The 288,358-nt window shown below is 45.6% G+C and overlaps 2 long non-coding RNA genes across 3 annotated transcripts; one reads left to right on the top strand and one right to left on the bottom strand.

The window, feature by feature from the left end:
- Positions 1-182,737: 182,737 nt before the first annotated feature.
- Positions 182,738-193,284, top strand: LOC147121872 (uncharacterized). The gene is made up of 3 exons (XR_015077642.1): positions 182,738-182,846; positions 192,296-192,379; positions 193,130-193,284. It is a non-coding gene; the product is annotated as an uncharacterized LOC147121872 (long non-coding RNA).
- Positions 193,285-194,793: 1,509 nt separating this feature from the next.
- LOC147121871 (uncharacterized) lies at positions 194,794-285,942 on the bottom strand. 2 transcript variants are annotated; one of them, XR_015077639.1, is made up of 5 exons: positions 285,837-285,942; positions 265,967-266,108; positions 206,162-206,258; positions 203,640-203,751; positions 194,794-195,064 (listed from the first exon to the last, which is right to left on the bottom strand). It is a non-coding gene; the product is annotated as an uncharacterized LOC147121871 (long non-coding RNA). The 2 variants fall into 2 exon arrangements; XR_015077638.1 differs by lacking the exon at positions 206,162-206,258.
- Between the last annotated feature and the right edge of the window lie 2,416 nt (positions 285,943-288,358).

Here is a 288,358-nt window from a genome sequence, read left to right as displayed (position 1 = left end):
TGCCCTGAGGTTGTAATTGTGGCTGCAGCAGGTGGCAGATTTCAGTGAGGACGTGCTTATTGAATGGCGGATGTCTCAAATATTGTTCCTCGCTGAGGTTCAGGTAGGAGAATTGCTCCTGAACTCCCTGGGTGGATATAGCCTCCTGCTTAGAGCCCTTCTCCCCCCCTCCTCCTCCCTATTCCAGCAGTTTGTCCTGCTCTGCATGGCCTCTGCTCATTCTCCCATTCATGCTGTATTCCAAGGAGAATGCCTATGAGTTCAACCTTGTCTGGGAGCAATTGGTTTGTGCAGAAGCCATGAAGTCCTTCAGCACCTGCCACACACCACTCGTGTAGACTTTTGCAACTTGAAAGAACTATGGAAAACAACAAACACTTGTAGAATCATAGCAATAGCTAGAATAAATCAACCAGCAACTAACCTGTAAGTAGTTGATTAGTGTTGTTTGGGGGGTCCTTCCTGCTATTTAACGGGTGTTCAGCTGTGTGAGGTTAAGAGAGGGCATTGGCTGGAGCGTGAGATCCAAAATGGGACTGCTGGCATCAAATCAACATTGCACGCTGATTGACACCATGATCTGCCTGCTCTGCATACTTCAGGCGGACGTTAGCTGTGCGCGCGCACTAAAGCCCTTGCCAAGATGGCGTCCAGCATGATTCGTGGCAGATGAGCGCACGTGTGCATCGGATGTAATTTTGGTCCCCGAACGGCACCTGTAGTGCCCAAACAACAGTGCCACCGAGCCCAATTTCACGCCCTTTATATTTTGCTAATTTGTTCAACACAATGTTGCTGAAGATTGGCCCGTTGACCTTTAATCCTTATATGTCATTCTATTAGGACCTTAGGTTTGGGACACTTGTGCCCTGTCACTGCCCTTTCCAGTTCAAATGTTACCAGTTGAAATCCTTTTTGCTTAGAATATTCAAGTGGTGATGATTCTGAGCTTCCTTGGCTTTTGTGCTGCTGCATGAGATAGTTGTGGTGCCTGTGCAGCTGTACTTCCGAATGTTGCTGGATCGTATCTGGAAAGATGATTGGCAGGATTTTACTTACCGAGATGAGTTGGGGGCAGGACTGCTGCCTTCCGGGTTCTAGTCCCACCCCCAGCGAAGTCTGATGCAGAGATGCTATTTTCTCCTGATTGGCCTTGTTAAGCCCGCCCTGTGCGCTTGCTGGTCAATTAAGGGAAAGCCGGTGTCAGATGACGTCAGTTGATGACGTTTCATCTGTCAGTTTTCTTAAAGGGACATGAAACATTTATTTTTGACAGATGATTTGACAGTGTTTGACAGCATTGAGGTGTTGGCAAACACTGACAATCACTGTCCAAAGGTGAGCCCTTGCACCCAGGCTCTCCAATGACTTTCTCCTGAGGATAAAACAGATGGCAGCTGCAGGTGAGGGTACAGAAGCAATCTTTCACTTCTCCCGATGAGGTGAGGCTACACAAACACTTCAAACCTTGTCACCTACAGAAAAATCTGAACACATTAAAAATGACTCTTCCCACATTTCCTTACCTCTGATACTCACCAGTGTTCCATTGCATCCTTCACACCACTCCTGCAGCTGTCATCTATACAAAATCATTACAACAGACCCACAGCATGCCTCACTTACCCTGGCGGGGTTCCCCGACGTCGGGAAGCCCGCAGCAGAAGTCTCAAAATGGGGAAAAAGCCTCTTAACTGCCTGTTAACTACCTGTTAACAGGCAGTTAAGTGGCTATAATCCTCTTCCCGTCGCTAGGAGTCAGGTCCCTGCGCAAATCGGGGACCTGACTCCCGGGAAGATTGGTTGGAGGCGGGTTGGGAGTGGGTTCGGGACCTGCTCCCATTCTTTTTGATTTTCTCAGCAGTCCTGCCTCCAGTCCCGCCTCCTCAGGGCTGGTAAAATCCAGCCCGATGGGTGGCTATTAATGGGTATAAATGATGTATCATTTTAACGTCAGTGATGATGTTAGTGCGGACACACGGATAATGTTGGGCTTAATCGGTTTAAACATAGGTAATTTTTTTTGCTGAATTATTGTATGCTAAATTTTGAATTGAGTATGCTGCTGAAGAAATTGCACACTTGGGTAAATTATTTATTAGCTTCTGCAGAAGCCAACTCTCCAACAAAAAATCTTCCAAGTTGAACTACTGGAAGACACATTTAAGCATTGAGTGAATGCATTTAATGATTACTTTTCTTCATACTATTTAATATGCAGATATTACAGTGTCCTTGTAGAAATTGCCCTTGCAGCCCAAACTGTAGAAATAAAATTGTTAAAATACATGAAGGACATGTACAGAAACGATAAAACAAAGCAGTCAAGTTCACTGTTCATTAATGCTTGATTGGTTGTATTAAGTGTAATTGTGTCCTGCATCTTACATACAAAAATCAGCAGAAATTTCCTAAGAAAAGTTCTCACAAACAGTAATTATAGCTACAAAGAAATGTCAACTGAATCTTCAACACCTATGTTTCATGTTGTGGAATTTTCATTAAAATTCCAATGTTTATTTTTTCAGTTGACCAGACCCTCAACCATGTCAATCCCATTTCATGCACTTCTGATCTCACCCCTTCCAGAACCAGGATAGGTTTCCCCTTCTCACCTTTCACACCACCAGCCTCCACATTCAATGGATCATTTCCCACCCCCTCCAGCAGGATGCCACCATCAAATACATCTTCCCCTTCCCTTTCAGCATTCCAAAGGAACCGTTCCCTCCACGCCACCCTGGTCCACTCTTCAATAACACAACACCCCATCTGCAGCCCACAGCACCTTCCCCCGCAAGCGCAGGAGATGCAACACCTGCCTTTTACCTCCTCCCTTCCCACCATCCAGGGCCCTAAACACTTCTTCCAGCTGAAACAGCAATTGTACTTTCAATTTAGTACACTATATTTGCTACTCGCGATGCGGTCTCCTCTACATTGGGGAGACCAAACGCAGATTGGGTGATCGCATTGCGGAACACCTTTCAGTCGGCAAGCATGATCCTGAGCTTCTGGTTGCTTGTCATTTTAATTCTCTGCCCATTCCCACTCTGACACCTCTGTCCTCGGCCTCCTACACTGTTCTAATGATTTTCAATGAAAACTCGAGGAACAGCACCTAAACTTTTGATTTGGCACTTTACAGCCTGTGCAATATTCAACAATTTCAGATCATAGCCACTGCTCCCATTTTTTCGGACAGCAGTTGCTTGTAATGATATTACTTTTGTCATTTTCAGCTCCTCCAGACCCATCTTTTGTTTCTTTTATTGTCCCATTACAATCCCCTTTTGCCTTGCACCATCATCTCTTTTGTCATTTAATCACATCTGCCTTCTGCCCTATCACAGACCTTCCCTTTTGTTCTTTTCTCCCCTCCTCCCTTTCCCTGTCTCTGTACTTGTTTAAAACCTGTTACATCTGTAACTCCTTCCAGTTCTGATGAAAAGTCATCGACTTGAAATGTTAACTCTGTTTCTCTATCCACAGACGCTGTCTGACCTCAGTATTTCCAGCTATTTTCTGTTTTTATTTCAGATTTCCAGCATCCGCATTACTTTGCTTTTAAATTTTACTAGTGGGATAGGAGGGAATAAGTATATCAGATCAGCCATTTCAAACTCTGCAGCCATTTGTGTCCACTGCTGTTTATCTGTATAGTTAGGGGTAATTTTAACCTAACCCGCTCAGTGGTTGAATGATGTGATCAGATGGACTGCCCATTTCACACGCCTCCCAATTTTACATTCCATTGACTTGAGGGGGTGGGGATGTAAAATGAGCGGTCGATCTGATTGCACCATTTAACCATTGCGCGTGTTAGTGTAATGATCAGTAACATGTCATTCTAGAATGGTACACTAGGTGGAGCTGTATGTTTAGCAGTGGGCTACCCACAAGGCAGTAGTCAAGATGGATGCCTGTACACTAGTCCACATGGCTGAATAAATGACTAGCTCAAGCTAGCTGTTCATAATGAAAACGTCTATTTATTTATGAACATAACATGGTACCAGGATTGGTGATACCTGCTGAATATTGTGAAACGCGACATGGAGAATTTGAAGCCACCGGAGGGTTTGAAACTCACGGGGAATGTCGACGGCAATTGGTGGACTTTCAAACAACAATTCAAACTCTATATTGCTGCCATCGGGTTCGGTACGATGCCAGACGCAAGGAAAATAGCGTTACTGCTCACGGTTGCAGGCCCGCAGGCGATAGAGGTATTTAATACATTTGTATTTGATCAAGAGGAGGACAGAGAGAAGATAGACGATGTGCTAAAGAAGTTTGATACACATTGTTCTCCCAAAAAGAACAAGACCTATGAGAGGCACATGTTCCGTTCACGGACACAGCAGCAAAATGAAACTTTTGATAGCTTTGTGACCGATCTGAAACTGAAAGCACAGACATGTAATTTCTCTGAACTGAAATCATCCATGATTCATGACCAGATTGTGTTTGGTATTCATGATAAAGTCAGGGAACGTTTGTTGAGAGAAACCGAACTAACATTGGAGGATGCTGTGAAGATATGCCATGCCAGTGAGCTAGCTCAACAGCATGCAAAGACTTTCAGTGAAATTAATAATAATGTGACTGTAATGAGTGACTGTGCTGCTGTCGGTGTGTCCTACAAGGGGAAGAAACATGGGCAGAACAGAAATGCAAAGCAATCGGAGGATGGAATTTTTAATTGTAAATGCTGTGGTTACCAGCACCAGTCAAGTCAATGCCCAGCGTTTGGAAAAATGTGCACAAAATGTAATGGAAAGAATCACTTTGTTTTTACTTTTGAAAAGCATTGTTTGGCAAAGAAAGGGCAACAAGTCAATGTGATTGAGGACACTGATTTAAGTGAGACATTTTTTGTAGGAATGGTGTCATGTGACAATATAGAAAAGGATACAGAAAATGTGCAGCCCTCAGGAATGGACAATGCTGAACATAAAGTTAATGCAGTAAAAGAGGACAAATGGATGATGCCACTGCAGGTAAATGGAGCATTAGTTACATTGAAACTAGACACTGGGGCAAAAGCAAAATTAATCAGTATGAGTGACATTAAAAATATGAAAGAAAAGCCCAAAATACAGAAAAAGTCAGTACTACTGAAGAACTATAATGGACAGAAAATAGATAGCTTAGGTGTATGCAGACTTAAAGTGACAGTCAAAGACAAAGTGCATCATCTCATGTTTTCTGTTGTGGCTGAAGGACTTGATTCACTACTACGTGACAAAGCTTGTGAGGACTTAGAACTGGTCAAGAGAGTCTACCGTATAAACTGTGCCATAGCAGACCAGATGACTCGGTGGATTCTGTAATGAGTAATTTCCAGGATGTGTTCAAAGGATTTGGAGTTCTACCATTCACTTACAAGATCCAGCTAAAGGAGGATGCTCAGCCAGTGGTACATGCTCCACGGAGAGTTCCAGCACCCCTGCGTGACCAGCTCAAGAAAGAACTGGACAGAATGACCACACTAGGAGTCATCAGGAAAGTCGAAGAGCCAACAGACTGGGTTAACTCCATGGTATGTGTAAAGAAAAAGAACAATTATCTAAGAGTGTGCATGGATCCAAAGGACTTAAATGCAAACATAAAACGTGAACCCTACCAGATTCCCAACCGAGAAGAAATCACCAGTGAAATGTCAGGTGTCAGATACTTCACAAAGCTCGATGCCTCACAAGGATTTTGGCAACTAAAACTGGATGAAGAGAGCGCCAAATACTGTACCTTCAACACACCATTTGGCAGGTATTGTTTCCTCAAAATGCCTTTCGCGATAATATCTGCATCTGAAATCTTTCATAGAGCAATGGAACACATAATTGAAGGTCTGGAAGGAGTTTGGGCCTATGTTGATGACATCATCATCTGGGGCTCCACACTGAAAGAACACAATGAGAGACTGACTAAAGTGCTACAGAGCATACGCCGGAATGCACTGAAGCTCAACAAAGCCAAGTGTCAGTTTGACATCCAGGAAGTCACTTTCCTAGGAGATAATCTATCTGGTAAAGGAATAGGGCCAGATATGGAAAAAGTAAACGCCATACTCAAAATGCCCCGACCCACTGACAAAAATGGGGATGATAAACTTCATTGGAAAGCTCATTCTTAACTTGTCAGCCAAGACAGCCTGTCTGCGAGACCTGCTACATAAAACAAATGAGTTCACATGGACAGAAAGACATGAACAAGAGTGGATGAACCTCAAAACAGTGCTGACAACCACACCTGTACTCACCTTCTTTGACCCAACAAAGAGAATCAAAGTGTCAACGGATGCATCAAAAGATGGCCTAGGCGCGGTCTTGCTACAAGCAGAGGGTGAAGATTGGAAGCCTGTTGCCTATGCCTCCAGGTCTATGACTGATTCTGAGTGTCGATACGCCCAGATGAAAAAGGAATGTCTATGCTTGGTAGTTGGACAAGAAAAGTTCCATGGCTACATATATGGACTTCCCACCTTCACAGTTGAGAGAGACTACTGCCCACTGGTTGCCCTCATAAAAAAAAAAAATCTGAATGAGATGTCTCCAAGGATTCAACGACTCATGATGAAGCTGCAAAGAAATGACTTTGAACTGATCTACACACCAGGCAAACACACAGTGTTAGCAGATGCACTATCCCGAGCACCCAAAATGAGTCATGTGAGCTCTACTGAAGAAGACGTGGATGTTCATGTGAGTATGGTCACTGCTGCGCTGCCCGTGTCAGACACAAAATCAAAGCAAATAGCAGAAGAAACAGTAAAAGATAGTGTTACAAAGAGTAATAAAGAACATTCATCATGGTTGGCCAAAAGGTTCCTGTCCAAAATACTTTCACATCAGGTCAGAGTTGAGTGTCACAAGTGGACTATTACTAAAACAAACAGAATAGTCATTCCACAAGCTCTACGTCAAGACATGCTCAAAAGGATTCATGAGGGACACCTCGGAATTGAAAAATGCAAAAGGAGAGCAAGAGACACTTTATCGCCCTGGCATAAATAAGGACATTGAGAACATGATAGGCATATGTGAGACATGTCAGAAACACCAAAACAAACAAGCAAAGGAACCAATGATAGTAGCTGACTTACCAACAGCACCATGGCAAAAGGTTGGTATGGACCTCTTTCATTTGAATGGTAAAGACTATCTAATAGTGATTGACTACTATTCTAACTATCCTGAGATGGCGCTGCTCTCAAGCACATCAGCAAGCAGTGTCACAATGCATGTTAAATCCATCTTCGCCAGACATGGAATTCCCAGGATTGCCGTTAGCGACAATGGTCCGTGCTTCAACTGTAAGGAGTGGCAACAGTTTGCAGCACATTATGAATTTCAGCACATCACATCCAGTCCTCTGTATGTTCAGTCAAATGGTAAGGCAGAGAAAGGTGTTCAAGTTCTCAAACAGCTACTGAAGAAAGCAACAGAAAGCAAGTCTGATCCTTATCTCGCCCTGCTGAGCTGCCGAGCCTCCCCTTTAGACTGTGGTTCTTCACCTGCTGAACTCCTAATGGGTCGCAAGTTGCGCACCACGCTACCCTGCTGTGCAAAAGAAAAGCAGAGTAAGGAACTGAGACAGAGACTTCAACTGTTAAAGCTAAAACAGAAATCACACTATGACAAGTCATCCAAAACTCTGAAACCATTGGCAAGGGATGATGTTGTCAGGATTGAGGATCCAGATGCATGGAACAGGAAAGCTACAGTTCTTGAGGAAGTAGGACCAAGGTCATACACTGTTAGAACTGAGGAAGGACAGATTCTCAGGAGGAACCGCAGTTCCCTCCTGAAAACACAAGAAACTATCCAAGAGCAAATCGATGACAATGCCGCAACTGAATCTTGTCACTCACCACCAGAACAATCTACAGGCTCTCATGAAAACACGTCAGACTTACCTGTGCTGAGAAGATCCACACGTGAAGTAAAAAAGCCTGATAGACTTAATCTTTGAGCACAAAGAAAACTATAATAAAAGAATGAAACGCTTAGAGTTCATAAAGTAAAGCTTTGAACATGTGTTGACTGTTGTGAAGATGTTTATGTCGTTTTGATTGATTGATAATGATTTTGTTTAACCTCTAAGGAAGGGGATGTAATGATCAGTAACATATCATTCTGGAATGGTACACTAGGTAGAGCTGTATGTTTAGTAGTGGGCTACCCACAAGGCAGTAGTCAAGATGGATGCCTGTACACCAGTCCACATGGCTGAATAAATGACTAGCTCAAGCTAGCTGTTCATAATGAAAACGTCCTATTTATTTATGAACATAAGTTAGGTTAAAGTTTCCCCCTAATTAATATTTCACAAGATTTGTAAACCTTGAAAGCGTATAGCCTTTTAAAGCCCTGTATAAAAAATCTCTTGATGCAAATATATTTGGGCTCCTCAGCTTACAGCCTGACTTTCTCAAGGAAGATATTAATTCAATTTTTATTCAAATTTTGATCGTGGTTATGCAATATTAGGGTAGCAAAAATGCTGTTACATTCAATGGCCCAGAAATTCCGTTTGCAGCCCTCCCGCAGGCGGAGGGCTGCGATCCTGAAAAATCTGCGCCTGGACCGGAGGGCTCCCGGGAGGCGCAGAATTCCGTTGATGTGCCTCCTCAAACTGCTGGTGTGCAGGGCACGCGTATCCCAGGGGCGCAGCTAGTTCGCAGCATCCCTGGGATCATGGGGAGCCAATCAGAGCAGGGAATCTCCATTCATAGATTTGACAGTCAAATCTATGAATAGAGATCAGCCCCAAAACATAAGTAAAACTTCAAATAATTTTTTTTTTAAATCACATTTTTAAAATGACTATAAATTACATAAATTTACTATTTTAAACAAAAATTTAAATTTTTGAAAAAAATAAAGTTTTTAACGGGGCTAAAAATAAACTTGCCTTTCTTTAAAGTATTTTAAAATGATAAATCAGTGGGCAAAATGTTTTGCTTTTACTTTCTTCACCTCTTACCTTGTTAAAAGCAGACCTTGCGCCTGCTTTTCCAGGCGCAGTTGTTTCAGACTTACCTGGACTGAAGCAACTGCTGAAAAAAACGGAAGTTTCAGCCGTACGCGCTGCCTCTCCGGCGCAGGCGTTTGACCTGTGAAACCTTTCTTCAAAGAACGGAAGTTCTGGTTTCCAGCGCATGCGCAGTGCATGCGTAAAACCGGCACTTTCGTTGGTCCGACGGGTGAGTACACAGCGTGTACACACCCGTAGGGAACGGAATTTATGGGCCATTATGTCTTTCCTGTTAGAATCAGAAATATCATACAGCATGTCACTATTATATTGCTGTACACCTTATCCTATTGTGTGATACTAGCTCTTGTCATATTCAGAAGATTTTGATGACAGTGTGAACTGTGGCAAACTCCACAGCCACAGTAGATGTTACATTATAATAATCTCTTAAATTTAAAAATGCCCTTATCTGATTTTTGTGTCCTTATCCACTATTTATACAACTAAAAGTTCAAGACTAGCGATGTCAGTTGCGTCACTCCTTTCAAGTGTGTCATACCTGAAAGTATGGCCTCATATATGTCAAATCTCAAAAGTGTCTCAACTTGGTGTCTGTAAGGCAAAAAACTCATGATTGGTTCAAAAAACTGGTATTTTAACAGATAAATAATCAAGTTGTGGCAGAGCCACCAAGGGACTGTTATATCGATGTACATAATTATCTGTAACAGAATGAATCTGTACCTGTATTCATTTTACTACATGTAAATAGCGCCGTGTCTAGAGGGTTAAGACCAAACGCGGTGATGTCACCACGTGGGTCACGTGACGTTCCTAATGGCGGGAAACATGATGACGTCAGAGGGAGGGGCTCTCTCAGTCCTCGTGGCGCCAGCATTGAGCATAGACCTGTTTGTTAGTTCTCCTGCGTTTGATTGTTACTTCTGCAAAACAGTATTAAACTTCGTTTGGTTAACAGACTGACTCAATCTCAGTCTTTTGATTAGGAATCTGACAATTCCTACAAAGTATTCAATTGACTAAATGGGAACAAATCAAACAACAAAAAGTACCAACAAGGAACAAGGAGCAAAATAGAACAATCAAATAGCTCAATTATTTTTTCAAAATTACCATTCATAAACCAGCAAATCATAGAATAGTACAGCACAGAAGGAGGTCATTCGTCCCATGAGTACAGCTCCAACAACACTCGAGAAGCTCGACACCATCCAGGACAAAGCAGCCTGCTTGATTGGCACCCCATCCACCACCTTAAACATTCACTCCCTCCACCACCAGCACCCCGTGGCTGCAGTGTGTATCATCCACAAGATGCACTGCAGCAACTCGCCAAGGCTTCTTCGACAGCTCCTCCCAAACCTGTGACCTCTATCGCCTAGAAGGACAAGGGCAGCAGGCGCATGGGAAGACCACCACCTCCAAGTTCCACTCCAAGTCACACACCATCCTGACATGGAAATATATTATCGTTCCTTCAAAAATCCTGGAACTCCCTAACAGCACACTAGGACTCCTTCCATTACACCACACATGGATTGCAGCGGTTCAGGAAGGTGGCTCACCACCACCTTCTCGAGGGCAATTAGGGATGGGCAATAAATGCTGGCCTTACCAGAGAGGCTCATATCCCAGGAACGAATGTATAAAAAAAGTCTGTGCCGGCTCTTTTGGAGAGCAATCCAGTTAGTCCCACTCCCCTGCTCTTTCCCCATATCCCTGCAACTTTTTCTCCTTCAAGTATTTATTGAATTTGCTTTTGAAGGGTACTATTGATTTATGCCATATATCAGGCAGTGCATTCCAAATCCTAACCACTCGTTACGTATAATTTTTTTTTGTCATGTCACCTCTGGTTCTATTGCCAATCACCTTAAATCTGTGCCCTCTGGTAGTCAACCCTTCAGCCATTGGAAACAGTTTTTCTTTAGTTACTCTAAACCTGTCATGATTTTAAACATCTCTTTCCTCTTAGCCTTCTCTGCTCTAAGGAGAACAACACCATTTTCTCCAGTCTGTCCGCGTAACTATAATCCCTCATCCCTGGAACCATTCTTGTAAATCTCTGCTGTACTTTCTCCAAAGCCTTCACGTCCTTCCTAAAGTGTGGTGCACAGAATTGGACACAATACGCCAGCTGGGGCTGAGCTAGTAAAAATAAAGATCTGCTAGCCCATGTGAGTACCGAACACACGATCTTGCCAACATTAGCACCACACTCTAACCAACTGAGCTAAGTGGGTGTAAAATACCACTGTTGTCAAATTAAATTGCTCAAAGTCTCTGGTGTTGCTTTTCTTTCTTCACTCAGCTGAGGGTGTGCCGCAAGAATGAATACTTACAACAAACACGTATAGAATTGCACCATTCTGGAAAAAGAACAATAGGCTTAGCTATAAAATTGGTTGTTTAATGTACAAAATGCCTGCAAGAAATTTCCCTGAAATCAGCTTGTCTTTCTCTATGGAACCTCAGATTGAATTAAAATTTTCAACTGGATTTTCCAGGTGCTGCAGGAATTTTTTTGTCTATGAGAGAGATCCATCATGGAAGTTGTAGTTTTCATCATGCTGCTGTCAAATTACAAAGCACAGAGTGTACTGTGAAAAATGAGGTAAACATTTACAAGTAACAAATGTGAGGCACTAGTGATGGTTGGGAAAAAAATACGATTTAGTTCCTTGCATTATTTAAAACAGTTTATGCATTAAATAAAAGTTCTGAGCTGCAACTTTACTTTGCGTCATTGTTTTTGTGTGTTGTGAGGCACTGATGTTTACAGAGGAGGCATAAGGGGATGTTTATGAAGTGCTTTGGAGACATCATCTATAAACACAATGTCAGATTCCACACGTTTGCTGACGACACCTAGCTCTACCTCATCACCACCACCTCTCTTGACCTCTCAACTGTCTCTGATTTGTAACACTGCTTGTCCGACATCCAGTACTGGATGAGCAGACATTTCCTCCAACTAAATATTGGGAAGACCGAAACCAGAGTTGGAGGATTGTGGGGCTGAAGGAGCTTGGAGATAGGGAGGATCAAGACTATAAAGGCCATGGAGGGATTGGAACACATGGACGAGAATTTTAAGTTGAGGCATTGGTGGACAGGGAATTAATGTAGGTCAGCGAGCATAGGCGTGTTAGGTGAGTTGGTTAGAATTTGGGAAGCAGAGTTTTGGATGAGCTCAAGTTTACAGAGGGCGGAAGGTGGGAGGCCAGCCCGGAAAGCATTAGAACAATAGAGTCTGGCAGTAACAAAAGCATGGATGAAGGTTTCAGCAGGGGTGGAGACAGGTGATATTACGGAGGTGGAAATAGGTGGTCTTTGTGATGGGGACGAAATGTGGTTGGAAGCTCAGCTTGAGGTTACATAGGATGCTGAGGTTCCGAACAGTCTGGTTCAGCCTGAGACAGTTGTCAAGGAGGGGGATGGAATCGGTGGCGAGGGAACAGAGTTTGTGGTGGGAGCTGAAGACCATGGCTACGGTCTTCCCAATGTTTAATTGGAGGAAATTAAGATACATAGATACATAGATACATAGAAGATAGGAGCAGGAGTAGGCCATTCGGCCCTTCGTGCCTGCTCCGCCATTCGATGAGATCATGGCTGATCCTTTAATTCAGTATCCCGTCCCCGCCTTCTCTCCGTAACCCTTAACCCCTTTTGCCCGTAGAAATATATCTAATTCCCTCTTAAATATATTTAATGAGCTGGCGTACACTGCCCTCTGTGGCAATGAGTTCCACAGGTTCACCACTCTCTGAGTGAAGAAATTCCCCCTCATCTCTGTCCTAAATGGTTTAGCCCTTATCCTTAAATTATGTCCTCTAGTTCTGTTCTCACCCGCCAAGGGAAACATTCCTTCTGCATCCAGTCTGTCTAGACCTGTCAGAATTTTATACACTTCTATGAGGTCCCCTCTCAATCTTCTAAACTCCAGTGTGTACATCCCTAAACTACATAGTCTCTCCTCATAGGTCATTCCCGCCATTCCTGGTATCAGCCTGGTGAATCGCCGCTGCACCCCCTCCATGGCAAGAACATCCTTCCTCAGATGAGGCGACCAAAACTGTACACAGTACTCGAGGTGTGGTCTCACCAGTGCCCTGTACAGCTGTAGCAAGGTATCCCTGTTCCTGTATTCTAACCCTTTTGCTATGAAGGCCAGCATACCGTTTGCCTTCTTGACCGCCTGTTGCACCTGCATGCTCGCCTTCAGTGACTGGTGTACAAGAACACCCAGGTCTCTCTGTACTTCCCCCTCTCCCAATCTATTGCCATTTAAATAATAATTTGCCCTCCCGTTCCTGCACCCAAGGTGGATAACTTCGCACTTGTCCACATTATAGTGCATCTGCCATTTATCCGCCCAATCGCCCAGTCTGTCCAAATCGCTCTGGAGCTTCCTGGTCTCTTCCTCTGAGCCCACCCCCCCTCCTAGTTTAGTGTCGTCTGCAAATTTGGAAATGCTGCATCCGACTCCCTGATCCAGGTCATTAATGTAAATTGTGAACAGCTGGGGGCCCAGGACAGATCCCTGTGGTACCCCACTTGTTACTGCCTGCCATTCAGAAAATGAGCCGTTTATTCCAACTCTCTGTTTTCTATCTGACAGCCAGTTCCCTATCCACGCCAAAACTTTCCCCTTTATCCCATGAGCCTCAATTTTCCATGCTAATCTTTTATGTGGGACCTTATCGAAGGCCTTTTGGAAGTCCAGGTACACCACATCTACTGGCTCTCCCCCATCTATTCTACCAGTTACTCCCTCAAAAAATTCCAATAGATTAGTCAAGCACGATTTACCCTTTGTAAATCCATGTTGACTCTGTCCTATCCTGTCCCCATTTGCTAAGTGCTCCGCTATTTCATCCTTAATGATGGACTCCAGCATTTTGCCCACAACTGATGTAAGGCTTACAGGTCTGTAATTACCTGCTTTTTCCCTACCCCCCTTTTTGAATAGTGGGGTAACGTTAGCTACCCTCCAATCCATCGGCACTGTTCCCGAGTCTAATGAATTCTGAAAAATCATCCTTAGTGCATCCGCTATCTCTAGGGCCACCTCCTTCAGTACCCTAGGATGCATGTTATCAGGCCCTGGGGATTTGTCCACCTTCAATCCCTTTAGCTTCCTTAACACCATATCCTTAGAGATATTGATTTGCGTCAGTTCCTCCTTTGCCAATGTCCCTATTTTTCCCGATATCCCAGGGAGGTTTTTTGTGTCTTCCTTCGTAAAGACTGACCCAAAGTATGCATTTAGTTGATCTGCCATTTCCTTATTTCCCATTATATATTCCCCCGTATCTGACTGCAATGGACCAACTTTGGTTTTCACCAGTCTTTTCCTTTTGATATATTTATAAAAGCTTTTGGAGTTAGTTTTTATATTTTCCGCCAGCTTGTTTTCGTAAGCTATTTTGCCCCTCTTGATCATGCCCTTTGCCCTCCTTTGCTCTATCTTAAACTGTTCCCAATCTTCCGCTCTGGCGCTTTTTTTGGCTATTTTATACGCCCTATCTTTGGATTTTATGCTGTCTCTAATTTCCCCTGTTATCCACGGTTGAGTCACCTTTTTAGATTTCCTTTTATGCCAGATTGGTATAAACAATTTTTGCAATTTTGTCATTCTATCTTTAAATGTTTGCCATTGTTTATCTACCTCCAGTCCTCCCAGGAACGTTGTCCAATCAGACCTACTCAGTTCCCGTCTCATGGCATCATAATTCCCCTTGTTTAAATTCAGGACCTTAGTCTCTGAGTCAATTTCTTCGCTCTCCATTTCGAGTGAGAAATCGATCATGTTATGATCGCTCTGACCCAAGGGTCCCCGTACAACAAGATTACTGATTAGTCCCTTCTCATTGCACAGTACCCAGTCCAATATAGCCTGTTCCCGAGTTGGTTCCTCGACATATTGATCCAGATAACCATCCCTTAAACACTCAAGGAATTCCTCCTCCTCATTATTTTTACTGATTAGGCTAGTCCAATCTATATGTAAGATATTGTAGAGTGGATGTCGAACAACCGGGTTTGGCAACACAGAGGCAGTGGAGGGGGGGTTGAGAGAGGTAGTGGTGAGGTAGTGTTGGGTGTTGTCAGTCAGCGTTCATGTGGAACCTGACGTCATGTCTTTGGATGGACAGCATGTATATGAGAAATAGGAAGAGGACATGGATAGATCCTTGAGTGGCTCCAGGCATACTAGTACAGAAGCAAGAAGAGAAGCTATTGCAGGAGATTCTCTTGCTACAACTGGATAGGTAATAGTGGAACCAGGTGAGGGCAGTCCCACTCAGCTAGACAACAGAGGAGAGGTGTTGGAGGAGGATGGTGTGGTCAAATATGTCAAAGGCTGCAGAGAGGTCAAAAAAGATGAGATGGGATAATGCACCATGATCACAGTCAAATATGATGTCATTTGTGACTTTCATTGGGGCCATTTCAGTGCTGTGGCAGGGCAGAAACCTGATTGGAGAGATTCAAACATGGAGTTTTAGGAAAGATGGAAAGATTGAATACATTCAAGGACTTTGGAGAGGAAAAGGAGGTTGGAGATGGGGCGGTAGTTTTAAGGGCAGAGTGGTCATAGATGTTTTTTGAGGAGGGGGGGTGATGAATGCAGTTTTGAAACTGAGGGGTCAGTATCTGAGGAGAGGGAGATGGTAGTCTGCGGTTTAGTGGGAATAGGGCCAAGGGAGCAGGGGGTGGGTTTCATTGATGAGATGAGCTTGGAGAGAGCGGAGGCAAGCTATAATATGGTTTATGGTTAGGGCAAAGGGGAACCTGGGGGCAAACTCAGATTGGTGGGCAAGGGAGGGCTGCGGCAAAGGCAGCTGAATGGATGGTCTCAGTCTTAGTGACAAAGAAGTCCATAAGCTCCTCGCACTTGTTCTTGGAGGTGAGGGTGGAAGAGGCAGGGGAGAGGGCTTCAAGGACCGGATGACCTACATCCTAGGGTTTTGACAGAGGTGACCATTGAGATAGTGGACGCATTGATTGTCATCTTCCAAAATTCTATAGATTCTAGAACGGTTCCTGCAGTTTGGAGGATAGCAAATGTAACCCCGCTATTTAAGAAAGGAGGGAGAGAGAAAATGGGGAACTACAGACCTGTTAGCCTCATCAGTAGTTGGGAAAATGTTGGATTCTATTATAATGGATGCAATAACTGGGCACTTAGAAACTAATAGTAAGATTGGGCAGAGTGAACATGGATTTATGAAAGGGAAGTCCTGTTTGACAAACCTATTGGAGTTCTTTGAGGATGTAACTAGTGGAGTAGACAAAGGGGAACCAGTAGATGAGGGGTATTTGGATTTTCAGAAGGCCTTTGATAAGGTCCCACACAAGAGGTTGGTGAACAAATTTAGGGCACAAGGAATTGGGGGTAATATACAAGCATGGATTGAGAATTGGTTAACAGACAGAAAACTAAGAGTAGGGATAAACAGGTCTTTTTCAGGATGGCAGGCTGTGACTAGTGGGGTTCCGCAAGGATCGGTTCTTGGGCCCAGCTATTCACAATCTATATCAATGATTTGGATGAGGGGACTAAATGTAACATTTCTAAATTTGCTGATGATACAAAGCTAGGTAGCAGTGTCAGTTGTGAAGAGGATGTGAAGAGGCTTCAAGGGGATCTCGACAGGCTCAGTGAGTGGGCGAGAACATGGCAGATGGAATATAATGTGGATAAATGTGAAGTTATCCACTTTGGTGGAAAAAACAGAAAGGCAGAGTATTTCCTAAAAGGTGAAAGATTGGGGAATGCAGATGCTCAAAGGGGCCTGGGTGTCCTTGCACATGAGTCACTGGAAGTGAATGGGCAGGTGCAGCAAGCCATTAGGAAGGCAAATGGTATGCTGGCCTTCATTACATAGAAACATAGAAGATAGGAGCAGGAGTAGGCCATTCAGCCCCTTGAGCCTGTTTCACCATTTAATGAGATCATGGCTGATCATCCAAATTCAGTGCCTTGTTCCTGCTTTCTCCCCATATCACTTGATCACTTTAGCCTTAAGAAATATATCTAACTCCTTCTTGAATATATTTAATAAGTTGGCCTCAGCTGCCTTCTGTCGTAGAGAATTCCACAGGTTCACCACTCTCTGGGTGAAGAAATTCCTCCTCATCTCAGTCCTAAATGGCTTACCACTTATCCTTAGACTGTGACTCCTGGTTCTGGACTGCCCCGCCATCGGGAACATCCTTCCTGCACCTAGTCTGTCTAGCCCTGTTACAATTTTATAAGTTTCAATGAGATCCCCTCTCACTTTTCTAAACTCCAGAGAGTATAAGCCCAATCGACCCAATCTCTTCTCATACATCATTCCTGCCATCCCAGGTATCAGTCTGGTGAATCTTCGCTGCACTCCCTCCATGGCAAGAACATCCTGCCTCGGATAAGGCGACCAAAACTGCACACAATACTCAAGGTGTGGTCTCACCAAGGCCCTGTACAACTGCAGCAAGACATCCTTGTTCCTGTACTCGAATCCTCTCGCTACGAAGGCCAACATACCATTTGCCTTCTTAACCGCCTGCTGCACCTGCATGCTTACCTTCGGCGACTGGTGCACAAGGACACCCAGGTCTCGTTGCACTTCCCCTTCTCCCAATTTATTGCCATTCAGATAATAATCTGCCTTCCTGTTTTTGCCACCATAGTGGATAACCTCACATTTATCCACATTATACTGCATCTGCCATACATCTGCCCAATCACCCAACCTGTCCAAATCATCCTGGAGTTTCTCTGCATCCTCCTCACAGCACACACGCCCACCCAGCTTTGTGTCATCTGCAAACTTGGCAATATTACATCTAATTCCCTCGTCTAGATCATTGATATATATTGTGAATAACTGGGGTCCTAGCACCGATCCCTGCGGTACCCCTCTAGTCACTGCCTGCCACTCGGAAAAAGACCTGTTTATTCCAACTCTTTGCTTCCTGTCTGCCAGCCAGTTCTCTATCCAAGCCAGTACCTTGCCCCCAATCCCATGTGCTTTAACTTTACACAGTAATCTCTTATGTGGGACCAAATACACCACATCCACTGGTTCTCCCTTGTCTATTCTACCAGTTACATCCTCAAAAAATTCTAGTAGATTAGTCAAGCACGATTTACCTTTTGTAAATCCATGTTGACTTTGTCCGATCCTGGCACTGTTTTCCAAGTGTTCTGCTATTACATCTTTTATAATGGACTCTAGCATTTTCCGCACTACCGATGTCAGGCTTACTGGTCTATAATTCCCCGTTTTCTCTCTACCACCTTTTTTGAATAGTGGGGTAGCATTAGCTACCCTCCAATCCATGGGAACTGTTCCAGAATCTATAGAATTTTGGAAGATGACCAGCAATGCATCTACTATTGCTAGGGCCACTTCCTTAAGTACCCTAGGATGTAGATTATCAGGCCCTGGGGATTGATCGGCCTTCAATCCCATCAATTTCCTTAACACCATTTCCCTACCATTAGTGATTTCATTCAGTTCCTCCCTCTCATTAGACCCTATGTTCCCCGACATCTCTGGGAGGTTATTTGTGTCCTCCTTTGTGAAGACAGAACTAAAGTATGTATTTAATTGGTCTGCCATTTCTTTGTTCCCCATTATAAATTCCCCTGATTCTGACTGCAAAGGACCTACACTTGACTTCACCAATCTTTTTCTCTTCACGTATCTATAGAAGCTTTTACAGTCAGTTTTTATGTTCCCTGCAAGCTTACTCTCATACTCTATTTTCCCCCTCTTAATTAATCCCTTTGTCCTCATTTGCTGAATCATGAACTGCTCCCAATCCTCAGGTTTGCTGCTTTTTCTGGCCACTTTAAATGTCCTCTCCTTGGATCTTATGCTATCCCTAATTTCCCTTGTTATCCACGGTTGAGTCACCTTTTTTGTTTTATTTTTTTATGCCAAACAGGGATGAACTAATTCTGTACTTCATCCATGCGATCTTTAAATGTTTGCCATTGCATATCCACCGTCAACCCTTTAAATAACATTCCCCAATCCATCCTACCCAACTCGCACCTCGTACCATCATACTTTCCTTTATTTAAATTCAGGACCCTAGTCTCTGAGTCAAGTACTTCACTCTCCATCTTAATGAAGAATTCTATCATATTATGATCGCTCCGCCCCAAGGGGCCTCGCACAACAAGATTGCTAATTAATCATTTCTCATTACATAATACCCAGTCTAAGATGGCCTGATCTCTAGTTGGTTCCTCGGCATATTGGTCCATGAGACCAACCCGTATACACTCCAGGAATTCCTCCTCCACAGTATTGTTACTAATTTGGTTAGCCCAATCTATATGTAGATTAAAGTCATCCATGATAATTGCTGTGCCCTTATTGCACGCATCTCTAATTTCCCATTTAATGCCATCCCCAACCTTGGCATTACTGTTTGGGGGTCTGTATACAACTCCCACTAACGTTTTCTACCCCTTGGTATTTCTCAGCTCTACCCATACAGATTTCACATCAGCAGAGCTAATATCCTTTGGCCTAGAAATTCAGTAAGGCGCTGCCAGCTTTGCGGCCAGTTACCGCCCAAAGAGGGCTTCTGCGCCAATAGAGGAGGTTGCGCTGATATTGAGCTCGGCGGTAATGGCGGCGGTAGCCGGTAGCGCTGCGCCGGCACCGATGACGTCATCGGTGTGCGCAGTGCCCCGTTTCCGCCCCGATGACGGCCCGACGCCCATATTCAGTTGCCGCCGCCTCCTCCGTGGCGGCCGCTACTAACATCCGGAGACCAGGGCCTTACTGCAGCCTTAGTGGGGCGCATAAAGGTGGAGGTGCGGCCGGCCGCGTTTTCAGCGGCCGCATGCCCGCACCTCCTTCCCCGGCCTCCTCCACCACCCCCCCCCCCGCTGCATTGCCGGCTGCTTTCCGCGAGCCCGGCACTTCTCCGTGGTGCCGGGCTCATTTGCCGGCACAATCCAGTGGCGATCTCCCCGTTGCAGGCACCTCCACCTTAAGAGAAGGAGGAGGCCTGCAGTACCGCAGCCTGCCGCACCGCATCGGGTGTCGCAGCGGCACCTAGAGCGCTGAAATTCAGTTTCAGCGCCCCAAGCGGGGGCGGGCACACCCTGGAATAGCGCCCGGTTCCGACTTGGGGTGCAAAAACTGAATATCTGACGGTCGCAACTGGCTCCGCGCCCAGCGCTAAGTTTTGGGCGCTAGCCAGCTGGCGGGACCATAGTGAATTTCTAGGCCTTTGTGTTTAGTAATTTAATTGTGTTAAACTCCTCTTTAACCAGCAATGCTACCCTACCTCCTTTTCCTTTTTGCCTGTCTTTCCTGAATATTGAATACCCCTGGATGTTGAGTTCCCAGCCTTGGTTACCCTGGAGCCATGTTTCCGTAATCCTAATCATATCATCTCCATTTACATCTATTTGCGCAACTAATTCATCCACCTTATTACGAATGCTCCTCGCATTAAGACACAAAGCCTTCAGGCTTATTTTTTTAACACTCTTGGACCTTTTAGAACTATTATTTACTGTGGCCATGTTTGATTTAAACCCTTGACTTCTCTGCCTGCCACTTTTGCTTTTCTCATTCCTGTCTTTTGCTTCTATCCTTGTTTCCCATTCCTCTGTCTCCCTGCACAGGTTCCCAACCCCCTGCTATTTTAGTTTAAACCCTCCCCAACAGCACTAGCAAACACTCCCCCTAGGACATCGGTCCCGGCCCTGCCCAGGTGCAAACCGTCTAGTTTGTACTGGTCCCACCTCCCCCAGAACCAGTTCCAATGTCCCAGGAATTTGAATCCCTCCCCCTTGCACCATTCCTCTAGCCACGTATTCATCTGAAATATCCTTCTATTTCTACTCTGACTAGCACGTGGCACTGGTAGCAATCCTGAGATTACTACCTTTGAGTTCCTATTTTTAAATTTACCTCCTAACTCCTTATATTCAGCTTTTAGGACCTCATCCCGGTTTTTACCTATATCGTTGGTACCTATATGCACCACGACAACTGGCTGCTCACCCTCCCCCTCCAGAATGCTCTGCAGCCGCTCCGAGACATCCTTGACCCTTGCACCAGAGAGGCAACATACCATCCTGGAGTCTCGTTTGCGCCCGCAGAAACGCCTATCTATTCCCCTTACAATAGAATCCCCTATCACTATAGCTCTCCCGTTCTTTTTCCTCCTGTCCTGTGCAGCAGAACCACCCACGGTGCCAGGAAGTCGGCTGCTGCTTTCTTCCCCCGATAAGCCATCCCCCCCAACAATATCTGTTTGAGAGGAGGATGGCCACAGGGGACCCCTGCACTATCTGCCTATGCCTACTACGCTGCCTGGCGGTCACCCATTCCCTTCCTGCCTGTACAGCCTTTACCTGTGGTGTGATCAACTCCCTAAACGTGCTATCCACGACGTCCTCAGCCTCGCAAATGCTCCAACTCCAGCTCCAACGCCGCAATGCGGTCTGCCAGTAGCTGCAGCTGGATTCACTTCCCACACACATGTTTGTCAGAGACACAGGAAGTGTCCCTGATTTCCCACATAGTGCAGGAGGAGCATACCATGGCACCGAGCTGTCCTGCCATGACTTATCCTTCAATTAATTTAAATTAACTTAAATGAAATCAATACCACCAATTACACTATAATTAAATGATATACTCAAGGGCCCTTGGTTACTAGCACTAGAAACTATAACCACAAAAAAATTAAGACCTTCTAAACTTTATAAACTATGAACCTTAACTGTCAAACTATAGAGTAGTATAAATACTCACCTAGCCATACTCACCCAATCAGCTGCTTCCTCCTGCCCGTGTCACGTTTTGAATCGTGACGTGGCTCTGGAACGCCGCCGCCGGTCTTTGAGATTGGTAAGCCTCTGTAACAAAGCTCGTGAAAGTGAGTTTAAATACTCACTGAGTCTCCGCTCTCACCGCTCCCAACAATGACCTGTGAAAGAAAGCCCGCGAAAGTGAGTTTAAATACTCACTGAGTCTCCGCTCTCACTGCTCCCGACACCAGTCTCTATAAAAAAGCCCGCGAAAGTGAGTTTAAATACTCACTGAGTCTCCGCTCTCGCTGCTCCCGACACCAGCCTCTGTAAAAAAGCCCGCGAAAGTGAGTTTAAATACTCACTGGGTCTCCGCTCTCACTGCTCCCGACACCAGTCTCTATAAAAAAGCCCGCGAAAGTGAGTTTAAATACTCACTGGGTCTCCGCTCTCACTGCTTCCGACACCAGCCTTTGTAAAAAAGCCCGCGAAAGTGAGTTTAAATACTCACTGGGTCTCCGCTCTCACTGCTCCCGACACCAGCCTCTGTAAAAAAGCCCGCGAAAGTGAGTTTAAATACTCACTGGGTCTCCGCTCTCACTGCTCCCGACACCAGCCTCTGTAAAAAAGCCCGCGAAAGTGAGTTTAAGTCTCCGCTCTCACTGCTCCCGACACCAGTCTCTGTAAAAAAGCCCGCGAAAGTGAGTTTAAAAACTCACTGGGTCTCCGCTCTCACTGCTCCCGACACCAGCCTCTGTAAAAAAGCCCGCGAAAGTGAGTTTAAATACTCACTGGGTCTCTGCTCTCGCTGCTCCAGACACCAGCCTCTGTAAAAAAGCCAGCGAAAGTGAGCTTAAATACTCACTGGGTCTCCGCTCTCACTGCTCCCGACACCAGTCTCTGTAAAAAAGCCCGCGAAAGTGAGTTTAATACTCGCTGGGTCTCCGCTCTCACTGCTCCCGACACCAGCCTCTATAAAAAAGCCCGCGAAAGTGAGTTTAATACTCACTGGGTCTCCGCTCTCACTGCTCCCGACACCAGCCTCTGTAAAAAAGCCCGTGAAAGTGAGTTTAAATACTCACTGGGTCTCCGCTCTCACTGCTCCCGACACCAGCCTCTGTAAAAAAGCCCGCGAAAGTGAGTTTAAATACTCACTGGGTCTCCGCTCTCACTGCTCCCGACACCAGCCTCTGTAAAAAAAAAAAAAAAAAAAGCCCGCGAAAGTGAGTTTAATACTCACTGGGTCTCCACTCTCACTGCTCCCGACACCAGCCTCTGTAAAAAAGCCCGTGAAAGTGAGTTTATATACTCACTGGGTCCCCGCTCTCACTGCTCCCGACACCAGCCTCTGTAAAAAAAAAAAAAAAGCCCGCGAAAGTGTGTTTAATACTCACTGGGTCTCCGCTCTCACCGCTCCCGACACCAGCCTCTGTAAAAAAAAAAGCCAGCGAAAGTGAGTTTAATACTCACTGGGTCTCCGCTCTCACTGCTTCCGACACCAGCCTTTGTAAAAAAAAAAAGCCCGCGAATGAGAGGGGATCTCATTGAAGCATACAAAATTATTACAGGGCTTGATAGTGTGGATGCTGGGAGAATGTTTCCCTTGGCTGGGGAGTCTAGAACCAGGGACAACAGCCTCAGGATAAAGGGTAGGCCATTCAGGACTGAGATGAGAAGAAATTTCTTCACACAGAGGGTGGTGAATCTTTGGAATTCTCTACCCCAGAGGGCTGTGGAAGCTCAGTCATTGGGTATATTCAAAACAGAAGTCGATAGATTTCTGACTAGTAAGGGCATCAAGGGATATGGCGATAAGGCCGGTGAATGGAATTGAGGCAGAAGATCAGCCATGATCTCATTGAATGGTGGAGCAGGCTTGAAGAGTCGAATGGCCTACTCCAGCTCCTATTTCTTATGTTCTTATGGTTGTTAGTAGAGAAAATAAACCAGGGATTATTTTTGCATTCTAGGCTGATCCTGGAGTAATGAGCAGTTTTGCCAAATGAGAGCAGGGCCCAATAATGCTTGATATGGTCCAGCCAGATCTGGCGATGAATGGCTAAACCAGTTGTGCTTCATACATGTTAAAGTCTGTGCCCCTTGGATTTAATTGTACTCCAGTTGCCAGACTACCTGTGAGCAACAACACGCAAAATCTATTAGTAAAATATAATGGCCTAGAAATTCAGTATAGCCACTTTTGGGGCGGTAAAGTCGGGCGGCCGCTAAAGTTTGCACCCGGCGCAAAGTCGAGCCTCCTTCGCCGATATTTAGTCGCATCGCCCTAAGAGGTTGCTGCTGCGCTAAAACAGGCGATGCACGACTATCATTAGGCGCTAAGCCGGTGGCCCGCGGCGCTAACACCGGAAGTTGGGCGCAGGGCCGGTGCGGCGAGCTGCTGATTGACGGCAGACACTCTGGCTCCAGTGAGCTCTTAAAGGGGAAGGGTGGATTTGTTTTTTTGCACGGCCGCTGTATTTGTGTTTTTGAGGAGCGCTTCTCTCCATCAGTTTGTTATGTCTCCTCCTCTTCTCCTCCTCCTCCTCCTATCTACCTTTGTCGCTCACAAAGAAGGAGCAGGAGTGCCCTTTAATTTGCGCTCCCCGCGGCCCGCATCGGCTGAGCACCGTTCGACTCAACAGTCGCTAGGGCCGCCTGGCGCACAATGGGCCGGCGCGACTGAAGATCCGGTTGGGGGCGCACAAAGGGCGTTGCACGACGTTGCACGAGGAAATGACGTCATGATCTGCGCGCGCAGCTGAGCGCGCGCAAAGACTTTGCGCCGGCGCTAAATGTCTACTGAAGTTGGGGCGAGGCGCAGATCGCGCTGCGCCCGGGCACTAAGCGCCTAGCGCTCGACATCATCTCCTCCTAAGGCGCTAACAGCTGGCGCAACCAACTGAATTTCTAGGCCAAGATGTTTACTGGAATTATTTACAAGCTGTAACTCAATCTAATCATCAATTATCTAAAGATCTATGTATTCCACATTTCAAAGTAGTATATCATTAAATAACCTGCATTGTCACGACAGTCACTGTAAGCACATGCAATAGCTTGATTTCAGAATAGCTATCTTTCAGTAGCAGATGAATTCTCCGTTGTAACTGTGCTTTGGTTAAGGGTGATTTATAATAACATCTGTTTGAAGGAGATAGGGAGTAGCTTACGACTGAACAGAATTGTTTTTACTTTGTTTTCTAATATGTATTTATGGGAGAGCTCTTTATCTTTGTAGCTCACAGTATCTGCTGTCTTTAGTGGCATTGCTTCCAGGGTGCTTCTTTTGAAGGTTGGTGTTAAATACCTTTCCAGCTTATCACCTAAATTTTCCAACTGCAATTATTTTAAAACTACCATTATCCCAGTTAAAATAAATTAGGTTATGAGTAGTGTTAAAATAATGACTGTTGGAAAATCTAAATGATGATGTCCATTATCACAATTGGGGAACTCCCTGCATATTCTCGCTTCATTTGTAGCCAGGTCAAACATTTACGTGCCTTAGTCCTTGTGGTAAACCACTGTTTGTATTCCTGTTTGTCCTGTTTGTATTCCACTGTGTACATGCCTGGACATGCCTCGGCTGACTCCTCCCACAGGTCCTAGTATAAAGGTGACTGCTCCCCAGCCCTTGGTATCCTGGACCGGTCGACCACTCGAGGCAGACCTCCATTCTGTTGTTAATAAAAGCCTTTAGTTACTCTTCTAACTCTCAGTCTTTTATGAGTAATTGATAGCGCATCAGTCCTCAACTATTTTAATGGGCAGTCTGTAGTGCTGACATCATATTCTAATGACCGGAAAGGGTGCGAAAATCAGAAAGATGTAAAGGCCTTAGAAAGGGTACAGAGGCGGTTTACCAGGATGCTACCAGGGATGAGGTACTTCAGTTATGAAGAGAGGTTGGATAGGTTAGGACTGTTCTCCTTGGAACAGAGAAGGTTAAGAGGTAATCTAATAGAGGTTTCAAGATGATGAGAGGTTTTGATAAAGTAGACAGAAAAAAAAACTGTTCTCTCTGGTGAGTGGGTCAATAAACAGAGGTCAAAGATTTAAAATTATTGGCGAAAGTTCTAGAGGGGAGATGAGGAGAATTTTTTTCACTCAGAGAGTTATTGGGATCTGGAATGCTTTACCTAAAAAGATGGTGAAAGCTTATTGCATAAATAATTTTAAAAGGGAGTTGGACAGGTACTTGTGGATGAGGAACTTGCAGGGTTATGGACAAAGCGCGGGGATGTGGGACTAAGCACGACTGCTCTTTCAAAGAGCCAGCACAGGCACAATGGGCTGAATGGCCTCCTTCTGTGCTGTAAGTTTCTATGATCTGTTCCCAGGTCCTGCAGGGAGCGTACACAGTGTTGACCATCTGGCCAAGAACGGTGTCTTGCTGTTGTCTGGGGAAAGTGCGCTGAAGTACCAAATTGGGCAACTCTCCTTGCACCCACCTCATGCAGTTGCATATCCACTTGTTTAACCATTCCTGCAGCAGATGAGCGGGTGCTGTGCCACTCATTGGCTTGCCTCTAGAATTAATTTTGTAGTTGCGTTTCTTTTCACTTCATTTATGCCTGCCACTTTCTCCCTCTGCCAGCCTTAGCTACAGCTTGCAAATATTTGAATATCCTTTGTGAAGCTTGATAAAGCTGAAATAAATATTGGTCCCCATATGCAGCCATGAGTTAAAGAATTACTACTATCGCAACTGACATCTTTTCAATGAACGGCCTAATAGATACAGCTGAATTTGTTTCAACGATGACGTAAAGAGCTGTATATATGCATTATGTAAATTTTAGACCCACCTCAGGAAACACGGTTTGCAGCTCCTCTGCACAGGATGAGTACATGTCAGTTACATAATGGCCCAGATTTTGCAGTCAGCGGCGAAAGGGATGGCGCTCGCAGTTGACCTCATAGAAAGCTGCCCACAAAGATTTAGCGGGCCCTGATTTCCCCTATTCCTACGTCATTTTCAATCTGGTGCCATCTATAGGGGATCTGTGGTGTCCAGGAACAGGGAAGTCATCAAGCAAGCAGGCTGTGCAGTCAATCGGATTGAAGAATTCTCACAGACAGCAAACCAGAGAGTAAAAAGCACTGATTATCATTCACTTTTTAATAATTTTACAGAAAGCAAAATAAAGATTGAGACATATACATGGGATTAAGGGTAGAAGCTGAAATATCAAACTTTAAAAAATAAAATAAAAAATATTTTTTATTATTTTAAAAATCTATGGAATTTTTATCATGGAATGGAGGGAATGACACTCCACACTTATAAAATTAGTTGTTCAGGGCCAGATAAGTTGCTCGGCAGTAATTATGACTTAATATGCCATTACACCTCATTCAACAAGACTTAACATTAACAGTTCTGACGAAGGGTCATCGACCAGAAACGTTAACTCTGTTTCTCTCTCCACAGATGCTGCCTGACCTGCTGAGTATTTCCAGCATTTTCTGTTTTTATTTCAGATTTTCAGTATCCGCAGTATTTTGCTTTTATATTAACATTTTCAATGGTTTTTACAGCGAGAATAGTGCGTAAAAAGTTGAAGTTCATGTTAAGTCACTGATTCTGTGCTGATTGCATCTGCGAAGACTGCAACAGCGCACCCTTTTGGGGAACAGTGTATCACTGACAGCAACTTCCGGATTTTCGCCTTTAGCTGTGCATGTGCAGACGCCAGAAGCTGCTGTCAATTTTACACAGTACTGATGGTGACGCTGACAGTTTTGCCGTCATTACAACTGCAAATTCCGGGCCATTAATAATGCTTGCACTTATATAGTGCCTTATCATTTCATTATCTCAAAGCAATTCAGTTCACATGATTAATTACTTTGAAGGGCAGTGGCTCTTCTCACGTAGGTATATCCAGCAGTCATTCTACACTGGCATTTGTCTACATACTACAATGAGCTGAATGACCAGTTAATTTGTTTGTTGGTGGTATTGTTTGAGAGAGTTGTCTGAGAGCTGGACAAAACAATTATCCTGCTGCAACATGGCCATTTTCCTTTAAGCCCGTCCTTCAAAATACAGAAACAAAAATATACAAGGTGGTTATTATAGTGACACAAAAAGAAAATACTGCAGATGCTGGAAATCTGAAATAAAAACAGAAAATGCTGGAGATACTCAGCAGGTCAGGCAGCATCTGTAGAGAGAGAAACAGAGTTAACATTTCAGGTCGATGACCTTTCGTCAGAACTGGAAAAAAGTAGGAAATGGAACAGATTTTTAAGCAAGTGTAGGGGCTGGGAAAGGGGGGAGGGGATGAAAGAACAAAAGGGAAGGTCAGCGACAGGATAGAAGGCAGGAGAGGTTAAGAGACATTAAGTGATATTCAAGGCAAAAGGAGATGGTAATGGGACAGGTTAAGAAACAGGATGGCTCTAGATGAAGTGTAAATTGCGCTGGCAGGCAGAATGAAAGACAGCTGCCATGTGGGAGAGAAGAAGACACCAACAAAAGGTGTGGATAAAAAATATATATATGATAGGGGCCGAGGTTATGACCTGAAATTGTTGAACTCTATGTTGAGTCCAGAAGGCTGTAAAGTGCCTAATTGAAAGATGAGGTGCTGTTCCTCGAGCTTACGCTGAGCTTCAGTGGAACAGTGCAAGAGGCTGAGGACGGTGAGGTCTGAGTGGGAGTGGAGCAGAGAATTAAAGTGACAGGCAACTGAAAGCTTCGGGGTCCCCCTTACGGACTGAACGGAGGTGTTCCGCAAAGCGGTCACCCAATCAGCGTTTGGTCTCCCCAAATGTTATTATAGTGACTTCCGTTTCTTTTTCTGTTGACTGATGTCTTCAGTAAGCTCTTGTCTGAATTTCAGTACATTTTTATTATCTACTTAATGGAGTGTTTCTGCAACAGATGGCAAATTTAGGTCTTTGTGGAATGACAGACAGACAAACTTAAGCTTATGTGTTGTGCTTTATGATGCCTAATGTATCTTTGATCTTATGTAGGACTAGTTTTCTTGGTTATATACCTTGGGTGACTGCTTGGGCATTAGCTTTGGATACATTCTTCCTAATGGTGACATCATTCAGTGATTCACATGAAAACATTTGATATATTGAAATAGCTAAATAGAGTCCTTCCTGTGTAGTACAGTTCTCCATAAATCCATTTTCACTTTTTCTCTTTTTCTTTCATTATGGAAGTCATTGCTCCCCTGGGGGACACTGACCCAAAATTATCCAGTTTAATATGATTAAAAATATCTAAAATCAGGGTACATAACTTTAAAAGGGCTAAATTCTATCAAATGAGCGAACAACTAAACCAAAGAATTGAGGGAGCTGTTAAACAACAATTCAGTGTAAGACAAGTGGATCACCTTTAAAGATATAATGCTAAGCATGCAGGATAAATACATATTGAAAAGAAACAAACTCAGGCTAAAACAAAGTGGGTAAAAATGATTAAGTAAACACATTGAAAGTGGCATGAAGAGGAAATATGACCTCCACAAATCCTGCAGGGAGAATGGGGATGAATACGAGAAATGCAGAAACATGATGGAAGAGTGATTAAAAGGGCAAAGAGGGACATATACAACAGCATAATAACTGAAGCTAAATATGATAGTACAACTATTTTATAAATACCACAACAGTAAAATGACAGAGAAAAGGTGAAAACCATAAAAGGTGGAAACAGGCTTGAAACTGAGGATGAGCACAAAATAGTAAATATTCTGAATGATTACCTGGTCCAAGTATTCACAAGGGAAGACCTGAGCATCATGGCCTCTCCAAATAAAGACATCCCAGGAAAATCAATGGCTTTAATATATTGGCTCAGAAATTGCTGGAAAAATAATGGGGACTTCACGGCACCCGATATTATTAGTATGTAAAAAAAATCCAGCAACTTCTGGCGAGGAAGAGATATGAGTTCCAATTCTCCATAAATAGCCAGACGATTTGCGCTGCTCTGCTGTTCCCCTCGCCAAAACCGAATAAAATTTCCATCATGTCATTAACCTCCCTGACGTAAGAAAACTACTAGGCACTCGGTCGAAGCGTTAAACAAAGCTTTAATCAACTGTTTTACAACATGGAGGTCTAGTTGTGTCCTTCACTAGTTCCTGTTAAGAATGTCCTGCGCAAGCTGGGCCCGTGCCCGCATATTTATACTCTCCCTGGACAGCGCCACCCGCAGGCCGTTCAGTTGATTCATGTCATTCCCCATTGTGTGTCATGAAACTGCTGGATTTGTGCTGTTAATACAAAGTAATCTCACCGCAGCATTTAGGGCTAGAAATTCACGTTGTAAGGACCCTTTTAAAGACGTGATTTATGATCCTGACATGCCACTCAATCGTAGAGCAAGTTATTATCTTAATGGCAAGAAACTGGAAAGTACTGAAGTACAAAGGGATCTGGGGGTCCTGGTGCACGAAACTCAAAAGGTTAGTATGCAGGTGCAGCAAGTGATTAAGAGGGCCAATGGAATGTTGGCTTTCATTGCTAGGGGGATAGAATATAAAAATAGGGAGGTATTGCTTCAGTTGTACAAGGTATTGGTGAGACTGCACCTGGAATACTGCATACAGTTTTGGTGTCCATACTTAAGAAAAGACATACTTGCTCTCGAGTCAGTACAAAGAAGGTTCACTCGGTTAATCCCGGGGATGAGGGGATGGACATATGAGGAGAGGTTGAGTAGATTGGGACTCTACTCATTGGAGTGCAGAAGAATGAGAGGCGATCTTATTGAAACATATAAGATTGTGAAGGGGTTGGATCGGGTGGATGCGGGGAGGGTGTTCCCGATGATGGGTGAAACTAGAACTAGGGGGCATAGTCTTAGAATAAGGGGCTGCACTTTCAAAACTGAGATGAGGAGGAACTACTTCACTCAGAGGGTGGTAGGTCCATGGAATATGCTGCCCCAAAAAGCTGTAGAAGCTACATCATTACATAAATTTAAAACAGAAATAGACAGTTTCCTAGAAGTAAAGGGAATTAAGGGTTACGGGGAGCGGGCAGGAATTTGGACATGAGTCTAGGTTCGGATCGGACATGGCCCTGTGGGTAGCGGAGCGGGCCCAGGGGCCGTGTAGCCTGATCCTGCTCCTATTTCGTGTGTCTAATTCTGTTAGATTCAGGAGATGGTTCTGTGATAGTAGATTGGCGGTTAGGATCAGATCAGCCATGATCTTATTGAATGGCGGAGCAGGCTCGAGGGGCCGATTGGCCTACTCCTGCTCCTATTTTTTATGTTCTTATGTTCTTGGAGGCCCAGAAAGGGACCAATGAAACTGTAGAGTATCATTCCTGCAGGTAGTAAATTGTTCCCAGAGGTTTCTTAAGTATTACATTTTTATATCTTTTCTTTATTTTCCTTATTGTCTCTTTATTTCTCTCTCTCAATTCATTCTCTTTCTTTCCCTCTCTCTATTTCTCTTTCTGTATCTAAATTGACTCTAATTCATCCTATTTCCTTTTCTGCCATTCAGAGTATCAGACCTGACATTTATCAGGTCCCAGATATCCTGTTGACATCACTGCGCCGTTATCAATTCACATTTCCAGCAATTTGCGGCACAAAAATATGACCTGAAGGATGAGGGAAAAAATCCAGTTCACTCGCACTCGCTCTTGCTCCAGCAGTTTTTGAGCTAATGAGATGGATCTACTAGAAAGGCTAAAAGTGTTCAAAACAAATAAATCTCCACAGAGAGATGATATTTATCTGAGTGCAAAGAGAGATTAGGGGAAAGCACTGTCATCATTATGAAGGAGTCAGTGGACAATGGGGAGGTACCAGTAGATTGGAAACAGGTTAACATGTTGTCCATATCAAAAAGACCCATGAGTCTTGCTTCCATTCTGTGTAAAATAATAGAATAGATTATCAGGAGTAAACTTGAGGATTATTTGCACAATAATAACCTAGGAAACAGCAGTCAGCATGGATTTAGAAGGGAATGATCCTGCCTGACCAACCTCCTTGTCTTCTTTGTGGAAGTGACAACCCAAGTAGATTGTGGAAAGCCCTATAATGTGGCTTACCTTGAATTCCAAAAGGCTGTTAATAAAGTCCCACATGAAAGGCTATTCGTTAGACTCAAAGCTATGGGTATTCATGGTAAATGAATCGAGAAGAAACTGACAAAAGGGTAGAAAACAATTGAGTACATGATAGATGAGTTATGTTGGAGGAAAGGGAAAGTATTGAGTGGGGTACCTCAGTGCTCAGTGTGGGAACCACTACTGTTTCCGATTTACATAAATTACCTGAATTTGGAAACTCAATGAAAAGAGGTCAAATTTTCAGATGATACCAAACAAGGAGACAGTGGTATCAGAAGAGGAAGCTCAAATTACAAAATGAGTTGGACAAACTAAGTGTGTGGGCAGAACATTGGCAAATTAACTTTAATGCAGACAAGTATGAAGTATTGTATATAGGACTGAAAAATAGGTGACATCCGTATTCTATGAAAGGTGTTAAAATAGCTAAAGAAAGAACTTGCATTTATATAGTGCCTTTCATGATGTCAGAATGTCCCAAAGCGCTTCACAGCCAATGAAGCATTTTGAAGTGTAGTCACGGTTGTAATGTAAGGAAACACATCAGCCGACTTTCACACAGCAAAGTCCCACAAACTGCAATGAGATAAATGACTAGATAATCTCTTTTTGGTAGAATTAATTTAGGGATAACTATTGGCCAGGACTCTGGGGAAACTCCCAGCTCTTTTGAACAGTTCCATGGGATCTTTTATTCACCTGTGATGAGAGATGGGATCTCAGTTTAGTGTCTCCTCTAAAAGGCGGCACCTTTTGACAGTGCAGCACTCTCAGTACTGCACTGAAGTGTCAACCTAGATTACATGCTCGGGTCAACAACAGAAAATGTTGGAAAAACTCAGCAGGCCAGGCAACATCCATGGAGAGAGAAATAGAGTCAATGTTTCAGGTCGAAACCCTTCGTCAGGACTGAAAAAGCACAGGAAATGAAACAAATTAAAAGGCCAGTTTGGGGGCTGGGAAATGGGGATGAGAGAACAAAAGAGAAGTGAAGAGACATTAAGAGGTATTCAAAACGAGACGAGATGGTGATAGGACTGGTGGAGACAAAAGACAGCTCTAGATTAGTGCTTTTTCAGTCCTGACGAAGGGTTTCGACCTGAAACGTTGACTCTATTTCTCTCTCCACAGATGTTACCTGGCCTGCTGAGTTTTTCCAGCATTTTCTGTTGTTGTTTCGGATTTCCAGCATCCGCAGTATTTTGCTATCGTTACATGCTCGGGTATCTGGATTGGGGCTTGAACAAACAACCTTCTGACTCTGAGGCGAGTGCTACCACTTGCCCAGCACTTAAGGATGACGCTGAAAAACAGCTAGGAATCTTAATAGAATCAACCCTAGACATGTCCAGCCAAAGCCAACAGAATGTTATACTACATAGCCAAAGCAGTAGAATACAAGTCAAAGGAGGTAATGATCAACTTTGTTTATTATGCTGGTCAGATTGCACTCACTTCTGGTCACCAAGAAATAAAGGAACCATTCAAGCACTGGAGGCAGTACAGAGAAGAGCCATGAGACTGGTCTCTGGTGTCAGGAGGTTGAGTTAAGAAGAAAGACTGGAGAAACTTGGGCTTTTCTGTCTACAAAGGAGGCATCTGAGAGTAGTCTAATAGAGATGTATAAGATTGTTGAGGTGATTGGAAAAGTAAACATGGTATATTACTTTTAAATTAAGTTAGAATCATAGAATGGTTACAGCACAGAAGAAGAGCATTCGGCCCATCGAGCCCGTACCGGCTCTCTGCGAGAGTACTTCAGCTAGTCCCACTCCCCCTGCCCTTTCCCCGTAGCCCTGCAATTTTTTTCCTTCAGGTACTTATACAACTCCCTTTTGAAAGTCATGATGGAGTCTGCCTCGAATACCCTTTCAGACATTGCATTCCAGATTCTAATCACACGCTGAGTAAAAATGTTTTTCCTCATGTCGCCTTTGGTTCTTCTGCCAATCACCTTAAATCTGTGGCCTCTGGTTCTTGACCCTTCTGCCAATGGGAACAGCTTCTCTCTATCTACTCTGTCCAAACTTCACATGATTTTGAACACCTCTATCAAATCTCCTCTCAATCTTCCCTGCTCTAAGGAGAACAACCCCAATTTCTCCAGTCTATCCAGTAACTGAAGTCCCTTATCCGTGGAACCATTCTTGTAAATCTTTTCTGCACTCTCTCCAAGGCCTTCACATCCTTCTTAAAGTGCGGTGCCCAGAATTGGACACAGTATTCCAGTTGAAGCCGAAAGATTCATCATAATTTTAATGTAACTGGAATGGCTTGGTGCTGTATTATCTAGAAAGGGGAGTTGACAGCAGCTGGTGTGAACACAAATAATTGAATGAAATTGCTGGTCATATTATTCCAGAAAGACATTTATGATTTTTTTAATCTATCAATGTACTAAGATGAAAAATTTGCCAGATGTGTTCCAAACATTGGTTAGTAAAATTAATGCTTTTTTCTCTTAAAGGCGCTGGCTGCTGCAGGTATGGCAGCCCCAAAAACTAAGCCTGCAGCCAGGTTCAATGGGGGCTCCCTCCATGCTCTTGTGGAGGTAGTTAGAGGACGTCAGGAGGTCCTCTTCCCTGGAAACGGAAGGAGGAGGCCTCCTCAGCAAACCAAGGCAGCTTGGCTGCAAATTGCTGAGGAGGTGAGTTCAAGGTCTGTGTGCAGACGCACATGGGTTCAGTGTGGAAAAAGGTTTAATGATCTGCTGAGATTACCTAAAGTGTGGCCTCTGAGTTCTGGGAAATGGAAGTTCAAGAGTGAGGGCTCAGGGCAAATACCATGTAGAATGTTGGTGGTGACACTGAGCGTTTTAGTAGACAGATCATGCCTGGGGATGTCGGACTTATATTCATCTCCATGTGCCAGCCACCTGTGGTTGATGCGTAAGCTTACGCGAATTTGGCATGGATGAGTGCATCCCTTACTTAATGGCTAGCAATGTGTTCACCTGCTGCTGGATTGGCCACATTTGGCCCCGCAAAGTGTCGCTCCCCGTCCTCCTCCGCATCCTCTTCCTCCAAGGAGGCTGTGTGTTGAGCCACTTGTTCATGCTGCATGCGGCAGCACTAAGCCGTGCTGCTGTGCGATGTTGTGCAGGGCACAGCAGACCACGATGATTCTGGAGACCCTGGCTGGTGCATACTGCAAGGCTCCTCCAGATCTGGCTAGGCATCGGAAGCGCATTTTGAGCAAACTGATGGCTTGCTCGATGATGCTTCTGGTGCATACGTGACTCACATTGTACCGCTCCTCAGCATCATTTGATGGCCTCCTCATCGGTGTCATAAGCCACTTTTTCAGGGGATAGCCCTTGTCATCAAGAAGCCATCCGGAAAGTTGGTTTGGCAGATGGAAGAGCTGAGGCACAGTAGACCGGCTCAGGATGAAGTAGTCATGGCAACTGCCAGGGTACTTTGCGCAAACATGCATGATGATCTTCCTGTGGTTACACACCAGCTGGACGTTCAGGGAGTAGAATCCCTTGCGGTTGAAAAATACAGCTGGGTTGTGATCCGGGGCCCGAATGGTCACGTGTGCAGTCAATGATGCTCTGCATCATTTGCATATTGGCAAAGCCAACCACATGCGCCGTCACACTTGGGCCATCTGTGGAGAAGTGGATATAATTGTTGGCCTTTGCAAAGAGGGCATCGGAGACCTGCGTGATGCAGGTGTGTGCGGCCGACTGGGAGATGTCGCTTATGTCTGAAGCTAATCCATGGAAGGAGCCTGAAGCAAAGAAGTTGAGTGCGGTCCTGACTTTGACAGCCACTGGTAAGGAGTGTCCACACGCTCCTCGGGGCTCCAGGTGTTGGTGCAGCATTGCGCAGATGTCAGCAACTACATCTCTCTCAAGTCTCAGCCTCCATTGGCACTGCTGCTCAGTCATGCTGAGGAAACTGATCCTCTGCCTGTAAACCCTGTGTTGGAGGTATCTCCTGTGGCAAGGTGCAGCCCTGCGCTGAGGACCTCTGCCCTGTGCATCATCAGGTGGGTGAGGAGGAGGTTGGCGCTTCTGATGCTGGTGCTGCTGTTGTGGCTGGTTGTGGTGCTGCTGCGGCTGCTCTTCCTCTGAATCTGACGATCAGGATGAGAGGATATAAATGTTTCCCATCCCGGAGCTATAGATTTCACTTGAGGCAAGAAGCTTGCAAGCGCACACTGGAAGTGACCTGAAATTATTCCTATCGGGTCACACTGCAGATGGCTGTCAACTTGAACAGTCAAGGTCAGTAGATTTGCAAAATCTTATCCTAAACCTCCAACAAGGTTGTTGCATTTGAATGTCAGCCATATTACAGGAGCGCTTTTAAAGTGCTGCACCAATTATTACAAATCATGTCCTCCAGTAACTTGTCTCCTTGCAGCTGGCCTGTTTCTGACAAGACGGGAATCAGGAGCCAGAAGCACGAAAATGGGAAACTACAATCAAAATAGGATTAGCAAGGCAGTTAATTACCTGTCCCAGTCAGGTCAGTTTGGGAGCGGCTGAACAAGCACTCACGAAAATCGGGTGGGGGCGGGATGGAGGTGGGTTTGGTTGTCTGAAGCCATTCTTTCTGATTTTCGCTGCCGACCAGCCTCCACAGGACTATTAAAATTGAGCCGTATACCTCTATTCATGAAGCCCAGGATCCCGTAAGCTTTTTTAACGGCTTTCTCAACCTGCCCTGCCACCTTCAATGATTGTGCACATATACCCCTAGGTGTCTCTGTTTATGTACCCCCTTTAGGATTGTACCCTTTAGTTTATATTTCCTCTCTTCATTCTTTCTACCAAAATGTATCACTACACACTTTTCTGCGTTAAATTTCATCTGCCACGTGTCCGCCCATTCCACCAGCCTCTCTATGTCCTCTTGAAGTCTATCACAATCATCCTCACTCTTCACTATACTTCCAAGTTTTGTGTCATCTGCAAATTTTGAAATTGTGCCCTGTACACCCACATCCAAGTCATTAATACATATCAAGAAAAACAGTGGTCCTAGAACCGACCCCTGGGGTTCACCACTGTAAACCTTCCTCCAGTCTGAGAAACAACTGTTCACCACTACTCTCTGTTTCCTGTCACTTAGCCAATTTTGTATCCATGCTGCCACTGTCCCTTTTATTCCATGGGCTTCAACTTTGCTGGCAAGCCTATTATATGGCACTTTGTCGAACACCTTTTGGAAATCCAAGTACACCACGTCAACCACATTGCCCTCATCAACCCTCTCTGTTACCTCATCAAAAAACTCAATCAAGTTAGTTAAACACAATTTGCCTTTAACAAATCCATGCTGGCTTTCCTTAATTAATCCACACTTGTCCAAGTGACTATTAATTTTGTCCCTGATTATTGTTTCTAAAAGCTTCCCTACTACTGAGGTTAAACTGACTGGTCTGTAGTTGCTGGGGTTATCTTTACACCCTTTTTTGAACAAGGGTGTAACGTTTGCAATTCTCCAGTCCTCTGGCACCACCCCTGTTTCTAAGGAGGACTGGAAGATTATGGCCAGTACCTCCGCGATTTCTTCCTTCACTTCTCTCAGCATCCTAGGATGCATCCCATCCAGTCCTGGTGACTTATCTACTTTAAGTACAGCCAGCCTTTCCAGTACCTCCTCTTTATCAATTTTTATCCCATCAAGTATCTCCTCTACCTCCTCCTTCACTATGTCTGTGGCAGCATCTTCTTCCTTGATGAAGACAGATGCAAATTACTCATTTAGTACGTCAGCCATACCCTCTGCCTCCATGTATAGGTCTCCTTTCTGGTCCCTAATCGACCCTACCCCTCCTCTTACTACCCCTCCTCTTACTACCCGTTTACTATTTATATGCCTATAGAAGACTTTTGGATTACTTTTATGTTAGCTGCCATTCTATTCTCATACCCTCACTTTGCCCCTCTTATTTTTTTCACCTCTCCTCTGACCTTTCTATATTTAGCCTGATTCTCAGATGTATTCTTGACCTGACTTCTGTCATATGCCCCCTTTTTCTGCTTCATCTTACTCTCTATCTCTTTTGTCATCCAGGGAGCTCTGACTTTAGTTGCCCTACCTTTCCCCCTATTGGGAATGTACCTCAACTGTGCCCAAACTATTTGCTCTTTAAAGGCAGCCCATTGTTCCATTACAGTTTTGCCTGCCAATCTTTGATTCCAGTTTACCTGTGCCAGATCCATTCTCATCCCACTGAAATTGGCCTTCCTCCAATTAAGTATTTTTACTCTAGATTGCTCCCTGTCCTTTTCCATAGCGAATCTAAACCGTATGATACTATGATCACTGTTCCCTAAATGTTCACCAATGACACTTGCTCCACTTGACCTATCTCATTCCCCAGAACTAGTTCCAGCAATGCCTCCTTCCTCGTTGGGCCGGAAACATACTGGTCAAGAAAGTTCTCCTGAACACACTTCAGAAATTCTTCCCTTTACACTATTACTATCGCGACTCTATAATTCTTGCGTCTCTCTGTAATTTCTCTGCAAATTTGCTCCTCCGTATTTTTCCCACTAGTTGGTGGCCTATAGAATACAACTAGTAGTGTAATGGCACCTCTATTATTTCTTAACTCTAGCCATATAGATTTTGTCCTTGACCCCGCCAGGACATCCTCTCTCCCCAGCACTGTAACATTCTCCTTAACCAATACGGCCACACCACCTCCTATCTTTCCTGGACACCTTATATCCAGGAATATTTAATACCCAATCCTGCCCTTTTTTGAACCTGGTCTCTGTTATTGCCACGACATCATATTCCCATGTGGTTATTTGCGCCTACAGCTCATCAACCTTATTTACTATGTTTCGTGCATTCACATACATACATACACTGTAAACCTATCTTAGACCATCCTGTTCTCTCTTAGTCTGACCCCACCTAATACCATACTATTTCTTACTTTAGTGCTATTCGTCTCTCCCAATCCTTTGTGGCCTTTGTTCTCCTTTCTAATGCTACATCCTGGTGCCCATCCCCCTGCCAACTTAGTTTAAACCCTCCCCAACAACACTAGGAAACCTCCCTGCGAGGATATTGGTACCGGCTCGGTTGAGGTGCAACCTGTCTGGCCTGTACAGGTCCCACCTCCCCTAAAACCGGCCCCAATGCCCCAGGAATCTGAAGCCCTCCCTCCTGCACCATCTCTCCAGCCACGCATTCATGATGTCAGGGCATTTCATTTGTGATTTTGATTAGAGCCAATTCAGTGCTGTGGGAGTAGAACAAAGGGACTATTATAAGGTAATTTTAGGACATACCTCCCTTTACTCTCCCTTGAATGTGTTGTTACCTCCCAAATCCGTGCCCATCTTTCCCGCAACTCCATGTTTCAATCTTTCTAATCAGGTTATTGCCCTGCCACAACACGGATCTGACTCTAATCAAAATCACAAAATGAAATCCTCTCACATTAGAATACTGATCAGTCTGCATTCTGGAAGATAGGGATATACATGTGCAAGATTACAGTATCCTGTGCACATAATGAGGGGGTTCAAAGCTCTGACCCCTGGGTCAAGCTAGAGTATGACTGGATAGTGCGCAATTAGGTAAACTCATCACAGGAGACTGATGTCCACTTCCAGAACTGCCCATTGACATTGAATCCAAGAGAGAATATCGAGTGTGGACCCAAAATTTATAGCAAGCATCTCTGGAAGAAATTCCTATCTTTGCTAATTATATGAATGAAAAATGGTATTTCACCACTTTATATTCAGCTCATATTTTTGACAAAAGTTAGCAAAGATAGGAATTTCTATCTCCAGGGGCCAACATTAAGTACCCCTAGCTCAGCTATCATATGGATATCATGTAGAGTGAAGCTCCCTTTGATTTTCCCCAAATTGTGTCTCAACTCTAATCATAAAAAGAGAACCCACTATTGTACCAACGTAACATTTTCTATTTTCCTAGCACTCAGGTTTATAGCCTTTCTGGGTGACATTTCCAATTCTGTGTTGTGGCCCAACAACCACTGGGAACTGAGTTGAGACTCACTAAACTCATTACTTGTAATACCTTACAGCTAGCAAAAGACATTTTCATCCCATCTGTCTGAACTAGACCAGAACCCTGGTAAAAAGGCAGTGTACTAATATAATCTATTGTGCTGCACAGTGCTCTAGTTTAATTTTTAAGTGAAGATTTAATTTTGGTTGCATACTAACTGAAGCCTTGCCTAGTGACAGAATATTACGAATTGTTCCAAAAGCCTGTCACACATAATGAATGTTAGAAGACTAATCTCATAATTAAAATCTCTTTCACTCAAAATGAAACAATTATCTTTTATTCTTTATAGCTCCAGGTTTTTTTAGAACCAGTACTGCAAATGTATTTCATGAATATAAAAATAAACAGTTCCATTTTAATAATGTAGCATCTGATTTAATTTTTTAAGTATTTAAATAGTATAGCTGTAATAAGAAAAATAGAAATATAAAAGGAATTTATAGAAACATAGAAGAAAATTCAATTTTCAACTTTCATTTACAGTTTGAAGTTACTATGGATATTACACCTTTATTCCTGGGCTGTGCCCTGTCTCATGGTAGAATAGTAATTTGTTCAAATGAACTGGTAGCTGACTTTGTTTGTGTTACATAGAAACATAGAAGACAGGAGCAGGAGTAGGCCATTTGACCCCTCGAGCCAGTTCCACCATTTAATGAGATCATGGCTGATCATCCAAATTCAGTAACAGAAAACGCTGGAAGAACTCAGCAGGCCAGGCAGCATCCGTGGAGAGAGAAACAGAGTTAACGTTTCAGGTCTGGGACCCTTCATCAGAACTGGAAAAAGCTGGATATGTAACAGATATTAAGCAGGTGTAGAGACAGGAGGGGGAGGAAGGAATTAAAGGAACATACTGTGCTTTTGTAAGAGGCAGGAAAGATAAAATGTTGCAAATGGGAATGGCTAAAATCATACAGCATGAAAAATGGGGGCAGGGGTTATAGTTTGAAATTGTTGAACTCAATATTGAGGCCAGAAGGCTTTAAAGTACCTAATTGAAAGATGACCTGCTGTTCCTCGAGCTTACGTTGCGCTACATTGGAACAATGTAATAGGCCGAGGACAGAGAGATCAGAGTGGGAGTGAAGCGGTGAATTAAAGTGATAGGCGACCGGAAGCTCAGGGTGACCCTTACGGACTGAACGGAGGTGTTCCGCAAAGCGGTCGGCCAATCTGCGTTTGGTCTCCCCAATGTAGAGGAGACCACATCGTGAGCAGCGAATACAGTATACTAAATTGCAAGAAGTACAAGTAAATCGCTGTTTCACCTGGAAGGGGTGTTTAGGGCCCTGGACAGTGGGAAGGGAGGAGGTAAAAGGGCATGTGTTGCATCTCCTGAGCTTGCACAGGAAGGTGCCAGGCGAAGGGGAAGGGCTATTGGGGGTGATTGAGGAGTGGACCAGGGTGTCACGCAGGGAGCGGTCCCTTCAGAATGCTGAAAGAGGAGGTGAGGGGAAGATGTGTTTGGTGGTGGAATCACGTTTGAGGTGGTGGAAATGGCGGCGGATGATCCGTTGAATGTGGAGGCTGGTGGGGTGAAAGGTGAGGACAAGGGGAACCCTATCATGGTTCTGGGCAAGGGGTGAGAGCAGAAGTACAGGAAATGGAACGGACACGGTCAAGGGCTGTGTCAACCACTGTAGAGGGGAATCCTCGGTTGAGGAAAAAGGAAGATGTCGAAAGCACTGGTATGGAAGGTGGCATCGTCAGAACAGACGTGGCAGAGACGGAGAAACTGGGAGAATGGAATAGAGTCCTTACAGGAAGCGGGGTGGGAGGAAGTGTAGTCCAGGTAGCTGTGGGAGTCAGTGGGCTTGTAGTGGATGTTTGTCGAAAGCCGATCGCCAGAAATGGAGATGGAGAAGTCAAGGAAGGGAAGAGAAAAATCGGAGATGGACTATGTGAAGGTGAGGGAAGGGTGGAAATTGGAAGTAAAGTGAATGAACTTATCAAGTTCAGGGCGAGAGCAGGAGACAGCACCGATAGTCATCGATGTACTGGAAAAAGAGGTGAGGGAGGGGACCTGAGTAGGACTGGAACAAAGAATGTTCCACATATCCCATGAAAAGGCAGGCATAGCTGGGGCCCATGTGGGTTCCCATAGCAACACCTTTAATTTGGAAGAAGTAAGTGGAGTCAGAGAAGAAGTTGTTCAATGTGAGAACAAGTTCAGCCAGGCGGAGGAGGGTGGTGGTGGATGGGGACTGGTTGGGCCTCTGTTCAAGGAAGAAGCGGAGCGCCCTCAGGTCATCCTGGTGGGGGATGGAGGTGTAGAGGGATTGGACGTCCATAGTGAAAAGGAGACAGTTGGGACCAGGAAATTGGAAACTGTTAAAGTGGCGTGGGTGTCGGAAGAGTCGCAAATGTAGGTGGGAAGAAAGTGGACAAGGAGAAAAAATAGAGTCGAGATAGGAAGAGATAAGTTCTGTGGGGCAAGAACAGGCTGAAACGATGGGTCTACCAGGGCAGTCCTTTTTGTGGATCTTCGGAAGGAGGTAGAAGCAGGCTGTGCAGGGTTGGGGGACTATGAGGTTGGCGGCCATGGAGGGAAGATCTCCAGAGGAGATGAGGTCAGTGACAGTCTTGGAAACAATGGCTTGATGTTTGCTAGTGGGAATGGGAATGGCAAAATCATACAGCATGAAAAATGGGGGCAGGGGTTATAATTTGAAATTGTTGAACACAATGGGCTAAAAATTTGGTGGCGCCATGTTTGGGGCGCCAAGCTCGCCTGGGCGCCGGAAGTCCCGCCCTGGAAGGAGCCGGGAGCGCCAGCCCGATATTCAGTTTGAGCACCCCAAATGGAAGCGGGGCGCCTCCCTCTTGGGGCACTGAAACTGAATATCGCAGCGCAACATGCCGCAGCGTCACATGCTGAGACACGGCATGCTGTGGTACTGCAGGCCTTCCTCCCCTTCTTAAAGGGGAGGGGCCTGCACCAGCGTGATCACCGATCGCGAGTGCCGGCAAAAGAGCCCCGCACCGAGGAGAAATGCCGGGTTCTCGGGACACAGCTGGCACTGCCCGGGGGGGGGGGGGCGATCAGGAGGCCGGGGAGGGCGGCGCGAGGAGGTGCTGGCAGGCGGCCACCGTAAAAATTGGCCGCCCCGCACCTCCCCTTTTGCGCCACTACCGCCAGAGGTAGGCCCCCCTGAACCGGTCGCGAATTGTGACCGGCGCTACGGGGTGGGGCACAACCCAATATCGTGTTTGGGGCGGTAGCGGGGCGCTGTTCACACCGATGACGTCATCGGTGGCGGCGCAGCACTACAGGCTAATGCCGCCATTAGCGCCCCACTAAATTTCGCGGGAGGCGTGGCCAGGGGCGCTAAAGCCACTGAGTGCCCTCTTTAGGCGCTAACTGGTGGCGCAGCCCACCGAATTTCTAGGCCAATGTTTTCTCCCAAGGTGTTAAAGGTGTTGCTATGGGAACCCGCATGGGCCCTAGCTATGCCTGCCTTTTCATGGGATATGTGGAACATTCTTTGTTCCAGTCCTACTCAAGTCCCCTCCCTCACCTCTTTTTCCGGTACATCGATGACTGTATCGGTGCCGTCTCCTGCTCTCGCCCTGAACTTGATAAGTTCATTCATTTTACTTCCAATTTTCACCCTACCCTCACCTTCACATGGTCCATCTCTGACTCTTCTCTGCCCTTCCTTGACTTCTCCATCTCCATTTCTGGCGATCGGCTTTCAACAAACATCCACTACAAGCCCACTGACTCTCACAGCTACCGGGACTACACTTCCTCCCACCGCCGCGTCTGTTCTGATGATGCCACCTTCCATACCAGTGTTTCTGACATGTCTTCCTTTTTCCTCAACTGATGATTCCCCTTTACTGTAGTTGACACGGCCCTTGACCGGCCCTTGACCGTGTCCGTTCCATTTCCCGCACGTCTGCTCTCACCCCTTCCCCTCCCTCCCAGAACCATGATAGGATTCCCCTTGTCCTCACCTTTCACCCCACCAGCCTCCACATTCAACGGATCATCCTCCACCATTTCCGCCACCTCCAACGTGATCCCACCACCAAACGCATCTTCCCCTCACCTCCCCTTTCAGCATTCCGAAGGGACCGCTCCCTCCGTGACACCCTGGTCCACTCCTCAATCACCCCTAACAGCCCTGGCATCTTCCCGTGCAAGCTCAGGAGATGCAACACATGCCCTTTTACCTCCTCCCTTCCCACTGTCCAGGGCCCCAAACACCTCTTCCAGGTGAAACAGCGATTTACTTGTACTTCTTGCAATTTAGTATACTGTATTCGCTGCTCACGATGTGGTCTCCTCTACATTGGGGAGACCAAATGCAGATTGGGCGACCGCTTTGCGGAACACCTCTGTTCAATCCGTAAGGGTGACCCTGAGCTTCCGGTCGCCTGTCACTTTAATTCTCCGCTTCACTCCCACTCTGATCTCTCTGTCCTCAGCCTATTACATTGTTCCAGTGTATCTCAACGTAAGCTCGAGGAACAGCTCCTCATCTTTCGATTAGGCACTTGAAAGCCTTCTGGCCTCAACATTGAGTTCAACAATTTCAAACTATAACCCCTGCCCCCATTTTTCATGCTGTATGATTTTGTCATTCCCATTTGCAACATTTTGGCCTAGAAATTCATTAAGGCGCTGCCAGCTTTGCGCCCAGTTAACGCCTAAAGAGTGATTTTGCGCCAAAAATGAGTTTGCGCAGATATTCAGCGCAGCGGTATTGGCGGCGGTAGACGTTAGCGCTGCGCCGGCACCGATGACGTCATCGGTGTGCGCAGTGCCCCGGTACCGCCCCGAAACCGGCCCGATCCCCATATTTAGTTGCGACCGCCTCCTCCGAAGCGGCCGCAAACAGCGACCAGAAAACGGGGCCGTGCTGAATCCTTAGTGGGGCGCTTTAAAGGGGAAGGTGCGGCCGGCCGCTTTTTCGGCAGCCGCCTGCCCGCACCTCCTTCCCCGGCCTCCTCCACCCCCCCCCCCCGCGGCATTGCCGGCTGGTTTGCGGGAGCCCGGCACTTTTCCGTTGTGCCGGGCTCTTTTGCCGGCACTCGCGATCGGGGCTCCGGCTGTTGCAGGCACCTCCCCCTTAAGAGAAGGAGGAGGCCTGCAGTACTGCAGCCTGCCGCTCCACAGCGGCTGGCGCAGCGGCGCCAAGAGCGCTGATATTCAGTGTCAGCGCCCCAAGCGGAGGCGGGCACACCCTGGTATAGCGCCTGTTTCCGAATTGGGGCGCTAACAATGAATATCTGACGATCGCTATAGGCTTCCCGCCCAGCGCTAACTTCTGGGCGCTAGCCAGCTGGCGGGGCCATAGTGAATTTCTAGGCCTTTATCTTTCCTGCCTCTTACAAAAGCACAGTATGTTCCTTCAATTCCTTCCCACCCCCTCCTGTTTTCATTAGAGCAAAGGAGGTTGAGGGGTGATTTGATAGAGGTGTACAAGATTATGATGAATTATGACAGGCTAGACGGGGAATGGCTGGTCCCACTAGTTGATAGTACAAGGTCTAGGGGACACAGAATTAAGGTTTTGGGCAAGAGATACAGGGGGGATGTGAGGAAAACTTTTTTACGCAGTGATTGGTGAGGACCTTGAACTCGCTGCCAACGGAAGTGATGAAAGCGGAGGCACACAAAGTTTTCAAGGGGAGACTGGATAGGCACTTGAGGGAAATAAACTTGCAGGGCTACGGTGATATAGCGGGGGAATAGGACTGACTGGATTGCTCTTCAGAGAGCCGGCACGTACTCGATGGGCCAAATGACCTCCTTCTGTGCTGTTATGACTCCATGAATTTATGACAGCTAAAAACCGCATTCACATACCAGAGACTTCGTAATACAAAATAAACCCACACTAACATACTAGAGACTGAGAGCTACAGCATTTTACCCACTCTTCCATGCCATAAATAGACAGGTACAGAATAAAACCCACATTCATATACCAGAAACTGAGAGATACAGAAAAAACCCGCGCTCACATTAATGTTCTGTGATTCTATAAAAGGACGATGGCCGGAATGAATTATTCGACTAAATTAATGCTATTTCAGAGCGTTGTGAAATGTATACGAGATTAGCATGCAAAATTAAGGCACGTGAGATTGGGGGCAAGGTATTGACTTGGATAGAGAACTTGTTGGCAGATAGAAAGCAAAGAGTTGGACTAAACGGGTCATTTTCCGAGTGGCAGGCAGTGACTAGTGGGGTACCGCAAGGATCAGTCCTAGGACCCCAGCTGTTCACAATATATATGAATGATCTGGACGAGGGAATTGGATGTAATATCTCCAAATTTGCAGACGACACAAAGCTGGGTGGGAAGGTATGCTGTGAGGAGGATGTCGTGAAACTCCAGTATGATTTGGACAGGCTGGGTGATTGGGCAGAAACATGGCAAATGCACTATAATGTGGATAAATGTGAGGTTATCCACTTTGGTGGCAAAAACAAGAAGGCAGATTATTATTTGAATGGCAATAGATTGGGAGAAGGGGAAGTGCAAAGAGACCTGGGTGTTCTTGTGCACCAGTCGCTGAAGGTAAGCATGCAGGTGCAGCAGGCGGTTAAGAAGGCAAATGGTATGTTGGCCTTCGTAGCAAGAGGGTTCGAGTACAGGAACAAGGTTGTACAGGGCCTTGGTGAGACCGCACCTTGAGTATTGTGTGCAGTTTTGGTCACCTTATCTGAGGAAGGATGTTCTTGCCATGGAAGGAGTGCAGCGAAGATTCACCAGGCTGATACCTGGGATGGCAGGAATGACATATGAGGAGAGATTGTGTCGATTGGGCTTATACTCACTGGAGTTTAGAAGATTGAGAGGGGATCTCATCGAAACCTATAAAATTCTGTCAGGCCTGGACAGACTAGATGCAGGAAGGATGTTCCCAATGGCCAGGGAGTCCAGAACCAGGGGTCATAGTCTAAGGATAAGGGGTAAGCCATTTAGGACTGAGATGAGGAGGAATTTCTTCACCAAGAGAGTGGTGAACCTATGGAATTCTCTGCCACAGAGGGCGGTGGAGGCCAGTTCATTAAATATATTCAAGAATGAGTTGGATATATTTCTTAAGGCTAAAGGGATCAAGGGATATGGGGAGAAGGCAGGGACAAGGTACTGAATTTGGATGATCAGCCATGATCTCATTGAATGGCGGAGCAGGCTCGAGGGGCCGAATGGCCTACTCCTGCTCCTATCTTCTATGTTTCTATGTTTCTGTCTCTGCACCTGCTTAATATCTATTACATATCCAGCTTTGTTCAGTTCTGATGAAGGGTCATCGACCTGAAACGTTAACTCTGTTTCTCGCTCCACGGATGCTGCCTGGCCTGCTGAGTTACCAGTGTTTTCTGTTGTTATTTCAGATTTCCAGCATCCGCAGTATTTTGCTATTATATCCAAATTCAGCACCCTGTCCCTGCTTTCTCCCCATATCTCTTGATCCATTTAGCCTTAAGAAATATTGAATTGAAAGAGTGGTAGGAGAGAATTCATGACACAATGTTATACAGTCTTGTTTTGTGTGTGAAGTCATTGGCATTGTACATTGCATGGCCTTTGTGTGTTTACCTTTGTCTATTTTTTCTCCATTATGTAACTATTCTTAAGCACATGAGAGAGAAACGAACAGAAGGGTATGCTGATAGGGTTAGATGAAGAGAGATGGGAGGAGCCTCGTTTGGAGCATAAATGCCAGCATAGACCATTTGAGCCGATTGGCCTGTTTATGTGCTGTAGACTTGATGTAACTCATTGGTGTTTGTATAGAATATGTGTATGTGTGCATTTCTAGGTATATAGTAGTGACTCTTCCACAGTGTTACTCCTGGTGAGTTGGAGGAGCTACGGTTTTGTAACAAAAAAGATGCTTTGCCATGTAACATGCAGTATTTTGCCAGGGCTGCTGATTTACGATGACTGAAAACGTCGAATGCTGTTTTCATTATATGGTATTCCAGGCTTTTTAATTGGTCTTTTGAGGGTTGCCTGTCAATCGATGAAAACCATAAATGAGAGGCCATAATAATTATTATACATTCCTTTACCTATGTATTTAATGTTTATTCCTTATCTTTTAAAGACCAGGAGACACAGGAAAGGACGATGGAAAGCAAGATTTAGCACGGAGAGAATCTGGGGTTTGGTATCATAGGATAGGGGAGTATGAAATTGGCCTATTTGGTGATTCTTGCCAAGTACACAAGTAAAGGAACATATAATTATAATCAAAGCCAGTGATTTATAGTTATCATTAAAAATAATTAGAATCATGGGACTTTTTTTCTAAAATACCCTTTAAAATAACCATACAGTCAGCAAGTATTGAAGTGCATTTCACACACAACCAGTTTCATGCCTGGGCTGATGATCTGAGAATGCAGCAGAACGGGGGTGCCTGATGGCTTAGACTGGATGAAACCACATTTGCTGGGCCCTTAATGCTACTAGATCCCAGCTTCTTATCAATATTACTGGATCCTGGGACCACCTTCTCCCACAGCGCTGCCAAACTGCCAAGATTCTCCTACTGCTGCTAGAACCTGGGAGCCTACTAATGCTCCCAGACTCTCTCTCTCTCAAATATAGCAGGTGAAGTCTTGGAGTATTGCACTGCTGTTCAGAGGAGTCGCTGGCTATGAGAGCATTGGAGAAGACGCACCAGGATCTTGCAGCACTGTGGTAAACACATCTCGGGAGGTGGGCAGATTGGAAAGTCTATCGAGGTATGGAGCACTGAGGGAAGGGGTGGATCCCAGGAACTAGTTTCAAAGGGAAGGGTGTGGTAGCATTGTGGAATGGGTTACTGGGGTCTGGCAACACTGAGAGGGATATCTCTGGGTCTGACAACATTGGTATGGTGTTCTGAGATCTGGAAATACCAGGAAGGTATCTTTATCTCTGGGAGCAATGGGAAGCTTCAGTGCTTCATACACTTTAATACTATATTTTTTGACTGTATACAGAAACACAGTCAGCAAATATACTATCAATGCATATAGTAAAAACTGACTTACAGGATTTTTAAAAATTTCATGTAAGTATATGTGATAAGTTCTGATGCTGAAGTGTGACACAAGGTGTAAAGGAATCATCATGCTAGATGTACTATTCGTGTAATAAATAACAGATCTCTAGTGCCAATACTCATGATGAGTTAGAGAATACTGTAGTACTGGGAAGGAGGAAGATCTTGATGTTGGGCAGCCATGCGGAAGGGACATATTCAGCTTTTTGAAATATCTATCTATCTCTCTCTATCTATCTCTCTCTCTCGCAGCCATTAGGGATTGCTCCCTGTCATCTGGTTCATTAAGGCTTCCTATCTGCACAGCATGTTCAGCTGACAATTGTAGTGTATGTGCCTTTAAGAGCCCCCTGTGTACTGTAATGCCGGTAATGGCCACTTGGGCTATATAAGCCTGTATATTGTGTTGTATCAGTTAGTTCACCTCCAGACTTTGTTCAGTAAACACCTGTGAAACTAACTCCTGCCTTCAGTGTCTCTATTAACACACGGATACAACAGTGGCGACGAATTGTAAACGGACTTACCTGCAATTCGGCAGCACCTCAAGGACATCGATTCCTCAGACGTCCAAAGTCGAAGAAAAGCAAGAGAAAAAACCCCCCAAAAAACTGTGGTTTCACCAGCTAGCCGAGCTGGTGGCAGGTACTGCAATAATCCTTCCTGGGCGGCGGGCTGGGGCTCCATCGGCTGGCTCTGCAGCGAGGCCAAGCAGCGAAGGCGGAGGCAAGCAGAAACAGACGGGGGGGAGCACTCGGGAGACGGCCGGCGCTGCAAAGCAGGTCGGCGTTCGGACCTAGCAGAGGGGGGGAAAAGTCCCAGAGAGTCCGGCGGGAACGAGTCTCCACCTGTAAATTAAAAAAAAAAAAAAATGCAGCAAACAGCATTGTCAGCAGCAGCAGCGGTGGGAAAGCGCGGGGAGCGCCATATTTTTTCTGCAGGTAAGCGCGGGGAGCGCCATTTTTTTCCAGGATGCCTAAGGCTGGCAATATTGATGCTTTTGATAACGATATAGAGGATTGGACCACATATGTGGAAAGAGTGAAGGTATATTGCACAGCAAATGGGATAGAAAATGATAAAAAGGCGTCAGTACTTCTAAATCTAATGGGCGCAAAGACATACAGGCTGTTACGAAACTTAATCACTCCAGCCAAACCAAAGGACAAGAATTTTTAGGAAATTGTTGATACCCTACAGGAGCACTTAAACCCAACACCGCTGCTGATAGCGGAACGATTCAAATTCTTCAAGAGGAATCAGCACAAGAATGAAAGTAACGCTGATTACCTCACCGAATTAAGAAAGCTATCAAAGCACTGCCAATTCGGGGCAGGACTGGCAGATTCTCTTCGAGACAAATTCGTCTGCGGTCTCCTAAGTGAAGGAACACAGAAAAGGCTGCTTTCTGAGAAAGATTTGACACTGGACAAGGCTTTCAATATGGCTGTATCATACGAAGCAGCCGCAAGAGGAGCTGCAGAGATACAACAAAAGACACAGGACTTCGGCACCCATGAAATGACACGGGGTTTCGAGAGATGTTATCGCTGCGGCAGATCCACCCATGACCAGAGGGACTGCTGGTTCAAGGACAAAGCATGCAGGCAATGCGGAAAGATTGGACACATTGCACGGGTATGCCGATCTGGACAAAAAAAAATCAATAAAGAAAAGTACAGAAAGGTACAAATGATGACGGACAGTAGCTCCGAAGACCAGAAGAGCGATAGCGACTCCGGAAACAAGAGACTAAGCTGTCTCAAATTACATAATGTAATCGCCAAAGAAGATTACCAGACCATTTGGGTTACCCTCACGATAGCAGGGTCCCCAGTTAAAATGGAGCTAGATACAGGATCAGCTCTGACCGTCATAAATCGACGGGATTACGAGCGGCTATTTCCGCATATACCTTTAAAAGACACATCCATTATCTTGAAAACATATACGGGGCAGAAAGTATACCCCAAAGGAAAAATAAGGGTGCCTGTTGTATACAACGGCAAGGAAATACAGAAGTTGTATTTATATGTTCTACAAGATGGTGGTCCACTGCTGTTGGGACGTGAATGGATCAGGATGGGACGTGAATGGATCAGGAAGATACGTTTAGACTGGCACTCCATTCAGGCACTGACGGTGACCAGTAAGAAAAAAAATGATGATGGCATCATACCTGAACGATTAAAAGACATCTCGGCCAAGGCCAAGGAAGTGTTTCAAGAGAAACTAGGAACCTTGAAAGGCATCACCGCCTCAATAAAAGTGGAAGATGCGGCAATTCACAAGTTTTTTAAGGCAAGGCCGGTGCCATACGCAATTCGTCCAGCAGTCGAGGCAGAGCTGGAGAATTTGGAAAAGGCAGGCGTATTATCCAAGATAGATTGGAGCGAGTGGGCAACACCCATCGTCCTGGTCATGAAGAAAACGTTGAATAATGATAAATCTGAAGAACAGAGAAAAATTTGCATCTGTGGAGACTTCAAGGTGACTGTAAACGCGGTCCTTCACACGATACAGTATCCTCTTCCGAGGATAGAAGATATTTTCGCCTCACTATCCGGAGGGAAACGTTTCACCAAAATTGACTTGGCACAGGCATATCTACAGATGGAGATTGAAGAGGCCTCTAAAAAGTATCTCACGATAAATACACACAAAGGCCTGTACCAGTACAATCGACTGGTTTTCAGAGTAGCATCAGCTCCAGCTACCTGGCAAAGAGCTATGGAGGAAGTCCTCCAAGGGATTCCAGGGACTCAATGCTACCTAGACACCATCCTTGTAACAGGAGAAAACGAAAACGAGCACCTTGCCAATTTGGAGCAGGTGCTCACTAGGCTGAGAGAACGGGGCCTACGAGCAAATCGCCCCAAGTGCGAATTTTTCCAGTAACAAATAGCATATTGTGACCACATAATTAATAATGAAGGGTTGCATAAGTCACCTGAAAAAATTGAAGCGGTCATAAAAGCCCCAGCACCTGAAAATGTTTCACAATTAAGGTCATTCCTGGGATTGATAAATTACTATCATAAATTTTTACCGAACTTATCAACTCTTCTGCACCCTCTTAATGAACTGCTACAAACAGGAGTAATTTGGAAATGGAGCGAAGACTGTAAACGTGCCTTCCATAAATGCAAAGACTTAATCACGTCCAAGGAAGTTTTGGCTCATTACAACCCATCACTGCCAATCAGACTGGCGTGCGATGCATCCCCTTACGGCGTAGGTGCGGTATTATCGCATAGATTCCCTGATGGCTCGGAACGGCCGATAGCTTTTGCGTCACGCTCATTGAACTCAGATGAGCGTAACTATGCCCAAATCGACAGGGAAGCACTCAGCCTGGTATGGGGAGTGAAGAAATTCAACCATTACCTACACGGACAAAAATTTACCTTGTTGACTGACCATCAACCCCTCATCTCCATATTCAACCCTAAAAAGGGTGTTCCCATTATGACAGCGCAAAGGTACAGAGGTGGTCCCTTTTTCTAGGGGAACACCAATATGACATAGAATACAAAGGATCAAAACAGCATGGGAATGCTGACGGTTTATCGCGCCTACCGTTGCCAACGGTAGAAGAGGCACCTACAGTAGACCCAGTGGAGATGCTCCACTCTACCATAGTGGAAAGTCTACCAGTAACAAATTCTACCATTGAAAAGGAAACGAGAAATGACCCGACTCTCTCACGGGTCTACGATTTAACAGTGAAGGGATGGCCAGCACATGGCGAACCACTGTTGCCAGCATTCTCGCAAAGAAGAGAACAGCTGTCAGTGTGCCGAGGAACCTTGATGTGTGGATCCAGAGTGGTGATTCCACCCAAACTTCAGGATAAAGTGCTAAAGGAGCTTCACGAGGGGCATCCGGGTGGAGTGAAAATGAAGAACCTAGCCAGGGCGTTTGTATGGTGGCCAGGTATCGATGGAGACATCGAAGAAATGACCAAGAGCTGCCTAGGATGCCAGAAGGTCCAAAACGCTCCACCACAAGCCCCTTTACATCCATGGGAGTGGCCCTCATCTCCATGGCAAAGGGTACACATCGACTTTGCTGGTCCATTTATGGACTCACTGTTCTTAATCGCGGTTGATGCACACTCCAAGTGGCCGGAGGTAATAAAGATGTCCTCCACCACCACGGAAAAAACCATCACAGTATTAAGGACCATATTTGCCAGGAATGGGCTGCCTGAACAGATCTGTTCTGATAATGGACCGCAATTTGTGTCCGAAGAATTCAGGAAGTTCTTAAAAAACAATGGTGTTAAGCACTACACGTCTGCCCCATACCATCCTGCCACCAATGGATTGGCTGAAAGGTTTGTCCAGACCTTCAAGAAGGCCATAAAGGCCATGGGTAATGAAGACATAAATCTACAACATAAGGTAGATAACTTCTTGTTTGCATACAGGAATGCAACACATATGGTTACAAACCAAACTCCTGCCATGATGTTCTTCAATAGAAGACTAAGATGCCGGCTGGATTTGATCAAGCCAAACATCAGAAGGGACGTGGAGATCCGGCAATTTCAAGGCATGAATGAAAGGCCAACTAGAACCTTCCAGATAGGTCAACAAGTTTTGGCCCGGGACTACCGTACCGAGAAATGGCAGCCTGGAACTATTTGCACACGACTAGGACCGCTGATGTACACCGTGGACATTGGAGAAAGCATAATAAGGCGCCATGCTGACCAGATCATAGAGTCATCCGAAAAGGGACAACCTACACCACAACTCTATACGCCTAATGATGAAGTAGAGATACCCATAGTATCTACCTCCGATCCGGTGATACTGGAACCAGATGAACCCGACACTGGCATTCAAGCCGAATCAGCCTTGCCAAAAGAACCTACTACACCACCAGAAACTACTACACCGCCGAGGCGTTATCCGGACCGAGTCAGGAAGCCTCCAGAGAGACTGACTTATAATTGATTAACTGCAGCAATGTGTAGATTATTGTTCTTGTAACATGTAATTAATGATTACTTACATAATAACATAAGAAATAGGAGCAGGAGTAGGCCAATTGGCCCCTCGAGCCTGCTCTGCCATTCAATAAGATCACGGCTGATCTGATCCTAACTGCCAATCCACAATGACAGGACTATCTCCTGAATCCAACAGAATTAGACACACGAAACAGGAGCAGGATCAGGCTACACGGCCCCTGGGCCCGCTCCGCTACCCACAGGGCCATGACCGATCCGAACCTAGACTCATGTCCAAATTCCTGCCCGCTCCCCGTAACCCTTAATTCCCTTTTCTTCTAGGAAACTGTCTATTTCTGTTTTAAATTTATGTAATGATGTAGCTTCGACAGCTTTTTGGGGCAGCATATTCCATGGACCTACCACCCTCTGAGTGAAGTAGTTCCTCCTCATCTCAGTTTTGAAAGAGCAGCCCCTTATTCTAAGACTATGCCCCCTAGTTCTAGTTTCACCCATCATCTGGAACACCCTCCCTGCATCCACCCGATCCAACCCCTTCACAATCTTATATGTTTCAATAAGATCGCCTCTCATTCTTCTGAACTCCAATGAGTAGAGTCCCAATCTACTCAACCTCTCCTCATATGTCCATCCCCTCATCCCCGGGATTAACCGAGTGAACCTTCTTTGTACTGACTCGAGAGCAAGTATGTCTTTTCTTAAGTATGGACACCAAAACTGTACGCAGTATTCCAGTTGCGGTCTCACCAATACCTTGTACAACTGAAGCAATACCTCCCTATTTTTATATTCTATGCCCCTAGCAATGAAAGCCAACATTCCATTGGCCTTCTTAATCACTTGCTGCATCTGCATACTAACCTTTTGAGTTTCATGCACCAGGACCCCCAGATCCCTTTGTACTTCAGAACTTTCCAGTTTCTTGCCATTAAGATAATAACTTGCTGTACGATTTTTCCTGCCAAAGTGCATAACCTCACACTTTCCAGTATTGTATTCCATCTGCCAAATCTCTGCCCACTTGCTTAGCCTGTCTATGTCCCCTTGCAGGTTTTTTATGCCCTCCTCACTCGCTACTTTCCCTCCCATCTTAGTATCATCTGCAAACTTTGATATGTTACACTCGGTCCCCTCCTCCAAATCGTTAATATAGATTGTAAAGAGTTGGGGACCCAGCACTGACCCCTGCGGAACACCACTGGTTACTGATTGCCAGTCTGAGAATGAACCATTTATCCCAACTCTCTGCCTTCTGTTAGATAGCCAATCCTCTATCCATGCCAGAACATTACCCCCAATCCCGTGATTTTTTACCTTACACAATAAACTTTTGTGTGGCACCTTGTCAAATGCCTTTTGGAAGTCTAAATACACTACGTCCACTGGTTCACCTTTATCCACCCTATATGTTACTTCCTCAAAGAACTCCAGCAAATATGATGTACTGGTTGGCTAAAAGGGGAGGAATTGTAGTGTATGTGCCTTTAAGAGCCCCCTGTGTACTGTAATGCCGTTAATGGCCACTCGGGCTATATAAGCCTGTATATTGTGTTGTATCAGTTAGTTCACCTCCAGACTTTGTTCAGTAAACACCTGTGAAACTAACTCTTGCCTTCAGTGTCTCTATTAACACACGGATACAACAACTTCTCCAACCCTATTCCAGTCCATTTGGTTGCGTGCCAGTTCAGTATAACACCCTCTCTAGACCCTTGGATATCCTTCATATTGTTAAAAAGCACCAGATTATCAGACATTGGTTTGGCCCAGAGGAGCTCTTTTGCCTATGACTGACGACAGACTTTAGGATAATTTTTGTGTAATTGCAAGCTCTTGTGGATGAATGCAACTCATTGATCCCACTTCATCTTTCCAATGACCCTTTTAGCCTGTAATGTACCACATCAAAATGAAGGCCACTATTTATGGTGATTCAATCAACCAGAATTCTGGAATTTCCTATCATTGTTGCAGCTCTCAGTCCCTGCTTAGTGGCAGGCACCCTTTAGTTTGTTAATGATTTCAGTCAGAGAAAAGAAAATTATCAGGCACGTCATCTGCCATTGAGTCAACCCTATTGACAGTCGATCAGTTCTGTCCCAAATTTCATAGTCATGGCCATTTCATCTTCTTGTGGCTGACTGCCTGGACATGATGAATCAAAATGCAGAGGCAATCAAGCTCATACATGCCAACATAGAAAGCTGACTGACGACCTCAAAATAGCTTACATAACAAAACTAAATGTGAGAATGATAAGATAGACCAAGTGCAATGAGACATGGGCTTGTCATAAGTTATGCTGTAGACATACGTAACATTCTAACATTTTTATTGCAGTTAAAGAAGCCTAAAGTGCATCTTGAGACAATGGTGGATTTACTGTTGGCTGATTTGGTAAACTTGAGGTCATCCAAAACTCTGCTGCCCGTGTCCTAACTTACACCAAGTCCCGTTCACCCATCAATCCTGTACTCACTGACCTACATTGGCTCCCGGTTAAGTAACGCCCCGATTAAAAAATTCTCATCCTCATTTTTAAATCCCTCCATGGCCTCATCCCTTCCTATCTCTGTAATCTCCTCCAGCCCCACAACCACCACCCACCCCCCCCCGCCCCCGCCCAAGATATTTGCGCTCCTCGAATTCCGGCCTCTTGCACATCCCCGATTTTAATCGCTCCACCATTGGTGGCTATGCATTCAGCTGTCTAGGCCCTAAGCTCTGGAATTCCCTCCCTAAACCTCTCTGCCTCTCTACCTCTCTTCCTTTGAGACACTCCTTAACACTTACCTCTTTGACCAAACTTTTGGTCATCTGCCTTAATATCTCCTTATGTGGCTCGGTGTCAAATTTTGTTTTCTGACACTCCTATGAAGCGCCTTGGGATATTTTACTACTTTAAAGGTGTTATGTAATTATAAGCAGTTGTTGTTGTTGATTTAGGATTTTGAACCCTCAACCATCTGACTCAGAGTCAAGAGTGCTACCAGTGAGCCACAGCTGACATAGGAACAGAGGAACAGGAGTAGGCCATTCAGCCCCTCGAGCCTGTTCCACCATTCAATTAGACTATGGTCGATTTGTATCTTAACTCCATCTATCTGCCTTGGTTCCATAACCCTTAATACCCTTGCCTAACAAAAATTTATCAATCTCAGTTTTGAAATTTTCAATTGACCTAACCTCAACAACTTTTTGGGGAGAGAGTTCTAGATTTCCACTACCCTTTGTGTGAAGAACTGCTTCCTGACATCACCCCTAAATGGCCTTGTTCTAATTTTAAGGTTATGCCTCCTTGTTCTGGACTCCACCACCAGAAGAAATAGTTTCTCTCTATCTACCCCATCAAATTCTTTAACCATCATAAACACCTCAATTAGATCACCCATTAATCTTCTATACTCAAGCGAATTCTATGCAATGTGTCCTCATAATTTAACCCTTTTAGCCCAGGTATCATTCTGGTGAATCTGTGCTGCACTCCCTCCAAAGCAGTTATCCTTCCTGAGGTGCGGTGCCCAGAACTCAATGCAGTGCTCCAGATGGAGTCTAACCTGAGCTCTGTACAGCTGTAACATATCTTCCACGCCTTTTGTATTTCAGCCCCCTTGAGAAAAAGGCCAACATTCCATTAGTCACTAGCTTTTAGTGATTTTTGTACTTGGACTCTTAAATCTCTCTCCTCCTCCACAGTTCCTAGCTTCTCGCCATTTAGAAAATACTCTAATCTATCTTTCTTGGGTCTAAAGTGGATGAGCTCACACATTCGCACATTGAATTCCACCTGCCACCATTTTGCGCACTCACTTAATCCATCAATGTCCCATTTGTTTGCATCCATCTTCAAAATTGTTTATCTTAAAAAGTTAGTGGTTGGTATTTATGTCCACCACTCTAACTTGGTGATCATTTGTTATTGCTAGGCCCTGACTAAGTAATTGAGGATAATCCTATATCCCAAGTAAGTGCTGCCTGCTGAAAAGAGCCTGTATGGGAGGAGCATGTCTGTCACACACAGTTGCTACTGTAGCAGACTACAGTATATTTGTGGGGTTCGTGCAAATACTACTGTGTTTGAAATGCATAAGAATTTGAGCTGTCAATATAAAATCTGCTGATTAACTCCTCTTTACACTGACAATTTAATGTTGGTTTCACCTCTAACTAATATTGACCTGTGCTGCACTTCCCACATTTATAACTAGCATCAAAAATTTCTCTCATGGGGTAAAGCAAATGTACCAACCATCATTGTTTTATGCTGACGAGCAGCTATTTAGGGGGCCCAATAAGCATGTTAGTGTTTTTCAGGCAAACAATCAATTCAGACAGGGCAACTCTCCTTTTTATCCGACTGCTGCTCTTCTGTGTCTTGTTATCCACCTAGGCTCTCCTGCTCCTATCTGAGTCTCAGTGCTCATAGACTGTATTGGTATCCATTCACCTCAATGCCTCTAATGGCATTGATCCCTGTCACTGTATACTGTAGACTGGAACTCTCATGAGAACAAAAGTTTCTGACCAGAATATACAGCAGTTGGAATCACTGACATCAGTGGGGCTGAGGCGAAAGAGCCAGTCCATCAGAACTGGAGAAGGCCATTCAGCCCCTCAAGCCTCTTCCGCCATTCAATTAGATTATGGCTGATCATATCTTAACTCCATTTACCCATCCCATTAGCAGCCGGACTTGGGTAGGAACAGGGAATCTGGAATGGATGGCAATAATGGAGGAATAAATTGTGATAAGGGGGAAAGAGCTGGCATTGAAAGGGCAATGGATGACATTGGTGAGGATGTGGAGAGGGAAGGGGCAGATGTTGGAGCAATGCTTTTGGGTGTGGCAAGAAGGAGGTTACCAGCATTAACTGAGGGTGGAGGAGAAAGGAGAATGCCGGCATTAATGGTGGTTGTAAGGGGAGGGGGGGAGGGTACCAGTATAAACTGGATTGGAGGAGACAGATTGGCAAGTTGAATCTAATTGAGTTGTTTAAGATGATTAAAGGAGTTGATAGGGTAGAGAGAAACTATTTCCTATGGTAGGGGAGTCCAGAACAAGGGGCCATAACCTTAAAATTAGAGCCAGGCAATTCAGGGGTGATGTCAAGCAGTGCTTCTTCACACAAAGGGTAGTGAAAATCTGGAACTCTCTCCCCAAAAAGCTGTTGATGCTTTTGGTCAATTAAAAATTTCAAAACTGAGATTGATAGATTTTTGTTAGGCAAGGGTATTAAGGGTTATGGAACCAAGGTGGGTAAATGGAGTTAAGATACAGATCAGCCATGATCTAATTGAGGGATGAGGCCCTGCAACAAGAATTTAGGGAGCTAGGTAGCAGATTAAAAAGCAGGACCTCAAAGGTTGTAATCTCTGGATTGCTCCCGGTGCTATGTGCTACTGAGTATAGGAATAGGAGGATAGAGGAGATGAATGTGTGCCTAAAGAGTTGGTGCAGGAGGGAGGGCTTTAGTTTCCTGGATCACTGGGTCTGCTTCTGGGCAAGGTGGGGCCTGTACAAGTCGGACGGGTTGCACCTGAACTGGAACGGGACCAACATCCTTGTGGGGAGGTTTGCTAATACTGTTGGGAGGGGTTTAAACTAACTTGACAGGGGGATGGGATAAGGAGTGGAGCTATAGTACGGGGTGATGCACAGCCAAATATAGAGGAAAAAACAAGTCAGCCTGGAAGGCAGAGCAAATATTTAATGGCACAAGGGAGTATGGCAAGGCTGGATGGCATTTATTTTAATGCATGGAGTCTTGCGAGTAAGGCAGATGAATTGAAGGTGTTGATGAACACATGGGAGTCTGATATTGTTGCTATCACAGAGACGTGGTTGAGGGAGGGGCAGGACTGGCAGCTCAATATTTCGGGGTATTGAATCTTCAGGCGAGACAGAGGGGGTGTAAAAGAGGAGGGGGTGTCGCAATATTAATCAAGGAGTCAATTACTGCTGTAAGGAGGGATGATATCTTAGCAGGTTCCTCTAATGAGGCCATATGAGTAGAACTTAAAAACAAAAAGGGGGCAAGCACTTTGCTGAGAGTGTACTATAGGCCCCCAAACAGTCAGGGGGAGATAGAGGAACAGATATGTAGGCAAATCTCAGAGAAGTGTAGAAATAAGAGGGTAATAATAGTAGGGGATTTCAACTTCCCCAATATTAACTGGAATAGTCAGAGTGTGAAAGGCTTAGAGGGTGTGGAATTCTTAAAGTGCATCCAGGAGAGCTTTTTGAGCCAGCATGTAGAAAGTCCTACAAGAGAGGGGGCGGTACTGGTCCTAATTCTGGGGAATGTACCCGGGCAAGTGGTAGAAGTGTCAGTCGGAGAGCATTTTGGTGACAGTGACCATAATTCGGTGAGATTTAAGGTAGTCATGGAAAAGGACAAAGATGGACTGGAAATAAAGGTTCTAAATTGGGGGAAGGCCGATTTTAATATGATAAGGCAGGATCTGGCCAAAGTGGATTGGGATAAGCTACTTGTAGGAAAATCCACATCAGAGCAGTGGGAGTCTTTCAGAAAGGAAGTAGAGAGTACAGCGTCAACATTTTCCTGTAAAGGTCAATGGTGGGACCAACAAACCCAGGGAACCCTGGATGTCAAGGGATATACAAGAATGGATTAGGAAAAAAATGGAGGCTTTTGGCAGATACAAGGATTAAAAACAGTGGACGCCCTAGAGGAGTATAGAAAGTGCAGGGGGGTACTTAAAAAAAGAAATTAGGAGAGCGAAGAGGGGGCATGAAAAGACACTGGTGGGCAAAATAAAGGAAAATCCCAAGGGGGGAGAAATTCGGTTTCGCCCCATTTGGGGCGCAATTATCGGCCGGGTGCAAAGATTAGCGCCTGGTGCTAATTGTAGTGTATGTACCTTTAAGAGCCCCTGTGTACTGTAATACCGGTAGTGACCACTCGGGTATATAAGCCTGTATAGCGTCTTGTATCTTTTAGTTCACCTCCAGACTTTGTTCAGTAAACACCTGTTAAACCAACTCCTGCATTCCGTGTCTCCATTAACACACGGATACAACAGTGGCGACGAATTGGAAACGGACTTACCTGCAATTCAGCAGCACCTCAAGGAGATCGATTCCTCAGACGAAGGTCAAAGAAAAAAAAACTGTGGTTTCACCAGCTAGTCGGGCTGGTGGCAGGTACTGCACTAATCCTTCCTGGGCGGCGGGCTGGGGCTCGATCGGGTGGCTCTGCAGCGGGGCCGAGCAGCGAGTCGGAAGGCGGAGGCAAACAGAGACGGAGGGTGGAGCACTCGGGAGACGGCCGGTGCTGCAAAGCAGGTCGGCATTCGGACCAAGCAGAGGGAGGGAAAAGTCCCAGAGAGTCCGGCAGGAACGAGTCTCCAACCATTAAAAATATCTGTATGAATAAAAAACCGCGGAGAACAGCGTTGTCAGCAGCAGCAGCGGCGGGAAAGCGCGGGAGGCGCCATTTTTTCTCGGCAGGGAAGAAAGGAAAGCGCGGGAAGTGCCATTTTTGATTTTCAGGATGCCTAAGACTGGCAATATTACTGCTTTCGATAGTGATATAGAGGATTGGACCACATATGTGGAAAGAGTGGAGGTATATTGCACAGCGAATGAAGTAGAGGATGATAAAAAGGCATCGGTACTTCTAAATCTGATGGGCGCAAGGACATACGGGCTGTTACGAAACTTAATCACTCCAGCCAAACCGATGGACAAGAATTTTAAGGAGATTGTTGATACCCTACAGGAGCACTTAAACCCAACACCGCTGCTGATAGCGGAACGATTCAAATTCTTCAGGAGGAATCAGCACAAGAATGAAAGTAACGCTGATTACCTCACCGAATTAAGAAAGCTGTCAAAGCACTGCCAATTCGGGGCAGGACTGGCAGATTCTCTACGAGACAAATTCGTCTGCGGTCTCCTAAGTGAAGGAACACAGAAAAGGCTACTTTCTGAGAAAGATTTGACACTGGACAAGGCTTTCAGTGTGGCTGTATCATACGAAGCAGCAGCAAGAGGAGCTGCAGAGATACAGCAAAAGCCACAGGACTTCGGCACCCATGAAATGACACGGGGTTTCGAGAGATGTTATCGCTGCGGCAGATCCACCCATGACCAGAGGTACTGCTGGTTCAAGGACAAAGCATGCAGGCAATGTGGAAAGATGGGACACATTGCACGTGTATGCCGATCTGGAAACAAAAAATCCACTGACAGAAAAAGAATCAATAAAGAAAAGTACAGAAAGGTACAAATGATGACGGACAGTAGCTCCGAAGACCAGAAGAGCGATAGCGACTCCGGAAACAAGAGACTAAGCTGTCTCAAATTACATAATGTAATTGCCAAAGAAGATTACCAGACCATTTGGGTTACCTTCACGATAGCGGGGTCCCCAATTAAAATGGAGCTAGATACAGGATCAGCTCTGACCGTCATAAGTCTACGGGATTACGAGCGGCTATTTCCGCATATACCTTTGAAAGACACATCCATTGTCTTGAAGACATATACGGGGCAGAAAGTATACCCCAGAGGGAAAATAAGGGTGCCTGTTGTATACAACGGCAAGGAAATACAGAAGTTGTATTTATACGTTCTGCAAGATGGTGGTCCACCGTTGTTGGGACGTGAATGGATCAGGAAGATACGTTTAGACTGGCACTCCATTCAGGCACTGACGGTGACCAGTAAGAAAAAAAATGATGATGATGTCATACCTGAACGATTAAAAGACATCTTGGCTAACGCCAAAGAAGTGTTTCAACAGGAACTAGGAACCTTGAAAGGCATCACCGCCTCAATAAAAGTAGAAGATGCGGCAATTCCCAAGGTTTTTAAGGCAAGGCCGGTGCCATACGCAATTCGTCCAGCAGCCGAGGCAGAGCTAGAGAATTTGGAAAAAGCAGGCGTGTTATCCAAGGTAGATTGGAGCGAGTGGGCAACACCCATCGTCCCGGTCATGAAGAAAACGTTGAATAATGATAAATCTGAAGAACAGAGAAAAATTCGCATCTTTGGGGACTTCAAGGTGACTGTAAACGCGGTCCTTCACACGATACAGTATCCTCTTCCAAGGATAGAAGATATTTTCGCCTCACTATCCGGAGGGAAACGTTTTACCAAAATTGACTTGACACAGGCATATCTACAGATGGAGGTTGAGGAGGCCTCTAAAAGGTATCTCACGATAAACACACACAAAGGCCTGTACCAGTGCAATCGACTGGTTTTCGGAGTAGCATCAGCTCCAGCTACCTGGCAAAGAGCTATGGAGCAAGTCCTGCAAGGGATTCCGGGGACTCAATGCTACCTAGACGACATCCTTTTAACAGGAGAAAACGGCAACGAGCACCTTGCCAATTTAGACCAGGTGCTCACTAGGCTGAGAGAACGGGGCCTACGAGCAAATCGCCCCAAGTGTGAATTTTTCCAGAAACAAATATCATATTGTGGCCATATAATTAACGAAGAAGGCTTGCATAAGTCACCTGAAAAAATTGAAGCGGTCATAAAAGCCCCAGCACCTGAAAATGTCTCACAATTAAGGTCGTTCCTGGGATTGATAAATTACTATCATAAATTTTTACTGAACTTGTCAACTGTTCTGCACCCTCTTAACGCACTGCTACAAATGGGAGTAATTTGGAAATGGAGCGAAGACTGTAAACGTGCCTTCCATAAATGCAAAGGCTTGATTACGTCCATGGAAATGTTGGCTCATTACAACCCATCACTGCCAATCAGACTGGCGTGCGATGCATCCCCTTACGGCGTAGGAGCAGTATTATCGCATAGATTCCATGATGGCTCGGAGCGGCCGATAGCTTTTGCGTCACGCTCATTGAACTCAGCTGAGCGTAAGTATGCCCAGATCGACAGGGAAGCACTCAGCCTGGTGTGGGGAGTGAAGAAATTCAACCATTACCTACACGGACAAAAATTTACCTCGTTGACTGACCATCAACCCCTCGTCTCCATATTCAACCCTAAAAAGGGCGTTCCCATTATGACAGCGCAAAGGCTACAAAGGTGGTCCCTTTTCCTAGGGGCACACCAATATGACATAGAATACAAAGGATCAAAACAGCATGGGAATGCTGATGGTTTATCGCGCCTACCATTGCCAACGGTAGAAGAGGCACCTACAGTGGACCCAGTAGAGATGTTCCACTCAACCATAGTAGAATGTCTACCAGTAACAAATTCTACCATTGAAAAGGAAATGAGAAATGACCCGACTCTCTCATGAGTCTACGATTTAATGGTGAAGGGATGGCCAGCACATGGCGAACCACTGTTGCCAGCATTCTCGCAAAGAAGAGGACAGCTGTCAGTGTGCCGAGGAACCTTGATGTGTGGATCCAGAGTGGTGATTCCACCCAAACTCCAGGATAAAGTGCTAAAGGAGCTTCACGAGGGGCATCTGGGTGGAGTGAAAATGAAGAACCTAGCCAGAGCGTTTGTGTGGTGGCCAGGTATCAATGGAGACATCGAAGAAATGACCAAGAGCTTTCTAGGATGCCAGAAGGTCCAAAACGCCCCCCCACAAGCCCCTCTACATCCATGGGAGTGGCCCTCATTTCCATGGCAAAGGGTACATATCGACTTTGCTGGTCCATTTATGGACTCAATGTTCTTAATCGCGGTTGATGCACACTCCAAGTGGCCGGAGGTAATAAAGATGTCCTCCACCACCACGGAAAAAACCATCACAGTATTAAGGACCATATTTGCCAGGAATGGGCTGCCTGAACAGATCTGTTCTGATAATGGACCGCAATTTGTGTCCGAATAATTCAGGAAGTTCTTAAAAAACAATGGTGTTAAGCACTACACGTCCGCCCCATACCATCCCGCCACCAATGGATTTGCTGAAAGGTTTGTCCAGACCTTCAAGAAGGCCATAAAGGCCATGGGTAATGAAGACATAAATCTACAACATAAGGTAGATAACTTCTTGTTTGCATACAGCAATGCAACACATGTGGTTACAAACCAAACTCCCGCCATGATGTTTTTCAATAGAAGACTAAGATGCCGGCTGGATTTGATCAAGCCAAACATCAGAAGGGACGTAGAGAACCGGCAATTTCAAGGCATGAATGAAAGGCCAACTAGAACCTTCCAGATAGGTCAACAAGTTTTGACCCGGGACTACCGTACCGAGAAATGGCAGCCTGGAACTATTTGCACACTACTCGGACCGCTGATGTATACCGTGGATATTGGTGAAAGCATAATAAGGCGCCATGCTGACCAGATCGTAGAGTCATCCGAAAAGGGACAACCTACACCACAACTCTATACGCCTAATGATGAAGCAGAGATACCCATAGTATCTACCTCCGATCCGGTGATACTGGAACCAGATGAACCCGACACTGGCATTCAAGCCGAATCGACCTTGCCAAAAGAACCTACTACACCACCGAAAACTACTACACCACCGAGGCGTTATCTGGACCGAGTCAGGAAGCCTCCAGAGAGACTGACTTATAATTGATTAACTGCAGCAAATGTGTAGATTATTGTTCTTGTAAACATGTTAATTAATGATTACTTAAAATGTTATGTACTAATTATCTAAAAGGGAAGGAATTGTAGTGTATGTACCTTTAAGAGCCCCTGTGTACTGTAATACCGGTAGTGACCACTCGGGTATATAAGCCTGTATAGCGTCTTGTATCTTTTAGTTCACCTCTAGACTTTGTTCAGTAAACACCTGTTAAAGCAACTCCTGCATTCCGTGTCTTCATTAACACACGGATACAACACTAATTATCGCCTCCGGCTGCAAACTTGGCTTTTATCGCCCCTGGAGGTGATTGGAGTGCTAAATCAGGCGCTTCACATCTGTCTTAAGGCCAAGGAGCGAGGTGGTAACTCACAGCGCTGGCGAAGCTCATGTGATGTCAGTCAGCAATGGAACACAGTCTCACTGGCACCGGACAATTCTTAAAGGGGTGTTCTGATGAATGGTCATCGACCTGAAACATTAACTCTGTTTCTCTCTTCACAGATGCTGCTTCACCTGCTGAGTTTCTCCAGCATTTTCTGTTTTTATCTTAAAGGAGAGGGTTTATCTTGGTCTCTGTAGTAATCTGGGATGTTATGATTAAGGTTATCCACCATGTGGTGCTGTAGCTAGTGCTGCTGCTAGTTAAGGTCAGCAGAGGTAGAATGGGAGCATGCAGCCCTGTATGTTTGTTACGCAGTTGTTTAATAAAGTACACGGACTAATTCTAATATCTCGCCTCTTCGAGTTGCTTGTTTCACTACATGGATTTATCACATTTGGCGACAAGGTAAATGGACACTGAATAAAGAAGAGAAGTCTGCCAGGACTTTTAAAAAACAAACTCACGAGCTAAAGTTAGCTACCAATTGGACGAGAGCATGGTTGCCACGATAGGAACGGTCTCCGCTTTTGATATTCAAGCACAAATCTGGGAGGAATACTGTGAAGTGTTGGGTTATTTCTTCGAAGCAAATGAAATAAATGATGCCGGAAAAAGGAAAGCCATTCTGCTTAGTTCAGTGGGAAGCCAAACCTACAGTTTGATGAAGAATCTGCTCAGTCCTGAAAAGCCTGGAGACAAATCAATTGTTGAATTAGTGGCCTTGCTAAAAGAACATTTCAACCCTAAGCCTAGTGAGATTGTACAGCGGTTCAAGTTTAATTCAAGGAACAGAAAAGAGGAAGAGAGTGTAACGGACTATGTAGCGGTGTTGCGTAAATTAGCACAAGATTGCAATTATGGGAACAACCTGAAGGAAATGCTGAGAGATAGGCTAGTTTGCGGAATAATGGACGACCGAATGCAGCGTAGATTATTATCCGAGGCAGGGCTTACTTATGAAAAAGCATTGGAACTTGCTCAAGCCATAGAGACAGCGAACCAAGATGTAAAAGAAATACAGGGTTCAGACAGGGCTAATGCTAAGCAAGTTGCAGGTCAGGTTATTGTGCACAAGTTAAACATGCGTCAGCAACCACAATGTGAGCATGGGAAGGCATGTTATAGATGCAAGGACGATCACCTGGTGAGTGAATGCTGGTTTCTGGAGGAAAAGTGCCACAAGTGTGGGAAACAAGAACACATAAAACGAGCATGCAGGGCAAAATCACCTGTGGAGGAATCCAAACCAAAAGGAGGAGGAAAGCAAAACCAAGGAAGAGAAGTGAAAAAACATGGAGCACACTGTAATGATCAGTAACATGTCATTCTAGAATGGTACACTAGGTGGAGCTGTATGTATATAAGAGTGGGACTACCCAGGATGCACTAGGCTACCTAGAAGGCAGTAGTCAAGATTGATGCCTGTAGAAGTCCACATGGCATGAGAAAAGTGACTAGCTAGAAGCTAGCTGTTCATAATGATACTGTCTAGTTATTTATGAACATAACATGGTACCAGGATTGGTAAAATCTGCTGAATATTGTGAAACGTGACATGGAGACTTTGAAGCCACCGGAGGGTTTGAAACTCGCGGGGAATGTCGACTGCAATTGGCGGACTTTCAAACAACAATTCGAACTCTACATTGCTGCCATCGAAGCCAGACGCAAGGAAAATAGCGTTGCTGCTCACGGTTGCAGGCCCGCAGGCGATAGAGGTATTTAATACTTTTGTATTTAATCAAGAGGAGGACAGAGAAAAACTGGACAATGTGCTAAAGAAATTTGATGCACATTGTTCTCCCAAAAAGAACGAAACCTATGAGAGGTACGTGTTCCGTTCACGGACACAGCAGCAAAATGAGATTTTTGATAGCTTTATGACCAATCTGAAACTGAAAGCACAGACATGTAATTTCTCTGAACTGAAATCATCCATGATTCGTGACCAGATTTTGTTTGGTATTCATGATAAAAAAGTTAGGGAACATTTGTTGAGAGAAACCGAATTAACATTGGAGAATGCTGTGAAAATATGCCAAGCCAGTGAGCTAGCTCAAAAGCACGCGAAGACTTTCAATGAAATTAATAATAATGCGATTGTAGTAAGTAACTGTGCTGCTGTCGGTGCTGTGTCCTACAAGGGGAAGAAACATGGGCAGAACAGAAATGAAAAGCAGTCGGAGGAAGGAGTTTTTAATTGTAAATGCCCTGGTTACAAACACCAGTCATGAAAATGCCCAGCGTTTGGAAAAATGTGCACAAAATGTCATGGAAAGAATCACTTGCCAAACAATGCAAACAATGCTTTTCAAAAGTAAAAACAAAGGGCAACATGTCCAAGTCAATGTGATTGAGGACACTGATTTAAGTGAGACATTTTCTGTAGGAATGGTGTCATGTGACAATATCAAAAAGGATACAGAAAATGTGCAGCCCTCAGGAATGGACAATGCTGAACATAAAGTTAATGCAGTAAAAGAGGACAAATGGATGATGCCACTGCAGGTAAATGGAGCATTAGTTACATTGAAACAAGAAACTGGGGCAAAAGCAAACTTAATCAGTCTGAGTGACATTAAAAATATGAAAGAAAAGCCCAAAATACAGAAAAAGTCAGTATTACTGAAGAACTATAATGGACAGAAAATAGATAGCTTAGGTGTATGCAGACTTAAAGTGACAGTCAAAGACAAAGTGCATCATCTCATGTTTTCTGTTGTGGCTGAAGGACTTGATTCACTGCTAGGTGACAAAGCTTGTGAGGACTTAGAACTGGTCAAGAGAGTCTACCATATAAACTATGCCATAAGCAGACCAGATGACTCGGTGGATTCTGTAGTGAGTAATTTCCAGAATGTGTTCAAAGGATTTGGAGTTCTACCATTCACTTACAAGATCCAGCTAAAGGAGGATGCTCAGCCACTGGTACATGCTCCACGGAGAGCTCCAGCACCCCTGCATGATAGGCTCAAGAAAGAACTGGACAGAATGACCACACTAGGAGTCATCAGGAAAGTCGAAGAGCCAACAGACTGTGTTAACTCCATGGTATGTGTAAAGAAAAGAACAATGATCTAAGAATATGCATGGATCCAAAGGACTTAAATGCAAACATAAAACGTGAACACTACCAGATTCCCAAGCGAGAAGAAATCACCAGTGAAATGTCAGGTGCCAGATACTTCACAAAGCTCGATGCCTCACAAGGATTTTGGCAACTAAAACTGGATGAAGAGAGCACCAAATACTGTACCTTCAACACACTATTTGGCAGGTATTGTTTCCTCAGAATGCCTTTCGGGATAATATCTGCATCTGAAATCTTTCATAGAGCGATGGAACACATAATTGAAGGTCTGGAAGGAGTTTGGGTCGATGTTGATGACATCATCATCTGGGGCTCCACACTGAAAGGACACAATGAGAGACTGACTAAAGTGCTACAGAGCATACGCCGGAATGGACTGAAGCTCAACAAAGCCAAGTGTCAGCTTGGCATCCAGGAAGTAACTTTCCTAGGAGGTAATCTATCTGGTAAAGGAATAGTGCCAGATATGGAAAAAGTAAACGCCATACTCAACATGCACCGACCCATCATGGGGATGAAAAACTTCATTGGAAAGTTCGGCCTAGGAATTCAGTATAGCCACTTTTGGTGCGGTAAAGTCGGGCGGTCGCTAAAGTTAGCGCCCGCCGGAAACTGCAGGTCACTTCGCCGAAATTCAGTAGATCTGGCCAAGAGTTTGGGCGAGCGCTGAAACTGGCGTTGCACTCCTATCTTCAGGCGCTAAGCCGGTGGTGCGGACTGATAATGCCGAGGCCGGGCGCAGCGCAGGTGCGGTCATGTTTTGATTGACAGCAGACACCCTGACGCCGGCCAGCTCTTAAAGGGGGAAGGGTCGACTTTGTCTGCAGCCACGCCCTGGATAGTGGAGCCCTGCAGCTAGGCCTGAACACTGCTGGTGGACCCAAATAGCGCCTGAAGCCATGGAGAAGGCCCGTGAACGAGCGCAGCGCTTCTCCCAGCATGCTTTGAGGGTGCTGGTTAGGGGGTTGGAAAGGTACAAAGAGATCTTGTGCCCGGACAGTGGCAAGAAGGCTCCCAGGAGGCAGTACAGGAGAGGCTGGAGGAAAATCGCCCACAGGGTGTCAGTCAACAGCGATGTCCCCAGCACTGGTGACCAATGCCGCAAGAAGTACAACGACCTCACTCGGATGGTCAGGGTGAGTACCCTTTCCAGTGTCCTCCTCATCCTTGCATGTGCACCTCACATTATGGGCAAAGGGACCTCAAAGGCCTAATGGCCAGCCCTCCTCCCGCAGCTATGGCACTGGCATGATCCTCAATAGCACTTTCTGCACTTAACACACTGGCCAAGCTATTCGACCATGGGAGGCAGTGCACACAACAACAGGGCACCACACTGGCCAAGCTATTCCACCATGGGAGGCAATGCACACAACAACAGGCCACCACACTGGCCAAGCTATTCCACCATGGGAGGCAGTGCACACAACAACAGGCCACCACACTGGCCAAGCTATTCCACCATGGGAGGCAGTGCACACAACAACAGGCCACCACACTGGCCAAGCTATTCCACCATGGGAGGCAGTGCACACAACAACAGGCCACCACAATGTACTCAGAGGCCGTCCTTTCTCTTGCAGGCCAAGATGGCCCGGAATTTGAAGAGCCAGAATGTCACCGGGGGAGGCCGTGCCCAGTTCCAGGAGCTCAGTGAGCTGGAGGAGAGCGTGGCTCGACTCATGCGTGGCCGGGTGGTTGGCCCTGTTGCCATTGGAGATGCCGACCCTGTGCTGCGACCCAATGGAAAGGACATGACCGTTTGGACCGCTCTCGTTCCCCTAGCGCATCAGATCTACATCCTTTGCCACTGTCCGACCAATGCGCTGAATGCCACCACTCATGCCTCCCTCGCTGACGCCCTGTCCTCACTGTAAAGCTACTCTTGTGCCTTCCTGCTTTCAGCTGGTGAGGAGGAGGTCCCTGAAGCAGAGAGTGCCAGACCCTCGGAAGAGGAGCACGACGAGGACCAACAGGAAGGCGGCACATCGGGGGAAGCATCATCTGCGCCAGGGGATGGCAATGGAGGGGACACGTCTTGCCTGGAGGAGAGCCAGGGGGAAGTGTTGCAGGGGGGTGTAGCTCCTGGGCCCAGTGCCGTCCAGGTACGCGGGAAGGGTCGGGCAGAACGGCAGCCTTCTCCCCAGAGGGGGGAAGTGTTGCAGGGGAGGGCAGTTTCTGGGCCCAGTGGCGTCCAGGCACGCGGGAGGGGTCGGGCAGAACGGCGGCCTTCTCCCCAGAGGGGGGACGTGTTGCAGGGGAGGGCAGTTGCTGGGCCCAGTGGCGTCCAGGCACGCGGGAAAGGTCGGCCAGCTCGGCGGCCTTCTCCCCAGAGGGAGAGTCCGGCCTCCAGTCCGGAGACGGACCTCGCCCAGGAGGTGCGCCTCCTTGATCAAATGTTGGCGGGTTCGGAGCGGCGCCACAAGGAGTTCATGGGGGTTGTGGGACAGTTGCCTCAGGCCATTGAGTCCCTGGCTCATAGTGTGGCCGCTTTCGGGGAATCACAGGCCAGGGGTGTTGAGCAACTCGCGGCAGCGCACGCCAGGGGTGTTGACAAACTCGCGGCAGCACAGGACAGGGTTGTCGAGCAACTCGCGGCAGCACAGGACAGGGGTGTCCACCAACTCGCGGCAGCGCAGGACAGGGGTGTCCACCAACTCGCGGCAGCGCAGGACGCGAGTCGCGAGTTCATGAGTGGTGCCGTGCAGACACTCACTGATCTGATGCGGGCACAGACCAGGGCAGTTCGGGCACTCACTTCTGCCACACTCGCTGTGTCGCGGAAGCATCGCCAGGGCACCCGCCGCCCTGCTGCAGCACAGCGGTCTGGCCTCCACCAAATTGCTGCGCTTGCTGCACTGCCAGCCCGGCCGAGTGCCAGTGTCTCTGGCGAACAGCGAGCGCGTGCCATCAGCCAGCTTGCCCCCATTGCTGCAGCCGCCACTGCAACTCCCCCAGCCAAGGTGCGACGAGCTGCTGCAGAGACTGATGCTGCGCAGCCACAGCTGCAGCAGTCAGCAGCTGGCCCCTCCAGGGCCAGACCTCGTCTAGGCCGACCCCCAAGGGCATCTGCCGTCACGCATTCTGCCCCTCAGGAGCCTTCCCCCAGCCTTGCAACACCCACAGGGCCCAGGTTGAGGCGGAGCAACAGGTCGGGCAGAGGCCGCACAAGGCTGCACAAGGACTCGCCCTCTCGGCACACCCAGTAGAGTATGGTGGCAACGGTGTTTTTTATATGGGGGTGTTTGTGTTGTGGGGGGGCCTTCTTTTGGTAAGGCCGAGGATGAAGGCCAATGGTTTTTTATATGGGGGTGTGTGTGTTCTGTTGTGGGGGGGCTTCTTTTGGTAAGGCCGAGGATGAAGGCCAATTGGATGGGCAAGTTTTGTTATTCCTCCCCAGGTTGTGGGAGTGAGATAATCTTTTCACAGTTTTTTGGGGGGTGTTGTCTGTTTTTCTGTTTCATGTGGGAAGGGCCCTGAGTTTGTTAAATAAAGCTTTTTATTTATTCAGCTTGTCCAGGTGTCATGTTTCCAGTGGTTGTTGCGTTAAGCGGCTGAGGGCTTGCGGAACGGCTGCATTCAGGTGCGTTCATTGCCACAAGCCATTCCCTGACAGGGGGCCTAGAAGTGTCGTTCAATAAGCCGCTGGCGGACGGCCCTTGGACCTTGTGGCTCCCTCCTGGCCTGGTACTCCTCCTCCTCCTCCTCCTCCTCATGGTCCTCCTGCGCGTCCTCTTGAGGTGGTGGTGCTACGTCAGGTGGCAGTGCCTGAGTCCTGCGGATAGCCAGGTTGTGCAGCATGCAGCAAACGACGACGAACTGGGAGACTCTATCCGGCGAATACTGTAGAGATCCGCCGGAGCGATCCAGGCAGCGGAACCGTTGCTTGAGGACGCCAATCGTTTGCTCTATGATGTTCCTTGTGGCTTGATGGCTTTCGTTGTATGCCTCCTCCGCAGGGGTCCTGGGCGCGCGGAGCGGGGTCATGAGCCATGTACACAAAGGGTAGCCCTTGTCCCCAATAAGCCATCCCCTTGGTGGAGGCTGTGCCTCGAACATGTCAGCCACAGTAGTCTGGCGCAGGATAAATGCATCGTGGCTGCTTCCTGGAAAGCGGGCATTGACAGCTAGGATGCGCTGCCTGTGGTCACACACCAGCTGTACATTGAGGGAATGGTAGCCCTTCCGGTTGCGGTAATCCTCAGCATTGTCGATAGGTGCCCGCATAGCCACATGCGTGCAGTCAATGGCGCCCTGCACCATGGGGAAGTCTGCGATCCTGGCAAATCCGACTGCACGCTGCTCCTGCCTCTCTAGGGTCATGGGGAAGGAGATGAATTGGTGTCTCCTCGCGAAAAGGGCATCGGTGACCTGCCGGATGCAGCGATGCGCGTCGAACTGGGAGATGTTCGCTATGTCCCCAGCAGCGGCTTGGAAGGAGCCGCTTACATAAAAGTTCAGAGCCACCGTGACCTTCACTTCCACCGAGAGAGACGTCCTGCACATCAGCTGCAGACGCAGATCTCGGTGAAGCAGCTGGCAGATCTCTGCAACCACCTCCCTTCTGAAGCGCAGCCTCTTAACACACTGCGCGGCAGTCATGGTGAGATAGGACACCTGCTGCCGGTATTCCCTGAGTGGGTAAGGCCTACGTTGCCGACGCCTGATGGCCCCTCTGCGTCTAGGCATGGCTGGCCCTCTCACACAGCGTCTGCGAGCCCTTCGCACATAATGCTGCAACTGAGGGTTGCCACCCCATACAGCCCCCATAATAAACTTGCAAACAGTGAAATCACAATGAATCAAATTTCCAAGCTCTGGCCAGAAGCCAAAAATACCTCTCCTATGTTGTCCCAAATCAGTAAGGTCTGTTCCTTGGTCTCTGTCCAGAAATCCAAAGCACTAAAGTCATTGCAGCAAAATGGCTGGGCTTTATAGGTCAGTGTAAGTGCCCTTTAATTAGCGCTCCCCGAGGCCCGCAGGGCCTCTGTTGCGTTCCACTTCACAGTTCTTAACAGCGCCACGCCCACATTGGGCGGGCGCCACTGAATTTACGGTTTGGGGCGCACAAACAGCGTTGCACGACGAAATGACGTCATAAGCTGCGTGCGCAGCTGAGCGGGCGCAAACACTTTGCGCTGGCGCTAAATGACAACTGAAGTTGGGCGTAGGCGCAGTTCGTTGTGCGCCCGGGCGCTAAGTGCCTAGCGCTGGAAATCTACCCCTCTTATGGCGTTAACGGCTGGCGAACGCAACTGAATTTCTAGGCCTTCATTCCTAACTTGTCAGCCAAGACAGCCTGTCTGCGAGACCTGCTACATAAAACAAATGAGTTCGCATGGACAGAAAGACATGAACAAGAGTGGATGAACCTCAAAACAGTGCTGACAACCACACCTGTACTCACCTTCTTTGACCCAACAAAGAGAATCAAAGTGTCAACGGATGCATCAAAGATGGCCTAGGCGCGATCTTGCTACAAGCAGAGGGTGAAGATTGGAAGCCTGTTGCCTATGCCTCCGGGTCTATGACTGATTCTGAGTGTCGATACACCCAGATTGAAAAGGAATGTCTAGGCTTGGTAGTTGGACTAGAAAGGTTCCATGGCTACATATATGGACTTCCCACCTTCACAGTTGAGACAGACCACTGCCCACTGGTTGCCATCATAAAAAAGAACCTGAATGATATGTCTCCAAGGATTCAACGACTCATGATGAAGCTGCAAAGATGACTTTGAACTGATCTACACACCAGGCAAATACATAGTGTTAGCAGATGCACTATCCCGAGCACCCACAATGAGTCAGGTGAGCTCTACTGAGGAAGACGTGGATGCTCATGTGAGTATGGTCACTGCTGCGCTGCCCGTGTCTGACACAAAATCAAAGCAAATAGCAGAAGAAACAGTAAAAGATACAGTGTTACAAACAGTAATAGAGAATATTCATCATGGTTGGCCAGAAGGTTCCTGTTCAAAGTACTTTCACATAAGGTCAGAGTTGAGTGTCGCAAGTGGACTATTACTAAAACAGAACAGAATAGTCATTCCACAGGCTCTACGTCAAGACATGCTCAAAAGGATTCATGAGGGACACCTCGGAATTGAAAAATGCATAAGGAGAACAAGAGACACTGTTTATTGGCCTGGCATAAATAAGGACATTGAGAACATGATAGGCAAATGTGAGACATGTCAGAAACACCAAAAGAAACAAACAAAGGAACCAATGATAGTAGCTGACATACCAACAGCACCATGGCAAAAGGTTGGTATGGACCACTTTCATTTGAATGGTAAAGACTATCTAATAGTGATTGACTACTTTTCTAACTATCCTGAGATGACGCTGCTCTCAAGCACCACTGCAAGCAGTGTCATAATGCATGTTAAATCCATCTTCGCCAGACATGGAATTCCCAGGATTGCCGTTAGCGACAATGGTCCGTGCTTCAATTGTAAGGAGTGGCAACAGTTTGCAGCACAGTATGACTTTCAGCACATCACATCCAGTCCTTTGTATGCTCAGTTGAATGGTAAGGCAGAGAAAGGTGTTCAAGTTCTCAAACAGCTACTGAAGAAAGCGACAGAAAGCAAGTCTGATCCTTATCTCGCCCTGCTGAGCTACCGAGCCTCACCTTCAGACTCTGGTTCTTCACCTGCTGAACTAATGGGTCGCAAGTTGTGTACCACACTACCCTGCTGTGCAAAAGAAAAGCAGAGTAAGGAACTGAGACAGAGGCTTCAACTGTTAAAACTGAAACAGAAATCATACTATGACAAGTCACCCAAAACTCTGAAACCATTGACAAGGGATGATGTTGTCAGGATTGAGGATCCAGATACATGGAACAGGAAAGCTACAGTTCTTGAGGAAGTAGGACCAAGGCCATACACTGTTAGAACTGAGGAAGGACAGATTCTCAGGAGGAACCGCCATTCCCTCCTGAAAACACAAGAAACTATCCAACAGCAAATCAATGGCAATGCCACAACTGAATCTTGTCACTCACCAGCAGAACAATCTAACACAAACACACATACAGGCTCTCATGAAAACACATCAGACTTACCTGTGCTGAGAAGATCCACACGTGAAGTAAAAAAGCCTGATAGACTTAATATTTGAATACAAAGAAAACTATATGGAAAATGTATTGACTGTTGTGAAGATGTTTATGTCGTTATGATTGATTGATATTGATTGATATTGATTTTTGTTTAACCTCAAAGAAAGGGGGATGTAATGGTCAGTAACATGTCATTCTAGAATGGTACACTAGGTGGAGCTGTATGTATATAAGAGTGGGACTACCCACGATGCACTAGGCTTCCCAGAAGGCAGTAGTCAAGATGGATGCCTGTAGAAGTCCACATGGCATGAATAAAGTGACTAGCTAGAAGCTAGCTGTTCATAATGATAATGTCTAGTTATTTATGAACATAACACACACCACATCAGCGGGGAAGCTGAGGAAGAAGAGGACATGTTCATAATGTACAGCCTGTTAGAGTACATTCCAAAAGTGGCTCCTATCAGATTGCAACTGACAGTAAATGACTCTAAGGCGAACTTTGAAGTTGATACAGGGTGCGGTGCAACCATAATGAACAGGGCAGAGTACGCAAAATTGTGGAACCGTGCAAAAGTTCCAGAGTTAAAGTCTTGCTCTCTGCATCTTAAAACATATACAGGTGAACGAGTAGCGACATTAGGTGCAGCTAATGTAACTGTGCAACACAGGGACACAGTGGAACAGCTACCTGTAGTTATAGTATCGGGTACCGGACCAAACCTGTTAGGTCGGGGCTGGATAAAAGAACTTAAATTAGACTGGGGAGCAGTAAATCAAATAGATGAGGGCAAACAGTTGACTTTGCAAGAAGTGTTGAGTGAACATGAGAATGTGTTCAAGGAGGAACTTGGCACATTTAATGGCCCCCCAGCTAAGATTTATGTAGAGAAGGAGGCACCGCCAAGGTTTTTTAAACAACGACCTGTGCCTTATGCCATGAAACCAAAGGTAGAGGGTGAGCTTGACCGTCTATTGAGGGAGAACATACTGGAGCCAGTGAAATGTTCAGAATGGGCTGCTCCCATAGTACCTGTTTTAAAACCGGACAATTCGGTAGGACACTGTGGAGATTATAAATTGACAGTCAATCGGGTGTCCAAGTAGAGCAGTATCCTATTCCCAAAACAGAGGATCTCTTTGCAAACCTGGCTGGAGGAAAGAAATTCACAAAGTTGGATATGAGTCATGCATACTTGCAGATTACACTGGATGACGAATCAAAGAAGTATGTTATCATAAATACACACAAGTGCTTGTTTACATATAACCACTTACCGTTTGGTGTCTCATCTAGTCCAGCTATCTTCCAGAGGACAATCGAAGGTGTACTGCAAGGGATTCCACATGTTTCCATCTATCTGGATGACATTCTGGTGACGGGAAGAACCGACCAGGAGCATCTGAGCACTCTGAGAGAGGTACTACAGAGATTGGAGAGGGCAGGGTTACGGCTCAAGAGGAGTAAGTGCACTTTCCTGGGGAATGAGGCAGTGTTCCTGGGACACAGAGTGGATGCCACCGGGCTCCATCCAATCAAGGAGAAGGTACAAGCACTGCAGGACGCCCCTGCTCCTACCAATGTGGCTGAGTTAAAAGCTTACCTGGGACTGCTGAACTATTATAACAGGTTTTTACCAAACTTGTCAACAGTGTTAGCACCTCTTCACAAACTACTGCGCAAGGAGACAGAGTGGCAGTGGGGAGAGGAGCAGGGGGTTTCATTTGAACAGTCCAAGAAACTGATGCTGTCGTCGGATGTGCTGGTTCACTACAATGAAGAGAAAGACATCATTCTCTCTTGTGATGCTTCACCTTACGGGGTGGGGGCAGTTCTTTCACACTGCATGAAAGATGGAACTGAAAGACCAATAGGGTTTATGTCCCGAACTCTAACACTAGCGGAAAAAAACTATTCCCAGTTAGACAAAGAGTGGTTAGCAGTAATGTTTGGGTTACAGAGGTTCCACAAGTACATATATGGCAGGAAGTTCACCATATGCACCGATCACAAACCTCCTCTCTTCAATGAAACGAAAGCAGTTCCACAGATGGTGTCACCCCGGATCCAGAGGTGGGCAGTGACGTTGAGGGCATATGAGTATGTCATCGTCTACAAGGCGGGCAAGCACCATGGGAACGCAGATGCCTTGAGCCGTCTTCCACTGCCAGGCACACCTATCCTTGCAGCTCCAGACGACAGAGTTTTGATGTTGGAGGACACTGTCACAGCACTTGTCACTGCAGAGCAAGTAAGAACATGGACAGGTAAAGATCCAGTACTGTCTAGAGTTCGAGAATATGTGGTGATGGGATGGCCACAGCATCCGGAAGGGACTGACTTCACACCCTACAGTGTCAGGAAAACAGAGCTGAGTGTGCAGGATGGTTGCCTGTTGTGGGGAGCACAAGTGATTATTCCACAGCCAGCACGACAGTCTATCCTAGAGCAACTACATCAGTGTCATCCTGGGGTCTCGCGTATGAAAGCCTTGGCTAGGAGTTACTTGTGGTGGCCAAAGCTAGATGAGGAGATTGAAAATCTAGTCAAGACATGCAGCACTTGTCAGGTACACAGGAAGGCACCAGCAGCGGCTCCTCTCCACCCCTGGGAGTGGCCGGATAAACCATGGAGAAGATTGCACTTAGATTATGCGGGTCCATTCATGGGGAAGATGTTCCTCATAATCATTGATGCACATTCCAAATGGATGGATGTTTATCCTGTTAATTCTGCTTCCTCCACTACTACTATAGACTGCCTGCGTCAGAGCTTCAGTAATCAAGGGCTACCGGAGATCGTGGTAAGTGACAATGCCACTTGTTTTGTGAGTACAGAGACAAAAGAGTTCATGAGAAACAATGGCATAGTGCAGGTGACCTCGGCTCCATATCATCCATCCTCAAATGGACTTGCAGAGAGAGCCGTACAAACATTTAAAGAGATGATAAAAAAAAGTGCAGAAGGGAGTTTAGCAGCCAAAGTGTCACGGGTTCTGTTCAGCTACAGAATAACACCTCAATCCACCACAGGACTCTCTCCTGCTGAGATGTTATTAGGTCGTAGACTACGCTCCACTCTTGACCTTGTCCACTCAGACCTAAAAAGGAAAATGGAAAACAGACAAAACAAACAAAAAGAGAACCATGACAAAAGAACAAAGAGCCGAAGTTTTGGAGAAGGAGATGCGGTCCTTATCAGGAATTTCAGTTATGGACCAAAGTGGATTCCTGGCTTCATTGACTCAATGACAGGTCCAGTATCATACTAGGTCATGTTGGGAGATGGTAGGGTATTACGCAGACATGTAGATCAGATACTTACCAGACAAGGGGAAATTGAAATTGAGGTTCCAGATGCAATGGCTGAGGACAGGTTTGCCCCCAGTTATCCAAGTGCATCTGTGGTGCCACCACCATGGACAGAGACAATTCCACAGGAACCCATTCATCAAGAGGAAACCATCGTTACAGAGTCAAATACTCTGAGCACTGCTCAGGAGCAGCTGGTGGCTTCACCACAAACAAGCAGGGACTTTACTGTTAGACGTTCACAAAGGACTCGCAAACCACCAGAGAGATTGGTACTGACCTGTTAGATTCGTCAAGTATTGAACATATTGAATGGAGACTTCTTATGTGACCCTTAGGAATCGTTGTTTGTTAAGAAATTCATACTGAAATCTTAAGGGGGGAGGAATATAGTAATCTGGGATGTTATGATTAAGGTTATCCACAAGGTGGTGCTGTAGCTAGTGCTGCTGCTAGTTAAGGTCAGCGGAGGTGGAATGGGAGCATGCAGGCCTGTATGTTTGTTATGCAGTTGTTTAATAAAGTACACGGACTAATTCTAATATCTCGCCTCTTTGAGTTCCTTGTTTCACTACATGGATTTATCACAATCTCCATCTACATCCTGTTCATTGCAGCCTTGAGTCTCGGCTTGGAGAGGCCTGTACTTCAAATCTGCTGGAAAGAACAATGGAGAGACCCAGGGAAACAGCTCAGAGTGCAGCCCCCACAGACTCTTCTAAATAGATACAAGGAAGGGCAAATCAAAATCAACCTGCAAAGTGCTGCTCAGTAGGCAAAACTCCTTCACACAGTGTAGAATCTCTCCAGAAGTCTCTCTCTCTCAGGATGCATGGTGCAAAAATGTCACCAACAAAAAAAGGCAGGAAGTGGTCGCCTTTAAATAGCGCTCCCCCAGTCCCTTCCCGACTGCAAAACGCTCCCCTCAACCTGTCGTTGCTAGCGGCAGGCATTAAGACAGGGGGCGCCACTCAATTTCCAGTCCGGGGTGCTACCGGGGCATTGCGCACTCGACTGATGTCACGATCTGCCAGCGCAGGAGTTCATGGCGGTAGTTTTTAGTGCCGCCGTATAATGTCCGGTCAATTTCGCGAGAGGCGCAGATATCGCCGCGCCCGGGCGCTAGTTGGTTTGCGCCCCACTTAGCGCCCTCTTAATGTGCTAATGGGTGGCGCTACCAACTGAATTTTTCCCCCAAGGTGTTTTATAAGTATATTAAGGGCAAGAGGATAACCAGGGAAAGAGTAGGGCCCATTAGGGCCCAAAGTGGCAATCTGTGTGTAGAGCCAGAAGATGTGGGTGAGGTTTTAAATGAATATTTTGCATCTGTGTTCACTATGGGTAAGGATGATGGCATAGAAATCAGGCAGGGGGATTGTGATATACTTGAACAAATTAGTATTGAGAGGGCGGACGTACTAGCGGTTTAAGCGGGCTTAAAAGTGGATAAATCCCCATGCCCAGACGAGATGTAACACAGGCTGCTGTGTAAGGCAAGGGAGGAGATTGCAGGGGCTCTGACACAAATTTTCAGAACCTCTCTGGCCACAGGGGAGGTGCCAGAGGACTGGAGGACAGCTAACATAGTACCATTATTCAAGAAGGGTAGTAGGGATAAAGCAGGGAATTACAGGCCAGTGAGCCTAACATCAGTGGTAGGGAAATTATTGGAAAAAATTCTGAGGGACAGAATTAGTCTCCACTTGGAGCGGCAAGGATTAATCAAGGATAGTCAGCATGGCTTTGTCAGGGGGAGATCATGTCTAACCAATTTGATTGAATTTTTCAAGGGGGGACTAGGTGTGTGGATGAGGGTTGTGTTGATGTAGTCTACATGGACTTCAGTAAGGCTTTTGACAAAGTCCTGCATGGGAGACAGGTCAAGAAGGTAAGAGTCCATGGGTTCCAGGGCAATGTGGCACATTGGATCCAAAATTGGCTTAGTGGCAGGAGGCAGAGGGTGATGGTCAAAGGTTGTTTTTGTGACTGGAAGCCTGTGTCCAGTGGTGTACCGCAGGGATCGGTGCTGGGCCCTTTGCTGTTTGTAGTGTACATTAATGATTTAGATATGAAGGCCGGAGGTATGATCAGTAAGTTTGCAGATGACACGGAAATTGGTGGAGTGGTAAATAGCGAGGAGGGAAGCCTCAGGCTACAGGACGATATAGATGGGTTGGTTAGATGGGCAGAACAGTCGCAAATGGAATTTAACCCTGAAAAGTGTGAGGTAATGCATTTTGGGAGGACTAACAAGGCAAGGGAATACACAATGAATGGTAGGACCCTAGGAAGGACAGAGGATCAGAGGGACCTTGTTGTGCATGTACATAGATCCCTGAAGGCAGCAGGACAGGTCGATAAGGTGGTTAAAAAGGCGTATGGGATACTTGTGTCATTAGCTGAGGCATAGAATATAAGAGCAGGGAGGTTATGATGGAGCTGTACAAAATGCTAGTTAGGCCACAGCTGGAATACTGTGTGCAGTTCTGGTCGCCACACTATAGGAAGGATGTGATTGCATTGGAGAGGGTGCAGAGTGTAATGATCAGTAACCTGTCATTCTGGAATGGTACACTAGGTGGTGCTGTATGTATATAAGAGTAGGCTACCCACAAGGCAGCAGTCAAGATGGAGGCCTCTACAGATACTGTACCTAGTCTACATGTGCTCAATAAAGTGTCTAGCAAAAGCTAGCTGTTCTTAATAAAAACGACTAGTTATTAATGAACATAACATGGTACCAGGATTGGTAAGAACTGCTGAATATTGTGCAATGCGACATGGAGAATTTGAAGCCACCAGAGCGGTTGAAACTCACAGGAAATGTTGACTACAATTGGCAGACTTTTAAACAACAATTCGAACTCTACATTGCTGCCATCGGGTACGGTACGAAGCCAGATACAAGGAAAATAGCGTTGCTGCTCACGGTTGCAGGCCCACAGGCGATAGAGGTATTTAATACATTTGTATTTAATCCAGAGGAGAATAGAGAAAAATTAGACGATGTGCTAAAGAATTTGATACACATTGTTCTCCCAAAAAGAATGAAACCTATGAGAGGTACATCTTCCGTTCTCGGACACAGCAGCATTCTGTTGTGGCTGAAGGACTTGATTCACTACTGGGTGACAAAGCTTGTGAGGACTTAGAACTGGTCAAGAGAGTCTACCGTATAAACTGTGCCATAAGCAGACCAGATGACTCGGTGGATTCTGTAGTGAATAATTTCCAGGATGTGTTCAAAGGATTTGGAGTTCTACCATTCACTTACAAGATCCAGCTAAAGGAGGATGCTCAGCCAGTGGTACATGCTCCACGAAGAGTTCCAGCACCCCTGCATGACCGGCTCAAGAATGAACTGGACAGAATGACCACACTAGGAGTCATCAGGAAAGTCGAAGAGCCAACAGACTGGGTTAACTCCATGGTATGTGTAAAGACAAAGAACAATGATCTAAGAATATGCATGGATCCAAAGGACTTAAATGCAAACATAAAACGTGAACACTACCAGATTCCCAAGCGAGAAGAAATCACCAGTGAAATGTCAGGTGCCAGATACTTTACAAAGCTCGATGCCTCACAAGGATTTTAGCAACTAAAACTGGATGAAGAGAGCACCAAATACTGTACCTTCAACACACCATTTGGCAGGTATTTTTTCCTCAGAATGCCTTTCGGGATAATATCTGCATCTGAAATCTTTCATAGAGCAATGGAACACATAATTGAAGGTCTGGAAGGAGTTCGGGTCTGTGTTGATGACATCATCATCTGGGGCTCCACACTGAAAGAACACAATGAGGGACTGACTAAAGTGCTACAGAGCATACGCCGGAATGGTCTGAAGCTCAACAAAGCCAAGTGTCAGCTTGGCATCCAGGAAGTCACTTTCCTAGGAGATAATCTAGCTGGTAAAGGAATAGAGCCAGATATGGAAAAAGTAAACGTCATACTCAAAATGCCCCGACCCACTGACAAAAAAGGAGTGCTACGCATCATGGGGATGAAAAACTTCATTGGAAAGTTCATTCCTAACTTGTCAACCAAGACAGCCTGTCTGCGAGACCTGCTACGTAAAACAAATGAGTTCGCATGGACAGAAAGACATGAACAAGAGTGGATAAACCTCAAAACAGTGCTGACAACCACACCTGTACTCACCTTCTTTGACCCTACAAAAGGAATCAAAGTGTCAACGGATGCATCAAAAGATGGCCTAGGTGCGGTCTTGCTACAAGCAGAGGGTGAAGATTGGAAGCCTGTTGCCTATGCCTCCAGGTCTATGACTGATATTGAGTGTCGATATGCCCAGATTGAAAAGGAATGTCTCGGCTTGGTATTTGGACTAGAAAAGTTTCATGGCTACATATATGGACTTCTCACCTTCACAGTTGAGACAGACCGCAGCCCACTGGTTGCCATCATAAAAAAGAACCTGAATGAGATGTCTCTAAGGATTCAACAACTCATGATGAAGCTGCAAAGATATGACTTTGAACTGATCTACACACCAGGCAAATACATAGTGTTAGCAGATGCACTATCCTGAGCACCCACAATGAGTCATGTGAGCTCTACTGAAGAAGACGTGGATGTTCATGTGAGTATGGTCACTGCTACACTGCCCATGTCAGACACAAAATCAAAGCAAATAGCAGAAGAAACAGTAAAAGATACAATATTACAAACAGTAATAGAGAACATTCATCATGGTTGGCCAAAAGGTTCCTGTCCAAAATATTTTCACATAAGGTCAGAATTGAGTGTCGCAAGTGGACTATTACTCAAACAGAACAGAATAGTCATTCCACAGGCTCTACGTTGAGACATGCTCAAAAGGATTCATGAGGGACACCTCGGAATTGAAAAATGCAAAAGGAGAGCAAGAGACACTGTTTATTGGCCTGGCATAAATAAGGACATTGAGGACATGATAGGCAAATGTGAGACATGTCAGAAACACCAAAACAAACAAGGAAAGGAACCAATGATAGTAGCTGACATACCAACAGCACCATGGCAAAAGGTTGGTATGGAACTTTTTCATTTAAATGGTAAAGACTATCTAATAGTGATTGACTACTATTCTAACTATCCTGAGATGGCGCTGCTCTCAAGCACCACAGGAAGCAGTGTCATAATGCATGTGAAATCCATTTTCGCCAGACATGGAATTCCCAGGATTGCCGTTAGCGACAATGATCCGTGCTTCAACTGAAAGGAGTGGCAACAGTTTGCAGCACATTATGACTTTCAACACATCACATCCAGTCCTTTGTATGCTCAGTCGAATGGTAAGGCAGAGAAAGGTGTTCAAGTTCTCAAGCAGCTACTGAAGAAAGCGACAGAAAGCTAGTCTGATCCTTATCTCGCCCTGCTGAGCTACCGAGCCTCACCTTTAGACTCTGGTTCTTCACCTGCTGAACTCCTAATGGGTCGCAAGTTGCGTACCACGCTACCATGCTGTGCAAAAGAAAAGTAGAGTAAGGAACTGAGACAGAGACTTCAACTGTTAAAGCTGAAACAGAAATTATACTATGACAAGTCATCCAAAACTCTGAAACCATTGACAAGGGATGATGTTGTCAGGATTGAGGATCCAGATGCATGGAACAGAAAAGCTACAGTTCTTGAGGAAGTAGGACCAAGGTCATACACTGTTAGAACTGAGGAAGGACAGATTCTCAGGAGGAACCGCCGCTCCCTCCTAAAAACACAAGAGACTATCGAAGAGCAAATCGATGACAATGCCGCAACTGAATCTTGTCACTCACCAGCAGAACAATCTAACACAAATACACATACAGGCTCTCATGAAAACACATCAGACTTACCTGTGCTGAGAAGATCCACACGTGAAGTAAAAAAGCCTGATAGACTTAATCTTTGAGTACAAAGAAAACTACATTGAAAATGTATTGACTGTTGAAGATGTTTATGTTGTTATTGATTGATATTGATTGATACTGATTTTGTTTAACCTCAAAGAAAGGGGGATGTAATGATCAGCAACCTGTCATTCTGGAATGGTACACTAGGTGGTGCTGTAAGAGTAGGCTACCCAGAAGGCAGCAGTCAAGATGGAGGCCTCTACAGATACTGTACCTAGTCCACATGTGCTCAATAAAGTGTCTAGCAAAAGCTAGCTGTTCTTAATAAAAACAACTAGTTATTAATGAACATAACACAGAGGAGATTCACCAGGATATTACCTGGGCTGGAGCGCTTCAGCTATGAAGAGAGACTGGACAGCCTGGGGCTGTTTTTCTTAGAGCAGAGAAGGCTGAGGGGGGACCTGATTGAGGTGTACAAAATTATGAGGGGCATAGATAGAGTAGATAGAAAGGAACTTTTCCCCTTAGTAGAGGGGTCAATAACCAGGGGGCATAGTTTCAAGATAAGGGGCAGGAGGTTTAGAGGGGATTTGAGGAAAAACATTTTCACCCAGAGCGTGGTTGAAATCTGGAACTCACTGCCTGAAAGGGTGGTAGAGGCAGCAGCCCTCACAACATTCAAGAAGCATTTAGATGAGCACTTGAAATGCCATAGCATACAAGGCTATGGACCAAGTGCTGGAAAATGGGATTAGAATAGACAGGGCTTGATGGCAGGTGCGGACACGATGGGCCGAAGGGCCTCTTTCTGTGCTGTATAACTCTATGACTCTATAATTGAATGGCAGAACAGGCTCGAGAGGCTGAATGGCCTACCCCTGTTCCTATGAATTGAGGGGGTGATAGAGAAGAGTGCAAGCATGAACCAAGAGGTTTGGAGACAGTAGAATTCCTCTGTGAACTGGGACAGGGGAGCGGTTGAATGTGGGAGTGTGACTGACTGTTGAGGCAGCTTTAAAGAAAGTAATAATCTAATTGGGGTGTGAAAAATCCAAATATCAGTGTTCTTTAATTTTAGATTTAAAATCAATTGGTAAAATATAAATATAAATTTAAACATAATTTTTATGCTTAAACTTAATCAAAATGCATCATTTTTAACGTGAAAATTCAAAACATTCTAGCCAGTCCGTCCCAGAGATGCACCACCAATTTTATGCCTTCAACATTTGGATTTACTCCTGCACTCTTTCATGTTTTTACGTTTGTTTTCCTTCAATACAAGTGAAAGAATTTTGTTTAAGTTTATAAAAGCCTGTGTAACTACGTTTTCATGTCATAGACTTATAATCAGAGCCCTTTTTAAGGGGTCAGTATTTTTGATGTTTGTCAATATTCTACTAGTTTTCTAGATTGGCACATTGGTTAGGTTTGTTGTTTGTAGGAGTTTGGAGGCTGTGCAATCAATTGTGTTACAAACTCCTTGCTAGTGTTGTGATACATAAGAAATTGGTGGAGTCACTAATGTGTTTGTTTGCATCACCTTTAAAATTGTTACATATAACTAATCTCCACATGACATATAGCATTCTGCCTACTCCAATTCTCTGTGTTTCGGAATTTGAAGTAAACATTGCTGGTTTAATTTGCATGCATCTCCTTGTTGTCTTCTGGGGGAGATATAGTAGGAATAAAAAAAACATGTTCTGCAAAATGTGGATGTGCTTCACATAGTAATACAAATTTCATAGATTGAATGTGACTTAAATATATATTTACTATTTTAATGTTTCTATCCAATTAAAACAATAGAAATAAAATATATTCAGAAATAGGAGGGATCAGACAGGTCAAATTCAAAGTAGTCTAAGATGGGTTTGGAGTGAATGTACGTAAATGCACAGAGCATGGTAAGTAAGGTTGGTGAGCTGCAGGCACAAATCGCCACATGGGACTATGATATAGTGGCAATAACAGAGACCTGGCTCAAAGAAGGGAAAAATTGGGAACTTAACATTCCTGGCTACAAGGTATTCAGGAAAGATAGGGAAGAAAAAAAACAGGTGGTGGTGGCATTATTAATCAAAGAAACTATTATAGCCCTAGACATGGATGATGCAGTTGACGGGCCAAAGACAGAGGTCTAAAAATTTGGTTGCTTTGCGTCTCCTGAATGGGGCGCAAAACAACTAGCGCCTGGGCGTGGCGCCACCAACGCCTCCTGCGAAATTCAATGGGAGGTTAGTGGCGGCGGTAACCGTTAGCGCCCTGTGCCGCCGGCGATTACATCATCGCCGTGCGCAGCACCCAGCTTGCGTCCCGGCCGCGATCTTCAGTAGCGCCACCTGACTTACCGCTGGACGCTATGTCCGCCGGAGTCAGGGGGGCCTACCTGCGGCTGGGGCGGTGCTAATTAATGGGAAGGTGCCGGGTGGCCATTTTTGTTGCTGTCTGCCTGCCGACACCTGCCCCTGTTGCCGTCCCCGGCCTCCTCAGCAGCCCCTCCGTGGAGTGCTGGCTGCACTACATGAGCCCGGCATTTCTCTTGAGTGCCGGGCTCTTTTGCCGGCACTCCGATCACTGGTGGTTGACTAACTTGATTGAGTTATTTGATGAAGTAACGGAGAAAGTTGATGTGTTTATGGACTTTCAAAAGGCGTTTGACAAAGTACCACATAATAGATTTGTTAGCAAAATTAAAGACCATGGGATTAAAGGGACAGTGACAGCATGGATACAATATCGGCTAAGGGACAGAAAGCAGAGAGTAATGGTGAACATTTGTTTTTCAGACCAGAGGGAAGTATACAGTGGTGTTCCCCAGGGGTCGGTAAAAGGACCACTGCTCTTTTTGATATATATTAATGGCCTGGACTTTGGTATACAGGGCATAATTTCAAAGTTTGCAGATGATATGAAACTTGGAAATGTTGGGGGCAATTTTCCTAATGGAGGCGGGTTGGCGGCGGTTTTCGGTTTGGGTGGGTTCTAAACTCACCTCCACTGAGAGGTGGGGGAAAATTGCGATTTTCCCCTAATTGGCCAGTTGATTTCAGAGGTGTGGGTTGCCCTTGGCCAATTAGTGCTTTGGGACTGAAACTCACCTCTGCTGACATCAATTATCCAGCCTCATGTAAGGGCTGCTTGCTGCTTTGGCTCATTCCACTGGATTTTTGTCGATGCTGCACCATCCCCAACATTTTGTCAGAAACTACAATGGCCAATTCCAAGGTAAGGGCCTCCCTGAGGTACTCAGATGAGGCGCTGGGAATGTTGGTTGAGGGGGTGAGAGCCAGCAGGGAGGTGCTCTTCCCCTCATCTGGGAGGAAGAGGCCTCCCAAAGAAACCAAGGCTATCTGGGTGCAGCTGGCAAGGGAGATCACCTCCAGATCGTTGTGCACCAGAACCTGGATGCAGTGCCGTAAAAGGTTCAATGACCTTGTAAGATCAGGCAAAGTGAGTATACCTTCAGCTTGACCCTCCTTCTGCTCCCCTTCACCCCTCATCACCAGCACTCTGCATTGTCAAACTCCTCCTACACATCCCACTTTAACCTTACAACCTTCACCATCCCTCTCACTCTATGAACCCAATCACTTCACTCTTCAACTATGCTGCTCTCACACTCCCTTTCATTGTTATGCAATCACAATGACTAACAACGCACAGGGAGGGCCCTTGGACATGGATCCTTCTAAGCATCTGTGCTCTGGACTCTCTACACTCACTCCATCATTCTCACTCCAACTCCACTTGTCTTCCTCACTGCAGGAAAAGAGAGCTCACAATCGACAGGAAAGGGCAAAGACAGGAGGAGGTCCACCTTCCCTAGCCCATCTCACCCAGGTTGAAGAGACGGTCCTGGACATCACCGGCGCAGAGGTGGAGGTGGAATTGGGGGACGGACAGATGGGTGAGGCAGAGCAAGCTGGTGACAGAATAGTTTTACCTCTCATTTACACTGTTCGAGTGACTGAAATGGCTGCTGGTGTACATGATTAGAATGCCACTTGAGCATCTGCATGCCACACTTCCATCGAATGTCTAACCCATGCCTTTACTCCCCCACAGGACCATCCACAGAGCCGTTCCGCCCCCCCCCCCCGGCTACTGTCCAGGAGGAAGAGGCTGAGCAGCAAGACTCCTCGGGAATCTGCAACCTCTGAGGACGCAGCGTCAGCAGAATTTAGCGCACCCAGCACCAGTGAAGATACGCACACCTCGGTGGGATCTTCGGGACATAAATTAGTGTTGTCACCGTTTGTATCACATCTCACAGGTGAGCATCAGCAAGTGGTGGAGACAGGGATGGCAGTGGAGAGTCCTTGGCGGTGGGCACAGGACTCTCCTAGCTCTGCTCCGCTGCATGTGGACCCTGTGCCTCTGGGTCCATCCAGAAATAGAGCGGTGCTGGAACTCCAGGAGCAGGTGCAGGAGTCTCTGACAGGTCTTGTCTCCAGGGTCACTGCACATGTGGAGAGAATGGAGGAGTCCAACTCTAACCTGAGCAGTGCCATTGGGGAGGCAAAGGCGCATATACACAGCACCATGGAAAGGATGGTAACCTCCGTGGAAAGGCTGGCTACGGCCATGGAGGCAATAAGTTGCCGGAGTGAGGGAAAGACGGTGATTGTTCAGAATAGACTGACATTTCTGGAGGAGTGATGAACAGCTATTGAACAGAGAAACCAGAGCTTCATGAAAGTCCTTTTGAGTAGGACTGCCAGTGCAGATACGGGTCCCCATGGCCCCCCGATGTGCAGCAAGGTGCTCTCAAGCCACTTGCAAGCGCTGAGGTGGACCTGACCCATGAGAGGGAAGTTGGTGGCAGACAACAAGGAAGTGGGGGCTCCTCTCCAAGCGCTCACACTTCCATGCCACTGCGTAGCCCTCGGTCAGAGCCCCACCAGAGTCTGTACCCAACTGAGATGGGCGTCTCAGCCCCTGCACTGCCACAGGAGGAGCAGACGTTTGGCGAGCTCTCACAGGCTCGTAAACCCAGAGGATGCCCGCCAAAGGTGTGGAAGCAGGAGCAGCATCAAAGTGAGCAAGGGGCCTCCACTTCTGCTGAAGCCACAGGGGGAGCACCATGTAGGAGCACACATAAGAGAAAAATAAAGCACCATTGGTCACAGGGGTAGCCACTTGGGTGAATGTTTATGTGTATTGATGAAATGCCATCCCTGTTGGAAAGTAAAAAAATGATTTGATGGCAAACTGTTGGCTTGATGGCATCTGTTATTTTGCCTTAAGCAGCTCCACATTGCAGGCTCCGCGTGGTCAGGTTGGTGGCCAGAGTGAAAGGAGGCCAGAGAGTCATGTCCATTGTCTATCATGTCTTAAGATGGATCCAAGGTCATGTGCCAATATGTGCAACCTATGCAAACCTGGCCAGGATAAGTGCATGCCTTGCATCATGGGCAGCCATGTGCTTGCATACTGCCGCTGCTGCTGGTCGATAGGCCGGTGCTCGGTCCTCCTCCTGCTCCTCCTCCTCCTCCTCATCACTTGCTCCTCATCACTTGCTCATCAGGAAGCTGCAAGCCACGACGCTGTGCCATGTTGCGCAGTGCACAGCAGACCACGACAATTCTGGAGACCCTGGCTGCTGAATACTGCTGGGCTCCACCTGATCTGTCAAGGTATCGGAATCGCATCTTCAACAATGATGGACCTGATCAAAGTGTGGATGGCGTTGTAGCGCTCTTCAGCCTCATTAGCTGGCCTCCTTATCGGCGTCATTAGCCACTTCTTCAGGAGGCAGCCCTTGTCACCAAGGAGCCATCCGTTAAGTTGGTTTGGCAGATTGAAGAGAAGAGGAACACTAGAGTTCTGCAGGATGAAAGAGTCATGGCAACTACCACAGAACTTGGTGCAAGCATGCAAAATCTCATTCTTGTGGTTACACACCAGCTGTATGTTGAGGGAGTGGAAGTCCTTGCGGTTGACAAAGATAGCTGGGTTGTGATGGGGTGCCCTAAGAACCACATGTGTACAGTCTATGATGCCCTGCACCATTGGCAAGCCTGCCATATTTGCAAAGCCAACTGAACGCATGGTGACACTTGCCTGATCCCTTGAGAAGTGGATGTAATTGTGTGCCTTTGTGAAAAGGGCATCGGTAATCTGCGTGGTGCAACTATAGGTGGCCGATTGAGAGATGCCGCTGATGTCTGCTGTGATTTCTGGATGGAGCCTGAGGCAAAAAAGGTGAGTGCGGTGGTGACTGTGACAGCCACTGGTAAGGGAGATAGAAGATGCAGCACCTCCGACTTCGGTAGGCCTGCTAAAAGTGCTGAAAGACCTTTTGAACCAAAGTTCTGCCACCTGCAACTGCTCCCTGATGAAAGCTCTGTTTTAATGGTGGAGCTGCAGCTATGAGGAGGCCACCTGCTTGTCAACCCGCCAGGTTTAGCTGGCGTGATTTAGGAGGGTTGTGGAACACGCTGAAAATGTGGAAAAATAACAAGGGCCTGTCAAAATAGGATTATAGAGGCCCTTAACTAAGGGTCTCAACTACCTCTCTGGACTGCTGGAGGCGGGACCGAATCGTACCCATCAAAAACACCTCTGGCAAAATTGCTTGGAGGCGGGTTCTGAACCCACACTCAGTTTTTTCCATTTTGCCAACTGTCCCGCCTCCAAACCCGCCTCCTCAGGGCTGGGAAAATCGCCCCCGTTGTAAACAATGAGGAGGAGAGTAATAGACGTCTGGAGGACATAGACAGACTGGAAAATAGGCAGATACATGGCAGATGAAATTTAATGCAGAGAGGTGTTTAGTAATACATTTTGGTAGGAAGAATGAGGAGAGGCAATATGAACTAAATGGTAACATTTTAAAGGAGGTGCAGGAATAGAGAGACCTGGGGGTGTGTATACACAAAATTTTGAAGGTGGCAGGGCAAGTTGAGAAGGCTGTTTAAAAAAAAAGCATACAGGATCCTTGGCTTTATTAATCGAGGAATAGAGTACAAAGCAAGGAAGTTATGCTAAACCTTTATAAAACACCTGGTTAGGCCTCAGCTCTAGTATTGTGTTCAATTCTGGGCACCACACTTTTGCTAGGATGTCAAGGCCTTTGAGAGGGTGCAGAATAGATGTACTAGAATTGTACCAGGGATGAGAGACTTCAGTTATGTGGAGAGACTGCGGAAGCTGGGGTTGTTCTCCTTTGAGCAAAGAAGGTTAAGAGAAGATTTGAAGAGGTGTCCAAAATCAAGAATGGTTTTGATGGAGTAAATAATGAGAAACTGTTTGCAGTGGAAGAAGGGTCAGTAACCAGAGGACACAGATTTATGGTGACAGACAAAAGAATCAGAGGCAAAATGAGGAAACATTTTTTTACACAGCGAGTTGTTGTGATCTGGAATGTGCTGCCTAAAAGGGTGGTGCAAGCAGATTCAATAGTATTATTCAAAAGGAAATTGGATAATTTACAGGACTATGGGGAAAGGACAGGGGAGCAGGACTAATTGGATAGCTTTCAAAGAGCCGGCACAGGCATGATGGGCCGAATGGCCTTCTGCGTTGTATCATCCTATGATTCTATAATTTTACAATAAGCAAAATACTGCAAATGCTGGAAATGTGAAATTAAAACCAGAAAATTCTGGAAACAGCAGGTCAGGCAGCATCTGTAGAGAGAGGAAGGTAGGGTTAAAAGTTGTAGGTCGATGACCTTTTGTCAGAACCAATTTTACAATTTTGGGTGAAATATCCTGCTCTTTTATGCTAAATGTTATCATTCCAGTTGCAATATTTACTTAATGTACGTCAAACTAACCCATATATATTGGCCTTGGAGCGGGTGCACTGCAGATTCACCAGAATGTTACCAGGGATTAAAGGATTAAATTATTACAGCCGGTTGCATAAATCTGCTTTTTATTCCCTTGAGTTTAGAAAGTTGAGGGGTGATGTAATCAAGGTCTTTTCATTTTCAAGGGTTTCAATAGGACAGATACAGAGAAACGATTGTTTCTGATGGGTGAATACAGAACAAGAGTGCTTAACCTTAAAATTAGAGCTCGGCCATTCAGGGGTGAAATCAGGAAGCACGTTTTACACAGAGTAGTGGAAATCTGCAACTCCCTCCCCTCAAATACCTGTGGATACTAGGTAATTGCAATTTTTAAGACTGAGATTGACAGATTTTTGTCAGGTAAGGGTTTCAATGAACAAAGACGGGTAAATGCCGTTGAGGTACTGATCAACCTTGATCTAATTGAATAACAGAAATGCTCAAGGGGCTGAATGGCTTACTGTTGTTCATATGTTCCCCCTCCCAGGACCTACCTGTGAGCCAGCTTGGTGTCTGTGCTGGCTGGATTTGATCAGGTCCTGTCTGGTGAGCTGCATCAGGATGCTCGATTGGCATCCACAGCTTGCCTGTTTACTCCAAATGAGGCCTGAGGTCCAATTTTGATTGGGCCTCAGGCCACCGGGAAATGGTGCGAAGCAGTTACTTCGCTGGGTGCAAGACCAATTTCTCGGCCATGGTTTCAGTGGGACCAACACCTGCTGAGAGGATCAGCTGGCCCTGAAACGCCCTTTCTCGTGGCTGATAATGCAGCATTTCTAGCTGATGGTGGGGTTTGGTTGGGCTGTTCCTGAGAGTAGGTTTGGATTGGATTCTATCTGATGAAGGGTTGGATGCTTTTTTATGACATTGAAAAGCTGTCAAAATTAATCATGATCAGTGACCAGTAAAGAGAGAATTGTATATAAAATTAGCCAGGCAATGATGTCAAGAATGCTGATTCATCTTATATGCAGGTCATAGATTTGTTTTTAGCTGGAAACTAGGAAAGGAGACATTTTGCCTTTAACATAGTGAGATATATGCCAAATACTGTTTCCATTTATATTACACTGAATGTCAACATCAAGCTTTCCCAGTAAAGATACAGACTCTGTTGGATATGGATTGAATCTCCCTCTGCACTAACAATCAATTGAAGAGAACCTTCTACCATATTAAAGTGCCATTTTCATTTCTAAGACCAGCTATCCTTTTTTACTACCCTGAGTGAGATTGGCAATTTAATGCCAATTGCTGTCAAATGAAAGATAGCTTTGCTCTGTGAACTATGTCCACTGAAGACTGCATTAAAGTTGCTTGAAGTAATTTCACATTGAGCTCTTAAAAACCATCAGAAAGGAAACTTTCTCTGCATAGCTGAAACAAACTTTTCTTCATTGAACTGTCCCTCCCCATCACCATTCACAGAGCTGTAATTCTGACCCATAAAACACTGTCCCTTGACTTTGGAGTTGAATATTTATCAAAGCAACAAAAATAAATGAAATACTCATGCACTCATTGTATATTTCTCGTGTTTGTTCCTTTTTTTTTATTCGCTTATGGAATCTGGGCGTCGCTGGCAAGGCCAGTTTTTATTGCCCATCCCTAGTTGCCCTTGAGAAGGTGGCGGTGAGCCACCTTCTTGAACCGCTGCAGTCTGTGTGGTGAAGGTACTCCCACAGTGCTGTTAGGGAGGGAGTTCCAGAATTTTGACCCAGCGACGATGAAGGATCGGCGATATACTTCTAAGTCAGGATGGTGTGTGACTTGGAGGGGAACTTGGAGGTGGTGACGTTCCCATGTGCCTGCTGCCGTTGTCCTTCTAGGTGGAAGAGGTCGTGGGTTTGGGAGGAGCTGCTGAAGAAGCCTTGGCGAGTTGCTGCCATGCATCTTGTAGATGGTACACACTGCAGCCACGGTACGCCGGTGGTGGAGGGAGTGAATTTTTAAGGTGGTGGATGGTATACCAATCAAACGGGCTGCTTTGTCCTGGATGGTGTCGCGCTTCTTGAGTGTTGTTGGAGTTGCACTCATCCAGGCAAGTGGAGAGTATGCCATCACACTCCTTACTTGTGCCTTGTCGATGGTGGAAAAGCTTTGGGGCGTCAGGAAGCGAGACACTCGCCGCAGAATACTTAGCCTCTGACCTGCTCTTGTTGCCACGGTATGTATGTGGCTGGTCCAGTTATGTTTCTGGTCAATGGTGAGCCCCAGGATGTTGATGGTGGGGGATTCGGCCTGTTTGGCAATATGTCACAAAGCAATTTTATAGTTAACTAGCTGGAGTGCCCGGCGGTGCTGAGGGGTTTTTGAGGGCATGTTGTTATGAAAAAAGTAGAAATAATTTTTTTATATATATAAAAGAGTTTGTCTGTCTGTCTGTCTGTGTGGGAAGGAGAGAGAGGGAAAGAGAGAGAGAGAGACTGGGGGCGGGGGAGAGAGAGAGAGAGAGACTGGGGGGGGAGAGAGAGAGAGAGAGAGACTGGGGGGAGAAGAGAGAGACGGGGGGAAGAGAGAGAGAGACTGCTGGATTTAGTTCGGGATTAGCCTGGAGAGAGTGGGGGGGAAGGAGCGCCTCAGGCCTGGCCCGATGGACCCCTGCGAAGGAAAGAAGGAAGGAAGAAGGCGAGCTCTCCCTCCCTCTCCCACCCCCTCACTCTTTCCCTCCCTCACCCTCTGTCTCTCCCTCCGCCTGTCTCTCCCTGCTTTACTCTCTCTCCCTCCCTCCCCTCTCCTCTCCCTCCCTCCCCCTCTTCTCTCCCTCCCTCCTCTCCCTCCCTCCCCCTCTCCTCTCCCTCCCTCCCCCTCTCCTCATCCTCCCTCCCCCTCCCTCCCCCTCTCCTCTCCCTCCCTCCCCCTCTCCTCTTCCTCCCCCTCTCCTCTCCCTCCCTCCCCCTCTCTCCCTCCCCGGTCCCTGCTTTACTCCCTCCCTCCCCCTCTCCTCACCCTCCCTCCCCCTCTCTCTTCTCCCCCCCTCTCCTCTCCCCCTCCTCTCCCCCCCTCCTCTCTCCCCCCCTCTCCTCTCCCTCCCCCCGCCTCTCGTCTCCCTCCCCCTGTCTCTCCCTGATTTCCTCTCTCTCCCTCCCTCCCCCTCTCTCTCCCTCCCTCCTCCTCCTCAGAGCCCGGACGCGGTGACCCGAAGCCCCCGTGTGCGGATCAGCGCCTCAGGGCCGGCCTGTGCACGGCCTAGCGCGTGAGGCCCAGCCCGACTCACCTTAGCTCCGGTCCCGCTCCGGGCCACCGCCGACGTTCACGCGCTCGCTGTCTCCCGCCCTGCCAGCCTTTACCAAGATGGTGACGATGGTTACGCTCGGCTCCGCCCCGCCAGCCTTTACCAAGATGGCGGCGATCGCGGGCCGCTGGTTTGGAATCGGGCCCAGCGGGACGGGCGGTGCCTCGCTCGGGTGTGGCTGGCGAGGAGAGGCCGAGGCTTCGAAGCCTGAGGCCTGCAGGCAGCTCATCCACCGCCGAGGGTGGGAAAGCCCGAGTTCCCTTTGCAAATGGATTTTTTTTTTCTTTTAAAACCAACATTTTTTTTGCTGGAAATCTATATTTTATATCATTTAATCCCCATTACCATACACACAAAGTGGGAAAAATAAATCAATAGTTAGGAATCAAGCTGGCCGCCACTCACCTCAGCTCAGAAGGATTAGGCCCGCCCACACACGCAATGAAATGCCCCCCGTGACGCACCGATTGGTCAACCATCAGGTCACTCAACTGTAGGATTGGTCAACCATCACATCACTCAACGCTATCCCCTGTAGGATTGGTCAACCATCACGTCACTCAACACTATCCCCTGTAGGATACCCCACCCACAGACGCAATGAAACACCCCCTGTGACACACCGATTGGTCAACCATCACGTCAGTCAACGCTATCCCCTGTACGATTGGTCAACCATCATGTCACTCAACGCTAATGAGCGGAGTTGTCTCTTTTTTGAACGCTTTTTGTATACTGTCTGAACAATTTTTGTCTGACCAAAAAGTAAATACGCCTATCATGCTCCCCTAATCATAAGCTTTCTTTTGATATAACATATGTGTAGGTATGCTCTATAACTTTTGAGTGTATAGCGGACAGACAGACAGACAGACAGACAGACACCACTATCCTTTTATATATTATAATATATATATAGATATAGATAGATGTCTGGGACTCAGCAATAATATGCTTCATCAAACCATGTTTGTACTATGCAACCTCCCTTTGCCGTACTCCACAGACTCACCCCCCACCGCACTGTTCTGTATTCCACAGACACACCTTCCCCTGTGCTGTAATGCACAGACCCCCTTCCCCACTGTGCTGTACTCCACAGACCCCCTTCCCCACTGTGCTGTACTCCACAGACCCCCTTCCCCACTGTGCTTTACTCCACAGACCCCCTTCCCCACTGTGGTGTACTCCACAGACCCCCTTCCCCACTGTGCTGTACTCCACAGACCCCCTTCCCCACTGTGCTGTACTCCGTAGACCCCCTTCCCCACTGTGCTGTACTCCACAGACCCCCTTCCCCACTGTGCTTTACTCCACAGACCCCCTTCCCCACTGTGGTGTACTCCACAGACCCCCTTCCACACTGTGCTGTACTCCACAGACCCCCTTCCCACTGTGGTATACTCCACAGACCCCCTTCCCCACTGTGGTGTACTCCACAGACCCCCTTCCCACTGTGCTGTACACCACAGACCCCCTTCCCCACTGTGCTGTACTCCCAGACCCTCCCCCTGCTGCCGTTATGCTCTGTTTGCCATGCCCGTCTCTACCCCTCCTCCTGCTGGTCACTCAATGTGCTTAACTCCCTGCAGCCTCTCCCCCCTTCCTATGCTGTGCTCCATTCTCTGCCCTCTCGTGCCCTAACCCGACCCATTGCAAACCACTTTTTGTGTATCCTCCCAGGTGTTCTCTGCTCCCTGGACCCCTCCCTGCAATCTTCAGTTCACCATCACACACTCCTGCCGTATTCTACTCCCTAAATTCCTTCCACTGTGCTTTGCTCACTGGCCACCTCTACAAAACAATCCTAATTGGCTCAGATTGTTAAGCTTTTACATCGCTCTCTTCTCAGACTTCTTTCCAAATTCTTTCAATGGTCATGTGCATCCTGCCCCACCACAGCACCTCCCTTGCGATAGCATATGTAATATATGTGGGTAGAACAAATGAAGGACAGAGACACGACGGCCCATAAATTCCGTTCCCTACGGGTGTTTATGCGCTGTGTACTCACCCGTAGGGCCAATGGATGTGCCGGTTTTAGGCATGCACTGCGCATGCGCTGGAAACCGGAACTTCCGTTTTCTGAAGAAAGCGGTTCGCAGGTCAAACGCCTGCGCCGGAGAGGCAGTGGGGAAGGGGGTCTGTGGAGTACAGCACAGTGGGGATGGGGGTCTGTGGAGTACAGCACAGTGCGGTGGAGGGTGAGTCTGTGGAATACAGCAAAGGGAGGTTGCATAGCACAAACATGGTTTGTGCAAGGCCTGCTTTTAACAAGGTAAGAGGTGATGTCAGTAAAAGAAATTTTTTTTAACACTGATTTATCATTTTAAAATACTTTAAAGAAAGGTACAGGAAACTTTCGATTTACCGGCACCTAAATAACTGGAAATCTCGATTAACCGGCAAAATTCAGGAGTAGGTTCAGGTAACTTTTATTACTTGCCTTCCTCCATTTGTTGCTGTGCAAGGGTGTGGCTGCAGCTGTTGCTAAGCTACAGAGACGCTTGCAACTTGTGGCCATTGTTCTGAAGCTTTTGCTAAGCAACAGGGTTTGTTGCTTTATACGGAGCTCTCAGCTCCGTATCTTTTACTATAGCTTTCGGTTATCCGGAATTTTTGATGAACCAGCACCACGTCGGTCCCGTCCGTGCCGGATAAAAAAAAGTTTCCTGTAAGTTTATTTTTAGCCCTGTTAAAAACTTTAATTGTTTTTTTCAAAAATTTTAATTTTTGTTTAAAATAGTTAATTTATGTAATTTATACTCATTTTTAAAAGGTGATTTAAAAAAAAAATTATTTGAAGTTTTACTTATGTTTTGAGGGTGATCTCTATTCATAGATTTGACAGGTCTTCCTGTCAAATTGATGAATGGAGACTCCCTGCTCCGATTGGCTCCCCATGGCCCACGTGATCCCAGGGATGCTGTGAACTAGCTGCGCCCCTGGGATACGCGTGCCCTGCACACCAGCAGTTTGAGGAGACACATCAACGAAATTCTATGCTGGCCCAGAGCATTACGGTCGGCGCGGTTCGTTTGTGCAGGTCAGGGGCTTACGCCTGCGGGAAGCCTCCGACCGGAATTTCTGGGCGATGAGTTCCTAGTCAAGGTGCTTGTTTGCTCGGCCAGAGCGAACTTAGCATGCTCAAACTAAACCATGTGAAAAACAACGTGAGAAACCATGTGATAAAATATTACGCTGCTTTCCCCTTTAAAAAAAATGTACATATTCCCCAACTCGCCAAAGCTCCTTCAGCAGCACCTTCGAAACCCGTGACCTCTACCACTTAGAAGGACAAGGGCACCAGACGCATGGGAACATCACCACCTACAAGTTCCCCTCCAAGCCACACACCATCCTGACTTGGACCTGTATCGCCGTTCCTTCACTGTCGCTGGTACCAAAATCCTGGAACTCCCTTCCTAACAGTATTGTGGGTGTACCTACACCATATGGACTGCAGCGGTTCAAGAAGGCGGCTCACCACCATCTTCTCAAGGGCAATTAGGGATGGGCACTAAATGCAGGCCTAGCCAGCCAGCGACGCCCTCATCCCATCAATGAATAAAAAAAAAAGTACAACAAAACTATGGTCCCACCTTTCCCAGCATTACATGTACCACATAACAAAAACTCCTGGCTGTTTTTCTTTTAAATGAACTACAAATCCAGTTTAATAACAGGTTTGCAGAGCCTTCCTGATCTCCTTACAAAAGGGTTTTGTGTTGAACCAATTTTCAGGCTGTTTTATCTGGTTCTGAACTCAAAAAAGATCCTGTTTCTATCTCAGATTTGTTTGAAACTCGTACTTCAGTTTCTGAAGTCTGAACGAAATCAAACTCATGTATGTGTTCATGATCAAGTGGTTAAAGATCACGTCTTGGTTCATCTCTAGCAGAGATCATTTGATCTACATGAACACTTCGGATGTTGTCATCAATTTCAACCAAATATCTCTTGGTTCCACCAACCTCGACTATGATTCCTATGTCCCACTTGTGTGAACTCAACTTGCTAGAAGGACTGAGAACATGAACACACTTGTTTTGTCTGAAACTGCATTCTTTCTGATTGCTGTCATAATAACGTTTCTGACTCAACTGTTTCTGTTCAACTCTTGAGGCCAAATTTGGCTGAACAAGACTCAATTGTGTTCTCAAACTCTTCTTCATCAAGAGTTCTGCTGGGGTATGTCCAGTTGTAGTGTACGGAGTAGTTCTGTACTTCAGCAAGAAATTTGCCAAAAATTGCTTTATGCTGAGTCTCGAACAACCCTGCAACACTTGCTTTTCGAGAGCTCCTTTTACTATTCTGACTGACCTTTCGGCTGCTCCGTTTGAAACTGGATGATATGGTGGAATGAGTGTGTGTATGATACCGTTCCATTTCATGAACTCTTGGAATAGAGCAGAACAGAACTGAGGGCCATTGTCAGAAACAAGCTCTTCTAATAAGCCATGACAAGCGAAGATAGACCTCAACTCATCTATGGTACGTTCAGTTGTAGTATTTGAACCCATGTGTTGCACTTCAATCCACTTTGAGTGACTGTCTACAAGTACCAGGAATTCAACGGATCATCCTCCGCCATTTCCGCTACCTCCAAAGTGATCCCACCACCAAACACATCTTCCCCTCCCCTTCCCTTTCAGCATTCCGTAGGGACCGCTCCCTCCGAGACACCCTAGTCCACTCCTCTATCACCCCCAACAGCCCTTCCCCTTCGCCTGGCACCTTCCCGTGCAAGCGCAGGAGATGTAACACCTGCCCCTATACCTCCCCCCTTCCCACTGTCCAGGGCCCCAAACACCCCTTCCAGGTGTAACAGCGGTTTACTTGTACTTCTTGCAATCTAGTATACTGTATTCGCTGCTCACAATGCGGTCTCCTCTACATTGGGGAGACCAAACGCAGATTGGGTGACCGCTTTGCGGAACACCTCCGTTCAGTCCGTAAGGGTGACCCCGAGCTTCCGGTCGCCTGTCATTTTAATTCACCGCTCCATTCCCACTCGGACCTCACTGTCCTTGGCCTCTTGTATTGTTCCACGGCAGCTCAACGTAAACTCGAGGAACAGCAAATCATCTTCCGATTAGGCACTTTGCAGCCTTCCGGACTCAATATCGAGTTCAATAATTTCAGATCATAACCTCGGCTTCTATTACTTTTTTCCTTTAAATTTTTTCCACCCCTTTGTTTTGGGTCCTATTTCACCCCCCCCCCCCCCCTTTCCTTTTGTTTCTCCCTCTCACCTGGCAGCAGTCCTTATCCTGCCAGTACACTTCACACCTAATCTCAGCTGCCTTTTGTCTCCACGGACCCATTACCATCTCATCTGGCTTCTAAAACCTTTTATTGTCTCCTTTTCTTCTTTTGTTCGATCGCAGCTTTGACTTCGATCTTTTTATTTTCTTTCCAGTCTTGAAGAAGGGTTTCAACCCGAAACGTCAACTCAAATTTCTCTCCACGGATGTTGCCTGACCTGCTGAGTTTTTCCAGCATTCTCTGTTGTTATTTTGGATTTCCAGCATCTGCAGTATTTTGCTATCATACTAGTGTTTGGTTCAATGCCACACGTCTTCTAGGAATGCCTACCTTGAAGAAGTTCTGCTCTTCTCTTCGACGGGATCTCCGTTTGGCTCTTCAACCTTGTTCATCTTCATTACTTTCAGTCTCCCTTATCGTGTTTGATCAGGTATCTGCCAAGACTTGGTTTCATAGCCACATCATTTTCCTCAGCAACTGTCTCCAGTTCCGACTTATTCCACGTGGATTCCAACTCAACTTCCACCCTTCGTGTTTCGGATCCACCCAGGATTACAAATATCTCCAAGATATTCATCGTTCCTCGAACTACTGCTCTCGCCGCATCCTGAGATCCACACTCAACGCCATGCGTCGCCACATGAACACTCTCGACCTCTCTCTTCAGCACCACCGGCGCACTCTACCTCAAAGCTGTCCGGGTCCACAGTGTTAAGTCTGTGTGTTATATTGAGAATTACTACACAGACCACAAGAGTAAACTTTAACAGGTCTTTACTAGTTGAAGGTCAGGGCGGAACTACCCAATAAATCATTACACGGCACTTATATACCGGTGTGGTCACCACCGGTATTACAGTATACAGCAGCCAAGATAAAGTAGTGCAACCCTTAAAATAGTTCTCTTAAAGGTGGAACGGTTACATACACTACAATCGTCCCTTTTTAGGTTAACAGTATATATTCCCATTAAACATAACATCATAACATATATACACAACTTAATGTAAAAACAGTTCACAGATTCAGTCTCTCTGGAGGCTTCCTGACTCGGTCCGGATAACGCCTCGGTGGTGTAGTAGTTTTCGGTGGTGTAGTAGGTTCTTTTGGCAAGGTCGATTCGGCTTGAATGTCAGTGTCGGGTTCATCTGGTTCCAGTATCACCGGAACGGAGGTAGATACTATGGGTATCTCTGCTTCATCATTAGGCGTATAGAGTTGTGGTGTAGGTTGTCCCTTTTCGGATGACGCTATGATCTGGTCAGCATGGCGCCTTATTATGCTTTCACCAATGTCCACGGTATACATCAGCGGTCCTAGTCGTGTGCAAATAGTTCCAGGCTGCCATTTCTCGGTACGGTAGTCCCGGGCCAAAACTTGTTGACCTATCTGGAAGGTTCTAGTTGGCCTTTCATTCATGCCTTGAAATTGCCGGTTCTCCACGTCCCTTCTGAGGTTTGGCTTGATCAAATCCAGCCGGCATCTTAGTCTTCTATTGAAAAACATCATGGCGGGAGTTTGGTTTGTGACCGCATGTGTTGCATTCCTGTACGCCAACAAGAAGTTATCTACCTTATGTTGTAGATTTATGTCTTCATTACCCATGGCCTTTATGGCCTTCTTGAAGGTCTGGACAAACCTTTCAGCTAATCCATTGGTGGCGGGATGGTATGGGGCGGACGTGTAGTGCTTAACCCCATTGTTTTTTAAGAACTTCCTGAATTCTTCGGACACAAATTGCGGTCCATTATCAGAACAGATCTGTTCCGGCAGCCCATTCCTGGCAAATATGGTCCTTAATACTGTGATGGTTTTTTCCGTGGTGGTGGAGGACATCTTTATTACCTCCGGCCACTTGGAGTGTGCATCCACCGCGATTAAGAACATTGAGTCCATAAATGGACCAGCAAAGTCGATATGCACCCTTTGCCATGGAAATGAGGGCCACTCCCATGGATGCAGAGGAGCTTGTGGTGGGGCGTTTTGGACCTTCTGGCATCCTAAACAGCTCTTGGTCATTTCTTCGATGTCTCCATCGATACCTGGCCACCACACGAACGCTCTGGCTAGGTTCTTCATTTTCACTCCACCCAGATGCCCCTCGTGAAGCTCCTTTAGCACTTTTTGCTGGAGTTTGGGTGGAATCACCACTCTGGATCCACACATCAAAGTTCCTCGGCACACTGACAGCTGTTCTCTTCTTTGCGAAAATGCTGGCAACAGTGGTTCGCCATGTGCTGGCCATCCCTTCACCGTTAAATCGTAGACTCGTGAGAGAGTCGGGTCATTTCTTGTTTCCTTTTCGATCGTAGAATTTGTTACTGGTGGACATTCCACTATGGTTGAGTGGAACATCTCCACTGGGTCCACTGTAGGCGCCTCTTCTACCGTTGGCAACGGTAGGCGTGATAAACCGTCAGCATTCCCATGCTGTTTTGATCCTTTGTATTCTATGTCATATTGGTGTGCCCCTAGGAAAAGGGACCACCTCTGTAGCCTTTGCGCTGTCATAATGGAAACGCCCTTTTTAGGGTTGAATATGGATACCAACGGCTGGTGGTCTGTCAGCATGGTAAACTTCTGGCCCTGCAGGTAATGATTAAACTTCTTTACTCCCCACACCATGCTGAGAGCCTCCCTATCTATCTGAGCATAGTTGCGCTCAGCGGAGGTCAATGATCTGGATGCAAATGCGACTGGCCTTTCCGAGCCATTTGGCAACTTGTGTGAGAGTACTGCTCCAATACCATAAGGAGAAGCATCACAAGCTAAATGAATAGGTAGCGTTGGGTTGAAGTGAGCCAACACTTCCTCTGAGGTGATCAATGTCTTGCTTTTGTGAAAGGCCTTCTTACAGTCCTTGCTCCACTTCCATGGTACTTCTTTCTGCAAAAGAGCATTCAGCGGGTGCAGCACCGTGGATAGATTTGGCAGAAACTTATGGTAATAGTTAATCAACCCTAGGAACGATCTCAACTGGGATACATTTTCCGGAGCGGGAGCCTTCACAACAGCTTCGATCTTGTCAGGTGACTTGTGCAGCCCCTCCTGGTCAATGACATGACCACAGTACGAGATCCGTTTCTGAAAGAACTCACATTTCTGGCGATTAACTCGAAGGCCATATTCCTTCAACCTGGTGAGCACCAGTTTCAAATTTGCAAGGTGTTCCTCATCGTCATCTCCTGTAATCAGGATATCGTCCAAGTAACATTGAGTGCTTGGAATTCCCTGTAATACCTGCTCCATGGCCCTCTGCCAAATTGCCGGAGCCGAAGCCACTCCAAAAACCAGTCTATTATATCGATACAAGCTTCTGTGCGTGCTGATTGTGATACACTGGCGCGACTCTTCCTCAACTTCCATCTGTAAGTACGCTTGCGCCAGGTCTATCTTGGTGAAGCGTTTCCCGCCAGACAATGAAGCAAAGATATCCTCAATCCGCAGAAGCGGATATTGCACCGTGTGAAGCACCGGATTAACTGTGATCTTGAAGTCTCCACAGATGCGGACCTTCCCCGGTTCCCCTGGCTTGTTACTCGATGAACGCTTCATGACGGGAACAATGGGCGTGGCCCACTCACTCCAGTCCACCTTAGACAGTACTCCTGAACGTTCCAGCCCTTCCAGCTCAGCTTCCACAGCAGGTCGTATCGCATACGGTACCGGTCTGGCTTTGAAAAATTTTGGGTTTGCATGTTCTGCAATCTTGATTTTTGCCTTAATTCCTCTCAGTGTTCCCAGTCCCTGTTGGAACACCTCTTTAGCCTCATCCAATATTCTGGACAATCGTTCAGGTTTGACATCTTTTTTTCCGGAATCTACCGTTATTGCGTTTAGGGAGTGCCAGTCCATATTTATTTTCCTGATCCACTCCCGTCCCAGAAGTGGTGGACCTCCCTCAGATAGTACATATAAGTCCATTCCTTGGTGTTCTTTGCCCTTGTGTATCACCTTGACTTTTATCTTTCCGATGGGGTATACTTTTTGCCCCGTGTATGTCTGCAATACTATCTCCGTATCCCGTAGGGGAATATGTTTGAATAACTTTTTGTAATCTTGCTTATTCATGACCGTCAACGCCGATCCGGTGTCCAATTCCATCTTCACTTGGACTCCTGCTATCTGCAGTGTGACCCAGATAGTTTGTCGGTCAGCTTCCTTACTCACGTTGTGAATTCTCAGACTACCCAGTTCCTTGCTGTTGGAGTCTGAATCCGAATTCTGTTCATCCGAACTCTTCTCAGCCACCTTATGTACCTTTCTGCACTTTTCCTGTGGTGACTTTTTGTTGCTGGTCTTCTTTCCTGACCGGCATACTTTAGCTATGTGACCAAGCTTGCCACATTTTCTACATTCCTGGTTTTTAAACCAGCATTGGTTCTGATCGTGTGTTGTCTTCCCACAATGATAACATTTTGTTGTACCCGAAGCCATTTGATCTACGCTGAGTACCGCTGCCTTCAGCTGCATTTCCGCGGTGCCTCTCGCTGCGGCTTCGTGCGATGCTGCAATAGTGACAGCCTTATCAAGTGTAAGATCATTCTCTTCAAGCAACCGCTTTTGTGTTCCTTCTTTCGACAATCCACACACGAATTTGTCTCTCAGTGCCTCTGTCAGGCTTTCCCCAAACTGACAGTATTTCGCTAGCTTGCGCAGTTCAATTAAATACTCCGCGTTGCTTTCCTCTTTCAGTTGCATTCTCGCATAAAATTTAAATCGTTCCGCTAACATCAGCGGTGTGGGGTTCAAATGATTCTTCAGGACAGCAACAATATTAGCGAAAGTCTGATCCGCCGGTTTAGCTGGTGATAGAAGATGCTTCAATAGCCCGTATGTCTTCGCGCCCATTGAGTTTAGTAAGGTTAGTGCTTTATCTTCATCTGATATTTTATTTGCCTTACAATATATCTCTATGCGTTCTACATACGTGGCCCAATCTTCAACATCGGGATCGAAATCGTTGATGTTACCACGCTTAGGCATCCTCGCGATCTTCTTGAGAAACAAAATAATAATTTTTTTTTTTTTTTTTTACAAAATGGCGGTTTCCCGCGCTTGTCTTCTTCCCCCGCCTCCGAAAATGGCGGCTTCCCGCGTTTGCCTTTCTCCCCCGCTGGCTGTAATGGCGATTGCCGATTTGCTGCGTTCGCCCTCCCCCAGCGGTTTTCAAGTCGTGCCTCCCAGCCCCTCTTGCAGTCCGGTCCTTTCCCCCCGGCTGCGGCTGAGTTCTCCGCGGTTTTTTAAAAAATTTTCTCCCGCGCCTTACGCTGACCCGGTCGCTGCGCCTCGTGGCCTCGGTAGCTGCCCGGCCTTTTTCACCGGTCGCGGTCGAGCTCTCTCTCGACGCTGTTGCGTCTCCCAGCCCGCTTGCAGCCCGGTCTTTCGCACCGGCTGCGTTTACATTCACCGCGGCTCCCGTGCCTTACGCTGCCCCAGTCTCAGCGCCTCTGGCCCCGACTTCTGTCCGGCTCTTTTCCCCGGCCGTGGTCGAGTTCTCCGCCCTTATTTCTCCTTTTCCCTCCCCTACTTCACAGTCAACGTTGCCGACTGGCTGCTCGTCGCTGATCGACTTACCCACCACCGTGATAGAAGGGATGATCACTGCCTGTGGCTGATGGAAGGCTTCGTGTCAGAATTCTTCCTGTGCTCTGCAGACCCGAGTCTTCTCTCAGCAGAATGATGAGGGCGGATGCCTCCTCTCGACGCCCGTTAAACTGCCTTGGATGTATCTCTGCCACAGGGTAAGATCGTACTCGTCGCCACTGTTAAGTCTGTGTGTTATATTGAGAATTACTACACAGACCACAAGAGTAAACTTTAACAGGTCTTTACTAGTTGAAGGTCAGGGCGGAACTGCCCAATAAATCATTACACGGCACTTATATACCGGTGTGGTCACCACCGGTATTACAGTATACAGCAGCCAAGATAAAGTAGTGCAACCCTTAAAATAGTTCTCTTAAAGGTGGAACGGTTACATACACTACACACAGTTCCATTTCATCCTTCGACTCATCCGACGCTTCAACAAAAAACTTTTCCTCTTCCTTTCCGATGTCAAGGATCGCAAGCTTCATCAACTCTTGGACACCAACGCCCCTCCGGAACCTTCTTCCTCTTCACTTTCCTCTGACCCCCTTCTCCCAATCTCACCCCCTGCCGCGTTTTCACCATCCCCTCTGACCTTCCACTCTCTGACCCTGAACGATCAGTCCTCAGCAAAGGCCTGAGCTTCATCCCCTTACGCCCCCACCTCAATGAATTTCGAGCTCGGCATGATGCTGAACTCTTTTTCCGCCGCCTTCGGCTCCGTGCCCACTTCTTTGGCCAGGAGTCTTCCCCCCGCACGACTGACCCTTTCTCCCGCTTGAAGAATTCCTGTTCTACCTGGACCCCTCCCCCTGGCCTCTTACCCTCTCTAGATCTTTTCATCGCTAACTGCCGCCGTGACATCGGTCGTCTCTATTTCTCTGCTCCCCTCACTCACTCCAACCTACCTCCCTCTGAACTCGCAGCACTCCATTCTCTTAGATCCAACCTGACATTGTCATTAAACCCGCTGACAAGGGTGGTGCTGTTGTTGTTTGGCGTACAGACCTCTACCTAGCGGAAGCTGAACGCCAACTCTCCGACACCTCCTCCTACCTCCACCTGGACCATGACCCCACTACCGAACATCAAACCACCATTTCCAAGACTGTCACTGACCTCATCTCCTCTGGAGATCTTCCCCCCGCTGCCACCAACCTCATAGTTCCCCAACCCCGCACAGCCCGCTTCTACCTCCTTCCCAAGATCTACAAACAGGACTGCCCTGGTAGACCCATCGTTTCAGCCTGTTCTTGCCCCACGGAACTCATCTCTTCCTATCTTGACTCTATCTTTTCTCCCCTTGTCCAGTCTCTTCCCACCTACATCCGCGACTCTTCGGATGCCCTCCGCCACTTTAACAGTTTCCAGTTTCCTGGCCCCAACCGCTTCCTTTTCTCCATGGACGTACAATCCCTCTACACCTCCATCCCCCACCAGGATGGCCTGGGGGCGCTCCGCTTCTTCCTTGAACAGAGGCCCGTCCAGTCCCCATCCACCACCACCCTCCTCCACCTGGCTGAGCTTGTTCTCACATTGAACAACTTCTCCTTTAACTCCACTCATTTCCTCCAAATTAAAGGTGTTGCTATGGGTACCCGCATGGGTCCTAGCTATGCCTGCCTTTTCGTGGGCTATGTGGAACAATCTTTGTTCCAGTCCTACTCAGGTCCCCTCCCTCACCTCTTTTTCCGATACATTGATGACTGTATCGGTGCCATTTCCTGCTCTCGCCCCGAACTAGACAATTTCATTCACTTTGCCTCCAATTTCCACCCTTCCCTCACCTTCACATGGTCCATCTCTGACTCCTCCCTTACCTTCCTCGACTTCTCCGTCTCCATCTCTGGGGATAGATTATCGACCAATATTCACTACAAGCCCACTGACTCCCACAGCTACCTGGACTACACTTCCTCCCACCCCGCCTCCTGTAAGGACTCTATTTCATTCTCCCAGTTTCTCCACCTCCGCCGTATCTGCTCCGACGATGCCACCTTCCACACCAGTGCTTCCGACATGTCTTCCTTTTTCCGCAACCGAGGATTCCCCTCTACCGTGGTCGACACGGCCCTCGACCGTGTCCGTTCTATCTCACGCACTTCTGCCCTCACTCCTGCCCATCCCTCCCGGAACCATGATAGGGTTCCCCTTGTCCTCACCTTTCACCCCACCAGCCTCCACATTAGTGGATCATCCTCCGCCATTTCCGCTACCTCCAAAGTGATCCCACCACCAAACACATCTCCCCCTCCCCTCCCCTTTCAGCATTCCGTAGGGACCGCTCCCTCCGAGACACCCTAGTCCACTCCTCTATCACCCCCAACAGCCCTTCCCCTTCGCCTGGCACCTTCCCGTGCAAGCGCAGGAGATGTAACACCTGCCCCTATACCTCCCCCCTTCCCACTGTCCAGGGCCCCAAACACCCCTTCTGGGTGAAACAGCGATTCACTTGTACTTCTTGCAATCTAGTATACTGTATTCGCTGCTCACAATGCGGTCTCCTCTACATTGGGGAGACCAAACGCAGATTGGGTGACCGCTTTGCGGAACACCTCCGTTCAGTCCGTAAGGGTGACCCCGAGCTTCCGGTCGCCTGTCATTTTAATTCACCGCTCCATTCCCACTCGGACCTCACCGTCCTTGGCCTCTTGTATTGTTCCATGGAAGCTCAACGTAAACTCGAGGAACAGCAAATCATCTTCCGATTAGGCACTTTGTAGCCTTCCGGACTCAATATCGAGTTCAATAATTTCAGATCATAACCTCGGCTTCTATTACTTTTTTCCTTTTAATTTTTTCCACCCCTTTGTTTTGGGTCCTCCTTCCCCCCCCCCTTTCCTTTTGTTTCTCCCTCTCACCTGGCAGCTGTCCTTATCCTGCCAGTACACTTCACACCTAATCTCAGCTGCCTTTTGTCTCCACGGGCCCATTACCATCTCATCTGGCTTCTAATACCTTTTATTGTCTCCTTTTCTTCTTTTGTTCGATCGCAGCTTTGCCTTCGATCTTTTTATTTTCTTTCCAGTTTTGAAGAAGGGTTTCAACCCGAAACGTCAACTCAAATTTCTCTCCACGGATGTTGCCTGACCTGCTGAGTTTTTCCAGCATTCTCTGTTGTTACCAGGAAATAATCATTTGCTTTCTCAGAGAAGTCTACATGTACTCTCTGAAAAGATCTTGGCCATGACCAGGGCTGTAGTGGAGTTTTGGGTGGTTTGTTACTGCAATTGCTGACAAGTGATTCAAGATCACTGTCCAATCCAGGCCAGTAAACAAAGCTTCTTGCAATTGATTTCATACTGATGATCCCTGGATATTCAGTATGACGTTCGGCTCGAATTCGCTCTCTCAAAGAAGTAGGTACCACCACTCTGTTTCCCCACTTGTTACAACCTTGCTCACAAGACAATTCAGTATAATGGTTATGGAATGGTTTCAACTCTGTGTCCAAACACTGATCAGTCCATTTATTCAAGGTGTTTTCATGCACTCTTTTCAGTACTGCATCCCTTGGAGTTTCATTTGCAATCTCAGTTGCATTCACGGGAACGTCTTTGTCAATGGCACCTAGCGTGAAAATCTCACCTTCACTCCCAACACGAGTCTTCATGTGACAACCTGGACAAGACATCTGCGATTGCGTTTTGCTTTGAAGTGCGATATTCAATCGTGTAGTCATATTGTGACAACAACACTGCCCAACATTTCATTCTTGATGTGGCCATGGCAGGGGTGGCAGATTTGGGCCCCAATATTGCGAGGAGCGGTTTGTGATCGATTATCAGGGTAAACTTTCTGCCGATCAGGAACTGTTGGAATTTCTTGATTCCAAACACTATGGCGAGTACTTCCTTTTCAATTTGCACATAGTTTCTTTCACTCTTTGTGAAGGTTCACGATTCGAACGCGATTGGTTTCTCTTAGCCTTCATCCATTACGTGGCTTATGACAGCTCTCACACCATAGCTAGAAGCATCACACGCTAACTTAAGCTCTCGCTCTGTGTCATAGTGCACAAGTAGAGCATCGCTACAGAGATTTCTCTTACAAGCGTCATAAGCTTCCTGTTGCACTTCCACTAGACATGCTTCTTGAGGAGCTTGTGCAATGGAGCTAACATGGTCACTAACTCAGGTAAGATATGTGCATAGTACTGGACCATTCCAAGGAAAGATCTTAACTTAGACACGTTCTGTGGCTTTGGAGCATTGATGACAGCATCAATCTTTTCCTTAACTGGTTGCAAGCCATTTGCATCAACTTTCAGACCAAGGTACACAACCTCGGGCTGCACAAAAGCACGTTTGCTCCTTTTCAATTTGACCATGTGGGAATTCAATCTTTGAAGCACTAAATCCAACACTTCTAGATTTTCTTCCTCGCTTGTTGCGATCAGCACATCGTCTTGATTGCATAATCAAGATTGGGTACCGATTGGGTACGGTAGCATAGTGGTTATGTTACTGGACTAGTAAGCCAGAGGCCTACTACAGGCAGCTGAGAAATTTAAATTCAATTAAATAAATCTAGTGTCAGTAATGGTGACCATGAAACTACTGGATTGTCGTAAAAACCCATCTGGTTCAGTAATGTCCTTTAGGGAAGGAAACCTGCCATCCTTACCCAGTCTGGCCTATATGGGACTCCAGACCCACAGCAATGTGGTTGACTCTTAACTGCCCTCTGCGGTTCAAGAAGGCGGCTTACCACCACCTTTTAAAAGGCAATTAGGGATGGGCAATAAATGCCCGCCTTGCCAGCGACACCCACATCCCATGAAAGAATTTTTTAAAAAATGGAATTCCTTGCAAAATCTTATCCATCGTAGCCTGGAAGATTTTTGGGGAGGACTTTACACCATATGGCAGCTTGGTGTATGAGTACAGTCCCTTGTGTGTGTTGATAGTGAGATACTGTTGACTCTCTTTGTCAACATTCAGCTGAGCGTAAGCGTGTGACAGGTCAAGCTTAGAGAGTAAGTGATCCAGAGAGTGCTGCATACAAAGCTTGCGATGTAGGTAATGGGTACTGCTCATAGTCAACTGCTTGGTTGATAGTAACTTTGTAGTCACTGTACAAGCATACAGTTTTGCCTACTTTGGGCACTACCACAATCGGGTAGCCCATTCACTTTTGTCAGTGTTTACTAGCACTTCGTTCTCTCTGAGTTTCTCTAGCTCTTCCTCCACCTGACTTTTCAACGCATAGGGGATTGGCCTTGCCTTACAATAGACAGGCTTCGTGTTGGACTTGATGTGGATATGGCACCACCCCCATATCTAAGGAGATTATGGCCAGTACCTTCGCAATTTCCACCCTTAGCTCCCTCAGCATCCTAGGATGCATCCCATCTGGCCCTGGTTGACTTATCTACTTTAAGTATAGCCAGTCTTTTTAGTACCTCCTCTTTATCAATTTTTATCCCATCCAGTATCTCAACTACCTCCTCTTTCACTATGACTTTGGCAGAATCTTCTTCCTTGATAAAGCCAGATGCAAAGTACTCATTTAGTACCTCAGCCATTCTCTCTGCCTCCATGTATAGGTCTCCTTTTTGGTCCTTAATCTGCCCCGCCCCTCCTCTTACTACCCGTTTATTATTTATATGCCTATAGAAGATTTTTGGATTCCCTTTTATGTTAGCTGCCAGTTTATTCTCATACTCTCTCTTTGCTCCTCTTATTTCCTTTTTCACTTCCCCTCTGAACGTTCTATATTCAGCCTGGCTCTCACTTGTATTCGTAACCTGACATCTGTCATACGCCCCCTTTTTCTGCTTCATCCTACTCTCTAGCTCTTTCATCATCCAGGGAGCTGTGGCTTTGGCTGCCCTACCTTTCTCCCTCGTGGTAATGTACCTCGACTGTACCCAAACCATCTCCTCTTTAAAGGTAGCCATTGTTTGATTACAGTTTTGCCTGCCAATCTATGATTCCAAATTACCTGGGCCAGATCCGTTCTCAACCCACTGAAATTGGCTCTCCACCAATTAAGTATTTTTTCCCTAGATTGCTCCCTGTCCTTTTCCATAGCTAATCTAAACCTTATGATACTATGATCACAGTTCCCTAAATGTTCCTCTACTGACACTTGGTCCACTTGACCCACCTCATTCCCCAGAACCAGATCCAGCAATGCCTCCTTCCTCGTTGGACCGGAAACATACTGATCCAAGAAAGTTCTCTTGAACACACTTCAGAAATTCTTCCCTTCTCTGCCCTTTACATTATTACTATTCCAGTCTATATTAGGATAGTTAAAGTCCTCCATTATCACTACTCTATAGTTCTTGCATCTCTCTTTAATTTCCCTGCAAGTTTGCTCCTCTATATCCTTTCCACTAGTTGGTGGCCAATAGAATACACCTAGTAGTGTAATGGCACCCCTATTGTTTCTGAACTCTAACCAAATAAATTCTGTCCATGACCCCTCCAAGACACCTTCTCTCTCCAGCAGTGTAACATTCTCCTTAATCAATGCTGCCAGCCCACCTCCTTTCTTTCCTTCCCTATCTTTCCTGAACACCATATACCCAGGAACATTTAGTACCCAATCCTGCCCTTTTTTGAGCCAGGGCTCCGTTATTGCCACAACATCATATACCCGTGTGGCTATTTGCGTCTGCAGTTCACCAACCTTATTTACCACGCTTTGTGCGTTTACACACATGCACTATAAACCTATCTTTTCCCTAGCTCCCTAAAATCTGCCTGCAGGACCTCATCCCTCTTTCTGCCTATGTTGTTGATACCGATATGGACCACGACCTTTGGCTGGTCACCCTCCTCCCTCAATGTTCTGCAGCTGCTCAGTGACATCCTTGGCCCTGGCACCAGGAAGGCAGCATACCATCCTGGAATCATGTCTGCGGCCCCAGAATGCCTGTCTGTTCCCCTAACTATTGAATCTGCTATCACTATTGCTTTCCCGATCTTCCTCCTCCCCCCTTGTACAGCTGAGCCACCCGTGGTGCCGTGGACTTGCCTCTGTCTGTACTCCCCAGAGGAACCATCGTCCTCACCAGTATACTGGTTACAGAGTGAAATGCACTCAGGGGGACTCCTCCACTACCTGCCTGGTCCTCCATGTCTGTCTAGCACTCACCCATTCCCTGTCTGCCTGCACACTCTTAAGCTGCGGGGTGACCACCTCCTGAAATGTGCTAACCATGCAGCTGTCAGCCTCATGGATGCACCACTGTGCCGTCAGCTGCTGCTCAAGCTCCGAGACCCAGAGGTCAAGCTCCTTCAGCTAATGACACTTCCTGCACATGTGGTTGTCCAGGACATGGGAAGCGTCCTGGAGTTCCCACATGGCACAAGATGTGCATTCCATGGGACTGAGGTGCCCTGTCATGCCTCTATTTAATAAGCTATTACCTAACTTAACAGAAATAAACTCAAGACTTAAAAGAAAAACAATCACCTGCTACTCACCAAATTTTTTGCTTTTCAGCTCCTTCATTTGTGCTGACGTCACTTTAGTTTTTTTTTACTTGCTCCCTGACGGTCGCGCTCCCTCCGGGCTCTTGGGCCTGCCTTTATCCCCGGCTGCTCCTCTCGCTCTCTCTTCCTTCCCCCTCTGCTCCAAATTCCCACTCTCCAAATTCCCAACTTTAGCACTCTGTTTCGAAGCACTCCGTTTCGATTCACTCTGTGCAGACATTCCGCTTTCCACTACTTTAGTCACCTCCTCAAAAAATCAAATCAGGTTTGTCAGGCATGACCTACCTATCCCATGCTGACTCTCTCTGATCAGCTGAAAATTTTCAACGTGTTCAGTCACCCTATCCTTATTTATAGACTCTAGTAATTTCCTGACAATGTATGTTAGGCTAACTGGTCTATAATTCCCTGGTTTCTCTCTCGCCATTCTTAAATAGTTCAGAACATGCACAATTTTCGAATCTAAAGGAACAGTTCCTGAATTGAAAGAACTTTGGACGATTATAGTTAGGGCATCTGCAATGTGCTCACCTACTTCCTTTAAAACCCTGGGATGGAAACCATCTGATCCTGGGGATTTGTCACTCTTTAGTTTCATTATTTTCTTCATTATTGATATTTTACTTATGTTAATTTTATTGAGTCCCTGTCCCTGATTCAATATTAGTTTCGTTGGGATTTCTGGCATGCTATCCTCTTCCTCTACTGTAAATACTGACACAAAGTAATTATTCAACATATCCGCGATTTCCTTATTATCATTGACACTATCACCGATATCAGTTTTCAAGGGGCGAACTTTGCTACTGACCACCCACTTTTTCCTTATATAATTGTAAAAAAATGTTGTGTTGATTTTGATATCCCTTGCAAGTTTCTTTTCATACACCTTTTTTGTTGCTCTTACTAATCTGTTTTGTGACCCTTTGCTGTTCTTTGCATCTTTCCCATTCACCAGGTTCTGTGCTATCCTTCACACTTTCGCAGTTGATGACTGTAAAATCCTCCATGACCTCTCCAGGAACCAGAAGTGTGATTTCAGAACCCCGATTGTCCTCTCTACCACTTTGCATCTGGACACGTGTGCACGGTTATCTCTCTCCTGTGCTTCATTATTGGTCCTGCGGTATGGTGTCATCAGCCACGGTTTTAGCTGGTAGCCCTTGTTGCCCAATATCCATGCAGATTCTCAAAGCAATGTACTGAGGGTGTCATGTAAGTCTGAGTGCCAGAGGATGAAGGCGTCATGAGCACTTCCCCGGTGAACTGCATTCACATTAAGGATCCGCAGTTGGGTATCACAGACGATCATTACATTTAAGGAATGAAACCCCTTCCTGTTGATAAATGTATCGGGTGTATCAATTGGTGCCTTCAATGCATTATTGATTCCATCGATGGCCCCAATCAGTTTGGGGAAGCCAGCCATCCTGTAAAATGCAAGGCACCTCTCCTTTTGCCGACGAGGGGACAAGTCGAATTCAATGAAGTCAGAAGCCCTACTGAATATGGCATCTGTGACATGGTGAATACAGGCCCTTGCAGCACTCTAGGTGATGTTGGAAATGTCACCGGTGCCTGACTGAAATCACCCACATGCGTAGAAGTTCAGTGCTGTGGTTACCTTCATGGCCACTAACAAGGCAGTGCGGGCCTTCGACCATGGCTGAAGGTCGTCCTTTATCATATCACACTGATGGCCAATTGCCTCTTTACTGAAGCGCAGTCTTCTCACACGCAACTCCTCTGACATCATCTCAAAAGACAGCCTCTCCCTATACAATCTCTGGGATGGATAAAAGTTCCTCCTGATCAGGCGACGGTCATAGTTCCTGACTCTTTGTTGTTCCCTCGAGCATTGGAGTCTCCGTACCAAAATTATATACAAGATTGAGGCAAAGAGCTCAAAAGGCATGTTTCTCCATCACAGGCTTCTTTAAATAGATGCAGTACCTGTGGGGAACAGATGGAAAGACTTGTAAAAGACATCATCATACTAATAAAGTGAATTGGTAGAAATTCATCTCGAGCAGTGGTGCAAAATGGATGCCTGATATTCGTGCAGTGGATCTGAATATCACTGCCTGAGATGAATTTCTAGGACAAAATACTTTTACAAAGTCATACAGATGTGAAAATTTAAAACAGCGTATAAATGTTAATAAAATTTAAAACATTCATATATTTTGGAATAATTATTTTAAAAAGTCGTGTAAATGTAAATAAAATCATTTTTAAACAGTAATTGAAGTTCTAAAATTTTGAAATTGAATTGAAAAAATGCTTACCTCTTTATTTAATAGTCCACAATTTAAAACAGCGAAGGGCAATTAAATGTCAAGGTGTGTAATTGTTTCTCTGTCTGTCCTGAGCTGCCGAGGCTCAGCACGATTTCAGATTGGGAAAAGAGTTCGAGAAGCCCACCTGTTTATGCCTTAAATCCTCACGGGTGACTTCAGAGTGCTCTTTTAAAGGTCTTTTATTTGAGATTGAGAGCTTTTTTGCAAAGTCTCACTTTTTCGGCAAAGTGCACCTGCTGTTAGGAAAATGTTCTGAAAATTTAAGAAGCTACCAAAGCTAATCCACGGCAGGAAATGTCTGCAAAACTATCTTCCGGGTTCCTTCCGTAGTGAGACAGGCTCCTGTGCCTGCTTTCACTAGCCGTAATTGCTGGGCAGTTGGTGGGCAATTAACCCAACTCTGTGCCAGCAATGAGTATTTCCCCTTTGGTGTGGATCATCTGTCACGTCGTAACTTGACAGATTTCAAGTTCGGGATTTAACACATGCACAACCAGAAATCTCAAACTTGCTGTCCATTTCAAAGGCATTATGACGGCATACTCTTTGAGCAAAATCTGCCCCAATATCTTCTCAAGCTTTAAGATTATAGTAATTGAAATAACAATGAACATTTGGCTCAACAGATTCATCCTTTCTTGATAGATGTATATTTAGTTTTAAATAAATTCAATTTTTAGGATGGCCTCTGCTTAATATAGCAAAGAAATGTCTGTCATACAAACATGCAAAGCATTTGAATGCTAATATCGCAAGCACTAATTTCTAGACTGTAGTTCTCTTAACTGCTAAAAATGCTATTCATTTTTCAAAATCTGCACATTTTCATTACATAACCTCAGCAAAAATGTTTAGAAATCTAACTTTGGACAATTCTTTAGATCTTTACTTTTCTCATCTGCCAGCACCATCTCACTGTTCCCTCTACTTGGGGAAATGCTTTCCTTGACTTTCAGAATATTTTTTTCTGGAAAAGTACCTGCTTTGATACCATTCTAATTCATTTCAACATTGAGTGTTATTTTCAGCCCATGACCTCTTCATGTTTCTGGTATTCAGGATCGTGCTATCGGACCTTACCTAATGCTGATTGTTACAGCTTCCACTTTAACTAGGTTTCCGTAGGCATAATTTTGAGCAAAGAGAACTGACTTAGTTTCCTCTAAAGAATCTAGTGAGAATGATTTAAATTCTAGAAAATTATCCTGAGGTTAGAGAGGTTTCATCCATTTTCCACACATCCAAAGTCAAGTTTTTGCTGACATAAGGTCTAGTGCAACCAATGGCTGAGAAGGTCCGGAAAGTCCTGTCCAACATTTAGAACAGTCTGCTATGGTGATGGATTTCTCCCCAGCGACCTACCTTTCCCCATGCTGTGCTCTGCAGTCTCCTTATGCAGTGCTTACAATGCTGTCGGAAGTAAAGAGAAAAGAAAACTATTGTAGATATACTGGGCAGGCAGGCAGTTTAAATTGGTTGGGGGATACCCGTCGAGGTTCCGGCTCTCTTCCCACCGACTCTGATTTTAGCCTGCTCTTCTGAGTAGGGGGAGGGGGGGGGAAAGGAAGGACACTCAGCGAAAACCAGGCCAATTTAGCCGGAAAAGAAGCTGGAAGGAGCAGGAGTGCTCCACAAGGAAAGTTTAGACCTCCCTTGACCTGGACTCTTTATTCTCTCCCCCCGCGCTCCCCCACCCCGGGTATATTAGGCCCTCCCAAATCCTCTCTTGGTGACTTACTTGATGTTCCGCTCCCACCCATAGACTGACTGAGGATATGCAGATGAAACATAGGACTTAAAATCTTGACCAATTTCAGCCCTCGCCTGCCCAACCTCTGCCCCAAGCTAAAATTGGGTATAAAATGTTTGTATAAGAGTGCACATTTTACTCCAACATAACCCCTTTTTTTGGTCCCTAACAGGAGAAGAGCTAGAGCATTGGCTCGAGCACTGATGAGGGTATTTCCTTGTTTCCCCCTGCCCACCCACTCCCCTCCACCAGCACCATCACCAGGATGCAACAGACTGGTTAATCTGGTCAAGGAAGCACTAAAGATTCTTTCCCGCCCCACCCCACCCCACTTCCGAAAAAACCAATCTAGCGTAGAAATGATTGTTGTTGATATTAGCTGTGAACACTGAACACATTTATATAGAATTCTTCTGCAATTTTAACCACTACCAAATTACAGATTGGCGACCAGCAAAGAACAACTGTTCATTTTTGCTCGTCATATAAATGATGTGCAGTTTTTTTTATGGTTACTGATGCTTCAAAGAAAATGGACTTCATTTTTTGATCCACTTCACCAAACACACTTGAGGTGGCATTAGCCCCAGGTTACAGAGAGTTTTGTCTTATGATTAAAATTATCCAATGGGAAAATCCATTATAAATGTTTAAAAACAAAATATATAACAGATGACAACTGCGTCAATATTAGTTCAGACTTTCGGGAACAAGAAAGCAAAGCAGAAATCATTTGTAATTAAACTCTATCAACAATAAGTGTAGAATAACATGTTAAGACTGCCTTTAGCATAAACTAGTCTTGTTGCACCAGGTTCTGAACTCATTAAAGAAAGATAAATACGTTTGAAATTAATAAATATATCAAAAAACTAGCAGTTTAACAAGAATTTAATTCAACAGTTTGCTGACTGAATTCATTTTCCCTGCTGTTTTGTTCATAGCATTCTCCATGTTATCAACATGACTTAAAGTGAAAAGTGACCTGTTATTGCTGGGAAATGTGGTTTTATGAATATATGAATGCAATGTTTAGTTGATTGCTGCTGGGAGTTTTGAATCTGTTTTATGTGATAAGGCAGTTGTTCAAGCTCGGCATTCTAGTCAACCCTGAGCTGAGCTTCCGATCCCAAACACGCTCCATCGCAAAGACCATGTACATCCACCTCTATCACATTGCTTGCACTCCTACCTCAACCCATCTGCAGCTGAAAGCCTCATCCATGCCTAGAACACCTCCAGGACTCGACTACTACAGTGCTTTCCTGGCTAGCTTCCCACCCTCTACCCTCAGTAAAACAGCTCATCTAAATGTAGTCGGTGGGTGAACAGCGCCCGTTGTCCCCAGTTGTTGCTGTTTGAGGCCTGTGCCATTTTGAGGCCTCGTTTGAACAGATCCGGCAAGCTTTGCATGCCAAACCGGGACTGTGATGGAGCTCGCTGGTTGGGAGGGCGGGAAGTTAGCCAGCTCAGATCAGTCCTGGTTGGGGGGCAGGACACAGATAATCCCAGGGGAGCTGCGCCAAGGCTGGCAGCGATAGCAGCATTTCAGTGGGGCTGGGAAAAGATTCCTGCTCCTCCTGGCCTCACAGAAATAAAAGATGAAAATGGTTTGGGTTCGTTTCTTGAGCGACCTCCAGTGGTCATTTTAAAGACCACTAGTGAAGCCGCTCAACGCCGGTACAAATGGGCAGAGCATGTCCGACACATGCTCCACCCATTTGTACCTCAAAATTGCAATTGGGGTTTTATATAAATTGTTAGAACCTAATTTGCATATGAAACATCACCTCCCACCTGAAGCAGGCAGGAGCTCCAACTGCCCATATAAAGGCTCCTCCTACCAAGATGGCAGCAGCCGGAGTGCCAGTGTAACCGGGACGATAAATGTCCTGATGCCATTTTCAGACTGCTGCCACCTTACTTACACCAGTTAAACTCAACCCCTCTGCATGCAATATCACGGGAAAGTGGTTTCCATTAATACGTACAGCTCTTAAGCAAGATACATCAAAGTGTTATTCATGATGTTGTTCATACAGGTATAATGCAATGCACACATCAATAACATAATGATGTCAGCTGCTAAAAAGGCAAATCAAAACATCTGCCTTCAATTTATTGAAGTACATCAAAGCAAGTGAAGTGCTTTACAAAGGGATATTGTAAAAATCACATTTACAAAACCTAATTATTTTAGGAACAAGTTTGAGTGCAGTATCCCTATACACTGTGTGGCTTTCTGCCACTGAGTGTATTATAAAACATAGAAACAAAACAAAGGCTGATGTTGCTTAGTACCAGTCCACATAACTATTACAACAAATGAAAGTGGAGTAGGTTGAAAAGTAAAATTATATTGGGCCGGATGTTCCGATCCCTATGGGTGGGTACGCGCTGTGTACTCACCCGTAAGGACATCGGAAATGCCGGTTTTAGGCATGCACTGCGCATGCGCTGGAAACCGGGATTTCCGATCTGTCAAGAAAGCTCTTGACAGATCCTCCGGCTGCCCTGGAGCAGGGCCTCTGCGGGCGGATAGTTCCTCTTTTTGGAGACCATCCGCCCGCAGAAAACCCTTACAATTCTTGCGCCTGGTAAAAGCAGGCATAAGGCCTGCTTTTACCAGGATAAGAGTTGAAAAAAAGTTTAAAAAAATTTCCACTGATTTATCATTTAAAAATACTTTAAAGAAAGGTAAGTTTATTTTTAGCCCTGTAAACAACTTTAATTATTTTTTTCAAAAATTTAAATTTTTGTTTAAAGTAGTTAATTTATTGTAATTTCAAGTCATTTTAAAAATGTGACTTTTAAAAAAAATTTGTTTAAAGTTTTACTATGTTTTGGGGTGATCTCCATTCATATATTTGACAGGTCTTCCCGTCAAGTGTATGAAGGGAGAGTCCCTTCTGTGATTGGCTCCCCATGGCCCACGTGATCCCAGGGATGTTGCAAACTACCTGCGCCTCTGGGATACGTGGGCCCTGCATACCGGCAGTTTGGAGAGGCCCAGCACCGGAATTGTTTGCGTCCCGGGAGCCCTCGGGTAAGGGCGCTGATTTTTCCAGATCGCAGTACTCCGCCCGCGGGAGTTCTGTGATCGGAATATCTGGGCCATTAGAATTAAGAAGTGATTTCAAAGTTTTATTGTAATTTTAGTCACAGTGTTTAGACCCTCTTAAGATCTCCATGAATCTTTTGGGATACTGTTATAAGTTAGAGCATTCTTACAGTACGACTACACTCCAAAAGTACTTCATTGGCTGTAAAGTGCTTTGAGACATCTGGTGGTCATGAAAGGTGCTATATAAATGCAAGTCTTTCTAGATCAAGTGAGAAAGTAAAAACTATGTGAAAATCCAGAATCATTATGGAGTGCTGTAGCAAATGGAGAGCAGGCTGACCCCGAGAATTCTGACACTTTAAAGCCTTAAGGATATTCTACAGAAGTCCAGATTATAAAAAAAAACCTCCTAAGATAATTGCTTGTGTGTTCTGAACATTCTTGTTGTTCTGGTACAATGAAGTTCACACCAGAGCACAGGTGGGTAGGTTTCACAGCACTGGCAGCTGAGGGTATTATAGAACTGATTCTTGTAACATAAATACAGCAGCAGATTTTTAGTAGCTTAATGCTCAAGTCTGGTATGAAAGTATCTGTTACATCCTACAGCTTTTCTAATACTTGTTGACTGCCATTGGCACAATCATGTCAGAGAGATAATGATTCAAAGAAAAATAGGAAGCATCCCACCCAAGAGAAGTTAGCAACTTCTAATGGCTGTAGGTGCAAACTCAACAAATTCTAATGGCTGCTGTGAAGTTTGCACGGCTACTCTTGGGACATTTAAAAATGGCATGGCATACTAAGCCTTGGAGCAATTCCATCCGTCTGTAGGCAGAACCTTATGTTATCGAACCAGAATTGTGTGTGTGTGTGAATTTCTAGAGGACTCTATCCCCCTTTGACTTTGGTTAGCAGTCACGAAGCAGCAGCCCTGCAGCTCTCTGAGGCCTGAGGACAGAGACTTCTGTTCTTCCTTTACAGTCCAGCATCTGGCAGAATAAGAATTCAAAAGATATTCTTTAACAAACACAATTCATTGAGTAAAGCAAAATTACGTTAATATAGATTCTCCTGAACGTGAACAATTTTTTACATATACTCCAAAGTGGTTTTTCAATATAGCACTAAAACTTTAAATATAACTCATTTTCCAAATTCAGTTGTCCTCTTACAAAGGAAACAGATTCTGTGGGGACTGTTAGAAACACAAATAATTTCTCTATCCTCATTGCAGGTCTATGGGGGAAGAGCAGGGGAGTGGGACTAAGTGGATACCTCTTTCAAAGAGCCAGCACAGGCACGATGGGCCAAAAGGCCTCCTTCTGTGCTGTAAGATTCAATGATTCCGTGATCCCTACAAATCACGGCAATGATGGTAGAATCCCACACTGAGCATCCATTGCTGAGGCAGCTAGAATTAAAATTAACAGCCAGCAGAATGCTACAAGTAGGCGAGGGAGGTGATGGTGAAATCATTTCAGTTTTAGCATTAAATTACTACTTGTTCAGCTTTGGTTCCTCATTTTGCAATTGAAGTTCTTTTTCTAACTAAGAAGCAACAATCAAATGGTTTAGTGAAAGTGTGATTGTTGAAGAAAATTGGCCATTGGCTGTAGTTTACATAAACTACACAAAGGTCAAGTTCAAAAGGATAGCGCTGAGAATGGAACAATTTTTTGTTTTCCATTCAACAGCAGTGTCGCTGAATCCCAAGTACGGAGCGTGGACCATAGGAACCAGTATTACCATACTCATCTGGCAGCACTGAGCTTTGCTGGTGGTGGGTGTGCAACCTCGTGCATTCAATTTGTAAAGCGCTGAATTTTACAAGGCCTGATTTTCCTGGACTAAATGAATCATGGAAGCTTACAGCACGGAAATGGACCATTTGGCCTGTGAAGTCTGTACAATGTCTTTTCTCTACATGAGTCTAATTCTACTATTCTGGCTCACCAAATTCATTAATATTCCTTTTTTTCAAGCAACTCTTTAATTCTCTTTTAAAATAATTGATGGATAATTGTTTGTGGCAGAAAATTCTACATTCTAACCACCCTCTGTGTAAACCACTATTATTTAACCTCTCCTCTTCTAGTGGAAGTAATCAACCACTATTAACCTTTTCATAATCCTTCTTAGTCTTGAAGACCTTTTTTTGGTCACCTTCTCAGCTGTAATGACAAAAGCTCCAACTTCTCAAGCCTCAGTCTCTTCGTAATTGTAACCCCTCATCCCTGATAATATCCTAGTGAATCTACACTCCTCCTGTTCCATTGCTTTTATGATGAAATGCCCAAAATTGTACAAAATATTGCAATTATAGTGACTTTTGACACATGGAGCTTTCTCCAGGATTTTGAAGTCTATTGTGAATTCAGTTTCTGAAGCCAATAATTATCCCTCTCTCTTTCGCTATCTATATATAGATATAATAAAGTAGTTTTTGATGAAGCACAATTGATTCCAGGGGGTAATACTTACTCAAACCAGTGAGACAATTAACAGCTAAATACAGCAGTTTTTCATCTTTACTCATGCTCCAAGGCTATATTAACACAAAATTCAATACTTAGATTGGCCCGTATTTTCCGATCACGGAGGCCTGCGATCTGGAAAAATGTGCGCCCTTACCTGAGGGCTCCCAGGACGCTGGGCCTCTCCAAACTGCCTGTGTGCAGGGCCCATGGATCCCAGAGGCACAGGTAGTTCGTAGCGTCCCTGGGATCACGTGGGCCATGGGGAGTGATGTAAGAAAACTACTAGGCACTTGGTCAGAGTATTAAACAAGGCTTTAATCGACTGTTTCACAACATGGAAGTCTAGTTATCCTTCACTAGTTCCTGTTTACAAAATGTCCCTGAGCAAGCTGGGCCCGTGCCCAAGTATTTATACTCTACCTGGACAGCGCCACCAGCAGGCCGCCCAGTATATTTCATAAGTCATTTCTACATGAATGGCACGATTTATGTCAGGGAGCCAATCACAGAAGGAAATCTCCCTTCATACACTTGACAGGAAGACCTGTCAAATATATGAATGGAAATCACCCCCAAAACATAGTAAAACTTTAAATAATTTTTTTTTTAAATCACATTTTTAAAATGACTTGAAAGTACAATAAATTAACTATTTTAAACAAACCTTTAACTTTTTCAAAAAAATAATTTAAGTTTTTTACGGGGCTAAAAATAAACTTAACTTTTTTTAAAGTATTTTTAAATGATAAATCAGTGGAAATTTAAAAAAAAAACTTTTTTCAACTCTTATCTTGGTAAAAGCAGGCCTTACGCCTGCTTTTACCAGGCGCAAGAATTGTAAGGGTTTTCTGCGGGCGGAGGGTCTCCAAAAAGCGGAACTTTCCACCCGCAGAGGCCCTTCTCCCGGGCAGGTGGAGGATCTGTTAAGAGCTTTTTGACAGATTGGAAATGCCGGTTTCCAGCGCACGCGCAGTACTTGCCTGAAATTGGCATTTCCGATGTCTCTACGGGTGGGTACACAGTGCGTACCCACCCGTAGGGATCGGACTATCTGGCCCATTATGTAGTGGTCAGTAAATGCTATATGGCAGAAAAAATGGGCTTATTTGTTTACTATTACAGAAACTTTAAAAAGGAGCCAACTAAAACTGCAGCATTCAATGCTTACAACACTTCGAGTAGCAAATTGGAATAGCCTGCCTTTAGGCGCCTTTCTTCAGACCACATCAAATGAAGAGGTGATATTAAAGCCTGTTAGCATGGGCTTTAAATGGACATCACACTAGATCAATGGGACAGATTCTAAAGGGTTCAATAATCCAATAAGTCATGAAGTCTGGAGGGGGATGGAATCAGTGATAAGGGTACAGAGTTTATGGCAAGGACCAAAGATGATGGCTTAAGTCTTCACAGTGTTTAGCTGGAGGAAATTGCAGCTCATTCAAGACTAGGGCTGCGATTTTGCCAGTGCTCAGAGGGTGGGTTTGGAGGAGGTTCAGCTGTTAAATTTAAAATGATTGACGGTGGGTTGGGAACCCGCCGCGAGCCCACCTCCATGTATCTTTCCAAGGTGTCGGGTCTGCGATTTCAGAACAGACCCGACACTAAGCGGCGGGTGAGGCATTTAATATAGTTAACTGCTTGTTAACTGCTATTTTGCCAGCCTTTTTCTATTTTCCCACATTTTTAACAGGGTGCCTGTTGTTCGGAGATCACGTCAGGTAAGTAGGTCAGGTTCTCTATGTCTCCCCATTGCTGTGAATTGGTGACAGCTGCAAAAGTGGTATGAAAGCTGCCATTTCACAGCTGGTCACTTTCCAATGTCAGGAGCTTGAGCCTTCAGGACTTGGAAGACACTTTTGAGCTGTATGCAGTTTGGAAGTGTTTGGAGTAAACTCTCTATCCATTGTCACCTTCGTGGAGCAAGCTCTCTCACCATTGACAAATCGCTTCTGTCATCTCAACTTCAGCTGCCATGTATTCCAGCAACATCGGTGCCCTTGAAAAAATCTCACCTTGGTCCTCTGAATCTCTCCACGATCAGCCCCAACACCAACATCACTGTTGTGTATGTCCCTTTAAGGGAATAACTGGTCTCAGACTGCAGTACCGGCAGTGACCATCCCTGTATAAAAGGCCCTGGCAGGCTTCTGTAGTTTCAGTTTCCAGATTGTCTCCATTCAGTAAAGACTTGTTAAACCAACTCCTGCATTCCGTGTCTCCATTAACACACGGATTTAATGCTGGCGACGAGTAAGAAACGAACTTACCTGCAACTCGGCAGCACCTCAAACGACGTTATTGAAGGTCGAAGCCAGAAAAGAAAAAAAAAAATAATCCAAAGAAACTCGAGAAATGGGCGTCGACCATGGGCAACCGCCCTCCAAATCATCGGATTGAAAACTTGCAGGGGAGACTGTCAAGAGCCAGGCTTGGTTCCCCAGTCTGTGGTTTCCCAGCTAATCGGGCTGGTGGCAGGTAGTGCACTGATCCTTCCTGGGCTGCGGCGGGCTAGAGCTCGATCGGGTGGCTCTGCAACGGGGCCGGGCAGCGAGTCGGGAAGCAAAGAGAGAGAGAGAAGGTGGAGCACACACGGCGCGGCCGGTGCTTCGCAGCCGGGCAGCGTTCGGACCTAAGAAGAGGGAGGGAAGTGTCCCAGAGGGTCTGCTCCACGACAGGAACGGTTTAAAATAAAAATACCGCGGAGAGCGGCGTTGATAGCAGCGGCAGCGGCGGGAAAGCGCGGGAGGCGCCATCTTAACTCGGCGGGGAAGAAGGAAAAGCGCGGGAGGCACCATTTTGATCCATCGGGGACGAAGGAAAGCGTGGGAGACGCCATCTTAGATTTTCAAGATGCCAAAGGCTGGCGATATCACTGCTTTCGATAATGCAATAGAAGACTGGATCACGTATGTGGAAAGAGTCGAGGTATATTGCGAGGCAAACGAAATAGCCGAGGGGAAAAAGGCTTCGGTATTGCTAAATTTAATGGGCGCAAGAACGTACGGCCTATTGCGGGACCTGATTACTCCAGTCAAACCGATGGTGAAGAGTTTTAACGAAATTGTTGCTATCCTACAGGAACACCTAAATCCTACACCGCTGCTGATAGCAGAAAGATTTAAATTCCACAGGAGAAATCAGCATAAAAATGAGAGCAATGCTGATTAGCTTACGGAACTACGCAAGCTATCAAAGCACTGCCAGTTCGGAGCAGGACTGGCAGATACCTTACGGGACAAATTTGTCTGTGGACTCCTGAGTGAAGGAACCCAGAAGAGGTTACTGTCAGAGAAAGAGCTGACACTACATAAGGCTTTCAGCATGGCAGTATCGTACGAAGCAGCAGCAAGGGGAGCTGCGGAAATACAACAAAAGCCACAGGAATACGGCACCCACGAAATGACACGGGGATTTGCAAAATGTTATCGCTGCGGCAGAACAAACCATGACCAGAAGGACCGCTGGTCCAAGGACAAAATATGCAGGCAATGCGGAAAGATGGGACACATTGCACGAGTTTGCAGGTCTGAGAAGAAGACCAACGACAATAAAAAGGCTACTAAGGAACCGTACAGGAAAGTACAAAAGATGACGGACAGTAGTTCCGAAGACCAGATGAGCGATAGTGAATCTGGGAACAAGAGACTAAGCTGTCTCAAACTTCACAACGTAATCGCAAAAGAGGATCACCGAACCATTTGGGTCACCCTCACGATAGCAGGGTCTCAAGTCAAAATAAATTGGATACAGGATCAGCTCTAACCGTCATGAATCGACGAGACTACGAGCAGCTATTCTCACACATACCCTTGAGAGAGACATCCATTGTCTTGAGGACGTATACGGGGCAAAAAGTATACCCCAGAGGAAAAATAAGGGTGCCTGTCGAATACAACGGCAAGAAAATACGGAAATTGTATCTCTACATTCTGCAGGATGGTGGACCACCGTTATTGGGACGTGAATGGATCAGAAAGATAAGCTTAGACTGGCACTCCATTCAGGCACTGACGGTGGCTGGTAAAAAGGATGACGACGTCACTCCTGGACGATTGTCAACAATCTTAGCTGACGCCAAAGAGGTATTTCAACAAGAACTGGGCACTCTTAAAGGCGTAACCGCCTTGATAAAAATAGAGGAGAATGCAATTCCCAAGTTTTTCAAAGCAACACTGGTACCATATGCAATTCGCCCAGCCGTCGAGGCAGAGCTGGAGAATCTGGAGAATGCAGGCGTGTTATCTAAGGTAGACTGGAGAGAGTGGGCGACACCCATCATTCCTGTCATGAAGAAAACGTTAAACAATAAGTCTGAGGAGCCAAGGAAGGTTCGCATCTGTGGGGATTTCAAGGTGACAGTGAAGCCAGTCCTTCACACAGTACAATATCCTCTTCCAAGGATAGAAGATATCTTCGCCTCACTATCCGGAGGGAAGCGTTTTACAAAAATTGACCTAACGCAAGCATATTTGCAGATGGAGGTTGAAGAATCCTCTAGGAAGTATCTCACGATAAACACTCACAAAGGTCTTTACCAGTATAATCGACTGGCATTCGGAGTAGCATCAGCTCCGGCGATATGACAAAGAGCGATGGAACAAGTCCTGCAAGGGATTCCGAGGACTCAGTGTTACTTGGACGACATCCTAGTGACAGGTGAAGATGACAGTGAACACCTTGCCAACCTAGAGCAGGTGCTCACTAGACTACGTGAACATGGGCTACGAGCCAATCGCCCCAAGTGCGAGTTTTTTAAGAAACAGATATCGTATTGTGGCCACGTGATTGATGAAGAGGGGTTGCATAAGTCCCCTGACAAAATTAAAGCGGTAGTTAAGGCTCCAGCGCCTGAAAATGTGTCACAACTGAGGTCATTCCTCGGATTGGTGAATTACTACCATAAGTTTTTGCCAAATTTGTCCACAATTCTGCATCCACTGAACGCCCTACTATGAACGGGAGTAGCATGGAAATGGAGCAATGAATGTAAGCGGGCCTTTCAGAAGAGTAAGGACTTAATCACTTCAAGAGAAGTATTGGCTCACTACAACCCAGCACTGCCGATCAGACTGGCGTGTGATGCGTCTCCCTACGGCATTGGGGCGGTACTGTCACATAAATTCCTTGATGGTTCTGAGAGGCCGATAGCTTTTGCGTCACGCTCGTTAACTTCAGCCGAGCGTAACTACGCCTAGATTGACAGAGAGGCCTTCAGCCTGGTGTGGGGGGTGAAGAAGTTCAATCACTACCTGCACGGTCAGAAATTTACTCTGCTAACTGATCATCAACCTCTCGTCTCCATTTTCAACCCTCAGAAGGGCGTACCTATAATGACGGCACAACGGCTACAGAGGTGGTCCCTTTTCCTAGGGGCACACCAATATGACATCGAGTACAAAGGAACTAAACAGCATGGGAATGCTGATGGATTGTCGCGCCTACCGTTGCCGACGGTGGAAGAAGAACTGGCAGTGGATCCAGTGGAGTTATTCCACTCGACTATTGTCAAATGTCTCCCTGTGACGAACGCAAACATAGAAAAGGAAACACGAAATGACCCGACACTCTCCTGGGTCTATGATTTAACGGTGAAGGGATGGCCAGCACATGGCGAACCACTGCTGCCAGCATTCTCGCCGAGAAGAGAACAGCTGTCAGTGTGCAGAGGAACCTTGATGTGTGGATCCAGAGTAGTAATTCCACCCAAATTGAAGGATAGAGTGCTCAATGAGCTTCATGAGGGTCATCTGGGAGGGGTAAAAATGAAGAACTTAGCCAGAGCGTTTGTGTGGTGGCCGGGAATCGATAGAGAAATCGAAGAGATGACCAAGAGCTGTACAGGATGCCAGAATGTCCAAAACGCCCCACCAGAAGCCCCTCTACATCCATGGGAGTGGCCCTCATCTCCATGGCAAAGGGTGCACATTGATTTTGCTGGTCCCTTTATGGACTCGATGTTTTTAATTGCGGTGGATGCACATTCAAAGTGGCCAGAGGTAATAAAAATGTCCTCAACCACCACAGAAAAAACTATCACGGTCTTATGAACCATATTCGCCAGGAATGGGCTGCCTGAACAGATTTACTCTGACAATGGACCACAGTTTGTGTCTGAAGAGTTCCGGAGGTTCTTAAAGAACAATGGTGTTAAGCATTACACATCCGCCCCATATCATCCAGCCACTAATGGATTGGCCGAGAGGTTTGTTCAAACATTCAAGACGGCTATCAAGGCAATGTGTAATGAAGATATACCCCTCCAACACAAGGTGGATAACTTCTTGTTTGCCTACCGGAATGCGACACATGAGGTTACCAACCAAACTCCAGCCATGATGTTCTTCAATCGAAGACTACGTTGCCGCTTGGATTTGGTTAAGCCAAACGTCAGAAGAGATGTGGAGAACAGGCAGTTTCAGAATATGAATGAAAGGCCGACCAGGAGTTTTAAGATAGGTCAACCAGTTTTGGCCCGGGACTACCGCACAGCAAAGTGGCAGCCAGGAACCATCTGTACATGGCAAGGACCTCTAATGTATACCGTGGATGTTGGAGAAAGCATTGTAAGACGCCATGCCGTCCAGATTCTAGAGTCACTGGAAAACCTCAACTCCACACCACGATCTGATACACCTGGCGATGAAACCGAAGTACCAATTGCATCTACCGCAGAATCGGTGATAATGGAAGCAGACAAACCAAACAACGACATTGATCCCGACTCAACCTTGCCAGAAGAACCTGATATCCCAAAGAGGCGTTATCCAGACAGAATCAGGAAGCCTCCTCAAAGACTGAACTTATAATTGCTTAACTTCAACTAATGTATCTAGCAACCGTAATTGTAATTGTAATTAGTTATTATTTAGTTGTTAAATGAATGTTATGTACTGTTTAACTAAAAGGGGAGGAATTGTTGTGTATGTCCCTTTAAGGGTATAACTGGTCTCAGACTGCAGTACCAGCAGTGACCATCCCTGTATAAAAGGCCCTGGCAGGCTTCTGTAGTTTCAGTTTCCAGATTGTCTCCATTCAGTAAAGACTTGTTAAACCAACTCCTGCATTCCGTGTCTCCATTAACACATGGATTTAATAATCACCAGGCACACCAACAACAACACCAACCTTCTCTGCAATCACCTGATTCTGCACAGGACACAGGGCATCAGCACCTGACCATATTGCTGTCTGGGAGGCCAGCAATGGCATCACCATGGCCAGATTTACTTCACTTGACATTGTACACCCTGGCTGCCACATGATGCGCAAGGTTAACACCACTGCACACCAGCACCATAAAGCATTCCTACAATGACCAAGCCATTCCATTCACACTCATCAGCATTGCAGGGGATACCGTTATGTCTCACCATTCACTGCAACTCACTAAGCCACTTCCAAAGGTGAGCATAGATCTGTACAATAAGGCAAAGTGTTGAAAATAAAGATTTCAATATTTGACATCACATTAACAGAAAATTTACATGAACATTGCATAAGGCACCCAAGTGCCTAGCTTTGTGTGTTATTAGTTGGTATGATTGGACTGGGATGAGGGCGAGTGTGAGGGGTGGCTAGTGAGATGGAGAAGTGATAATGCAGATAGAGAGGGATGGGTGGAGGTGCAAGGTAATTTGGTGTGAGTAAGGATGTGCAGGAGTAGGGTAGGGAAGGCAGAGTTATGGGGATGTGATGAGTGGCACAGCAGGATGAGGTTGAGTGTGGCTTTACAGTAATGTTTCGTGATCTACTGAGATCATTGAAAGGTTTGCGCCACTGCAGCCTGGTCCTCCTGATGACATCCCTGCTCTCCTGTGCAATGTGCAACCAGGCTGCGTTGGTGTCCTGGGGAGGTCTCTTCCACCCATGGGAAGGGAAGAGAACCCTGCGAGCTGTGACTCCCTCCATAAGCATATGGAGAGAGTAATGGGAGAGCCTGGGTGCAGCCATGCACCTTTGTGCAGTGCTTGTCAGTGTTTGCGGCACTTTAATGCTGCAGAACACTGACAGCACAACTGTCAAAATGAATGTGGCCATGGTCCCTTTAAGGCAACCGGCTGATGACGCGACATAAAATGACGTCATCAGACCCGCTTCCTTTTACTTGGCCGGGAACCCCGCAGGGCCTAATAACGGAAAATCCTTTTGACAGAGCGGCTGCAGCCGGGAGCGGGACCGGAACCCGCCTACCAGCACTCCTGCCGTGAACCCGTCTCCGCCTTTTGAAAAATGACTGAAAAAGTAATCTAGTGAGTAATGTGAATTCTAAACTAAATGATTAATTTAAGATATAATATATGAATGAACAGAATACAGCTTTCTGAGATTCAATTATTTCCTATCACTCCTGTATCATAGAAAAAAATAAATTATGCAATTTAACATGGGTCTAACTCACTTTGCAAATCAGCAACCACCGAACTGACTGGCACCCATCTTTAGAAAGCAAGGGGGAAAAATTTGGTTGCTTTGCACTTCCCGAGGGTGCTAATGGGGCGCAAAGCAACTAATGCCTGGGCACGGCGCTGCCAACGCCTCCTGTGAAATTCAGTGGGAAGTTACCGGCGGCGGTAACCGTTAGCGCCCCGCGGTGCTGCACCGCCGGCGATGACGTCATCACCGTGCGCAGCGCCCCAGGCTCGATCTTAGCGCCCCCTGACTTACCGCCGGACGCTATGTCCAACAGGGTCAGGGGACCTACCTGCAGCCTGGGCGGCGCTAGTTAAAGGGGAGGTGGCAGGCGGCCATTTTTGTTGCTGGTCTCCTGCCAGCACCTGCCCTTGTTGCTGTCCCTGGCCCCCGTGAAGCCCCCCCCCCCCCGTGGGGTGCCGGCTGCTCTCCGTGAGCCCGGCACTCCTCTTGAGTGCCGGGCTCGTTTGCCGACACTCCCGATTCCTGGTGGCCCAGCTGAGCGCCGGGACTCACTGCGCCAGGCCCCTCCCCTTTAATAAGGGGAGGAAGGCCTGCAGTACTGCGGCACGTAGCGCTGTGATATTGACTCACAGAACCCCAAGAGGGATGCGGGGCGCTTCCAGTAGTGCTCCTCCTCCCTCTCGGGACGCTACCTTTGAAAATCGACTGTGGGGGTGCTAATTTTTTTGGAGCGCTAATTTTAGTGCCCCGGCGAAGTTAGCGCCCCAAAGGAGGTGCTACTCAATTCTCCCCCACACCCCCCCCCCAAGACTTTACTATCCGACTCTAACTATTCCAGACTCAAACTGTAAATTGCCTCTTAGAGAGAGACAAATAGACAGACGCTTGATCTCTGGCCTCTCCCTGAGCTGGTTGTGTAAAGGATTGTTCAGCCGAGCTGCAAATCATATCTACCACCTTGAATGAGAAACTTACTCCCTGGGTATGGGAGTCATAGCAACTGCATTACCTGCTCAGCTAAGCCTCCTGCAGGCATCTCATTAATAAACCAATCTAACATTTGAGGTGCAAGTGTCTCTAGGAGGTGTTGGACGATTTCCTGGTCTCGAGCACATTTGGTATGTGAGAAACACAACACTGAAGTGGCTAGTAATCAAACTAATTTGTCATAAACAACATCCCAGGTAGCTTGCGTCTCTCCCTGGGAGTTAATTTTTTGTGAACTGAATCTAAATTCATAGCAACATTGCAATATAAATTAAACCAAAGTCCCTTCTAATTCAGAGGAATAGGTAAAAAACCTCAATGTTACTGTTGTGTTAGAAGTATCTTTTGTGAAGTCCTTTTTCCACTTGTACTTTGCAACTTGAATTTGTTCCCTGCCACAGCATGCGCATGCATTAATAGCATTTGAAGAACTGTAGGATAGTCTGAGTGCTTTGCATGGAACAGCAGCCAATGTTGAACAGAGTGTGACATTATCTAAATGGAGTTGAGGCACAGATCAGTCATGATCTAATTGAATGGTGGAACAAGCTTGAGGGGCTGGATGGCCTACTCATGTTCCTATGTGTGAGGATCACTTTATGGCATGCATATTGTGCCCAACTACTTAAGATAAGATACTAGGTGTAGCTTTACCTTACAAGATGTTTCCAGGTTGACAAACTTTCTCATCTACTCCCAAATCCTATAGGTGGGTGAGGCTGCATTTTACCCTATGCACTACCTCCTCCTAGGCACTCTAATTATTTCCTCTGGGCCAAACAAGGCAACCTTGCTTTCTCCACCTCTTGGAGCAGCAACTATACAGCTGTATCAGTGAATCGTGATGTTCTGTCATGATGTTGCTCCGTTAGATCACGACACAAGCTATTTTGACTGTTGACTGTTCAGAATTTGTACAAGGCAAAAACCACTCTTCGCAATAAAATGTAATCCTAAAACAAAAGCAAAATACAGTACAGTGGATGCTGTAAATCTGAAATAAAAACAGAAAATGCAGGTCAGGCAGCATCTGTGGAGAGAGAAACAGAGTTAACGACCGGAGTTTTCCCCTAAAAAAAAAAGGGTGGGTTTGGCGTGTGGGGGCAGTTAAATTGTTAAAAATGGGATTCCTGACCTGATCCCGCCTCCAACCCACCCACTTCCGGTTTTACCGGAGGCGGGACGGGGGGCGGGCAGCCAACTTGCTGCCAGGTGGTATTACCTTAATTTAAATATTGTAATGAGGCTGGAAGCCTCTTTTCCCCCCCCTCCATTTTGAATTTAACTGCCTGTGGGCGGGTTTCACACAATTCGTGAAACCCGGCAGTTAAACCGAGGCGGGGACTGCTGGATCCAGGAGGTAAGTGACTTTATAGCTACCCCCTGGATCCAAGGTCTCTACCTAACCAACCCACCCACCACGATGCAGCCGATTGCCTCCCCAGGCCTCCGATCCCCACCATGAGGCACCCCCCCCATCCCACCCCACCCCACCGATGATGCTGAGGCAGGCCACAATCCTCCGGTGGCCGACCCCGATCCTCTTGCCCCCCCGCACCCCCCTCCCTGGCTGATGCTCTGGCCAAACCCCCCGCCTCCCCCCCCTGCCGATCCTCGATGCCAAATGCCGACACCCCTCCTGCGATCATGCCTATGATTTATACCTATCCCCTGGATCCAGTCTCTCAATCTGGCTGGCTGCGGGCAGGAATCCGAGGCCTCACATGCAAATCAGGCCCTGCCGTTATAGTTGGCAGGGCCTGTGGGAAACCTGCCCTCATGGGTTTCCTGCTTGCCTCGGAGGCCCTCCCCGCCCCCAACCTGCCTCCCTGGAGAAAATTCCGGCCAACGTTTCAGGTCAATGACCTTTCGTCAGAACTGGAAAAAGTTAGAGATGTAACAGGTTTTAAGCAAGTACAGAGGCAGGGAAAGGGGGAGGGAAGGAAAGAACAAAAAGGAAGTTCTGTGATAGAGTGGAAGGCAGGAGAGATTAAATGACAAAAGGGATGATGGTGCAAGATGAATGGGACAAGTAAAGAAACAAAAGAGGAGTCTAGAGGATATGTGAATGGGAATAGCAGAATCATCAGCAACAGCTGCCGTCTGAAAAAATGGGGGCAGAGGTTTGTACCATCATCCCTTTAATTATTTGTATTGTTACAAAATCCTCCACAAATCTGTGAGCCCTACTTAAGTAATTATTTTTTTATTGTTTCTTAATATATTCTAATACCAAGAATCTGAAATTTGGTTGCATATTTTTTGTTCATTCACAGGATACAAGTTGAATTTTATGTCAATGAAAATACATTCAAAGAGCGTCTAAAGCTATTTTTCATCAAAAACCAAAGGTCAAGTAAGTACCTTCTATGATCACTTAATTTATACAGCTAAACTTGAAAAAATGATCTCATAAGTAGATTTTTGCTCAAGAGAGAAAAAGAAACTTCAGGAGCTGCAGTAACTCACCTTCCTCTGGAGCATTTTTTAGCTGCTGTGAACATTGACTTTAACATTTTTAGATCTTGTCCGTCTCTGAGATCTTACTGTTTAATTCTACCTTTTGCATTCCACTTGAAGGAAATCGACTTACAGGCTATTGAAACTTAATAGCTGCCTGATTTTCAAATTACCTTGCCCATTCAAAGTCTTGATCCCCATCATTTATTCTCCCTTCTTTCTACAGCATTTGTTTTGATCAATTCTATTAAGAGAAACAGAGAAACATAGAAGATAGGAGCAGGAGTAGGCCATTCGGCCCCTCGAGCCTGTTCCGCCATTTAATGAGATCATAGCTGATCATCCAAATTCAGTACCCTGTCCCTGCTTTCTCCCCATATCCTTTGATCCCTTTAGCCTTAAGAAATATATCTAACTCCTTCTTGAATATATTTAATACGTTGGCCTCAACTGCCTTCTGTGGTCGAGAATTTCACAGGTTCACCACTCTCTGGGTGAAGAAATTCCTCCTCATCTCAGTCCTAAATGGCTTACCCCTTATCTTTAGACTGTGACCCCTGGTTCTGGACTCCCCCACCATCGGGAACATCCTTCCTGCATCTAGTCTGTCTAGTCCTGTTAGAATTTTATAAGTTTCAATGAGATCCCCTCTCATTCTTCTAAACTCTAACGAATATAAGCCTACTCGACCCAATCTCTCTTCATATGTCATTCCTGCCATCCCAGGTATGTCTGGTGAATCTTCGCTGCACTCCCTCTATGGCAAGAACATCCTTCCTCAGATAAGGCGACCAAAACTGCACACAATACTCAAGGTGTGGTCTCACCAAGGCCCTGTACAACTGCAGCAAGACACCCTTGCTCCTGTATGCGAATCCTCTCGCTATGAAGGCCAACATACCATTGGCCTTCTTAACCGCCTGCTGCACCTGCATGCTTACCTTCAGCGGCTAGTGCACAAGGACACCCAGGTCTCGTTGCACTTCCCCTTTTCCCAATCTATTGCCGTTCAGATAATAATCTGTCTTCCTGTTTTTGCCACCAAAGTGGATAACCTCGCATTTATCCACATTATACTGCATCTGCCATGCATCTGCCCAATCACCCAACCTGTCCAAATCATACTGGAGTTTCTCTGCATCCTCCTCACAACACACACGCCCACCCAGCTTTGTGTCGTCTGCAAACTTGGAGATATTACATCTAGTTCCCTCGTCTAGATCATTAATATATATATTGTGAATAGCTGGGGTCCTAGCACCGATCCCTGTGGTACCCCACTAGTCACTGCCTGCCACTCGGAAAAAAATCCGTTTATTCCAACTCTTTGCTTCCTGTCTGCAAACCAGTTCTCTATCCAAGTCAGTACCCTACCCCCAATCCCATGTGCTTTAACTTTGCACGCCAATCTCTTATGCAGGACCTTATCGAAAGCCTTCTGAAAGTCCAAATACACCACATCCACTAGTTCTCCCTTATCCATTCTACCAGTAACATCCTCAAAAAATTCCAGTAGATTAGTCAAGCATGATTTACCTTTTGTAAATCCATGTTGACTTTGTCCGATCCTGTCACTGTTTTCCAAGTGCTCTGCTATTACATCTTTTATGATGGACTCTAGCATTTTCCCCACTACCGATGTCAGGCTTACCGGTCTACAATTCCCCGTTTTCTCTCTACCACCTTTTTTAAATAGTGGGGTTACATTAGCTACCCTCCAATCCATGGGAACTATTCCAGAGTCTATAGAATTTTGGAAGATGACCAGCAATGCATCTACTATTTCTAGGGCCACTTCCTTAAGTACCCTAGGATGTAGATTATCAGGCCCTGGGGATTTATCGGCCTTCAACCCCATCAATTTCGCTAACACCATTTCCCTACAAATATTGATTTCATTCAATTCCTTCCTTTCATCAGACCTTATGTTCCCCGAAATCTCTGGAAGGTTATTTGTGTCCTCCTTTGTGAAGACAGAACCAAAGTATGTATTTAATTGTATGCATTTGTATGTATAAATATGCATTTCTTTGTTCCCCATTATAAATTCCCCTGATTCTGACTGCAAGGGACCTATGCTTGACTTCACCAACCTTTTTCTCTTCACATATCTATAGAAGCTTTTACAGTCAGTTTTTATGTTCCCTGAAAGCTTACTCTCATATTGTATTTTCCCCCTCTTAATTAATCCCTTTGTCCTCCTTTGCTGAATCATAAACTGCTCCCAATCCTCAGGTTTGCTGCTTTTTCTGGCCAATTTATATGTCCTCTCCTTGGATCTTATGCTATCCCTAATTTCCCTTGTTAGCCATGGTTGAGTCACCTTTTTTGTTTTATTTTTATGCCAAACAGGGATGTACAAATTCTGTAGTTCATCCATGTGATCTTTAAATGTTTGGCATTGCCTATCCACCATCAACCCTTTAAGTAACATTCCCCAATCCATCCTAGCCAACTCGCGCCTCATACCATCATAGTTTCCTTTATTTAAATTCAGGACCCTAGTCTCTGAGTCAACTACTTCACTCTCCATCTTAATGAAGAATTCTCTCATATTATGATCACTCTTCCCCAAGGGGCCTCGCACAACAACATTGCTAATTAATCCTTTCTCATTACATAATACCCAGTCTAAGATGGCCTGATCTCTAGTTGGTTCCTCGACATATTGGTCCAGGAAACCATCCCGTATACACTCTAGGAATTCCTCCTCCACAGATTTCGCTGCTCTGATGAAAAGATCTGCTGTGCATTTACAGTATCTTTGTTTTTAATTTCAGATTCCTGTATTTGTGATTTTTCTATTTTATCTATTAAAACTTATTGAACTGTTCCATCATTCAGATAATGATGTCTTCCAGTTTAAAATAATGGTGCCACTATACTGCAGGGACCAGTATCAAGTAGAGCGCAATGTGTAGCCAGCAAACATGAATTAGAGTGCACCTCACACTCCACTAAGCGATAAAGGAGCTTTGTATGTAAATACAATCATGCCTGCTGGTCACTAGCTGGCTGAATTTTCATGTTAGAAGGTCCTTGATGGAAGGGTCTGCTTTCTCTTAGCACTAGTAACATTCAAATGGAGGTGGTCTCACAGCAGTTAAATATTTTGACACTTTTGGGATCTAATCACCAGCCTGACTCCCAAATATTACTGTTGCTTTTGCAAACAATGCGCATCTTAAATCACTTTGGGGAACAGCATTAAAATGGAATGAGTTGGCTACTTCTGCTTTTGTTATTCTTAGTAATGCTGAAATTATGATCTTTTACTCATTTCCTGATATATATTTTATATGGGAGAGGAATGTGTCTTTATGGTTTAAGAGGATAGTTTAATTTTGTTTTCAGACTAATCGTTTTTGAAGTGCTAATTTTTATAATTTATCAATTTTAAAACTAAAGTTTTAGAAACAAACTGTATACTCTTCATTGTTTTGCACAGTATTAAGGCTTTATGTATTTTTATTTATTTTTAATTCCTCACTACATTATTTTTCCTCCAAAAGAGCAGGCAGACAGGCAATCTCCTCTCAGACTTCTGAACAATGTCACTAAACCCGGGCTCTTGTGAGGAGGATGATCTAGCCCGTGGTTACTTGTCCTCTGATTTTTACCAGTCTGGCTTCTCTCTATGGGGAAGCCACAACCTTTCAATAGGTCCCTCTCCTAAACTATACAATTTACTTTATAACTGATTGTCAGTAGTATTCAGATATAGGTTCGTAGGCACTAAAAACCTGCATATGACATCAAATGCATTGGCTTCAAGTAACCTAACCATTATACTCAAAAAATATTAGTTAAATTCAGATAGCTTCAGCCCCTGACAATATTATTCAATATATTTTTTTATCTTTGGGAAGGTAATTTAAAAAGTATTTTTCTTTTTAAATGTTTAATTGGAGAGAAAAAATGTTATCCTCATCTCTTATTTTGACCCAAGTTAAATATTACTGGTCTTGTGATTAAAAGATTAAAACAAAGCAGTTCATTTCTTTTCAGTTAACTAAGATTATCATTATACTTAAATGTAAATGTTTAATGTAAAATATTTATGAAAAACAGTGTCTACATAAGATATTATAAATGTTATTGTATATATTAACTTTCCTTTTACTCATGGCTTAATCAAAATGTTATGCTCAGAACATTGAATTGTGAGTTTAGTTTTTGTCTATGAATTGGAACAAAAATAATTACTGTAATTAAAATGAGAGATTTTAATTTGAATCATTTCAGGCCTAAGAATACGTCTGTTCAACTTTTCTCTCAAGCTTCTGAGCTGCTTATTGTACATTATTCGTGTATTACTTGATGATCCCAGAGAAAGAAGTGGATGGTAAGTACAAAAACAAAACTTTATTCTAACTCAGTTCGGTACTTTATTACAATACAGTTTGAAAACTACACTACGTATAACATCATAATTATGGACATTTGTTGCCCAGAAAACCAAAATCCATCTTGTGATTCTTCATGTAACACTGCCCTGGGGAATAATGCAATCACAAAGACTCTGTATCATGCGCTGAAGCATAAGCTTCAGCACATGATGCATGTTTGATTGTAGAATTCTACACATGTGAGGGCTAATTGTACAAGATCAGACTCCTGGCATGGAGCTTTGTGGGCTGGTAGTGTATGTCGGGAAATCGCAGGCAAACTCCAGATCATTTTCTGTTCATGGACAGAAAATCACGGGAACACCTCGGGGGAGGCTCTGCACTAGGAACACCATTTGTACAAGCAACCGCAGGCACTATAATGTTATTAAAGTAGGTACTTTCTACATCGATTCAACAATCTCTTGTCCCCATTAGTATGTAATCATTTTGTAGTGTGTTTTGACAGCACATTGCTTGTTTTGCCATTTTATTTACCTTTTTTTTTGGATATGTGTTCTTAGTGATTTCAGTTCCCTAGTGTTCACTGAGTAAGAACTTATGTATTTTTTTTCATAAATTTGATGAACCTTTAGTTTGAACCAAAAGCATATCTACAAGATGATCAGGTTTACAATGCTCTACTATTATAGATAGTACATGTTATGAGGAAGTGGTGAAACATTGGTATTATCTTTATACATTCTTCATTTTTGACTAAAATTCTGTCTCCAACTCTTATGTTACATAATCTTTTTGCACACCATCAAAGATAAGGATTGCAGGAAATAGTAAATACTTTGTGTACAGTATGTACTTTTAAGCATCATGCTTAACTTGAGAGCTTACTGTAACTTCAGAATAATTAGTGATCAGATGCTCAGTGTGTCTCTGATAATTAAAAAAAAGAATAATTGTGGATGTGTTCCAAATAGCCAAAGAATAAGTTAAAAAGCATCAATTTGGTCACTGCTTGACACATACAGTAGTAAAGACTTTCTTGAATTTTGTAATGAGATTGCGTGTTTGAATGATCACTTAAAAAGAAAAAAATAATTTGTATTTCTTCCACCAGACCTCGCCATTGTGCTATAAATTTAATTTTTGAAACCAAATATCTTCAAAGTATGTCACAATGTAGGGACTAATAGGTACAATCTCAGCTGCCTTTTGTCTCCACGGGCCCATTACCATCTCATCTGGCTTCTAATACCTTTTATTGTCTCCTTTTCTTCTTTTGTTTGATTGCAGGTTTGCCTTCGATCTTTTTATTTTCTTTCCAGTTTTGAAGAAGGGTTTCTACCCGAAACGTCAACTCAAATTTCTCTCCACAGATGTTGCCTGACCTGCTGAGTTTTTCCAGCATTCTCTGTTGTTATTTACAATTTATTTACTGTTTTTATAATACAATTTCCTTCTGTACAATTTATGAACATATTGATCAGGATTTTTTTCTTTCACCAATTTACAGTGATGTTTACTCCTTTATGATGTAGCAATAGTTTTAATAAATTAAACCAAATGCAGTCTTTGTCATACAAATTAATCAGCTTTATTACCTTAAAATTAGCCACCTGGCTTTTCTCAAATTTGGCAATAACTGTTGGAAAACCAGAAAACTACAATTCAGAAATGACAGAAGTGGAATTTCTTGTGAAAGCAGTTTTGATTGTTGTTAAATTGAATATTTGGCTCTTCAAAAGACACATCCATATGCAAATCAGGGTTCTATGATGTTCAAACGACTTTGATTGCCAGTTTTGCTCGACCTAGTTTCAGCTGCATGTATGATTTGCATATTAAAAGGGCCTACTGCCTGTCTCGGGCATGCGTTCCAACCGCCTAGTCTTAGGCCCCTGGGAATATAGCACCAGCCACACCATCAGTGGGAAAGGAGAGCGAAATAATAACTTCCCCCCCCACCGCCATTTCCGCCAGGCAGGAGGCTTCAAAATTTCCCCTAAAGCGTTGGGGGGAAGCCGTCAATAATTAACATAATAAATTGTAGAAGGAGTGATTCAAGTGAAGGAGTCTAAAGTTATGCAGTTAATCCATGATATCCCACAGATCTGGAAACCAAGCAACACATAGCAAGTACGTATTTTGGACCAGGGTGGAAGAAACCTTGATAAGATGCAGTCCTTTCCTCGCCAGTAAGCTATAGTTGGACCTGACGTCAGTAGAAGCAGCTGCAACAGAAAACTAGGTGACACGCTTGGCTGGGGCAAGAATGATCAGATATTGCATCCATAAATAGGGATGTGCACAAGTTTTTCCCTAAGAGTAAAAGCCACCAATACTAGCTTTGCATCACAGCATGTGAAATCCCACTGCAGTTGACATCAGCCTTTATGTAATGCAGCGAGAGGAATGAGTCTGTTGGTCCACTGAAAAATCTCCTAGAGAACAGGTGACCTGCAATTTTTATCAGTTGACTACCCATCACTTGAATAAATATTATCATGAAAGCAAAAAAAATGACAAAAAAGATGATATTATACATAAATTTAAATCCAACAGATTGGCCTGAAGTAATTACTTTATTTGTGTTTTTTTTAAAGTTGGGGCTGTTCTAATCAAAACCACAATCTTACCAAGATTGACCGGTAAGTTTTGGAATTATATAAAAGCATATATTAAATACCTCTTTCAAACTGCAAAGAAAAATTATCTTTTATTATTTACATTATATGTATATAATCAATAGAAATTATGCTCTGTAAATGCAATTTTTTTAAATGACAGTGTACAGATAATGGGGGTCATTTTACTGGGGCCAGGATCCGGTGACACCTATTCCCTGAGCACTAGGGTTAGGAAAAAGGGGCAAAACCCATGATGACGAGTCTCCGGACCCTTTATATTGCCCTGGAATTTCTGGGGCATTCCCATAGGGAAATTAATGCAAGCAGAATATACCCACAGTAATGAGGTACTAAAGAGCATTCTTGGCCTTCCTACCTCAATTTCCTATGCAAATGATGCCCATTTCCAGTGAGGCTTTAAGAAGCATGCAGTGAGCCTATGGATGGCCCCTAGGGTTACCAGCCCTGGATATAGAGTCATTCCTAGAGGTTAACCTCGTGACATTCGGACCATGTGACATTTGGACCACGTGGTAACAGATCACGTGACATCTGCAAATGTTATTGTATTTAGAGTATAAATGTTGGTTCCCCTGTAGTTCAGTATCTTTGCTCGTGGTTTTGCACCAGCAGCTGTTATGTGAGAGGTTCCAAGAACCAGGAGACCACCAGGTGAAGTGGAGAAACAGAAGATGGGGGGAGGGATTTTCAGGGGCGGGGGGGGGAAACCAGAGGTGGGAGGAACCTTGATTCTACCAGTAACTAATAGTAACTCACTGAAATTGCACCGATAACTAATAATAATACTGGTAACACTCAGATTCCACTCATAACCAACAGTAATACAATAACTCATTGATACGCTATATGTAACTGGTAGAAATGCATGTAATGAAATGCATGTAATGTCCCAATATCCTACCTGTAACAATTAGTAATCCTATAACCCACTGATTTTCACCCTGTAACTACACCCATTATCCCCCTGCACCGCACAAGGTCCCATCTCTCCCTATCTCCTTGCACTGTGGTTTGGACTGAAGTTCTGTGTGAAGGTGACAACTCTGACTGGGAGCCCATCTGAACTTGGACTTAACTTGTCAAAAATGGTTGGCACAGCCCGACTTGAAACAAACCAAGAGATCACACAAAGGGCAGGGGGCTCAGTGTTTGGGAAACTTCTCACAGGGCACATTGTCCTAAATGCAGCTCAGTATCAACATTTATAAACCACTCCCATGTTCACCCTCCTCTAACCCAGCCTGGCACCTCTCCTTGCTCTGTCCCTCTTTATCTTGCTCTCTGTTGTCACCAAGCCAGAGGCTTCTCTGCGATGGCAGCCAGTACTGTCATGGAGTGGGAGTGGGGCAGGCGGAGGGAAGGGGTGCTGCGGCAAGAAATTTAAATGACATTGTTCTCCGGGGCTGTTACCAGCAGGTGCTTGGGAGATTTGTGTCCCATTTCAGAAGAGTCCCAGACAATCCGGGAGGGCTGGCAACAGGCAGCAAAGTAATGGTGGCTCAGAATGTAAAGCTTGCATTTTTATTGCTGGAATCCAGCTGATTGAACTGCAGTCAGAAGGCCCTGAGGCTAGTGACCAGTTCTGCAGTTGCAGCTCTGTAACACCACCACCACCACCCCCACCCCCACCCCCACCCCACCCCACCCAACACAGTTTGGTCCTGATATTTACTGGGGTGGAATTTCCAAGCGGGGGCAGGAGTTCTGTCCAGATTTCCACGAACGCCGTGGAGGTTTAACTCCGCAGCGTACGTGGGTTTTTTTTAAGCAGGTTCCCCGCCCTGAAGTTAGCCTGATTGCCAGGCTTGGCTCTCTGTCGGGCAGGGAGCACTGTAGAAAAGGCCATGGTCCAGGAACAGGTAGGTGTCCTGCTCTTCGGGGTAGAGATTGCGAGTAGGTACAGCGTGATTTGGGGGGGGGCAGGGGGTATAGAGAGATGGGGGTGTCAGTGATCATGGGCGGGTGTTCAGTGAATGTGGGGGTGGGGATTCCAGTTGCGAGGAGGGAAGCAGGTTAAGGTGGGGGGGGAGCACTCCTCCACCTCTTGGCAACCAGCACCTCTTAAACGGGAGGTGCACTCCAGCTAATTAGCAATGTTTGGTAGGCTGGGCCCTCTAAGTCAGCATCTGAATTCTCTGCAGCAGAGCTAGCATGCGATGTCGCCCTCAAGCAAGCTGGCATCTGTGGTGTCCTATCCCCTGCCCTAACTTCCGCTCAGTGATCTACCACATGAAGACCCCTCCTCTAGCCTAGCCTCTAAAATACGCGTGGTGCCAGTCTCTGAGCTGTTGCAGTGATTGTAGGAGAGTGAACGGCAGTGGAGGAGGGCAGTATTGGGAGTAGTGAGGCTGCAGGGGGTGGAGATCTGAACAAGAGAGCAGGATTCTTGCTTTGACAACTCTGGTGAGGTCACTGAATGTTTTGCGGCATTACAGTTATGTCCTGTGAGCTAAGCTCTTGGGATTGACCTTCTCCACAACCTCGTCCCACTGGCAGCGCAGGTGTTGATTGGAGGGCTTTCTGCCCACTCGGGGTGGAGGAATGGGATTTCCCTCCTCGTGTCCACCAGCTGGACCAGAGCTTCCAAAGCAGCACTGGAGAACTTGGTCTGCAAGTCTTGCAACCATTTATCTCCTATGGGTTTCTTCCTGATTGCAGCCGGAGTGCACCTCCCCTTTAAGAGGTGCTGGCTGCCTTTAATTTATCATCAGAGATGCCTGATTTCCAGGCCCCCACTCCCCCATCCAAAAAGGCATGCAGCCAGTAAATAGTGTAGGTAGCATGAGCTGCACGCCTGAATCATTATAACATGAGATTTAGGGACTTTTACTAGTACTTAGTGGATTATAATTCATGATTTTTCTGATTTAGAATTTGGTCCATGGGACTGAATAAGTCAAATTGTATTCTTATTATACATGAGATTACAGGCTTTTCAGGATGTTTAATGGTGTTTTGTGGATCATATTCCATATATTAAATCATATATGCTCACAGCAAGTGAATTTGTACATTACAACAAATCTATTTGAAATATAAACTAACCAATATTACCATTTTGATTTACCATCAGGTCTCCTATAATTTGGGTAGATAGAAGTCTTCCCTTATGGGGTTTACAGGTAAGATGTGACCAGTTCAACAAAATTAACTTTATATTATAAATTAAAACTATTCAGATCAATAGAAATAAATCGCATATTAGCTGGAGTGCTGAGGTTAGATCTGAATGACAGAATGAAATGACTGGCAGAACAACATTCTTGCTATGACTGTGCAGGGAACTTAATGCATTATTTATTATGAGTAAGTAATCATTATAGTACAGAAAATATATAAGACCGGTATCATGCCTACAAGCAACTTGCTATTGCCTTTTACAGCCATTTCTTAAGCTTATTGGAAACATAAATAGTCGCTGACTTTCTGTAGCTTTGTGCCAACATTATTGATACTTGCAACAAACTACAGTAACTCCTATCTATTTGCTTGCTCTTATTTTTGACTGTTGTGCAGATAAGGTCAGATTTCACAGAATTTTGAAAGCTAGTAGACAAATCTAATGGGCTCTCTGTTCTTTCTTTCTCTGACTTGCATGTGGCTACACAAACAGATTATTACTGTCTGGAGTTTGAAAGTAATTTATACTGTCTGCTAAAAAAAAATCAGGAAAGTCCCTCAGTTAGCCATTTATTTTTGGTCTTGTTATTCAGCTGTGTAGCCTACAGTTGTGACTGCTGAGGCCCTGTCCTGAGACCTGTACAGAATTAATGAGTTATCAGTCTATATGTTATTCCTAGTATCTCAAAATACAAGATATATCCTGTCAGCTATAGCACCAGACTTCCAATGAGACACAAAGCAGACACTATACATTGGGGAACAAACTGAGCAACTGTGTATAAGAAAAATACAACTTGGCCTGTGAATAAACTTAGCTGAAATTGATGGGTCTTCATCTAGATACATTACTCTGGCCTCACAGTGATAATAATAATGCAATATCATTGCCACTGTGATGTGCAACAAAGGATCACTGGACTGATTCCTGGGTTGGGGGATTGTCCTATGTGGAGAGATTGAGTAGACTAGGCCTATGTTCCCTAGAGTTTAGAAGAATGAGAGATGATTTTATTGAAACATATAAAATTCTTAAGGGGCTTGATAGGGTAGGTGATGGGAGAATGTTTCCCTTGGCTGGGGAATCTAGAACTAGGGGTCACAGTCTCAGATTAAGAGGTCGGCCATTTAGGACTGAGATCAGGAGAAATTTCTTCACTCAAAGCATTGTGAATCTTTAGAATTCTCTACCCCTGAGGGCTGTGAATACATAGAAACATAGAAGATAGGAGCAGGAGTAGGCCATTCGGCCCTTCGAGCCTGCTCCGCCATTCAACGAGATCATGGCTGATCATCCAAACCCTAGCACCCGGTCCCTACACCGACAGCCATCCCACCCAAACCCTATCCCCGTAACCCCACGTATTTAATCCCCCCTAACACTAAGGGCCAATTTTTATCATGGCCAATCAACCTAACCCGCACATCTTTGGACTGTGGGAGGAAACCGGAGCACCCGGAGGAAACCCACGCAAACACGGGGAGAATGTGCAAACTCCACACAGACAGTCACCCGAGGCCGGATTTGAACCCGGGTCCCTGGCGCTGTGAGGCAACAGTGCTAACCACTATGCCACCGTGCTGCCACCGAATGCTCAGTTGTTGAGTAAACTCAAGACAGAGATAGATAGGTTTTTGGACTATAAGGGAATCAAGGGATATGGGGATAGTGCGGCAAAGTGGAGTTGAGGTAGGAGATCAGCCATGGTCTTATTGAATGGCGAAGCAGGCTTGAAGCGGTGAATGGCCTACTCCTGCTCCTATTTCTTACGTCAGTCTGATGTTTTTCTTGATGCAGCTTTAACCAAACTAAATCATTATGCAATTTTGCGATTTGAATGCTGATACGCTAGTGCTTAGAAAGAGAAAAAAAAATTGATTATATAGTGCCTTTCACTTGCTGCCTTTATATAGTGCCTTTCACTTGCTGCCTTTATATAGTTCCTTTCACTTGCTGTCTTTATACAGTGACTTTCACTTGCTGCTTTCTATAGTGACTTTCAGTTGCTGCCTTTCTGTCGTGCCTTTCACTTGCTTCATTTATATAAAAAAGAAGCTTACTACCGTCTTCCTGCACGAGTTCTTCGAGTAACCTCGAAATAAAGTTATAAAGTAACGGTTAAGGGAGAATTTTATTTTTGGCAGTAGGATGAACATAATTGCTCTTCCCACACTTCCCTGTAAGTCCTCCCAAACTTTGACTACTCTGTCCACCCTCCCCCGATTAGCCTAGCTCTCCCATTTCATAGCGCTCTGCCGGCCTGACTCTGCAGATGAGCCACCGGTTTTTCCACTCCCTCTCCCCCGCACTGAACGGTAAGCTGCCTGTCCATGCTGGGAAAACATCATGCAAATGAGTCCCGACCATGAAAATGGTTTGGACCTCTCGCGAGTTACATCGGGTGAACATTGGAATTGCTCCACTTACCATCTTCCTGATGTACGTTGCACTTCAAAATCACCGCTTTATGAAAACTGCTTTATGAAAACCAGGCATTTCCCAGGAACAGCTGTATGACGTGCCTGCAAATTTTTGAGTTATCTATTAAAAAGATTATGCCACTGCTAATATTAACCCAAGAGGTAGCAGAGCACTACAGGCAAAACTGATCGGGGAGATTTTGGGCTCTGTAGCGCCCGTTTTTAGTGGAAAATGGGGTCCGAGATGCGCGCTCCGACGGGAAGTGCACCGGACGCCATCTCGGTAAAGGGGTTTATGTGCAGCATCCAATGACTGCCGGTAGCATGCAAAGCAGGCAGATTGTGACGTCAATCAGTGTGCAACGCTGATTTGTCGCCAGTGCTGCCATTTTCGAATGCCACGTTCCAGCCTCACATTTAACCTCGCACAGCTGAACACGGCGTTCAATGGTATGAAGGACCCCCCAGCGCTAATTAAAGGGATCATGATCTGCTTACAGATTAGTTGCTGGATTATTTCTTCTGGCTGCTGGTGAAATTGCATGCATTTTTGGAGCTTTTCTATAGTTGCCTAAAGTTTAAATAGTCTACAGGAAGTGGTCTGGCTGGTGCTGAAGTACTTTTTTGTGCTAAAACAAGTAGGCCTTCCACTTGGAATTGACCATGACTGGGAGAATGAAGAGAGGCCATGCAGAGCAGGACAAGCTGCTAGAAGAGGGAGGAGGAGGGGGAGAAGAGCTCTTAGCAGGAGGCCATATCCATCGAGAGTATTTAGGGAGTAATTATCTTACCTCAACTTCAGTGAGGACCAATGCTCGAGATGTCTTCGCTTCACTAAAGAGGTCGTGACTGAAATCTGTCAACTGCTGCAGCCACAACTGCAACCGCAAAGCAGGGCAAGGATCGCATTACCTGTGGCTGTCACGGTGACCTCTTAACTTTTATGCATCTGGCTCCTTCCAGGATTCTGCTGAAGATATAAGCGACATCTCGCAGTTTGCAGTACACTGCTGCATAAGGGAGGTCACTGAGGCTCTCTATACACAAAGAGACAGCTTCACCTCATTCCCTCTTGCCAGAGACAAGGAGGCAGAGAGAACATGAGATTTTGCATAGATTGCAGGCTTCCCCATGGTGCAGGTGTCATTCACTGCACACACCATGTGAACTCTGCCATTTTCCTCAACTGAAAGAGATTCCACTCCCTCAATGTGCAACTAGTGTGCAACCACTGGCAGCATATCATACAGGTAACTGTCCATTATCCTGGCAGTAGTCACGATTCCTTCATTCTGTGGCAGTCCTATGTGCCACCTGTATTTGACCCACCATGGCAAGTCAAAGGCTGGCTACTGGGGGACAAGGGTTAGCCATTCATGACATGGTTCATGACTCCAGTCTGGAACCACATGCACAGCACGCCTACAATGAGAGCCATGCTGCACAAGGAACATTATTGAGCACGTTATTAGTGTCCTCAAGCAATGCTTTTGCTGCCTGGACTGCTCTGGAGGAGCTCTGCGGTATTCAGCTGACCGGGTATCAAGATTTAAAGAAAAGAAAGAAAGACTTCATTTATATAGCACCTTTCACGACCACCGAACGTCTCAAAGTGCTTTACAGCCAATGAAGTACTTTTGGAGTGTAGTCACTGTTGTAATGTGGGAAATGCGGCAGCCAATTTGTGCAATTTATGGTAGTATGCTGCATCCAGCACAACCTGCCCATTATGAGGAAACAGCCCTTGCCATCACCTATCAGGTGAGGAGCAGGGGCACGAGGAAATGCAACAGGAAGTGAAGGAACAGGAAGAGGAAAGGAGGCTACAATGTAGACAGCCCCTTTCTGCCCGGGCTCTACATGATCAGATAATTAATGAGTGATACCAGTAACCTCAACCACATCTCCCCATTCACAAGCAGTCCCACACTCCTTACCTTTCCTCTATCAGTGACCATCACATCATCCTCTTTCCAACAATACAAAAATAAAAACCACCAGAAAATGCACATTGCAATCCAAATTTATAAATTCAATCATGACATAATGCATACAAAAACAAACCAATCACCCTTGTGCATTCCATTAGTGCCTGACTTCTGTGTGCCTTTGCATCTCCTAGTGCTCCTACGAGGTGCTTCCCCACTGGCTGCAGCATGGGTGGTGGAAGGCTGCTGACCTCCAATTGTTGAGCCTGCAGCTGGCCTTGGAGGGTAACATCGAGCTGCTTGGGTCTCAAAGGCCCAGCTTCAGACTGCACCATCTCGACCTGGGCTGCAGCAGTTTGGGTTGGCTGGCTGACAGGCAACAGCAAGAGCTGCAACAGCAACTGGTGGAGTGGCAGGGGTGGGAGCGGGAATGCTGTCATCCTGAGAGCAGACAGCAAGGTTCAAGCTTCATGAAGCCACTGCCACTCTCCTGGGGCAGCGCCTCAGTATTCTACTGCTCGGTTGGAGAAAAGATTGATGGACTGCTGTGACACTCTGGAAGCCCCTTTGAACTGTGGTATCCAGAGCTATGATGGCAGCAGCCGGAGCTTGCAAGGCAGCAGTCTGAACGTCCACTGCAACACTCAGACCTTTGATGCAAGCAGTTTGTGCTGCAACGGAAGCTGTTTGTGCTGCATTGCAAGCTGTGACATCGACCATAGGCGTGCAAATGGAGGTGACCACTCGTTCCATGTTGGAAAGGATGGATTCCAAGGTCTGCGCAAAACCCAGTGCCAAGATGGTGCTGGACGCCTCTATGCTCCTTGACATTGAATGCAGGCTTTCTGACAGCCTTTCCAGTGCACCAAGCATTTGGTTATGTACACCCATCAGTCTTCTTGTGTAGCCTAGTCCATCAAACTTCTCATCTGACTCTTCTGCAGTAGAAGTAGTGCAACCTTGCCCTCTGGCGAGCTCACACCTGTGCTATCCTTTCCCCTGCCCTGGCTCCTGAGCACTTGTGCCCATTGTCTCACCACGTGCAGCTACCTCCTCTAGCCTAGCCTCTAAAATAGGCACAGTGTCAGTGTCTAAGCTGGTGGCTGTGAGTGACGGTGTCTCTTCTTCCTCCATTAACTGGGAAGGCTCCAGTTCCTTGGTATCTGAAATGAAAAAAGGACAAGGGTTAGGTTGTGGTGAGAGGAGAGGAGAAAGTAAGAAGTGCGTGCTTACACCATCTGCAACTTGTAAGTCAGAAGAGATTGCGGGATGAGGGAGAAGTGGGGTGAGAGAAGGAGGATTAGATATCCTTATCATTGATCCCTCCAGACCCACCAGTGGCCATGGCCTCAGTGATGCCCCATCCTATGATAGCAAGCACTGTCTCCTCCATGGGGGGGGGGGGGGGTAAAACATGCAGGCATGCTTGACCCCCTCCAGTTCTTTGCTGCTGCCTGCTATTGTATGTTACCTTCTCCTGCAAGAAAGAGGGAAGTGTGTCAGTGAATGTCCTGCAATATGTTTGGGTGATGTGGCTGTCATGGTGGAATAGCTGCCAGTGTGTGCAAGCTGTGAGTTGCGGGTGCAAGACTTTCAATAGTGCTAAGTGTGTGGGGGTGAGGTAAAGCATATGAATTTTAGGGTTGAGTACGAATTGATCGAGATTGTTGGTAGGTGGTGATGGGGGTGTGGTGAATTGAGCAGTGGATGAGGCTGGTGGTGCAGTTTGTAAGATATGCCATTCGAAGATGAACTCACCTTGACAACTCATGTCAGATTGTTAAACTTCTTCCTGCACTGCAGCCGTGTTCTTGGAGCAACACTCCTGGCATTGACCGCTACTTGTTCCCACCACCTCCTGAGTATTTGTCTGGAGGGCCTCCTGCCCTCCTATGGATTCAGGACGTTGCTCCTCCTTTCCACCTCTTCCACCAAGACCTCCAGTGCATTGTCTGAAAACCTTGGTGCTCGCTCTCTCTCATGTACAGCCATTGCTCAAAGTATCACAGCCCAGATTCACTTTTGAAAAAGCTCCCACCACTTCTTACAGCCACAGTGCGCCTCCCCCTTAAGAGGTGCAGGCTGCCTTTAAGTAGCACAAGCCACTTACGATATCGAGCCCCTTGCTGATGCATGCAGCCAATGAACAGCGCGGTTAATGCTGGCTGCATTTAGAAATCATGTAAAAGAGCAGGCAGCACCAATTTACCCCGCTGCCTACAACGCAATGAATTAGGTTTGCAGGTTAATCATTCTCCACGCCTGTTTTTGGGAGTTAGTCAATTTCTCCCCCATAGTTTCATTGAAAGTATAATTTGGGTGGATATGTGTTATTCCTTCCTGTGCTCACAGAGAGTTGGGAATGTTATTTTGATGTAGTTCTCCCCAACATTGTTTGCTCTCAAACCAGTCTTTTGTCTATAGTAAGAATACCAGCTTCAGAGTGCAGCAGATGCTGGCATAGGTCCATTTTACAATTGTGACCACTGACTCACTGCAGGAGCAAGAGGAAACAACACCTAAGGATGCAGATGAGAAGGTTTAAAAGTAGACATAAAAGCACACTGGAAAGCCAGGAGGGTTTTATTATCTGTTACTGCCCGCCCACCTGCAACCCCACCCCCACGTTCCATTAATTACCTCCTAGGATTAGCAGAGTTTTTTAATGCTTTTTTTTATTCTCAACTATTTTCTCCACCATTTTTCTCCCCTCCCTGCTTCGCCTGAATGCATTGAGTCCTCGCTTGAGGAAAGTTCCACAGTTGCTGATCAATATCCAGTACTGAGTCCCACTTGCCATTATTCATGTACGAGCCTTGATGGCAAGTGTCAGCAAGTTTTTGACTGTGGGTAGCAACCTGATCCTGTCCTTGTTCAGGACCTGCACACATGCACTTTTGGTAAGGCTCGCTGGCTATCAATCAGCCAGGTTTCTCCTCCCTAACCCTGGGTCACTGCGCTCAATCGTAGAACTGGCTGAGATCAGCAAACTCTGCGCTGATTGGGGATTGAGCCTGTGACCTCCCTGGTAAGTATGTCACAGCTACTGGATAAACTTGCTGAGCCATCAGGGTAGCAGGGATAAGTTCAGAGCTAGTAGTGATTTATTACCATGAAACCAATATGTGCGGAATTGTTTCCCTATGGACTCAATTTGATGTGCAGAATAAAAGCCACCAGGTTGGCATATGCTGAATCAGTGTTTGCTAACAGCTGGTTATGTACAAAATGTGAATACCCAGATAAAATTATTCCAACCTCATGCTAACACTTGCATAAGAAACATCTGCTGTCTGTCATACCTTTAGCACTGCTGCTGGTTACAGGTTTTTTTTCTGTCTTTGAGACTAGGGGGTAGATTTTCCCATACCTGTCGGGAAGAAGGCGGGAGTTCCCCTTTCGGGTTTTTGACCCGCCTACTTCGACGTCCGGCCAATCCACGTGATTTTCCCTTGATTGACCTTGTTCAGCCTGCCCAGCGGGCTCAGCAGGCCAATTAAGGGCCAGCCGGCAACAGGTGACGTCACAGACTGCAATTTCATCTGTCAAGAGTTTTTGACAGATGAAATATCAGCGTTTCACAGCTGTTTGAAGCTGTGAAACACTGACACTCTGAGTTCTAACATGAGTCCTTCTGCACAGACTCAGTTAGAACTCACACCGGCACTCAAAGCTGAAGGCTGTCACTTTTGACAGATCGCAGCCATTCAGCTTTCAGTTCCGGCTGAGTGATGGACTCCTGACGGCTACAGGAAGAAAGGCTGTTAAGGTAAGTACAGGTAAGTAAAAGTTCTTTACACACTTTAGACACACCAAACACACTTACCTTTACACTCATGCACCCATCACTCACCTGAGCACCGACATCGCGACCCCTCCAACTCCTTCAACCCGATGGCCCACTTGCTCTAACCTGGTGTGGTTCGGAGCCGTCGGGAATCCCACACGAAACCCCTCAAAATAGGGATTAGGCTAAAAACTGCCTGTTACCTACCTGTTAACAGGCAGTTAATTGGCACTAATCCCTTCCCGCCTGGTTTCGGCGGGTCCCAGTGCGGGACGGGTACCCGCTGCCCCTGAAACTTACGTGGGGCGATGTTTTGGGCGGGATGGTGTCGGGACCCCCAAATTCGGGATTTCCCCCCCCCCACACACCTGAAACCCCGCCTGACAGCTCCACGAAAATCTAGCCCTACCTATTTGCTTTTGCCTTTCAACTTTCTTCAGCCAATTATTGATATTTCAACTTTCTGGACCCAACTTTTGCAATGCCACATTAAACATTGTTGTTCCTGGTGCACTTGGGTTTTGATGAAGACTTTAATTTTCCTACTGGTCTGCCCTGAGTTTTTCTGTATTCACCTGTTTAACATTATAGACAGGACAATAAAGCTACAGGGAGCTAACAGCGTAGATACACCAAAATGATGCTACAGATTGGAAACTGCAATTTACAAAGGAAGACTTAAGATACTGGGACTGTTTTCTCCTGGAATAGAGAAGGCTAAGAGGAGATTTAATTGAGATTTTGGTTTTTTTCATTCTGAAATGTTTTGATAGACTGAACAGGGTAACACTACTTCCTTTGGTTGAGCAGTCAATGCAGAGGCAGTCATCAATTTAAAATTGTCACTAGGAGAGTGAAGAGAAGGGTTAGGAATAGAATCTTTATGCACAGGGTTGTTGGGAGCATGGAATGCTTTGCTGCAGGGATTTAAGCAGAGATCATTGCATCTTTTAAGGGAAAAGTGGATTCGAATTTGAAGCAGAAGAGCATACAGGACTACAAATATTTAAATTAGCCCAGTCAGAATGAAAGGAGGACTGCGGGGTTTTTTTTGGTTGTAACTGAACAAGCTTTTTTGTATTTTACACCGCTGACATTGAGACGAGGTTTATGAGGGCCAGATAAGCAAAGCATTTAGTGAGTCACTCTTGAGCCACGGAAGAGTCACACGAGACATTGGTTGGCCACCCCAGCTCTCATTAAAATCTGCAAAGATACGTGCAGGAATGATCCACTGTGTATTGCATAAATCAGCTTTTAGTTGGGATGAAACACAACAGGAATTTGCAGAAAAATGGCTCATTAAAACTAGACACCAGAGAAGAGTTTGATGTTTAAAAAGCCAGAAAGCACTGATATACTTCATTGTACATAGAGTTAAACCCCCCAAGCTCATCAATGTAATGACATGTTTATTCAACCATGGAGCTGATTGGAAGTAACACATTCATACATCTGTTACACTATCTACATAACTAAATAGTGCAGTACACAGTGGATATGCAGGACTAAAAGAATACTATTGTTTAAAGAAAAAGTAGCCTTTAAAAAAAAAGATATCCATGCTAGGATCAGTGAGGAGGGGAATGGGGGGGGGGAGAGACTACAAATCTGCAACCTTCTCTTGCTGAAAACAAAAAATGGAGGAGATTACAGTATTTCTGACAATGTTCTAAAATATGGGCATCAAAATTACAAATAATTTTACCTATTTGGCTAAAAAGATAGCAGTACCACTGAAAAGCTGATGTTTCTGCCCTAATTCAATGCATGTTTTGGAATGAATTGCCAATATATTCTGCAATGCCCAAAAAGATTATTTGTTTAAAATTCTCGAGCCTCATTTAACCAGTTAGCCTGTTGTGTTAATTTCTATCATTTCCTTTCAGGTTACAGTGGCCTTGATAAGTTTCTTTGAAACAATGTTGCTGGCTTATCTCAGCTATAAGGTAAGCGTTTCTATTTGAAATGGTTGCTTGACAACCCATTGCTTGCATGAACTCTCCACATTTAGGGGATCTGTCAGGTTGATTTTACTAGCTGGTCATGAAACAAAGGTCAAGAGAATTTGCATAAAATGAATGGACACGAGGCAATAGCCTTTTCCAGTTCTGCTATTAAACTAGTAGATGTACTGATTCCATTTTACAACTTGGATGGCCAAGATTTACAAATAGCTGGATGATATTGGATTAAAATACTACTTTTAAACGGTACAAAAACATACTGCAGTACTGTGTAAAATGAATGTTAATTCTTGTCCTTGTGAATAAATCAACAAATAGCTAAGCACATGTAAGGACATGTTTTTCATTTTTAACAGCAACCATCTCAAAAATGAACATAAGAACTGGTGAGAAACTGGAAGATAAACTAAAATTTCCAGCTTTATTCTTTTCTGGGCAAAAAAAAGAAATTCAGTTTGTAACTTACCAAGAGTGTTAAGGCCCTGTTAAGTCTTTGTTAATGAACCGTGTTAAGATGCAGCTGTTTTCCACTAGGGGCAATTAAAACAACCAGGTAGGAATTAGTTCACTTGCAGAGCTGGAGTTAACAAAGTTCTGGATCAGTTAAACTTTTGACAGGTTATTTGTTTGCTGTGCATGTTACATCAGCTGTTTCAGTATCCACACTGGCAGAAAAGGGCTAACTTGGGAACATAGGTTTGGAGAGGGTACAGAAGAGATTTGCTAGAATGGTTCCAGGGATGAGTGATTACAGTTACGTGGACAGAATGGAGAAGCTGGGGTTGTTCTCCTAAGATTTGATGGAGGTGTTTAAAATCATGAAGGGTTTAGACAGAGTAAATAAAGAGAAACTGTTTCTAATGGCTGAGGGGTCGATAACAGAAGGCACAGATTTAAGGTAATTGCAAAAGAACCAGAGGCGACATGAAGAAATCTTTTTTATGCAACGAGTGGTTTGGATTTGGAATGCACTGCCTGATAGGGTGGTGGACACAGATTCAATAGTAGCCTTCAAAAGGGAATTGGATAAATACTTGAAGGAGAAAAAATTGCAGGGATATGGGGCAAGAGCAGGGGAGTGGGACTAACTGGATTGCTCTTCGAAAGAGCCGGCAGAGACGCGATGGGCTGAATGGCCGCCTCCTGTGTGTAATGATCAGTAACATGTCATTCTAGAATGGTACACTAGGTGGAGCTGTATGTTTAAGAGTGGGCTACCCACAAGGCAGTAGTCAAGATGGATGCCTGTACACGAGTCCACATGGCTGGATAAATGACTAGCTCAAGCTAGCTGTTCATAATGAAAACGTCTATTTATTTATGAACATAACATGGTACCAGGATTGGTAATATCTGCTGAATATTGTGAAATGCGACATGGAGAATTTGAAGCCACCGGAGGGTTTGAAACTCACGGGGAATGTCGACTGCAATTGGCGGACTTTCAAACAACAATTCGAAATCTACGTTGCTGTCATCGGGTTCGGTACGATGCCAGACGCAAGGAAAATAGCGTTACTGCTTACGGTTGCAGGCCCGCAGGCGATAGAGGTATTTAATACATTTGTATTTGATCAAGAGGAGGACAGAGAAAAAATCGACGATGTGCTAAAGAAGTTTGATACACATTGTTCTCCCAAAAAGAACGAGACCTATGAGAGGTACGTGTTCCGTTCACGGACACAGCAGCAAAATGAGACTTTTGATAGCTTTGTGACCGATCTGAAACTAAAAGCACAGACATGTAATTTCTCTGAACTGAAATCATCCATGATTCGTGACCAGATTGTGTTTGGTATTCATGATAAAAAAGTCAGGGAACGTTTGTTGAGAGAAACCGAACTAACATTGGAGGATGCTGTGAAAATATGCCATCCCAGTGAGCTAGCTCAACAGCACACAAAGACTTTCAGCGAAATTAATAATAATGCGACTGTAGTGAATGACAGTGCTGCTGTCGGTGCTGTGTCCTACAAGGGGAAGAAACGTGGGCAGAACAGAAATGCAAAGCAATCAGAGGATGGAACTTTTAATTGTAAATGCTGTGGTTACCAGCACCAGTCAAGACAATGCCCTGCGTTTGGGAAAATATGCACAAAATGTAATGGAAAGAATCACTTTGCCAAACAATGCTTTTCAAAAGTAAAAAAAAAGAAAGGTCAACAAGTCAATGTGATTGAGGACACTGGTTTAAGTGAGACATTTTTTGTAGGAATGGTGTCATGTGACAATATCGAAAAGGATACAGAAAATGTGCAGCCCTCAGGAATGGACAATGCTGAACATAAAGTTAATGCAGTAAAAGAGGACAAATGGATGATGCCACTGCAGGTAAATGGAGCATTAGTTACATTGAAACTAGACACTGGGGCAAAAGCAAACTTAATCAGTATGAGTGACATTAAAAATATGAAAGAAAAGCCCAAAATACAGAAAAAGTCAGTACTACTGAAGAACTATAATGGGCAGAAAATAGATAGCTTAGGTGTATGCAGACTTAAAGTGACAGTTAAAGACAAAGTGCATCATCTCATGCTTTCTGTTGTGGCTGAAGGACTTGATGCACTACTAGGTGACAAAGCTTGTGAGGACTTAGAACTGGTCAAGAGAGTCTACCGTATAAACTGTGCCATAAGCAGACCAGATGACTCAGTGGATTCTGTAGTGAGTAATTTCCAGGATGTGTTCAAAGGATTTGGAGTTCTACCATTCACTTACAAGATCCAGCTAAAGGAGGATGTTCAGTCAGTGGTACATGCTCCACGGAGAGTTCCAGCACCCCTGCGTGACTGGCTCAAGAAAGAACTGGACAGAATGACCACACTAGGAGTCATCAGGAAAGTCGAAGAGCCAACAGACTGGGTTAACTCCATGGTATGTGTAAAGAAAAAGAACAATGATCTAAGAGTATGCATGGATCCAAAGGACTTAAATGCAAACATAAAACGTGAACACTACCAGATTCCCAAGCAAGAAGAAATCACCAGTGAAATGTCAGGTGCCAGATACTTCACAAAGCTCGATGCCTCACAAGGATTTTGGCAACTAAAACTGGATGAAGAGAGCACCAAATACTGTACCTTCAACACACCATTTGGCAGGTATTGTTTCCTCAGAATGCCTTTCGGGATAATATCTGCATCTGAAATCTTTCATAGAGCGATGGAACATATAATTGAAGGTCTGGAAGGAGTTCGGGTCTATGTTGATGACATCATCATCTGGGGCTCCACACTGAAAGAACACAATGAGAGACTGACTAAAGTGCTACAGAGCATACGCTGGAATGGACTGAAGCTCAACAAAGTCAAGTGTCAGTTTGGTGTCCAGGAAGTCACTTTCCTAGGAGATAATCTATCTGCTAAAGGAATAGAGCCAGATATGGAAAAAGTAAAAGCCATACTCAACATGCCCCGACCCACTGACAAAAAAGGAGTGCTACGCATCATGGGGATGATAAACTTCATTGGAAAGTTCATTCCTAACTTGTCAGCCAAGACAGCCTGTCTGCGAGACCTGCTACATAAAACAAATGAGTTCGCATGGACAGAAAGACATGAACAAGAGTGGATGAACCTCAAAACGGTGCTGACAACCACACCTGTACTCACCTTTGACCCAACAAAGGGAATCAAATTGTCAACGGATGCATCAAAAGATGGCCTCGGCGCGGTCTTGCTACAAGCAGAGGGTGAAGATTGGAAGCCTGTTGCCTATGCCTCCAGGTGTATGACTGATTCTGAGTGTCGATACGCCCAGATTGAAAAGGAATGTCTAGGCTTGGTAGTTGGACTAGAAAAGTTCCATGGCTACATATATGGACTTCCCACCTTCACAGTTGAGACAGACCACTGCCCACTGGTTGCCATCATAAAAAAAAATCTGAATGAGATGTCTCCAAGGATTCAACGACTCATGATGAAGCTGCAAAGATATGACTTTGAACTGATCTACACACCAGGCAAACACATAGTGTTAGCAGATGCACTAACCTGAGCACCCACAATGAGTCATGTGAGCTCTACTGAGGAAGATGTGGATGTTCATGTGAGTATGGTCACTGCTGCGCTTCCCGTGTCAGACTCAAAATCAAAGCAAATAGCAGAAGAAACAGCAAAAGATACAGGCCTAGAAATTCAGTTGCCTTAGCGCCGCTTTTGAGGCGCTAGAGGGACAAGCGCCAGTTATGGCCAGTTTAAAAATTCCCTGGGGCCCTAAATCGACGTTGCACCGGTAGCGCTGCGCCGGCACCGATGACGTCATCGGTGTGCACAGCGTCCCGGTTGCCGTGGTAACCCGCCCGAACTCCGAAATTGAGTTGCGGCCGCCTCGCCCGTGGCAGCCGCAAGCAACGTTCTGGCAGAGGTGCCTTACTCCAGTTTGCGCCGGCGCATTAAAGGCCCCGCGGCGGCCGGCCACTTTCCCGCCGGCCGCCTGCCCGCAGCTCCCTCCCCGGACTTCTCCCCCCCCCCCCCCCCCCCGGAACAGATGCATGCCCGGCACTTGTCCGAGGTGCCGGGCTCATTTTTAAGCTGATTTGCGCGGGCCGCGGCCGGGTGCAGGCAGCTCCTCCTTAACGGGAGGAGGAGGCCTGCACGTCCCCAGCCTGCCGCACCGCATCGGGTGCCGCAGCGCCGGAATTGTGGCGCGAAACGGCAGTTAGCGCCGATGTACCGCCGCAAAGACCCTTCAGTAGCGCCGGCAGCCGTTTGGGCGCGGCGCCACTGAATTTTTGGCGCGCGCAGGGGACTTAGCGCCGGCACTATCTTCCGGCGCTAAAGCCCTGGCTAAGCCAAAACCCAATTTCTAGGCCACAGTGTTACAAACAGAATTGAGAACATTCATCATGGTTGGCCAAAAGGTTCCTGTCCAAAATACTATCACATCAGGTCAGAGTTGAATGTCGCAAGTGGACTATTACAAAACAGAACAGAATAGTCATTCCACAGGCTCTACGTCGAGACATGCTCAAAAGGATTCATGAGGGACACCTCGGAATTGAAAAATGCAAAAGGAGAGCAAGAGACACTGTTTATTGGCCTGGCATAAGTAAGGACATTGAAAACATGATAGGCAAATGTGAGACATGTCAGAAACACCAAAACAAACAAGCAAAGGAACCAGTGATAGTAGCTGACTTACCAACAGCACCATGGCAAAAGGTTGGTATGGACCGCTTTCATTTGAATGGTAAAGACTATCTAATAGTGATTGACTACTATTCTAACTCTCCTGAGATGGCGCTGCTCTCAAGCACATCAGCAAGCAGTGTCATAATGCATGTTAAATCCATCTTCGCCAGACATGGAATTCCCAGGATTGCTGTTAGCGACAATGGTCCGTGCTTCCACTGTAAGGAGTGGCAACAGTTTGCAGCACATTATGACTTTCAACACATCACATCCAGTCCTCTGTATGCTCAGTCGAATGGTAAGGCAGAGAAAGGTGTTCAAGTTCTCAAACAGCTACTAAAGAAAGCAACAGAAAGCAAGTCTGATCCTTATCTCGCCCTGCTGAGCTACCGAGCCTCCCCTTTAGACTCTGGTTCTTCACCTGTTGAACTCCTAATGGGTCGCAAGTTGCGCACCACACTACCTTGTTGTGCAAAAGAAAAGCAGAGTAAGGAACTGAGACAGAGACTTCAGCTGTTAAAGCTGAAACAGAAATCACACTATGACAAGTCATCGAAAACTCTGAAAGCATTGACAAGGGATGATGTTGTCAGGATTGAGGATCCAAATGCATGGAACAGGAAAGCTACAGTTCTTGAGGAAGTAGGACCAAGGTCATACACCGTTAGAACTGAGGAAGGACAGATTCTCATGAGGAACCGCAGTTCCCTCCTGAAAACACAAGAAACTATCCAAGAGCAAATCGATGACAATGCCGCAACTGAATCTTGTCACTCACCACCAGAACAATCTAACACAAAACACATACAGGCTCTCATGAAAACATATCAGACTTACCTGTGCTGAGAAGATCCACACCTGAAGTAAAAAAGCCTGATAGACTTAATCTTTGAGCTCAAAGAAAACTATAATAAAAAAATGAAAAGCTTAGAATTCATAAAGTAAAGCTTTGAAAATGTGTTGACTGTTGTGAAGATGTTTATGTCGTTATGATTGATTGATATCGATTTTGTTTAACCTCTAAGGAAGGGGGATGTAATGATCAGTAACATGTCATTCTAGAATGGTACACTAGGTGGAGCTGTATGTTTAAGAGTGGGCTACCCACAAGGCAGTAGTCAAGATGGATGCCTGTACATGAGTCCACATGGCTGGATAAATGACTAGCTCAAGCTAGCTGTTCATAATGAAAACGTCTGTTTATTTATGAACATAACACTGTGCTGTACTATTCTATGATCCTACGATAGGTTGCACCAAAGACTACGTATATACCCCAACAACTACCACTGGAATCTTTTAAGCAGTTTACTGTACTGCACTGATTGGCACTTCAACTAACTGAGCTGTACTCTGTACATGAGCATTTAAAACAGATGAGCAATAAAATCATTAACAGACTAATGCACTCTTTGAGTATGCTCCCTCTTCCCGCTCCCTTAAGGGTAGCTGTTATTGTAGTTATTTTGCTTAAGTAAACCGCTACAAGTATAAGGAAGGCCAGTTCTAAATAAGCAATCAATTGAAAGGTAATTTTTAATGCAAATTACACAAGCAAGTCAATGAACACAGTTTTTAATACATGAATTGTAGTTTAACTTTAAGTTGCCATTTCTAAATTTGGAAGTTAACTGCCAGCAGGTTTCCAGTGGGAATTACTGGTTTAATTTACTTTCCCGCCCGCCCACAGCAGTACGAGACCATGGCAATTTTAACCACCGGGCTTCATTAACATACCGCCAGTCCACTGCTTACCTGGAACAGACAGGCAGTGGTTGCCGTCCTCCGAAAAATCGTTGATGGAAAAAGAGAGAACATTCCTTGTGAATTAGGACCCTGCTGGCCTTGGGGAGGTGGCTTACCTGCCTGTTCAGAAGTGTCCGTTAAAATCGGAAACAGCGGGATCTGGGTGTTTAACCCAGGGGTATTTTAACTGCCGACCTGCCCAGTTTCTGCTAGGTGGATAGGGTCAAAATGACCCCATTGATTCTAATGCTATTAGATTTATCAATCCTTCAAATCCAGAAATGATTGCGTCAGTGAAATGGGCTGACAGATTTGCTGCTTTGCCTAATTTTTTTTTTTACAGTTTTCCACTCCAGAGCTGGATTAAGGCCATTGCTTAACTAGTTAAGTGGCTGTTGAGCCACTTGAGACACATAGAAGTGAGCATTATTGCAGGCAAATTCTAATTGGCTATGTTTCTGCCTGAAGGCTAACAAAATTGCATCAAACAGAGCCACCCAGAAGAAAGTGCAAATAATTGGTGATTTGTGATGCTGAATAAAAGAAAAATGGCAAGATTTACACTCCTGTTCCTAAAAGCAAAAAACATCCCTCATAGCACAACAAACATGAGCTTCTTTAGCAATATCGTTTGATAAAATTCACAGCTGATAGTGCGTCTGCAAACTGCAGAAAGATTACCTACATAACACATTCCCAATTTTCCTAAATGATGACTTGCAATTGCAACTCTTAATTTGTGCATATTATTTGCAAAAACAAAAGCATTATTTTCAGGAATAGCATAATGGGAACTTATCCAAGCATGTTGAGTTAATTCATGTAAATTATATTTAAATCATGAGGCTACTACAAGATCATCTCATCTGTGTCTTGAACATTTTCTTGGGTTTCTGGAAACAGTTCATTTACAAAGGTTTGAAATTGGCAATCAAGATGGAAAGTTTTTTTTAGGTTATTTTTTTATCCTGGTCAACTGTTGAGCGGATGGGTAGCAAATTGTTCCCAGAACTAAGCCAACAGCCAAAAAAACTAAGAATTGAGTATGGTGTTTTCTTATGGCAAAAGAAAGTAAAATAGGACAGTTAGACTACACATTTTCTCTTAGTGTATAGCAGTTTTGGCTTCACATCAAAGTAAATATGTGTGGCGTAATTCTTGTCCTTGAAATCAAAATTAGATAAGCAGTGAGAAGGCAGTATGAAATCACTTCAGCTTTATCTTTGCATTGGTTGCATGGTTGCATACAGAACTACTATAGGCATGAAGCATTGGGGCAGAAATTGTGGTCTCCATGACGGCATACTCATAGAATCACAGAATGGTTACAGCACAGTAGGAGGCCATTCAGCCCGTCGAGCCCATTCCGGCTCTCTACAAGAGCACCTTAGCTAGGCCCACTCCCTCGCCCTTTCCCCGTAGCCCGGTAAAAACAATTCTTTCAGTTACTTATCTAACTCCCTTTTGAAAGCCGTGATTGAGACTGCCTCCACCACCCTTTCAGGCAGTGCATTCCAGATCCTAACCACTCGCTGAGTAAAAAAGTATTTTCTTATGTCGCCTTTCGTTCTTTTGCTAATCACCTTAAATCTGTGTCCTCTGGTCCTCGATTCCTCTGCCAATGGGAACAGTTTCTCTCTATCTACTCTGTTGAGACCCTTCATGATTTTGAACACCTCTATCAAATCTCCTCTCAATCTTCTCTGCTCTAAGGAGAACAATCCCAGCTTCTCCAGTTTATCCACGTAACTGAAGTTTCTCATCCCTGGACTCATTCTCGTAAATCTTTCCTGCACCCATCCTTCCTAAAGTGCGGTGCCCAGAATTGGACACAATACTCCAGTGTTTTATACAGGTTCATCATAATTTCCACACTATTGTACTCTATATCTCTAGTCTCTAGTCACGAAGCCCAAGAGCCCGTATGCTTTTTAACTGCTTTCTCAACCTGCCCTGCCACCTTCAATGATTTGTGCACATATACCCCATGGTCTGTCTGTTCATGCGCCCCCTTTAGAATTTTACCTTTCGTTTCTATTTCATCTCCTCATTCTTTTTACACCTACATCAAAGTCATGAATACATATCAAGAAAAGCAGTGGTCCTAAAACCGACCCCTGGGGAACACCACTGTATATCTTCCTCCAGTCCAAAAACAACCGTTCACCACCACTCTCTGTTTCCTGTCATTTAGCCAATTTTGTATCCATTCTGCCACTGTCCCTTTTATTCCATGGGCTTTAACTTTGCTGGCAAGCCAATTTTGTGGCACTTTGTCGAACGCCTTTTGGAAATCCATGTACACCACATCAACTGCATTGCCCTTATCAACCCTCTCTGTTACCTCATCAAAACATCGATCAAGTTAGTTAAACATGATTTGCCTTTAACAAATGCGTGCTGGCTTTCCTTAATTAATCCACACTTCTCCAAGTGACTCTTAATTTTGTCCCTGATTATTGTTTCTAAAAGCTTCCCCACTACTGAGGTTAAACTGACTGGCATTTAGTTGCTGGGTTTATCTTTACACCTTTTTTGTACAAGGGTGTAACATTTGCAGTTCTTCAGTCCTCTAGCACCACCCCCATTTCTAAGGAAGATTATGGCCAGTATCTCTGTGATTTATTCCTTCATTTCCCTCGGCATCCTAGGATGCATCCCATCCGGTCCTGGTGACTTATCTACTTTATGTAAAGCCAGCCTTGCTAGTACCTCCTCTTTATCAATTTTTATCCCATCCACTATCTCCTCTACCTCATCTTTCACTATGTCTATGGCAGCATCTTCTTCCTTAGTGAAGACAGATGCAAAGTACTCATCTAGTACCTCAGCCATACCCTCTGCCTACATACGTAGGTCTTTTATGCCCCTAATCGGCCCCACCCCTCCTCTTACTACCCGTTTACTATTTATATGCCTATAGAAGACTTTTGGATTAGCTTTCATGTTAGCTGCAATTCTATTCTCATACCCTCTCTTTGCCCCTCTTATTTTCCTTTTCACTTCTCCTCTGAACTTTCTATATTTAGCCTAATTCACAGATGTATTCTCGACCTGATATCTGTCATACGTTCTCTTTTACTGCTTCATCTTACTCTCTATCTCTTTCGTCATCCAGGGAGCTCTGACTTTAGTTGCCCTACCTTTCCCCCTAGTGGGAATGTAACTCGACTGTACCCAAAGCATTTCCTCTTTAAAGACAGCCCATTGTTCCATTACAGTTTTGCCTGTCAATCTTTGATTCCAATTTACCCAGGCCAGATCCATTCTCATCCCACTGAAATTGGCCTTCCACCAATTAAGTATTTTTATTCTAGATTGCTCCCTGTCCTTTTCCATAGCTAATCTAAACCTTATGATACTATGATCACTATTCCCTAAATGTTCACCTACTGACACTTGCTCCACTTAACCTACCTCATTCCCCAGAACCAGATCCCGCAATGCTTCCTTCCTTTTTGGGCTGGAATCATACTGATCAAGAAAGCTCTCCTGAACACACTTCAGAAATTCTTCCCCCTCCCTGCCCTTTAAACTATTACTATCCCAGTCTATATTAGGATAGTTGAAGTCCCCCATTATCACTCTATAGTTCTTGCATCTCTCTAATTTAGAAACATAGAAAAATAGGACCAGGAGTAGGCCATTCGGCCCTTCGAGCCTGCTCCACCATTCAATATGATCATGGTTGATCCTCTATCTCAATACCATATTCTCGCTCTCTCCCCATACCTGTTGATGCCTTTGTGTCTAGAAATCTATCTATCTCCTTCTTAAATATATTCAGTGACTTGGCCTCCACAGCCTTCTGTGATAGAGAATTCCACAGGTTCACCACCCTCTGAGTGAAGAAATTTCTCCTCATCTCAGTCCTAAATGTCCTACCCCGTATCCTGAGACTGTGACACCTCGTTCTAGCCAGGGGAAGCATCCTCCCCGCATCCAGTCTGTCTAGCCCTGTCAGAATTTTATATGTTTCAATGAGATCCCCTCTCATTCTTCTAAACTCTAGTGAATACAGGCCTAGTCGACCCAATCTCGCCTCATACAACAGTCCTGCCATCCCAGGAACCAGGCTGGTGAACCTTCGCTGCACTCCCTCTATGGCAACTATATCCTTTCTTAGGTAAGGAGACCAAAACTGCACACAGTACTCCAGGTGTGGTCTCACCAAGGCCCTGTGTAACTGTAGTAAGACATCCTTGCTCCTGTACTCAAATCCTCTTGCAGTGAAGGCCAACATACCATTTGCCTTCCTAACTGCTTGCTGCACCTGCATGTTTGCTTTCAGTGACTGGCGTACAAGGACACCCAGGTCCCTTTGCACATCAACATTTCCCAATCTATCACCATTTAAATAATACTCTGCCTTTCTGTTTTTCCTACCAAAGTGGATAACTTCACATTTATCCACGTTAAACTGCATCTGCCATGTATTTGCCCACTCACTCAACTTGTCTAAATCACCTTGAAGCCTCTTTGCATCCTCCTCACAACTCACAATCCCACCTAGTTTCATGTTGTCAGCAAACTTGGAAATATTACATTTGGTTCCCTCATCCAAATCATTGATATATACTGTGAATAGCTGGGGCCCAAGCACTGATCCCTGCGGTACCCAACTAGTCACCGCCTGCCACCCCGAAAAAGACCCATTTATTCCTACTCTCTGTTTCCTGTCTGTTAACCAACTTTCAATCCATGCCAGTATATTACCTCTAATCCCATGTGCTTTAATGTTGCACACTACCCTCTTATGTGGGACTTTATCAAAGGCCTTCTGAAAATCCAAATACACCACATCCACTGGTTCTCCCTTATCTATTCTACCAGTTACATCCTCAAAAAACTCCAGTAGGTTTGTCAAACACGATTTCCCTTTCATGATTCCCTGTTGACTTTGTCAAATCCCGTTGATATTTTCTAAGTGTCCTGTTATCACATCCTTTATAATATTATCACTCTAGCATTTTCCTTACTACTGATGTTAGGCTAACCAGTCTGTAGTTACCTGTTTTCTCTCTCCCTCCTTTTTAAAATTTTCTCTGCAAATTTGCTCCTCCATATTTTTCCCACTAGTTGGTGGCTTATAGAATACACCTAGTAGTGTAATGGCACCTCTATTATTTCTTAACTCTAGCCATATAGATTCTGTCCTTGACCCCTCCAGGACATCCTCTCTCTCTCCACACTGTAACATTTTCCTTAATCAATACTGCCGCACCACCTCCTATCTTTGCTGAACACCTTATATCCAGGAATATTTAATACCCAACCCTGCCCTTTTTTGAGCCAGGTCTCCGTCATTGCCACAAGATCATATTCCCATGTGGCTATTTGTGCCTGCAGCTCACCAACCTTGTTTACTATGCTTTGTGCGTTCACATACATACATACAGGGAGGCAACATACCATCCTGGAGTCACATCTGCAGCCGCAGAAACGCCTGTCTGCTCCCCTAACTATCGAATCCCCTATCACTATTGCTTTCCCTATCTTTCTTCCCCCGCCGCCCTGTACAGCTGAGCCACCCGTGGTGCCATGGACTACTCCGCAGAGGAACCATTGCCCTCATGAGTACTCAGAACAGAATGCTGGTTGGAGAGCGAGATGCACTCAGGGGACTCCTGCACTACCTGCCTGGACCTCCTTGTCTGTCTGGCGGTCACCCATTCCCTCTCTGCCTGTGCACTGCTTAGCTGTGGGGTGACCACCTCCTGAAATGTGCTACCCACGTAGCTCTCAGCCTCACGGATGCACCGCAGTGACACCAGCTGCTGTTCAAGCTCCGAAACCCGGAGCTTGAGCTCCTCCAGCTCCTGCAGCTGACGACACCTCCTGCACACATGGTTGTCCAGGACACTGGAAGCGTCCTGGGTTTCCCACATGGCACAGGATGTGCATTCCACTGAACTGAGCTGCCCTGTCATGCCTTTATTTATTCGACTATTAACTAACTGTACAGAAACTTCAGACTAAGATGTATCTGATTTAAGTTATTAATATAATATAGTATAGTATTAACAGTTACTAATTTAATATAGTATTAACAGTTACTAATAGAAAGAAAGAAAGACTTGCATTTATATAGCGCCTTTCACGACCACCAGACGTCTCAAAGCGCTTTACAAGGGAGTTGAAGTGTAGTCACTGTTGTAATGTGGGAAACACGGCAGCCAATTTGCATACAACAAGCTCCCAGAAACAGTAATGTGATAATGACCAGATAATCTGTTTTTGTTATGTTGGTTGAGGGATAAATATTGGCCAAGACACCAGGGAGAACTCCTCTGCTCTTCTTCGAAATAGTGCCATGGGATCTTTTACGTCCACCTGAGAGGGCAGACGGGGCCTCGGTTTAATGTCTTATCCGAAAGACGGCACCTCAGACAGTGCAGCACTTCCTCAGCACTGCACTGGAGTGTCAGCCTAGCTTTATGTGCTGAAGTTCCTGGAGTGGGACTTGAACTCACAACCTTCTGACTCCAATCTCCAAGCTCCGGCTTTATCCCGAACCAGCTATTTAACCCTGCCCCCTAACTTGAAGAGAATAAAAAACATTGTGACCTTTACCAACCAATCAGTTACCAGCTATCCTGTGACATCACTCCTTGTGGTTTTTTTGCACCGCCGCTCAGCTCCCTTTATGCAGCTGATGCCATCTCTGCTGCCGCCGCTCCCACTCAGATCCACACTCTGTCCTGGGCATTCTCCGCCTTTCCCTTCATGCTGCTCCCGCTGTCTCCAGTGCCGCTCAGGTCCACACTCTGTCCTGGGCATTCTCCGCCTCTCCCTTTATGCCGCTGCTGCTGCCTCCAGTGCCGCTGCTCCCGCTCAGATCCACGCTCGGTCCTGGGCCTTCTCCGCCTCTCCCTTTAAGCTGCTGCCGCTCTCGCTCAGGTTGGCACTCTGTCCTGGGCTTTCTCCGCCTCTCCCTTTATGCCGCTGTCACTATCAATTTCAAAGGGACTGGAAGTTCCAGATTCCTGCATGCACTTGTGTATGTGCGAAATCCGGAACGTGCAATCTGTCAAGATATGCTTTGACAGATCATCCGAACCGACTGAAAAATAGGTATTGCTGGCATAGAGTTGGGCTATTTGCCCAGCAATTGCCCATGCAATTCTTATGGCTGGTAAAAGCAGGCTTAAATAAAACATTTAAAAATCCAAAATTATGCACATATACTTTAAATGAGTTTATGCAAATATTGGCCTGGATTAAGATGTTTAAAATTATTTATCAAAAATCTTTTATTGAGGTTGGCGCAATGAAAGGTCTTATGAATAAAATTGCAATTCAGTACTTTTATAATGATTAGAATTCTGTAAATTGTATAATTATTTTGAATTCCATTGCATATCATTACGGGATTCCCTTTGTAAATGATTGCAATGGAATCCTCCTTTGTCAGGGGAGGACTGGGCTCAAGTGATCCCAGGGACGCTTCCGAACCACCTGTGTTCCTGGGATCCGTGGACCTTTACGCTGGCGTGCACCTGGAGGCCCAAGACCGCAATTCTTTGCAGCCTGGAGGTAAACTCGTAGATATTTTACGGATCGGAGGCATACTCTGGAGATATGCCTCCGACCGCAATTTCCAATGTTTCAAATTACCAACAGTTACTCTGGGAACCTGTTAACTTTACTTGTTCCCCTTTTTATTGTCAGAAGAGAGTTGCCCGTCTCAATTGAACTGGCATTTGGATACTAGTGAATGGAGCTCTATATATGCGGAGAACTTCATTTTTCCTCGGAGTGATATGAGGTAGAAGTGCAACTCTAGACAGGTGCCAGACGTATAACTGTTGTGCCACTCCCTATGGCCTGCAGCAGCTGAAGGAGTTTGAAATTACTGAATCGTTTTCTTCACTTCATCCTTAACTACAATGTAAAGTGTGGCCACATTACCACCTACAACTTGCAAGTGTTGAAATTAAGACAGAACTGATATACAGAGCAAAGTATTCTAAAAGCGGTCTTGCAGAGTCGCAAGATTTTTGGCAACTTTTATATTTAAATGATCATTTGGTGCTGGGAGTGCACTGCAGCATCAGTTTACAAGGGCTATGCTCATAATTTAATCAATTCACAGTCTGTTGGAAGCTGGTTTTATCTTTTCCTGCTACTGAGAAGTTTGCTCCCTGGGTTACAGCAGATATAATTACGGAGTCCTTGTTCTCAGTGGGATAGGATGGCAAGTGGCAACCATGCATGGCATACATTTTTAAAATCTACTTACTCCACAGGCAGGATTAGCACTCACTGCTTCCTGGTATTCTCCAGTTTTATGAGGTGGTCTCACTGGATTTTGGAATATTTTAGTGAGTGGAAAAGTTAGTAGTAATTTTGCAACAGGTAAAACCAGTGTATGACCTGATTCAGTCTGCCAGTAGTCATTAAAGCAGTAGTCAATACTGAGTCTTTATTTTCCTTGCTGGGGAAAGGAAGGAGGATTTTCTTTTACTTGGATTGGAAATATGTTTTAAAAATGAAAGTCGTAAATACATCATCAGTGAACTGTCTTGTTTTAGAATCAGCCCCTCTGCAGCATTACTATATAAAGCCATAATGTAATTGTACTGTCATACATTTGTCAAATACATTAATATAGAGAGGTTGCAATAAAGATTTAGTGGAAGAGAGAGGAATCGCACAGACATAATGGGAAATGATATGATGAAAAATTAAAGCTAAATTGAATTTTGGCATGTCACACAATTATCTTACTCCTCTGTATAGGAGCAAATCCAATAAATAGGGCCCAGCTCTGAATTTAGTTACTCAATTATATATTATTTGCAGACAGGGATATCAAAGTAAAATTGTATTCAGTCATAATCAGTTTGACATTGAACAGCTATTACCATGGGTTAAGTTTCAATATAAAGCACAGCATGTATTGTAGGATCAATCAGTTGGAAGTTCCACCATTGAAATCTCTTTCTCTCCTTTGGAGGGTGATATGTTTTTATCAAAGTGTCTGAGCGACATGTCCAATCTAATTTTTGCACAATCAAAACATCAGTGGCTTTACTGCAGCTATACTGCGCAACCTTATGCTGTTTAGTTTCTGTTCAGAAGAAGATATGAGCATCATCATCCATTTGCAGAATGTAGATTATAGAGCTAATATTACAGCCCTGCGCAGTGCAGCTGGTGCTGTTCAGGGGCTCTGCACGTCCATGCACGGAACAACTGACCTCGCATAATAATGCAAGGTCAGCGAACTTGTATAATTTCATGGTGTTCCCGCTGAATATTGCATGATGTGCTGGGACCACTGAAGTCACATGGCAGGAATTGTGGTGCTACCAGCTCTTAAAGTGTGAATCCTTATTATTATTTGAGAGAGTTGCCGGAGGGAACACTTGGTGAAGCACTGAGCGTGAATAAGGAGGATAAAGTGACAGTGGAAACGCAGGAGCCATAACCTATTGGCCAGAGGGCAGCCACAATGTCTCCTTCAGCTGCTGGGCTCAAAGATTCAGAACTCGCAGTGCCTGCCTACAAATGTTCTTCAGTAGCACAACTTGACGTCATTTGAAATTGTGCCACACAGCCTGTACATAGAAACATAGAAACATAGAAGATAGGAGCAGGAGTAGGCCATTCGGCCCTTCGAGCCTGCTCCGCCATTCAATGAGATCATGGATGATCATCCAAATTCAGTACCCTGTCCCTGCCTTCTCCCCATATCCCTTGATCCCTTTAGCCTTAAGAAATATATCCAACTCTTTTTTGAATATATTTAATGAATTGGCCTCCACCGCCCTCTGTGGCAGAGAATTCCACAGGTTCACCACTCTCTGGGTGAAGAGATTCCTCCTCATTTCAGTCCTAAATGGCTTACCCCTTATCCTTAGACTATGACCCCTGGTTCTGGACTCCCCAGCCATCATAAACATCCTTCCTGCATCTAGTCTGTCCAGGCCTGACAGAATTTTATAGGTTTCGATGAGATCCCCTCTCAATCTTCTAAACTCCAGTGAGTATAATCCCAATCGACACAATCTCTCCTCATACGTCATTCCTGCCATCCCAGGTATCAGCCTGGTGAATCTTCGCTGCACTCCTTCCATGGCAAGAACGTCCTTCCTCAGGTAAGGCGACCAAAACTGCACACAATACTCAAGGTGCGGTCTCACCAAGGCCCTGTGCAACTGTAGCAAGACATCCTTGTTCCTGTACTCGAACCCTCTTGCTACGAAGGCCAACATACCATTTGCCTTCTTAACCGCCTGCTGCACCTGCATGCTTACCTTCAGCAACTGGTGCACAAGAACACCCAGGTCTCTTTGCACTTCCCCTTCTCCCAACCTATTGCCGTTCAGATAATAATCTGCCTTCCTGTTTTTGCCACCAAAGTGGATAACCTCACATTTATCCACATTATCGTGCATTTGCCATGTTTCTGCCCAATCACCCAATCTGTCCAAATCGTACTGGAGTTTCACGACATCCTCCTCACAGCTTACCCTCCCACCCAGCTTTGTGTCGTCTGCAAATTTGGAGATGTTACATCCAATTCCCTCGTCCAGATCATTAATATATATTGTGAACAGCTGGGGTCCTAGGACCGATCCTTGCAGTACCCCACTAGTCACTGCCTGCCACTCGGAAAATGACCCGTTTATTCCAACTCTTTGCTTTCTGTCCGCCAACCAGTTCTCTATCCAAGTCAATACCTTGCCCCCAATCCCTTGTGCCTTAATTTTGCACGCTAATCTCTTATGTGGGACCTTATCGAAAGCCTTCTGAAAGTCCAAATACACCACATCCACTGGTTCTCCCTTATCTATTTTACCAGTTACATCCTCAAAAAATTCCAGTAGATTAGTTAAGCATGATTTACCTTTTATAAATCCATGTTGACTTTGTCCGATCCTGTCACTGCTTACCAAGTGCTCTGCTATTACATCTTTTATAATAGATTCTAGCATTTCCCCCACTACCGATGTCAGGCTTACCGGTCTATAATTCCCCGCTTTTTCTCTGCCACCTTTTTTGAATAGTGGGGTAACATTAGCTACCCTCCAATCCATGGGTACTGTTCCAGAGTCTATCGAGTTCTGGAAGATGACCAGCAATGCATCTACTATTTCTAGGGCCACTTCCTTAAGTACCCTGGGATGTAGATTATCAAGCCCTGGGGATTTATCGGCCTTCAGTCCCATCAATTTTCCTAACACCATTTCCCTTCAAATACTGATTTCTTTCAGTTCCACCCTTTCATCAGGCCCTATGTTTCCCGGCATCTCTGGGAGGTTATTTGTGTCCTTCTTTGTGAAGAGAGAACCAAAGTATGAATTTAGTTGGTCTGCCATTTCTTTGTTTCCCATTATAAATTCCCCTGATTCTGACTGTAAGGGACCTATGCTTGACTTCACCAATCTTTTTCTCTTCACTTATCTATGAAAGCTTTTACAGTCAGTTTTTAATGTTCCTTGCTAGCTTACTCTCATATTCTATTTTCCCTTTCTTAATTAATCCCTTTGTCCTCCTTTGTTGAATCCTAAACTGCTCCCAATCCTCAGGATTATTGCTTTTTCTGGCCAATTTATATGTCGTCTCCTTGGATCTTATGCTATCCCTAATTTCCCTTGTTAGCCACGGTTGAGTCACCTCTTTTGTTTTATTTTTATGCCAAACTGGGATGAACAAATTCTGTAGCTCATCCATTTGGTCTGTGAATGTTTGCCATTGCCTATCCACCGTCAACCCTTTGAGTGCCATTCCCCAATCAATCCTACAGTTCTGAGCATCCATAGACAAGTCCACAATCTGCATTTGTGCAGTGCTGCTTAACTCTACAGAGCTGCAGCAGACCATGCAGCGTGCAGCTACTCCAGGGTCCCCTGCAGCAGAGGTTCCTAGCTTTTCTCAGGAGTGGTTGGACTGGTGCCACAGTGATCTTGAGTTCAAGTCCACAGCAGACTGTGTCCTCTGGATTAATCAGATTGGGAAATTAATTTGAAACAGTCATAATGCAGAACTTCAACTCCTTCATTGATGCACAAAGATCTGCTCTCAACCAGATATCTAATGGAATCCCTACTAAATGAGAGAATAGAAGACCATGTAGAAAAGAAAAGTATAATAATGAATAGTCAGCATGGATTTCAAAAGGGAAAATCTTGCTTCACCAACGTTATTGAATTTTTTGAAGAGGTAACAGAGAGAGTAGACAAGGGTAATGCAATAGATGTAATTTATCTAGATTTTCAAAAGGCCTTTGATAAGGTACCCTATAATAGACTAATGAATAAGGTCAAAGAATGCAGAGTCAGGGGACAAGTAGCAGAATGGATTGCTGGCTGGCTTCAAGACAGAAATCAGAGAGTGAGAGTAAAGTGTAGCTATTCATAGTGGCAGAAGGTGGGTTGTGGTGTTCCACAAGGATCAGTGCTGGGACTGCTGCTGTTCACAATTTACATGAACGATTTAGACTTTGGAGTCATAAACACAATTTCTAAATTTGCAGATGACACGAAATTGGGGGGGATAGTCAATACTGAGGAGGAGTGCAACAAATTACAGGAGGGCATTAATAAACTTGCAGAATGGGAAAATAATTGGCAAATGAAGTTTAACACAGGTAAATGTGAGGTATTACATTTTGGTAGGAAGAATAGGGAGGTCACTTATCACTTGGAGGGTGAGAGTCTAGGTGGAGTAGAGGAACAAAGGGATCTCGGAGTACAAATACACATCACTAAAGGTCGCACCGCAGGTTAGCAAGGCCATAAAAAAAGGCAAACCAAGCAGTATCATTTATTTGTAAATGGATAGAATTAAAAAGTAGGTAAGTTATGTCAAACCTGTATCGAACCTTGGTTAGACCACACTTAGAGTACTGCGTGCAGTTCTGGTCGCCATATTATAAAAAGGATATAGAAGCACTGGAGAGGGTGCAGAGAAGATTTACAAGGATGATGCCAGAAATGTGAGGGTATACATATCATGAAATGAACAGGCTGGGCCTCTTTCCTCTTGAAAAAAGGCTGAGGGGTGACCTAATAGATGTCTTTAAAATTATGAGAGGTTTTGATAGAGTGGATACAGAGAGAATATTTCCACTTGTGGGGAAGAGCATAACTAGAGGCCATCAATAAAAGATAGTCACCTAGAAATCCAAAAGGGAATTCAGAAGAAACTTCTTTACCCAAAGAGTGGTGAAAATGTGGAACTCGCTACCACAGGGAGTGGTTGAAGCGAATAGTATAGATGCATTTAAGGGGAGGCTGGACAAGCATATGAGGGAGAAGGGAATAGAGGGTTATGCTGATAGATTTAGATGAGGAAAGATGGGAGGAGGCTGAAGTGGAGCATAAACGCCAGCATGGACTGGTTGGGCCTGTTTCTGTGTCGTATTTTGTTTTGTTCGTTTATGGGATGTGGGCGTCGTTGGCAAGGCCAGCATTTATTGCCCTTGAGAAGGTGGAGGTGAGCTGCCTTCTTGAACTGTTGCAGTCCGTGGGGTGAAGGTACTCCCACAGTGCTGTTAGGGAGGGAGTTCCAGGATTTAGACCCAGCGACGATGAAAGAACGCCGATATACTTCTAAGTCAGGATGGTGTGTGACTCGGAGGGGAACTTGGAGGTGGTGGTGTTTCCATGTGCCCACTGCCCTTGTCCTTCTAGGTGGAAGAGGTCGTGGGTTTGTGAGGTGCTGCCAAAGAAACCTTGGCAAGTTGCTGCAGTGGATCTTGTAGATGGTACACACTGCAGCCACGGTGCGCCGGTGGTGGAGGGAGTGAATGTTTAAAGTGGTGGATGGGGTGCTAATCAAGCGGGCTGCTTTGTCCTGGATGGTGTCGAGCTTCTTGAGTGTTGTTGGAGCTGCACTCATCCAGGCAAGTGGAGAGTATTCCATCACACTCATACTTGTGCCTTGTAGATGGTGGAAAGGCTTTGGGGAGTCAGGAGCTGAGACGCTCACCGCAGAATACCTAGCCTCCTACCTGCACTTGTTGCCACAGTATTTATGTGGCTGGTCCAGTTAAGTTTCTGGTCAATGGTGACCCCCAGGATGTTGATGGTGGGGGATTTGGCAATAGTAATGCCGTTGAATGTCAAGGGGAGGTGGTTAGACTCTCGCTTCTTGGAGATAGTCATTGCCTGGCACTTGTGTGGCGCGAATGTTACCTGCCACTTATCAGCCCAAGCCTGCATGTCATCCCGGTGTTGTTGCATGCGGGCATGGACTGCTTCATTATCTGAGGAGTTGTGAATGGTGCTGAACACTGTGCAATCATCAGCGAACATCCCCATTTCTGACCTTATGTTGGAGGGAAGGTCATTGATGAAGCAGCTGAAGATGGTTGGGCTTAGGACACTGCCCTGAGGAACTCCTGCAGCACTGTCCTGGGGCTGTGATGATTGACCTTCAACCACCACAACCATCTTCCTTTGTGCTAGGTACGACTCCAGCTAGTGCAGTGTTTTCCCCCCGATTCCCATTGACTTCATTTTAATAGGGCTCCTTGATGCCACACTCGGTCAAATGTTGCCTTGATGTCGAGGGCAGTAATTCTCACCTCACCTCTGGAATTCAGCTCCTTTGTCCATGTTTGGACCAAGGATATAATGAGGTCGGGAGCCGAGTGGTCCTGGGGGAACCCAAACTGGGCATCAGTGAGCAGGTTATTGGTGAGTAAGTGCCGCTTGATAGCACTGTCGAGGACACCTTCCATCACTTTGCTGATGATTGAGAGTAGACTGATGGGGCGGTAATTGGCCGGGTTGGATTTGTCCTGCTTTTTGTGGACCGGACATACTTGGCCAGTATTCCACATTGTCGGATAGATGCCAGTGTTGTAGCTGTACAGGAACGGCTTGGCTAGATGCGCGGCTAATTCTGGAGCACAAGTCTTCAGCACGATAGCCGGGATGTTGTCGGGGCCCATAGCCTTTGCTGTATCCAGTGCGCTCAGCCGTTTCTTGATATCACGTGGAGTGAATCGAATTGGCTGAAGACTGGCTTCTGTGATGGTGGGGACTTCAGGAGTTGGCCGTATATCCTATGTAATCCTATGTAGCCCATGCTGAGGGAGTGCCCAGCAGCAAAGGAATGGTAGTAGTTGGTGTAGATGATGGCAGGGTAATGGCATATCTGTAACTCCCACACCCCATTTAAAAGACTGTGGATGAGTTACCCAATGTACAATCCCAGACAGCCACTTCAGCGTACTTGCGCACTTTCACTTACAGAACCACCTTCTGACCCAGCAGGAGGAGGGATTGTGTAACCTCTATCCCTTGTGGCAACAATTAAAACCCCACAGCTATCCATCTCACTTCCTGCTCCTACTGGGAGATCAGTTCGAAGGAACAAAAGGTTAGGAAGTAGAAGACACATCCCATACACTTTGACTAAAAGGAAGCACTGGGGTAAAACACATTGAATGCACCTGCACTACACACTGGAATTAGTAATATAAGTTGCATTGGCTAATACTGGAATGTGTCTTGACAGTTCTTTTTTTCTTGGGCCCGTTCAGGTTGTTGAGGTTGTATACATAGATGCTGATGTACGGCTGGGCCCAATGGAAGGACATGTTTCTTCGGAATGGGACAGAGCTCATTTCAGGGTGTACTGATATGTGCTGGTAGGAAAAGGCTACTTTGAAATATCTGTGGTATTAGATCTGGTCTAATGACTGGGCTGCTGACACTGCTGCATTCAGCGGGCTATCCTTTTGGGAATGATGCAGAGAGGCTGCAAAGGGATATAGACAGGTTAAGTGAGTAAGCAATGATGGATTATAATGTGGAGAAATGTGAAGTTATCCACTTTGGTATGAAAAATAGAAAAGCAGAATATTTTTTAAATGGTGAGAGATTGAGAAATGTTGGTATTCAGAGGGACCTGGGTGTCCTTGTACATGAATCACTGAAAGTAAACATGCAGGTACAACAAGCAATTAGGAAAGTAAATTGTATGTTAGCCTTTATTACAAAAGGATTGGAGTGTAAGAGTAAAGACATCTTACTGCAATTATATAAGGCCCTGGTGAGACCACACCTGGAGTATTGTATACAGTGTTGGTCTCCTTACCTAAGGAAGGATATACTTGCCTTAGAGGGAGTGCAACAAAGGTTCACTAGACTGGTTCCTAGGATGGGGGGGATTTTCCTATGAGGAGAGATTAAGTAGACTAGGCCTATATTCCCTAGAATTTAGTAGAATGAGAGGTGATCTAATTGAAACATATAAAATTCTGCTGTGATTATTTTGCACAAACATCTTTGCGGCCTTTTGCACATGTGCAGTACCCAATGGTGCAACAGTTGCGGCCTGCACCATGGACCACACTTTCCTCGGCTCCATGCAGAGAAGGTCAGGGGATCCGTTGGTGGGCGGCAGGGCGGGGAGGGTGGGTGCAGAAGAGAGAGGATTGAAACGGGAAAGAGAGGATCGAAGAGAGGAGAGAGAGAGGGAATCGAAAGGGGGAAGAGAGGGGGGAGAGGAGGGGGAAGAGAGAGGCAGGAGATCGGAGAGAGAGAGAGGATATCAAAGGGGTGAAGAGAAAGGATCAAAGGGGGGAAGAGAGAGGATTGGAGGGGGAGAGGAGGTCAGAAACTCGGTGGGCGGGGCGGGTAAAGAGCACGGGGAGCACAGTGGGGATGGGGGAAGAACGTGATCCAGATCTAAAGTGGGAGATGGAAGCGAGAACATGATCCAGATGCGAAGATGGATCACGCTTTTCCAACCTCACCCTCACCCACTTTACACCCGCACCACGTTCTCCCTCCCCTTCCCCTAGACCTGGTTGATTTCTCGGAAAGCTCGGTGCATGTGCTGCAAGTGATATTATTGTACTGGAGGAAATTCGGAAGTCATCACACTTTCACTATTCACTTCATAGCCAATAAACCTGTTAACAATCCGTGGCCTGCACACAATGCCCCATCTATGGGAAGCGGAAGGTCAGGAACTTGTTGGGGGAGGTGGTCAGGAACCCAGCGGGCGGGGTGGGGTGGGGGGGGGGGGGGGAAGGTCAGGAACTTGGACAGGGGAGAAGGTCAGGAACTTGGGTTGGGGGGGGAGGGGTTAGGAATTTGGGGGGTGGGGTGGGGGGGGTTGCCGGAACTTGATTGGGGGGGAAGAAGATCCTAACCCGAGAGGGTGAACCCTGTCTATTCTCTGTGAGCTCTGTCTGGAGCCTGCCAGTCAGAATGAATGGCTCGAATTACACATTTGCAAAGTACTTGATTATGTAGGCAGGCAGGGTCTAATTACACATTCCAGATAAACTGCTGGGTATGCTTTGTCCTCCAAGGAGACCAATCGGAAATCTGGTGTTGCAAATAGACGCGACCATAAAATTCTTACAGGCCTTGACTTGGTAGATGCTGGGAAAATGTTTCCCCTGCCTGCTGAGTCTAGAACTAAGAGACACAGTCTCAGAATAAGGGGCCGGCCATTTAGAACTGAGGTGAGGAGAAATTTCTTCACTTAGACAGTTGTGAATCTTTGGAATTCAAGACAGAGAGCTATAGAGTTTTGGATATTAAGGGAATCAAGGGATAAGGAGATCGGGTGGGACGGTGGAGTTGAGGTAGAGGATCAGCCTTGATCTTATTGAATGGCGGAGCAGGCTCGAAGGGCCGAATGGCCTACTCCTGCTTTATTTCTTTTGTTCTTATGTCCTGCTCCCTGGTGCTTGGCTTGTCTTCTTCCGCTATCTTTTTTCTCCTGGTTCCATGTTAGGCCCCTTTGCATGATAAAGTTGTGGAGGGCACAGCAGACAACAGTAGTTTTATTGACCTTGACTGAGCAATCTTGTAGAACTCCACCGATTGGTCCAAGCATTAGGAATTACAGTGTGAGGGTGCCAAAGGTGTGTTCCACTATGACACTGGTGGATGCATGGACCATATTGTATTTTTCCTGTACTCTTGGCGCTGGGTACCATGCTGTTGTCATGATCCAAAGCTGTCTGGCATTATTGGTCCCCCCAACAATCTTATTGGTCCTCCAAATAAGGCTGGCACTGTTAATAGAACAAGTTGAATGAACATGGAAGCCGCCAAGGAAACATACATTCACATGAATGATTGTCCGGTTGTGGTCCTATTGATGGAATGGTAGCCTGTTCAACTCATTAAGGCACAGCGTTTGGGCTAGGGTCACATGTAGCCATGCTCAATTAGTGATGGACTGCATATGTAGTACATCATAGGACCCTGATTTGCATAATTTAATTAGCCTCCTGCCTGATTCAGGCCGATGTCTGGGCTGTGCTTGTAAAGGTCCTGAGAAAAATGGTGGTGGGTGGAATCGGAGTAGGAGTGGGGCGCTAGGTGCTGCATTCAGATTTTAGGGCTGTTTTGTGGCAAAAGAAATAGACGGCTTTATTGTAGTTTTCAGGAATATTCCAAATTATTTCAATAAATTCCCTTGTCCTACAAGACTAAAACATTGCAGAATCAAAGTTGCTTACACATAACCAGCAATAATGACAACAGCTTGCATTTATTCAGCACTTTTAACGTAGAAAAAGGTGCCACGATGCTTCGCAGAGGCACAAGGAAGAAAACCCCAATGTCTCGTCCAGATAAACGGCACGACTGAAGGAAACAGGCCTTCCTAGCATCGCCCGATCTAACGAGGACTCAAGCCATCAGTCACGTCTCGCAGTTCCCAGTCACATCATGGGGGAAAACCCTCATTTAAATTAAAAGGAGTCTCTTGCACAATCTGTGTGCAGGCATGCTGCACATGTCCACTGCATTATAGAGTCTCATAGGGTATGGTAGCCTAGTGGTTATGGTACTGGACTAACAATCCAGAGGTTGCGAGTTCAATTCCCATGTTTGGGAAATTTAATTCATTAAAATCTGGTGGTTTGTGGGCTGGCACCAGATGAAATAACAAGGAAAACTGCTGAATTGTTGTGAAAACCCAACAGGTTCACTAATGTCCTTCAGGAATGGGAACCTCCCAGCCTTACGTGGTCTGGCCTACAGGTGACTCCAGTCCCACACTACATGGTTGACTCTTAATGCTCTCATGGATGGGAAATATTTGTGGACACCCAAATCCGGAGAACAAATATATAAATGATGTCAATGCCTTAGAGAAGGTGCAGAAGAGATTTACTAGAATGTTACCGGGAATGAGGAACTTCAGTTATTTGGAGAGACTGGAGAAGATGGGGTTGTTCTCCTTAACCTTTTCTGCTCTAAGAGGAGATTTGATAGAGATGTTCAAAATCATGAATGGTTTTGCCAGAGTAAATAAAGAGAAACTGTTTCCAGTGGCAGAAGGGTCAATAACCAGAGGACACAGATTTAAGGTGATAGACAAAAGAACCAGAGGCGACATGAGGAAACATTTTTTTTTACACAGCAAGTTGTTACAATCTGGAATGCACTGCCTGAAAGGGTGGTGGAAGCAGACTCAATAGTAACTTTCAAAAGAGAATTGGATAAATACTTGAAGGGAAAAATCTTACAGGATTATGGGGAAAGAGCAGGGGAGTGGGACTAATTGGATAGCTCTACCAGAGGTAGGATGGGCTGAATGGCCTTGTTCTGTGCTGTATCATTCTATGATTATGAAGTGCTAAGAACATTAGGCATGGAGGTGAACACGAGCCTCTGTGCCCAGTTCTATGAGGGCACCATGCTTAATAGGCATCAGCAGATTACACGCCCCTCCATATTGAATCAAAATATTGAACAATAGAATAGCCACTTTGAATAGTTTAATTGTTATTTATATTGTGTATTTTTTTGGTTTGTTTTATACTGAAGCCATTGATGTCACTGACCTTTTGCCTGTGGTTATTTCCTTCTCAAAGGGGAACATTTGGGAACAAATTCTACGAATACCCTTCATCCTAGAGATGATCAACACCGTGCCCTTTATCATCACAGTAAGTCTGTCTGTTGTATCAAATATTCAGTGGGGGTCTGGCTGGCAGCGATTATTAAGTTAAAATCTTTTCAACGTGAGCAGCATATTTAATGGATTGCTAGTGACTTTTTTCATCGGGGCTGCATTCCATAAATAGCAAATGGCTATTTTAACAAAATCACAGGCAGAATCAACCCATGCTGCTTACTACCTACACGTTGTTTGAAGGTCCCATCTGGCTGATTGAAGACTTCTTCTGTAGTATTTTGCTAAGCCTTTCAATTAAACCTGTGGTGCATGCCTTATAAAGTGTTCCAGCTGTAATTCAAAAATTAAGAATGTTCATAACAAGAGAAGGATCCATTTCAAATATTCATAAATTCACACGCAGAAAGCTTGTTTACTTCTGATTCACTGCAAAATAAGGTAACGGTTCATTTTATTTACCACGGTGAGTTAATGTACTGTGTTTGCTAAGCAGTGTTCAAATTCATTTTCAGCAGCTTGATACTGACAATAAATTTAATTAAAACAATAGAGTATCAAACTGCTTAAATGTGACAACAAAATTATCCTACAGCTTTCTGCTCCCCATTAGACATAATGGATAATTGGTGTATATTTCTGTCCTGTTTGTTTAGCTCAGTAAAGAAGGTACACTGAAGGTTGAGGAACCTGAAGACCATGTGCTTAAAATTAATTTACTAATTTAAAAACAGTCAAAATTAGCAGAAATGTATTCACTGACCAATGATTAGCAGCTAATGTGATTATTTTTTGAAAATAATACATATAATAATAGGCCAGTAAAACTTAAGTTCCTACTTTGTGAACTATATGTGACAAACATTCAGAAGGGTGTGGCTCTGGGAGTCCTCAACATTGACTCCAGATCCCATGAAGTCTCATGGCTTCAGGTCAAGCATGGGCAAGGAAACCTCCTGCTGATTACCACCTACTGCCCTCCCTCAGCTGATGAATCAGTACTCCTCCATGTTGAACACCACTTGGAAGAAGCACTGAGAGTAACAAGGGCATAGAATGTACTCTGGGTGGGGGACTTAAATGGCCATCACCAAGAATGGCTCGGTAGCACCATTACTCACCAAGCTGGCTGAATCCTGAAGGACATAGCTGCCAGACTGGGCGTGCAGCAGGTGGTGAGAGAACCAACATGGGGAAAAATCTACTTGAGCTCGTCCTCACCAATCTACCTGTCGCAGATGCATCTGCTCAGATAGTATTGGTAGGAGTGACCATGGCCCAGTCCTTGTGGAGCCGAAGTCCCGTCTTCACACTGCGGACACCTTCCAACATGTTGTGTGGCACTACCACTGTGCTAAATGAGATAGATTCAGAACAGATCTAGCAGCTCAAAACTGGGCATCCTTGAGGCGTTGTGGGGCATCAGCAGCAGCAGAATTATATTCCACCACAATCTGTAACCTCATGACTCGGCATATCCCTCACTCTACCATTACCATCAAGCCAGGTGACCAACCCTGGTTCAATGAGAAGTGTAGAAGAGCAGGCCAGGAGCAGCACCAGGTGCATCTAAAAATCAGAGGTTAACCTGGTGGAGCTATAACACAGGACTGCATACATAATAAACAGCGGAAGTAGCATGTGTAATGATATCAGCAAATAGTGATGGTATTTGCCTGTTTGATTATGATGCCTTACCAGCATATTTGCCTGATTGATTGCTTGTGCCTGACCAGCAGAGGGCATGCGACAGAGACAAGCAGTTTAGTTTTAGTTTCGCTTTTAGATGGATCACGAGCATGGTGTCTCCTGTAATGCTGTTAAAATGAGTTGAACAAACTTTAGATTAAAAGACATCATCTTTCATAAATGTCTCGTCATTGAACCCACAAAGAAATCGATACATGGTGTCAGAAGTGATTGAAAGAGATGAAGAGGAAAAATCTGAAGTTAAATCAGCTCTCCACATATTAGCAAGCCAAAAGAGAACATCGTTACTTACCATTGGAGTATAGCTAACGAAGTGAAAAAATGGTAGGATTACACCCACCGGCGAAGCTTCAGTTGACAGGTAATGTGGCTGAAAATTGGAGGAGATTCAAACAACGTTTGGAGTTGTATTTAGCGGCAATCGGAGCTGACGAGAAAAGTGATCAAATGAAAGCGTCAGTGTTCTTACATGTCGTGGGTGATGAAGCGCTGGAGGTGTATAATAACTTCACATTCGCTGCTGATGGAGACAAAATGAAGCTAGATAAAATAATGGAACAGTTTGAGGCCTACTGCATACCTAAACGTAACGTGACATTTGAGAGGCACAGATTTTTCACATGTGTACAGAAAACGGGTGAGACTATTGATCAGTATGTGACTGAACTGAGAAACCGAAGCAAAACATGTGAATTTGGGGGACTGACAGACTCGCTGATAAAAGACAGACTGGTGTGTGGTATTCCAGCTAATGGTCTAAGGGAAAGACTGCTAAGAGAGCAAGATCTAGACCTGGGAAAAGCCATAGCACTGTGTAGGGCTACAGAAACTGTGAAGTCGCAGGCAAAGGAGCTGTTCAGTGACAGTAGCTGCAACGTGGATGCAGTGAGAAAGAACGGACACAAACCGTTTAACAAAAAGAGCGCCAATGTGAAAAAAGAGGCGTGGCCAGCGAACAAAAATGAAAGGGGCAATCGAAAGTCATGTAGTCGATGCGGTACACAGCATACACCAAAAAAGTGTCCAGCATATGGTAAAACATGCAATAATTGCAACAAAAACAACCATTATGCCCGTTGCTGTAAGAACCAAGCACAACAAAGCAAGGTCCATACAGTAGATGAAAGTGAGATAGAGGAGTTCTATGTAGATGTTGTGTCTGAAAACAAAGAAGAAAAAAGAGACTGGATGTTGACACTAAAAGTGAATGACATACACATTCCATTTAAATTGGATACTGGAGCACAAGTTAATGTGATATCAGAGACTGATTTTAAGAAAATTAGACCCAGACCAAAGATACATGGAATAAAAGTGAAAGTGACAGGATACTCAGGTACTGATATACCAGTGAAAGGAAGATGCATTGTCAAAGTGACACACAAGGACAGAGAGCACACGCTAGCATTAATCGTGGTGCCAAAGGATGTGCAAGCCATACAAGGTTTAAAAGCCTGTGAGAGACTGAACCTGGTAAAGAGAGTCCTCGTTGTGGAAAGCGAAGGAGAGACAGTCTATGATGAACTCATGAAAGAGTACAACGACCTATTTAAGGGTCTAGGCTGCCTTCCAGGAGAACACATGATCAGAGTAGATAAAAGTATGCCAACGGTCATACATCCATGCAGAAAAGTTCCGTTTGCTCTTCAAAAGCAACTGAAGGCAGAGTTGGACAGGATGGAAAGCCTGAACGTGATTCGGAAGATAGATGAGCCAACTGAGTGGGTGAGTTCCCTCGTCGTAGTGGACAAAAAGAATGGAAAGCTCAGAATTTGCCTGGATCCAAGAGATCTAAACAGAGCAATAAAGAGAGAGCACTTCAAGCTTCCTACATGTGAGGAAATCATGGCACAGTTTGCAAATGCAAAGTATTTCAGCAAGTTAGATGCATCATCAGGATTTTGGCAGATGAAATTGGACGAGGCAAGTTCAAGACTGTGCACGTTCAACAGTCCATTTGGCAGATACAGATTCCTAAGGTTACTATTTGACATTGCCTCAGCTCCTGAAGTGTATCACAAAACTATCCATATGATCTATGAGCACCTGGAGGGAGTTGATACATCAATGGATGACATCATATTATGGGGAACCACGAGAACTGAGCATGACGAGAGACTGAAAAAAGTGCTGGAAGCAACAAGGAAAACAAACCTGAAGCTGAAGAGAGAAATGCCAGCTCGGGGTGACAGAACTGACATTCGTGGGAGATATCCTTAGCAGTGAGGGCATCAGACCAGATCCCAGAAAGGTGTCCGCCATTGAGAATATGCCAAAGCCACAATGCAAAAAGGACGTGCAGAGGTTTAATGGAATGATCAACTACATGGGTAAATTCATATCCAACCTCTCAGAAAAGATGGCGCCACTGAGAAGACTAACTGAAAAGAACATAGAATGGGAATGGAATCATGAGCATGAGAAGTCATGGAGCGATCTAAAGAAACTGCTCACAGAGGAACCAGTTCTGAGGTTTTATGACCCAGCGAGACCCATCAAGATATCATCAGATGCATCACAGAGTGGGCTCGGTGCCGTTCTTCTGCAAAAATGTGACTACTGGCAACCTATTGCATATGCATCGCGCTCAATGACAGACGCGGAGACGCGATATGCTCAAATAGAAAAGGAGCTGCTCAGCATCACATACGCCTGTGAAAGATTTCACCAGTTTGTGGCAGGACAAGCAATCAGTGTAGAGACTGACCATAAGCCCTTGATTGCATTGTTCCAAAAGCCACTAAATAGCTGTCCGCTTAGAATACAAAGAATGATGATCAGGCTGCAACGCTATACACTGAATGTTGCGTACACACCGGGTAAGCTGATGTATACAGCAGACACGTTGTGTAGAGCTGTTGACCCAAGTGAGCCCGCAAACACCAAAATGGATGAAAAAGTGAATGCCTACGTGGACATGATCACAAGTGCACTGCCCATAGCAGATGCAAAAATGGAGCTCATAAAGACTGAGACAAACAAAGATGAAACAATGAGACGACTGAGGAAAAGCATCTTGGATGGATAGCCCAACATGAAGCAAGACTGCTCACCTGACATGGCAGAGCACTGGAACTGCAGGGCAGAACTATCAGTGGTCGAAGACATCATCTACAAAGGAAGTAAAATAGTTATCCCAAAGAGTCTGAGAAAAGAGATGCTAAAAAGGATCCATGGAGGACATCTGGGAATCGAAAAGTGTAAGAAAAGAGCACGAGAGGTGATGTACTGGCCACGAATCAACCAAGATGTGACAAATGAGGTGTCAAACTGCACAATATGCCTGAAATATCGAGCAAGCAATCCGGTAGAACCACTAAAGCCACACCCAGCGCCAGACAGACCTTACCAGAAGGTAGGCGCTGACCTATTCGTATGTCAAGGGAAGGACTATCTTGTAGTCACAGACTATTACTCCCTGTATCCAGAGGTTTGTAGACTGTACACCACCACTGCAGATGCTGTGATAAGATGTATGAAAGCCATATTCTCCAGACATGGCGTGGCAAGCGAGGTCTTCACAGACAACGGACCCCAGTTTTACAACGCAAGTTTCCGACACTTTGCCAAAGAGTGGGACTTTGTCCACACAACGTCAAGTCCTCACTTTCCACAGTCCAATGGACTAGTGGAAAAATCGGTCCAGACAGTGAAAAGACTGATGTACAAGGCAAAAGACAGTGGAACTGACTTCTACCAAAGCATGCTTGTATACCGCACAACGCCGCTCGAGTGTGGTATGTCACCAGCCCAACTCCTTATGGGACGTCGGCTAAGGTCAAACCTACCCATCCCGGAGAACCTCTTGAAAACGAAAGAGGGGGAGAAAGTGAGGAAGTTCAAAGAACAACAGAAAGAAAAGCAAAAGTACTACTATGACAGAGGAACACAAAACCTACCTGAACTCCACACTGGTGACCAAGTAAGGTTCAAAGGCAAAACAAACATATGGACTCAGAAGGGAACTGTCCTGAGTGAAGTTCAACCAAGATCATACATCATTCAGACAGATGAGGGTGCTGTTCTGAGAAGAAATCGTCGAGATCTTCTCATGGGACCAGCCACAGCAAGTCAAAAGACTGATACTGTTGAACAACCTGATCACACAGCAGGTCAAAAGACTGATACTGTTGAACAACCTGATCACACAGATGAGAAATCATCATCTGAGGCAACAACTCAGATTCAAGGACAATCAATCAGAAAATCCTCAAGACACGTGAAGCCTCCCGAGAGACTCCTTGAGCAAATTTAAGGACTATTGTTATAGAAGGAAGTAATGTTATCTTATTCTTTCTTCAAGTTCTAGTGTATTTACATATTTCATGTGAACACACAAAGCAAGGTTAAAAAACCTTGATAATGATAATGATAATGTAAGTTCATTAAGTATTACAGTTAAAATGCAGAGTAATACAAAGAAAACATGTTGTTAGTTAAAAGTAAAATACTTTTGTTTTAAGAAAGGGAGATGTAATGATATCAGCAAATAGTGATGGTATTTGCCTGTTTGATTATGATGCCTTACCAGCATATTTGCCTGATTGATTGCTTGTGCCTGACCAGCAGAGGGCATGTGACAGAGACATGCAGTTTAGTTTTAGTTTCGCTTTTAGATGGATCACTAGCATGGTGTCTCCTGTAATGCTGTTAAAATGAGTTGAACAAACTTTAGATTAAAAGACATCATCTTTCATAAATGTCTCATCATTGAACCCACAAATAAATCGATACAGCATGCTATAGACAGATCTAAGCGATCCCACAACCAACGGATCAGATCAAAACTCTGCAGTCCTGCCACATTCAGTCATGAATGGTGGTGGACAATTAAACAACTAACGGGAGGAGGAGGCTCCATGAACATCCCCATCCTCAGTGATGGTGGAGCCCAGCACATGAGTGCAAAAGACAAGGCTGAAACATTCGCAACCATCTTCAGCCAGAAGTGCCGAGTGGATGATTCATCTCTGTCGCCTCCTCCTGAAGTCCCTACCATCACAGAAGCCAGTCTTCAGCCAATTCGATTCACTCCACGTGATATCAAAAAATGGCTGAGTGCACTGGATACAGCAAAGGCTATGGGCCCTGACAACATCCCGACTGTCGTGCTGAAGACTCGTGCTCCAGAACTAACCGCACCTCTAGCTAAGCTGTTCCAGTACAGCTACAACACTGGCATCTACCCGACAAATTAGAAAATGGCCCAGGTATGTCCTGTCTACAAAAAATAGGACAAATCCAATCTCGCCAATTACTGGCCCATCGTTCTACTCTCAATCATCAGCAGAGTGATGGAAGGTGTCGTGACAGTGCTATCAAGTGACACTTACTCACCAATAACCTGCTCACCGATGCTCAGTTTGGGTTCTGCCAGGACCACTCAGCTGCAGACTTCATTACAGCCTTGGTCCAAACATGGACAAAAGAGCTGAATTCCAGAGGTGAAGTGAGAGTGACTGCCCTTGACATCAAGGCAGCATTTGACCGAGTGTAGCATCAAGGAGCCCTAGTAAAATTGAAGTCAATGTGAATCGGGGAAAACGGGCTGGCGTTCTATCTAGCACAAAGCAAGATGTTTGTGGTGGTTGAAGGTCAATCATCTCAGCCCCAGGACATCGCTGCAGGAGTTCCTCAGGGCAGTGTCCTCGGCCCAACCATTTTCAGCTGCTTCATCAATGACTTTCCCTCCATCATAAGGTCGGAAGTGGGGATGTTCGCTGATGATTGCACAGTGTTCAGTTCCATTCTCAACTCTTCAGAAAATGAAGCAGTCCATGCCTGCATGCGGCAAGACCTGGACAATATTTAGGCTTGGGCTGAGGTGTGGCACAAATTTTACATGCTACTTAAGTGCCAGGCAAAGACTGTCTCCAACAGGCGAGAGTCAAACCACCTCCCCTAGACATTGAACGGCATTATCATCGCCAAATTCTCCTTCATCAACGTCCTGGGGGGTCACCATTGACCAGAAACTTAATTGAACCAGCCACATAAATACTGTGGCTACAAGAGCACGTCAGAGGCTGGGTATTCTGCGGCAAGTGACACACCTCCTGATTCCCCAAGCCTTTCCACCATCTACCAGGCACAAGTCAGGAGTGTGATGAAATACTCTCCACTTACCTGAATGAGTGCAGCTCCAACAACATTCAAGAAGCTCGACACCATCTAGGATAAAGCAGCCTGCTTTAGTGGCACTCCATCCACCACCTTAAACATTCACTCCCTCCATCACCGACGCACCGTGTCTGCAGTGTCTACCATCTACAAGATGCACTGCAGCAACTTGCCAAGGTTTCTGCGACAGCACCTCCCAAACCCGTGAAATCTACCGTTTAGTAGGACAAGGGCAGCAGGCGCATGGGAACACCACCACCTCCAAGTTCCCCTCCAAGTCACACACCATCCTGATTTGGAAATATATCGCCATTCCTTCATTGTCGCTGGGTCAAAATCCTCGAACTCCCTACCTAAGAGCACCGTGGGAGTACCTCCACCACAAGGACTGCAGCGCTTCAAGAAGGCAGCTCACTACCACCTTCTCAAGGGCACTTAGGGATGGACAATAAATGCTGGCCTTGCCAGTGATGCCCACATCCCATGAATGATTTAAAAAAAACTCTCTCATCCAAATAACATTGTGTCGACTTTTCATAGCTCTATGCGTTACATATAATTCAAGTTTTGCGCATATGGCGTATCACACATTAAATACATAAGGTGGAAAATTAAAGCATGAAAAATTAATGGCCATGATTTTCTGACTCAAATTACTACTGTGTTAAATTAACTCTGTTAACTTAATCAAATGCAGACAGGTACAAAAAAGCTACCTATCAGGAACAAGGAAACTGCAAAAACAAGCAATTCAGTTTTTTTTTACAACAATTCCAATATGGTAGCAGCACCCATTACAGAATGAACCAATCAAATTTTTCAGTTTATTTTTTTCAAGCCGGTTTCAGCCACCATTATGAATTCTGGTCAGACTGAATATGTAGATGAGAAATGCTTTTTCAAGAAGTTTCCCCCACACAGGTCTGATCCTGTCTCTGGAGCCTAGGCCTTGAGTATTGCTGCTTTCCCCTGTTTCATTGTATAATGAAGCCTTACATAAATGAGGATGACCCACGAAGCAGATGATTCGCAAAGTTCATCAATGTCATTCTGATGGACTGCTAAACCAGGAATCAGTTTACTCCTGCCCCCTTTTAGAGTCACATATAGTATAGGAAAAGGGACTAGTGCCTTATATTATTATTTTTTAAATCTAGTACTTTGAAGAAAAACCCTGATTTTATGATTGGTCAAATAAAACATTTTTCATTGAGATACATCCCTCTGCTTGGGTCAAATTCAGGAATAGAAAATATTTGTTACCCACATCCAGCAGCAGTAGTATTAAAAAAAAACTTGAAGTAAGAAAATTACTTTTTGTAATAGCATTAAAGACAAAAACATTCATTATCTTTGCTTCCAGCAAATGACTTATCTGCTGGTCTCTAGAAATATAAAAGTGAAAGAAAGAAAGAACTTGCATTTATATAGTGTCTTTCCTATCCCTAGGACATTCCAAAATGCTTTACGGTCAGCGAATTACTTTTGAAGTGGAGTCACAATTTTGTGGCAGTCAATTTGTGCATAGCAAGATTCCACAAGCAACAATGGGATATGGATTGTAATCCGTTCTACTTTGTGGTATTTTCATTTTGCATTTTGTTTTGAAGTTCTCTGAAATCATGCATTCAACCCGACTGTTTTCATTTTCAGATATTTTGGTCTCCATTAAGGAATCTATTCATCCCAGTGTTTCTGAACTGCTGGTTAGCTAAGCATGCCCTGGAGAATATGATTGTGAGTATGAGAACTTAAAAAAGGAAATAGTCTTTCCAATTTCCCTTGCTCATCTTCGAATAGCCATGAGATCTTATACATTCATCTGCCCAGATAGACAGGACCTCAATTTAACACCTCACCCAATAACCAGAATTTAGAAACCCATAATCTAATAGCGATAATTACCACAAAGTTGTATAATTCTCTAAGTTATGCAAACCAGGATCATTTTAATACTTGACTTGAACTAATTTGTAAAATCCAATAAGTACAATCACCATGTTCATTTTTTGTTTGCACCTAGCATTGTTAACATAAGAACATAAGAAATAGGTTCGGCCCCTCAAGGCTGCTCCCCCATTCAATAAGATCAGGGCTGATCTTCTACCTCAACTCCACCTTCCTGCACTATCCTCATATCCCTTGGTTCCGTTAGTATCCAAAAATCTATCGATCTCTGTCTTGAATATACTCAGCGACTGAGCGTCCACTGCCCTCTGGGGTAGAGAATTCCAAAGATTCACAACCAATTGCGTGAAGAAGTTTCTCCTCATCTGAATCCCAAATGGCCGACCCCTTATTCTGAGACTGTGACCTCTAGTCCTAGACTCCCCTGCCAGGGGAAGCATCCTTTAAATGTCAATAACACATGAAACTTCTCTCTAAAAAAGACGAATGTTGCATTCAAATTAAAAAGAAACAGACCTTTTTCCTTATTTTTGTTTTGAACATAAATTGGAATTTTTAATGATCTTTTCATTCATTTAGAATGATCTTCACAGAGCTATCCAGCGAACCCAATCGGCAATGTTCAACCAGGTTCTTATTCTTATATCCATTTTACTGTGCCTCATTTTTACTTGGTAAGTGATATTGGGTCAATCTGTTTGATGAAAGATGCTTATTGCTATATGATTGAAAACTTCCTGTTACATTTTTAGAGACCTGAATAAAATCAAAAATATCCAATTTACCCACTTGAATTCGTTAAACAATTCTCTTTCAGTAATGAGAGAGTAGTACATTAATATTTTTTCCAGGCCCAAATTATAAGTGCTGCTCTTGCTTCTAGCAGCATTTTCAGTTATTCACTATTTCATGTATGGTGCACGAATGCCGTGGTTTACAGGAAATGGAAGGATGTATTTTATATAACACATAGTTACTGTGGGGTAAAATTCCTCTTTGGTCTTGTCTGTAACTTCCAGTTTTGGGGTGTACGCACTGATGACCGTAGCACACTGGTTCCGGGCTAGGGTGAGCCGAAGAGTCATGAGCGTTCGTTTATATCACTAGGGGAGTCTCTGAGATGCCCAACGAGTTCATTTTTTATGGCGAAGCCTACCCCATGGAGGCAGCATTCTTCTTCAGGTTCACCTTTCCAGAAGAAGGTGTAGCCACTGCCTTGCTCCTTGAGCTGGCCTTCCCCTGCCCACCAGGTCTCACTTAAAGAGGCGATGTCAATGTCGAAACGTCTGAGCTCCGGGGCAACCATAACCACTTTTCATACCTCGGGAGCCTACTGTCAACAAGGGCAGACATCAATGGCGAAGTCCAATACTGCCTTCACTGTGCCAGTGCAGCCTTCGGTCACCTGAGGAAGAGAGTGTTTGAAGACCAGGACCTCAAACCCGGCACCAAGCTCATGGTCTACAGAGCAGTAGTAATACCTGCCCTCCTGTATGCCGCAGAGACATGGGCCATGTACAGCAGGCACCTCAAAGCACTGGAGAGGTACCACCAACGCTGCCTCCGCAAGATCCTGCAAATCCATTGGCAGGATAGGCGCACCAACGTCAGTGTTCCCGCTCAGGCCAACATCCCCAGCATCGAAGCTTTGACCACGCTCGATCAGCTCAGATGGATGGGTCACATTATCCGCATGCCCAATACGAGACTCCCAAAACAAGCGCTGTACTCGGAGCTCCGACATGGCAAGAGAGCCCCAGGTGGGCAGAGGAAACGCTTCAAGGACACCCTCAAAGCCTCCTTGAAAAGTGCAACATCCTCACCGATACCTGGGAATCCCTGGCCCAAGACCGCACAAAGTGGAGGAGAAGCATCCGGGAAGGCGCCAAATACCTCGAGTCACTTCGCCGGGGCCAAGTGCAAGCAGCGTAAGGAGCACACGTCAACCCAAGCACCCCACCCACCCGCCACTTCAACCACCATCTGCCCCACCTGTGACAGAGACTGTAGGTCTCGCATTGGACTCGGTCACCTGAGAACTCATTTTTAATGTGAAAGCAAGTCATCCTTGATTCCGAGGGAGTGCCTAAGATAAAGAAGAGTTACTGTGGGGAACATATCCCACTGGAGCTCTTCTCTTTAAAACTCCTAGTTTTAATGGTATCAGAATGATTAATCTTACTATTATAGTGCTTGCATTTCACTTAGAAATATGCCTAAACTACTTATACAGGATGCATGCCTTTTGCTGGAAAATGTACATATTTATTATGAAACACACACACATATATGAGAGAGAGAGAGCTGACTTATACAGTTCATTACGTAGAATATTTTAGGTCCATCATCGTCCACTAGGACATCAATTCCATCTGCTGAGAATTTAGCATTTGCAATCTTTGAAATTCTATTAGTTTTTGAGTTATGGTGAGCTGCTCTCATGCACCTCCCAGTGGCTGATTTGGCCAAGGATCAGGTTGTTAGGAATTTCTGTTGCCTGTATTGCAAGATGGCCTTGAGAAAGGAAGGAGAGAAAATTAAAAAAAAATCGTGGCTTTTGTTCTTTAAATCTGTAGAAATTGACTTAGTTTTGCTAAATGCACAATTTTTTGTGACGCAAATTTGTCAGTCTTTTTAATTAGATACCCGATGTTGTGCTACTGATTTAAAATTTTTGGAATACAAGACCTCAGATTTTGACATTTTAAAAGCTAGGGGAATGGTAACGTAGTGGTAATGTCACTACCAGGGGTGGCAGCACAGTGGTATACAGTCGGGAAGGACCCCATGAAGTCTCATGGCTTCAGGTCAAGCATGGGCAAGAAAATCTCCTGTTGATTACCACCTACTGCCCTCCCTCAGCTGATGAATCAGTACTCCTCCATGTTGAACACCACTTGGAAGAAGCACTGAGAGTAGCAAGGACACAGAATGTACTCTGGGTGGGGAACTTCAATGTCCGTCACCAAAAGTGGCTTGGTAGCACCACTACTGACCAAGCTGGCTGAGTCCTGAAGGACATAACTACCAATCTGGGCCTGCGACAGGTGGTGAGAGAACCAACACGAGGGAAAAACCTACTTGAGCTCGTCCTCACCAATCTACCTGTTGCAGATGCATCTGTCAATGACAGTATTGGTAGCAGTGACCCCTGCATAGTCATTGTGGAGACAAAGTCCCGTCTTCACACTGAGGACACCTTCCATTTTGTTGTGTGACACTATCACCGTGCTAAATGGGATACATTCAGAACAGAGCAAGCAGCTCAAAATTGGGTAAACATGAAGAGATGTGGGCCATCAGCATTAGAATTGTATTCCACCACAATCTGTAACCTCATGGCCCGGCATATCCCTCACTCTACCAACAAGAGCAGGTCAGAGGCTGGGTATTCTGTGGCGAGTGTCTCACCTCCTGACTCCCCAAAGCCTTTCCACCATCTACAAGGCACAAGTAAGGAGTGTGATGGAATATTCTCCACTTGCCTGGATGAGTGCAGCTCCAACAACACTCAAGAAGCTCGACACCATCCAGGACAAAGCAGCTCGCTTGATTGGCACCCCATCCACCACCTTAAATTTTCACTCCCTCCACCACTGGCGTACCATAGCTGCAGTGTGTACCATCTACAAAATGCACTGCAGCAACTCGCCAAGGCTTCTTCGGCAGCACCTTCCAAACCCGTGACCTCTTCTACCTAGAAGGACAAGGGCAGCAGGCACATGGGAACGCCACCACCTCCAAGTTCCCCTCCAAGTCACACACCATCCTGATTTGGAAATATATTGCTGATCCTTCATCGTCGCTGGGTCAAAATCCTGGAACACCCTCCCTAACAGCACTGTGGGAGTACCTTCACCACACGGACTGCAGCGGTTCAAGAAGACGGCTCACCACCACCTTCTCGAGGGCAATTAGGGATAGGCAATAAATGCTGGCCTTGCCAGCGATGCCCACATCCCATAAACGAATAAATAAAAACTCCACTTCTCCAAGCTTTTCTGTAACGTAAATGATGATTCCTGCGTCTTTACTTGCCGGTCTCCAGTACTTCCACTGTCAGAATTAAAACAGTTTCAATAACAAGAATGCTAACAAATTTAAAGCTAGTATAGATCTGTCACATGCACTCCTGGATTCCGAATATACAGTATCCCTGTTTTTTAAAGAAAGAGTACCTCTTTAACTGTCTCAAATATATTGCAACTGAATGGAGACACTGGATTTTCTTGTGGAGTTATTTGACAGCTTGATCACTCGATCATGTCAGCCCGCCGTACACATTTATTTTCACGTATCTTTTGTAAACAGGTGTGTAAATGAATCTTTTTAAAACAAAGCTACTTTCTAAAAGCCTGGATCTCCCAGATAACTGGGTGACAGGTAGTTGATCCATTTCCACCCTCTCAACCAACCTGTTCGATAAAGTAAAACCGACGCTAAATTAATTTTTTTATATATCTATATATACACAATGTGATTTAAACAGGCCAACGCAACCAGTGTATTTGGGATCATGTCACCGTAGAGTACAAGCCTAGCTCTGCATATAAGTAACTCCTGGCTGTGTTTGCAGGTCGAGTCCGTGTGTGTGTACGTGTGAGAGGGAGAGAGAGAGAGAGAGAGATTGATTATTTTAATCTATTCAGTGAGATTTAGTGGAATTAGATATATTAGCCTTCTGCTATCCTTGTTTATTTCTAAAAGCTAACGTAAACTATATTAAACTGCTTTTGAGCATAACGTCAACTGACCAGCACGGATTGCACCATTGAATGTTTGCAGGTAGCACGGGAAAGTTTGTGAACTATTTGGGCCTCGTTAATCTCGAATTTAATCCTGCTCCAAAATTGCTGAGTCGTGCAGCAAAGTCCCTTGTAACTGCGAGTAAGTTCTATAGGCTTCATATCCTATGTGCTCCCTCCATAAAACAGACTTGCTAATGTATGCTTTTGTAACATTGAAGTTGAGATTTTATCTCTAATTATGGGAAAGGGTTTTGAGATGATGGTCTCAGGTAGAAAATCAAGTGAACCTGCTCATTTTGGGAGCTGGTTTTTCTGATATCGTGCGCTAGGTTTGTTACTTGAATTTGAGTTTCTGTGCTCATTTGGGGATGTAATTTCCAGCAGAACTACTCTAGCTTAGGATCTTGTGGCATACAGTCTGAAGATAACATATCCCAAATCCTTATTGAAAACAAAACTCTCCACCTTTCTTATACTTCCTTACCCCTGTCAGCGAACATCCCCCGCCGCCCCCCCTATTGGCATGGTTTTCCATCCCCAGTCTTTGGGATCACTCGATGCACCTCGACCACAAATCAGCTGTTAGAAATCCTGAGGCTTGAAACATCAGGACTTAACAGGACAGCTTTGTACTTTTTGGACTTCATGGCTGGCCAGCTGGACTGAAAGGGGCTTTTCCGCTCAACAAAACTAAAACGAGTGAATGAACATTACGTAGTAGCCAAGCGCAGGCAGCGCAAGGCGTGCACGTCAACCCAAGCACCCCACCTACTTCCCTTAGTTGAAGGGTCAATAACCAGGGGGCATAGATTTAAAGTAATTGGTCGGAGGTTTAGAGGGGAGTTGAGGAGAATTTTTTTCACCCAGAGGGTGGTGGGGGTCTGGAAAGGGTGGTAAAGGCAGAGACCCTCATCACATTTAAAAAGTACTTGGATATGCACTTGAAGTGCCGTAACCTACAAGTGGGATTAGGGTGGATAGCTCTTTGTCGGCCGGCATGGACAAGATGGGCCGAATGGCCTCCTTCTGTCTAATCACAAATATTATTTTTAAGTTGCATACAGAATAATAAGTGGATAGACTGGAGAAGCTGGAGTTGTTCTCCTTGGAGCAGAGAAGGCTAAGAGGATATTTGATAGGGGTGTTTAAAATCTTGAAGGATTTAGCTAGAGTAAATAAAGAGAAGCTGTTTCCAATGGTTGATAACAAGAGGGCACAGATTTAAAAGAACCAGAGCAAACATGAGGAAAAACATTTTTTACGCGAGTGGTTAGGATTTGGAATGTACTGCCTGATAGAGTGGTGGGTACAACTTTAATAGTAGCCTTCAAAAGGGAATTGGATAAATTCCTGAAGGAGAAAAAATTGCAGGGATACAGGGAAAGAGCGGGGGAGTGGGACGAACTGGATTGCTCTTCGAAAGAGCCGGCAGAGACGCGATGGACCGAATGGCCTTCTTCTGTGCTGTACTATTCTATGATCCTACGATAGGTTGCACCAAAGACTACATATATACCCCAACAACTACCATTGGAATCTTTTAAGCAGTTTACTGTACTGCACTGACTGGCACTTCAACCAGCTGAGCTGCACTCTGTATATGAGCCAAATGGCCGCCTCCTGTGCTGTACTATTCTATGATTCTATACGTTGCTTTGTGGTGCAGTTCAGAGAGGATTGAGCCAGAGACTTGATTAAAACTGATTTGCACGTACCTATTGCACAGAATGCATCCTAAACTGACCCTGAAACCAAGAGGCAACGTTTCTCATAAATCTCAAATATTGTTACTAAACTTGAATCTAACTTGAAGAACTGTGCGGTATTCTATTTCTGCCGTCCTTTCTGAACAAGTAGAGCTGCTTATTGTTTCGCATTGACCTTGCTTGTTCAGAAGAATGGGTTTCTGCTACTCCTTTCTGTTAATGCAAATAAAAGTGAGGAAGACGTATGTGTGGGTAAATGTGTATGAGATCTGTGTCAATTTTGACTTCAGCAAGTTAGAATCAACTGGTTTTTAGTGAGGGAGACGCATTACGTGTGTAATAAAACCAAGCTTTAAGAGGTGACTGTGCCGATTACTAAACACTTAACAGTAGAAGTCATCGGTGCAGAATCATTTAATTTGGCTCAGGTGAATGAAAGTTGTTGTAAAATTTGCCCGTGAACAAAATAGTCATGCTCCGAGGAGTTTGTGGCCCGCTCAGTACAAATAAAAATTAGAGGGATCATTGTTGGCAGATAGTTGAAATTTTTCAAAATGATCTACCAAAATATAAACCCTGTAGCTAAGTCATTTGTAAAGATAAATTTAACTGAAGAAGGTTTAAACATTTTCATAAAGTGAATGATATCATTATGAATAAGAAACCAGAAATAGTTAATAAAATGGTAGTAAGTGAGTATCTTGAGAATTGTGACCATCATGTGATTGAGTTCACAATAGGCTTGAACGGGAGAAATGAGAGTGACAAAGTAAGGTTTTACACTTAAACAAGGCTACATTTTCTTTTATTCGTTCATGGGATGTGGGCGTCGCTGGTAAGGCCAGCATTTATTGCCCATCCCTAGTTCCCCTCGAGAAGGTGGTGGTGAGCCCCCTTCTTGAACCACTGCAGTCTGTATGGTGAAGGTACTCCCACAGTGGTGTTAGGGAGGGCGTACCATGGCTTCCGAAGAAGCCTTGGCAAGTTGCTGCGGTGCATCTTGTAGATGGTACACACTGCAGCCACAGTACGCCGGTGCAGGAGGGAATGAATGTTTAAGGTGGTGGATGCAGTGCCAATCAAGCGGGCTGCTTTGTCCTAGGTGTCGAGCTTCTTGAGTGCTGTTGGAGCTGCACTCATCCAGGCAAGTGGAGAGTATTCCACCACACTCCATAATTGTGCCTTGTAGATGGTGGAAAGGCTTTGGGGAGTCAGGAGGTGAGACACTCGCCGTAGAATACCCAGCTTCTGACCTGCTCCTGTTGCAACAGTATTTATGTGGTTGGTCCAGCTAAGTTTCTGGTCAATGGTGAGCCCCAGGATGTTGATGATGGGGGATTCGGTGATAGTAATGTCGTTGAATGTCAAGGAGCGGTGGTTAGACGCTCGCTTGTTGGAGATAGTCATTGCCTGGTACTTGTGTGGCGCAAATGTTACCTGCCACTTATCAGCCCAAGCCTGAATATCGTCTCATAGAAACATAGAAGATAGGAGCAGGAGTAGGCCATTCGGCCCCTCGAGCCTGCTTCGCCATTCAGTGAGACCATGGCTGATCATCCAAATTCAGTACCCTGTCCCTGCTTTCTCCCCATATGCCTTGATCATTTTAGCCTTAAGAAATATATCCAACTCCTTCTTGAATATATTTAATGAATTGGCCTCTACTGCCTTCTGTGGTAGAGAATTCCACAGGTTCACCACTCTCTGGGTGAAGAAATTCCTCCTCATTTCAGTCCTAAATGGCTTACCCCTTATCCTTAGACTGTGACCCCTGGTTCTGGACTCCCTGGCCATCGGGAACATCCTTCCTGCATCTAGTCTGTCCAGTCCGGTCAGACTTTTATAAGTTTCAATGAGATCCCCTCTCATTCTTCTAAACTCCAATGAGTATAAGCCCAATCGACCCAATCTCTCCTCATACGTCATTCCTGCCATCCCAGGTATCAGCTTGGTGAATCTTCGCTGCACTCCTTCCATGGCAAGAACATCCTTCCTCCGATAAGGCCACCAAAACTGCACACAATACTCAAGGTGTGGTCTCACCAAGGCCCTGTACAACTGCAGCAAGACATCCTTGTTCCTATACTCAAACCCTCTCGCTACGAAGGCCAACATACCATTTGCCTTCTTAACCGCCTGCTGCACCTACATGCTTACCTTCAGCGACTGGTGCACAAGGACACCCAGGTCTCGTTGCACTTCCCCTTCTCTCAATCTATTGCCATTCAGATAATAATCTGCCTTCCTGTTTTTGACACCAAAGTGGATAACCTCACATTTATCCACGTTCTATTGCATCTGCCATGCTTCTGCCCAATCACCCAACCTGTCCAAATCATCCTGGAGTTTCTCGGCATCCTCCTCACAGCACACACGCCCACCCAGCTTTGTGTCGTCTGCAAACTTGGAGATATTACATCTAGTTCCCTTGTCCAGATCATTAATATATATTGTGAATAGTTGGGGTCCAAGCACCAATCCCTGCGGTACCCCACTAGTCACTGCCTGCCACTCAGAAAAAGACCCGTTTATTCCAACTCTTTGCTTTCTGTCTGCCAACCAGTTCTCTATCCAAGTCAATACCTTGCCCCCAATCCCATGTGCCTTAACTTTACACGCTAATCTCTTATGCGGGACCTTATTGAAAGCCTTTTGAAAGACCAAATACACCACATCCACTGGTTCTCCCTTATCTATTTTACCAGTTACATCCTCAAAAAATTCCAGTAGATTAGTCAAGCACGATTTACCTTTTGTAAATCCATGTTGACTTTGTCCGATCCTGTCACTGTTTTCCAAGTGCTCTGCCATTACATCTTTTATAATGGACTAGCATTTTCCCCACTACCGATGTCAGGCTTACCGGTCTGTAATTCCCTGTTTTCTCTCTACCACCTTTTTAGAATAGTGGGGTAACATTAACTACCCTCCAATCCATGGGTACTGTTCCAGATTCTATCAAATGTTGGAAGATGATCAGCAATGCATCTACTATTTCTAGGGCCACTTCCTTAAGTCTCGTTATCTATTATTCAATAGAAGAGGAAAAGACAAACAAAGAACTTAAAGTCCACTACGCTTTAATGTCAGAACTAAGGAAATTTGAAAAATCCATTATCTGGGCTGAATAAGTGAGCACTTGTAGAAATATCAGCTGATTAGGGAAAGCCAGCATGCTTTTGTGGAGGGTAGGTAATGTTTAACTAAACTAACAAAAGTTTTTGACGGTCATTGCAGCGAATCAAAGCATAGATGTACAGTAGGCATTTGATAAGGTTCTACACAAGACTGCTTGCTAAAATGTAGGCACATGGAACTGGAGGCAACGTCATGGTATGGATAGGAAATTGGTTGAAAATAGGAGGGAGAGAGCTGGGATAAAAGAAGCATTCTCAGATTGACAGTGACAAGTGATGTCTCGGCACCCCCCTCCCCCTAGGATTGCGGCTGAGGCTGAACTGCAGGGCATATTAGAGAGGAGTATACCCAAGTTTGCAGAGGATGCTATACCTGAGGCATACTAAATCATAAAGAAAAGAGCAGGAAAATTGCAACAGAACATAGATTGGTCAAATTAATGTTAGATCCAGTTTAATGTTAGAAGGGGTGTGATAGTACACTTTGGATACAAAATTTACTGATGGGGATACAGTCTAAATGGGGAAGCATGTGTAAGAGTCAGATGAACAGATGGATCCAGGGGACAAGATACAAAAGTCATTAAAAACTAACTCAGGATGCAAGAAGTGCTAAACCGGTAGTGGGGTTCGTCATCGGCACTATAGAATATAAAAGCAAGCAAGTATTACTGCAACTATAGAGAGTGCTGGTCAGACCTCATTTGGGCTGGGACCAGCATGGGTTGGGGGTGTGTGGGTGGAGGGGGGAGGGGGGTCTCCAGAAATCACCGGGGGGGGGGGGGGTGGTGGGGTCAGGTGAGGATTGGGGGTGGAGTGGGGCGAGAGGCCTCATGGGGTGACCTGATGGATGATCGGAGGCCTTGTGGGGGGGATCTCTGATCGTGGGAGGTAGGTTAGAAAGGGACACTGGATTCAGGAGGTAAGGGTAAAAGCACTTACCTCTTGGATCCAGCAATCCTTACCTTGCATTCTGACGGGTTTCACGAGGTGTGCAAGACCTGAACAGCTAAAGTTAAATATAAAATGGAGGTTAAAGATGAGGCTTCAGCCTCATTATAATATTTGAATAGATGACCCGCCTCCTGGCTGCCTCCCCCCCCCCAGCAGTCCCGCCTCACCTCTGTTAAAACTAGAAGTGGGCGGGTTGAAGTCGGGATTCAGATTTTTAACACTTTAACTGCCCCCACCCCACCCGTTTTTTTTAGGTTAAAACTCCCCCCATAGTGTGTTTGCCTTGTCATGTACTTCTGAAAACTTCACAAGAATTCTACAGGTGTTCCAGGACCAAACTGTAAAATGGATTTGCGGTAAAAATGGACGCAAGGCTTTGGCCCAAACCAATCTGTCCTGAGCACTTTGGATTGACACAACCTATGCCTCAGCAACAGAATGTGTCTGATACTCTGTACTGGTAAATTGTGTGGTTCTAGCTGGTTAAACTCCAGGAATACCCAAGCACGTATTCAGAGGCCTTTAATTCCCAGCTATTGCTAACCTGCAACTGAGTTCTCTAGCCTTCGATTATTGGGAAAACGTCAGGTTCTTAGTTGCTTGGTTCGGACACTCTTCAACATGGTGATGGATTTCTGCGTGGGTCAGACATATGACTGATGGAAACATAAAAAGAGGTGAAAGGTTATCAACTGTGGTATCGAGTCTTCAATAATAATTAGGTAAAAATACATAATTTAATAATTTCAGTATGGAAGAATTAAAAAAACAGGTAATTTACAAATAAATATTGATTGGTTGATTCTTGTGCTGTGGAAAAGCTGATGTTGATGATGAAAGACAATTATTATAATCAATAGCCTGATATAAAGGTATTAAAAGATATATTTGTAGGATGATATTGGGAATTTTTTAAACTATCTCAAGCGAACATATACGTTTCTAATATTGAAGCAAACCTGTGCTCCTATGTAGGTTGAGAGTTATAGCCAAGCACAACTAACTTAAAGTTAATGATTGCAGTTATTCTATTAGGCTTTTCCCATGTGGTTTACACAGGAAAAAAAATCAATTTTATGAGTCTCATAGACATGGTGATTAAAAACAAATTAGAAATGTAAATATAAATAATGGACTGCTATCATTCATGTAGAAAACAGCCACACAATGAACAGCTAACAATTCAGAAAGGGACTTCAATTTTCTCCCTTTTTAGGTAGATAAGTAGGAAAGTGCACGTGTTCTGCAAGGAAAAATAAAAATATCTTAACATTAGCTTCAAGCTGTTAAACCACCTGCTGTTGGGGAAATTGCAGTGGGGGCCATTACATTTTCTATCTACAGTGGGCCATTTGTACTGAAATAATCAACTGAAATTAGTTTCCTCTACTGAACAGAATAACTGATCTTTTTAGATACTTTTTATGTATTATGAACATAAACTTGAATATATATAATACATGACATTCAAAGTAGAAAAAATAACTTTGAAGTAGAAATTTATTAACAAGTTATACATTTATCTTGTTCTGCATTATCAGGATATACAAATGTACAGCACCAGAAAACAAAACATTGCAATCTATCTGTCCGATACCAGTGTCCATAAAATGTGATACCCCAGAAAGAATATTGCTGACTTAATCCTTTATTTTCAACAGCATAAGGGGATTAAAAAAAATGAATGGTGCTACCCCATCAAATTAATTAGTACACTTCTTGAAAATACTGTACAAAATTATAGAGTGAACTGTCAATCATTTATAGTGAGAAAATAGCATGAATTTAGTTTAAAGAATCAGACCAAAGATTAAATATAAATGACAATATTTCTTTATTTACATTATTATACTAGAATATGTTATGATTAAATCCTCACAAATTCAACTTTTCTCTTGCAAGTAAGGAATAATCTTAAAAGGGCTCAACTATATGACTTACCCAACTGCATTGTGTAAATTCACCAATCTAGTGCTCCCAGCAGGATGCTGTACTAAAACAAAGCATGGATCATAGGAAGGCTACAACTTGTAACACTGGTTTTCTGACCAGCACTCCCTTTGAGTGCAACTCCCAGCAGTACCTGTAAGTTATACATTAGTTTCATAAACCATAATTTCTGGCAGTAGCGCAACTCCCATAAAAATAGGACTTGGAGCTGGTCATTGCATTAAAATTCTGTGGCCAGTGGTGACTGGCTGAGGATGAATATTTCTGAGTTCTGTTAATTCATGTCTAAGAATCCTTGTGTGTCACAGACCATCAGTGCGTGGATTTAATGGAAGCCTTTGCAGTTTTTATGGGCCTTCAGATTAATTGAATGCAATAATACACATCCAAGATCTTGTAGAAATCAACAATTGCTTACTTTTGTTGCTGTTTTACTAGTTCTTGATTTGTATTACTGTGGAAACTCATGAGGCTGTGATCCTGCTGCAAAATGGCATTATTGAACTATTGAATTCAGGTGGATAACATTCCTTGGTTAATGTCTAAGAATATCCCCCTTTCCAGTGATTGAATTGAGCCAGTACTGAAAAACATCAGGATTACCATGACTTTCACATACACAGCAACTCTACCCACAGACCAACTTCAAGTAATTACTTCCCTGGAGAGCCTCATTATTCTTTAGCACTACTCCTTGTTATTGCTAGGTTTGATATTCTACCCTGTAGGCCTCCCCCTTGGTTATGATCTCCTGCTGAGTCCTCCAATTGTGTGTCTTACCCTTTCATTCCTTCCGAATAAAACGACGGCAGGCAAATGGCATGTTATTGTTTTCTTGATGGATATGGTAAAATATTTGATCAGCAACAATTTTGAGGCTTGCCACGTGCAGACTGCTTAAGTAATTCAGAATTCCAACTGTGTTTAATTGGATCAACCCACTAATTCATTGCCTCAATGGATCTTTTCCTGAGATTGTTGAAACTCGTTTAGTTGATGTTTTCTTGACAATATTGAAAACACCGTCAGCTGAGTTTCAAAACTGGAAACCTCATTCACACTAGACAACTGCTTCATATAGTGCACTGCACTCTTTCTTGGCAAAATTACCAGTACCTGGAAACTGGCTCCTCTTGAAAGAACCATTTAGCAAACTGTTTATTTGCTCCATCATCACTTCGGGATTATTCATCGATGAGAATTGTTGCTGTTCCTGGAATGGAGTTTAATAGAGAATTCAGAGTTAAATAGGGGGATTTTAACCTGGAGGGGCTCATGGGTTTGGGTGCGGGTGGGGGTTTAAAACCAGCAAAAATGCGAGTGCATTGGGAAACTGGCTCCAGCCCACCGACTTCCATGTTTAACTCGAGCGCGTTAGCCTTCTTGCGCTCAACCCCCTCGGGGAAGGTGGGCAGCCTATTAACATATGCTAATCGCTCAATATTGCAACTCCCTTTCAAAGTTAACGGCACATCCATGGTTTTCCCGGGCTTCTTGAAACTCGCCAGTAAAAGCAAGGCGAGAACACTGGCAATTGAGGGGGCTGAATCCAACCCATGGAAATACTGCAATAAATATTCCGTACTCACTGCTGCTTTCTTACCTGCTGGTGGGAAAGGGTTTGTTCCCAGTGCTTTTGCTGAGAGTTTATTTTCTGCACTTTCTAGTTTTTCTGAATCATAGCAAGATGGGTGGCACTTTGGCTGCCTTAGATTGGACCGTGGAAGAGGACCAATATGACTAGCAGCAGCAGCAGCCTGCTCTTGAGTCACCTGTAGCTGGGCAGCAGCAGAGAGACCAGCAGCTCACAGGAGGCACTACCCATGACACAGGCAAAGGCTGAGTTTCCTTGACATGTCCGAACAGCAGTGCTTCAGGAGGCTCAGGTTGTTGCATCAGGTGGTGGCAGACATCTGCAGCCTCCTAGAAGATGACTTGCTCCCTGCTAGACCTGGCGGCCACGTGTTACCAGTGGCTGTCAAAGTAACCACCACCCTCCACTTTTTAGCCTCTGGATCCTTCCAGTGCTCTGCCGGAGACATATCCACGATCTCCCAGTCGGCAGCCCGCAAGTGCATAAGACAGGTGACTGATGGCTTGTTTGCCAGGGTTGGTAATTATGTGAGCTTCACCTGTGATTACGCTATTCACGATGAGCGGACGCTTGGGTTTGTGTCATTGGCTGGCTTCCCACAGGTGCAGGGCGTCATCGACTACACACACATGGCAATCCGGTACGCCAGATCAACCAGGAGTATTCGTCAACTGCAAGGGCTTCCATTCCATCAATATGCAGCTGGTGTGCAACCACAAAGAGATATTTCTGCAGGTAGGCAAAAGTTCCTGGGGAGCTGCAATGATGCTTTCGTCCTGCGGCAGTCCAAGCTCACCGACCTCTTCGGACCTGCAAGCACAATTAATGAGCGGCTGCTAGGAGACAAGGGATACCCACTTCACGTGGCCACCAGGTCCATCAAGGAGCAAGTCATTTTCTAGGAGGCTGCAGATGTCTGCCACTGCCTGATGCAACAACCTGAGCCTCCTGAAGCACTGCTGTTCGGACATGTCAAGGAAACTCAGCCTCTGCTTGTACACCCTGTGCCGTGGGTAGTGCCTCCTGTGAGCTGCTGATGACACCTGTCAGAAACCCGTCCAATGAAGCGCAACAGCGCTACAATGAATGTCATGTGACCACAAGATGTGTGATCAAACAAGCCATCTGGAGGCACCCTTCAACATGCACCAGCCAGGGTCTCCAGAATGGTCGTGGTGTGCTGCACTCTGCACAAAATTGCAGAGTAGCGAGGTTTGGACCTGTAGGAGGAACAAAGTGCAGAGCTCAGATCCTCTTCGGATGATTCTGAGGAGGAGGAGGAGGAAAGTGATGAGAGCAGAGCAGCACCAGCTGCTCACATTGCTGCCTGGGATGCCAGCAATGCCCATATTAATGCAACATTCACTTAGTTTGCACTCATAGACCCATGTCCGAAGCACATACAACGGCCACTCTTCCCACCTCCTCCCAATGCCACATAATACAAAGCAGTCCTGCAAACAATCAGCCACCCTTTGCACATCCCCATTGGTCCCCATTAATTCATGTTGTCCCATTCATCATCAAGCAAGTTAAAAGGAGACTTGCCACCCAGCAACTAAGAATGGACAAGACAGGAAAGTGGTGCAAAATAATTAAATTTATGTGCTTTAACTATACAACAGTAACTTAACAACATTCCATTTTCTCATACATCCATGTGCAACTACAAAGCTTTCCTCTTCCTTTTCCTTCCACTCCTATGTGTGGCAACCCCTGTGGCTTCAGCAGAGGTAGAAGCAGGCTGCTCAGATCCCTGCTCTGACCACTGAGATGCTCCTGGCTGATGATCTCTGGGTTTTGGAGCTCGTGAGAGCCCTGCCAAAGACTGCTCCACCTGTACCTGTGCAGGGGCAGAGTCGGCCATCGGGAGACAAGGTAGCATGTCGGGTACTGGCTGGGGCTGGGGAGGGGGGACAATGGGTGAGAAGTGAAAGCTCATTGAGTGGAGTTCCCACTTCCATGTCCCCATTCACCATCATCCCTCTTATGGCCAAGCTGCATTTCATTGCTACCACTCTGCTGGAGAGCACTTTGGTGCAGATCAGGGTGGCGCTGTAAAGCCAAGGCTAAGGTATCTGCCATCCTATTTAAGGTGGCAGACATGTTGGTATCCAGAGTGCGCACTCCCGTGGTCAAGGTGTGCATGGCCTCATTTGATTGCGGCATTGCTGTTCCATGGTGTTGGCCACTCCATCCATGGAAGAACACATCATCACAATGCCCTGCAACATCAACTCACTCATGCTTGAGGCGGACTGCTCCATTCTCTCTGCAATTATGATCAGTGTGCTTGGAAGGCCTGTCAGTGCATCGCACATTTTCTGCTGCTGCTCAAAGATTCTCCTTTTCATCGACGGCCCCCGGGGTACAGCACCTGTGTCCAGCTGAGCAGAGCTCGGAGAGGGTTGCGCCCTCCGACACGAACTCTCCACTGCTGTCCCTGCCACTTCCGTCTGCTCTTGCTCACTTCCGAAGTGTGAGTCACCAGGTGAAAACCCAACTATCTGTCTCACTGGTCCCACTGAAGAGGAATCATCTCCTCAGAGGAATCGTCGTCCGCGACCTCCACCAACTTCTGCTGCACGCGTGAAAGTCCAGTCGAAGATAAAAGACATGAATTAGTACTAGCAGGGTAAGAATGTAGTAACTTATCATGAGTTAAACAGCCACTGACAGACGTGCTGAACTTTCTTCCTAGTTTCCCACACGATATCGGACCCCCACCAACCCCTGCTCCCAATGCGTCTGAGTTGATATTGGGGCCAATATTTCAGCTAATTCCAGTGTTAAGTTAATCAACTTTCCAAAATATTCACAGGTATAGATTTTCGTTGTACTAGTATTTATACCTGGCTTTCGGTGCTACCTAAATCACAGTGTGCAAATAGTGATAGCGTGATCATGCATTATTAATCTGGATAAATGTGTTGAAGGTTTCAAGGATTGTTAGTCAAGTATAAATGAGTTATTGGACTCATTTTAATTATTCCTAAAAAGTATCTTTTCTTTGCTTTATGGATACAGTATTTTTGACAACTAAAACTTTGCTACTTGAATCACTATGGTAAAGAATATTGTTGTGTAATTATTTAGCAAACAAGATATTGAATCAGGAGTGGGAATCTATCAGGTTTTCATGACCGATGATGCAACTACAGATTACAAATCAAATTTTGATTAACTTTTGAAATTAAAAGTAAATGGATTTAGATTATCCCATTCTAAGTTTTTTGTATTCTCTATTTTAGTCACCCTTCTGCCCAATTTCTTCACCTCCTTTCCTATCCCTCTTCCCTCTCTTTTTTCATTTCCTCTGTCCTTGTTTCTCTCGTTTTCTCTTTCCCATTTCCTCTTTCCTCGTTTCTCCCTTTCGCAAAAGCTCACTCACTGCCCCCATCAGTTCCTTTCAACTTTTTTCTTTTTTGTTCCTTTTATTCCCTCTCACCTTCTTTCATTCCCTTGTTCATTCAATCTCTACATCCATATTTCACCCCTCAGTCTGTCTTGATTCCCTCTTCCTTTTTTTCTTTCATTTCCTGTCTTTCATTCTCTCATTTCCACTTTCCCTCCCCATCTTTAATTTTCTTTCTTCCCCTTTCCTCATTCTCTCTTTCTCACACAGTCACCAGCAGCGAGTCGTTGTCTCATAAAGCCGAGTTGTGCTTTCACGCTAAGTAATGCCATCTGGCTTTTTTATGCTTCAAAGACCAGTATTGCTGAATATTTCCTGTTTAATCCTTTGTGAGGTTTCCCTCCCCTCTGGACATGGCGATACATTTAGGTTAAAACTAGATTAAGCAAAAATCATTTCACAAGTTTTAGTCCATAAATAAAACCATGGGCCATATGTTGTAATTACTGAGCATTAAAGTTCAATAACTGTACATTGGATACTATAAAAAGTCTTACTTATCAATCCTATCCCCAGAAAAGAATCACTTGAAAGAACCATTTAGAAAACTGTTTATTTGCTGCATCCTACAAGCGGAACATGCAACAATGCTGAAATCAGGAAATGACCACCTGTATTTGAAATCAAAATATTGCAACAACAGACTAAACTCTTAAATAGTGGGGTTGTTTTTAAATTCAAGATTAACAATCGTGGTGGAAGGGGCTGTCCCAGAATCATATGAAGTCTATTTCACAAATTTGTAGATTCATCACAAACTGATGAGCTTTATTTTTTGTATAAGTAATGCTTTAAGATTTAAAATCTCTGTTATGATTTTATGTTTTTATTTATTTATTTGTTTTTATTCTTTTACGGGAACAGGGTTTTGCTGGCAATGCCAGCATTCGTTGCCCATCCCTTGTTGCCCTTGAGCATGAAGTCTGCCTACAGGAGTGGTCATTGATGCTAAACACAAGCAGTATATCTAGCAGGTAAGCCGCCTTCTTGAACTGCTGCAGTCCATGTGGTGAAGGTACTCCCACAGTGCTGTTAGGTAGGGAGTTCTAAGATTTTGACCCAGCGACGATGAAGGATCGGCAATATACTTCTAAGTCAAGATGGTGTGTGACTTGGAGGTGGTGGTGTTCCCATGCGCCTGCTGCCCTTGTCCTTCTAGGTGGAAGTGGTCGCAGGTTTGGGAGGTGCTGCCGAAGAAGCCTTGGCGAGTTGCTGCAGTGCATCTTGTAGGTGGTACACACTGCAGCCACGGTACGCCGGTGGTAGAGGGAGTGAATGTTTAAGGTGGTGGATGGGGTGCCAATCAAGTGGGCTGCTTTGTCCTGGATGGTATCGAACTTCTTGAGTGTTATTAGAGCTGCACTCATCCAGGTAAGTGGAGAGTATTCCATCACACTCCTTACTTGTGCCTTGTAGATGGTGGAAAGACTTTGGGGAGTAAGGAGGTGAGACACTCACTGCAGAATACCTAGCCTCTGACCTGCTCTTGTTGCCACAGTATTTATGTGGCTGGTCCAGTTAAGTTTCTGGTTAATGGTGACCCCCCAGGATGTTGATAGTGGGGGATTCGGCGATAGTAATGCCATTGGATGTCAAGGGGAGGTGGTTAGACTCTCGCTTGTTGGAGATAGTCATTGCCTGGCACTTCTGTGACGCGAATGTTACCTGCTAGATATACTGCTTGTGTTTAGCATCAATGACCACTCCTGTAGGCAGACTTCATGCTCTCTATGAACCCAGGATGTCCTTAGCAGCCCAATATCAAGCTAAATGTAGAAGGAGCCCAGGTTCAAACAGAGAACCCGTGCCACTGGACTGCAGCTACCTGAAAGATATCAAGTGTTGGCATTTCTGTTTGCTTTCAGTAGGTAGAAGAATATACACTCCATCAGACCAAGTGTCAGGCTGTAAATAAATAGACATGTTTGTTTAATATTAAATAGGTAAATGAACAATACTCAGTATGAACAATATAGCCTGAAAATTGTTCGATCCGGAGAGTGCAGTTCTGGGATAATTATAGCAGGGAGGACATAACTTGGGGCAAAACCCAGATCCACCAGGTATTTCCCCATTGAGAACTTGGAAGGAAATTGAGCTGTGGGGATGTGGGAAATCTTATGCTTGTGCCACATACGCAACTCCTGCATTTTGAGGCCATGACTCACAGCATTACTGGGCTCTTCTGGAGATTCCACCAGAAGCATCCCAACAGATCTAGCTGGGCTTAGGTATGCTGAGAACAAGTGTAGGTCCTAATCTAGGCCTAGTGAAATACCCAAGAGTGAGTAGTCCAATGCCAACTGATCCCAAAGGGATTGATTACCCCCGGGGAGAAATATTTTTTTTAAAAAATTGTTACAGCCTTTTACTTCAGCCCAATCTGGGGCCCTGGCTCCCCTTCTGAGTGGCAGGGTGTCATAGAAACATAGAAGATAGGAGCAGGAGTAGGCCATTCGGCCCCTCGAGCCTGCTCCGCCATTCAATGAGATCATGGCTGATCATCGAAATTCAGTATCCTGTCCCTGCCTTCTCCCCATATCCCTTGATCCCTTTAGCCTTAAGAAATATATCCAACTCCTTCTTGAATATATTTAATGAATTGGCCTCCACTGCCTTCTGTGGTAGAGAATTCCACAGGTTCACCACTCTCTGGGGGAAGAAATTCCTCCTCATCCCTGTCCTAAATGGCTTACCCCTTATCCTTAGACTGTGACCCCTGGTTCTGGACTTCCCGGCCATCGGGAACATCCTTCCTGCATCTAGTCTGTCCAGCCCTGTTAGAATTTTATAAGTTTCAATGCAATCCCCTCTCATTCTTCTCAACTCCAGCGAGTATAAGCCCAATCGACCCAACCTCTCCTCATTCCTGCCATCCCAGGTATCAGTCTGGTGAATCTTCGCTGCATGGCAAGAACATCCTTCCTCAGATAAGGCGACCAAAACTGCACACAATACTCAAGGTGTGGTCTCAGCAAGGCCCTGTACAACTGCAGCAAGACATCCTTCTTCTTGTACTCGAACCGTCTCGCTACGAAGGCCAACATACCATTTGCCTTCTTAACCGCCTGCTGCACCTGCATGCTTACCTTCAGCGACTGGTGCACAAGGACACCCAGGTCTCGTTGCACTTCCCCTTCTCCCAATCTATTGCCGTTCAGATAATAATCTGCCTTCCTGTTTTTGCCACCAAAGTGGATAACCTCACATTTATCCACATTATACTGCATCTGCCATGCTTCTGCCCAATTACCCAACCTGTCCAAATCATACTGGAGTTTTTCTGCATCCTCCTCACAGCACACACGCCCACCCAGCTTTGTGTCATCTGCAAACTTGAAGATATTACATCTAGTTCCCTCGTCTAGATCATTTATATATATTGTGAATAGCTGGGGTCCTAGGACCAATCCCTGCGGTACCCCACAAGTCACTGCCTGCCACTCGGAAAAAGAGCCGTTTATTCCAACTCTTTGCATCCTGTCTGCCAACCAGTTCTACATCCAAGTCAGTACCTTGTCCCCAATCTCATGTGCCTTAACTTTACATGCTAATCCCTTATGCGGGACCTTATCGAAAGCCTTCTGAAAGTCCAAATACACCACATCCACTGGTTCTCCCTGATCTGTTCTACCAGTTACATCCACAAAAAAATTCCAGTAGATTAGTCAAGCACGATTTACCTTTTGTAAATCCATGTTGACTTTGTCCGATCCTGTCACTGTTTCCAAAGTGCTCTGCTATTACATCTTTTATAATGGACTCTAGCATTTTCCCCACTACTAATGTCAGGCTTACCAGTCTATTATTCCCCATTTTCTTTCTACCACCTTTTTAGAATAGTGGGGTAACATTAGCTACCCTCCGAATTTTGGAAGATGACCAGCAATGCATCTACTATTTCCAGGGCCACTTCCTTAAGTACCCTAGGATGTAGATTATCAGGCCCTGGGGATTTATCTGCCTTCAATCCTGTCAATTTCCCCAACACCATTTCCCTACAAATACTGATTTCTTTCAGTTCCTCCCTCTCATTAGACCCTATGTTCCCCGATATCTCTGGGAGGTTATTTGTGTCCTCCTTTGTGAAGACAGAACCAAATTATGTATTTAATTGGTCTGCCATTTCTTTGTTCCCCATTATAAATTCCCCTGATTCTGACTGCAAGGGACCTACACTTGACTTCACCAATCTTTTTCTCTTCACATATCTATAAAAGCTTTTACAGTCAGTTTTTATGTTCCCTGAAAGCTTAGTCTCATACTCTATTTTCCCCCTCTTAATTAGTCCCTTTGTCCTCCTTTGATGAATCCTAAACTGCTCCCAATCCTCAGGTTTACTGCTTTTTCTGGCCAATTTATATGTCCTCTCCTTGGATCTTATGCTATCCCTAATTTCCCTTGTTAGCCACGGTTAAGTCACCTTTTTTGTTTTATTTTTATGCCAAACAGGGATGTACAAATTCTGTAGTTCATCCATGCGATCTTTGAATGTTTGCCATTGCCCATCCACCGTCAACCCTTTGAATAACATTCCCCAATTAATCTTACCCAACTCGCGCCTCATACCATCGTAGTTTCCTTTATTTAAATTCAGGACCCTAGTCTCTGAGTCAACTACTTCACTCTCCATCTTAATGAAGAATTCTATCATATTATGATCGCTCTGACCCAAGGGGCCTCGCACAACAAGATTGCTAATTAATCCTTTCTCATTATATAATACCCAGTCTAATGTGGCCTGATCTCTAGTTGGTTCCTCGACATATTGGTCCAGGAAACCATCTCGTATACACTCCAGGAATTCCTTCTCCACAGTATTGTTACTAATTTGCTTAGCCCAATCTATATGTAGATTAAAGTCAACCATGATAACTGCTGTGCCCTTATTGCACGCGTCTCTAATTTCCCGTTTAATGCCATCCCCAACCTCCGCATTACTGTTCGGAGGTCTGTATACCACTCCCAATAATGTTTTCTGCCCCTTGGTATTTCTCAGTTCTACCCATACAGATTCCACATCATCAGAGCTAATATCCTTCCTTTCAATTGTGTTAATCCCCTCTTTAATCAGCAATGCTACCCCACCTCCTTTTCCATTTTGCCTATCTTTCCTGAATATTGAATACCCCTGGATATTGAGTTCCCAGCCTTGGTCACCCTGTAGCCATGTTTCCGTAATCCCAATCATATCATATCCGTTTTCCTCTATTTGCGCAGCTAATTCATCCACCTTATTACGAATGCTCCTCGCATTAAGACACAAAGTCTTCAGGCTTGTTTTTTTAACACTCTTACACCTTTTAGAATTATTATTTACTGTGGCCATGTTTGATCTAAACCCTTGATTTCTCTGTCTGCCACCTTTGCTTTTCTCCTTCCTGTCTTTTGCTTCTATCCTTGTTTCCCTTTCCTCTGTCTCCCTGCTCAGGTGCCCAACCCCCTGTCATTTTAGTTTCAACCCTCCCCCAGAGCACTAGCAATGTCATTCTGAAATTTGCTGTCTTCCTGTCAGTCCAGCATCCCTGCCAGTACAGGTTTAGGCATTGGCCTCTACATTCCTAGGATTTGGCATGGGGTCTCCAACAGGTTAAACATTGGTTGAAAGTTTCACCACTTTACACTCTGCCAGTGCAAGTGCACCATGGGACTTGTTCCCTTATATGTATTTTTTTTAATTTGCTTATGGGATCTGGGCATCGCAGGCAAGGCCAGCATTTATTGCCCATCCCTAGTTGCCCTTGAGAAGGTGGTGGTGAGTTGCCTTCTTGAACCGCTGCAGCCTTTGCTATTCTTACCAAAATATCAAAACAGCAAAGATGCCTCTCCTGCCTTTCTTCTCAACATAGCATTAATTTTCATTTCTTATGTGGCAAAATGCTACTATGGAGTTACTGATTTAGCTCAGTGTTTCTGCTGGTTACTGACTGATTGCTGAGCTAAGCCCAAGTGACCTACTACATGGCCACAATTGGAAGCTCTTGGTCACAGAGCTGTCCATCAGAGTCCTTGAATTTCTCATAGGCATAACCTATGTCTTCACCCCAGACACAAGCTGTCATTCATAACCACTATCCTACAATGTCAATCACTAAGGATGTTTGACATTGAATGAGATGGCTTGATTCACTGATCTGTACTAAATTCTCACAATTATCTGCTAGGCCAGTCCCCACCCATGTGCAATGACACCGCTCAGCCTGCCTGTACTTGATCAAATTAACTGGAATGATATCCTAAACAAAAAGGTGTCAGGAAATGCTTTTAAAGATTGCATTTAAAGTGACCTCTTTTTACATTCCAGACTATAGCATATATCTTACAATTTGCAGAAAAAGCCAGCAGAAACCAGCATTAACCCTATGTATACTATGACCAGCAACAGAGAAACCAATATACTAACAGACACAAATGCTTCATTTTTGTTAGGTGTCCTTATCTTCAGTAGTTTTGTAATGTCAGTGAAAAGGGCACTTCCTGCAAAATCATCCATAAATAGTTAATATATTACAACAAATTCAGATGTTTAGGTTAGCCAATTCAGAATGGAAGAATGATGCTCTGTTTTCTGTGATTCATCACGGCCTTTGTTATTCCGCACTTCTTCCATCAGTACCAAATACGTAGGAAGGACGGCTAAATAAACCATTCAATGAGAAATTTTGGCCGCTGAAGAACCCCATGTAGATCACAAGGTCTAGAATCATCTAAATCTTGCAAAACCACCCCAGGTTAAGAATGCAAAGTCTGTAAAATGGACTGTTACAAAGGAATCGCAGAATCTGTACACTACTCCAGGAGAGCAATAATAAGTTACCTCTTTTCTCCACTACCAACTATTTTCTCAAACCCCTCTCCCTGGTCCCTCCTCTTTTACCTCCAACAAGAGTGAGGAATTCATGGATTTCTTCATTGAGACTATTGTTCAGCTACCTCAGTTTCTCCACTTCCTTACCAAGTCAAATCTCGGACCAAACTCTGCCTACCCTAGCCCTGAACCTACACTTTTCTGCAGTTTGTCCTCGTGCCCTCTCCAAGTTCATCTTATCCATGAAACCCACCTCCTGCTCGCTTGACCCCATTCCTGCTTAACTGCTGACCACCCAACTTCCTTTCTTGGTCTCCATGCAACCTGACTTAAATGGTTTTCTCTCATCAGGTACTATTCCTCTCGCTTTCAAAACCACCATCATCACCCTCCTTTTCAAAAAGCCCACCCTTAACCCCCTCTGTTTTTACAACTACAGCCCCATCCCCAATATCCTTTTCCTCTCCATAAAGTTGTTGAACGTGTTGTGGCCTCTCTAATCCATGGCCATCTTTTCTGAAACTCCATGCTTGAATCTTCCAATCAGGTTTCGTTCTCTACTATAGCATTGAAATGGCTCAAACCAAAGTCACAGCTGACTGTGGTGCGTTATCTCTCCTTGACACCTCTGCAGCCTTTGATATGGTCGACCACACCATCCTCCTCCAACGGTTTCCCTTTGTTGTCCAACTCAGTGGGACTGTTCTTGCTTGGTTCCATTCTTAGCTATCCAATCGTAGCCAGAGCATCAGAGCAATGGCTTTTCTTCCTGCCCCTGCACAGTTACCTCAGAGTCCCCCAAGGATCTCTCCTTGGTACGTTCTTCTTCTCGAGCTACATGCTGGCCCTTGGCGACATCATCACTAACATAGGGTCAGCTTCCACATGTACACTGACTACACCCAGCTGTATCTCTCCACCATCAACAATGATTTTCAGTCTGGTTTCCTATTCGAACCTGAGCTGAGCTTCCTACTCCATATATTCTCCATCCTTAACAATACCTGCCTCTGTTTATGCCTCAACCCATGAGTCACTGAAATCCTCAACCATGTCTTTGTCACCTCCAGACTTTACTATTCCATTGCTCTCCTGGATGGCCTCCCATTCTCCACCCTCCATAAACTTCAACAACAGAAAACGCTGGAGAAACTCACCAAGTCCCACTCATCTATCAGCCCTGCCATTGCCGGCCAAAATTGGCTCCTAGTCTCCATGTTTATCCTCATCCTCATGTTTTAAATCCTTCACGGCCTTGCCCTCCCTATCAGTGTCATCACCTCTAGCCCTGTATTCCTCCTCTGATGCTGGCCTTTTGTGCATCGTCCGCTCCCTGTGCCCCACCATTGGCAGCAGTGCCTTCAGCTATTAAGGATCTACACTCTGGAATTCCCTCCCTAAACTCTTCTGCCTCTGCAGCACCCTCTCCTCATTTAATGTCCTCCATAAAACCCAGCTGTGGGTTGACCAAGCTGTAGATTACCATTCCTAATAACTCCATCTTTGTCTTGGTGCCTATTTTTGACTGATTGTGCCTCTGTGAAGCACTTCAGGATAATTTTTGATGTTAAAGCCCCTTGAATAAATGTAACTTGTTTTCATGTAGCTTAAGTTGCAAAGCATTTCATGGTTTTGCTGACAAATTAATTGGAATATTTTTTCATTTAATGTTATGTATGTGGATCCAACAGAAAATGTTGAGCCTGGACAGTTTTAAAAATAACCCTTCGCTATTGCGGTAGAATTTCCTGATATCAGCTGGAAGTTTAATCAATCTGTTACTTATCTTGCTTCAGCTCCAGTCACAAACACCAGAAGCAGCGGAGAGGAAAATATTCAGTCCCTTTGCACACACGTATATGGAAAATACTTTTGTTCAGCACTGAGGCATTTTGCTTTATTGCATATGCCTCGTCACAGTAGAACTTCACTTATCTGAATTAACAACAGAAAACGCTGGAAAAACTCAGCAGGCCAGGCAGCATCCGTGGAGAGAGAAACAGAGTTAACGTTTCAGGTCGAAGACCTTTCGTCAGAACGTCTGACGAAAGGCCTTCAACCTGAAACGTTGACTCTATTTCTCTCTCCACAGATGCTGCCTGGCCTGCTGAGCATTTCCAGCGTTTTCTGTTGTTATTTCAGATTTCCAGCATCCGCAGTATTTTGCTATTCACTTATCTGAACCTGGGCAGGCAATTTTAACTTCCCAAAATCGCCAGATAATGGTAATAACCTCAAAATGGGGTTGTCAACCCTCCAGGATTGTCCTGGAGACTCTAGGAATTAAAGATTAATCTCCAGGGCACTGCTGCAAGTAAAACCCAGGAGGAATATCAGAGGGACATTTTCTCTGAACACTTTCATTTATTAGTTACTAGCTGGGGGAGCCCGGCTTTGCCAGGGCTGTTTTGGGCTGGGCGGTTTAAATCAAGTGCCAGGCTTTGGGGCCTCTCTGTGTCCCTCTGTGAATCTGCTGCCGGGCAACATTTTAAATCGAGTCCCAGGCTTTTTGGCCCTGTCTCTGTGTCCCCCTCTCAATCTGCTGCCGGGCAACATTTCTACCTTTTAATACCTTGAAAGATGAAAGTGAAAGTACTTATAAAACGTTTTTGGTAAATCTTATGTTATTTTTAAAAGAGATACTAACTTTTTCAAAGCTGGATGAGCAGAGTAGTTTGAGCTGGAAGGAGTTGAAGCAGCAATGGGGTTTTTAGCTTGAGGCAATGGATGCCACATCCCTGAGATGAAAACGATTAGTCCCGCCCACACACACACACCGATTGGCCAACCATCAGGGGACTGTACTGTAGGATTGGTCAATCGCGACGGCACAGGATTGGTGGAACCTTGACGTCAGTCAATCAATGCTAAGTAGCAGATAATGAGTTTAATTTTGAAGGTTTTTTGCATAAGGCGCGAACAATTTTCGTTCGACCGAAAAGTAAATACGCTTACGACCGTCCCGGAAGCGTAAGCTTTCTTTGGAGGTAACGCGCGCGTAGGTACGCTCTATAACTTTCGAGCGCATAGCCGGACAGATGCACACGTGAGGACAGACAGACAGATAGACAGACAGATCAATTCCTTTATATATATAGATAAAAATATTGGGAGATGGGGGAAGGCAAAAAGGATGTTTGACTGGGCGAGGCGTTTGCGGCGGGGGGGGTGGGAGACCATGTGATGAAACCTCCAGGAACATGTCCAACCAGAGTTGGCAACCCTACGGTCGGCCCATTTTAATATGCTAACTGCGCCATGCACTCTCCGACCAGTTTTACTGCCAATACAGCTGAGTAAGTTTTCAATTATTTTTGTGGGGCCAGGAGGTGCAGGAGTGCACACAAAGGAACTGTGACCAACATAGAATTACATAGGTTTACATAGGATATATGGCACAGAAACAGGCCATTCGGCCCAACCAGTCCACGCCAGCGTTTATGCTCCACTCGAGCCTCCTCCTGTCTTTCCTCATCTAAATCTAGCAGCATAACCCTCAATTCCCTTCTCCCTCATATGCTTATCTAGCCTCCCCTTAAATGCATCTGTACTATTTGCCTCAACCAATCCCTGTGGTAGCGAGTTCCACACTCTCACCACCCTCTACCCCACCCAGACTCACCCGCTTCAAGTAATAAGTGACCTCCCTATTCTTCCTACCAAAATGCAATACCTCACATTTATCTGTGTTGAAGTTCATTTGCCAATTATATGCCCATTCTACAAGTTTATTAATATCCTCCTGTAATTTGTTGCACTTCTCCTTAGTATTGACTATCCTCCCCAATTTGGTGCCATCCGCAAATTTAGAAATTGTGTTTTTTGATTCCGATGTCTAAATTGTTAATATAAATTGTGAATAACAGTGGTTCCAGCACCGTTCCTTGTGGAACACCACTACCCACCTTCTGCCCTTTACCCCAACTCTCTGCTTTCTGTCTTGAAGCCAGTTAGCTATCCAATCTGCTGCTTGTCCTCTGCATCCACATTATCTGGCTTTATTCATTCGTCTATTATGTGGTACCTTATCGAAGGCCTTTTGAAAATCTAAATAAATTACATCTATTGCATTACCCTTGTCTATTCTCTCTGTTACCTCTTCAAAAAAACTCAATGAGGTTGGTCAAGCAAGACTTTCCCTTTTGTAATCCATGCTGACTATTCATTATTATATTTTTGGTTTCTAGATGTTCTTCTATTTTCTCCTTTAGTGGGGATTCCATTATTTTTCCTACCACCGATGTTTAGCTGACTGGTCTATAGTTCCCTGGACACTGTTCTATCTCCCTTCTTAAATATAGGTATTACGTTAGCTATCTGCCAGCCCTATGGCACTACACCTTTTTTTAACAAATTATTAAATATGTGTTGTAATGCCTCTGCTATGTCTTCCCTAGATCCTTTAAAAGTGTGCAGATGTAATCCGTCTGGACCAGGGTTTTTTTTCCTCTTTGAGTTTGATTAGTTTGTTTAATATATCTCTTCTTTTTATTTTAAATGCAGTTATTCGATTACTAATCTCATGATCCAATGTCATGTCCACCTGTACTATCTCCCTGGTAAATACTGAAGCAAAGTAATTATTTAATATTTCTGCCACCTGTCTATCGTTGCCTGTGGTATTATCCTGTCCATCCCTGAGTGGCCCTATTCCCAACCCGACCTTCCTTTTTTTATTTATGTGCCTATAAAATATTTTACTATTTTGTTTTATGTTCCTTGATAATTTAATTTGATAGGCTGTGATTTTGCCGATGCTCAGAAAGCGGGTTCAGAGACAGTTCCGCTGTCAAAATCGAAATGATTGACAGCGGGTTGGGAGCCCGCTCCGAACCCGCCTCCATGTAAATTTCCAAAGTGACGGGTCTGCAATTTCAGAACAGACCCGACACCAAGCGGTGGGGGAGGCATTTAAGATAGTTAAACGCTTGTTAACTACTATTTTGCCAGCCTATTTCTGTTTTACCACTTTTTTAACAAGGTTCACGCCGTTCGGATATCACTTCAGGTAAGTATGTCGGGTTCTCTATGTCTCCCCATTGCTGTGAATAGGTGACATCTGCAAAAGTGGTATGAAAGCTACCATTTCACAGCTGTGCAGTTTCCAATGTCAGAAGCTTGAGCCTTCAGGACTTGGAAGACACTTTTGAGCTGTATGCAGTTTGGAAGTGTTTGGAATAAACTCTCTATCCACTGTCGTCTCCTTGAAGCAAGCTCTCGCACAGATCGCTTCTGTCATCTCAACTTCAGCTACCATTATTCCTGTGCCAAAACAAACGGCTGTGACGTGCCTGAACGACTATCGACCTGTCGCACTCACACCCATCATAATGAAGTGTTTTGAGAGACTGGTCTTAGCCCACATCAAAGCCAGTGTTCCTGCCTCTCTTGACCAACACCAGTTTGCCTATCGTGCAAACAGATCAACGGAGGATGCAATCACAACTGCTCTACACTCGGCACTGAATCACCTAGATGGTAAGGAGACCTGCATCAGAATGCTGTTCATAGAGGGAGGGTCAGGACTGGCAGCTCAATATTCCGGGGTATAGAATCTTCAGGCGAGACAGAGGGGGGTGTAAAAGGGGAGGGGGTGTTGCAATATTAATTAAGGAGTCAATTACTGCTGTAAGGAGGGATGATATATTAGCGGGTTCCTCTAATGAGGCCATATGGGTAGAACTTAAAAACAAAAAGGGGGCAAGCACTTTGCTGGGAGTGTACTATAGGCCCCCAAACAGTCAGGGGGAGATAGAGGAACAGATATGTAGGCAAATCTCAGAGAAGAGCGAAAATAATAGGGTAATAATAGTGGGGGATTTCAACTTCCCCAATATAAATTGGGACAGTCAGAGTGTGAAAGGCTTAGAGGGTGCAGAATTCTTAAAGTGCATCCAGGAGAGCTTTTTGAGCCAACATGTAGAAAGTCCTACAAGAGAGGGGGTGATACTGGACCTAATTCTGGGGAATGTAGCCGGGCAAGTGGTGGAAGTGTCAGTAGGAGAGCATTTTGGCGACAGTGACCATAATTCAGTGAGATTTAAGGTGGTCATGGAAAAAGACAAAGACGGCCCGGAAATAAGGGTTCTAAATTGGGGGAAGGCCGATTTTAATATGATAAGGCAGGATCTGGCCAAAGTGGACTGGGAGCAGCTGCTTATAGGAAAATCCACATCAAAACAGTGGGAGACTTTCAGAAGGGAAATAGAGAGAGTACAACGCCAACATGTTCCTGTAAAGGTCAAGGGTGGGACCAACAAGCAAAGGGAACCTTGGATGACAAGGGATATACAAAAATGCATTAGAAATAAAAGGGGGGCTTTTGGCAGTTACAAAAGACTAAAGACAGAAGAAGCCCTAGAGGAGTATAAAAAGAGCAGGGGCATACTTAAAAAAGAAATTAGGAGGGCGAGGAGGGGCCATGAAATAACACTGGCGAGCAAAATAAAGGAAAATCCTAAGATGTTTTATAAGTATATTAAGGGCAAGAGGATAACCAGGGAAAGGGTAGGGCCCATTAGGGACCAAAGTGGCAATCTGTGTGTAGAGCCAGAGGATGTAGGCGGGGTTTTAAATGAATTTTTTGCATCTGTGTTCACTATGGAGAAAGACGATGCAGACATAGAAATCGCGCAAGGGGACTGTGACATACTCGAACATATTAGCATTGAGAGGGAGGAGGTGCTAGCGGTTTTAGCGGGCCAAAAAGTGGATAAATCCCCAGGCCCGGACGAGATGTATCCCAGGCTGCTGTGGGAGGCAAGGGAGGAGATTGCAGGGGCTCTGACACTAATTTTCAGAACCTCTCTGGCCACAGGGGATGTACCAGAGGACTGGAGAACAGCTAACGTAGTACCATTATTCAAGAAGGGTAGCAGGGATAAACCAGGGAATTACAGGCCAGTGAGTCTAACATCTGTGGTGGGGAAATTATTGGAAAAAATTCTGAGGGACAAAATTAATCTCCACTTGGAGAGGCAAGGATTAATCGGGGATAGTCAGCATGGCTTTGTCAAGGGTAAATCATGTCTAACAAATCTGATCGAATTTTTCGAGGGGGTGACTAGTGGGGTGGATGAGGGAAATGCTGTGGATGTGGTTTACATGGACTTCAGTAAAGCTTTTGACAAAGTCCCGCATAGGAGACTGGTCAAGAAGGTAAGAGCCCATGGGATCCAGGGTGCCTTGGCGCGTTGGATCCTAAACTGGCTGAGTGGCAGGAGGCAGAGGGTGATGGTCGAAGGTTGCTTTTGTGACTGGAAGCCTGTGTCCAGTGGGGTACCTCAGGGATCGGTGCTGGGTCCCTTATTGTTTGTGATCTACATAAATGATTTGGATGAGAATGTAAAAGGTATGATCAGTAAGTTCGCAGATGACACGAAAATTGGTGGGGTGGTAAATTGCGAGGAGGAAAGCCTCCAGCTACAGGACGATATAAACGGGTTGGTCAGATGGGCGGAAAAGTGGCAAATGGAATTTAACCCTGAAAAGTGCGAGGTGATGCATTTTGGACGGACAAATAAGGCAAGGGCATACACAATGAGTGGTAGGACCCTAGGAAGTACAGAGGGTCAGAGGGACCTTGGTGTACATGTACATAGATCCCTGAAGGCAGCGGAGCAGGTAGATAAGGTGGTTAAAAAGGCATATGGGATACTTGCCTTCATTAGCCGAGGCATAGAATATAAGAGCAGGGAGGTTATGATGGAGCTGTACAAAACGCTGGTGAGGCCACAGCTGGAGTACTGTGTGCAGTTCTGGTCGCCTCACTATAGGAAGGATGTGATTGCTTTGGAGAGGGTGCAGAGAAGATTCACCAGGATGTTACCTGGGATGGAGCGCCTCAGCTATGAAGAGAGGCTGGACAGGCTGGAGTTGTTTTCCTTGGAGCAGAGAAGGCTGAGGGGGGACCTGATTGAGGTGTACAAAATAATGAGGGGCATAGATAGGGTAGATAAAGAGGAACTTTTCCCCTTAGTGGGGGGGTCAATAGCAAGGGGGCATAGATTCAGGGTAAGGGGCAGGAGATTTAGAGGGGATTTGAGGAGGAACTTTTTCACCCAGAGGGTGGTTGGAATGTGGAACTCAATGCCTGAAAGGGTGGTGGAGGCAGGAACCCTCACAACATTCAAGAAGCATTTGGATGAGCACTTGAAATGCCATTGCATACAAGGCTATGGACCAAATGCTGGAAAATGGGATTAGACTGGACAGGGATGGATGGGCGGCGCAGACACGATGGGCCGAAGGGCCTCTTTCTGTGCTGTAAAACTCTATGACTCTCTGACTCTATGACTACAGCTCAGCATTCAACACTATCGTCCCCAACAAGCTGGCCACCAAACTCCAAACTCTTGGCCTGAACACTTCCCTCTGCAACTGGACCCTGGACTTCCTAACAAACAGACCCCAGTCTGTCAAATTAGGTAACCACACCTCCCCCCCCTGACCCTGAACACGGGGGCCCCACAAGGATGTGTGCTGAGCCCCCTCCTTTACTCCCTCTTCACCCACGACTGTGTGGCTGTTAATGGTTCCAACACCATCATCAAGTTTGCGGATGACACCACGGTAGTAGGCCAGATCACCAACAACGATGAGTCAGCCTACAGGGAGGAGGTCCAGCATCTCGTGAAGTGGTGCGCCAATAACAACCTGGCCCTTAACATCAAGAAAACCAAAGAAAACATTGTGGACTTCAGGAAGTCCAAAGGCGGAAGTCACACCCCCATCCACATCAATGGGGCTGTGGTGGAAAGGGTGGACAGCTTTAAGTTCCTCGGAGTCCACATCACGGAAGACCTCTCCTGGTCCCTCAACACCTCCTCTCTGGTGAAGAAGGCCCAGCAGCACCTATATTTCCTAAGGAGGCTGAAGGGATGTAACCTGTCACCCCTGATCTTCTCTAACTTTTACCGCTGCACTATAGAGAGTATCCTGACAAACTGTATCACAGTATGGTATGGCAGCTGCAGCTACTATGACCGGAAAGCCCTGCAGCGGGTAGTCAAAACTGCCCAACGTATTACCGGCACCCGGCTACCGACCATAGAGCACATGTACCAGAAACGCTGTCTACAGAGGTCACGGTCCATCATCAAAGACCCTACCCACCCCAGCCACAGTCTGTTCGCCCTCCTGCCATCTGGGAGACGCTACAGATGCATTCGCACCCGTACGACCAGATTTAGGAACAGCTTCTTTCCCAGGGCTGTCATCCTACTGAACTCCACAAATAAACTCTAAAGCCTGCACATCTGCCAATGCACTTTATTATGGTTATGTTTATGTTAATATACTACAAGCCAAATGTATGTTGAATGTTTAAATGTCTTAATCCAAATGTACACTCTCGGGAGCCGCAAGCCTACATTTCGTTGTACTGCACTTGTGCACTAACAATGACAATAAAAGTTGATTTGATTTGATTTGATTTGATTTCAGCCCTTGAAAAAATCTCACCTTGGTCCTTTGAATCCTTCCACGATCAGCCCCAACACCAACATCACCAGGCACACCAGCAGCACCAACAACAACACCAACCTTTTCCACAATCAACTGATGCTGCACAGGACAGAGGGAATCAGCACCCGACAACATTGCTGCCCAGAAAGCCAGCGATGGCATTACCATGACCAAATTTACTTCACTTGACGCTGTATACCATGGCTGCCACATGATGCGCCACATGGAAGTACAGCAGTTTTTTTTTGCATTTTAATTTTTTTAATAAACTAAACAATGCAAACAAAATATGAGGGAGAAATTCCCTACCTTATTGCCACCCATTTGCGCTGCTATCGTGGCGAAAAATGACGGCCGCTGTTTTCTGGCACGGGACTCGGCAGCCGTCATTTTGAGGGCCTTAGCACTGCAGATAGCCATGCTGGCCCTGGAGATGCAAATGGGGAGAGCATGACGTATGCACTCTGACTTAACGTCACGCTCTGTGAACTTGGACCTTAGCGCTGAGTGCAACGTTGGGTCCTAAGCTTACACTGAAAAGCAAGCGTTCAGCAGACTGACAGAGATGCTGTCAGCACTCCTTAAAGGGACATATACTTTCAGGTAAGTTTGCATTTAAGCTTTTGGACATGATTTTTTTTTATTTTATTGAAAGTAGTAGCTTGGTGCAATACATGTTAAAAGTTTCATTTAAGTGTGCAGGGAGTGCTTCTGGATGCTTGCAAGTCCTCGGATGGTAAGGGAAGGTCTCTGAGAAGACAGATTGTGTTGGAAATACTCAGCAGGTCAGGCAGCATCCATGGAGAGAGAAACAGAGTTCACATCTCAGGTCGGGATGCTGCCTGACCTGCTGAGTATTTCCAGCATTTTATGCTGGCATTTCAGATTTACAGCATCCGCTTGCAAAGAGGAAGACGCAGAAGAGGAGGAGGCAGAAGGAAGGATGCAAACAAAATAGCCCCTTTCTGGCCGGGATATCCGGGATGGGATGATCCGTCTGGTGTCACAGTGACCACAACCCCAATTCCCCTTTCAACATTTGTCCCACACATTATCTTCCCTCTGTTACTGACCATCACAGCGTCCTCTTGGCCACAATGCTGAAATAAAAGCCACCACAAAGCAAACTTTCAAATCCAACTTTATACATCTCTCCATCCAATATGACATCAAGAAATCAACTCATCACCCTTATGCTTTCCCTTAATGACTGTCTTGTGTGTGCCTTTGCCTGTCCTACTGATGTCACGCAGTGCTACCCCACTGGCTGCAGCATGGCTGGTGGAAGGCTGCTGACTTTCAGCGGGCGACACCACAAATGGCCTTGCTAGTCAACCTTGAGGAGCTGGTGGCTGGGAGTGTCAAATCGAGTGATGGTGTTTCTTCTTCTCCTTCTCCTTTTTCTTCATGAGGGGAGGGCGGGAAAGCATGAGGTGCATGCCAGAAGAAGGATAAAATATGAGGATACCAGCATCTTGTATCCTTTCAGCCCCATCACTGACCAAGGGCTCAGCCATGCCCCTGCCAAGAATGACCAGCACCTTCTCCTCCAAAAGGGTGAGGTGAAGCTAGGAATAGGAGGTGTGTCTCGTGTTTGGTACAGATTGTTGGTAGGTGAGTGATTGGAGGTGGGGGCGGGGAGTCGTGCATTGAGAAGTGTGAGAGGCTAGTGGTGCGGTTGGTAGGAGACGGCTTTTGAAGATGCATTCACTGACCTTGACCAGCGGTCTAATGACATGAAGCTTCTTTGGACACTGGAGCCAGGTGGTGGTGGTGACACTGCTGGCAGTGACAGCCTCGGTGATCTGGTCCCACATCGATTTTTCTGGAGGGCCTCCTGGCCCCTGTGGATGGAGGACCTCTCTTGCAGTGTTGACCCCCTGCACAAAGCTGGAGTGCTGCGTGTGAGTCCTTGGGTGCCCCTTCCCTGGCATGCTGAGCCATTTGTGTTAGTGCTGAAGCACTTTTCCTATTTTGTACATGCGTAAGGCAATTCAGCTTTAAGAGCTGAAGACTCACATTTGTAAATTCTTTTTAACGTTGATATTTTTCAGGAGGCAGTTGATCTGTAAGGGCTAAAGACTGCCAATTTTTAAACAATATTTTTTTAATTTCAGAATGCAGTTCCTCTTTAAGAAACTGAACTGCTTTCTGAAATGACAGCCTTGGTGTAATGACGCTACGGCCATGTTACATTGGGGTCTCCTGCCCAGATGAATCCCACCAGAACATCATTGCACAGTAAGTTTAGCGCTGGACTAATGTTAATTAGCCACCAGCGCCAATTTACCGGTCCTGCCAAAGTCACCACTTTCTGCGGCCGTTAATACCGGCCCGTGTGATACTAGCAGGTTTTTACTGATATCGAATTTCTAGGCCTGTAAGTTGAAACCAGAAGACTGGCCATCTTTCAATCCATTCTGACTATTGATTAAATTGTGGCTGCTATACTAAATAGATACAGGTTTATATTATATGAACAGGATCTGTAAGATGTTTATTAATATACTTTTGTCTCCTTTGAACATAGTTTATTGGGTAAATCTGTATATTAACATAGTTTATGTTAGAGGGTATGATGAATTCTAAATTCGTTTTATATATTTTATTACTGGAGGTCAATTTATATTTGAGGTTTTAGAGTTGTATCGTTGTTATAGAGTGGTAACTGGCTGTTGCGTAACACAAATATACAAGGGACTGCAGAAATGGATACAGGTCACTGTGCAACAGGTAGTTGATAAATAATAATTGTCAAGCCATATCTTAAGTCAGTGATGATATGAATTTCAATTAAAGAAAAGACATCTACCAACATACTAATTGTTTACTGTAACAAATTAATAAAACAGAAGCAGATTCATGTCTGTGTATTAAGCGAATAATTATTCGGTTAGTTCATATGAGCTGGGGATAAAAGTGCTCAGTACTTTTATGAGTTTCTTTTATTTAATTTTAAAATGTCTCTTCAATATTACTTGATAGATTTTTTTCCATTACCAAATGAAAATCTGTGTACATCTTAGTGTATCAGTGTCTGGCCATTAATGAATTAGGTACCAAGGGAAGTATAATGATAGTAATTCATCTTATTCTTGCTAATTAATAACTTTAATATTGCGCAGAAATTTGAACAAAATAGGACCTTTTGCACCTTAAATCTATTTTTAGGAAATTGTTGAACCATTTCCATTTAGAACATATTTTCTGCATTGTTACTCTGCAGCAGTTACGTGGGCTGAATTTTTATTCTGAGCCGGGGAGGGAGTGGAGGGGGCTGGATTGAGGTTGAGGAAACCTGGAAGAACTGGTTTCCCTCATGCCCTGCCGCATTTAATGAGAGGGCCCGATTAACATTTTTTTTCTCCATTTCCCGGCCGCAGACAGCCAAATTGAGAGGCGGGTAGTCCTTCGGCACCGGGCTGCAGGTGGGGAGCGGAGAGGAGGAAGGGAGGGATCTCCGGAGGCCAGGGGGTGGAGTCTGCGGGGGCAGTCAGAGGTCGAGGGTCGGAGGCCGGGGTGGTCAGAGATCGGAGGCCGGATGGGGGTCGGGGGGTGGGGGTTTGGGGTTTGAAGGTGGAGGTAGGAGATCGGAGGCCTCGCGTGGGAGGTCAGGTGGGAGATCGGAAGCCTCGTGTGGGAGGTCAGGTGGGAGATCGGAAGGGTCGGGGGGGGGTGTCTGATTGTGGGGGGTTGGTGAGGCAGGTACGCTGGATCCAGCAGGTAAGTGGAAAGGCACTTACCTCCAGGATCCAGAAGTCCTCGCCTCCCTCTAGTCGGTGGATTTCCGGAGACCCGGGAAACCCGGCCGGTCAGAATTCAATTTGAAATGGTGGATCAGTATGAGGCACGCAACCTCATAATATTTAAATTGCCAACCCGCCTCCTGGGAGTGGGTTGGTTGCCTGTTCCCGTCCCGCCTCCGTTAAAACCGGAAGTAGCCGGGTTGGAAGCGGGTTGGTGTCGGGATTCAGATTTTTAACGCTTTAGCCTCCTACCCAGCCTAAACCTGACTGTTTTTGGGGGTTAAAATTCCCCCCAAAATCTCAGAATTTAATCTGGTTTGGAAATTTTGCTGCAGTTGCTATTCTTAGAACTTTCCAGCACCATAAATTATGATTTCTTCTATATATACACAAGATTTTTTTTGGCTACCTTACCTTATTTTTCTGTTTTAAAAATTGCGAACAATGGCCTGGAATATCCTTGTATCTTTCACCGTAAGTATGGTGTAGAAGTGGCGTAGTGCTGATTTTTAGCAAGGAACCATGCGTCTCAGTCATTTCCATCATGTTTGCACTGAAAAGTTGCCAAGTGAGTTTCCAAAAAGCTCTATTTGCTTTCACCATCCACCCATTGAAACCCTGTACCGCTCATTCCCATAGACCTGAGCCCCCCTCCCTCCATCTAATGGCGTAACTCATACAAGTTTCCTGCCTTAACACCACCAATTCATTAGTGTGGATTTGTGCACGGATAAAAGAGGCACAGCACAGTCCCCGTCACCTGATTTCGATGTAGCTCAGCAATTTCAGCCTGTGGAATGTTTCCATGTAGGCACTTTGACTACAGGAATTGGAATAAAAATGTGCTCAAATAATGATCCAAATAAGAGCACTAGACTCCTAACTGAGTGCCAAATCCTTTTGATTCAACAAAACGTGGCAGAGGCAATAAATCAGTTATGTTAAATAACAACAGAAAATGCTGAAAAAACTCAGCAGGCCAGGCAACATCCGTGGAGAGAAAATAGAGTCAACGTTTCGGGGCAAACCCTTTGTCAAGACTGGAAAAGCACAGGGAATGAAATAGATTAAGAGGCCAGGCTGGGAGAGAACAAAAGAGAAGTGAAGAGACATTAAGAGGTATTCAAAACGAGACGAGATGGTGATAGGACTAGTGGAGACAAAAGACAGCTCTAGATTATGTGTGAAATGCGCTGGCAGAATGGGAGACAGCTGCCATGTGGGAGAGAAAAAAAGGGGTGGGGGAAAGGGCCAAAACAAAGGTGTGGATAAAAAATAAGTAAAAATGTAATGGGGGCCGAGGTTATGATCTGAAATTGTTGAACTCGATATTGAGTCCGGAAGGCTGTAAAGTGCCTAATCGGAAGATGAGGTGCTGTTCCTCGAGCTTACGGTGAGCTTCCGTGGAACAATGCAAGAGCCCGAGTACAGTGAGTTCTGAGTGGGAATGGGGTGGTGAATTAAAATGCCAGGCAACCGGAAGCTCGGGGTCATCCTTACGGACTGAACGGAGGTGTTCCGCAAAGCGGTCACCCAATCTGCAGTTGGTCTCCCCAATGTAGAGGAGACCACATCGTGAGCAGCGAATACAGTATACTAGATTGCAAGAAGTACAAGTAAATCGCTGTTTCACCTGGAAGGGGTGTTTGGGGCCCTGGACAGTGGGAAGGGTGGAGGTATAAGGTGCTTGCACGGGCAGGTGCCGGGCGAAGGGGAAGGGGTGCTGGGGGTGATAGAGGAGTGGACTAGGGTGTCTCGGAGGGAGCGGCCCCTACGGAATGCTGAAAGGGGAGGGGAAGATGCATTTGGTGGTGGGATCACTTTGGAGGTGGCGGAAATGGCGGAGGATGATCCATTGAATGTGGAGGCTGGTGGGGTGAAAGGTGAAGACAAGGGGAACCCGATCGTGATTCCAGGAGGGAGGGGAAGGGGTGAGGGCAGAAGTGCAGGAGATAGAACGGACATGGTCGAGGGCCGTGTCAACCACGGTAAAGGGGAATCCTCGGTTGCAGAAAAAGGATGACATGTCGGAAGCACTGGTGTGGAAAGTGGCATCGTCGGAGCAGATGCGGTGGAGACGGAGAAACTGGGAGAATGGAATAGAGTCCTTACAGGAGGCGGGGTGGGAGGAAGTGTAGTCCAGGTAGCGGTGGGAGTCAGTGGGCTTGCAGTGAATGTTGGTCAATAACCTATCCCCAGAGATGGAGACGGAGAAGTCGAGGAAGGGAAGGGAAGAGTCAGAGATTGACCATGTGAAGGTGAGGGAAGAGAGGAAATTGGAGGCAAATTAATTATGTTCATGATTAAGGTAAACAGTAAAGTGCGAGTACAGACTGTGCCTTGTGAGGTGCAAATTATCGTAGGTTGTGCTTCAAAGAAGATGGATTGGGTGCACACTAAGTGCGAGCGTGATCGAAACAGAATCATATGAGCTTACAGCGAGTATAGCAGAAGTTATGGAAAATGAACCAAAGTTCACTGTCAAGAAACTAAGGCCGGAATTTTCCCGCTGCCTTGCGTGCGGGATTGGAGGCGGGTCAGGAGTAAAAGTTGCAAAAAATGGGAGCATGTCGAGAACCCGCTGTCACCCCGTCCCCTCGCGCCTTTAACTCGGGTGCGTTTGCCAGTGCGGCACAGACCCGAACGGCAGAGGTGGGCGACCTAATTTAGCTCATTAATACCTTGTTGTCAGACCCTTAACAGTGTTTTTAACCAGACCTTTTGCATTTCACTGGATGACCACGGGAATCACGCAACTCGGGAACCACGTCTGTCAAGCTGAGACGGAAGCTCAGTGGCCATTGTGCGAGGTCATTACTGCAGAGCATGGAAAGCACATAAATACTCCCACATGAAATCTGTTTACTTGCCTAAGGGAAAAGTTCTTGCTGAGTGCATTTTGAGCACAGATTTAGGTGTCTGCAGTTTGCAAGTCTTTTCTGCAACTTCGGAAGCCACTCTCACCTCATTGCTACTACCTATCACACCATTGACAGATTGCTTCTCTGATCTCTACTTGACCTGCCATGTATTGCATCAGCATGGGTGCCATTTGACGTAAGAAAACTACAAGGCACTTGGTCTAAGCGTTAAACAAAGCTTTAATCAACTGTTTTACAACATGGAGGCCTAGTTGTGTCCTTCACTAGTTCCTGTTAAGACTGTCCTGCGCAAGCTGGGCCTGTGCCCGAGTATTTATACTCTCCCTGACAGCGCCACCCGCAGGCCACTCAGTATTATTTCATAAGTCTTTCTTTCATGAATGACTGATTCATGTCACCATTTAAACGTCTTACCTTGGTCCTCAGAATCGGACCAAGATGAGGCCCAACACGAGCAGCACCAGGCACACCAGCAGCAGCAACACCACCAACCTTCTCCTCAATGACCTGATGCTCCACAGGACAGAGGGCTTCAGTGCAGGGCTGCACCGTGCCAGAGGCAATACCCCCAACACAGGGTATACAGGCAGAGGATGAGCTTCCTCGACATGACTGAGCAGCAGTGCCAAAGGAGGCTCAGGCTATTGTGCCAGGTCATCGCAGACATTTGCAGCTTGCTGCAGCTCAGAGGAGCAGGTGGACACTCCTTACCAGTGGCTGTCAAAGTCACCAGCGCTCTCAACTTCTTCGCCTCGGGCTCCTTCCAGGGATCTGCAGCAGACATTTACGGCATCTTGCAATCGGCCACCCACAGATGCATCACACAGGTCACTGATGCCCTGTTTGACAAGTCAGCCAATTATATCAACTTTGTCACTGATGAAGCCAGTGTTAGTGAGCGCATGCTGGGCTTTGCCGCTCTGGCTAGCTTCTCACGGGTGCAGGGCATCATCGACTGTGCACATGTGGCCATCAGGGCACCCCCCACATCACCCAGGAGTGTTTGTGAACGCACGGGCTTCCACTCCCTCAATGTGCAGCTGATCTGCAACCGTAAGACAATCATCATGAATGTGTGCACCAAATTCCCTGGCAGCTGCCATGATTCTTTTGTCCTGCGCCAGTCCACCCTCCCTCAGTTCCTCGCACCGCCAAACACACTTACCAGCTGGCTGCTTGGAGACAAGGGCTATCCACTGACGACGCGGCTCATGAGGAGGCCAAGTACTGAGGCCAAGGAGAGATATAATGAAAGTCACATGTCCACCAGGTGTGTCATAGAGCAAACAATAGGTGTTCTGAAGATGTGCTTCAGATGCCTTGACAGATCTGGAGGAGCCCTTCAGTATGCACCAGAATCGTCGTCATCTGCTGTGCGCTGCACAACATAGCGCAGCAATGAGGATTAGCGCTGCATGAGAAGCAGGGCGCAGAGTGCACAGCCTCTTCAGAGGAGGAGGAGTAGGAGGAGCCCGAGGTCCAGATGTCAGCAGCACCAGAGCACATTACTGCCTGGGAGACCAGGGATGGCCTCATCATGGCCAGATTTACTTAACTTCCTGCATTACACCCATATGGATGCCACATGCTGTGCCAGGTCCTCCTTCCCCCCCTTCCCCCGCCCAACAACACTGTAATGCATCCCTACAATGATCAAGCCATTCACCGTCCTCCCCTCAGCCTTGATGACCGATGGTGAAATGCTTGGAAGAACTGTGACATACAGAATGGATTCCTTTTGGAGGTCCCCACAGTACAACCTGAATGATCAAACCTTCCTCGCAAACAGTGGACAACCATCAACTGCCTCAGAACCGGTCATGGTAGATGCTGCCACCTTCTCCATAGATGGAAGATGAAAACATCCTCATCATGCGACTGTGGAGCTCCTAATCAGACCCTGGAGCACATAATTGAGCACTGTCCTCAGAGGAAATTTGCAGGCAGCCTACAAGATATCCACACTGTTACACCAGAAGCTTTGGCCTGGATATCTGACTTAGGTATTGGCATTTGATTTGCTTTGCTACTACCATAGGAAAGAAGAAGACTAAACCGCTTCCAAAGTAGCATACAAAAATGGGCATGACTGGAAAGCGGTGAAAATAAATAGTTTTATATGTGACATAACAGTAACGGAACCTTACCAAAAACACTTCTTTTAACACCCATGTGCTTACCCTTGCGCATCTACATCTATGTCATTTTTCGTTTACGCGTGCTTCTACGAGGTGCAACCCCTGTGGCTTCAGCAGAGGTAGAGGCAGCCTGCTCACTTCTCTGCTGCAACTGTGTAGACACTTTTGGTGGACGTCCCTGGGTTTTGGAACTGTGATGGCCCCACCAAAGTCTGCTGCTCCTGCGACTGTGCAGGGGCAGAGTCAGCTATCATGATCCAAGGAGGCACCTGGGGCTCTGACTGAGGCAATGGGGGAGAAGTATGAGCGCTTTGAGAGGAGCCCCCATTTCCACTTCCACTTCCCCTCTCACCATCATCTCTTTTATGGGCCACCCACACTTCTCTGCTAGCACAGCAGTGGGGCCATGAGGACCCAAGTCTACGTTGACATCCCTCCTAGAGAGGAGGTCTATGAGCCGCTGCCATCTGTTCTCCATAGATAGCATGTGCTCATGTGAGTGGTGCTTTAGCTGCTCCATGCAGGTGGCCGATCCTTTCCATGGAAGAGCCTAAAGTCGCCATCGCTTGTGACATGGTGGTGCTCATGTTGGTGATGGACTCCTCCATTCTCTGCACATTTGTAGACATCGCAGCCACAAAACCTGTCTGAGCCTCCTGCACCCCCTCCTGCACCTTCAGATCACCCTCTTTCTCGACGGCCCCGGAGGCTGAGCGTCTACATGCAACTGAGCAGAGCTGGGAGCGTCCACTGCTGTCCCTGTCTCCACCATCTCCTCTTGCTCACATGTGACTTGTGAGACACCAGATGACAAGACTACTCTATCTCGTGTAGGACCCACTGAGGTGTGCGTATCTGCGCTGGAGCTGGGTGTGCATAGGTCTGGTGATGGTGCACCCTCAGAGAATGGAGGCTCCTCTGAGGAGTAGTCTTCCTCTTCCGGCTGGACAGTGGGGTTGGGGGATGGGGGCTTTTGATGGACCTGTGGGAGAGTAAAGAGATGATTTAGAAATGTTATATTAAGATGGGTAACGATACCATTATGCAAATGATGAACATTCACTGGCTGCTGACATCAGTCACCATATGAGTGACTGCTGTATGCCATATGGCTGTATGAGATGTAATTCTGTCATCAGGTTGCTGAGAGGTCCCCCTCTCTCTCCCACCGCCAGATGCTCCACAACTCCTGACACCTCCAGGAACCTTCTCTGCTGCTGTCAAAGTGGCGAAGGATGGAGGGCCAACTCCGGTTCTCTCCCTCTCCCTGTTATTGTGCATTCGTTTCTCCTGCAAGGAGGGAAAGAAGTGAAGTTTGAGAGAGTGATGGCATGAGTGTAAGGATTGTGTGGGTTACATCTGTAGAGGGTGACTATGAGAGAGTGTGGTGCCAATGCCAAATGACCTCCTTGTGGTGTTAGTTGGCATGATTGCATTAGGATGAGGTTAACTGTGAGGGGTGGTTAGTCAGAGGGGGATGTGAGTATGTAGGTAGATAGAGAGAGATTCGTAGACATGCAATGTATGTTGGTGTAAGTAATGATGTGCAGGAGTAGGCTTGGGAAGGCAGAGTGATGGGGATGCAATGACAGGCATAGCAGGATGAAGTTTTTTGTGACATTGCACTCACCTTTCCTGATCTCATGGGATCATTGAAGCACTTCAGCACTTTTTGTCTCCTGGGGAGGTCTCTTGCGGCCATCAGCAGTGAAGAGGACCTCCCTGTGTGCTCTGACTTCCTCCACAAGAATATGTAGTGAGTCATCTGAAAACCTGGGTGCAGCCTTCTGCCTTTGTGAAGCCATCTCTGCAAGGGTGAGCAACAACCAGATGGTGATATATCCTCCCTGTACACTTCTAGATGAACCTTCAAATGCGATGTGGCCAAGGGTGCTTTAAATATCCCCGCTGGAAATTAGTCATCGATGATGCCATCAGACCCGCACCATTTAATAGGGCCAGGTAACACACAAGCCTGCCTTAATAGGCACCATTAACGGAAAGTCGCTCTGAGAAGCAGGATGATAAGAAGAACGCGGTTCCGAGCTGCCACGCCGACCGCCCGTACCTGACCTGCTCAAGTAATGAAATTCCAGCCTAAATGTTAAGCAACAGAAACCAAAACAAAAGGACACAAACGTACCAGATAATCAGTGCTATTTTTGAAGTAGTGCATTCACAGGAGCGTGAAGCTTGGATTTTCTCACCTTGGTATACTTACAGCATAATGGTGACTATTGGATTTTAGGCAGACTCAGTTGAAAGTTTGCTGTTTACACTCAATTTTCTGAGGTCAGCTTATTAGCATAGTTTCAGGTGCATACGAACAATGACAGACAGGTAAAGACCCTCTGGTCCATCGAGCCTGTCCCACACAATTGTGATATCTTGTGTATCACAATATATACCCTCCATCCCACCCAAAACCCACGTGATCTCCTGGGAGAGGCAAAAAAACAGGTTTAAAAAAATCTCATGCCAATTTGGGGAAAAAACCTGGGAAATTCCTCTCTGACCCATCTAGGCGCTTGAAACTAGTCCAGGAGCTCATTCTGGCCCTGAATTCCTTGCAGTACCTACCTTCTGTAAGAGGTGATTTCCGCCCCAGCCAGAAACAGGTCCAGCTCTCGCTTGAAGGAATTCAGCAAATCAGCATCCATCGCATGAGATGGTAGCCTGTTCCAGAGGTTCACTATTCTCCTGACATCTAACCTAGATCTGGCCTTATACAACTTAAATTTGTGACCCTGGTCCTCCCTAACCTATTTAATTGGACTCAGATGGATGTAGGCAGCACACTAGTGGTTAGAAGGAAAATTGCATGTAAATGAAATTTAAAAGGATGGAAACCTTTAGAGATCCTCAAAAGGCAGCTCAACCTGCTAGAGTTTCTGACAAAGTTGAAGAGGCAGGGAACTAAGAAATGACGGGCAAAAATGATGGGAAAGGAAACCCAAGGTCCAGACACGCCCAGAGCCTGATCTCAGTTTGGTGCCTGTTAAAATGCTGAATGCAGTAGATGTATGGTATTGTCCCTCTATCATTCCACAACACCATTGCCATAGGTTAGTATTGCAGCTTGCCTGCAAAAGGTGGAGCCCAGTTTCAGGGTACAGCTGACCATTTTTGCCATTGGATGTGCTAGCCTTATGCTGCATGGTAGCTGAAGTTGACCTTGCACCAAATGGCACAGCTCTGCATATGACTCAATACTGATCCAAGACCCTTGGAAGCCAACTCACACGATCATTACCACAGATAATGCAGAAATGATTGAGAGCTTCTTGGTGGGCATGGCCACTCTTGCTATACTGGCACCTAATCACCCTGGCATGTCTCCTTTCACGCAATGCCATTGAAAGCACAACACACCAAGGAATCATCTGGCATTATGGTTAGTCTGACATTCACATATCCTAACGGTGCCATCGGGTTTGCTGTCTCAACATCCTTTGGGAAGGAGGAAATCTAGCCCTGGAAGTAATTATGTCATTCATATAGTAAGCTCCTGAATGAAATACAGCGTATTAACAAATTAGAACATAGCTGTTGAAGTTATAAATGCACAGAAATAAAAATGGAAAATGCTGGAAATACTCAGCAGGTCAGGCAGCATCTGTGTAGAGAGAAACAGAGTTAACATTTCAGGTCGATGACCTTTCGTCATCTCTGTTTCTGTCTCCACAGATGCTGCCTGACCTGCTGAATATTTCCAGCATTTTCTGTTTTTATTTCAGATTTCCAGCATCCGCAATACTTTGCTTTTTTTTAAATATAAATGCACAGGTAGTGACCATGCAAATGGAGTGGTTTCTCATCAAGTTTCTTTGAACTCAGTCTACACAGTAACAATAACCTGGAATAACAACGACTTTGAACAGAAGCAAATATCATTGTTAGACAATGTAGAAATGTCATTTGTAACCATCTTGTGCTAAATGATAAAAATAAAAACAGAAAATGCTGGAAATACTCAGCAGGTCAGGCAGCATCTGTGGAGAGAGAAACAGAGTTAACGTTTCAGGTCGATGACCCTTCGTCAGAACTTTATTTCAGATTTCCAGCATCCACAGTATTTTTTTTGTATTTGCGCTAAATGATTATGCTCTACTGGGTAAATACAATTTTAAGATGTATAGAAGAACCCAAATGAATCGCTGTATCTTGAGATTTTGGAAAGATAAATTCTCTGGATTTAGCAAAAGCTATAGGGAGTGTCTGCTGGTAGGTTGTTATTGTCCTGGCTTATCACTTTTTAGTTCTGTTCCAAAGCATGCAGTTCAAATGTCCTAGTTTAATGATCAGTCATTTGAAATAATATTTCATGTAATATTTTTTAAACTCTTTAGTAACTAATCGCACGTCTAGATTTTTTTTCTTATTGTAAGTTTCTTTCTTCCACTTTTTGGTTTCCACATTAAAATGTTCAGTTAAGGTATCTTTTATAGACCAGCATTCCCCCCTCTCCCACCCCCCATCTTTATAGCCATTCTTTCATGTTGAAATGCTTTCTTTCATCCTCCACAATTCTTTACTTGTGACTGCTTCAATGTATACTATTCTTCTTGATGCTTTAATAATTGTCTAATTTATTCATTCTGTTTGCCTATAAAACAAAATGATTACCCTTATTAGACTCAGTCAATCCATTGGGATCGTAAAGGGTAACAATAATGAATCAAAAGCCATACCACGTCTGTTGAGATCTGCTGACGGATACTAACAGAAATATAAGGAACTAAGCAGGCATTGTCCTGGTTAAACCTTTTCAAGATACTGAATACCTATTAGTGCAATTAATTTTGGATAAAATCAAAACTTTATGTGCAATATTCAAGAAATAGTAGCTCAACTTAGAACAGTGTACTGAAGCAACACTTTGGAATTCCAATGTTCTGTCAAAGAATAGTGGAACATAAGTTTACAACTGTAATCCCCTGTGCCACTGAGGTCCCAGTCTCGTTTGAGTTCCTGCAGGGGGTTGCCAAGCAAAACAGCAGGGAAAAAATCAAGGGCTCATGGGAGGAGATAATCACAAATGGCGCTAGCACTGCATAGATTCATCCAATGTAATTATGAAATCATTATGCTGGCAGCATAATGACCATTTAATTTTTCTTGTTATAACTGTATGGACATTCAGTGGAATGCAGTGGTATTGTCTATGTCCTTGGGAAGGCTTCCAGAGATGCCTGAGCAAAGTAACAATTGTACTGTGTTCTGTTTTTGACCAAGATAGAGTGATCTCTATTGGGCTTAGCTGCCACAGTTTTTTTGTTACTGTCCTAAATCTTAATATTAAATAGAATGTGGCTCCACCAAATTCTCAAGTTCTGTATTATCAAGCAAAACTACAGTATAAAGGTGTAAAGTTTGCATCAGTCATGTTATGCAGTGCTGCAAAAGAAGAGAAATATGCACCTTTGCTTTTGAATTTAATTAATTGATAGTTGTTTTTTGTGGAGTTGAAGAAATCCCCAATTTTAAAGTATGCTTTTCAGATTCCTTTATAGATCATTTAGTAGCTAGTCTGATTTGAATTTAAGTTGAACGGAAGTGATGCCCTGTAATATATTGGGTAATGGGAGTTGATAAAAGTTCAGATTTTGCTTAATCATAGTACAAGATCTTTGTTCAGTGACATGTTCCACAGAAATATATGTTGAAACATTGGCAATAAATATACTTCATCATGATTTACAGAAACTAATGTGTTTTTACCGTAAATCAAGTGTTTTAAACCTCTTGAAGGTTAAGCCAATATTGTCTCGTCTGAGCAATCCAGGTTAAACTGTTAACATTAAAGCAATGTTAATATTATGCAACTGGATGAGTAAATAGTTTTGTATTTGCTGATACAAAAGAATCATCTTGTTTTTAACCTTTATAAAACCAAACTATTTAATACAATAAAAAATTAACTTTTGGCATACTTTGAAAGTAATAAAACAAGAGTTTTTTTTTACAAATGTTCTCATAAAATTCAATTTTTTTGTGAATAAAATTATATTTATTTTATAATGAAGCAGAAACGATAATAAGGAATAGTTAATAAAGAAACATAAGCTGACATCCAGCCCAACATGTAAAACATTAAATGTGGTACAAATATTCCAATGAACTCCTATTATACCTCTGACTTCTCCCTTTCATAATTAACCCATCAAACAGAAATAAAAAATAAACAGTAAATGAATGTAAACAAAAGAAAAAAGACAGATGCTCTACTCCATCTCAGGACAGTCGCAACATCCTTCATCCTTGAGGTCAGTTCCTGAGCAACATAACAGAAGGCATTCCTACCCTTGCACCTTAACAACTCAACCTCCTAATCCAATGCCCCAAAGGCTATCGTCAGCCCTTTACAGACCTGGCGCTACTGTTCTAATGTCCTGCCAATCTCTCCAGATGCATACTCTCAAAGAATAGGTGAGAATATGTAGCTACCTCTTTTGGGCAATATCGATAAAATCATTCTGATACACTGTGGAACTTTACTATCCAATGTTAATTCCAAGAAACATATTTTAGGCTCGTTATTAATAACAAAGGCACAGACCCCCCAGAAGGGGCAATGCCACACTCTTATAACCAGCACATTTTGCTCTTCTATGCCAGGTGTAATAAAACTGTGGGACATCTTCAGCTGAATCAGCTTCATCTGTACACTGCTAGACATATGTTAGACCAAGTTGTTGACCATTTTACATTGGACATACAGAAAATCCACCCAAATATGCACAAACATATTGTAATTAGACGCAAATTATATTATATGATGTATTTCCATTAATTTGAGTCCTAGTAATGCTAGCTGCAAGGAAGCCATGAGTTTGCAGCATCCAGGTTTGTTATAGACATAGGAGACGGGGTGGGATAGAAATTTAAAGGGCTGCCTTCCCTTCCTACTGCAATTGGTCAGAGAGCAATCAATTGGACTGGACAAGGTGAAAAAATTAAAGAAAAAACAATCATTTAAGGTCTTCTTTCTCTCAAAGAGGCTTTGTTTGCTTTCAAAGTTCAACCAGTGGTTTTTTAAAATTAGAATGAGGAAAGAATCTACTTCAACACAAAAGCAAAATACTGTGGATGCTGGAAATCTGAAATAAAAACAGAAAATGCTGGAAATACTCAGCAGGTCAGGCAGCATCTGTAGAGAGAGAAACAGAGTTAATGGGCTGGATTTTCATTCAGCAGTCAGGAAGGAGGCGGGACTACAACTTTCGGGTTTTAGTACCGCCTCCACCGACGTCCGGCCAATCGACATGATTTTCCCTTGATTGACCTTGTTGAGCCCACCCAACGGGCTCAGCAGGCCAATTAAGGGTCACCCGGCAACAGGTGACATCATAGACTGAAATTTCATCTGTCAAGAGTTTTTGACAGATGAAATATCAGTGTTTCACAGCTGTTGGAAGCTGTCAAACACTGACAGTCTGACTTCTAACCTGAGTCCTTCTACGCAGACTCAGTTAGAACTGTCACCAGCACTGAAAGCTGAAGGCTGCCACTTTTGACAGATCGCAGCCATTCAGCTTTCAGTGCCGGCTGAGTGATGGACTCCCGACGCCTAGAGGAAGAAAGGCTGTTAAGGTAAGTGCAGGTAATTTAAACTTCTTTACACACTTTAGACACACCAAACACACTTACCTTTGCACTCATGCACCCATCACTCACCTGAACACCGACATCGCGACCCCTCCAAGTCCTTCAACCCGACGGCCCGCCTGCTCTAACCTGGCGTGGTTTGGAGCCGTCGGGAATCCCACACGACACCCCTCAAAATAGGGATTAGCCTAAAAACTGCCTGTTAACTGCCTGTTAACAGGCAGTTAATTGGCACTAATCCCTTCCTGCCTTGGGTCGGCGGGTCCCAGTGCGGGGCAGGTACCCGCCTCCCTTGGAACTTATGTGGAGGCGGGTTTTGGGCAGGATGGTGTCGGGACCCCCGAATTCGGGATTTTTGCCCCCCCCGCACGTCTAAAAGCCTGCCTCACGGCACACTGAAAATCTGGCCCAATGTTTCAGGTTGATGACACTTCATCAGAACTGGAAAAAGTTGGAGATGTAACAGGTTTTTAAGCAAGTGCAGGGGCAGGGAGAGGGGGGAGGGGAGGAAAGAACAAAAGGGAAGGTCTGTGATAGGATGGAAGGCAGGAGAGATTAAGAGACAGAAGGGATGATGGTGCAAGGCAAAAGGAGATGGTAATGGGACAAGTTAAGAAACAAAAGATGACTCTAGATGAAGTGTAAATGGCAATGGCAGAAAGATCGACAGCTGCCATGTAAGAGAGAGAAAAAAAAGGATAGGGGCAGAGGTTATGGTCTGAAATTGTTGAACTTGATGTTGAGTCCAGAAGGCTGTAAAGTGCCTAATCAAAAGATGAGGTGCTGTTCCTCGAGCTTACGTTGAGCTTCATTGGAACAGTGCAAGAGGCTGAGGACGGAGAGGTCAGAGTGGGAGTGGAGCGGAGAATTAAAGTGACAGACGACCGACCGGAAGCTCGAGGTCACCCTTACGGACTGAACGGAGGTGTTCCGCAAAGCAGTCACCCAATCGCATTTGATCCCCCCAATGTAGACCGCATCGTGAGCAGTGAATACAGTATACTAAATTGCAAGAAGTACAAGTAAATCACTGTTTCACCTGGAAGGAGTGTTTGGGGCCCGGGACAGTGGGAAGGGAGGAGGTAAAAGGGCAGGTGTTGCATCTCCTGTGCTTGCACGGGAAGGTGCCGAGCGAAGGGGAAGGGGTTTTGGGGGTGATTGAGGAGTGGACCAGGGTGTCGCCGAGGGAGCGGTCCCTTCGGAATGCTGAAAGGGGAGGTGAGGGGAAGATGTGTTTGGTGGTGGGATCACACTGGAGGTGGCAGAAATGGCGGAGGATAATCCATTGAATGTGGAGGCTGGTGGGGTGAAAGGTGAGGACAAGGGGAAGCCTATCGTGGTTTCAGGAGGGAGGGGCAGGGGTGAGAGCAGAAGTGCGGGAAATAGAATGGACACGGTCAGGGGCCATGTCAACCACGGCAGAGGGGAATCCTTGGTTGAGGAAAAAGGAAGACATGTCGGAAGCACTAGTATAGAAGGTGGCATTCCATGTCCCATTCTTATACTATTCGACTAGGTTGGGCTGTGTCTACGCACAACCACGTAGGTGCACGTTTGCTGAGGCCATATATTTATGTGTTTACCCTGCATCTAATCTTTCGACCTTCATCTCTATTCTACAAGCATTGTTTAATTTTGACTGCAATACACCATCTCTTGCTGTGGTATCTGATGTCACAGCAACTGCTCACTTATCTCAATACGAGCCATCTCTTGCTCTGGGGGTTTATCATTATCTGTCTAATTTCCAAATTGTATTTGCTGATACATTCACTAGAGAGATAAAAATGCTAAAACAAAGCATACTGGGATATTTTGACCAATTTAAACCATTTTATGATATTCTCCTCCAATTTTCTCACAACTAATTTGTACCTATTTGTTTTGGAAAAAATTGTCTTATGGAAGGTGGCATCGTCAGAGCAGATGCGGCGGAGATGGAGAAAGTGGGAGAATGGAATAGAGTCCTTACAGGAAGCGGGGTGGGAGGAAGTGTAGTCCAGGTAGCTGTGGGAGTCAATGGGCTTGTAGTGAATGTTTGTCAATAGCCTATCCCCAGAGATGGAGACAGAGAAGTCGAGGAAGGGAAGGAAAGAGTCGGAGATTGACCATGTGAAAGTGAGGGAAGGGTGGAAATTGGAAGCAAAGTGAATGAACATTTCCAGTCCAGGGCGAGGGCAGGAAACGGCACCGATACAGAATCTACACTGCCTTGTGGTTTTCCCTATCTCTCTTTCTCTATCTGCACCATGTGTGTTAGAAATTGAAATCTCTGTCTCACAGGTATAAGCCATTAGCATTGACCTCTTTTAAATGTTAACAAAACATAAGAAAGGTAAGCAGCTGATGTTTTCTTTAATTTACCGCGGAAAAGTGCAAAGTGATACATTTTGGTAGGAAGAACGAGGAGAGGCAATATAAACTAAAGGGTACAATTCTAAAGGGGGTGCAGGAACAGAGAGACCTGGGAGTACACGTGCACAAATCGTTGAAGGTGGCAGAGTAGGTTGAGAAAGCAGTTAAAAAAACATGCGGGATCCTGAGCTTCATAAATAGAGGCACAGGGCAAGAAATTTGGTGCACTTGCGCCGCCTGTTAGCGCCTCCGGAGGCGCTAACGGGGCACAAACGGCTTTTCTCCTGGGTGCGGTGCCGCTAGTGAATCCCGCTAAATTCAGCGGGAGTTTAACGGCGGAAGTAACTGATAGCCCCCCGCTCCGCTGTGCAGACGATGACAACGTCGTCACCGTGCGCAGCGCCCCGTTTTCGCCCGGCCTGCAAAATTGGCCCTCGCCCCCTGAATCTGCGCCGGGCGATAACAGCGACCAATTCAGGGGGCAGGAACGGAGCGTCAGTAGGCTTGCGGGGGGGTAAGTAAAGGGGAGGTGACGAAAAAAAAATCGGTCGACTTACCTGTCGTGGCCTGTTCCGTCTTTCAACGCGAGGTCCGTGCCGCGATCTGGCAGCTTGACACTCCTCTTGAGTGCTGGACTGCTGGCACGGCACCCCGCTCCCTGGTGGTCCAGGTAGGACCTTGCAGAATTGTGGGCTTGGGCCCTCCCTTTTAATGAGGCGAGGAGTCCTTCCATGCGGCAGTGCTACATGGCCCAGTGCGTAGCGCTGCAGAACGCACCGCCCCGATATTCGGGGTTAGCGCTATCAGACGGAAGTGGAGCACTTGAATTAGCGCTCCACCTCCCTCTTGGGGTGCTAAAACTGAATTTAGCGATCGCCGGCGCTATTTTTCACCGGGTGTTAAATTTATTGCCCAGGTGATGGTCGCTAACGAATTTTCCCCCCAGATTTGATGGAGGTGTTCATAATCACGAGGGGTCTAGACAGAGTAGATAGAGAGAAACTGTTCCCATTGGCGGAAGGGTCAAGAACCAGATGACACAGATTTAAGGTGATTGACAGAAGAACTAAAGGCAACATGAGGAAAAACATTTTTACGCAGCGAGTGGTTATGATCTTAAATGCACTGCTTGAAAGGGTGGGGGAGGCAGATTCAATCATGGCTTTCAAAAGGGAATTGGATAAGTACCTGAAGGAAAAAAATTTGCAGGGCTATGGGGAAAGGGCGGGGGAGTGGGACTAGCTGAAGTGCTCTTGCAGAGCGCCGGCACTGGCTCGACGGGCCGAATGGCCTCTTGTGCTGTGACCATTCTATGATTCTATAACATTAAATGAAGAAAGACACTTGGGGGTAGATTTCTGGGCTTAAAACTGAAGTTGTGGATTGGGCTGTTTCTATCATGGGTAGCCAATCCACAAAGCCAATTTTACACCCAGGTGACAAGTTAAAAATCTAGCCCTCTTTTTCTTTCTCTCACACACACACACATACACGCACACACATCCTCTCTCCCTCTCTCACTCTCAGGCACATGCACCCTTCTCTCTGATCCTTGTCTCTATCTGTCTCCTTGATCCTAATCTTTTTTCACTTTCTAAAATTTGTAGAACACAAAACAAAGTCTACAACAGGTTTGTAATTAGAAGACTGTCCTTATTATAAAATACAAAGACCTGCTGCAAGCCATTCCTGCTCAAGTTCTTCCCCACTTAACTGCTTTCTCCTCCGCTGCATCTGTGTGTGGTTCTCTTCAGACTGTAGCTATGGGAGATCAGCAAGTATATATTATACTTTGATTTTGCTTTCAAAGTCAATGCAGAAGAAGTTGAAGTTCAAGTTCAATCTTTCTTTGAATGTTTAAGCAAAAAATTCAAAGTAAATCAAACTCTTGTAATAATGGTAATGTCATACAGTAATTTTCCTTTGACACAAAGAAGAGCAGGAGGGACGAGGCTTTCAAATAGTAAGTGTGGGTATGTAGGAATTGTCAGATTCCTAATCAAAAGACTGAAATCGAGTCAGTCTGTTAAACAAACGAAGTTTAATACTGTTTTGCAGAAGTAACAATCAAACGCAGGAGAACTAACAAACAGGTCTATGCTCAATGCTGACTCCACGAGGACTGAGGGAGAAAGCTCCACCCTCTGACGTCATGACGTCATCACGTTTCCCGCCGTTGGGAACGTCACGTGACCCACGTGGTGACGTCATCGCATTTGGTCTTAACCCTCTAGAGGCCACGCTATTTACATGTAGTAAAACGAATACAGGTACAGATTCATTCTGTTACAGATAATTATGTACATCGATATTGTTCTGGACTGATGGACCATTTTATATGCAGATAGCACGCTCTGGTGGTGGTTATGTGTTAACAGTGTTTGTGTGCTGTAGAGGTCATTTGACCTTTCTACCTTTCTTCCTGTGTGAGAGGTCATTTGACCTTTCTACCTTTCTTCCTGTGTGACCCAGGAAGTAGAATCCCAGGAAGTGGAATTCCAGGAAGAACCTGGCTTAAGTAATGGAGAATTCCATGAGGGATTTGTAATCCAATGTAATCTAATCTTCTATGTTAGGCCAAGCGCAATATCTGTGAGTATCTTTGTTTGTTAGCATAATAGCAACGTTGTCAGAGTAGTATTTTGATAACACTATGTTTATAAAAGGTTATTATTTGATAGTTACAGAAGTTAGTCCAAATGTTAGTTAGTTATACAATTAGTCTACTCTACTGTTGTAAATATGTTTATACCTTATGTAATAGCGAATGTATAATACTCAGTTTTATGTACAAAACATACTTTGTCTTTGTTTACAGTTTCACAAATTTGTTCAAGTAAAACTTCAAAACAACAAAAGGCTTCACGAGGAATTATTTTGAATAAGTGTTTAACTTGCTGGATAACTAGATAGGAGCACGTCTAGCAAGGCCAGTACAGTGAAAAGATAGCAATACGGCTACCGGTGAAAAGATAGCAATACGGCTAGCTGTGAAGAGCGGAGCAGGAGGAACCCAGTGTAAGCCTTAACCTCGTAGAGCACACCTACCTCACATCAACATGTCAGAAGATAATAACGAAAATGCTTTGTGTTGTGTCTGTGTATAATAAGACACAGACTGCAGGAGAACAGTACAACAGGTGTTTACTCAACGTGGCTCACACTGGAACTGATCTGTACAGATTACTACTCAGTGCTATATAAAGGTGTGGTCACTGCCGGTACTGCAGCATACATGAGCTGTAAAAGATAGTTCCCCCCCTTAAAGGTATATACATTACAATTCCTCCCCTTTTAGATTAACAGTACCATAACACTCATTTAACAATTAAATATCAAACTAATTACAATTAACACTTTTAACATGCAACATTAGCTGAAAATAGTCTATTTATATATTCAGTCTTTGGGGAGGCTTCCTGATCCTTTCTGGAAAGCGCCTTTCCCGAGTGTCTTGCTCTTGGTGCGGAGGCGATTCTGGCCCCCTGTCGTCGGTTGGTTCATCAGCTTCCGATGCTACTGTTTCTGGGGTAGATGCGACCTGTACGTCGGGTTCATCACCAGGTACGTATGGGCGAGGCATGGGGTTGACTTGTTCCTGTGACTAGGATCTGGTCAGCATGGCGTCTCACGATGCTCTCCTCAACGTCCACTGTGTACATTAGTGGGCCCTGCCGTGTGCATATCGTTCCTGGCTGCCATTTTTCTGTTCGGTAGTCGCGGGCCAAGACTGGTTGCCCTACATTGAAGCTCCTTGTTGGCTTCTCATGGATGTGCTGGAATTGCTTACTCTCAACATCTCTTCGTACGTTTGGTCTGAGCAAATCCAGGCGAGATCTTAACCTTCGGTTAAAGAACATCATGGCTGGGGCCTGGTTGGTGACTGCATGTGTCGCATTCCGGTAGGCGAACAGGAAATTGCCCACCTTGTGCTGCAGCGGAATGTTGTCATTGTACATAGCCTTTATTGCCTTCTTAAAGGTTTGTACGAACCTCTCAGCCAATCCATTTGTGGCTGGATGATACGGGGCGGATGTGTAATGCCTTACCCCATTCTTTTTCAAGAACCTCCGGAACTCTTCGGACACAAATTGTGGTCCGTTGTCGGAGCAAATCTGTTCTGGCAAGCCATTCCTGGCAAAAATGGTCCATAGGACTGCAATAGTTTTCTCTGTGGTGGTGGAGGACATTTTGATGACCTCAGGCCATTTCGAGTGCGCATCCACGGCTATTAAAAACATTGAGTCCATGAATGGACCAGCAAAATCAATATGCACCCGTTGCCATGGAGATGAGGGCCACTCCCATGGGTGTAGAGGGGCCTGTGGTGGTGCATTTTGGACTTTCTGGCATCCTGAGCAGCTCTTGGTCAGGTCCTCAATTTGTTTATCGATTCCCGGCCACCACACATAAGCCCTGGCTAGGCTTTTCAATTTTACCCCTCCCAGATGACCCTCATGAAGCTCATTGAGCACTCTATCCCTTAACTTGGGTGGAATTACCACTCGGGATCCACACATCAAGGTCCCACGGCACACTGACAGCTGTTCTCTCCTTGTCGAGAATGCTGGCAACAGTGAGTCGTCATGTGCTGGCCATCCCTTCACCGTCAAATCATATACCCGAGACAGTGTCGGGTCATTTCGGGTTTCCTTTTCAATACAAGCGTTAGTTACCGGTAGGTATTCAACTATAGTCGAATGAAATATTTCGACAGGATCCACTGCTGGTGCTTCCTCCGCAGTAGGCAGTGGCAGGCGTGATAGCCCATCAGCATTTCCATGCTGTTTCGTGCCCTTATATTCAATCTCATAGTGGTGCGCCCCTAGAAAAAGTGACCATCTTTGTAGTCGTTGCGCAGTCATCACCGGAACGCCCTTCTTCGAATTAAAAAGGGAGACAAGAGGCTGGTGATCAGTGAGCAAGGTGAATTTCTGCCCGTGCAGATAGTGATTGAACTTTTTCACTCCCCACACTAGGCTGAGGGCCTCCCTGTCAATCTGGGCGTAGTTACGCTCGGCTGAGGTTAGTGATCGTGACGCAAAGGATATTGGCCTCTCTGAGCTGTCCGAGAATTTGTGCGACAGCACCGCTCCAATGCCGTAGGGTGACGCATCACATGCCAACTGAATTGGTAATGCTGGGTTGTAATGGGCCATTACCTCTTTCGATGTGATTAGTGTTTTGCTCTTCTGGAAATCTCGTCTACATTCGTCACTCCACTTCCATGGCACCCGAGTTTGCAGTAGGGTGTTCAGTGGGTCTAGTATTGTAGACAAATTTGGCAAGAACTTATGGTAGTAGTTTACCAGCCCGAGGAACGACCTCAGTTGTGACACATTTTCCGGTGCTGGAGCCTTGACTACTGCCTCAATCTTCTCTGGGGACTTATGTAACCCCTCTTTATCGATAACATGGCCACAACACGAGATCTGTTTTCTAAAAAACTCGCGTTTGGGGCAGTTAGCTCGGAGCCCATAATCCTGCAATCTACTGAGCACCTGCTCCAGGTTGGCAAGGTGATCACTGTCATTTTCGCCCGTGACCAGGATGTCGTCCAAATAACACTGGGTCCCTGGGATCCCTTGCAGGACTTGTTCCATTGCCCTCTGCCAAATAGCCGGAGCTGATGCTACCCCGAATACCAGCCGGTTGTATTGGTAGAGACCTTTATGGGTGTTGATTGTGAGGTATTTTTTTGATGCTTCTTCTACCTCCATTTGCAGATACGCCTGGGCCAGATCAATCTTAGTGAAGCGTTTCCCTCCAGATAGCGAGGCGAAAATATCTTCAATCCGTGGAAGTGGATATTGTACGGTGTGAAGGACCGGGTTCACTGTTACCTTAAAGTCCCCACAGATGCGAACCTTCCTTGGTTCCCCAGGCGTGCTGCTCAACGACTTTTTCATCACAGGGATGATGGGTGTAGCCCACTCGCTCCAGTCTACCTTGGACAGTACACCTGAACGTTCCAGACTCTCCAGCTCTGGTTCAACGGCTGGGCGGATCGCATAAGGTACTGGTCTGGCCTTAAAAAATTTTGGGCTTGCGTTTTCTTCAATTTTAATTGTCGCTGTCATGCCTTTTAGTGTTCCGAGTCCTTGCTGGAACACTTCTTTCGCGTCAGTTAGGATCTTTGACAGTCGCCCAGGTGTGACGTCGTCATCCTTTTTGTCAGCCACAATCAGTGCCTGTATGTAATGCCAATCCAGTTGTATTTTCCGGATCCATTCACGTCCCAGTAATGGTGGTCCTCCATCTTGCAATACATACAGGTCTAGTTTTGGTGTTTCCTTACCGTTATATATAACGGTCACCCTTATTTTTCCTTTGGGGTAGACTTTTTGCCCCGTGTACGTCTTCAAAATAATTTTTGTGTCTCTCAAGGGTATGTGTGAGAATAGCCGCTCGTAGTCCCGTCAGTTTATGACTGTTAGGGCTGATCCTGTGTCCAATTCCATCTTTACCTGGACTCCTGCTATCTTGAGAGTGACCCAAATGGTTCGGTGATCCTCCGTTGTGATCACATTATGTAGTTTCAGACAACTCAGTTCCCTGCTTTCGGAGTCGTTATCACTCTTTTGTTCATCTGAACTATTCTCCGTCATCTTATGTACCTTCTTGTACTTTTCTTTGGTAGGTTTCTTATTGCTGGTTTTCTTTCCTGACCTGCAGACTCGTGCTATGTGTCCTACTTTTCCACACTGTCTGCACACTTTGTCTTTGAACCAGCAATCATTCTGGTCGTGTGTTGTTCTGCCGCAGCGATAGCACTTCTCTGTTCTATATGACATTTCGTTTGTGCCATATTCTTGCTGTCTCTGTTGTATCTCTGCAGCGCCCCGTGTTGCTGCTTCATATGATACCGCAATGCTGAAAGCTTTTTCCAGCTTAAGGTCCTTTTCAGATAAAAGCCGTTTCTGGGTTCCTTCACTTTGAAGCCCACACACAAACTTGTCCCTTAAGGTATCTGCCAGTCCCGCTCCAAACTGGCAGTGTTTCGATAGATTGCGCAGTTCTGTTAAATAATCAGCATTGCTTTCATCCTTATGCTGGTCCCGTTTGTGAAACTTGAATCTTTCTGCTATCAGCAGCGGTGTGGGGTTTAAATGTTCCTGTAGTATCGTTACTATGTCTTCAAAACTCTTTTCCATTGGCTTCGTTGGGGTTACTAGATTTCGTAATAAACCATACGTCTTTGCACCCATTAAATTTAACAATACCGACGCTTTCTTGTCATCTGACACCTCATTTGCCTTGCAGTATACCTCTATTCGTTCGACATATGTAGTCCAATCTTCGACTTCATTGTCAAACGCGGTGATACTGCCACTCTTCGGCATTTTGGGTGTGGTTTAAAATGGCGTCTCCCAACGGCTTAAAATGGCGTCTCCCGCGCTTTCCTTCCTCCCCTGCTGCTGCCAACGCCGCTCCCGGCGGTTCTCGTGGCAATGGCGGCGCCCTGTAGGTTTCGCGCGCTTCTGCTGCACTGCTGCCAACGCCGCTCTCGGCGGTCCTCGTGGCAATGGCGGCGCCTCGCTGGTTTCTGCGCGTCTCTCTCTCCCTCTCTTCGACGCTGCTCGACCCCTGATCACCGGCTGCGCCCTGTGCGCTCTGCCCTCTCTCTCTCTCCCCCGTCGACGCTGCTAGGCCCTTTGCTGTGCCACTCAGTCGGGCTCTAGCCCGCCGCTGTCCGGGAAGGGTCTGCGCACTACCTGTTGCCAGCCCGTTTCGCTGGACCACCTCGACTGGAAAGCCAAGCCTGGCTCTCAACAGCCTCCCCCGCAATTCTCGAGTCTCTGTTGGATGACTGGGCGGTTGCCCGTGGTCGACGCCCGAGTCTCTGGTCTTGACCTCCAATCCACTGATCTCCAGGAACGAATCCCCGGGAGGTGATGCAGAGTTGCAGGTAGGTTCGAACTTGCGTCGTCGCCAATGTTGTGCCTGTGTGTAATAAGACACAGACTGCAGGAGAATGGTACAACAGGTGTTTACTCAACGTGGCTCATTCTGGAACTGATCTGTACAGATTACTACTCAGTGCTATATACAGGTGTGGTCACTGCCGGTACTGCAGTATACATGAGCTGTAAAAGATAGTTCCCCCCCTTAAAGGTATATACATTACACTTTGCAGCGAGGAGAAGACCTTAAACGGGCAGACGAAACTGTAGAAGGTGACAATCGGTCTTTAAGCTCCGGTTGCGTCAGATCGCATGCTGGTTCACGGTCATCAGGTGCTTCTAGAGTAAGCATGGCCATCGCCAGAGCACGGGCTAAGCTAGTAGCAGCTCAAGTCAGAGCTGCGCATGCGAACAGTGAAATAGAAATAAAAGTAAGACAGGCCCGTCTCCAAGCTGAACCCCAAGCTGAACAGGCCCGACTCCAAGCCAAACAGGCCCGACTCCAAGCTGAATTCCAAGCTGAACAGGCCCGTCACCAAGTGGTACGCCAGGCTGAATAGGCCCATCTCCAAGCCACATTAGACGCTCTGCAGCAACAAAAAGAGATAGATGTTGCATTAGCCGAGACACAAGCATTCGAGGCAATTTTGGACGGAGCTGATCCCGAGACAGCTTACAAACCTTTAATTCCCGTTTCGTGGCAGAGTCCACGACAGCGCACCATAGATTACGTGAGCGACCATGCTGACATACAGTTTACAGGAGAAAGGGATGAAGGCCCACACATCTCGACAGACGCAAGCACTTCGTATAACATGCCCCAAGTTGCCAACCAAGGTCAAAGTAGACAGCGTGCCTCAAGCCGCAGAGTCTCCCCCAGCAGAACGGAAGACACGGTGCAGAGGAATAGAACGCTGAATAGAGAAAGTCAGCAGCAAATCCCCTCACGCTTCCTTGAGACCCCCAACAGCCCCTAGCCAAGGCAACCCTGGCACAGGTCCCAGCACCTATGACCTTGCCAAATACCTTGCACGCACCCAGCTGGTGACTACAGGGTTAACCAAGTTTGATGACAGGCCGGAGAATTATCGGGCTTGGAAGTCCTGCTTCCATGATGCCATATCGGGCTTAGACCTGTCGGCAGGAGAAGAGCTCGGCCTCCTTATCAAATGGCTTGGCCCAGAGTCCGCCGGACAGGCCTACAGGATAAAAGCAGCCAATGTGGGACAGCTGCCAGAGGGGTTGAAGAAGGCTTGGGCGAGGCTGGAGGAAAGCTACGGCTCGCCTGAAGCCATTGAAAGGGCTCTCTTTGACAGGTTGGAGAACTTTACGAGGTTGACGAGTAAGGAACCCCAGAAGCTCCATGACCTTGGAGATCTGTTGTCGGAACTCGAAGCCGCAAAGCAGGACGGCTTCCTACCCGGTCTATCGTACTTAGACACTTCCAGAGGGGTAAGTTCCATCATTGAGAAGCTTCCATTTAACCTGCAGGAGAAGTGGCTAACGTTTGGATCAAAGTTCAAGCTAAAGCACAACGTGGCATTCCCACCATTCTCTGCGTTTGTCAAATTCATCCATAAAGAAGCCAAAGCCAGGAACGACCCCAGCTTCAACCTCTTCTCCTCCCATACAGCACTTGCCAGAAGAGACAAGTTCGACAGACATGGAAAGACAGCAATATCTGTCCACAAAATGCAAGTGTTTTCAACTGAGAACACAAAGGTTCAGAAGAAACCTGAGGATATGAGCAAACAATGCCCAATCCACAACAAGCCCCATCCTTTAAAGAAGTGCAGAGGCTTCAGGGAGATGTCCCTGGAAGATCGGAAACAATACCTTAAAGAGAACTCTATATGTTTCAAGTGCTGCTCGTCCGCGAGCCATCTCGCCAAGAACTGCAAGGTAGATGCAAAATGCACTGAATGTGAAAGTGATCGGCACGTTTCAGCACTACACCCAGGCCCAGCTCCTTGGAAGTCAGAGATGCCTCCTCCTGCTTCAGAGCATGGCGGGGAGAGAGAGGGAGCTGCTGGTCCGGAGATTACATCCAGGTGCACCGAGGTGTGTGGAGAAGGAGTGAGCGCAAGTGCATGCTCCAAGATATGCTTCGTTAATGTGTACCCTGTAGGATGTCGCCAGGAATCTGAAAAGATGTATGCCATACTAGATTAACAAAGCAATCGTTCTCTAGCAAGATCAGAGTTCTTCAACATCTTCAAGGTCAAAGGAAGTCCGTCGCCTTACACGCTGAAGACGTGTGCTGGACTTTCAGAGACAGCCGGCAGGAGGGCCTACGGTTATGTTGTTGAGTCAGCCGACGGGAAGATTAGCCTCCCCCTTCCGACACTCATCGAATGTAATCAAGTCCCCGTCAACTGTTCTGAGATTCCCACTCCGAATGCAGCTCGTCATCACCTTCATCTGAGACGCATTGCAGATGAGATCCCACCTCTTGATCCAGATGCAGGCATACTCCTGTTGTTGGGAAGGGATATCCTGAGGGTGCATAAGATAAGGAAACAGATCAACGGTCCACATGACGCCCCTTTCGCCCAAAGGCTAGACCTTGGCTGGGTCGTTGTTGGAGATGTGTGCCTCAAGGGCGCTCACAAGCCATCTCAGGTGAGCACACTCAAGACTTCCATCTTGGAGAATGGTCGTCCAAGCTACCTTACCCCATGCAGCAGTCAGATCCGAGTGACAGAGAAGTTCAGTCATATGGATCAGCCTCAGAAAACCCCAGCGCTGATCTCCGCAGACAGCACACAGATGATGCTCACTGGAGAGAACCCGGGTCAGTCAGTCTTCTGTCGCACTGCCAACGACCACAAACTTGCTCCATCGATCAACGACATGAGGTTCGTCCAGATTATGGACGATGAGGTCTCTCGTGACAGCGCTAACAGCTGGGTTGCACCCTTACCCTTCCGGAACCCCAGACGACGGCTGCCGAACAACAGGGGATATGCCTATAATCGTCTTAACTCACCCCGTCGCACACTAGAGAAGAAGCCAAAGATGAAAGCACACTTACTAGAATTTGTCAAGAAAATGCTTGTCAACGATCATGCAGAGATAGCTCCTCCACTCCAGGAAGGCCAAGAGTGTTGGTACCTCCCTTCCTTCGGAGTTTATCACCCCAAAAAGCCGGAACAGATCCACGTGGTGTTTGACTCCAGTGCACCATATCAGGGAGTCTCTCTCAACGACGTACTCCTCACAGGGCCCGATCTTAACAACAGCCTCTTAGGAGTACTCATGAGATTCAGGAAAGAGCCCATCGCCATCACTGCCGATATCCAGCTCATGTTTCATTGCTTCGTGGTGAGAGAAGACCACAGAGACTTCCTCCGCTTCCTGTGGTATCGGGACAACGACCCCAATAGAGACATTGTGGACTACAGAATGCGTGTCCATGTCTTCGGGAATAGCCCGTCCCCTGCTGTCGCCATATATGGACTGAGGAGGGCTGCCAAGGAAGAAGACAACGACTTTGGCAGTGATGTGAAAGGGTTCATCGAACGAGAGTTCTATGTTGACGACGCACTGAAGTCATTCCCGACCGAAGCAGAGGCCATCAGTACCCTCGGACGAGCTCAGGAACTACTTGCACTATCCAACCTCAGGCTGCACAAGATAGCCTCTAACAGACCAGCAGTGATGGAGGCATTCCCCCCTGAAGATCGTGCTAAGGACGTCAAGGACCTAGACCTCTTCACTGATGACCTCCCCCTACAGCGTAGCCTAGGAGTGTCTTGGAACATAGCAACAGATACATTCACATTCCAAGTCTTAGATGCCAGGAAACCCTTAACACGTAGAGGAGTGCTCTCTACAGTCAACAGCCTATACGACCCTCTTGGCTTCTTAGCCCCTGTCACCATACAAGGCAGGCTGCTCCTCAGGGAACTCTCCACACGCGCTGAAGAGTGGGATTCACCTCTCCCTGAAGAGATGGAAGCAGAGTGGGACAGATGGAGAGACTCACCCTAAGACTTACAGGAGATCCGAATACCTCGCTGCTATTCGTCTTTCTCTCCCTTAAATGCCCAATTCAAAGAGCTTTGCGTCTTTGCAGACGCATCCGCTAAGGCCATTGCAAGTGTGGCTTATCTGAAGGTCGCCACTCAAGATGGACAAAGCAAAATCGGCTTCCTCTTTGATAGGGGCAAGTTGGCGCCCCAGCCAGACCTCACCATACCCAGATTGGAACTATGCATAGCAGCAGAACGCAACCTACCCCCTCACAGCAGTCTACGGAACCTGCATCCTATCATCAACACCGACGGACCATCTCCAAGGTGGTTCTTCTTTTGTCGCCAGAGGACTCCAGTGACAAGTAGAGTCCGGACTATGTGGAGTCGTTAACGACCCCAGACGGGGAGTGTTCTGGACTGATGGACCATTTTATATGCAGATAGCACCCTCTGATGGTGGTTATGTGTTAGCAGTGTTTGTGTGCTGTAGAGGTCATTTGACCTTTCTACCTTTCTTCCTGTGTAAGAGGTCATTTGACCTTTCTACCTTTCTTCCTGTGTGACCCAAGAAGTAGAATCCCAGGAAGTGGAATTCCAGGAAGAACCTGGCTTAAGTAATGGAGAATTCCATGAGGGATTTGTAATCCAATGTAATCTGATCTTCTATGTTAGGCCAAGCACAATATCTGTGAGTATCTTTGTTTGTTAGCATAATAGCAACGTTGTCAGAGTAGTATTTTGATAACACTATGTTTATAAAAGGTTAATATTTGATAGTTACAGAAGTTAGTCCAAATGTTAGTTAGTTATACAATTAGTCTACTCTACTGTTGTAAATATGTTTATATCTTATGTAATAGCGAATGTATAGTACTCAGTTTTATGTACAAAACATACTTTGTCTTTGTTTACAGTTTCACAAATTTGTTCAAGTAAAGCTTCAAAACAGCAAATGGCTTCACGAGGAATTATTTTGAATAAGTGTTTAACTTGCTGGATAACTAGATAGGAGCACGTCTAGCGAGGCCAGTACAGATATAAGAGTCCCTTGGTGGCTCTGCTACATGCGCCCCCCCAGAATTGTCTTTAACAGTGAAAGTCAATCGAAGAGGAGGTCGGACAAGTCTGATCGAACGACTCCTATATTCCCGGAAAGCAATTTGTTGAGCGGTAGATGGGCTGACAGGTGGAACGATCCATTCGAACGTAGTAGCAGCGGGCCGTCGACTGCGGCGTGGTGGCTGTGCAGTTTCGACCGGCTGGTCGAGGTCCAGGTGCGTGGGCTTGAGGTGGTCAATCGAAATGTAGTCGGGTTTGCCCCCGATGTCGACCAAAAAACTCTTGTCACCTGCCTCCCGCACTCAGAAGGGGCCCGTATAAGGAGGCTGGAGTGGACCGCGATGGGCATCATGGCGAACAAAGACAAACTCGGCCTGCCTTAACTCCGTTGGAATATGAGAGGAAGGAAGGCCGTGGTGCGACGTCGGAATCGGCTTAAAGGAGTCGGCCATTTCTCGGTGGGTGCTGAGTTGATCAGCCGCAGACCACGGCTTAATTGGCGATGGCAAGAAATCACCCGGCACCCGGAGTGGCTGGCCGTACACCAGTTCCGCGGAAGATGACTGCAGGTCTTCTTTAGGCGCCGTGCGCAAACCAAGCAGAACCCACGGGAGCCGATCTACCCATGCAGTGCCCTGAAGGGTGGCCCTTAGCGACGCTTTTAGCGACTGATGGAAACGCTCACACAACCCGTTCGCCTGCGGGTGGTAGGCCGTGGTGCGATGGAGCTTGGTGCCCAAACCTGAGGCTACAGCGTTCCAAAGTTCAGACGAAAACTGTGGACCGCGGTCGGACGAAATATCTGACGGGACACCGAAACGTGCGACCCACGAGGAGATAAAAGCCCTGGCGACATCAGCGGAGGTAGCAGATGCCAAAGGAACCACCTCTGGCCATCTTGTAGTGCGGTCGACCATGGTCAGGAGGTGTGTGAACCCTTGTGACGGCGGAAGCGGCCCAACGAGGTCTACGGGGACATGGTCGAAACAGCGTTCTGGCACTTCGAAAGTGGCCAAGGGGGCTTTTACATGTTGTTGAACCTTAGATTTTTGACACACGACGCAGGTGTTAGCCCAGTCGCGAACATCTTACGCATCCCTCTCCAGACGAATTGAGATGCCAGTAATCTTTGAGATGCCTTCACGCCAGGATGCAAAAGTCCGTGTATGGCATCGAAAACTTTGCGACGCCAGGAGGTCGGAACGATCGGGCGGGGATCCCCCAAGGAGACGTCGCAGAGCACGGAAGTGCCTGCTGAGTGGAACTGCACATCTGGCTGGAGGCAGGAGGAGTCGGAACGGAATGCCTGGGTTTCCGGATCGGTGGCTTGGTCGGCAGCCAGTTGGGAATAGTCGATCCCCAGCTGAACGGCTTAGACGGTCGCACGCGAAAGACAATCAGCCACCACGTTGTCCTTTCTGGCAATGTGCTGGATGTTGGTAGTAAACTCCGAAATAAAGGTAAGTTGTCGCTGCTGTCGAGCCGACCACGGTTCGGCGGTCTTGGCCATAGCAAACGTCAGTGGCTTGTGATCCACGAACGCGGTGAAGTGGCGTCCCTCTAATAAAAATCAAAAATGGCGGATAGCCAGAAACAGCGCCAACAACTCCCTGTCAAACGTGCTGTATTTGCGCTCATGACGTTGTAGTTGGCGACTAAAAAAACGCCAGTGGCTGCCAAGTGTCGCCGACCCACTGTTCTTGCATGGCGCCTATGGCGAAGTCCGAAGCATCGGTCGTGAGAGCAATAGTGGCACCCGGCAGTGGGTGTGCCAACATAGTTGCATTTGCAAGAGCGGTCTTCGTGTCGCTGAAGGCGCAGTCCATCTCGGGCATCCAAACCACGGGCCCTTTACCCAGCTTTCCCCTGTGAGCCTTGTAGAGCGGTTGCATAAGTTGAGCAGCCCTGGGAATGAAACGGTGGTAAAAATTTACCATACCCAGGAACTCCTGGAGGGCTTTGATGGACTGTGGCCGTGGGAACACTGTAATCGCCTCTACCTTCGACTGAAGCGGCATCGCACCCTCCGAAGTGATGCGGTGGCCCAAGAAGTCGATATGTGGTAGGCCGAACTGACATTTGGCCGGGTTGATTATCAAACCATGTTGATGGAGGCGGCGAAAGAGGGTGCGCAACTGGCAGATGTGTTCCTCTTTGGTGGAGCTGGCGATCAGAATATCGTCAATGTAGACGAATAAAAAGGGAAGGTCCTGCAGCACCGAATCCATCAGACGCTGAAACGCCTGCGCCACATTCTTAAGCCCAAACGGCATCCGGAGGAACTCGAAGAGGCCAAAGGGAGTAATGACCGCCGTTTTTTGGATGTCTTGGGGGTGTACCGGCACTTGATGGTATCCCCGTACGAGGTCGACCTTCGAGAATATTGACTTTCCCGCCAAATGCGCGGAGAAATCCTGTATATGCGGTATTGGGTACCGATCGGGAGTTGTAACGTCATTAAGGCATCGGTAGTCACTGCATGGCCGCCATCCGCCACCGGGTTTCGGGACGATATGGAGTGGCGAGGACCAGGGACTATTCGACCGGCGAATAATCCCCAACCGCTCCATTGCGGCGAAGTCTGCCTTAGCGGCCGTGAGTTTGGTGGGTTCCAGGCGCCGAGCTCGTGCGTAAACCGGAGAGCCGGTCATTGCGATGTGGTGCTCCACGCCGTGTTTGGCGGTGGATGAGGAGAAAGTAGGCTTGGTTAGCTCCGGAAATTACCCGAGCATGCGAGTGAATTCATTAGGCGCGGGCGTAGCACAGGAGACCGTGTGCGACACAACAGTGCTGCGGAAACAAGGGATGGAGTTGAAAGTGGCCGCGTTAATCAGACAGCGATTTCTCACGTCCACCAAAAGGCTGTTGGCGCATAAAAAATCTGCGCCGAGGATGGCTTGCGAAATTTTGGCGGTGATGAAGTCCCATTGAAAACGTTGTCCGCCGAAACACACCTGGGCTCGCCGTTTACCGAAAGTACGGATAGCACCGCCGTTGGCGGCCTGGAGGGGAAAACCACGCCTCCCAGTCTGGATGTCGAGGACGGAGGCGGGCAGGATGCTACACTGCGCCCCTGTGTCGCATAGAAACCGTCGGCCGGAGATGGAATCAGTAATATAAAGGAGCTTCCCGGAATCGCCGATCGCCATCGCGGCCGTAGGACATCCCTCAGGCTCGGGCTTCCTTTCCCGGACTTGGCGCTGGTGTTTTTTCTTCGGTTGAGGCGTGAAACTGCAGGGAGGCAGGCAGCATCTGGCTCTCGCGCCGAAACGGGTGTGGTAAAAGCACAAGCCGGGCGATGGAGGCGTCGGGGCAGGATCCGCGAGGGGGGGTCGCCTCGTGGTGGCGCAGTACAGCTGCGTGACCGCATAAATGGTGTCTGCCTCAGCGGCAAGTGCGACACAATCCATAGTATCCGATCTTGCGAGGGCTGCCTGTACCTGCTCGGGCAATTGGCTGAAAAACAACTCTCGAAAGAGGAAGCATTGCGGTTCGGAGCCAAGGAGTGTGAGCATCTGGCACATTAACTCCGATGGCTTGGAGTCGCCTAACCCGGGCAGCGTAAGTAAACGGCGTGCGCGTTCCGCCTTCGTGAGGCCGAAAACCTGAATGAACCGCGCTTTTAGCATTTCGTACTTGCCGTCGACCGGGGGGTTTTCAAGCAGGTAGTTGATCCTTGAAGCCGTGGAGCCGTCGAGTGCGGAGACTACATAGAGGTAACGGGTCTGATCCGCCACGATGTTTCGCAGTTCAAACTGAGCTTCCGCTTGCACGAACCAGGAGGCCGCCTGTTGTTCCCAGAACTGAGGGAGCTTCAAAGCCACCGCATTCGCTTCCATCACCTCATTGCGCGTCGCTTCCTCCGCGAAGATCGTTCGCGAAAGTTCGGGGTCACCACTGTAGGAATTGTCAGATTCCTAATCAAAAGACTGAGATCGAGTCAATCTGTTAACCAAACGAAGTTTAATACTGTTTTGCAGAAGTAACAATCAAATGCAGGAGAACTAACAAACAGGTCTATGCTCAACGCTGGCTCCACGAGGACTGAGGGAGAAAGCTCCACCCTCTGACATCATGACGTCATCACGTTTCCCGCCGTTGGGAACGTCACGTGACCCACGTGGTGACGTCATCGCATTTGGTCTTAACCCTCTAGAGACCGCGCTATTTACATGTAGTAAAACGAATAAAGGTACAGATTCATTCTGTTAACAGATAATTATGTACATCGATATAAGAGTCCCTTGGTGGCTCTGCCACAGGTATGCTGTTAATCTCACACACAAAATTCTGCAAGTCGTAGCACAAATGCATGCTGAGAATAGCAGCTGAGTGACTTAAATGTTACAATTGGTGCTATTTTATAGTCAGCAGTAAGCTGTTTAAAATAAATGAGTAATTACCAGCATTAAAATACTGCCGATCAAAAAATCTAAATATACATTTATCTTCAGCTCAGAGCACTTACTTAGGGAATCCACGTGAAATCCAAGCTGAAGCTTCTGATATAATCATTGGCTTCTGATGGTAAACATTGCTACAAGGATTTCCAACAATGAAAATGCTGTTGTGTCAGGCAAGACTCCTGTCACTGGAGGGTTTTCTCCTTGACAGGACTGTGCTGTGTCCAGTGCACTCAGTTGCTTAATGTTACAAATATTGTTACAAATGAACTGAATTAACTGGACACTGGCATCTATGATGGTGGGGATCAAGGGAGGAGGCCGAATACAGAAACACAGAAGATAGGAGCAGGAGTAGGCCACTCGGCCCCTCGAGCCTGCTCCGCCATTCAATGAGATCATGGCTGATCATCCAAATTCAGTACCCTGTCCCTGCTTTCTCCCCATATCCCTTGATCCCTTTAGCCTTAAGAAATATATCTAACTCCTTCTTGAATATATTTAATAAGTTGGTCTCAACTGCCTTCTGTGGTAGAGAATTCCACAGGTTCACCACTCTCTGGGTGAAGAAATTCCTCCTCATCTCGGTCCTAAATGGCTTACCCCTTAGCCTTAGACTGTGACCTCTGGTTCTGGACTCCCCCACCATCGGGAACATCCTTCCTGCATCTAGTCTGTCTAGTCCTGTTAGAATTTTATAAGTTTCAATGAGATCCCCTCTCATTCTTCTAAACTCTAGCGAATATAAGCCTAGTCCACCCAATCTCTTTTCATACGTCATTTCTGCCATCCTAGGTATCAGTCTGGTGAATCTTCGCTGTACTCCCTCCATGGCAAGAACATCCTTCCTCGGATAAGGCGACCAAAACTGCACACAATACTCAAGGTGTGGTCTCACCAAGGCCCTGTACAACTGCAGCAAGACATCCTTGCTCCTGTACTCGAATCCTCTCGCTACGAAGGCCAACATACCATTTGCCTTCTTAATTGCCTGCTGCACTGCATGCTTACCTTCAGCGACTGGTGCACAAGGACACACAGGTTTTGATGCACTTCCCCATTTCCCAGTCTATTGCCGTTCAGATAATCTGTCTTCCTGTTTTTGCCACCAAAGTGGATAACCTCGCATTTATCCACATTATACTGCATCTGCCATGCATCTGCCCAATCACCCAACCTGTCCAAATCATACTGGAGTTTCTCTGCATTCTCCTCACAGTACACACGCCCACCCAGCTTTGTGTCGTCTGCAAACTTGGAGATATTACATCTAGTTCCCTCGGCTAGATCATTAATATATATTGTGAATAGCTGGGGTCCTAGCACCGATCTCTGCGGTACCCCACTAGTCACTGCCTGCCACTCGGAAAATGACCCGTTTATTCCAACTCTTTGCTTCCTGTCTGCCGACCAGTTCTCTATCCAAGTCAGTATCTTACCCCCAATCCCATGTGCTTTAACTTTGCATGCCAATCTCCTTTGCGGGACCTTATTGAAAGCCTTCTGAAAGTCCAAATACACCACATCCACTGGTTCTCCCTTATCTATTCTACCAGTTACATCCTCAAAAAATTCCAGTAGATTAGTCAAGCATGATTTACCTTTTGTAAATCCATGTTGACTTTGTCCGATCCTGTCACTGTTTCCCAAGTGCTCTGCTATTACATCTTTTATAATGGACTCTAGCATTTTCCCCACTACTGATGTCAGGCTTACCGGTCTATAATTCCCTGTTTTCTCTCTACCACTTTTTTAAAATAGTGGTGTTACATTAGCTACCCTCCAATCCATGGGAACTATTCCAGAGTCTATAGAATTTTGGAAGATGACCAGCAATGCATCTACTATTTCCAGGGCCACTTCCTTAAGTACCCTAGGATGTAGATTATCAGGCCCTGGAGATTTAACGGCCTTCAATGCCGTCAATTTCCCTAACACCATTTCCCTACAAATACTGATTTCATTCAATTCCTCCCTCTCAGTAGACCCTATGTTCCCCGACATTTCTGGAAGGTCATTTGTGTCCTCCTTTGTGCAGACAGAACCAAAGTATGTATTTAATTGGTCTGCCATTTCTTTGTTCCCCATTATAAATTCCTATGATTCTGACTGCAAGGGACCTATGCTTAACTTCACCAATCTTTTTCTCTTCACATATCTATAGAAGCTTTTATAGTCAGTTTTTATGTTCCCTGAAAGCTTACTCTCATATTCTATTTCCCCCCTCTTAATTAATCCCTTTGTCCTCCTTTGCTGAATCCTAAACTGCTCCCAATCCTCAGGTTTGCTGCTTTTTCTGACCAATGTATATGTCCTCTCCTTGGATCTTATTCTATCCCTAATTTCCCTTGTTAACCACTGTTGAGTCACCTTTTTTGTTTTATTTTTATGCCAAACAGGGATGAAGAAATTCTGTAGTTCATCCATGCGATCTTTAAATGTTTGCCATTGCCTATCCACCGTCAACCCTTTAAGTAACATTCCCCAATCCATCCTAGCCAACTCGTGCCTCATGCCATTGTAGCTTCCTTTATTTAAATTCAGGACCCTAGTCAACTACTTCACTTTCCATCTTAATGAAGAATTCTATCATATTATGATCGCTCTTCCCCAAGGGGCCTCACACAACAAGATTGCTAAGTAATCCTTTCTCATTACATAGTACCCAGTCTAAGATGGCCTGATTTCTAGTTGGTTCCTCGACAGATTGGTCCAGGAAACCATCCCGTATACACTCTAGGAATTCCTCCTCCACAGTATTGTTGCTGCTGTGCCCTTATTGCACGGGTCTCTAATTTCCCGTTTAATGCCATCCCCAACCTCAGCATTACTGTTTTGGGGTCTGTATACAACTCCCATTAACGTTTTCTGCCCCATGGTATTTCTCAGCTCTACCCATACAGATTCCACATCATCAGAGCTAATATCTTTCCTTACTATTGTGTTAATCTCCTCTTTAACCAGCAATGCTACCCCACCTCCTTTTCCTTTTTGCCTGTCCTTCCTGAATATTGAATACCCCTGGATGTTGAATTCCCAGCCTTGGTCACCCTGGAGCCATGTCTCCGTAATTCCAATTACATCATATCTGTTTACATCTGTTTGTGCAGCTAGTTCATCCACCTTATTATCAATGCTCCTCGCATTAAGACACAAAGCCTTTAGGCTTTTTTTTAACACTCTTAGTCCTTTTAGAATTATTATTTACTGTAGCCCTGTTTGATTTACACCCTTGATTTCTCCGCCTTCGACTTTTGCTTTTCTCCTTCCTGTCTATTGTTTCTATCCTTGCTTCCCTTTCCTCTGTCTCCCTGCACAGGTTCCCAACCCCCTGCCATTTTAGTTTAAACCCTCCCCCAGAGCACTAGAAAACACTCCCCCTAGGACATCGGTCCCGGTCCAGCCCAGGTGCAAACCGTCCAGTTTGTACTGGTCCCACCTCCCCCAAACCCGGTTCCCATGTCCCAGGCATTTGAATCCCTCCCCCTTGCACCATTTCTCATCATACACTTGTAGTTTTTGGCTGAAGACCTTTGCAAGCACTTCAGTCTCATCTTTTCTACTCACATGCTTGGTTCTTCCATAATTGAGGATGGGAACATTCATAGACCCTCTTCCTCATATTGGTTGTCTGATTTTCCATCACTGGGTGTGATTAAACTTTGCTCTAATTCTTTGATTGTCGAACTGCTTAGCTTTATCTATTAGCCTGAAACATAAACAGGAAATGGTGGAAACACTCAGCAGGTCAGGTAGCATCTGTGGAGAGAACAGACAAGAGGCTTTAAATATGGATCCTTCCTCAGAACTGGAAGGTTAACAGAACAAGGGAAAGGAGGATGGGAAAAAGAACACAACTACATACACAGGAAATAGAATAACCATGCTATAGCCTACTGTTTGTGGTATCTAGCACATGGGTAGCCTTAGGCTATAGGTTCACTGTGTGTGCCTCATTTTAAATTATGCCTTGTGGAACACCATTCTACACTCCCCATTTGAACCAGGGTTGGTCTCCTGGCTTGGTGATATTGTAGGGTTGAAGGATGTGTCAGGCCATGAGATTACATAATGTTGTATAATTCTGCTGCCAGCCCACCGTGTCTCATGGATGACCAATTTTGGGCTGCTTGATCTGTCCCATCATCTGGCCTAGTTAACATGGTGGGTGAATAATGTTAGTGACAGATATATTAAAGAATGTTCTCCATCAGAGTCTTGCTGCTACCACTTTGTTTTACACTTCAGAACACGAGACAATATCCAAGGGAATTTTCAACAATGTAACTCTTTAATCAGCCAAAAGCAAATATGTTTCTGAGAAGTAAAACTGGTCTGGTTTGTGATCTCTGTCCTAGGCTTCAGTTGTTCACTACCATAAACTGTTTTGTCTGGAAGTTTAGTCAAGAGCTAGCTAGCAAAGTTCTCTCATTGAATGTCATTTCAGACTAGAATTCAAATCAGGTCTCCAGATGTTTGAATGCTTTGATTGGTGTAAACATGACCAAATGCAATCCTGATTCCAATATCAATGATTTGTTGAATAATTTTGCATCCAACACTGAAAAGAGTTTTTTGATATATTTAGCTGTTAAATTATAATAGTCTGAATAACAAGCAAGGGTATATTCTGGCCAGAAAATGCCTTTTTGAGTCACTTTGTTTTCACATACAGATGTCGCAGCGTTAAGGCAATAAAATAATTTCATATTGGAGAATGCATAAAACTACAAAAAATGTACTTTTCAAATCAATCCTATGACTTTTAAACAACAGAACCATGCAACCCCCAGGACAGTAGCAATAAATTATGATGCACCTTCAAAAACTAGAGAGATTATTGAACAACTAAGGAATACAGAATAGGACTAGCCTCCTGTTCTGAAGATGGTTTTTAGCTTGTATGGTTATAGAATATTCTGTAATATTTTAACCCTTTAATGTTCTTTCAATTTTTAGCATCTGTGGAATACAGCATTTGGAAAGAGCAGGGAATAACCTGACCCTGTTCGATTCCCTTTACTTCTGCATTGTCACCTTCTCGACTGTGGGGTTTGGTGATGTCACACCCAAGATCTGGCCTTCCAAATTGTTAGTAGTCATCATGATCTGTGTTGCGCTTGTAGTGTTGCCTATACAGGTAAGCAGTGCAATGCATGAAGTATGTTTGATAATATCTATAGCCTTCAGTGTTGTGTGTATTACAAAGCTGGTTAAAAAGTATTTTAATGATTACCGTTCAAACTTTTTGTTTTTTGTGTGGCCTATTTTCAAATGGCTCACTATTTATTTCAAATAATTGTATAATTCCATAGATAAATAGATCATTTGTTGCACTGTCAGCTGTAAGCTCGCAAAAGCAAATATTAATCATGATATACAAGGAACAACAAATATGAGGCCAGAAAAGGCGATTAACATCTATTGTAGCCATTTATGAACAAGGGAGTAAAATTATCCTCTGTAGGTTAATTTATGGTTGGTATAGAGATTACTGCATAGTTTTTACACACGTTATTTCCAATATAATGACTGAAATAATTTACTGTAAAGATACAATGCCCTATAATTGGCACTTTCCCCCAAAATCTATCTAGTGTAGAAATTTATGTATTCTGCTTGCTGATTACTAATATAATTATATTTATCCATGCAATTTGTGCATTTTATTAACTAAGTTTGGACAACTCCTGAAGAAAAACAATAGAAAATGTGTTGCATTTTTAGAACACATGAACCATATATAATGTTTCCATTTGATTCAGGCAACTGGATTTAGGCTGCAGGTTGAAAGTGGTATTGTTGAGTGCTCTCAAAGCTCTGTGTTTGCCAGTTAGTATAATGAGACTAAACTGCATAATTAATCATCTTTACGTTTTTCTTACGTTGAACTGCGCTGCTTACTTACACTTGAATTATGTACTTACTCTTCTTTTCAATGACTCATGATTTCCCTACTTTCACCATTGCTCCCATATCTAGGGCAATGCCTGAATTTTATAGGAAACAAGCCTAAATACAGATATGCAAGAGGAAATAATGAAGGCTGTTAACCTATGGTCCAATGAAGGAGAAGCTGTCATTTACAGTCCCTTCAATAGAGCAATTCTATTTATTTACTGTTTAGCAAGTTGTAACATTTTCATTCTTTCCATCTGTTTTCTGCTTTACTTTTAATTTTGTGAGCATGCAGAGAAATATAAAAAGAAAATGCGTAAAACATGAATCAACTACAGGAAAACCCAGTCTGTGGTTTGGAAATACTGCTTTACTCTTCCTGTTTTGTAGCGATATGGAAACAAATCTGACATTTGAAGCTTCAGAGAGGAGTATAAATGATTTCAGTTTTTCAAATTTACAGCATTTGAAAGAAGAGTTAAAAATCTTTATTCTAACTAACCAGCTCATAACTGTTAAGCCTGGGTACGGTAGTGTAGTGGTTATGTTACTAGACTAGTAATCCAGCAGCCTGGACTAATAATCACGTGCGTACAAATCCCACTATGGCAGTTTGAGAATTTGAATTACATAGCATCAACCACATTACCCTCATCAACTCTCTCCATTACTTCATCAAATAACTCAATCAAGTTAGTCAAACACAAATCTGTGGTGACTTTCATTTATTAACCCATATTTTTCCAAGTGCCAATTCACTTTGTCCTGGATTATTGTCTTTAAAAGTTTCCCCTCCATCAACGTTAGGCTGACTGGCCTGTAGTTACCAGGTTTATCCCTCTCCCCTTTTTTGAATAGGGGTGTAACATTTGCAACCTTCCAGTTCTCTGGCACCACCCCCATATCTAAGGAGGATTGGAAGATTGTGGCCAGAGCCTCTGCAATTTCCACCTTTACTTCCCTCAGCAACCTAGGATGCATCCCATCCGGACCGGGTGACTTTTCTACTTTGAGCATTACCAGCTTCTTAAGTGCCTCCTCTTTATCTATTTTTATCCTATCCAATATCGCTACCGCCTCCTCCTTTACTGTGACATTGGCAGCATCCTCTTTTGTGTAGACAAATGCAAAGCACTCATTTAGTGCCTCAGCCATGCCCTCTGTCTGCACACGAAGATCTCCTTTTTGGTCCCTAATCGACCCAATCTTTTCTTTGACTACCCTTTTTACTATTTATATGTTTATAAAAGCCTTTTGGGTTCACACTTATGTTTCCTGCTAATCTATTCTCATACACTCTCTTTGCCCCTCTTATTTTCTTTTATAATTCTCCTCTCTACTTTTTGTATTCAGCGTTGCTCTCGACTGAATTATGAACATGACATTTGTCATAACTCCCTTTTTCTGTTTTATTTTAATCTCATTGGGCCGGAATTTGAGATGGGTAATAATGGCGAACTAACAGCTTTCGCTGTTATTACCTCTTTGAAACTGACCGCAACTTCAGGATTTAGCGCATGCGCATCTAAATGGGGAAATCCTGAAGTTGCGGTCATTCACTGCGCCTCCACAGGCTGTGCTTTGCCCCGCCCCCCATAGCCGGCAATCAGTGTAATCAGTAAAACTGAAGAAAGCTTGGGTAATATCGCTGTTAAATATCCATTAAATGTTAGGCCTTGTTGGATTAGGTGTAACTGGGGTTTTAACAGTGTATTGACTGCTGTTAGATCCATGTATTTTTGATGTAGTGTGTCCTTCAATAACTAGACACGAGACTGCAGGAACAATCAACAGGTATTTACTGGATGAGGGTTACTCTAAAACTAAACATACAGATCCCTACTCAGGGTTTATATACAGGTGTGGTCACTGCCGGTACTACAGTATACAGGAGCTGTAAAAAGTAGTTCTCCCCTTAAAGGTACATACACTACAATTCCTCCCCTTTTAGATTGACAGTACCATAACATTCATTTAACAATTAACACTTTTAACATGCACATTAACTGAAAATAGTCCATTTATAAATTCAGTCTTTGGGACGGCTTCCTGATCCATTCTGGATAGCGCCTTTCCTGAGTGTCTTGTTCTTGGTGCGGAGGCCCCCTGTCGTCAGTTGGTTCATCAGCTTCCGATGCTACTGTTTCTGGGGTAGATGCTACCTGGATGTCGGGTTCATCACCAGGTGCGCGAGTCATGGGGTTGACTCGTTCCTGTGACTCTAGGATCTGGTCGACATGGCGTCTCACAATGTTCTCCCCAACATCCACTGTGTACATTAGTGGCCCCTGCCGTGTGCATATCGTTCCTGGTCGCCATTTCTCTGTTCGGTAGTCGCGGGCCAAGACTGGTTGCCCTACATTGAAGCTCCTTGTCGGCTTCTCATTGATGTGCTGGAATTGCTTATTCTCAACATCTCTTCGTACATTTGATCTGAGCAAATCCAGACGAGATCTCAACCTTCGGTTAAAGAACATCATGGCTGGGGTCTGGTTGGTGACTGCATGTGTCGCATTTCTGTAGGCTAACAGGAAATTGTCCAGCTTATGCTGCAGTGGAATGTCGTCATCGCACATGGCCCTTACTGCTTTCTTAAAGGTTTGTACGAACCTCTCAGCCAATCCATTTGTGGCTGGATGATACGGGGCGGATGTGTAATGCCTTACCCCATTCCTTTTCATGAATCTTCGAAACTCTTCGGACACAAACTGTGGTCCGTTATCAGAGCAAATCTGCTCTGGCAAGCCGTTCCTGGCAAATATGGTCCGTAGGACTGCAATAGTTTTCTCCGTGGTGGTGGACGACATTTTGATCACCTCAGGCCATTTCGAGTGCGCATCCACGGCTATTAGAAACATTGAGTCCATGAATGGACCAGCAAAATCAATATGCACCCGTTGCCATGGAGATGAGGGCCACTCCCATGGGTGTAGAGGGGCATGTGGTGGTGCATTTTGGACCTTCTGGCATCCTGAGCAGCTCTTTGTCAGGTCCTCGATTTGCTGATCGATCCCCGGCCACCACACATAAGCCCTAGCAAGGCTTTTCATTTTTACCCCTCCCAGATGGCCTTCGTGAAGCTCATTGAGCACTCTCATAGAGTCATAGAGTCATAGAGTTATACAGCACAGAAAGAGGCCCTTCGGCCCATCGTGTCTGCGCCGACCATCAATCCCTGTCCAGTCTAATCCCATTTTCCAGCATTTGGTCCATAGCCTTGTATACAATGGCATTTCAAGTGCTCATCCAAATGCTTCTTGAATGTTATGAGGGTTCCTGCCTCTACCACCCTTTCAGGCAGTGAGTTCCAGATTCCAACCACCCTCTGGGTGAAAAAGTTCCTCCTCAAATCCCCTCCAAACCTCCTGCCCCTTACCTTGAATCTATGCCCCCTTGTTATTGACCCCCCTACTAAGGGGAAAAGTTCCGCTTTATCTACCCTATCTATGCCCCTCATCATTTTGCACACCTCAATCAGGTCCCCCCTCAGCCTTCTTTGCTCCAAGGAAAACAACCCCAGCCTGTTTAGTCTTTCTTCATAGCTGAGGCGCTCCATCCCAGGTAACATCCTGGTGAATCTTCTCTACACCCTCTCCAAAGCAATCACATCCTTCCTATAGTGAGGCGACCAGAACTGCACACAGTACTCCAGCTGTGGCCTCACCAGCGTTTTGTACAGCTCCATCATAACCTCCCTGCTCTTATATTCTATGCCTCGGCTAATGAAGGCAAGTATGTCATATGCCTTTTTAACCACCTTATCTACCTGTTCCGCTGCCTTCAGGGATCTATGTACATGTACACCAAGATCCCTCTGACCCTCTGTACTTCCTAGGGTCCTACCACTCATTGTGTATTCCCTTGCCTTATTTGTCCGTCCAAAATGCATCACCTCGCACTTTTCAGGGTTAAATTCCATTTGCCACTTTTCCGCCCATCTGACCAACCCGTTTATATCGTCCTGTAGCCTGAGGCTTTCCTCCTCGCAATTTACCACCCCACCAATTTTCGTGTCATCTGCAAACTTACTGATCATACCTTTTACATTCTCATCCAAATCATTTATGTAGATCACAAACAGCAAGGGTCCCAGCACCGATCCCTGAGGTACCCCACTGGACACAGGCTTCCAGTCACAAAAGCAACCTTCGACCATCACCCTCTGCCTCCTGCCACTCAGCCAGTTTAGGATCCAACACGCCAAGGCACCCTGGATCCCATGGGCTCTTACCTTCTTGACCAGTCTCCTATGCGGGACTTTGTCAAAAGCTTTACTGAAATCCATGTAAACCACATCCACAGCATTTCCCTCATCCACACACCTAGTCACCCCCTCGAAAAATTCAATCAGATTGGTCAGACATGATTTACCCTTGACAAAGCCATGCTGACTATCCCCGATTAATCCTTGCCTCTCCAAGTGGAGACTAATTTTGTCCCTCAGAATTTTTTCCAATAATTTCCCTACCACAGATGTTAGGCTCACTGGCCTGTAATTCCCTGGTTTATCCCTGCTACCCTTCTTGAATAATGGTACTACGTTAGCTGTTCTCCAGTCCTCTGGTACATCCCCTGTGGCCAGAGAGGTTCTGAAAATTTGTGTCAGAGCCCCTGCAATCTCCTCCTTTGCCTCACACAACAGCCTGGGATACATCTCGTCCGGGCCTGGGGACTTATCCACTTTTTGGCCTGCTAAAACCGCTAGTACCTCCTCCCTCTCGATGCTAATGTGTTCAAGTATGTCACAGTCCCCTTGCCCGATTTCTATGTCTACATCATCTTTCTCCATAGTGAACACAGATGCAAAAAATTCATTTAAAACCCCGCCTACATCATCTGGCTCTACACACAGATTGCCACTTTGGTCCCTAATGGGCCCTACCCTTTCCCTGGTTATCCTCTTGCCCTTAATATACTTATAAAACATCTTAGGATTTTCCTTTATTTTGCTCGCCAGTGTTATTTCATGGCCCCTCCTCGCCCTCCTAATTTCTTTTTTAAGTATGCCCCTGCACTTTTTATACTCCTCTAGGGCTTCCTCCGTCTTTAGTCTTTTGTAACTGCCAAAAGCCCCCCTTTTTTTCCTAATGCATTTTTGTATATCCCTTGTCATCCAAGGTTCCCTTTGCTTGTTGGTCCCACCCTTGACCTTTACAGGAACATGTTGGCGTTGTACTCTCTCTATTTCCCTTCTGAAAGTCTCCCACTGCTTTGATGTGGATTTTCCTATAAGTAGCTGCTCCCAGTCCACTTTGGCCAGATCCTGCCTTATCATATTAAAATCGGCCTTTCCCCAATTTAGAACCCTTATTTCCGGGCCGTCTTTGTCTTTTTCCATGACCACCTTAAATCTCACTGAATTATGGTCACTGTCGCCAAAATGCTCTCCTACTGACACTTCCACCACTTGCCCGGCTACATTCCCTAGAATTAGGTCCAGTACCGCCCCCTCTCTTGTAGGACTTTCTACATGTTGGCTCAAAAAGCTCTCCTGGATGCACTTTAAGAATTCTGCACCCTCTAAGCCTTTCACACTCTGACTATCCCAATTAATATTGGGGAAGTTGAAATCCCCCACTATTATTACCCTATTATTTTCGCACTTCTCTGAGATTTGCCTACATATCTGTTCCTCTATCTCCCCCTGACTGTTCGGGGGCCTATAGTACACTCTCAGCAAAGTGCTTGCCCCCTTTTTGTTTTTAAGTTCTACCCATATGGCCTCATTAGAGGAACCCGCTAATATATCATCCCTCCTTACAGCAGTAATTGATTCCTTAATTAATATTGCAACACCCCCTCCCCTTTTACACCCCCCTCTGTCTCGCCTGAAGATTCTATACCCCGGAATATTGAGCTGCCAGTCCTGACCCTCCCTCAACCATGTCTCCGTGATAGCAACAATATCACACTCCCATGTGTTCAGCAACAACTTCAGTTCATCCACCTTATTTGCAAGACTCCTTGCATTAAAATAAATGCCTTCCAGCCTTGCCATATTCCCTTTTGCCTTCATATATTTGCTCTGCCTTCCCAGCTGACTTGTTTTTTCCTCCGTATTTGGCTGTAAATCACCCCCTACTATAGTTCCACTCTGTATCCCATCCCCCTGCCAAGTTAGTTTAAACCCCCCCCAACAGTGCTAGCAAACCTTCCCGCAAGGATATTGGTCCCCCTCTGGTTCAGGTGTAAACCGTCCGACTTGTGCAAGTCCCACCTTTCCCAGAAGCAGACCTAGTGATCCAAGAAACTAAAGCCCTCCCTCCTGCACCATCCCTTTAGCCACGCATTCATCTGTTCTATCTTCCTAGTCCTGTACTCACTAGCACGTGGCACCGGGAGTAATCCAGAGATTACAACCTTTGAGGTCCTGCTCTTTAATCTTCCACCTAGCTCCTTAACTTGGGTGGAATTACCACTCGGGATCCACACATCAAGGTCCCCTGGCATACTGACAGCTGTTCTCTTCTGGATGAGAATGCTGGCAACAGTGAGTCGCCATGTGTTGGCCATCCCTTCACCGTCAAGTCATATACCCGAGACAGTGTCGGGTCATTTCAGGTCTCCTTCTCTATATCAGCGTTAGTTACTGGCAAGCGTTCAATTATAGTCGAATGAAATATTTCGACAGGGTCCACTGCTGGTGCTTCCTCCGCAGTAGGCAGTGGCAGGCGTGATAGCCCATCAGCGTTTCCATGCTGTTTCGTGCCCTTATACTCAATTTCATATTGGTTCGCCCCTAGAAAAAGCAACCATCTTCGTAGCCGTTGCGCAGTCATCACCGGCACGCCCTTCTTTGGATTAAAGATGGAGACAAGTGGTTGGTGGTCCGTCAGCAAGGTGAACTTCTGCCCGTGCAGATAGTGGTTGAACTTTTTCACTCCCCACACTAGGCTGAGGGCCTCCCTGTCAATCTGGGCGTAGTTACGCTCGGCTGAGGTTAGTGACCGAGACGCAAAGGCTACCGGCCTCTCCGAGCCGTCCGGGAACTTGTGCGACAGCACCGCTCCAATGCCATAGGGTGATGCATCACACGCCAACCGAATTGGTAGTGCTGGGTTGAAATGAGCCAACACCTCTTTTGATGTGATCAATTCTTTGCACTTCTGGAAAGCTCGTTTACATTCGTCATTCCACTTCCATGGTACCCCCGTTTGCAGTAGGGTGTTCAGTGGGTGTAGTACTGTAGACAAATTCAACAAGAACTTATGGTAGTAGTTCACCAGCCCGAGGAACGACCTCAGTTGTGACACATTTTCCGGTGCTGGAGCTTTGACTACTGCCTCAATCTTTTCAGGGGACTTATGTAACCCCTCTTCATCAATAACATGGCCACAATACGAGATTTGCTTCTGGAAAAACTCGCATTTGTGGCGATTTGCTCGGAGCCCATATTCCTTCAATCTAGTGAGCACATGCTCCAGGTTGGCAAGGTGAGCACTGTCATTTTCGCCCGTGACCAGGATGTCGTCCAAATAACACTGGGTCCCTGGAATCCCTTGCAAGACTTGATCCATTGCCCTTTGCCAAATAGCATGAGCTGATGCTACCCCGAACACCAGCCGGTTGTATTGGTAGAGACCTTTATGAGTGTTGATCGTGAGGTACTGTTTCGAGGCTTCTTCTACCTCCATTTGCAGGTACGCCTGGGCCAGATCAATCTTAGTGAAGCGTTTCCCTCCAGATAGCGAGGCGAAAATATCTTCAATCCGTGGAAGCGGATATTGTACCGTGTGAAGGACTGAGTTCACTGTCACCTTAAAGTCCCCACAGATGCGAACTTTCTTTGGTTCCCCAGGCGTATTACTCAACGACCTCTTCATTACAGGAACGATGGGTGTGGCCCACTCGCTCCAGTCCACTTTGGACAGTACTCCTGAACGTTCCAAACCTTCCAGCTCTGCTTCGACGGCTGGGCGGATCGCATAAGGCACCGGTCTGGCCTTAAAAAACTTTGGGCTTGCACTTTCCTCTATTTTGATCATCGCTGTTATGCCTTTCAGTGTTCCAAGTCCCTCCTGGAACACTTCTTGTGTGTCAGTTAGCATTTTTGACAGTCGCCCAGGTGTGACGTCGTCATCCTTTTTGGCATCTACAGTCAGTGCTTGTATGGAATGCCAATCTAGCTGTATCTTCTGGATCCATTCACGTCCTAGTAGTGGTGGTCCTCCATCTGGCAATATGTATAGGTCCATTTTTGGTGTTTCCTTACCGTTATATACAACGTTCACCCTTATTTTTCCTTTGGGGTAGACTTTTTGCCCTGTGTACGTCTTCACGACAATCTCTGTATCTCTCAAGGGTATATGTGAGAATTGCCGCTTGTAGTCCCTTCGGTTTATGACTGTTAGGGCTGATCCTGTGTCCAATTCCATTTTCACTTGGACTCCAGCTATCTTGAGCGTGACCCAGATAGTTTGATGATCCTCCGTTTGGATCACCTTATGTGGTTTCAGACAACCCAGCTCCTTGCTTCCGGAGTCTGTATCACTTTTCTGTTCGTCTGAACTACTCTCCGTCACCTTATGTACCTTCTTGTACTTCTCCTGTGGAGATTTTTTGCTGCTGGTTTTCTTTCCCGACCTGCAGACTCTTGCTATGTGTCCTACTTTCCCACACTGTCTGCACACTTTGTCCTTAAACCAGCAATCATTATGGCCGTGTGTTGTTCTGCCGCAGCGATAACACTTCACTGTTCCGTATGACATTTCATTTGTGCCATATTCTTGCGGTCTCCGTTGTATCTCTGCAGCGCCCCATGCGGCTGCTTCGTGTGATACTGCCATGCTGAAAGCCTTTTCCAGCGTAAGGTCCTTTTCAGATAAAAGCCGTTTCTGGGTTCCTTCACTTTGAAGCCCACACACAAACTTGTCCCTTAAGGTATCTGCCAGTCCCGCTCCAAACTGGCAGTGTTTCGATAGCTTACGCAGTTCCGTTAAATACTCAGCATTACTTTCATCTTTATGCTGGTTCCTTTTGTGAAACTTAAATCTTTCTGCTATCAGCAGCGGTGTGGGGTTTAAGTGGTTCTGTAGGGTTGACACTATGTTTCCAAAATCCTTGTCCACTGGCTTCTCCGGGGTTACTAGGTTTCGCAGTAAGCCATACGTTTTTGCACCCATGGAATTCAACAATACCAGCGCTTTCCTCTCATCTGGCACTTCATTCGCCTTGCAGTACACTTCTATGCGTTCGACATATGTCGTCCAATCTTCGACTTCATTGTCGAACGCTGTGATACTGCCACTCTTCGGCATCCCTGGGTGTGGTTAGACTGGCTCAAAATGGCGTTTTCCCGTGCTTCCCTTCTTCTCCGCTGCGGCTCAAAATGGCGTTTTCCCGCGCTCTCCCTTCTTCTCCGCTGCGGCTCAAAATGGCATTTTCCCGCGCTCTCCCTTCTTCTCCGCTGCGGCTCAAAATGGCGTTTCCCGCGCTCTCCCTTCTTCTCCGCTGTGGCTGCTCGGCCCTTGAACACTGGCTGCACTCTGCGCGTTTCCCTTTCTTCCCCGCTGACGCTGCTCGTCCCTTGAACACCGGCTGCGCTCTGCGCATTTTCTTTCGCGCCTCTCTCTCTTCTCCCGTCGACGCCGTTCGGTCCTGAACACTGGCTGCGCCCTGTGCACTCTACCCTGTACGATTACCTCCTCGCCTCCCTGGGCAGCTCCACAATCACGAAAGTCTGGACAACACTACAAAACCCTCCGGAGGAAGGCAAGTACGCACATCTCAAGGCCGCGCTCATTAAAAAATTCACAGCCTCCCAATTCTTGCGCAACTGCCACCTCCTCGACCTCCCGGGCCTCGGTGACTCCACGCCGTCAGACTTGCTCTCACACATGCTTGCTCTGACCGACGAGAAACCGCCCGGCTCCCTCTTCCGCATGCTCTTTATCCGCCAACTACCTCCCAGCATCCGCCCGGCGATCGTGGCGTCCAGCCTCACGGACCTCGAGGCCCTGGCCGACGAAGCCGATAAGCTCCTGTCCGCCAGCTCCAACCACGCCGTCACCCCAACCTGGCCTCCGCAGCGTCGGCGCGTGCTCCACCCTCTGTCGCGCGGCCACACAGCTCGGCCACGAGGCCCCCCACGTCTACCAAGCCCTCCGACCCAGGGCTACTATTACTTCCATACCCGGTTCGGCGCACGGGCACGCCGCTGCAGCCATCCCTGCACGTTTCCAACTGCCCCCACACCAGCCCACACGATGGCCGTGGGGCAAGCAGGCACGCTGCTGTACGTTACGGACAGCGCCTCCGGATGCCGTTTCCTATGCGACACGGGCGCGCAGCGCAGCATCATCCCTGCGTCCGCCCTCGAGATCCAGCGATGCGGCCGCGGCCATGCGCTGGCTGCTGCCAATGGCACCGACATCCGGACATACGGCACCCGCACCGTCACCATCGACCTCGCAGGCCGCCGCTACCACTGGGAGTTTATCACCGCCAAGGTGCTCTCCCCGCTCCTCGGTGCGGATTTCCTGTGCGCCCACGGCCTGTTGGTCGACAGGCCTCGGCGCCGCCTCGTAGACATGAACACCATGTCACCTATCCCGGGCGCCATGGCCCCCCCCAACCCGCCGAAATGGCGTGGCAGTGCCGCGCCCGCTCAACGGACGACTACTCAGCACTCTTGGCTGAGTTCCCAGCCCTCACCAACCTGACCTTCTCCGCGAAGGTTGCTAAGCACGGGGTAGAACACTTCATCCCTACCACAGGCCCACCGGTGTATGCCCATGCCCGCAGGCTGGACCCGGCCAAGCTGGAGATCGCGCGGGCCGAGTTCGCCACAATGGAACAGCTCGGCATCATCTGCCGCTCCAACAGCCCCTGGGCCTCCCCACTCCACATCGTCACCAAACCCGACGGGGGATGGCGCCCCTGCGGGGACTACCGGCGCCTAAACGACGCCACCACGCCGGATCGGTACCCCATACCGCACATTCAAGTCTTCTCGGCTAGACTGGCCGGCCGCTCAGTCTTCTCCAAAGTCGACCTGGTGCGCGGTTACCATCAGGTGCCAGTCCACCCCACGGACGTTCCCAAGATGGCCATAATCACCCCTTTTGGGCTATTCGAGTTCCTCCAAATGCCCTTCGGCCTCAAAAACGCGGCCCAGGCCTTCCAGCGGCTCATGGACTCGGTCCTCCGGGACCTGAAGTTCCTCATTGTCTACCTGGATGACATCCTGGTAGCTAGTTCCTCCAAGCAGGAACACATTGAGCACCTCCGCACCCTGTTCCAGCAGCTCAGTGAGCACGGGCTCATCATCAGCCCAGCCAAGTGCCAATTCGGCCTCAGCAGGATCGAATTCCTCGGCCACCACATCACGCAGGACGGAGCCATTCCCCTGCCCGCCAAGGTGCAAGCCGTCCAGCAGTTCCCCCGGCCTACCACCATCAAAGGCCTCCAGGAGTTCTTGGGGATGATCAACTTTTACAACCGCTTCATTCCCGGAGCGGCCTCCCTCATGCGGCCCCTATATGAAGCCCTCCAGGGTAAGAAAGACAGAATGGCGATCGAGTGGTCGGCGGACATGTTGACCGCTTTCGACTCAACCAAAAAGGCGCTCGCCGACGCCACCATGCTCGCTCATCCACAGCCCAACGCCAGGGTGGCCCTCACCACGGACTCCTCCGACCACGCGGTCGGCGCCGTGTACATAGATACATAGAAGATAGGAGCAGGAGTAGGCCATTCGGCCCTTCGAGCCTGCTCTGCCATTCAATGAGATCATGGCTGATCATCCAAATTCAGTACCCGGTCCCTGCCTTCTCCCCATACGCCTTGATCCCTTTAGACTTAAGAAATATATCCAACTTTCTTGAATATACTTAATGAACTGGCCTCCACCGCCCTCTGTGGCAGAGAATTCCACAGGTTCACCACTCTCTGGGTGAAGAAATTCCTCCTCATTTCAGTCCTAAATGGCTTACCCCTTATCCTTAGACTATGACCCCTGGTTCTGGACTCCCCAGCCATCAGAAACATCCTTCCTGCATCTAGTCTGTCCAGGCCTGACAGAATTTTATAGGTTTCGATGAGATCCCCTCTCAATCTTCTAAACTCCAGTGAGTATAAGCCCAATTGACACAATCTCTCCTCATACGGCATTCCTGCCATCCCAGGTATCAGCCTGGTGAATCTTCGCTGCACTCCTTCCATGGCAAGAACGTCCTTCCTCAGGTAAGGCGACCAAAACTGCACACAATACTCAAGGTGTGGTCTCACCATGGCCCTGTACAACTGCAGCAAGACATCCTTGTTCTTGTACTTGAACCCTCTTGCTACGAAGGCCAACCTACCATTTGCCTTCTTAACCGCCTGCTGCACCTGCATGCTTACCTTCAGCGACTGGTGTACAAGAACACCCAGGTCTCTTTGCACTTCCCCTTCTCCCAATTTATTACCATTCAAATAATAATCTGCCTTCCTGTTTTTGCCACCAAAGTGGATAACCTCACATTTATCCACATTATAGTGCATTTGCCATGTTTCTGCCCAATCACCCAACCTGTCCAAATCATACTGGAGTTTCACGACATCCTCCTCACAGCATACCCTCCCCCCCCAGCTTTGTGTCGTCTGCAAATTTGGAGATATTACATCCAATTCCCTCGTCCAGATCATTAATATATATTGTGAACAGCTGGGGTCCTAGGGCCGATCCTTGCGGTACCCCACTAGTCACTGCCTGCCACTCGGAAAAAGACCCGTTTATTCCAACTCTTTGCTTTCTGTCCGCCAACCAGTTCTCTATCCAAGTCAATACTTTGCCCCCAATCCCATGTGCCTTAATTTTGCACACTAATCTCTTATGCGGGACCTTATCGAAAACCTTCTGAAAGTCCAAATACACCACATCCACTGGTTCTCCCTTATCTATTTTACCAGTTACATCCTCAAAAAAGTTCCAGTAGAGTAGTCAAGCATAATTTACCTTTTGTAAATCCATGTTGACTTTGTCCGATCCAGTCACTGCTTTCCAAGTGCTCTGCTATTACATCTTTTATAATGGACTCTAGCATTTTCCCCACTACCGATGTCAAGCTTACCGGTCTATAATTCCTCGCCATTTCTCTACCACCTTTTTTGAATAGTGGGGTAACATTAGCTACCCGCCAATCCATGGGTACCGTTCCAGAGTCTATCGAGTTCTGGAAGATGACCAGCAATGCATCTACTATTTCTAGGGCCACTTCCTTAAGTACCCTGGGATGTAGATTATCAGGCCCTGGGGATTTATCGGCCTTCAGTCCCATCAATTTTCCTAACACCATTTCCCTACAAATACTGATTTCTTTCAGTTCCACCCTTTCATCAGACCCTATGTTCCCCGGCATCTCTGGGAGGTTATTTGTGTCCTCCTTTGTGAAGACAGAACCAAAATATGTATTTAGTTGGTCTGCCATTTCTTTGTTCCCCATTATAAATTCCCCCGATTCTGACTGCAAGGGACCTACGCTTGACTTCACCAATCTTTTTCTCTTCACATATCTATAAAAGCTTTTACAGTCAGTTTTTATGTTCTCTGCAAGCTTACTCTCATATTCTATTTTCCCTTTCTTAATTAATCCCTTTGTCCTCCTTTGTTGAATCCTAAACTGCTCCCAATCCTCAGGATTATTGCTTTTTCTGGCCAATTTATATTCCCTCTCCTTGGACCTTATGCTATCCCTAATTTCCCTTGTTAGCCACGGTTGGGTCACCTTTTTTGTTTTATTTTTATGCCAAACTGGGATGAACAAATTCTGTAGTTCATCCATTCGGTCTTTGAATGTTTGCCATTGCCTATCCACCGTCAACCCTTTGAGTGCCATTCCCCAATCAATCCTACCCAACTCGCTCCTCAGACCATCATAGTTTCCTTTATTTAAACTACGGACCCTAGTCTCCGAGTCAACTACTTCATTCTCCATCTTAATGAAGAATTCGATCATATTATGATCGCTCCGACCCAAGGGGCCTCTTACAACAAGATTGCTAATTAATCCTTTCTCGTTACATAATACCCAGTCTAAGATGGCCTGATCTCTGGTTGGTTCCTCGACATATTGGTCCAGGAAACCATCCCGTAAACACTCCAGGAATTCCTCCTCCACAGTATTGTTACTCATTTGGTTGGCCCAATCTATATGTAGATTAAAGTCACCCATGATGACTGCTGTGCCCTTATTGCACGCTTCTTTAATTTCTCTTTCAATGCCATCCCCAACCTCCGCCTTACTGTTTGGAGGTCTATAAACCACTCCCACTAACGTTTTTTTCCCCTTAGTATTTCTCAATTCTACCCATACAGATTCCACCTCATCAGAGTGGGTTGACGGGGCCTGGCAACCGCTAGCCTTTTTCAGCCGCCAACTGTGCCCCCCGGAGGCCAAATACAGCGCCTTTGACCGCGAGCCCCTCGCACTGTACCTGGCAGTCCGCCATTTTAGATTTCTTCTGGAGGGCCGCCCCTTCACCGCGTTTGTCGACCACAAACCCCTGACATTCGCGATGGCGAAATCTGCGGACCCGTGGTCAGCCAGGCAACAACGCCAGCTCGCCGTGGTGTCCGAATTCACCACGGACATCCGACACGCCTCCGGTCGAGACAACGTGGTGGCCGACTGCCTATCCCGCCCCGCCATCCACGGCGCCCACCTGGCAGTGGACTATGGTCAACTGGCAGCGGAGCAACGCGCCGACCCCAATCTGCTCTCCGCGCCCACAACCCTCCCAGGGCTGCGACTGACCGACGTCGCCTGCGGCCCGTCCGCCGTCACAGTCAAAGGCGACACCTCCTTGGCGCAACCCCACCCCGTAGTCCCGGCGTCCTGGCGAAAACGGGTGTTCGACATCGTCCACGGCCTCTCATACCCCGGCACCCACGCGTCCATTAGACTGGTGGCCAACCGATTTGTCTGGCGCGGCCTACGCAAAGATCTGCGCGTCTGGTCCAGATCCTGCATAGCTTGCCAGCGTGCCAAAATCCACCAGCACGTCAAAGCCCCACTCGAGGAGTTCACCGTGCCAGAAAGAAGGTTCGACCACGTCCACATCGACCTCGTCGGCCCCCTGCCGCCATCACAAGGTCACACGCACCTGCTGACAATTGTGGACCGTACCACCCGCTGGCCCGAAGCCATTCCACTGACGTCCACCACCACCGCCGACATCGCGAGGGCGTTCATCGGTACCTGGGTCGCTCGGTTTGGCGTCCCCTCCGACATGACGTCGGATAGAGGTCCGCAGTTCACCTGTGATCTGTGGGCCGCCATCGCCCGAAACCTCGGGGTGGCCGTTCACTGCACCACGGCTTACCACCCCCAAGCCAACGGACTGTGCGAGCGATTCCACAGGTCCATGAAGGCGTCCCTCCGCGCCAGCCTCGAGGACGAAGCTTGGATCGACTGCCTCCCGTAGGTGCTACTTGGCCTACGCTCCACGGTCAAGGAAGACCTGCAAGCCTCGGCGGCGGAACTCATGTACGGCCAGCCGCTGCATGTACCCGGAGAGTTCCTGCCCACTGCCACGACCCCCTGGTCGGCTGAGCAGCAACGCCGCGCTTTTGCCAACCGATCACAACAGTTCGCTCCGGTACCCACCGGCCGGCACGGCGAACCAGCAACCCGCGTACCACCTAGCCTGCACATGGCCAAATTTGTTTTCGTGCGCCATGACGCCCACCGAGGACCTCTACGGCCCCCATACGACAGATCCTACAAGGCACTCCAGACGGGGAACAAGTTCTTCCTCCTCGAAGTGGGCGGCAGAACTGACAAGGTGTCGGTCGACCGGCTCAAGCTGGCGCGCCTAGAGCCCGATGAACCCGTTCAAGTGGGCCAACCCCCACCGCGGGGCAGACCGCCTAAGAGCCCGATGCGTCCGACCGCCCCGCTGCCGACACCAACCGCCAAGAGCCGTTCCGGTCGTGCCATCAAGCCGCCACGCCGGTTCGTACACTCCCTACTAGCGGATTCTGTGGGGAGCTGTGTGGCGTACCGATCACAGAAAGGACACAATCTGCTTTCCGGTCCGTAGACTATAAATCAGGCGTCATGCCTTTAAGAAGGATCACACCTTTAAGAAACTCGATCTGCAACATAGTTAAGCCCAGAGCGGGGGAGGAGCAGTTGAAGCTGTGCACTGATGAAAGGCAGTCATACTTTGTGTAGTCTCTGACTCCATTTTGTGTTCAGCATGCAGCCTCAACAATTAAACCTTTTCTGTTGAACCTTTCCGAGTTCAGTATTTTTTGCTAGGAGTACGTAGACTCCTACAATACAGACTTTCTGGGGTTTCCCTGTCAGACTGATGATTGGGCATTATTTGGTGAGTGCATTATTAGCACCCTCTCAACCATTAGTGTGATGACCCCAGCTGATTTTACAGAATAAGCTTAATTTACATAATATGGGCGAGTTCCCACCCTATATTGGACCTGACACTGGCAACTCAGAGGGTGGCTGCTTACAAGGGTGATTGGTAAATTTAATGGTAAGTGGCTGCATGTGGGGATAAAAAAGTGTTGGTAGCAATAATGAACGCTGCTAAATATTTTTAATGTATCTGTTTAAGCCTTTGCAAAGATTATTCAGGTAACAGAAATGTCTTGTCAAAACCCAGTGGCAGGTACGATAAATGTGGAGGCAGAAAACTGAGTCTGTAGTGAAGTGATGGAGAAGTGGAACCCTCCAAAGCCCATGTTGGATGGCTGCCAAAGTGGAAATGGTGCAGAATTTCAACACATCGAGGGGTGAAACTCTGCTTTCCACTCCAGAGTACCATCTCCACAGGACAGTATTGCAGCATGCCTGGAAGGAGGCTGAGGAAGGCAGCTGGATGGTGCACTTAATTATTAAAGCCACTGACTCCCCTGGACCAGTGATGTCTGTTAGTTGTAGGTGTCCTTGCAGTAAACGGTGCAGCCCTGCATCTGGTTGTCTCCTGACCTGGGACTTGTGGTCATTGTCTGTAAATGTGGGTGGGAGGTTATTGGCCGGTGGATGCAATCTGTCTCTGGCATCCTTCCATTGCTCCTCTTATTCCTCTAAATAAACATAAGTTAAAGGGATTCCCATTGGGAAACCCATTGCTCCAAGATTGTGGTATATCAAAAAATTATAGAGTACTTGGCACACAGCCTCCTGGACAACAAAATGAAAACAGGAAAGAAGCAGAAAACAAAAATTCATCAAACATACTGTGACAAATCTTCCCCAAGGGCTCTTTAAATGTAGTTCTGTAGATAGCACACCCTAACAGCCCTGGGTACACATTTTATATGGGCAGATAGATGACTGAACTCTACTGGCAAAAACACTGGGGCCAGAATTTTGCCGACACTCAGAGGGCGGGTTCGGAGGTGGGTCCGCTGTCAAAATCCAAAAGATTGACAGCGGGTCAGTATCCCGCTCTGAACCTGCCTCCGTGTCAGTTTCCCAAGTGTCGGGTCTGTCTTTCCTGAAGAGACCCGACACCAAGCGGCGGGTCAGCCAACTTAGATAGTTACAAGCTTGTTAAAAGGTAGTTAAGTAGGATTTTACTATGTACTTACCATTTTGACCAGCTTTTCCATGAGATTCCCGATGCACAGGGATCACGTCATGTAAGTAGGTCGGGTGTTGTGTCAGCATGGAATGATTTACTAATCTGACAGCTGCAAATGTTCTATGAAAGCTCCCATTTCATAGGTCTTCACTTTTCAAGGTTAGAAGCTGTTGCTTAATGCATTTGGAAGACAGATTGACCTTTATGCAGCTAACAAGTGTTTGGAGCAAACTCTCTATCCAGTGTCACCTCATTGGAACAACCTCTCTCACCATTGACAGATCACTTCTGTCATCTCAACCTCACCTGCCATTTATTCAATCAGAATTGGTGCCCTTGAAAAAATCTCACCTTGGTCCTCAGAATCCCAGCACGATCAGTCCCAACACCAGCAGCACCGGACACACCAGCAGCACCAACCTTCTCTGCAATCAGCTGATGCTGCACAGGACACAGGGCATTATCACCTGTGCTAATTGCTGCCCAGGAATCCAGTGAGGGCCTCACCATGTCCAGATTGACTTCACTTAACACTGTACACCCTGGCTGCCACATGATGCACCAAGTTGGCACCACCCCACACCAGCACCATAAAGCATCCCTACAATGTCCAAGCCATTCCTTTCACACTCATCACCATTGGGGGCGGGGGGAAGGGGAACGTTATGTCTCACCATTCACTGGAACTCACTAAGTCACTTACAAAGGTGCACACAAATCTATCCAAGAATGCAAAGATGGGTGGAGCTGCAAGGTAAGATGGTGTGAGTAAAGATGTGCAGGCGTAGGGTAGGGAAGGCAGAGTGATGGGGATGTGATGAGTGGCACAGCAGGATGAGGTTGAGTGTGGCTTGGCAGTAACATTTTGTGATCTACTAAGATCATTGAAAGGTTTGTGCCACTGCAGCCTGGTTCTCCTGACAACATCCCTGCTTGTGCCCTCCTGTGCAATGTGCGTTGGTCTCCTGGGAGGTGTCTTCTGCCCATTGGAAGGGAATAGAACCTCCCTGCATGCTGTGACTCCCTCCATAAGCATATGGGGGGAGTCATGGGAGAGCCTGGGTGCAGCCCTGCACCTCTGTGCAGTCACTGTCAGTGTTTGCAGCACTTCAATGCTCTAGAACACTGACAGTACAGCTATCAAAATCAATTTGGACATGGCCCATTTAAGGAACCCGGCTGATGACCCATCATCAAATGATGTCGTCAGACCCGCTTCCTGTTAATCGGCCAGGAACCTCACAGGGCGAGCTTAACAAGCCCAATCAGCATAAAATCATGTTGGAGGCCAGGATCTAGACAGATGCGGGGTCCCCACACGCCACGGTGTCGCCCCCCATGGACCTGCCGAGGCTGGAAAAATCCAGCCCTAGGAAATTATATTGGCATCTAAATAACATCTCCGGAGGCTAAGTTTATTATAATTAACTGCAAACTATGGCACAAATATAAAGCCCAACCAGCAAATTGGATGGGTCACTATAACTGATCATTCGCTTATTTTTTCCATTGATTACGCACACTTTACTCCCATTAATTGGATGTAGCTGATTGGAAAATCTAACCTTCTAAATCTTCTGCTCTGCAGAAATTAATCAATATAAACTTGCAAGACTTCATAATCCCCTTTATACAATCTGCATGGAAACTGCTAATTTTGGATTCAATATGCATCTCTATAAATGAACAACATTATAATCTGGATTAGTTACAGTAATGAAAAATAATAGAAGATCTGGCCACCTTGATTTTCCATCTACATTAATCATGTACTGTATCTTCCTATTTTGCTTATGCAAGCTGGTAAATAATGTCCTGTCCTGTAGTTTGAACAGTTGGCCTATCTATGGATGGAGAGACAGAAATCGGGAGGAAACTATAGTCGCCACAGAGCTCAGACAGAGAAACATGTCGTGCTGTGCGTCACCTCTTTGAAGATTGACCTGCTAATGGATTTTTTGAATGAATTCTACGCTCACCCCCGCCTGCAGGTTATAAAGAATATGTATACAAATAACATAATCGTCTATTAGAGGAAGGAGTTTAAAATAAATATAGTTGAACCTTTCATTATAAGTTTAGTACACTACAACTGCTTTCTGATCTGGCTCATGTTGATGTCCCCTTACAACCACGTTTATCAGCACTAGCTTATATTTTACTAATCGTAATCAAATAATTCACTATTTTAATGTATAAATAACCAGAAATGCCATTAAATTTTTTATGTTCGATGAAGGAGAGAGCCTTTTTATATTTTATTTTTGGCATGTCAGTATTCGAATTTACTACACTTAAGCCACTCAAGTTTCTATGGGAACTTTTAACAGTACACCAAATTATGCAAATGTTACTAATATATTCCCCAAACCACTAATAAAATATTACACAAATATACATTTGGATTTCAGTAATATTTTCACCTTGTATAGGGATTAAAGATCATGTGGGTGATTTTCCATTTTAGCAATAATTTTTACACTGATTTACTGCCACTATACGGGGTATAGCTATCTAGGCCATAACTGT

Source organism: Somniosus microcephalus, chromosome 3 (assembly GCF_052327205.1).
Source record: "Somniosus microcephalus isolate GS21.2 chromosome 3, FLI_Smic_1.0, whole genome shotgun sequence".
Taxonomy (NCBI): Eukaryota; Metazoa; Chordata; class Chondrichthyes; order Squaliformes; family Somniosidae; genus Somniosus; species Somniosus microcephalus.
This window is presented reverse-complemented; position numbering and strand designations above follow the sequence as displayed.